The sequence below is a fragment of the Mustelus asterias genome, chromosome 15 (genome assembly GCF_964213995.1).
Source record: "Mustelus asterias chromosome 15, sMusAst1.hap1.1, whole genome shotgun sequence".
NCBI classification, from domain to species: Eukaryota; Metazoa; Chordata; class Chondrichthyes; order Carcharhiniformes; family Triakidae; genus Mustelus; species Mustelus asterias.
In genome coordinates, this window is record NC_135815.1 from 939,684 (window position 1) to 1,189,478 (window position 249,795).

The window sequence follows — 249,795 nt, forward strand, 5'->3', positions numbered from 1 at the left end:
CTTGAACAGCATGTTACGGAACCGACGAGGGAACGAGCTATTTTGGATCTGGTATTGTGTAACGAGGTAGGTAGAATTAAGGATCTTATTGTGAAGGACCCTCTTGGGTCTAGTGACCACAATATGGTCGAATTTCTGATTCAGATGGAAGAGGAGAAAGTTTGGTCTCAAACCAGTGTCCTCTGTTTGAACAGAGGGAAATATGATAGGATGAGGGATGAATTGGCTAAGGTAGACTGGGAGAGCAGGCTGGCAGGTAGGATAGCTGAGGAACAGTGGAGGATTTTTAAGGAGATCCTTTTCAGTTCTCAGCAAAAATATATTCCAGCAAAAAACAAGGATTGTAAGAAAAGGGAGAACCAGCCGTGGATAACGAAGGAAATAAAGGAGAGTATTAAAATAAAAACAGCTGCGTACAGAGTGGCCAAAAATAGTGGAGAAACAAGTGATTGGGAAAAATTTAAGAAACAACAAAGCGAGACTAAGAAAGCGATAAAGAAAGGAAGGATAGACTATGAAGCTAGGCTAGCAATTAATATAAAAAATGATAGTAAAAGTTTTTATAAATATATAAAAAGGAATAGAGTGGCTAGAGTGAATGTTGGACCCTTGGAGGACGAGAGGGGGGAGTTAATAGTGGGAAATGAGGATATGGCTGAGTCTTTAAATACGTTTTTTGTGTCGGTCTTCACGGTGGAGGACACAAATAGTTTGCCAAATATTAACGATAGAGGGTTGGCAGCAGGAGAAATACTTAATACAATTAATGTTACCAGAGAGGCAGTGCTGGGTAGACTAATGGGACTGAAGGTGGACAAGTCCCCGGGTCCGGATGGAATGCATCCCAGGATATTGAAAGAAATGTCAGAGGTAATAGTGGATGCGTTAGTGATTATTTATCAAAACTCGTTGCATTCTGGGGTAGTGCCGGTTGATTGGAAAACGGCTAATGTTACGCCGCTGTTTAAAAAAGGAAGGAGACAAAAGGCGGGTAACTATAGGCCGGTCAGCTTAACGTCTGTAGTAGGGAAAATGCTGGAATCCATTATTAAAGAGGAGATAGCAGGGCATCTGGATAGAAATGGTTCGATCAATCAGGCGCAGCATGGATTCATGAGGGGAAAGTCGTGCTTGACGAACATGTTGGATTTTTATGAAGATGTGACTAGGGCGGTTGATGGAGGAGAACCGATGGATGCGGTGTTTTTGGATTTCCAAAAGGCGTTTGATAAGGTGCCCCATAAAAGGCTGCTGAAGAAGATTAGGGCACACGGAGTTGGGGGTAGTGTGTTAAAGTGGATTGGGGACTGGCTATCTGACAGGAAGCAAAGAGTCGGAATAAATGGGTGTTTTTCCGGTTGGAGGAAGGTAACTAGTGGCGTGCCGCAGGGATCGGTACTCGGGCCGCAACTGTTTACCATTTATATAGATGATCTGGAGGAGGGGACGGAGTGTAGGGTAACGAAGTTTGCAGACGACACAAAGATAAGTGGAAAAGTGAATCTTGTGGAGGACGGAGAAGATCTGCAGAGAGATTTGGACAGGCTGAGTGAGTGGGCGAGGATATGGCAAATGGAGTATAACGTTGAGAAATGCGAGGTTATACACTTTGGAGGAAATAATAACAAATGGGATTACTATCTCAATGGAAACAAATTAAAACATGCTACCGTGCAAAGGGACCTGGGGGTCCTTGTGCATGAGACGCAAAAGCCCAGTCTGCAGGTACAACAGGTGATCAAGAAGGCAAATGGGATGTTGGCCTATATTGCGAGGGGGATAGAATATAAAAGCAGGGATGTCTTGATGCACCTGTACAGGGCATTGGTGAGGCCGAAGCTGGAATACTGTGTGCAGTATTGGTCCCCTTATATGAGGAAGGATATATTGGCATTGGAGGGAGTGCAGAGAAGGTTCACCAGGTTGATACCGGAGATGAGGGGTTTGGATTATGAGGAGAGGCTGAGGAGATTGGGTTTGGACTCATTGGAGTTTAGAAGGATGAGGGGGGATCTTATGGAGACTTATAAGATAATGCGGGGGCTGGATAGGGTGGAGGCGGAGAGATTCTTTCCACTTAGTAAGGAAGTTAAAACTAGAGGACACAGCCTCAAAATAAAGGGGGGTCGGTTTAAGACAGAGTTGAGGAGGAACTTCTTCTCCCAGAGGGTGGTGAATCTCTGGAATTCTTTGCCCACTGAGGTGGTGGAGGCTACCTCGCTGAATATGTTTAAAGCGCGGATGGATGGATTCCTGATCGGTAAGGGAATTAAGGGTTATGGGGATCAGGCGGGCAAGTGGAACTGATCCATTTCAGATCAGCCATGATCTTATTGAATGGCGGGGCAGGCTCGAGGGGCTAGATGGCCTACTCCTGCTCCTATTTCTTATGTTCTTATTCCTGCATTCCCCTCCCAGCTGTGTTTCATCTGCAAATTTGGAGATATTATATTTAGATCCCTCATCTAATTTATGAATATATATTGTGGACCAGAGCCCCAGGTGTGTTATGAAGCTGGATTAGGCCCCAACATTGTTTTTATTTTGGTAAAATGTGAGGAAAAGATGTTGCCTTTCAGCAATGATTCCACTGACAAAGGAAGGATGGTTTGTAATGAAAGAAACTACATCCAATATCACGGTTTAAATAGAACGCTTCACAAATTAACAATCTTAACTCTCAACAGTTGAACAATATTTACAAATGAAAAGAAAACAACTTTAATTTCTAACATAGAGTTACAGAGTCACACAACGCAGAAAAGGCCCTTCGTCCCATTGACTTTGCACCAACAATAACTGCCACTAAAGTCAGGCTAGTCCCATTTCCCAGCTCTTGCCCCGTATCCTTGAATGTTTTGATCTTCCAAGTGTTCATCCAAATACTTCTAAAAGGTTGTAAGGTTTCCAGCCTCCACTACCTTCCCAGGCAGCGCATTCCAGATTCCCACCACCCTCTGAGTGGAAAAACTTTTTCTCAAATTCCCTCTGAATCTCCTGCCCCTCACCCTAAAACTCTGCCCCCTCGTGATTGACCCCTCAACCCAGGGGAACAGCTGCTCCCTATCCACCCTGTCCCTACTCCTCATAATCTTATGCACCTCAATCATGTCCCCCCTCAGCCTTCTCTGCTCTAGAGAAAACAACCCAAGCCTATTCAGTCTCTCCTTATCGCTCAAATGCTCCGTCCCAGGCAGCATCCTGGTGAATCTCCTCTGTATCCCCTCCAGTGCTATCACATCCTTCCTATCGTGAGGTGACCAGAACTGCACACACTACTCCAGCTGTGGCCTAACAATGCTCTGGACAACTCCAACATTACCTCCTTGCTCTTATACTCTGTACCATGACTGATGAAAATAAGTGTCCCATTTGCTTTCTGAACTATCCTATTCACATGCTCTGCTGACTTCAGGCATCTGTGAATAATTACCCCAAGGTCCCTCTGTTCTGCTGAGCTTCCCAGTGTCCTGCCATTCATTAAATACTCTCATCTTGTTTCTCCTTCCAAAGTTCATCACCTTGCATTTATCACTGTTTCCATTCCAAATAAGCAACATTATTCTTAGAGACATAAATGCCACTTTAAATACAGTTAGCAATCATAAATATACTTGCTATATGAGTGTAGAAAGTCTTGAAGCTTTCAGAGAGGAAAATGAGTTTTAGAAGTCTGCAAAATCCTTCTAATTTCAATCAGGCTCGAGCTGTAAACCAACTGCTTTCTGCAAAAGCTTTTTTCTCTCTACTACAGACCCAGGACTACACATAAACCACATCACCATATCAAACTGTCAATCACTCGAATCAGAAATCCCAGGGGAACTTAAGTAAACTAAAGTACATTAACGCTACTTAACATAACCACATGCAAGACTAAATCGTGTCATTATCTTTCTCTCCAAGCAACTGAGTTGCATTCCTGCCAGACATACTGACTACCTGTAACATAAAGCTGAATTTTTAAACATTCCCCTCCAACACAAAAAGTATAATATATCCATACTAGTATCATCAAAATAATGGACTCTAGAATCTTCCCACTACTGACATTAGGCTTGCTGGTCTATAATTCTTTGTTTTTTCTCTACATCCCTTTTAAAATAAGTTTATTAAGTTTTTCAGTTTATTTATTAGTCACAAGTAAGGCTTACATTAACACTGCAATTAAGTTACTGTGAAATTCCCCTAGTCGCCGCAGTCCGGGTCCTGTTCGGGTCAATGCACCCCAACCAGCACGCCTTTCAGAATGTGGGAGGAAACCGGAGCACCCGGAGGAAACCCACGCAGACACGGGGAGAATGTGCAAACTCCACACAGACAGTGACCCAAGCCGGGAATTGAACCCAGGTCCCTGGTGCTGTGAAGCAGAAGTGCTAACCACTGTGCCACCGTGCCGCCCCTTAGTGGGGCTTACATTAGCTACCCTCCAATCTGTAAGAACCCCTGTCTACATCAAGGGGGATGAAGTGGAAATGGTCAAGAGCTTCAAGTTTTTAGGTGTCCAGATCACCAACAACCTGTCCTGCTCCCTCTATCTTGACGCTATGGTTAAGAAAGCCCATCAACACCTCTGTTTTCTCAGGAGGCTAAGGAAATTCAGCATGTCCGCTACAACTCCCATCAATTTTCACAGATGCACCATAGAAAGCATCCTTTCTGGTTGTATCACAGCTTGGTATGGCTCCTGCTCTGCCCAAGACCGCAAAAAACTACAAGAGGTTCTGAACATAGCCCAGTCTATCACCCAAACCATCCATAGCGTGCAAAAAACAATATTTTTCATTGTATCCCAATACATGTTTAAGTTTAAGTTTATTTATTAGTGTCACAAGTAGGCTTACATTAACACTGCAATGAAGTTACTGTGAAAGCAATAATAAATCAAATCAAAAGCAAATCGGAGTCTAGAATCCTGGAAGATGACCACCAATGCATCCACTATTTCTTGGGTCACCTCCAGAAGTACTCTGGGATGAAGATTATCAGGCCCTGGGGATTTATCCACCTTCAATCCCAACAATTTTCCCAACAGCATTTCTCTACTAATGTTGCTTTCCTCAATTCCTCCCTCACTAACCTCAGGGTTCCACAACATTTCTGGAATCTTATTTGTGTCCCTCCTTTGTGAAGACAGCATGGTTTTGTAAGAGGGAGGTCGTGCCTTACAAATTTGGTGGAGTTTTTTAAGGAAGTGACAAAAACGGTTGATGAAGGAAGGGCCGTGGATGTCGTCTATATGGATTTCAGTAAGGCATTTGACAAAGTCCCACATGGCAGGTTGGTTAAGAAGGTTAAGGCTCATGGGATACAAGGAGAAGTGGCTCAATGGGTGGAGAACTGGCTTGGCCATAGGAGACAGAGGGTAGTGGTCGAAGGGTCTTTTTCCGGCTGGAGGTCTGTGACCAGTGGTGTTCCGCAGGGCTCTGTACTGGGACCTCTGCTATTTGTGATATATATAAATGATTTGGAAGAAGGTGTAACTGGTGTAATCAGCAAGTTTGCGGATGACACGAAGATGGCTGGAATTGCGGATAGCGAAGAGCATTGTCGGGCAATACAGCAGGATATAGATAGGCTGGAAAATTGGGCGGAGAGGTGGCAGATGGAATTTAATCCGGATAAATGCGAAGTGATGCATTTTGGAAGAAATAATGTAGGGAGGAGTTATACAATAAATGGCAGAGTCATCAGGAGTATAGAAACACAGAGGGACCTAGGTGTGCAAGTCCACAAATCCTTGAAGGTGGCAACACAGGTGGAGAAGGTGGTGAAGAAGGCATATGGTATGCTTGCCTTTATAGGACGGGGTATAGAGTATAAAAGCTGGAGTCTGATGATGCAGCTGTATAGAACGCTGGTTAGGCCACATTTGGAGTACTGCGTCCAGTTCTGGTTGCCGCACTACCAGAAGGACGTGGAGGCATTGGAGAGAGCGCAGAGAAGGTTTACCAGGATGTTGCCTGGTATGGAGGGTCTTAGCTATGAGGAGAGATTGGGTAAACTGGGGTTGTTCTCCTTGGAAAGACGGAGAATGAGGGGAGATCTAATAGAGGTATACAAGATTATGAAGGGTATAGATAGGGTGAACAGTGGGAAGCTTTTTCCCAGGTCGGAGGTGACGATCACGAGGGGTCATAGAACATAGAACATAGAAAGCCACAGCACAAACAGGCCCTTCGGCCCACAAGTTGCGCCGATCACATCCCCACCTCTAGGCCTATCTATAGCCCTCAATCCCATTAAATCCCATGTACTCATCCAGAAGTCTCTTAAAAGACCCCAACGAGTTTGCCTCCACCACCACCGACGTCAGCCGATTCCACTCACCCACCACCCTCTGAGTGAAAAACTTACCCCTGACATCCCCCCTGTACCTACCCCCCAGCACCTTAAACCTGTGTCCTCTCGTAGCAACCATTTCAGCCCTTGGAAATAGCCTCTGAGAGTCCACCCTATCCAGACCCCTCAACATCTTGTAAACCTCTATCAGGTCACCTCTCATCCTTCGTCTCTCCAGGGAGAAGAGACCAAGCTCCCTCAACCTATCCTCATAAGGCATGCCCCCCAATCCAGGCAACAAGGGTCATGGGCTCAAGCTGAGAGGGGCGAAGTATAACTCAGACATCAGAGGGACGTTTTTTACACAGAGGGTGGTGGGGGCCTGGAATGCGCTGCCAAGTAGGGTGGTGGAGGCAGGCACGCTGACATCGTTTAAGACTTACCTGGATAGTCACATGAGCAGCCTGGGAATGGAGGGATACAAACGATTGGTCTAGTTGGACCAAGGAGCGGCACAGGCTTGGAGGGCCGAAGGGCCTGTTTCCTGTGCTGTACTGTTCTTTGTTCTTTGTTCCTTTGTCAGCTATTTCCTTGTTCGGCAATTATAAATTCCCCTGACTGTGAAGATCATACATTTGTCTTCACCAATCTTCTTCTGTTCACAGTTTTTACAGTCAGTTTTTATGTTTCTCGCAAGCTTACTCGTATTCTAGTTTTCCTTTTTTTAATCAATTCCTTTGTCTTCCTTTGCTGAATTTTAAATTGCTCCCAATCCTCGGGTCTGCTGTTTTTTCTGGCCAATTTATATGCCTCTCCCTTGGATCTAATACTAATTTTCCTTGTAAACCATGGTTTGGCCACCTTTGCCAATTGCGCCAGACAGGAATTAACAGTTGCTGCAGTTCACCCATGCGCTCTTTGAATGTTTAACATTGCCTATCCACCGTCACACCTTTAAATAACATTCCTCAATCCATAGCCAACTCACACTTCATACCATTATAGTTTCCTTTATTGAAATTCAGGTCCCTGGTCTCAGGATAGAATCCCTATAATGAAGAAGCAAGCCATTCGGCCCATTGAGTCTGCACCAACTCTCTGGCAGGACATCTTACCCAGACCCTATCACCGTGATCCCACATATTTACCCCGACAATCCACCTCACCTGCACATTTTTGGACTGTGGGAGGAAACCCACGCAGACATGGGCAGAATGTGCAAGTGTGGTCTTACCAATGTCTTGTACAACTTGGAATATTGTGTGCAGTTCAGGTCACCCTATTATAGAAAGGATATTATTAAACTAGAAAGAGTGCAGAAAAGATTTACTGGGATGCTACCGGGACTTGATGGATTGAGTTACAAGGAGAGGCTGGATAGGCTGGGACTTTTTTCCCTGGAGTGTAGGAAGGTTAGGGGTGATCTTATAGAGGTCTATAAAATATTGAGGGGCATAGATGAGATAGATAGTCAACAACTTTTCCCAAAGGTAGGAGAGTCTAAAACTAGAGGGCATAGGTTTAAGGTGAGAGGGGAGAGATACAAAAGTGTCCAGAGGGGCAACTGCTGTATTCAATGTGCTGACCAATGAAGTGGATGATGTGGAGATGCCGGCGTTGGACTGGGGTAAACACAGTAAGAAGTTTAACAACATTTATTCTGTAGATTGAGTTTGTGTCTTTATATGCCCTGTTTGTGAACAGAATTCCCACTCACCTGAAGAAAGGGCTTAAGGCTCCGAAAGCTTGTGGCTTTTGCTACCAAATAAACCTGTTGGACTTTAACCTGGTGTTGTTAAACTTCTTACTGACCAACGAAACCAAGCATGCTGAATGCCTTCTTCACCATGATTCGTACCATACTGGTCAGGGAATATCTTGGAAAAAGGTAGGCTTCTCCCAGTTCAAAGGTGAACTTGTGACCCATCTGAAGAAAACTCCAGGTCAACATCCAAGTGTCCAGATAATGCAATATCTTCCATATTTTAAAAGAAATATTTACTTTATAAAGAAACTATTCGAACAAAGGTCAGTGATGGAACTTTATGGTTCTGTTTGGTGAATAAAGTTAGATTTATATTTAGAAACTATACAGTTGTTGATGTTTAATTGGTTTCTGGAAGACTCGAGCTTTGAGTCCTTGGAGATAGTTCACCAAGGGCAGAAACTCACTAATTCTCAGACTTCTGTTGAGCTTTGCAGAATGGATCCATCTCTGCCCACCCTTAAGCACTGAATTAGGGAGGTCATTACCTGCACTTCTGACATCCTTCATCCACCCCCGCAGTCCTAATGGGCCTGATTAGAACAGAGTGAGATGGGGCCCCAGATGTTGCAGCTTCCTCCTAATGCATTCCTTAAGTCCACGTTATAGAACATTGTTCAAAAAATCCTTAAAAGGCTCCTACCTCTCTATCTACATTAGCGCAAACTGCAAACAGACGGGGCACCTCTCAACATTTCCTGAAGAGGAAGTTAGACTCACAGGCTGTTTCCCCTGCTGATGGACTAATATTCATGCAGAATTTACCTGAATCATTTCTCAAGGTTTTCAAGTGCAGACTATATCTAATGAAATGAGAATCAAGGAAAATGCATTGATTGAATAGAGTGTACATGAAGACTGAGTGCCTCTCTGCAAAATAGCCAAACAATCATGCACTTACCCTCTAATCAAAGCCTCACAAAGTATGATCTGGCAGTCTTCTTTAAATCTGGCTCCTTCTGACTGCTATTCTATCTGTCGAATGGCTCAGTCCCCTTTGCCTAATCCCCAGCTGATACGAGTTACTCAGGCTTTAGGGAGAAGGTCATAAAAGGGAGAGGAAGATGTCCCGGGGACAACCTCCAAATGTCTGATTCTCAGCAGGTGACAGTCTCTGGGGTTTAAGAAAGGGAAGTTGTCTGAAGGCTGGGACATCCGCTTGCTAATGTCTCCAGGAAATCGGTCACATGCATGGCTGAGAAGTGCAAGGAATGGTGGCAGATCAGGAAATGACCCCTGACTAGGAGGTCACGCTGGCCTCACCCTCAGTGACACTGTCAAAGATCCTGAGCTCACAGTTGGATCTGTAGGGATGACCAACAACATCTGTGCAATGCTGGTTGGGTGGTTTCAGCAGAGGTATGGCTTTTATAGGAGATCACTGAATCCAGGAGTGAGTATCACTGAATCCAGGAGTGAGTATCACTGAATCCAGGAGTGAGTATCACTGAATCCAGGAGTGAGTATCACTCAGTCATGTTCAGATGTTGCTCATATTGGGAGTTCCATTTTACAGCAAAAAAGAAACAGAAGTGATCAGGGAACTGGCAGAGGTCTGTCCCGCTGGGTTCTAAACGGCTGCCCTCCATCTTCTGAATGGAAGAGAGATAGACACCTGGAATAGGGAGGATTTTCAGCCATGCAGAGAGCGGCCTGCTTGATAACCGACACTGCCCCTGTCATTCCCCTCAAATGGAGGGTCCCACAACCCTGGCCAGATTAGTTCAGTAAGAAGTCTAACAACACCAGGTTAAAGTCCAACAGGTTTATTATATTTTGGACTTTAACCTGTTGGACTTTAACCTGGTGTTGTGAGACTTCTTACTGTGTTTACCCCAGTCCAACGCCAGCATCTCCACATCAGATTAGTTCACACAGCACCTGCTCCCTCCCACTCCCCTTTCTCCCTCCCGTTCCCAACTGCTCACCCATTCTCCCCTGATCCCACCAAGCACCCAAGCCCCAACACCCTACTGCCCCCCCCCCCCCCACCCCCCCGGTCCCCCCTCACTGCCTCCCCCAGGACCCCCTGCTCCAATGCCACTCCTCACTGCTCCCCCTTTCTCACCCCTGCAGCCCGCACCCTACAAGTCCTCTTGCTTGCCTGTGCATGCTGTTGTTTTCTGACCTTTACAGATTGATAAGAAATGGAAAACATGTTAGTTCCAGTGAAGTCAAACAGCAAAATTGCCCGTTGCCCTGTCACTGGAGAAAATCAGAAACAAAAGGTGACGGGATGTGAGGCTGTGTCAAAGCGGCCTCTAATTGTCCAGTATATTTAGTATTGATTTGTTGAAAAGGTTCTGTGAAAATGCCCACTGAAGCTTAAAATCAGCATTTCATGGAGAGGAATGGTTTTGAAATTAAAAATGGAGAATTCAGTGACCAGTGGAGTTTTTGAAAGGCTGAGGTTTTGACAGAATGCTGTAAAATTTCCTGTGTGGAAAGGTGCTAATCCCCCCCCCCAGTGTATAACAAGTGGAGAGGATCTGTTTACACATGCCACGTCTCTTAAAAGCTCTGATTCCTTTGGAGTGCTGGCTATATCAGCTTTTCAGCGATTATTGTCCTTGAAAAGGTTGATTAAATTGTGATGACGAGTTTCTGTGAAATACAAATGGAATGGATGGTATAAAAAGCCAGTGCATTGCAGCAGAGGCAGGTAGACAGCTTGAACCAGGACTGATACTTCAACCAGAACAGGTAAGGTGACAACACTCAGCGCTGAGATTGTTCCTAATCGTGGGGAAGGGGCCATTTCGTCCCAGAGAATGACTGCTTTAAATCTCTGAAATCCTTTCAGGTCTCTTAGTTTTTTGCAATCTTTATTCTCCTCTTCCTGCACACGACACCTCACATCAATCCAGCTTCCACACCCTGTAGTGTCCTGGACTAATCCCCACTCTCTCCTACACACCGCACTCTGAGATGTCCCACACTGATGACCAGTCTCTCCTATATCGGTGCTCCAGACATTCTTTGGATACTGTTTCTCCGGACAGTTGCAGGTAGGGAAGACCAGAGCTCCAGACAATCCAAAGTAGGAGACCTGAACTTCAGACCGTCTCCTGGAGCACCTTCAGAGAGTTCTGATTCCGAATTCGGGCTGCTAAATGTGAGTGAGCCATTCCTTGCCTGATTTCCCTCCACTTTGAAATAATCCCTCACCTGCCCCATTCACCGTCCCACATCCATGGCTGGGTGTAAAGAGTATGAGGCAGCAATGGATTCTTCCCTGGTAAACCCTCTCGTTAGAATGTAAAAACACTGATTCAGAGGAACACCATGTCTCCAAAACTGGGAAACTGCTTCAATGCATGAGTGCATTTAACAGTCAAGATATTCCTGATTCCAGTACCCAAAGGCCTCGCTACAGGATCAAGGGTTCATAACCTTAACAGAGAAGAGAGGGATGGAGAAAAAGAAAGAAGAAAAGACAAAAGTGAAAGAGAAGAAGTGTGAGAAAAAGTTGAAGGAGAGAAAAAGACAGAGAAGCCGGACTGAGTTTAGAATATTTCCACAGTTTGTTATAATCTGGAAAGAGCCGCCTGACTTGGTGGTGGAGACAATTTAATAACAACTTTCAAATAGAAATTGGAGAAATACTGGGAAAAATTGTGGACCTGTTAGGGAAGAGCACAGCTGCAACTAACCAGATAGTTATTTTGGCACAGCTATGATGGCTCAAATCACCTCCTCCTGTCCAGTAAGAATCCAGGGGATGGAGAGAGAGAAAGGCAGAGACAAGGAGAGCTGGAGACAGAGAACTGGAGAGAGAGAGAGAGAGGGAGAGGAGAGCTGGAGAGTGATAGAGAGGGAGGAGAATTGGAGAGAGAGAGCAAAGAAGAAAGTTGGAGAGAGAAAGGAGAGCTGGAGACAGCAGCATCTTTTCCCAAAGGTAGGGGGGTCTAAAACTAGAGGGCATAGGTTTAAGGTGAGAGGGGAGAGATACAAAAGGGTCCAGAGGGGCAATTTTTTCACACAGAGGGTGGTGAGTGTCTGGAACAAGCTGCCAGAGGTAATAGTAGAGGCGGGTACAATTTTATCTTTTAAAAAGCATTTAGATAGTTACATGGGTAAGATGGGTATAGAGGGATATGGGCCAAACACAGGCAATTGGGACTAGCTTATTGGTAAAAACTGGGCAGCATGGACAAGTTGGGCCGAAGGGCCTGTTTCCATGCTGTAAACCTCGATAACTCTGAGAGCAAGAGAGAGAGAGCAGGAGAGTTGGAATTAGACATAGTCACAATAACAGCTCAATCCAATAGTCCATCATAATCTGCAGAGATTCTAATGAGCCATTCCGATTGGAGAACATAGAACATAGAACAGTACAGCACAGAACAGGCCCTTCGGCCCACGTTGTTGTGCCGAGCTTTGTCTGAAACCCAGATCAAGCTATTTCCTCCCTATCATCCCGAAGTACTCCATGTGCCTATCCAATAGCTTCTTAAATGTTCCTAAAGTTTCTGACTCCACTATCACTGCAGGCAGTCCATTCCACACCCCAACCACTCTCTGAGTAAAAAACCTACCTCGGACATCCTTCCTATATCTCCCACCATGAACCCTATAGTTATGCCCCCTAGTTACCACTCCATTCACCCGAGGAAAGTCTTTGAACGTTCACTCTATCTATCCCCCTCAACATCTTATAAACCTCTATCAAGTCTCCTCTCAACCTCCTCCACTCCAAAGAGAAAAGCCCAAGTTCCCTCAACCTTTCCTCATAAGACCTACCCTCCAAACCAGGCAGCATCCTGGTAAATCTCCTTTGCACTCTTTCCAGTGTCTCCACATCCTTCTTATAGTGAGGTGACCAGAACTGCACACAATATTCCAAATGTGGTCTCACCAAGGTCCTGTACAGTTGCAGCATAACCCCACGGCTCTTAAACTCCAACCCCCTGTTAATGAACGGCAACACACTATAGGCCTTCTTCACGGCTCTATCCACTTGAGTGGCAACCTTTAGAGATCTGTGGATATGGACCCCAAGATCTCTCTGTTCCTCCACAGTCTTCAGAACCCTACCTTTGACCCTGTATTCCACATTCAAATTTGTCCTACCAAAATGAATCAGAACTCAGGACTTTCTGCAAAGATTCCAGAGCTTTACTGTCACTCTCTCTGGGTGTTTATTTCACTCATTTGAACCTCAAGCTGCTTAATTCTATTTAAATTAATATTCCAGATTTAATTGTTTATCTTGTTTGTGATCACATTTACCTCCATATGAGCTTCTCCCAGGTGAAAAGTCCAACTCTTTTCCCACAGCAGGAGACTCTGCATTGTTCAAGTATGCCCAGGCTGTGAGTGATTTCAAAGGTCACATCGTTCCAGCTGAAACTACACTAAGGAATGTAGAGGAAGAAGAGAGTGCAGCTTCCCCCACTCTCTCATCCCATAGGGGAGGAGGACCACCTCATCCAGTGAGCTAGGCCCTGCAGGGGTGACCAGGACAGACAGTGTCTCTCTTTAGTGCTCTGATGCAGTTCTGAGAGTTGCAATTCATGGCTCAGGCCTTGGTATCACAATGGCGCACGGTAAGGAGGCAGACCCTCGCAACTACCTCTCAAGATTGAACCTGTGCCTTTGGCATCGTTCTGCACCACGGACATAGTCAGTTGAGTTAGCTGCCTTTTCCTGTAACTCAGACTCTGACCTGAGCGTTCAGCATGAGGGCTGCTCTCTGCTCTGCACTCACTGGTAGAATATCTTCCTGGTGATCGTCAGTGTTCAAGCTAAATCAGACCAGAACTGGACACAGTTCTTAGGGTGGCTCTGTAGTATATCAGTAGATATAGTTGATGTGCTGGGGAAGGGTTTCTGACTAATACCGTTTGAATATAGAAACAAAGAATCTAGAAGCAGGAGGAGGCCATTCAGCCCTTTGGGCCTGCTCCGCCATTCATTATGATCATGGCTGATCATCCAACTCAGTAGCTTGATCCTGCTTTTCCCCCATACTCTTTGATTCCTTTTGCCCCAAGAGCTATGTCTAACTCCTTGAAAATATACAATGTTTTGGCCTCAGCTGCTTCCTGTGGTAGTGAATTCCACAGGTTCACTATCCTCTGGGTGAATAAATTTCTCCTCATCTCAGTCCAAAATGGTTCACCCCATATCCTTAGACTATGACTCCTGGTTCTGGACACCCCCACCATCGGGAACATCCTTCTTGCATCTACCCTGTCAAATTCTGTTAGAAACTTAAGTTTCTGTGAGATCTCCCTCATTTTTCTAAACTCCAGCAAATATAATCCTAACCAACTCAATCTCTCTTCATATGTCAGTCCCGCTATCCCAGTAATCAGTCTGGTAAACCTTCTCTGCACTCCCTCGAGAGCAAGAACATCCTTCCTCAGAAAAGGAGACCAAAACTGCACACAATATTCGCGATGTGGCCTCACCAGCGTTCTGTATAATTGCAGCAAGACATTGCGGCTTCTGTATGAGAGGGCTAGAATACAAGGGCAGGGATGTATTTCTGAGGTTGTATAAAGCTCTGGTCGGATCCCATTTGGAGTATTGTGAGCAGTTTTGGGCCCCGTATCTAAGGAAGGATGTGCTGGCCTTGGAAAGGGTCCGGAGAAAGTTTACAAGAATGATCCCTGGATTGAAGAGCTTGTCATATGAGGAACGGTTGAGGACTCTGGGTCTGTACTCATTGGAGTTTAGAAGGCTGAGGGGGGATCTTATTGAAACTTACAGGATACTGTGAGGCCTGGATAGAGTGGACGTGGAGAGGATGTTTCCACTAGTAGGAAAAACTAGAACCAGAGGGCACAACCTCAGGTTAAAGGGATGATCCTTTAAAACAGAGATGAGGAGGAATTTCTTCAGCCAGAGAGTGGTGAATCTGTGGAACTCTTTGCTGCAGAAGGCTGTGGAGGCCAGGTCATTGAGTGTCTTTAAGACAGAGATAGATAGGTTCTTGATTAATAAGGGGATCAGGGGTTATGGGGAAAAGGCAGGAGAATGGGGATGAGAAAAATATCAGCCATGATTGAATGGCGGAGCAGACTCGATGGGCCGAGTGGCCTAATTCTGCTCCTATGTCTTATGGTACTCGAATCCTCTCGCTATGAAGGTCAACATATCATTTGCCTTCTTTACCGCCTACTGCAGCTGCATGCTTACCTTCAGTGACTGGTGCACAAGGACACCCAGGTCTCATTGCACATTCCCCTCCCTTAATTTATAGCCAGATAATAATCTGCCTTCCTATTATTGCTACCAAAGTGGATAATTTCACATTTATCCACATTATACTGCATCTACCATGCATTTGCCCACACACTCAACCTGTGCAAATCACGTTGAAGGATTTCTGCATTCTCCTCAAAGCTCACCTTCTCACCCAACTGTGTGTCATCGGCAAATTTGGAGATATACTTAATTCCCTCATCTAAATCATTAATACATATGTTGAAGTGGAAACTTTCCTGCTTCTTGGCTGTGATAGAAAAACTCAACAAAGTTTGTTCAGACAAAATAACAAGCCTTTATTTACGAAAGACTGCATGCAGTTTTGGCTGAAACTTGAGGTCAGAGAGCCGTTGGTACAACTTACTAATTCCTCCACAAGTCCGCGCTTACAGAAAGAAACAGTTCAGTATTTATATATAATCATTATCAGTTAGCGTGACGAGAGCTTATTCAGGAATTCGATCATTAATAGAAGTATAAGCAATACCATTAATCATGTCATAACCTGTTGACCTCCTAGAACATTTTGTCGCATCATTCATACCCTTATCTTGCCCATTGATGTAACAGACGAAGGTCGGTGATTTCCATCATCCCATACCTTATCTTGTTTTATTTACTCCTATAGCCTTAGGCTATGAGGAATCAATCTTATCGGGCCTTAGAAGATCAGACCTTCTCTGATCTCATTCACGTCATAAGTTATGCGAAGTCAGCTTTATCAGGTTTACACGGAGGTCAGTCATGTTTTAAGTTATGCGGAGTCAGTCTTTCTTATATTGTACCAATTTTCCCATCATGCTATTCCTTAGTTCGTATAACTTCACACAGATTGTCAATAGCTGGGGTCCCAGCACCGATCCCTGTGGCACCCCACTAGTCACTGCCTGCCAATTTGAAAGAAAAACATTTATTCCTATTCTTTGTTTCCTGTCTGCCAACCAGTTTTCCATCCACCTCAATACACTACCCCCTAATTTACACGTGAATCACTTTTGTGATACTTGGACAAAAGGCTTCTGAAAGTCCAAATAAACCAAATCCACTGGATCTGCCTCATCAAGTCTACATTTCCCTTCACTTTGTTAGTAGGAGTTGCTGTACTGAGGGGTGCCCATGATGCAGCTGTCGATGTGCAGAGGTCTCTTGGTGGTGTTAAGTATGATGTGGACACTGACATCCTGTCAGCTGGAGGAGTGTTGGGACCAAAACAAGTGCAAGGAACTGATTTCAACTCCAAAACTGATGGTAAGTCACAATTCAACCAAAATATTCCTCATTACTCTCTGTAATGATCATTGAAAAGATTGAAGTCATTGCCTTCAGTCCCAGCCCAAACTCTGCTGAGTAGCCACTGATTTGATTGTTTGAAGCATTGTTTCAGGCTGAACCACATTGTCCCCCCGCCCCCGGCATTCTACAGAAATCCCCTTTCCTCTTCCTCACAAAGGCTGCCTTCTTCTGCCTGTGAAACATTGTCCATCCAATGCTGAAGACCTCATGCTCACTGCTATCATCGACACTCAATTATTCCAATGTTTTCCTGGCTGATTGCCCATAAACCTCAGCCCATCCAAAATGTTATTGCCAGTACACTCCCTCCACTCACCCAGCACCCCTTGCATTTACTGACCTCCACTCTGTCCTTGTGTCAACACCTTGAATTTAGCATGCTCGTTGTGTTCAAAACACTCCACAACATTGTCCCCTCCTATTTTTGTAACCTCTGACAGCACAGCGTGTATAGTTTGCTTTTCTTCAATTCTGTCCTCTCAAGAATCCCCAGCTTCCTTCATATTCAACTGCCCAGTTGCTCAACTCTCCAAACCTCTCCACCTCCCTCCTCCTTTAAAACACTCCTTGGAACCTTTTTGTTTGGGACATTGGGACATTGGGACTGTGGGACATTGGGACATTGGGACTGTGGTTGACTGCTGATAGGTGTTCAGTGAGTTAACCTCCTCTGGAATGTTGCTGAGATTATTAAAATTGGACTCAGTGCCCCTGATCACTGTGTGAATGTTATGAGGACTGCATCAGGACTTGTCCTGATTCCCTTCACTCCACCATTATGTAAGCTTCCCACACTCACTTTTGAGGCTTTTGTTTCCTGTGTCATAGTCATAGAATTATAGAGTTGTTATTGCACAGAAGTAGACTATTTGATTCATCAAATCAATGCCAGCTCTCTGTACAGAACTCCAATCCCATTCCTCTGCTCTTTCCTGAGAAATCTGCAACTTTGTTTCTCTTAAATGTCCCTAAAATCTGCTTACGCCACCCTTCCAGGCAGCAAGTCCAGGGTTCCTTACTTCTACCAGTCTAAAAGGAATGTGCTTACCCTGAACCTGATTAACACTCTTTTGAAAGCTTTCCACTTACCTGCCTTTGCCTGCCAACAGACTCCCCCAATTAACTGTTGAAAGTTCCTGCCTGATACCATCAAAATTAGTCTTGCCCCAATTTAGAATTTTAACTTTTGGGCCTGACCTATCATTCTCCATAGCTATCTTAAAACGAAAGGAATTATGGTCACTGGTCCCAAAGTGATCCCTCACTAACACTTCTGTCACCTGCCCTTCCTTATTTCCCAAGAGGAGGTCAAGTTTTGCCCCCTCTCTAGTCGGGCCATCCATATACTGAATGAGAAATTCCTCCTGAATACACTCAACAAATTTCTCCCCATCCAACCCTCTAATCCCATGGCTGTCCCAGTCAATGTTGGGAAAGTTAAAATCCCCTACTATTACCACCCTATTTTTCTTGTAGCTATCTGTAATCTCCTTACATATTTGCTCTTCAATTTCCCGCCGACTATTTGGGGGTCTATAGTACAACCCGAACAAAGTGATTTCCCCCTTCTTATTTCTCAGTTCTACCTATGTAGCCTCAGTGGCCGAACCTTCGGATACATCCCCTCTCAGTACGGCCGTGATGCTTTCCCTAATTAAAAACGCAACTCCCGCTTCTCTCTTACTTCCTGTTCTATCTTTCCTATAGCATCTGTACGCTGGAACATTGAGCTGCCAGTCGTGTCCCTCCCTTAGCCATAAGAACATAAGAACATAAGAAATAGGAGCAGGAGTAGGCCATCTAGCCCCTCGAGCCTGCCCCGCCATTCAATAAGATCATGGCTGATCTGACGTGGATCAGTACCACTTACCCGCCTGATCCCCATAACCCTTAATTCCTTTACCGATCAGGAATCCATCCATCCGCGCTTTAAACATATTCAGCGAGGTAGCCTCCACCACCTCAGTGGGCAGAGAATTCCAGAGATTCACCACCCTCTGGGAGAAGAAGTTCCTCCTCAACTCTGTCTTAAACCGACCCCCCTTTATTTTGAGGCTGTGTCCTCTAGTTTTAACTTCCTTACTAAGTGGAAAGAATCTCTCCGCCTCCACCCTATCCAGCCCCCGCATTATCTTATAAGTCTCCATAAGATCCCCCCTCATCCTTCTAAACTCCAACGAGTACAAACCCAATCTCCTCAGCCTCTCCTCATAATCCAAACCCCTCATCTCCGGTATCAACCTGGTGAACCTTCTCTGCACTCCCTCCAATGCCAATATATCCTTCCTCATATAAGGGGACCAATACTGCACACAGTATTCCAGCTGCGGCCTCACCAATGCCCTGTACAGGTGCATCAAGACATCCCTGCTTTTATATTCTATCCCCCTCGCAATATAGGCCAACATCCCATTTGCCTTCTTGATCACCTGTTGTACCTGCAGACTGGGCTTTTGCGTCTCATGCACAAGGACCCCCAGGTCCCTTTGCACGGTAGCATGTTTTAATTTGTTTCCATTGAGATAGTAATCCCATTTGTTATTATTTCCTCCAAAGTGTATAACCTCGCATTTCTCAACGTTATACTCCATGTGCCATATCCTTGCCCACTCACTCAGCCTGTCCAAATCTCTCTGCAGATCTTCTCCGTCCTCCACACGATTCACTTTTCCACTTATCTTTGTGTCGTCTGCAAACTTCGTTACCCTACACTCCGTCCCCTCCTCCAGATCATCTATATAAATGGTAAACAGTTGCGGCCCGAGTACCGATCCCTGCGGCACGCCACTAGTTACCTTCCTCCAACCGGAAAAACACCCATTTATTCCGACTCTTTGCTTCCTGTCGGATAGCCAGTCCCCAATCCACTTTAACACACTACCCCCAACTCCGTGTGCCCTAATATTCTTCAGCAGCCTTTTATGGGGCACCTTATCAAACGCCTTTTGGAAATCCAAAAACACCGCATCCACCGGTTCTCCTCCATCAACCGCCCTAGTCACATCTTCATAAAAATCCAACATGTTCGTCAAGCACGACTTTCCCTCATGAATCCATGCTGCGTCTGATTGATCGAACCATTTCTATCCAGATGCCCTGCTATCTCCTCTTTAATAATGGATTCCAGCATTTTCCCTACTACAGACGTTAAGCTGACCGGCCTATAGTTACCCGCCTTTTGTCTCCTTCCTTTTTTAAACAGCGGCGTAACATTAGCCGTTTTCCAATCAACCGGCACTACCCCAGAATGCAAGGAGTTTTGATAAATAATCACTAACGCATCCACTATTACCTCTGACATTTCTTTCAATACCCTGGGATGCATTCCATCCGGACCCGGGGACTTGTCCACCTTCAGTCCCATTAGTCTACCCAGCACTGCCTCTCTGGTAACATTAATTGTATTAAGTATTTCTCCTGCTGCCAACCCTCTATCGTTAATATTTGGCAAACTATTTGTGTCCTCCACCGTGAAGACCGACACAAAAAACGTATTTAAAGACTCAGCCATATCCTCATTTCCCACTATTAACTCCCCCCTCTCGTCCTCCAAGGGTCCAACATTCACTCTAGCCACTCTATTCCTTTTTATATATTTATAAAAACTTTTACTATCATTTTTTATATTAATTGCTAGCCTAGCTTCATAGTCTATCCTTCCTTTCTTTATCGCTTTCTTAGTCTCTCTTTGTTGTTTCTTAAAGTTTTCCCAATCACTTGTTTCTCCACTATTTTTGGCCACTCTGTACGCAGCTGTTTTTATTTTAATACTCTCCTTTATTTCCTTCGTTATCCACGGCTGGTTCTCCCTTTTCTTACAATCCTTGTTTTTTGCTGGAATATATTTTTGCTGAGAACTGAAAAGGATCTCCTTAAAAATCCTCCACTGTTCCTCAGCTATCCTACCTGCCAGCCTGCTCTCCCAGTCTACCTTAGCCAATTCATCCCTCATCCTATCATATTTCCCTCTGTTCAAACAGAGGACACTGGTTTGAGACCAAACTTTCTCCTCTTCCATCTGAATCAGAAATTCGACCATATTGTGGTCACTAGACCCAAGAGGGTCCTTCACAATAAGATCCTTAATTCTACCTACCTCGTTACACAATACCAGATCCAAAATAGCTCGTTCCCTCGTCGGTTCCGTAACATGCTGTTCAAGGAAACTATCCCAACAGCATTCTAAGAACTCTTCCTCCATTCCACCCTTACCGACTTGAGTCTGCCAGTCAATGTGCATGTTGAAGTCCCCCATGATTATTGCCGTTCCGTTTTTACACGCATCCCTTATCTGCTTGTTTATAGCCCTCCCTACCTCAACATTATTATTTGGGGGCCTATATACCACACCTACTAGTGTCTTTCTCCCTCTACTATTCCTCATCTCTACCCATAACGATTCCACGTTTTGCTCCTCAGAGCCTATGTCATCCCTCAGTACTACCCTGATATTATCTCTTATTAATAGCGCGACCCCACCACCTTTTCCTTCCTGTCTATTCTTCCTAAACGCCTGATACCCCTGGATATTCATCTCCCAGTCCTGGTCACCTTTCAGCCACGTTTCTGTAATGGCCACGAGATCGTACCCACTTGTGCTGATTTGCACCATCAACTCATTCACCTTGTTCCGAATGCTTCGTGCATTCAGGCAAAGTGTCCTTATTCCAGCTTTTATCTGGACCCGCTTTGATGAGTCGCGAACACCGTCTCCCTCTACTCCCTTATCTAAATTACCGCCTTCATTCACTTGCACCCTCTCCTCTACCATTAATTTTGTAATTCCCCTTACCCCTGCATCCTCCCCCCCATCAATTAGTTCCTTGATCCTAGTCAACTCTTCTAGCTCCCCTCCCCCCAACCTATCTAGTTTAAATTCTCCCCAGTAGCCTTAGCCAACCTACCGGCCAGGATATTGGTCCCCGTGTGATTCAAGTTCCACCCGTTTTTTGTATACAGATCACCCCTGCCCCTAAAGAGGTCCCAATGGTCCAGGAACCTGAATCCCTGCCCCCTGCACCAGTCCCTCAGCCACACATTCATCCTCCACCTCACTCCATTCCTGCCCTCACCTTCCCGTGGCACAGGCAGTAATCCTGAGATTACTACCTTTGCTTTCCTCTTTCTCAGCTGTCTCCCTAATTCCCTGTACTCCCTTTTCATGACCCCTTCTCCCTTCCTACCCACATCAGCGGTACCAATATGTACCGCTACCTCAGGCTCCTCTCCCTCCCACCTCAGGATTTCCGGGACGCGACTAGCGACATCCTGGATCCCGGCCCCAGGGAGGCAGACCACCATGCGAGAATCCCGCCTACCTCCGCAGAAACGCCTGTTTGTCCCCTTCACCATCGAGTCCCCGATTAATACCGCCTTCCTCCTCTTTTCCTTAGCCCTCTGAGTTACAGGGCTGGACTCCACTGCGGAGACACGGCCACTGCTGCTTCCCCCAGGCGGGCTGTCCCCCCCAGCAGTACTCAAGCAGGAGTACTTGTTGTGCAGGGGCAAATCCACCGGGGTGCTCTCAACCACCCTAGCCTTACCCTTCCTGGCCGTCACCCACTTGGCCTCTTCCCGTGGCCCTGGTGTGACCACCTGATGATAGCTCTTGTCAATCACCTCCTCATTCTCCCTCATCAGCCTAAGATCCTCGAGTTGTAGTTCCAGCTCCCTAACACGGTCTCTCAGGAACCGCAGCTCGACACACCCCTCACAGATGTGGATGTCCGGGAGGCCAGATGCCTCCAGGACCTCCCACATCCTACACTGGGAACAACACATTGGTTTCACACTCATACTGGACACTTTATGTCAAGTAAGACAGTGAAAAGTTAATAAGAATGTAAGGAAACAAAAACTCACCCCTGCTCGTCCAAGCCCTGTGAGCCAAAGCCCTGACAGCTCACTCAACTTCCCACTCACTCTGCTGCCTGCTACGATGCTGCCCGCTGTATACTTTGGTGCACTTTTAAACCCTCCAAAAACTTCCCCTGGCCACTCCTGGCCTGACTTCCGGTTTTGAAAAAAACCTCCGATTTTAAACCCAAAATTAACTGAAAAAAATAAATAATTAATTACAGTCAGCAAACCCACTCTCTTACCCTCAGCCTGCTCCTGGGAACAATGTTTCAGTAATTACTATAATATCCCAGTCCCATGTACCCATGCCCTGAGTTCATCTGCTTTGCCCGTCAGGCCTCTTGCATTGAAATAAATGGAGTTTAATCTGGACTTCTAGGGGCGGCATGATAGCACAGTGGTTAGCACTGCTGTTCGATTACCGAATTGGGTCACTATCTGTGCGGAGTTTGCACGTTCTCCCCGTGTCTGCGTGGGTTTCCTCCGGGTGCTCCGGTTTCCTCCCACATTCTGAAAGACATGCTGGTTCGGGTGCATTGACCCGAACAGGCGCCGGACTGTGTGGCTAGGGGAATTTCAGAATAACTTCATTGCAGTGTTAATGTAAGACTTATATGTGACTAATAAATAAACTTTACTTTAACTTTCCCTTGCTCTCTGCCCTGCTTTCTCACACTATCTGTTCGGTCATGTTTTGTACACTCTCCCTGTGTTTTATTTCTCTGAGCCTTACTGGACCCATTCACTGAGTTCTTCACAGTCTCTGTACTGTGGCCCTTCTTGATTTTTGTTATTTCTCTGCCTTCCACTTTTCCCCTTACTGCCCTTTGTTTCTGTCCCCACTTTACTTCCCTCTGACCTCCTGCATCGGTTCCCATCCCCCTGCCACATGAGTTTAAACCCTCCCCAACAGCACGAGCAAACGCTCCCCCATCGGACATTGGTTCCAGTCCTGCCCAGGTGCAGACCGTCCGATTTGTACTGGTCCCACCTCCCCCAGAACTGGTTCCAATGTTCCAGGAATTTGAATCCCTCCCTCTTGCACCATCCATCAAGCCACGTATTCGTCTTAGCTATCCTGACATTCCTACTCTGACTAACACGTGGCACTGGTAGCAATCCTGAGATTACTACCTTTGAGGTCCTCCTTTTTAGTTTAACTCCTAACTCCCTAAATTCAGCTTGTAGGACCTCATCCCTTTTTTTTACCTATGTAGTTGGTGCCTATATGCACCATGACAGCTGGCTGTTCACCCTTCCCCTCTTCGAAAGTCCAGAGAGCACAGGTCCAGTTTCCCCAATCTCTCTTCATAAGACAGTCCCACCATCCCCAGAACTAGTCTGGTGAACCTTTGTTGCACTCCCTTCCTGGCAATAATATATATGCCTTCTGAGGTGCGGGGACCCAAACTGCAACAGGTTGGTCGTCCCTCCCTTCTGTGAAAATGGACACGAGTATTCATTAAGAACCATTCCCAAATCCTTTGCCTCCTTACACTGGTTGGTCCCAATATTAGACCCTAGACTCACATTATCCTCTTGCTCTTTACATATTTATAAAAAACCTTTTTTCCTTGGATTTTTCTTGATAATATTTGTTCATGTCCTCTTTTTGCCGATTTCCTTTTTTAATATCATCCGTACAGCTTTTATACTTCTTTGGGTTTTCTGCTGTCTTGTGTCTCTGGGGCAGGGCGGGATGGGGGGAGGGGGGAAGGTTTGACCTAAATAACATCTCTGCTCAGTAAAATCAGCCAGAGTTTTGGGCATGACGACAAACAGAGGAATAATGGCAATGCTGAATTCTTTTCTGTCGCCCTATGGTTGAATTTAAACTTTGACTAACGATAAGTTATTCAATCAACTCAAGGTGCAGCACAGATATATCAAATGAAAGTAACAATCCATCTTCCACTTGTTCTCAAAAGGAATGTATTGAAACTTGCAAAGTGGACAAGACCCTTGAGTCCCCAATCTACCCTGGCAACAATCACCTGCAGCCAATTGCAGAGAGCATCAGGAATTATGTCATGGGTCATTTCCGCTGGAATAAATTTGGGAAAAAGAGAGGCAACAACACTGGGTTTTCAGGCAACAAGCGAGAAGATGAACCTGTCAGGGTATTCCTGAACCAGCTCCCTGCTGTAGAGTCCCAAGCGTCTCAGATGGAAAATGAGGAGATGGAAACTCTGCTTCCAAGGGAAGATGAAAAGAGATCCTACTCCATGGAACATTTCCGATGGGGAAAGCCAATGGGCAAGAAGAGGAAGGCCATTAAGGTGTACCCAAACAGCTTTGATGATGATTCAATGGAACATCTGGGACCTGAACTCAAGCGAGAAGCTTCTGTAGATTTTGATTATCCAGTCGAGCAATCTGAGGTCGGTGAAGAGGAGATGCTGGAAGATGCCAAGAAGAAAGATGGGAAGATTTACAAAATGACCCATTTCAGGTGGGGTAGGGGACCAAAACACCTGGGCCCTGACCGGATACGTATTCAATCATTGCAGTTCCCAAACATTGAAGATGTGCTCCAAGAAAACATGGACAATGACTTGCCTGAAGAGGAGGTGAAGAAAGATGGGGAGGATTACAAATTTGGCCACTTTCGGTGGAGTGTACCACTGAAAGACAAACGCTACGGAGGTTTCATGAAAACTTGGGATGAGAGAGGTCAAAAGCCACTTCTGACCCTCTTCAGGAACGTCATTATCAAGGATGGTCATGAGAAGAAGATTCAAAATCAATAGATAGATCACGTTCAATGAAGATTCTTAGCTGTGACAGATAGGAGCAGTCCATAGATCTATGATAGCATTGATAAGAAGTTGTTGTTGAAGCAAAAGATTTTTTCAAATGGAACCTGTACAATGCATACTGTATCTAGCAATCAATAAAGGAGTTAACATTGTACATAAAGGCTTCAATGAGTACAATACCCAGTCATGGGCTGTGCACAGATATTTTCCTATTTATTGAGCTGTACAATATGTAAATGAAGGATGAAAAAATACATTCTATTTGCAAGCTACATCAATCTCCTGCGAGTATGTGCTTACTTATTTCCACATAGCTCACAGTTCTGGTGGAAAAATCGATTGTGCTGTCACTGACTTTAGTAATTAGAGACAAAACTTATCTGTTATATTCTGCAGCATTCTTACACAAATCCTCTAACTTCAATAAAGTAGCAGTAGAATATTCTCTCCCTCCCAGTGCCCACACCAGCCTTATTGCTCAGTCCTACGATCTTATCAGAAGTATCCCAACAACTCCAGAACCAGCTGCTTAAGAAATGACACTGGCATTGACCACAAGCTTGCCGAGGATTCGACAGATAGAATCTCTCATCATTTTACACTACTGTTTTTCTAAAAGGTATGAATAGCAAGGGTTTCCTTTTCGTGCTGACACAAATGTTAATGTTCATTGATAATCAGTAAATTCTGACAATATTTAGTTAAGCGAACTAAAACTTGAGGTGTGAGAATAATCTGGGATGAGAGGATGTGGCGTGGTATATTTACACAGGAGTACGGCCAATAACACTCCTTCAATTAAATTCCACCTGCAGCCACCCAATCTGTAATGCAACGAGAAACCATAATGGTTCAGTTCCTAGTCTCTGCTGGGTGAGCTAGAAAGGACAAGTGCTCTATTCAACCTTGGGGGCTTAGATAGGCATGGGGAACAAGTTACTCTAACTATATTCCTGCTCCTAATCACCATCCAATGATTTCTGAAGAATTTCTTTGAACGGCAAAACAGACTTGAGGGGCTGATTGACCTAGTCAGACCATTCACTGCCCCAGTGTCCAGACTATCCACTGCCAGAGTGGCTAGACCATTCACTGCCCCAGTGTCCAGACTATCCACTGTCTCAGTGTCCAGACCATTCACTGCCCAGTATCCAGACCATTCACTGCCCCAGTGTCCAGACCATTCACTGTCTCAGTGTCCAGACTATCCACTGCCCCAGTGTCCAGACTATCCACTTCCCCAGTGTCCAGACCATTCACTGCCCCAGTGTCCAGACTATCCACTGCCCCAGTGTCTAGACCATTAACTGCCCCAGTATCTAGATCATTCACTGCCCCAGTGTCTAGACCATTCACTGCCCCAGTGTCCAGACCATTCAGTGCCCCAGTGTCTAGACTATCCACTGCCCCAGTGTCCAGACTATCCACTGCCCCAGTGTCCAAACCATTCACTGCCCCAGTGTCCAAACCATTCACTGCCCCAGTGTTCAGACTATCCACTTTTCTTGTCCCAATCATCCACTATCCCAGTGATCAGATAATCCACCATCTGGGTGTCCAGACTATCCACTGTCCCAATGACCAGACCATGCATGTTGAGTCTATGAGCAATGATTGTCCTGGGTGGTGTTGGGCCTGTTGAGTGTTGCTGAAGCTGCTCCAGTAAGGGCGAATGGAAAGTATTCCATTGCATTCTTGAGATGAGCCTTGTAGGTGTTGAAGAGCTTTAAAATGGCTGGAGAGGAGCCACTGATTGGACAATCCCCAGTCTCTTGTAGTTATAGAAACATAGAAGACAGGAGCAGGAGGAGGCCATTTGGCCCTTCGAGCCTGCTCCGCCATTCATTACAATCATGGCTGATCGTCCAACTCAATAGCCTAATCCTGCTTTTTCCCCATAGCCTTTGATCCCGTTCGCCCCAAGTGCTATATCCAGCCGCCGCTCGAATACATTCAATGTTTTGGCATCAACTACTTCCTGTGGTGATGAATTCCACAGGCTCCCCACTCTTTGGGTGAAGAAATGTCTCCTCACCTCCATCCTAAATGGTCTACCCCGAATCCTCAGACTGTGACCCCTGGTTCTGGACTCCCCCACCATCGGGAACATCCTCCCTGCATCTACCCTGTCTAGTCCCATTAGAATTTTATAAGTCTCTATGAGATTCCCCCCCTCATTCGTCTGAACTCCAGTGAAAACAATCCTAACCTAGTCAATCTCTCCTCATACATCAGTGCCACCATCCCCGGAATCAGCCTGGTAAACCTTCGCTGCGCTCCCTCGAGAGCAAGAACATCCTTCCTCAGAAAAGGAGACCAAAACTGCACACAATATTCTAGGTGTGGCCTCACCAAGAGTCTGTATAATTGCAACGATAACTTTGACTTTGCTGATCTATCAATGGTGATTCCCTGAATGTTTATAATCGAGGACTCAGTAACAGTTAGACAATCGAAAGAATGATAACATTATCACAAAATTATAAAATTGCAGAGGGGAGGCCATCAGCACATTGCATCTGTGCCAGCTCACTGAAAGTGTTCCATTCCTCTGCTCTAACCCTACAGTCCAGAAAAATGTTTCCCTGAGGCAGACAAGTCCCCAGGGCCAGATAGGATCCATCCCAGGATACTGTGAGAGGCAAGGGAGGAATTAGTTAGGGCCTTAACAGATATCTTTGCATCTTCTTTGACCATAGGCGGGCTTCCAGAGGATTGGAGAATTGCCAATGTTGTTCCTTTGTTTATGAGGGGAAGCAGAGATAATCCAGGTGATTACAGGCCAATGAGCCTGACATCAGCAGTGGGGAAGAAGATTCTGAGAGACAGGATTTATTCACATTTGGAAGTGAATGGACTTGTTAGTGACAGGCAGCATGGTTTTGTGCAGGGAAGATCATGTCTCATCAACTTGATGGAATTGTTTTGAGGAGGTGACAAGAATGATTGATGAGGGAAAGGCTACATGGACTTTGGTAAGGCATTTGACAAGGTCCCTCATGGCAGGCTGGTAAAAGGTAAAGTCTCATGAGGTTTGGGGTGGGCTGGCTGGATGGATACAGAACTGGCTTGGTTATAGAAGACAGAGAGTAGCAGTGGAAGGGTGTTTTTCAGAATGGAAATCTGTAGCTAGTGGTGTTCCGCAGGGATCAGTGCTGGGACCTCCGTTGTTTATGGTATATATAAATGATCTGGAGGAAAATGTGGGGGGTCTGATTAGTAAGTTTGTGGATGACACAGAGATTGGTGGAGTTGCTGATAGTGCCGCGGATTGTCAGAGGATACAACAGGATCGAGATAGATTGGAGACTTGGACAAAGAAGATGTACCAGGATGTTGCCTGGTCTTGAGTGTTTTAGGTATGAGGAGAGGTTGAATAAACTTGGATTGCTTTCACTGGAAAGACAGAGGCTGGGGAGAGTCCAATCAGGAGTCTACAAAATTATGAGAGGCATAGACAGGGTGGATAGTCAGAGGATTTTTCTCAGGGTGGAAGCGTTGACTACAAGAGGGCACAGGTTCAAGGTGAGAAGGGGAAAGTTTTGGGGAAACCTTCCAGGAAAGTTTTCACACAGAGGGTGGTGGAACACGCTGCTAGTGGAGGTGGTGGAATCGGGCATGTTAGCAACATTCACGGTGTATCTTGAAAGACACATGAATGGGAGATGAACACGTGGATAGAAACAATGCATCAGCACAGGCTTGCTGGGTCAAAGGGCTTGTTCCTGTGCTGTGTTATTCTTTGTTCTCACACCACTGTGAGCCCTGCCTGGAATTCTCTATCCCGCTTGACCCAATGCCAATTGGCACGTGGCTCAGGTAACAATCCAGAGATCATCTTTGATCTTTGGCATTTTAAATTGGGCTATAACTTCTCAAATCCTCTTGCAGAACATCACTTCTGATTCTATCTGTGTCATTGGTCCCCGTGTGAATCACATCAACTGGATCCTCCCGCTGACACTTCAAGTTCCTCTCCAGCTGTGAGGTGATGTCCTTGACACCAGGCAGGCAATACAACCTTCAGAGCTCCTGGTTGTGGCTGCACTGAACAGTATTGATCCACCTGACTGTACTGTCTTCTGTCATGACTGCATTCCTCTTCACTCCTCCCCATCCTTCACTATGTAGCCATGGTCAGGCTGCTCATCACCTTGCAGTCCTTCTCCTCATTCGCACAGGTAACCAGCACCTTGTACCTGTTGGTCAAAGTCAAGGTCTGAGGCTCCTCCATCACTACATGCTGAATCCCATTGATGTCTGACTCACAAACACACCCTCCTGTCCCTGATTGGTGACCAACTCTAAGGTACTGCCTAACTGAAGGGGTGTGATTGCTTTCTGGAACAAAGTGTTCCGGTAACTCCACCTCCCGAATACCCTCCAATTTCCGCAGAGATCAGTGGAAGATCAGAAGGATCTTGGGGTCCGAGTTCATAGGATGCTCAAAGCAGCTGTGCAGGTCGAGGCTGTGGTTAAGAAGGCGCATGGTGTACTGGCCTTCATCAATCAAGGAATTGAGTTTAGGAGGCGTGGGATAATGTTGCAGCTATATAGGACCCTGGTCAGACCCCACTTGGAGTACTGTGCTCAGTTCTGGTCTCCTCAATACAGGAAGGATATGGAAGCCATAGAAAGGGTGCAGAGGAGATTTACAAGGATGTTGCCTGGGTTGGGGGTCATGCCTTATGAGGATAGGTTGAGTGAGCTCGGCCTTTTCTCCTTGGAGAGACGAAGGATGAGGGGTGACCTGATAGAGGTGTATAAGATGTTGAGAGATATTGATCGAGTGGACAGTCAAAGGCTTTTTCCCAGGGCTGAAATGGTTGCCACAAGAGGACACAGGTTTAAGGTGCTGGGGAGTAGGTACAGAGGAGATGTCAGGGGTAAGTTTTTCACTCAGAGGGTGGTGGGTGCGTGGAATGGGCTGCCAGCAGCGGTGGTGGAGGCGGATCCGATAGGGTCTTTTAAGAGACTTTTAGATAAGTACATGGAACTTAGTAAGATAGAGGGTTATAGGTAAGCCTAGTAATCGCTAAGGTAGGGACATGTTCCGCACAACTTTGTGGGCTGAAGGGCCTGTATTGTGCTGTAGTATTTCTATGTTTCTAACTCAGACTTCTGCTCACTAACGCAGAGCCAACATTGTCTAAGCTGCAGACACTTTCTGCAGAGAGTGTTGTCCATGTTTGAGCTTCTCAGTTGCAGTTCAGTAAAGGAGACACAAGTTCAGCTTCTTCAAAAACTACCTTTATTTCTTTGAATCAACTCCACACACAATTCTCCTTTATATCAGTAACTTCTATTGGATAACTGACATCAAATTAGGACTTAATTGGAAGGTCTGTTAACCCATTCATTAAAGAAAACAAAATTTTGATGAATGCAGTTTCCACAAAACACTTTTTCTCCTCTAGAGATGTATTAAAAAATGGAAAGGGGAGAAAAATGAAATCATATATTCACAGAAAGATAAATCCTTCCTTAATGTCCAAAAGTTTCTTTGATCTAGCCACCCTCTTACACACGGCACAGTGGCACAGTGATTAGCTCCGCTGCCTCACAACGCCAGAGACCTGGGATCGATTCCCGGCTTCGGCCACTGTCTGTGAGGAGTCTGCACGTCCTCCCCATGTCTGCGTGGGTTTCCTCCGGGTGCTCCGGTTTCCTCCCTCATTCTGAAAGACGTGCTGGTTAGGTGCATTGACCCGAGCAGATGCCGGAGTGTGGTGACTAGAGGAATTTCACAGTAACTTCATTGCAGTGTTAATGTAAGCCTTATTTGTGACTAATAAATAAACTTTAAAAAACTTTTAGTAAAACAAAAAGTTCAAGTTTCTTTGAACGAGCTCCTCTCTTAGTAGAACAACCAGATAACTGATAGCTACTATCAACCATTTTAGTTTCGATATTTCCCCCTTGTCAACATTTGCTTTAAGCTGGCTGTGTCTATCCATAACCTTTTCTCATTTACACTGTGTGGAGTGCACATTTTCCCACAGGAATTTATTGTCAATGTGACACGCAATGGGTATTTTACCCAAATCCTCTAACCCCAACATTTCTGTTAATATTGGGGATATATAAAAATCCACATCCACTGCCTCTACAAGGCTTAGTGTCTCAGAGGCCAGAGTGCTTTTTAATCACTCTCCTTATTTTCTTTGTTTCCCATACTAGAGGGCAACATTTACCATATTCCCACAAAAGAAACACTACAAAACCTCCCATGCTTGAAAACCCATCACAGATTGGCATAGGATATGTCACTATAAACTGAGTTTCAGGTGCCTAAGATCACCCAAAACGCACTCCTGCATTTTTAGTTTGGTTAATGTTTTATTTGCTCTCATTATCTTTTCCACCGTCGGATCATTCAATTTTGTCCTCAACTCCAGGACATCAAAACTAACATCCGGTCTGGTCTGTCCGCCCAGCCAATTCAGTTGCCCAAAGTTCGGAGTTCCTGTTTTTCCATCTTAGAAACCATCACATCCTTTTGTGAAGCCCCCGACCGTGACTGATTGCCATCGGGCTGATACTCTCCAGATAAGACTGCTGATGTAAAGTGACACCTGACTCAGTCTGTCCGATTTCCAGCCCAATATATTTGAAAGCCCCCGAAGCCTGTCTTCCAACCCTGAATTCCATCCTCAGCCCAGAGATTACAATAGCTTCAAAATCACTACTCCCACCCCCCCAAAAAAATCATCGACATGCATCATAAAGATACCAGAAAGATTTCCTCCATAGTGCCAGCAAAACATCGCAGGATCTGCTTTCAACTGGCAACAGCCTAACTTTAACAAAATCAACCTTACCGAAAAATACCGAACTCTAGCTGCATCAAAGTTAAAGTTTATTTATTAGTGTCACAAGTAAGGCTTATATTAACACTGCAATTAAGTTACTGTGAACTTCCCCTAGTCGCCACACTCCTGCGCCTGTTTGGATCAATCCTCCTAACCAGCACGTCTTTTAGACTGTGGGAGGAAACCGGAGCACCCGGAGGAAACCCACACAGACACGGGGAGAACGTGCAGACTCCACACAGACAGTGACCCAATCCGGGAATCAAACCCAGGTCCCTGGCACTGTGAGGCTGCAGTGCGAACCACTGTGCCATCCAAAAAATTGCGCTGAACTCCCCAGCGGGGAATTGAACCCTGGTCTCCCGCGTGACAGGCGGGGAAACGAACCACTATCCTAACGAGGTAAGTAAGTCACTTTTGTACCAATCTTTGGGTGTTGTCCTTTAAAAAAAACAGCCTGTTCTCGTTCAGAGATAGTGTTCCTCTACAGATACCCTGTCGATTTCAGCTAACTGGTCCTCAATTCTGAAACACGTGAATTTCAGATGATCCTGGTTCCTCATCATGTTGGTCTCCTCTTTCTAAATTCGCAAGTTTGTAATCTGTACCCGTTGTCCTTGATGAATGTACCCTAACCGTCTGAATACCATGTTGCAAAACAATTGTTTTGCCATCGCTGCCTATAACCTTCCCTGTGCATTTCCATTCATTAAAATTATCTTATAGTATACTATGTCTCCTTGCTGTAAAACGGTGTTTGATGGCCGTGCCTTAAAGCTCCGCAAATTCTTTCAGAGATTTCTGCTTCCAGAAATACTCTGCTACTTGTGTGCAATGCATTTAAATGCTCAGCAAAGGCAAAGCGAATTGTCGACCCTTCCCAAGATGGAGGCTGGTCATTCAAAATGGACAGAATTTTAGGTTTTCTACCAAATACTAATTGATGGGGACGGTAGCCCCCAACCATCTGCAGTGAATTCTTTGCATGTACCGCCCATGGTAAGGCTGAATTTAACTTGCAACTTGATCTATCTGCCAAAATTTTCCAGAGCATGTCAGCTATTGGCGCATGGTTTCTCACACAGCCCATCACTAACTGGGCTTTCCTGACTACAATATTCATGTTTTCACACATATCCCGAAACTCATCATTAGCAAATTCCCCCCCGCATTGTCTGTAAGGAACTTTGCCGGTGGCACCATTCCTGTCCCTATCCATTTTTCCATGATCTGATCCAGGGTTACTCTTTTCTTTACTATGGACATTGGTTGATTGACTAAATCTGGTCGCTAAATCTACAAAGTGCAGAATGAATATTTTGTTTGCTTTATCCCAGATCTTAAGGTCCATGGGCCACAACGTCATTAAAATCTCTGGCCAAAGGCAGAGTTACTATTGGTCGTGATGGTGTCCCTCTGTACTTCCTACAAACCTCACACCGATCACTGACCTGTTCTAGCAGCTTAGTATAGTCCTCATCTCTTACACCTGCATCCTTTAATGAAATTTTGCAGCCTTCAAGGGGACGGATGCACAAATTGCTGATGAAGCTTCAACACAATGAGTTTTTTATCAGCTAGAGTTCCATTTCCGGATGCGAATAACTCTTCCTTAACCTCTTTACCCAAAACATTATTTTTCATTAATGGAATACAATCGTGTCCCGACTGTGTAAATTGTAATTCCACCGTTTTTCCAAAAGCTGTTGCCTAATCATTTTCCATGTCCAGTTTCTTGTGCGCTTTCTTCATCGATGGTCTACTCAGAAGCAAAGGTATCTCACTCGACACAACATCTGTGCTAATGAAATGATTCACTCCGGCAATATTGCAAGGGATCATCACTCTTATCAGTGAGTTCAGGGTATTATCATCCCCAAACCTGAAACTGGTGGAACTTTCGAATTCCTTAACCTTGTTCCGATTTTCAGCATTTAAAGAGTCCAGATAACATTTTAACCCAGTCAATCCCGCACACGGTAGACGTACAACCACTGTCTAATACAGCATAATTAAAGGACTCTGCAACCGAAACTCTCATTACACGAGCAAAGCTTCTTGTTAATAAGACAATGCCTTCTTTCTATCGCTATCTTTTTCTTTATCTGATTCTTCCGTGTCATGTGTAGCTTCAAACACTCTAATAGATTATTTCAGACAGTTGAAAGCATATTGAAATTTAGAGTCACACCGAAAACACTGATTAATCATATCCTGAGTATTTCTGGGGTTCTTTTTTCTGTTACCACTCTCCATATCCTTCCTCTTGTTATAAACATTAAAGGGATTTCTGTCCTCGTAATTTCTGGCTCCCAATCTTCTGCCAGCTTGTGCCTGTACGATCTCATCATCCTGTTAACGGTGTATCTGCCACAGTCTGTTTTATCACTGACTGACACATTTGTGTCATAAAAGCCATGGGGATAGAATATTTCCCCAACATTTGATCATACAAGATATCTTTATCTGCAAATTTAACTCCTGTCAAAACCAGGAGCCTATCCATATTGGTCACTTTAGCACAGTCCAGTCAGTACATGCCAACACAGACTGTGGAATTTCCAGGTGCTGTTTTTGCAGCCCTATACAGTCTATTAAATTCCATCACATATTCTTCAATAGAAATATCCTGATTTCCAAAATCTATTGAAATCTGACTAGGCTTCATACGCACTCAATAAGTCATTCTTTTAATAAATCCTATCCATAAAGGTTAATAAATTATCCAGATCTTCCTCCAAGTCCAAATGCTCCAACTCCAATTCAGAAAATACTTTGCGTCTAATTTTACTTCAATATGGTAAAGAAAGAGCCAAGGTCACTCCTTGTTTCCTTTTTCCTAAACCAGTTACCATAGTCCACATGATGACTCACTTCTCAATTGGTCACAAGGTTCAGTGTCAGGGAGTCATGGTGGATATTCGTATCCTGACACTTTCACTCTGGGTTCTGCCATTTTGTCTTCACCCTTTCGTTGATTGCAAGATGCTAAGTGAAACCTTCTGTTTTCTTTTGAAAAAGTTGTAACTTGCAGCCCTTCGCTTGGAACCAACAATCATTCTCCACTCTCACTGTTCGAGCTTCTCGGTTGCGGTTCAGTAAAGGAGACACGAGTTCAGCTTCTTCACAAACGACCTTTATTTCTTTGAATCAACTCCACACACAATTCTCCCCAACACGCAGTGCCACCGACAACCCCTTTATATATCAGTGACTTCTATTGGATAACTGACATCAAATTAGAACTTAATTGGAAGGTTTGTTAACCCATTCCTAACTGTCCAGGATTGCAGTGCAGTCCACAGATTCCCACATGCTGCAGGTGCAGCACATCACTACTCCTGCCATTTCTATCCAACTGTGTTTATTTAATTAGTCAATTAGTTAACAATTTACCAAATAAAGTCATAGAAAGTTCCATTCACCAAAGGAAGGAAGAATACTCAAAACCTATTGGAGGCTGAAAAAACAGCAGAAAGCAGCACCTGACTGAATTCCCACGGCAATCCAAGCACGTTCGATGGCAGAATCTTACCATGTATTTTCAAAAGGGGTGAACCAACCAGAATTTGTCCAAGTGTCAGGCTCAGTTAGAAAGCTGGTGTGTAACTCTCTGACTGCATGGACCATTTTTCTTTCCAGATTTTGAACCTCTTTAAATAAAGAAAGAATGGATTTGGTTAACGCCGTCACTCAGGTGGACTGGGGACTCTTGGAACCAGCAACAATGTCCACTGAGATCCAAACACCATCTTTAACGTGTGCCCTGATTGGAAATAAAACCCTCCCCCTCCCCGCTGACAATCATTGCTGGTATTTTAACCCCTCAGTCACCCTGCTTTCTCCCCCATCAGGGGGCTCCCACAAAGACCCACCATGACACTGCCCCCTGGCTCAGGTTGGCACTGCCAGGGGGCATTGCAAGGGCACTACCAAGCTATGTCGCTATGTCTCTCTCTCCCGAGGGCTATACTCACCTCTGCGCCCCCAGAGGGATTGAACATAGAACATAGAACAGCACAGAACAGGCCCTTCGGCCCACGATGTTGTGCCGAGCTTTATCTGAAACCAAGATCAAGTTATCCCACTCCTATCATCCTTGTGTGCTCCATGTGCCTATCCAATAACCGCTTAAATGTTCCGAAAGTGTCTGACTCCACTATCACTGCAGGCAGTCCATTCCACACCCCAACCACTCTCTGCGGAAAGAACCTACCTCTGATATCCTTCCTATATCTCCCACCATGAATCCTATAGTTATGCCCCCTTGTAATAGCTCCATCCACCCGAGGAAATAGTCTTTGAACATTCACTCTATCTATCCCCTTCATCATTTTATAAACCTCTTTTAAGTCTCCCCTCAGCCTCCTCCGCTCCAGAGAGAACAGCCCTCGCTCCCTCAACCTTTCCTCATAAGACCTACCCTCCAAACCAGGCAGCATCCTGGTAAATCTCCTCTGCACTCTTTCCAGCGCTTCCACATCCTTCTTATAGTGAGGTGACCAGAACTGCACACAATATTCCAAATGTGGCCTCACCAAGGTCCTGTACAGTTGCAGCATAATCCCACGGCTCTTAAACTCCAACCTCCTGTTAATAAAAGCCAACAGACTATAGACCTTCTTCACAGCTCTATCCACTTGAGTGGCAACCTTTAGAGATCTGTGGATATGGACCCCAAGATCTCTCTGTTCCTCCACAGTCTTCAGAACCCTACCTTTGACCCTGTAATCCACATTTAAATTAGTCCTACCAAAATGAATCACCTCACATTTATCAGGGTTAAACTCCATTTGCCATTTTTCAGCCCAGCTTTGCATCCTATCAATGTCTCTTTACAGCCTACAACAGCCCTCCACCTCATCCACTACTCCACCAATCTTGGTGTCATCAGCAAATTTACTGATCCACCCTTCAGCCCCCTCCTCTAAGTCATTAATAAAAATCACAAAGAGCAGAGGACCAAGCACCGATCCCTGCGGCACTCCGCTAGCAACCTGCCTCCAGTCCGAAAATTTTTCATCAACCACCCTCTGTCTTCGATCAGACAGCCAGTTACCTATCCAATCGGCCAACTTTCCCTCTATCCCACACCTCCTTACTTTCATCATAAGCCGACCATGGGGGACCTTATCAAACACCTTACTAAAATTGCTTGACAGATTTACGTCTGGCCAAACCCATTATATGTTTAGTAAGGTCGGGCGGGGGGTCATGTGGCAAAGGGGCCAGATAGTTAGATTCAAATTGATTAGAATCAGGTTCTGATGTCATCACCGGAGAGCGGCAGGGAAAGCCAGTTCTCTCTGGATTTTTCTCCCTGGCGATTCTGCGCACGGAGAGACTGTCAGTACATCAGAGTCAGACCAAAAACCAACATGCAGCTCTTCAGCCCCACAGATGTCTCTCCAAATGTCTTAAGAGCATCTGAAGAGTGAAGAACATGAGTGGGAGGGAGTTACACTGTCACTCTGGAGGAGAAGGGCCTGAGAGAGCCGCAAAGTCGCCTCCAGAGGGTGGGGCGCCATATTAACATTTTCAACCTGTGCCAGGGGCACTGCCCAGGCTTCTCCAACCTGTGCCGGGGGCACTGCCCAGGCTTCTCCAACCTGTGCCAGGGGCACTGCCCAGGCTTCTCCAACCTGTGCCGGGGGCACTGCCCAGGCTTCTCCAACCTGTGCCGGGGGCACTGCCCAGGCTTCTCCAACCTGTGCCGGGGGCACTGCCCAGGCTTCTCCAACCTGTGCCAGGGGCACTGCCCAGGCTTCTCCAACCTGTGCCGGGGGCACTGCCCAGGCTTCTCCAACCTGTGCCCCCAAGGGCTATACTTACCTTTGCACCCCTGGGGGTATCCTCGCAACTGAATCTTGATTTTAAAAAGCTGTTGTAAATCTCCTTGATGTGATGTCCTGTTGGCAAGGTTTGAGTATTCAGTGAGGGGAATCATGTGTTTGGAGGCTGGTTAATGCAATTTCTCCGGTGAGAATCGCGTTCCCGGTTCTCTGAATTTCCAGCCTGCTTCACCCTTCTCTCTGAAAGTGGACATGGGCTAAAGATCACTCTCTGAAGAAGTCTCATTTTCATGTGTCTCCTTATCCGATGGACTATGACAACTGGATTTAAACTCTCCCTTTCCAAGTTCCTCTCCAGCCACCATGAGATATCTATTACCCTGGCACTGCGTAAACATACCCTTCATGGTTCTCATTCTTCACCTGCAGAAGACATGTCGATCGCTCTAATTACAGAGTCCCCTGTTACTGTCACATTTCTATTCTGGTTTCTGTCTATTCGGTCTGCCTTCTGAGCCATGGTGCCTCAGTCTGCATTGTCACTGTCTCACTCCAATCTTTCTCCTTGTCCTCACAACTAGCGAGTACAATCACATCTGTTGGTCTAGACCAATGTCTGAGACCTCCTTAGCAACTTCTGCTATCCAACTCCCTGACAGTCACACTCTCCCTTTCCCTTTTCCTCTGAGGTGTGGCTATATTCTGGACAAAACTGCCCAGAAACTCCTTTCCCTCTCTTATGAGTCACAGTTCTCCAACTTGCACTCAAACCCAGTGACTGTGAGCTGGCTAGGCTCAAGGTGGAGACATCCACGACAGAATGATTTGCTTGGGACAGTGTTGCCGTCCACAAACTTCCACATTCTGCAGTCCAGACTAGCTTTATTTTATTTATTTAATTGAAGTCTTTATTCAACAATTATTTGCAATATAAAATTGTTTAATGAGTTCCGTTATAAATTTAATACAATATTAAACTTTTCTGGTCTTAGTTAGATTTCTGCCTCAGTTTACAGTTAAAAAGATAACTTAAAACTCACAAACCAATCACCTACCTGCTTACCTCCCTGGATGTCAGTTTTTTGGTCTCATACTATTTCTTGGAACATTCCCTTCTGAAAAGTAGAAACCGTCTCTCTTCCCTGCATCGAATTTCCTCTTTCACAAAATCATACTTAAGAACTCAGTCCAGCTGAAATTCATCCTATTACTTGGTGCGTAGGCAAAATCTCCTTTATTTCTCCTGAGTCCAGCCCTGCTGACTCGAGAACCAATTCCAACTAGCCACCTAATTTGCTAACTGTGCAGCTACCACTTGAAGGCAGTTTGTTTACCACTGGTGAAAGCTGAAAGAAACTGCAAGTTAATGTTAAACTAAAAACTCAGTGCAATACCTGTCAAGATTTTAGAAATAGATTAACCGTTAAAACTTCCTCACTCACCTTTTCCCAAGTTAAATAAGCACTCTGTCTAGCAGTACTCAGTTGAGTTGGACTATACAATTGAGTTGGTGGAACAGGGGGGGCTACACCGGGTTGCACCACCTCACTAAAAAAAACTTTCCGAGAAGACCAACAGGAAAATAACTGTGCCCAACGTATCCCTATCTTAAAAATAGTTTCATTGGCAGTGGAGGAATAACTCCAGAATTAGACATTTTACTGCAATAAATCCAGTGTATTCTCTCTCGGAAACAGCTGTACTTTGAGATCCAATGCAATAAAATACCCTTTCCCAGTTCAGGCCATCAATCCTTTTCCTCCCTTTGTTCCAATCTTCTGCTCTTTTTCTATTTGACCCAACTGTCCGTCTTTTAAGAGCTCTCTTGTTAGTTCAGTTCTTTTATCCCATTTCCATTGTGGAAGAGTAGGATGGATGAATGGACCGAGTTCTTTTCATTAATAGTGGCATAATAGATGTACAGAATTGTTTACCTGTGAAATGAATAGACTTGACTTAAGTAGGACAGATGAGTGGATGGACAGAATAATCTTTCTCTGAGTGAATGGAACGGCTGCAAAGGGTCCTTCTATTGCTCCAGATGGAAATGGTGGATGGATGGACAGTCTTTATCATGATGCACAATTGGATGGATTGATGGGTTGAGCCATTCTGCTGATACAGCAGTGATTGAAAGTTTGGTCAAACTCTTTTAAACAGTGGGATGGAAGGCTGTTATCCAGAACCAACTCAACGAAGGAATGGATTGACTGAACAGAGAATTGTGGTCTTGTACCAAGAGCGGGATGAATGAAATGGGTGCAGATATCCTGGTTCAACAGTAGACTGAATGTTGGATGGATGGGCAGACTACATCTTTGATCCAACTGTTGGATGGATGAATGGATGGACAACACCGATAGGCAGTGAACCATTTTAATGTGGGAATAGGTTGGATAGACTGATCCCCCTTGTCCCGATCCAACTGTCTGACTCAACTATCTCAATGTAATGTGGATTGGGAAGGACAAGCTTCTCTTGTGCCAGAAAAGCTCCTCTGAGATACTTCATTGTAACATATGCACATCCAACTGCACATCACTTATTTCTTCTCATTGAGTAACTTGGTGATAAATGGGTGTTTTTCCGGTTGGAGGAAGGTAACTAGTGGCGTGCCGCAGGGATCGGTACTCGGGCCGCAACTGTTTACCATTTATATAGATGATCTGGAGGAGGGGACGGAGTGTAGGGTAACGAAGTTTGCAGACGACACAAAGATAAGTGGAAAAGTGAATCGTGTGGAGGACGGAGAAGATCTGCAGAGAGATTTGGACAGGCTGAGTGAGTGGGCGAGGATATGGCAAATGGAGTATAACGTTGAGAAATGCGAGGTTATACACTTTGGAGGAAATAATAACAAATGGGATTACTATCTCAATGGAAACAAATTAAAACATGCTACCGTGCAAAGGGACCTGGGGGTCCTTGTGCATGAGACGCAAAAGCCCAGTCTGCAGGTACAACAGGTGATCAAGAAGGCAAATGGGATGTTGGCCTAAATCGCGAGGGGGATAGAATATAAAAGCAGGGATGTCTTGATGCACCTGTACAGGGCATTGGTGAGGCCGCAGCTGGAATACTGTGTGCAGTATTGGTCCCCTTATATGAGGAAGGATATATTGGCATTGGAGGGAGTGCAGAGAAGGTTCACCAGGTTGATACCGGAGATGAGGGGTTTGGATTATGAGGAGAGGCTGAGGAGATTGGGTTTGTACTCGTTGGAGTTTAGAAGGATGAGGGGGGATCTTATGGAGACTTATAAGATAATGCGGGGGCTGGATAGGGTGGAGGCGGAGAGATTCTTTCCACTTAGTAAGGAAGTTAAAACGAGAGGACACAGCCTCAAAATAAAGGGGGGTCGGTTTAAGACAGAGCTGAGGAGGAACTTCTTCTCCCAGAGGGTGGTGAATCTCTGGAATTCTCTGCCCACTGAGGTGGTGGAGGCTACCTCGCTGAATATGTTTAAAGCGCGGATGGATGGATTCCTGAGCGGTAAGGGAATTAAGGGTTATGGGGATCAGGCGGGTAAGTGGTACTGATCCACGTCAGATCAGCCATGATCTTATTGAATGGCGGGGCAGGCTCGAGGGGCTAGATGGCCTACTCCTGCTCCTATTTCTTATGTTCTTATGTTCTAAATCAATCTCGAAGCAGGTAGTGTAGCTGTATTTCATTCCTGAGACTTTTCATCCCGCACTAACAGGTGTAGAAACAAAGACATAGGCGTATTGTTCATACGTGAGCACAGGACATGAGGCATGACAGGCAGCGCCCACTGACAGACGTGGTGTACCACACGCCACCTGCTTTGCAATATATCAAAACAATGCTCATTTAATGGAAGCATTAGATAAAAGATTTATTTCAATTCCACTGGGGTATTCCAGTTAACTCAAGTCAGCCATACAGGTTTCCATATGTCTGGACCGTTACCTGAAGAAGTTACCCAAGAGCAGCTGTGGCGTGTGTGCACATGTAGCATGTACAGTTTATATGTAAGTATGTACATTCAGTGTGTGGCTGCAGTCCCAGTTTGTCTGTTTGTGTATATGGAGCATATGCATGAACGCCCATGTATGCATATGCATGTCTAGTATGCATAGATAACTTTATGTGCAGTATTTGCATATACAGTGCATATATCTGTGTGGACACACAGTGAGTGTGCACTGTCTGTGTGTGTGAATGTGTGCAGCTCTAATGAATGAATCTCAGTACATTTAAAATCACAATGACAATCTTGAACAGTGGGCAAAGAAGGGTGGACAATTTCATAGAGAGAAATGTAAGATTATGAGATTTGACAGAGCGATGTGGATTGTGTGAAAAATGGAAATATAGTCAAGATATGAGAGCAGAAGATGGATCTTGGGATTTCAATGCAGGGGCCACTAAAATTATCAGTTCAATATTCCCAGGCTATTAAAAAGCATTCAGAATGTTGGGTATAAAGATGAGCATTCAGTTCTTGGTGGGGCCACAGAGAAAGACAGAGTTAACATTTCAGGTCAATGATATTTTATCAGAACCGGGAAAAGTTAGAAATGTAACAAGCTTAATGCGGGTGAAAGCAGAGAGGGTGGAAGAGAATCCAAGAGGCTTGTGATAAGGGCAGCTAGGGATGGGCAATAAATGCTGGCCAGCCAACGATGCCCATGTCCCATGAATAAATAAGGAAAATGGGAAACAAGGAATAACAAGTCAGAATTTTACATTCCTCCCAGCGAGTTCTGAGGCAGGGAGAGCGCAGAGTTGCAAGGATGGGATTCCTCGTGGGTTCCGATTTTACACTGGGGCAGGCAGGGCCTCAGAGGGGATGCCTTGATTAAGGACCTTAAGTGGCCTTTTTGGAAAGATGAAATTGAACGAAGTTCGATCTGAGACAGGAAGGTGGCGCGGACGGGGAGTTTAGGATTGCCTCCATCAGAAGCCCTCTTCTGACTGAGGGCACCCTCCCCTTAGGGCCCTGTGACTCCTGAACTCCCTCTGCCCTCAACCTATCCCCCAAGACACCAATCCCCACCCCCTGTCGAGAGCCCCAGACCTTCCCTACCCCAACACCTTTATCCGCGCCTTTCCTTCAGTTCCCGGCACTTAGTTCCAGTGTCACATTTGGCCACTACAGCGTAGTTCCTGGAATGATTGGAGAGCTGCCAGCCAATCAGATTGGCTCTCCAAGGCAGGGCTTCCAGCTGGCAATGGATGGAAGTTCTGCCTTTTGACAATCAATGCTTCTTAGAGTAAGGAATGGAATCAGGCCTGATGGACTCCAAAGATGTGTGGGTTAGGTTGGTTGGCCATGCTAAATTGCCCCTTAGTGTCAGGGAGATTAGCAGAGTAAATAGATGGAGTTATGGGGATAGGGCCTGGGTGGGGGAGATTGTTGTTGGTGCAGACTTGATGGGCCAAATGGCCTCTTTCTGCACTGTAGGGATTCTATGGAGTTGTTGGTAATGCGTTCCCTGCTAACTCTTCGGATGAATTCCTGAAAAATCTACCAGAGAGTTTGAACATGGCAAAAACTGGTGATAATGGGACAGGGGAAGAAACAAAAGAAGTGTGAATAGCAGAGTAATGAACATAGAATCCTAGAATCCTACAGTGCAGAATGAGGCCATTCGGCCCATCGAGCCTGCACCGACCACAATCCCACCCAGGCTCTATCCCCATAACCCCATGCACTTACCCTAGCTAATCGCCCTGACACTAAGGGGCAATTTAATGTGGCTAATCCACCTAACCTGCACATCTTTGGACTGTGGGAGGAAACCGGAGCACCCGGAGGAAACCCACGCAGACACGGGGAGAATATGCAGGCTCCGCACAGACAGTGACCCAAGCCAGGAATCGAACCCGTGTCTCTGACGTTGTGAGGCAGCAGTGCTAACCACTGTGTCACTGTGCCAAGACTACAAGAAACTGCAAAGGGTTGTGAACATAGTCCAGTCCATCATGCAAACCAGCCTTATATTATTTGAGTCCATCTACACTTCCCCTGCCTCAGGAAAGCAGCAGCATAATCAAGGACCCCAGGCACGCCGGACATTCTCTCTTTCACATTCTTCCATTGGAAAAAGGATACAAAAGTCTGAAAACATGTGCCAACCAACTCAAGAACATCCTCCCTGCTGTCTTCAGACTTTTGAATGGTCCTATCATATATTAAGCTGATCTTTCTCTTCACCCTGGCTGAAGCTGCGACACTATATTCTCACCCTATCCTTTCCTTCTCCCCTATGTGGAACAAAAAACAAAGAACAGTACAGTACAGGAAAAGGCCCTTCGGCCCACCAAGTCTGCACCCATCACTTTGCCCTATCCAGACCAACCACCTGTATCCTCCTATATCCCACCTGTTCATGTGCCTATCCAGGTAAGTCTTAAATGTCACTAACGTGTCTGCCTCAACCACCTCACTTGGCAGTGCATTCCAGACCCCCACCACCCTCCGTGTAAAAAACTTACCCCGCACATCTCCACTGAACCCTTCCCCTCTTTCCTTGATCTTGTGCCCCCTTGTAATTGTCATTTCTGCCCTGGGAAAAAGCTTCCAACTGTTCACCTCATCTATGAACAGTATGTTTTGTCTGTGTAGTGCGCAAGAATCAATACTTTTCACTGTATGTGAATACATTTGACAATAATAAATCAGATCAAATTTTTAAAAAAGTGAATTATGGTAAAATAAGGCAGGATCTGGCCAAGGTAGACTGGGAACAGCGACTTGTGGGGAAATCTACAGAAGAACAGTGTGGGGGATGTTCAAAAAGGAAATGGGGAGGGTATAGGTCCAACATGTTCCCTTTAGGGTGATAGGAAGGAGTAATAAACCCAGAGAGATACGGATGACTAGAGATATTCAGGATGCACTGAGAAGGAAAAGAGAGGTCTTTAGCAGGTACAGGGGAACAAATCAGCGGAGGCATTCATGAATTAAATTAAATTATGAAAGGTTTGGACAAATTAGATCAGTGTAATTTTTTCTGTTGTGCACAGAAGTAAGAATAAGAAATGATATTTTCAAATTACAAAGATAGAAGAAAATAGGGATGGGACGAGGAAGTTTCTTTTTTGAAACATTTTTAGTAAGTATGTAGAACAGATTATCAGCACCGGCATTGGCACCATAAATCGCAATGGGATTCAAGAGAAATTAGACAAGTCCTCTTCACAAATGGGATTCAGGGTTATTGGAAAGACACCAAAATAATAATGTGGATGGAGTTGGGATGAATGCTGGATGGACTGAAGGATTTCTCCCGTCTCAAACTGTTGCTGTGTTTGTCTGTGTGTACAGAGGGTGTATGAGTGTATATGTAGCTTTGTGTATCGTGGGTGCATATGGGTTTGTGTGTGCTGTGCCTTTGTGTAGCTAGTTGGTGTGCACCTGCAGGTGTGCACCTGCAGTGTTAGGGTATGTACAGGTGTGCACCTGCAGTGTTAGGGTATGTACAGGTGTGCACCTGCAGTGTTAGGGTATGTACAGGTGTGCACCTGCAGTGTTAGGGTATGTACAGGTCTGCATATGCAGTGTACAGATAAGAGCTGTATACAATCAATATTGTTTGTCAGGAGTGTGAAAGCTGAGAAATCGTGACCATCTCCTTCTTATTCACTGTTAGAATGATTTTTACAGTTAGTTGAAATGCCTAATGTATAACACTTCTTCAAATGCTTCAGTCTATACCAACAGCTACCCACCATTGATGTACAATCAAGTTCCGGTCAGGAATTGGGGGGTGGGGTGGGCACTGCGGTAAGTCTGCTGGTGGAAATCTAACATTGCCAAATTATACTCTGTACATTTAGTTAAGTTTAAATGAAGCCTGCAAGTGCACCAGTAATATTTCGGCCAACACTGCACGTACATTCAGAGATCAATGCACAATAATCAATGTCAAAAATGTAGGTTAATCCACAAAATTACTGAAGACTGGAACATCTTTGCTTTCACAGAGTAATAGAAAAAAGGAACATGAGACAGTCTTGACCTGTGAGCAAGGTTCCCTGTTTGAGGTGTCTTATACTCAGTGCAGGATCAGGCAGGACCAGGACTGTTCCAATCAAACACACCCGCTGGACAACAGCTGGAGTTTCAGAGATGTTGGTTGACCAATGAAAGCTACATAAGTGAGCACTAAAAATAGATCCGAAGAAATCAGGACCAGCCATTTGTGCTTGCTCCTGTCTTGGGGTTGGTCATTGCGGGGTTACACTCTGCCCAGTACAGAGCTCTCTCCTACACTGAGGCCAGAGTTTATCATGGAGAATAAGAAACTCAAACAAGGGAGAGGGCAAAAGATCGGAGAAGGTGACCCAGCCCTGCTGGTTAGTTAGGTTTGTCAGGATGTAAAACAGACTCTTCCTGTTTTATTCCTCAGTCACCAAGAATAGACCACGGATCAATTGAAATTGGCTAAGGTCATCATTCAACTTTCAAAATTGTCCCAGATTATGATGTCTGAGAGGAAAATGCTAGGACTGTTTGTTATCTTGTGATTATCAGTGGGTGTTTATTGTATTAAAGAAGACTTCACTTCCTCAAATTTCAACTGGCCATTATTGTTTAGCAGCCTGATCCTACACTTCCACGGGAAGCCCCGAGCTGCAGTTAAGCCTGTCCATGCTCCCAGGTAAGCATAAGCAGTACATTGAAAGACCATGTCTTCATAACAAAGCACCACTAAACTGTAAGGGTTATGTTTGATATGCTTCTACCGGTGGAAACAACAGCTGTGCAATTGCTAGCATTCTGCAGGGAATGGTTGACACGGTGCACTAATACAGGGTCTGCTGCTGCGTCAACTCCACAATGAGCTAATGAGACTGGATGAGAATCCAGAATCTCTGCAATTCAATGAAGCATTGTGTTAGCCCGTGTTGTGCTCCTGTTAATACACGCACAGATCTGGGAACTTCATCTCGTAAACTGGCACTGAACGGGACTGCGTCTGGCCAAAAGCAGCTGTGATCGTACCTGATGGGCTGGGTGGTGGTCTAGAAATAAAGAGAAACTTTTAGAAAATGTAAATTGAGTGAATGAACCAACAGTTGTTCTCTGAAGTTATATAGATCATTATGCAAACCAGGATCAGTTGTTAGGGTATCAAATACACACTACTATATTCAGAGATAAAAGATACAGGTTACATACAACTGGAATATGGTTACGGAATGTTTCCAGGGAAAGAAATATGAAGTGCTCAGTTTAAATGGAATCAGAGGTGGTTAGACGTGGTTATGGAGAAATAACAGTTATGAATGCAAGACTTTATAAGGTCGTTATGTTTTAAAATGTCTCTTAATTTAAAATGAAATAGAATTTTCTGGATGAGGATGGTGATCACAGTCGGGGGGGGGGGGGGGGGGGGGCAGTGGTGCAATGGTATTGTCACTGGACTGTAATCCAGAGATCCAGAGTAATGCTCTGGGGACCCGTGTTCGAATCCCACCACGGCAGATGGTGAAATTTGAATCCAACAAAAATCTAGAATTAAAAGTCTAATGATGACTATAAAACCATTGTCGATTGTTGTAAAAACCCATCTGGTTCACTAGTGTCCTTTAGGGGAGGAAATATTCCACCCTCAGCTGGTCTGGCTGACATATAACTCAAACTCACAGCAATGTGCTCACTCTTAAATGCTCTCTGAAATGGCCTATCAAAGCACTCAGTTCAATTTGGGATGGAGCCCAGTCAGCAGTGCCCACACCCCATGAATGAACTTTGCCCAAAGACATCCCCAGGTGATCTTTAAGTCATGGGTAAAGAAATTCAAACCAAACCGATTGAAAATCAAATGATGGTTTTCAGACTTTGGCACCGAGGTTACCGAGATTTCAGACACGAGGCCGCAATTCACCCGAATCCGCTCTATGCACCCACACCAATAGGGAAACAGGAGTGCTTTCCGCTGGTGCTAGCAGCAGCTGTGAGGTGGGATTCACACATCTGAGTGATGCAAATTTAAGTGTTGCGGGAAACACCCTCGCCAGCCCAGCTGTTCAAGAATTCTTAAAGGGTGCCCCGATCTCCGCACTGAGAGATAGGCCCCCCTCCCCACCACTCCTTCCGACCAGGGGAGCACCACCAAGCCCTCACCATCGAAGGGCATCCTCCCCCTCACCATGAAAAGTACGGGCCACAGCCCCGCAGGCATGTGAGTGATCACACTGCCACCCCCTCCCATCCAGAGGCCTATGCGGCTTCCCCCAAGAGAGAAGCTCCCAGATAAACCCCCCTCATGACCCCCAGTACCAACCTTGCACTGGCCCCTGGTACCCTGGCAGTGACACCCTGACCTGGCACCTTGTACTCCGAGGTGGGTCAAAGAAGTGTCTACATTGCCGAGGTGGCCCTCTGCTGCTGCTAGGCTGCATTGGGAGGGTTTCCCAAGGGTCCTCAGGATTGAGTGGGCTGGGGCAAAGGGTTGACCTCAGCACTCTCCCCCAGCATGGAATTCTTGTGGTTAGACTGCCCCTTCTAACCCTGAGAAACGTGAATATCACTCCTGGCATGGTGATTTCAGGCAGCTCTCTGATCAAAGTCTTCATTCTGGTCTGTGAACTGTGAAAACTTTGAAGTGGTCTGGTCACTTTAATTTCCATGCCCCCTGGACACCTGGCAGCCTCCAACTCACAGCAGCACTCCATTCAGCAGAATGGATTCCTCTTTCTCTCTCTCAGAAGCTGCAGATGTGAGAAAACCCCTTTCAAGTCCTCTGATTGACAGGAGAAGGCACTTTCACTGCAGTGGGAGGGGTTGGGGCAGGGGGGAATTACCTTCTCCACAGCTGCTCACTCAGCCAGCATATATTCCTAGTATTTGAGCCTTCCCAGAAAGCATAAATCCTTGGAAACCCTTTGACGTCCTTTGCTTTCCTTTGAAAACATTTGTTTTCATTCAGTTTCATACGGCATCCTCACAAACCTTTGATGAACAGCCAGATGTTTTTTGCACAGCATGCAGAGTTTATTTGAATGCATCTGAATAACCCGCACTGTTCCGAAACACAATCTTTATACAAAGGAGGACCTGACAGCACTTAACTATTTTGCAGTTGCCTGCAGCTGTGAACAAAGGCAGCTATTTCTACAGCCACTTCTTTAAGTACTCTGGGACATAGATTTTCAGGTCCTGGGGATTTATCGGCCTTCAATCCCATCAATTTTCCCAGCACCATTTCTCTGCTATTACTAATTTTCTTCAATTCCTCCCTCTCATTAAACCCTTGGTTCCCCAACATTCCTGGTGCACTGTTTATGTCTTTCTCAGCCATTTCTTTATTCCCCGTTATGAATTCTCCCTTTTTCTGACTGTGAGGGGCCTACATTCGTTTTTGTCAATCTTTTTCTCTTTACATATCTATAGAAACTTTTGCAGTCAGTTTTTATTTTCCCTGCTAGCTTACTTTCATACTCGATTTTTCCCTTCTTAATCAATCCCTTGGTCCTCCTTTGCTGACATTTAAACTGCTCCCAATCCTCAGGCCTATTGCTTTTTCTTGCCAATTTATATGCTTCTTCCTTGAATCTGATACTATCTCTAATTTCCCTTGTAAGCCATGGTTTGGCCACAATTCCCTTACCACTCTTGCGCCAAACAGGAATAAACAACTTCTGGAGATCACCTATTCGTTATTTAAATGCCTGCCATTGCCTGTCCACTGTCGTTCCTTTCAGTAATGTTTCCCAGTCTATCATGGCCAATTCATGCTTCATACCATCATAGTTCCTTTACTGAGATTCAGGACCCTGGTCACAGAATCAACTGCATCATTATCCACCTTGACAAAGAATTTGCTCATATCATGGTCACTCATCTCCAAGGGTTCTCCCACAACAAATCCTTTCTCTTTGCACAAAACCCAGTACAAAATAGCCTGCTCCCTTGTTGGTTCCTCAACGCATTGCTCCAGAAAACCATTCCATCTGGTTCCTCCTCTGTTGTACTGTGACTAATTTGATTCTCCCAATCTATATGCAGATGGTTAGCACTGCTGCTTCACAGCTCCAGGGACCTGGGTTCGATTCCCGGCTTGGGTCACTGTCTGTGCGGAGTTTGCACATTCTCCTCGTGTCTGCGTGGGTTTCCTCTGGGTGCTCCGGTTTCCTTCCACAGTCCAAAGATGTGCGGGTTAGGTTGATTGGCCATGCTAAAAATTGCCCTTAGTGTCTTGAGATGCGTAGGTTAGAGGGATTAGTGGGTAAATATGTAGGGATATGGGGGTAGGGCCTGGGTGGGATTGTGGTCGGTGCAGACTCGATGGGCCGAATGGCCTCTTTCTGTACTGTAGGGTTTCTATGATTAAAGTCACCCGTATGATACTCGAGCACTAAATCCAGAGAATTCAGTTCAAATATCACCAAAATAGTGATTCAATAAGTCCTTTAAGAAATTAAGCCTTATCCAGGCTGGCCTTAATGTGACTCCAGTCCACACCAACACGGTTGACTTATATCTGTCCCTGAAATAGCTTACCATAATATTCAATTGTATCAAATTGCTGGTGACCCACCCCACCAGCTTCTCAGGGCAATTAGTTATAGGCAATACATCTGACCTTGTCAATGATGCCCACATTCTGAAAATAAATGATGATCTATCAGCTGTACAACTCCAAAACTTGATTTTCTATTTTCACTGGCACAACAAAGCTGATAGTGAGTTTGTCACAATTCTCCAAGTTGTCCGAGTGCTCAGCTGGGCTTTTCAACCATTTCATAGTTCAGGGTGAGGAAAGCTCCAAGGCTCCTGCATGACCTACCTGATAGTTATCTCAAATATTTGATTCAGTTTACTCTGCAGAATAGTTGCCTGAAATTCAAGGGATGAGAAGCATCAGTAAATGTATCAAACCTTCAGACAAGCCAAATATCTTCAATTCAACAATCTTAATTTCAGAACAAAACCCTATCTCAGCATTCCCAATATATAATTCCAATAAATAGAGAGGGAGGAAAGTAAAGGGGCAACTGGGAATGGGACAGAGAGAGGAGCAGCCAGGAAAGGGGTAACTGGCAATGGGACTAAGAGGGGAGCAGTCAGTAAGGGTGGGAGAAACCCAGAACTGTTACATTGGGTAAATGAAAGATTGTTTCCATTACTGGGTGAATGGGGAACAAGGGAATGGAAAGCTCAGGTACAGCAGGCAGTAAAGAAGGCAAGTGGTATGTTGGCCTTCATAGCGAGAGGATTTGAGTACAGGGACAGGGGTGTTTTGCTGCAATTGCATTGGGCGTTGGTGAGGCCACACCTGGAGTATTGTGTGCAGTTTTGGTGTCCTTATCTAAGGAAGGATGTCCTTGCTATAGAGGGAGTGCAGCAAAGGTTTACCAGGCTGCTCCTGGGATGGCAGGTCTGTCACATGAGGAGAGACTAAATTGGTTAGGATTATATTCACTGGAGTTTACAAGAGTGAGAGCAGATCTCATAGAAACTTATAAAATTCTAACAGGGTTAGACAGGGTAGATTCAGAAAGAATGTTCCCAATGGTGGGGAGTCCAGAACTAGGGGTCATAGTTTGAGGATAAGGGGTAAACATTTTAGAACTGAGGTGAGGAGAAATTTCTTCACCCAGAGGGTGGTGAATGTGTGGAATTCACTCCCACAAAAAGTAGTTGAGGCCGAAACGTTGTGTGATTTCAAGAAGAAAATAGATATAGTTCTTGGAGCTAAAGGGATCGAGGGATATGGAGAGAAGGGGGAATCAGGATATTGAATTCGATGATCAGCCATAGAACATAGAACATAGAACATAGAACATTACAGCGCAGAACAGGCCCTTCGGCCCACGATGTTGCACCGACCAGTTAAAAAAAAACTGTGACCCTCCAACCTAAACCAATTTCTTTTCGTCCATGAACCTATCTACGGATCTCTTAAACGCCCCCAAACTAGGCGCATTTACTACTGATGCTGGCAGGGCATTCCAATCCCTCACCACCCTCTGGGTAAAGAACCTACCCCTGACATCGGTTCTATAACTACCCCCCCTCAATTTAAAGCCATGCCCCCTCGTGCTGGATTTCTCCATCAGAGGAAAAAGGCTATCACTATCCACCCTATCTAAACCTCTAATCATCTTATATGTTTCAATAAGATCCCCTCTTAGCCGCCGCCTTTCCAGCGAAAACAATCCCAAATCCCTCAGCCTCTCCTCATAGGATCTCCCCTCCATACCAGGCAACATCCTGGTAAACCTCCTCTGCACCCCCTCCAAAGCCTCCACATCCTTCCTGTAATGTGGGGACCAGAACTGCACACAGTACTCCAAGTGCGGCCGCACCAGAGTTGTGTACAGTTGCAACATAACGCTACGACTCCTAAATTCAATCCCCCTACCAATAAACGCCAAGACACCATATGCCTTCTTAACAACCTTATCTACTTGATTCCCAACTTTCAGGGATCTATGCACACATACACCTAGATCCCTCTGCTCCTCCACACTATTCAAAGTCCTCCCGTTAGCCCTATACTCAACACATCTGTTATTCCTACCAAAGTGAATTACCTCACACTTCTCCGCATTAAACTCCATCCGCCACCTCTCGGCCCAACTTTGCAACCTGTCTAAGTCTTCCTGCAAACTACGACACCCTTCCTCACTGTCTACCACACCACCGACTTTGGTGTCATCAGCAAATTTGCTAATCCACCCAACTATACCCTCATCCAGATCATTAATAAATATTACAAACAGCAGTGGCCCCAAAACAGATCCCTGAGGTACACCACTTGTAACCGCACTCCATGATGAATATTTACTATCAACCCCCACCCTCTGTTTCCTATCCGCTAGCCAATTCCTGATCCAATTTCCTAGATCACCCCCAATCCCATACATCTGCATTTTCTGCAGAAGCCTACCATGGTGAACCTTATCAAACGCCTTACTAAAATCCATATATACCACGTCCACTGCCTTGCCCCCATCCACCTCCTTGGTCACTTTCTCAAAAAACTCAATAAGGTTAGTAAGGCACGACCTACCTGCCACAAAACCATGCTGACTATCACCTATCAATTCATTACTCTCCAAATAACTATAAATCCTATCCCTTATAATTTTTTCCAACATCTTGCCGACAACAGAAGTGAGACTCACCGGTCTATAATTCCCGGGGAAGTCTCTGTTCCCCTTCTTAAACAATGGGACAACATTCGCTAACCTCCAATCTTCTGGTACTATACCAGAGGCCAACGAAGACCTGAAGATCAGAGCCAGAGGCTCTGCAATCACTTCTCTTGCCTCCCAGAGAATCCTTGGATAAATCCCATCCGGACCAGGGGATTTATCTATTTTCAGACCCTCCAGAATATCCTGCACATCCTCCTTATCAACTGTAATACTGTCTATTCTACTCCCTTGCAACCCAGTGTCCTCCTCAGCTATATTCATGTCCCCTTGCGTGAACACCGAAGAGAAATATTGGTTCAATGCTTCACCAATCTCCTCCGGTTCCACACATAACTTCCCTCTGCCATCTATAACTGGCCCTAAACTTGCCCTAACCAACCTTCTGTTCTTGACATACCTATAGAACGCCTTAGGATTCTCTTTAACCCTATCCGCCAAAGTCTTCTCATGTCCCCTTTTAGCCCTTCTAAGCTCGCTCTTCAACTCCCTCTTAGCCAATCTAAAGCTTTCTAGTGCACTACCCGAGTGCTCACGTCTCATCCGAACATAAGCCTCCTTTTTCTTTTTAACCAACAAAGAAACTTTTTTGGTGCACCACGGTTCCCTAGCCCTACCAATTCCTCCTTGCCTGACAGGGACATACCTATCACAGACTCGCAGTAGCTGCTCCTTGAAAAAACTCCACATGTCGGACGTTCCCAGTCCCTGTAATCTCCTAGTCCAACCTATGTTTCCTAATTCTCTCCCCATGATCATAATGAATGGCAGAGCAGGCTCGTAGGGCCGAATGGCCTCCTCCTGCTTCTAGTTTCTCTGTTACTATGTAAAATGGTGATGGATATGGGCTGAGAACTGATATGTAATTAACAATGGAGATTTTGGAATGAAGGTTGAGATGGATATATGATAGATATGGGGATTGAAGTGCCAAACTATTGGTGTGAAACAAGCTTGTCGAGTTCACTAATACAAAAGCAAAATACTGCAGATGCTAGAAATCTGAAATAAAAGCAGAAAATATTGGAAAAACTCAGAACCTAATATTGGACATGCAAGATGTGGGAAATGCAGTGGATGTAGTGTACGTGGACTTCAGGGAAGACTTTGACAAGATATCACAAAATCTTTGCAGTGCAGAAGAGGGCCATTTGGCCCATTGAGTCTGCACTGGCTCTGAAAGAACATTCTACCCAGTCCCATTCCCCTGCCTTATCCCTGTATTCAGAAAGCAATCCCATTCCATTTTGAATACCTCGATCGAACCTGTCTCCATCACCCTCTCAGCAGCTTGTTCCAGAGTCCAACCACCCACTGGGTGAAAAAAACCTTTCTTCACATTATATCTACTCTTTTTGCCCATTATTTTGAATCGGTGCCCTTCAGTTCATGATGCTCTCTTGATGCTCTCTATATGACACAGTTAATTACTAGAAAAGATTAAGAGGAAATAGGGGAGTAAACTTGATTAAAAATTAGAATAAAGAAAATGGAGTTAAGGACAGTTTCTCAGAATGATTGGAAGCAGATGGTGGTGTCCTCAAGGGTTCTGTTCACAATGTATATCAATGATTTGGACAACAGGCTAAAGGAGGAACAGTGTCTGGATTTGGAGGTGTATCAAAATAGGAGGTTCCAATTATTTTTAAAGACTAAAGGGCCCTGCAAGGGGATACAGATTAGTTGGGGGATTTGCTAAATAGTGCAGACAGAAGAATTCAATGTCAGAATTTGTGAGGTAATACATTGTCATTGAGAAAGAGAGAGTAATGTGACTGTGAATGCAATAGAGCTCAGACTGGGAAGAGCAGGACACAATGAAACAAATGCAGGTTGATAAGGCCGTAAAAAGTCTACAAGGATCAAAAGATAAAACCAAGAGGCAATGATGAACATGTTTTTGAAAAAAACGTAATCCGATCTCATTGAGAGTGCGATTTGTAGCAGAATATTGGAAGAATAACTATAGGCATAACTATAGGGTTCATGGTGGGAGATATAGTGACAAAAACGGTTGATGAAGGAAGGGCCGTGGATGTCATCTATATGGATTTCAGTAAGGCATTTGACAAAGTCGCACATGGCAGGTTGGTTAAGAAGGTTAAGGCTCATGGGATACAAGGAGAAGTGGCTAGATGGGTGGAGAACTGGGCTTGGCCATAGGAGACAGAGGGTAGTGGTCGAAGGGTCTTTTTCCGGCTGGAGGTCTGTGACCAGTGGTGTTCCGCAGGGCTCTGTACTGGGACCTCTGCTATTTGTGATATATATAAATGATTTGGAAGAAGGTGTAACTGGTGTAATCAGCAAGTTTGCGGATGACACGAAGATGGCTGGAATTGCGGATAGCGAAGAGCATTGTCGGGCAATACAGCAGGATATAGATAGGCTGGAAAATTGGGCGGAGAGGTGGCAGATGGAGTTTAATCCGGATAAATGTGAAGTGATGCATTTTGGAAGAAATAATGTAGGGAGGAATTATACAATAAATGGCAGAGTCATCAGGAGTATAGAAACACAGAGGGACCTAGGTGTGCAAGTCCACAAATCCTTGAAGGTGGCAACACAGGTGGAGAAGGTGGTGAAGAAGGCATATGGTATGCTTGCCTTTATAGGACGGGGTATAGAGTATAAAAGCTGGAGTCTGATGATGCAGCTGTATAGAACGCTGGTTAGGCCACATTTGGAGTACTGCGTCCAGTTCTGGTCGCCGCACTACCAGAAGGACGTGGAGGCATTGGAGAGAGTGCAGAGAAGGTTTACCAGGATGTTGCCTGGTATGGAGGGTCTTAGCTATGAGGAGAGATTGGGTAGACTGGGGTTGTTCTCCTTGGAAAGACGGAGAATGAGGGGAGATCTAATAGAGGTATACAAGATTATGAAGGGTATAGATAGGGTGAACAGTGGGAAGCTTTTTCCCAGGTCGGAGGTGACGATCACGAGGGGTCACGGGCTCAAGCTGAGAGGGGCGAAGTATAACTCAGACATCAGAGGGACGTTTTTTACACAGAGGGTGGTGGGGGCCTGGAATGCGCTGCCAAGTAGAGTGGTGGAGGCAGGCACGCTGACATCGTTTAAGACTTACCTGGATAGTCACATGAGCAGCCTGGGAATGGAGGGATACAAACGATTGGTCTAGTTGGACCAAGGAGCGGCACAGGCTTGGAGGGCCGAAGGGCCTGTTTCCTGTGCTGTACTGTTCTTTGTTCTTTGTTCTTTATAGGAAGGATATCAGAGGTAGGTTCTTTACTCAGAGAGTGGTTGGGGTGTGGAATGGACTGCCTGCAGTGATAGTGGAGTCAGACACTTTAGGAACATTTAAGCGGTTATTGCATAGGCACATGGAGCACACCAGGATGATAGGGAGTGGGATAGCTTGATCTTGGTTTCAGATAAAGCTCGGCACAACATCGTGGGCCGAAGGGCCTGTTCTGTGCTGTACTGTTCTATGTTCTATGTTCTAATATTGAAGATTTAGAGAGGATACATCACAGGCAGAGAGATCTGGGTGTACATGTCCGCTGCTCGCTGAAAGTGGCAACATAGGTGGAGAAGGTAGTCAAGAAGGCATACAGCATGCTCGCCTTCATCGGTCAGGGCATTGAGTATAAAAATTGGCAAGTCATGTTGCAACTGTACAGAAACTTAGTTCGGCCTCATTTAGAATATTGTGTACAATTCTGGTCACCACACTACCAGAAGGATGTGGAGGCTTTGGAGAGGGTACAGAAGAGGTTTACCAGGATGCTGCCTGGTCTGGAGGGTATTAGCTATGAGGAGAGGTTGGATAAACTCGATTTGTTCTCACTGGAACGATGGAGGTTGAGGGGCGACCTGATAGAAATCTACAAGATTATGAGTGGCATGGACAGAGTGGATAGTCAGATGTTCTTTCCTAGGGTAGAAAAGTCAAGTACTAGGGGACATAGGTTTAAGGTGCGTGGGGAAAAGAACAAAGAACAAAGAAAAAAGAACAAAGAACAATACAGCACAGGAACAGGCCCTTCGGCCCTCCAAGCCCGCACCGCTCCCTGGTCCAAACTAGACCATTCTTTTGTATCCCTCCATTCCCACTCCGTTCATATGGCTATCTAGATAAGTCTTAAACGTTCCCAGTGTGTCCGCCTCCACCACCTTGCCTGGCAGTGCATTCCAGGCCCCCACCACCCTCTGTGTAAAATACGTCCTTCTGATATCCGTGTTAAACCTCCCCCCCCTCACCTTGAACCTATGACCCCTCGTGAACGTCACCACCGACCTGGGAAAAAGCCTCCCACCGTTCACCCTATCTGTGCCTTTCATAATTTTATACACCTCTATTAGGTCACCCCTCATCCTCCGTCTTTCCAGTGAGAACAACCCCAGTTTACCCAATCTCTCCTCATAACTAAGCCCTTCCATACCAGGCAACATCCTGGTAAACCTCCTCTGCATTCTCTCCAAAGCCTCCACGTCCTTCTGGTAGTGTGGCGACCAGAACTGGACGCAGTATTCCAAATGCGGCCGAACCAACGTTCGATACAACTGCAACATCAGACCCCAACTTTTATACTCTATGCCCCGTCCTATAAAGGCAAGCATGCCATATGCCTTATTCACTACCTTCTCCACCTGTGGCGACACCTTCAAGGATCTGTGGACTTGCACACCCAGGTCCCTCTGCGTATCTACACCCTTTATGGTTCTGCCATTTATCGTGTAGCTCCCCCCTACGCTAGTCCTACCAAAATGCATCACTTCGCATTTATCTGGATTGAACTCCATCGCCATTTCTTTGCCCAAATTTCCAGCCTATCTATATCCTTCTGTAGCCTCTGACAATGTTCCTCACTATCTGCAAGTCCAGTCATTTTTGTGTCGAAGTTTAGAGGAGATGTGCGAGGCAAGTTTTTTACACCGAGGATGGTGAATGGCTGGAACGCGCTGTCCGGGGAGGTGGTGGGAGCAGGTACGACAGCAGCATTTAAGGGGCAATTAGACGAATACATGAATAGGATGGGAATGGAAGGATACAGAATCCGTAAGTGCGTATGGTTTTAGTTTAGGCAGGCATCATGATCGGCACAGGCTTGGAGAACCGAAGGGTCTGTTCCTGTTCTTTGTTCTTTGTTCTAGGATCACTAAGATGCTATAAGGGTTGAAGAAATACAAATATGAAGAAAGATCAAGTTTATTTTTGTCAGAACAATCACAGGGCAGACATGTGAAAATTACTAGGTAGGTAGAAGCTGACTGTTTCCAGTTGTTGAAGGTCTCAAGGGCAAGGCATCACAGATACAAGACTAAATATCAGGGAGTTCATACAGAGAGCAGGAGAAACTTCTTCACAGAGAGCTGTGAGGCTGTGGGTTTCATTTCCAGGGTGAGTGGTTGAGGAAGAAACAATGTGAACTTTCGAGATGAGATTGGAGAGGGGATGGAGGAAAAAAAAGGTGTTTGAAGGGATGTGGGAATAAGGTGGGTAAATGTGCTTCAGATTTTGTTTGATGTGAGGGTAAAGTTTGACACGGACTATTTAGGTTGAATGGCCTGGTTCTGTGTTGCAAATTTTGTTATATTTCTTTGTGTCCCAGTTGAGCCGGCCAGAAATGTTTGAAACATTTTGTGGTGAATAACGACCCACCAATCACTTTGATCATTTTTCCACCTTTAAGTGATTTTTGGTGATGAACTGCCTCAGGCCCAAATGATTTTGTTCATTAATAGAGTCATAGAGTCAGGTTTACAGCATGGAAACAGGCCCTTCGGCCCAACTTGCCCATGCTGCCCTTTTTTTTAACCACTAAACTAATCCCAATTGCCCGCATTTGGCTCATATCCCTCGATACTGAAAGGAACTGAAAGAAATGTCAGAGGTAATAGTGGATGCGTTAGTGGTTATTTATCAAAATTCACTGGACTCTGGGGTAGTGCCGGCTGATTGGAAAACGGCTAATGTTACACCGCTGTTTAAAAAAGGAAGTAGACAAAAGGTGGGTAACTACAGGCCGGTTAGCTTAACATCTGTAGTTGGGAAAATGCTGGAATCCATCATTAAAGAGGAAATAGCAGAGCACCTGGATAAGAATGGTTCGATCAAGCAGACGCAGCATGGATTCATGAAGGGAAAGTCGTGTTTGACAAATTTACTGGATTTATATGAAGATGTGACGAGTGCGGTTGACAGAGGGGAACCGGTGGATGTGGTGTTTTTGGATTTCCAGAAGGCATTCGATAAGGTGCCTCACAAAAGGTTGCTGCAGAAGATTGGGGTACACGGAGTTGGGGGTAAGGTGTTGGCATGGATTGGGGATTGGCTATCTAACAGGAAGCAGAGAGTTGGAATAAATGGGTGCTTTTCTGGTTGGCAGTTGGTGACCAGTGGTGTGCCGCAGGGATCGGAGCTGGGGCCTCAACTGTTTACCATTTACATAGATGATCTGGAGGAGGGGACTGAATCTAGGGTATTCAAGTTTGCTGATGACACGAAGATGAGTGGGAAAGTGAATTGGGTGGAGGACACGGAAAGTCTGCAGAGAGATTTGGATAGGCTGAGCGAGTGGGCGAGGATCTGGCAGATGGAATATAACGTTGGCAAATGTGAGGTTATCCACTTTAGAAGAAATAATAGTAAATTGGCATATTATTTAAATGGAGAAAAATTACACCATGCTACTGTGCAGAGAGACCTGGGGGTCCTTGTGCACAAATCGCAAAAACTCAGTCTGCAGGTGCAGCAGGTGATCAAGAAGGCGAATGGAATGTTGGCCTTTATCGCGAGGGGGATAGAATATAAAAGCAGGGAGGTCTTGCTGCAACTGTACAAGGCACTGGTGAGGCCGCAACTGGAGTACTGTGTGCAGTTTTGGTCCCCTTATTTGCGAAAGGATATATTGACCTTGGAGGGAGTGCAGAGAAGGTTCACCAGGTTGATACCGGAGATGAGGGGTGTAGCTTATGAGGAGAGATTGAACAGATTGGGTCTGTACTCGTTGGAGTTTAGAAGGCTGAGGGGTGATCTTATAGAGACATATAAGATAATGAAGGGGCTGGATAGGGTAGAGGTAGAGAGATTCTTTCCACTTAGAAGGGAAACCAGAACTAGAGGGCACAGCCTCAAAATAAGTGGCGGCCGGTTCAGAACAGAGTTGAGGGGGGACTTCTTCTCTCTGAGGGTAGTGAATCTCTGGAATTCTCTGCCCATTGAAGCGGTGGAGGCTTCCTCGTTGAATATGTTTAAATCACGGGTAGATAGTTTTCTGATCGCTAAGGGAATTAGGGGATATGGGGAGCAGGCGGGTAAGTGGAACTTATTTGCGGGTATGTGGAACTGATTCGCTTCAGATCAACCATGATCTTGTTGAATGGCGGGGCAGGCTCGAGGGGCTAGATAGCCTACTCCTGCTCCTATTTCTTATGTTCTAATACCCATCTTACCCATGTAACTGTCTAAATGCTTTTTAAAAGACAAAATTGTACCCGCCTCTACTACTACCTCTGGCAGCTTGTTCCAGACACTCACTACCCTCTGTGCGAAATTTCTTTCCCTCTGGACACTTTTGTATTCATTACCACAGGAAGTAGTTGATGCCAAAACATTGAATTATTCAAGAGGCGGCTGGATATAGCACTTGGGGCGAATGGGATCAAAGGTTATGGGGAAAAAGCAGGATTAGGCTATTGAGTTGGACGATTAGCCATGATCGTAATGAATGGTGAAGCAGGCTCGAAGGGCCGAATGGCCTCCTCCTGCTCCTATCTTATATGTTTCTATGTATCTCAGCCCACAGCTATATTTTACCATTCCATGTCCTATCACAGACTTTCTCTTCATGGAAGGATATTGTGATTTGTTAATCTGTTCACACATTTCTAAACTGCATGTCTTACCCTTGCTCCACAGTGGGCTGCTATCTCTTCAAATGGAGCTTTCTGAAACTTTTCCACCACCTGTCGCCGTCTCTCTCTCTCCTGCTCCTCCATGGCACCACCATCTACTGACCAACAAAGACAGACTATCAGAGGCAAATTCACAAAAACCAGGCCAAAGTGGCCAAAATCTTCCGGTCCTGCCTGATGCAGGAATCGTCACGGGCAGAACGGATAATTTGATGGACGAGCAAAAGTTCTGTTGACCTCGAGCAGGGATTTCTGGTTCAGGGGCAGTTGGGACCAGATCAATCTAGAAGAGTTGGAGGCTTAGATTTTCTGTCCAGCAGAGGCAGGGAGTATTGTCGGATGTCTCAGGAAGGTACCGACTCACTTGGGAACCAGTCCAAATTTTACGCATCATTTCATACAGATAACAAGAGCCTCACTACTTTTGTTGTGTGCGTGCACACGAGTGGGTAATGATATTGTGTGACTAATTCTCCATCATTTCTGTCTCAGTTCCATTGGCTTATGTCTGCAATTGGACATCGGGTGTTCCCCACAAGGTAGTAGTCACCTGAAAGTGCGGAGCTTTTCGCTTTTTAACTATTTTAAACATTTTATTGACAGGTTCCTTTGCACACTGTCTTTGAGTTTTATCAAATCTTGAAGACAACCTTCAGGCCCCTCACTGCCCATGATTTCTCATGGTTTAGCAGGAGAAAGCTGCAACATCAGTGAAACAATTGCGTACAGATACTCGAAGCAGCTTACTATTATATTGCTTTATCCACTTGTACATATCATTAGCTAGATATCAGGTTCCATAGTGTAGTGGTCATCACATAGAACATAGAACATTACAGGGCAGTACAGGCCCTTCGGCCCTCGACGTTGCGCCGACCAATGGCACCAATCTAAAGCCCCTCTAATCTACACTATTCCAATATCATCCATATGTTTATCCAATAACCATTTGAACGCTCTTAACGTTGACGAGTCCACTACTGCTGCAGGCAGGGCATTCCACGCCCTTACTACTCTCTGAGTAAGGAACCTACCTTGAACATCTGTCCTATATCTCTCACCCCTCAATTTAAAGCTATGCCCCCTCGTGCTAGCCAACACCATCCGAGGAAAAAGGCTCTCACTATCCACCCTATCTAATCCTCTGATCATCTTGTATGCCTCTATCACGTCTGCTTTACACGCAGAAGGTCCTGAGTTTGAGCCCCAGTGGATCCAATGTCGTTTTTTTAGGGGCAGCATGGTGGCACAGTGGTTAGCTGCCTCACAGCACCAGGGACCTGGGTTTGATTCCCAGCTTGGGTCACTGCCTGTGTGGAGTTTGCACATTCTCCCCGTGTCTGTGTGGGTTTCCTCCAGATGCTCCGGTTTCCTTCCACATTCTGAAAGATGTGCTGGTTAGGTGGATTGACCCGAACAGGCACCAGAGTGTGGCGACGAGGGGATTTTCACAGTAACTTCATTGCAGTGTTAATGTAAGCCTTACTTGTGGCTAATAAACAAACTTTTACTTTTTTTTAAACGTCCCTATGACCAACCGAAGCAGAAATGGCACCATCCTTCAATTTCAGTGAGTGGCAGGATTTTTTGTTTAAGTTTAAGTTCATTTATTAGTGTCACAAGTAGGTTTACATTAACACTGCAATGAAGTTACTGTGAAAATCCCCTAGTTGCCACGTTCCGGCACCTGTTTGGGTTACACTGAGGGAGAATTTAGCACGGCCAATGCACCGTAACCAGCACGTCTTTCAGACTGTGGGAGGAAACCGGAGCACCCGGAGGAAACCCACTCAGACACGGGGAGAACGTACAGACTCCACACAGACAGGGAATTGAACCTGGCTAACCCACGGTGCCACCGTGCCGCCCATCAGGATTTCCTGAGGATCAGTGAGTCACTTAGTCTTGGATGAATGGCCAGATGTACAGGAACAGTAAAGGACTGGACTTTTGTTCATGAATATCTTATCTACAACTAACAGTACACCACCATGAAAGTGAACATTCCTATCCCAGAGAGATGCCTCTATGCCTTAGCTTTAAGAGCCTCGCAAGAGGATGGAGCTGGGTGGCTCCGCAGGGACCACAGGCACAATCTTACAACCTCGTCCCATCTGTAGTTCAGCAAGGTGAGGTGGGAAGATTGGGTGAGAGGTGAAAGGCGCCGGACCTGTTCTGCCGGAGAAACTGGCTTCACGAAGATCTGGCCTGACTTGCATTAACCCCCACATCAATCGATCTTCCGACTGGTGAGAATCACAGTTGCTCTGCACCACCGGAGACCAGACGTGATGACCTCGCTGGGGATGGTGGGGGGAGGGGGGGGGGGTCGAAGGCCATTGAAGCCCCTGGGGGTGGTCAGGGGCAGGGCCAGGCAGTGCCCATAGGGCAGCGCCAAAGATGTGGGGCCTGAGTGGGTTTGGGGCAATTACAGGAGGGAGATCCACAGGGATGGGGGGAGGAAACAAAGAATAAAGAAAAGTACAGCACAAACCCTTTGGCCCTCCAAGCCTGTGCCGATCATGATGTCCTAACCAATAAAAGAAACCTTCTGCCCTTACTCAGTCCGTATCCCTCTATTCCCTCCCTATTCATCGACCCATCCAGATGCCTCTTAAATGTTGCTAATGTGCCTGCTTCCACCACCTCCTCTGGCAGCGTGTTCCAGGCACCCACCACTCTCTGTGTGAAAAACTTCCCCCGCACATCTCCCTTAAACTTACCCCCTCACACCTTGAACCTGTGCCCCCTTGTAATTCACACTTCCACCCTGGGAAAAAGCTTCTGACTCTCCACCCTGTCTGTGCCTCTCATAATTTTTGAGACCTCTTTCAGGTCTCCCCTCAGCCCCTGTCTTTGCAGTGAAAAAAGGGTGGAACTCTGCAGGGTTGGTGATCAGGGAGGGAAGGAAACTCTGCAGATTGGATGTGTTTGGGACCCTTGAAAATCCTAAGCAACTGGGAGTGACAGAGGAAGTAGGAGTCATAGCAACTCCCAAGGTAACGTGCACACCGAGACCCCACAATGCAGAATGAGGCCATTCGGCCATCGAATCTACACAAACTCTCTGACACAGCACCTTACTCTGACACTGTAAGGCCACAGTGCCAACCACTGTGCCACGATGCTGCCATTGCAGGGGAAAACGTGCTTGCGATGGTCACACACAGGTTGTACATTGATGGAATGGTAACCTATGCAGTGAATATACATTGGGCACTGCAACCTTGGAGCCCATATAGCCACATGGGTGCAGTCTTTGGTCCCTGCACTCTGGGAAAGCCTGAAATGGTGGGAAAGCCAGTGAATCTCACAGCCTGGCATCCTCGTCCGTGGTGCATGAAAGCTGTGCGGGACCTAGTCGAGAAGAAAAGGAAAGCGTACAAAAGGCTCAGAGAACTTGGCGAAGATAGGGATTTAGAAGAGTATACGGCTTGTAGGAAGGGACTAAAGAAGGAAATTAGGAGAGCCAGAAGGGGTCACGAGAAGGCCCTGGCAGGTAGGATTAAGGAGAACCCTAAGGCGTTCCATAAATATGTGAAGAGTAAAAGGATGAGACGTGAAGGAATAGGGCCTATAAAAGGTGAAGGCGGGAAAGTCTGTACGGAACCAGTAGAAATGGCAGAGGTGCTCAATGAGTATTTTGCCTTGGTTTTCACAGAGGAGAAGGACCTGGGTGGATGTACTGCGGGCTTGCGGTGGACTGAAAAGATTGAGTATGTGGATTTAAGAAAGAGGTTGTGCTGGAATCTTTGAATGGCATCAAGATAGATAAGTCGCCGGGTCCAGATGGGATGTACCCCAGGTTACTGTGGGGGGCGAGGGAAGAGATTGCAGAGCCTCTGGCGATGATCTTTGCGTCGTCGATGGAGACGGGAGAGGTGCCGGAGGATTGGAGGATTGCGGATGTGGTTCCTATTTTCAAGAAGGGGAATAGGGATAGCCCAGGTAATTACCGACTGGTGAGTCTAACCTCAGTGGTTGGTAAACTGATGGAGAAGATCCTGAAGGACAGGATATATGAGCATTTAGAGAGGTTTACTATGCTCAAGAATACTCAGCATGGCTTTGTCAAGGGCAGATCGTGCCTTACGAGCCTGGTGGAGTTCTTCGAAAATGTGACTAAACACATTGACGAAGGGAAAGCGGTAGATGTGGTTTATATGGATTTTAGCAAGGCGTTCGATAAGGTCCCCCATGCAAGGCTTCTAGAAATAGTGAGAGGGCATGGGATCCAAGGGGCTGCTGCCCTGTGGATCCAGAACTGGCTTGCCCAAAGGAGGCAGAGAGTGGGTATAGATGGATCTTTTTCTAAATGGAGGTCGGTCACCAGTGGTGTGCCCCAGGGATCTGTTCTGGGACCCTTGCTGTTTGTCATTTTCATAAATGACCTGGATGAGGAAGCGGAGGGATGGGTTGGTAAGTTTGCCGACGACACGAAGGTTGGTGGGGTTGTGGATAGTCTGGAGGGATGTCAGAGGTTACAGAGGGACATAGATAGGATGCAAGACTGGGCGGAGAAGTGGCAGATGGACTTCAACCCAGATAAATGCGTCGTGGTCCATTTTGGTAGGTCAAATGGGATGAAGGAGTACAATATAAAGGGAAAGACTCTTAGTACTGTAGAGGATCAGAAGGACCTTGGGGTCCGGGTCCACAGGACTCTGAAATCGGTGGAGGAGTGGTTAAGAAGGCGTATGGTGTGCTGGCCTTTATCAATCGAGGGATTGAGTTTTGGAGTCGGGAGATAATGATGCAGCTATATAAGACCCTCGTCAGACCCCACTTGGAGTACTGTGCTCAGTTCTGGTCGCCTCACTATAGGAAGGATGTGGAAAAGATTGAAAGGGTGCAGAGGAGATTTACAAGGATGTTGCCTGGATTGAGTGGCATGCCTTATGAGGATAGGCTGAGGGAGCTCGGTCTTTTCTCCTTGGAGAGACGAAGGATGAGAGGAGACCTAATAGAGGAGTATAAGATGTTGAGAGGCATAGATCGGGTGTACTCTCAGAGGCTTTTTCCCAGGGTGGAAATGTCTGCTACGAGAGGACACAGGTTTAAGGTGCCGGGGGGTAGGTACAGGGGAGATGTTGGGGGTAAGTTTTTCACACAGAGGGTGGTGGGCGAGTGGAATCGGCTGCTGTCAGTGGTGGTGGAGGCGAACTCAATAGGGTCTTTTAAGAGACTCCTGGATGAGTACATGGAGCTTAATAGGATGGAGGGTTATAGGTAGGTCTAGAAGGTAGGGATGTGTTCGGCACAACTTGAGGGCCGAAGGGCCTGTTTGTGCTGGAGTTTTTCTATGTTCTATGTTCTAACAAACTTCATCCAATAATGGGTCCTCCTGTAAAGGGCATCGGTGACCTCCTTTACGCAATGGCATGTTGTGGACTGAGAGATCTCACACAGGTCCCCTGTTGATCCCTGGAAAGACCCAGAGGAAAAGAAATTGAGCACTGCCATTACCCTCACAGCCACTGGCAGGAGGAAGCCTCCAACCCCATGTAGTATCAGGTCTTAACACAGGGAGTTACAAACATGATGTACGAGGTCTCCGGACACTCATCTGTAAGTCGGACACTCTTTGATGATGAACTCTTGGTGTGGAGAGTCAACTCCGCTGTCTGAATCTCTCCTCCTCAGCCTCCTGTTCATGCTCAATCTCCTTCTGGCCCTGCCCCCAGGCGGTATCTCCTGTTGGAGCTGTGCATGGCGATGCCTCTCCCTTCTTCATCGAGGACTCGGAGGAACGCAGCCTGGAGCCGTGGAATCATTCCCACCTTTGCCTTCAGTGGGAAATGTGGAGATCCACAGCTTTGGGAGTGAAGTCCCTCAGCCACTTCTACCGGATACTCTTCCTCCTGTTTATCACTGGTGGTGTTCTTCCGCTTCCCATTTCTCAGTAGATGTTGCTGGGCCGACTTCTCCCGGAATGCTCCAGTGAAGTCCCCCTGTCACCTCTACCAGATGCCCTTCCTCCCATTTATTCTGAGGCCGTGCCCTTGGATCCTCGTCTCTCCTGCTAACGGAAACATCTTCTCCATGTCCACTCTATCCAGGCCTTTCAGTATTCTGGAAGTTTCAATGAGATCCCCCCCTCTTATCCTTCTAACTCCATCGAGTACAGACCCAGAGTCCTCAAACGCGCCTGGGAAATTCCAGTACAAATCTGCCTCCAATTTGAAAACCAACTATTTATCACTACTCTCTAGTTCCCAGCACTCAGCTAACTTCTTATCCAAGTGCCTACTTTCCCTTTTATTCCTTGAGCTAGTCTGTTGTGTGGCACTGTATCAGATGCCTTTTGAAAATCCAAATGCGCCACATCAACAGCTGTCACCGACAGCTCACCTCTGGAATTCAACTCTTTTGTTCATGTTTCATGCCAGGCTGTAATGAGTTCAGGAGCTCAGTGGCCCTGGTAGAACTGAAACTGAGCGTCCGTGAGCAGGTTAGTGCGAAACAAGTGTCATTTTATAGCACTGTTGATGGAGTCCTTCCATCACTTTACTAATGAGCGAGAGTAGACTGACTGGGTGGTAGTCAGCCAGGTTTTAGTTGTGTGTTTTTTGTGTACAGGAAACACCGGGGCAATTTTCCACATTGTTGTGTAGAGGCCAGTGTTGTACCTGGACTGGAAAATCTTGGCAAGGGGTGTGGTAAGTTCTAGAGCACAAGTCTTCAGTACTATTGCCAGAATATTGTTGGGGAGGGTGACGGTATTATCATTGGATGAGTAATCCAGTGACCCAGAGTAATGCTTTGATTTGATTTATTATTGTCACATGTATTAGGATACAGTGAAAAGTATTGTTTCCTGTGTGCTATACAGACAGAGCATACCGTTCATAGAGAAGGAAAGGAGAGGGTGCAGAGTGTAGTGTTACAGTTGTAGCTAGGATGGGGACCAGGGTCCGAATCCCACCACGGCAGATGGTGAAATTTGAATTCAATTGAAATCTGCAATTAAAAGTCTAATAATGATCATGAAAACATTGTTGATTTATGTAAAAACCATCTGGTTCACTCATGTCCATGAGGGAAGGAAATCTGCCGTCCTTACTTGGTCTGGCCTACATGTGACTCCAGACCCACAGCAACGTGGTTGACTCTTAAATGCCTCCTAAAGGCACTCTATTACTCAGCGATGGGCAATAAACACTGGCTCAGCCAGTGATGCCCACATCCCATGAATGATTAGGAAGAGAAGGACCCATGGCCTTTGCAGCATCCCGTCCCATCAACTGTTTTGTGATGAAGCAAGAGGCGATGAGCAGCCATTGGAACTGTTGACCAGAGCATTTTCATTTGGAAACTTCAAATTGACATTCATTCTTGTGATTTGGAATAACTTGAGCCAATCATACATTACATTACATCAGGTGGCCTTGGCAAGCCACAGTGTATATACCATATCGTACGGCATCGTCAGACTAACACCTTACCCTCAATGGGAGCTACTGGATCTCATCTCCTGCTGGGTTTAACAGAAGGTCCTGGGTCTTACCTATTGCTTTCTTCAGGGTTTCAAATGTGATTTCCTCTGCTGGCATTTTCTGTAACAGCGGAAAGAGATATTATAAAATTACTCCAATCTCTCTACACTAAGAAAATTCATAAGTCAAGCAGAAAGACTAAGAATTACATTTTAGTACAGCAGTGGTGAGTGAAGACTAATTAACACAAAGTAATTGAGGTTTTCCTTGATGTGCAGCTTGAGTGAATTGAAGAGTGTGATCCTCAGGGAAAACACTCACTCGTTGCTGTTTAAAAGCTTTCCCAATGCGACAATATGATTATTTTCCTCGCTCACATTCCCAAATCTGTATATAATCTGTATATTTGTAATCTGCATATTCCCTAATCTGTATATCTTCCTGAGCGTGATTGCTAACTCAGTGCAATCAATCTAAAAGGAGCTCTAACCATAGAGGAAACAGGAGGCCATTCAGCCCATTGAGCTGCTCCGCCATTCAGTTAGATCATGGTTGATCATCCATCTCAACATCACATTTTCACCAGATAGAACATAAAACATAGAACAGTACAGCACAGAACAGGCCCTTCGGCCCACAATGTTGTGCCGAGCTTTATCTGAAACCAAGATCAAGCTATCCCACTCCCTATCATCCTGGTGTGCTCCACGTGCCTATCCAATAACCGCTTAAATGTTCCTAAAGTGTCTGACTCCACTATCACTGCAGGCAGTCCATTCCACGCCCCAACCACTCTCTGCATAAAGAACCTACTTCCGATATCCTACCTGTATCTCCCACCACGAACCCTATAGTTATGCCCCCTTGTAATAGCTCCATCCACCTGAGGAAATAGTCTTTGAACGTTCACTCTATCTATCCCCTTCATCATTTTATAAACCTCTATTAAGTCTCCCCTCAGCCTCCTCCGCTCCAGAGAGAACAGCCCTAGCTCCCTCAACCTTTCCTCATAAGACCTACCCTCCAAACCAGGCAGCATCCTGGTAAATCTCCTCTGCACTCTTCCCAGTGCTTCCACATCCTTCTTATAGTGAGGTGACCAGAACTGCACAAAATATTCCAAATGTGGTCTCACCAAGCTCCTGTACAGTTGCAGCATAACCCCACGGCTCTTAAACTCCAACCCCCTGTTAATAAAAGCTAACACACTATAGGCCTTCTTCACAGCTCTATCCACTTGGTGGCAACCTTTAGAGATCTGTGGATATGGACCCCAAGATCTCTCTGTTCCTCCACAGTCTTCAGAACCCTACCTTTGACCCTGTCATCCACATTTAAATTAGTCCTACCAAAATGAATCACCTCACATTTATCAGGGTTAAACTCCATTTGCCATTTTTCAGCCCAGCTTTGCATCCTATCTATCTCTCTTTGCAGCCTACAACAGCCCTCCACCACATCCACTACTCCACCAATCTTGGTGTCATCAGCAAATTTACTGATCCACCCTTCAGCCCCCTCCTCTAAGTCATTAATAAAAATCACAAAGAGCAGAGGACCAAGCACTGATCCCTGCGGCACACCGCTAGCAACCTGCCTCCAATCCGAAAATTTTCCATCCACCACCACCCTCTGTCTTCGATCAGACAGCCAGTTACCTATCCAATCGGCCAACTTTCCCTCTATCCCACACCTCCTCACTTTCATCATAAGCCGACCATGGGGGACCTTATCAAACGCCTTACTAAAATCCATGTATATGACATCAACTGCCCTACCTTCATCAACACATTTAGTTACCTCTATTCTTGATGTCATTAGTATCTATAGATTTCTGTCTCAAACATGTTCAGCGATTCAGCTTTTCCAGCAGGTACAGAATTCCAAAGCTTCTAATATGTGCTCCTTTTTCTTTTTCCCACCTACAGTTGTCGACAGGGCCCTCAGCAGCGTGCGGTCCATCTCCTGCGCCACGACCCTCACCCCCTCCCCTCCCTCCCAGAACAAGGATAGAGTCCCCCTTGTTCTCACATTTCACCCCACCAGCCTCCGCATGCAAAGCACAATCCTCTGCCATTTTCACCAACTCCAGCGTGATGCCACCACCAAACACAAGAGAGTCATAGAGTCATAGAGGTTTACAGCATGGAAACAGGCCCTTCGGCCCAACTTGTCCATGCTGCCCTTTTTTTTCAAAACCCTAAGCTAATCCCAATTGCCTTCATTTGGCCCATATCCCTCTATACCCATCGTACCCATGTAACTATCTAAATGCTTTTTAAAAGATAAAATTGTACCCACCTCTACTACTACCTCTGGCAGCTTGTTCCAGACACTCAACACCCTGTGTGAAAAAATTGCCCCTCTGGACACTTTTGTATCTCTCCCCTCTCACCTTAAACCGATGTCCTCTAGTTTTAGACTCCCCTACCTTTGGGAAAAGATATTGACTATCTACCTTGTCTATGCCCCTCATTATTTTATAGACCTCTATAAGATCACCCCTCAGCCTCCTACGCTCCAGAGAAAAAAGTCCCAGTCTATTCAGCCTCTCCTTATAACTCAAACCATCAAGTCCCAGTAGCATCCTAGTAAATCTTTTCTGCACTCTTTCTAGTTTAATAATATCCTTTCTATAATAGGGTGACCAGAACTGCACACAGTATTCCAAGTGTGGCCTTACCAATGTCTTGTACAACTTCAACAAGACGTCCCAACTCCTGTATTCAACGTTCTGACCAATGAAACCAAGCATGCCAAATGCCTTCTTCACCACTCTGTCCACCTGTGACTCCACTTTCAAGGAGCTATGAACCTGTAACCCTAAATCTCTTTGTTCTGTAACTCTCCCCAACGCCCTACCATTAACTGAGTAAGTCCTGCCCTGGTTCAATCTACTAAAATGCATCAGCTCGCATTTGTCTAAATTAAACTCCATCTGCCATTCATCAGCCCACTGGCCCAATTGATCAAGATCCCGCTGCAATTGGAGATAACCTTCCCCACTGTCCACCATGCCACCAATCCTGGTGTCATCTGCAAACTTACTAACCATGCCCCCTATATTATCATCCAAATCATTAATATAAATGACAAATAACAGTGGACCCAGCACTGATCCCTGAAGCACACCGCTGGTCACAGGCCCCAGTTTGAAAAACAACTCTCTACATCTCCTCTCCACTCCCTCTGTCAGCATTCCGCAGAGGCCGTTCCCTCCGGGATAACCTAGTCTCCTCCTCCACTGTACCCAACACCTCTCCCGTCACTCATGGCACCTTCCCATGCAATCGCAGAAGGTGTAACACCTGTCCCTTTACCTCTTCTATGTTCACCATCCAAGGCCCAAAACACTCATTCCAGGTTAAGCAGCGTTTCACTTGCACCTCTTTCAATTTGGTCTATTGCATTCGCTGCTCCCAATGTGGTCTCCTCTATATCAGAGAGACCAAGCGTAGACTGGGTGATCGCTTTGCTGAGCACCTTCAGTCTGTGCGCAATCAGGGCCCTGACCTTCCGGTTATTTGCCATTTTAACACACGATCCTGCCCCCATGCCCACAGGTCTGTCCTTGCTGCAATGTTCCAGTGAAGCTCAACGCAAACTGGAGGAACAACATCTCATCTTCCGGCTGGGCACATTGCAGCCTTCCGGCCTCAACATCGAGTTCAACAACTTCAGATGATTCGCTCGGCCCCGCCTCCACCCCTTTGTTTTCATTTTAGCAAATTTTAACTGTTGTCTTTTATTTTTTTATCTTTCTTTATTTTTCTTTCCCCCCACTCTGTCTCCCTATTTTACCCCCCTTTTTTTACCTTTTCTCCCCTTTGCTTCCCCTTTTTCTCAATTTTACCTCTTTCCCACCCATTCCTCCTCCCCCCACATCTCCATCTGTCACAGTTTACCCTCTGATTTCAGCTTCTCTGCCGTTTGGCCATTTACACCCTTTATTCTCTCTATGGGCTGCCATTAGCAGCCTTTCCCCTGGTTTCCGTGGCTATGACTCATCTTTCATTCCCTCCCCCTGCAGTATAAATATCTCCCACTTTCTATCCCTTTTAGCTTTGACAAAAGGTCACCTGGATTTGAAACGTCAGCTCTTTTCTCTCCTTACAGATGCTGTCAGACCTGCTGAGATTTTCCAGCATTTTCTCCTTTGGTTACAGAAATCCAAAGATTCACCACCCTCTGAGTGAAGACATTGCTCCTCATCCTCGTCTTAAAATGGCCTGTTCCTGATTCTGATACTGTATATCCTGGTTGTAGCTCCCTCCACCCACATTGTCTGTATCTTTAAGACCTGGTTGGCTGTAGAGATTCGCATTCTAATCAGTATTCTGTAACTTGATTTTGTTTCTCTGTTTGAGAGCACATTTCCACTCCATCTGACGAAGGAGCAGCGCTCAGAAAGCTAATGGCATTTGCTACCAAATAAACCTGTTGGACTTTAACCTGGTGCTGTGAGACTTCTTACTGTCCTTACCCCAGTCCAACGCCGGCATCTCCACATCGAGAATACTGATGACAGGGTAAGGGTATTTACACAAAGAACACAATTACCTCTGCAATAATGATGAGGACTCTGGCTATGCAGAGAGGTGAGATTTGTCTGTTATCCACAGTGATGGTGAACATAGAGCACATGCAGCTTAATAGGACGGAGGGTTATAGGTAGGTCTAGAAGGTAGGGATGTGTTCGGCACAACTTGTGGGCCGAAGGGCCTGTTTGTGCTTTAGTTTTTCTATGTTTCTATGGCCTTATTCATAATTGCTGGGAGTGTAGGAGGAGCTTTACTCTGACCCATCCTGTACCTGTCCGTGGGAGTGTTTGATGGAAGCAGTGTAGAGGGAGCTTTACTCTAGGTGAAGAAATTTCTCCTCACCTCAGTTCTAAAAGGTTTACCCCTTATCCTCAAACTATGACCCCTAGTTCTGGACTCCCCCACCATTGGGAACATTCTTTCTAAATCTACCCTGTCTAACCCTGTTAGAATTTTATAACTTTCTATGAGATCCCCCTCACTCTTCTAAACTCCAGTGAATATATTCCTAACCGACTTAGTCTCTCCTCATATGACAGACCTGTCATCCCAAGAATCAGCCTGGTAAACCTTTGCTGCATTCCCTCTACAACAAGGGCATTCTTCCTCAGATAAGGACACCAAAACTGCATACAATACTCCAGGTGTGGCCTCACCAACGCCCTATACAATTGTAGTAAAACATCTCTATTCCTATGCTCAAATTCTCTCACTATAAAGGCCAACATACCATTTGCCTTCTTCACTGCCTGCTGTACCTGCGCGCTTACTTTCAGCGACTGATGCACAAGGATTCCAAGATCTTGTTGAGTATCCATCTCTCTCAATTTACACCCATTCAAATGGGTGGCACAGTGGTATAGTGGTTAGCACTGCTACCTCACAGTGCCAGGAACCTGGGTTCGATTCCCAGCCTGGGTGACTGTGCAGAGGCTGCACATTCTCCCTGTGTCTGTGTGGGCTTCCTCTGGGTGCTCTGGTTTCCTCCCACAATCCAAAGATGTGCGGGTTAGGTGGATTGGCCATGCTAAATTGCCCCTTAGTGTCAGGGGGACAAGCAAGGGTAAATGCATGGGGTAACGGGGATAGGGCCTGGGTGGGATTGTGGTCGATGCAGACTCGATGGGTTGAATGGCCTCCTTCTGCACTGTAGGGGTCAATGATTCTAGTAATAATCTGTCTTCCTATTATTGCTACCAAAGTGAATAACCCCACATTTATCCACATTATACTGCATCTGCCATGCAGATGCCCACACACTCAGCCTGTCCAAATCACGCTGAAGCATCTCTGCATCTTTCTCACAGCTCACCCTCCCACCCAATTTTGTATCATCTGCAAATTTGGAGATAATACATTCAGTTCCCTCTTCCAAACCATTCACATATAATGGGAACAGTTGGGGTCCTAGCACAGATCTCTGCGAAACCCCGCTAGTCACTGACTGCCAATCAGAAAAAGACCCATTTATGCCAACTCTTTGCTTCCTATCTGCTAACCAGCTTTCTATCCATCTCAAGACATTACCTGCAATCCCATGTGCTTTAACTTTACATAGTAGTTGGCACAGTGGCACAGTGGTTCGCACTGCTGCTTCACAGTGCCAGGAACCCGTGTTCGATTCCCGGCTTGGGTCACTGCCTGTGTGGAGTCTGCACCTTCTCCCCGTGTCTGTGTGGGTTTCCTCCGGGTGCTCCAGTTTCCTCCCACATTCTGAAAGACGTGCTGGTTAGGCACATTGACCCAAACAGGCGCCGGAGTGTGGTGACTAGAGTTATTTCACAGTAACTTCATTGCAGTGTCAATGTAAGCCTTACTTGTGACTAATAAATAAGCTTTCAAACTTTCATTTTTAGTCTGTTATATGAGACCATGCTGAAAGCCTTCTGAAAGTCTCAATAAATCACATCCACTGGTTCCCCTCAGTCAACTCTACTAGTTACATCCTCAAAGAATTCCAATAGATTCGTCAAGCATGATTTCCCTCTTGTAAATCCAAGCTGACTTTGTCTGATTATATCACTGCCTTCCAAATACTGAGTTATGAGATCCTTGATAATAGATTCTAATAACTTCCCCAGTACCGACATTCGGCTCACTGGTCTATATTTCTCTGTTTTCTCTCTACCTCACTTTTTGAATAGTGGGCTTACATTAGCTACCCTCCAATCTGTAGGAACTATTCCAGAGTTCAAAGAATTATGGACAATCACCACCAATGGATCTACTATTTCCAGGGCCACTTCCTTAAGTACTCTGGGATGAAGATTACGGTGGCATGGTGGCACAGTGGTTAGCACTGCTGCCTCACAGCGCCAGGGACCTGTGTTCAATTCCTGGCTTAGGTAACTGTCTGTGTGGAGTTTGCACATTCTCCCCCTGTTTGCGTGGGTTTCCTCCAGGTGCTCACAGTTCAAAGATGTGCGGGTTAGATGAATTGGCCATGATAAATTGCCCTTTAGTGTCAGGGGGACAAGTTAGGGTAAAGGCATGGGGTATGGGGATAGGGCCTGGGTGGGATTGTGGTCAGTGCAGACTCAATGGGCCGAATGGCCTCCTACTGCACTGTAGGATTCTATGATCTATGAGCTAAGATTATCAGGACCTGGTGATTTATCCACCTTCAATCCCATGAATTTCCCCAAAACCTTATGTAGGGATGAGGAAACAAGGTTCAGATGGCTCGATTGAGGGTTACAAGTTAGCAAGGAATGAGCTGAAAAAGGGGCTTAGGAGAGCTAGGAGGGGACACGAGAAGTCCTTGGCGGGTCGGGTCAAGGAAAACCCCAAGGCTTTTTACTCTTATGTGAGGAATAAAAGAATGACCAGGGCGAGGTTAGGGCCGGTCAAGGACAGTAGTGGGAACTTGTGCATGGAGTCAGTAGAGATAGGAGAGGCGATGAATGAATACTTTTCTTCAGTGTTCACCAAGGAGAGGGGCCATGTTTTTGAGGATGAGTGTGAGATACAGGCTGATAGGCTGGAGGAGGTAGATGTTCTGAGGGAAGATGTATTAGCAATCTTGAAAAACCTGAGGGTCGATAAGTCCCCTGGGCCAGATGGGATATATCCTAGGATTCTTTGGGAGGCAAGGGATGAGATTACAGAGCCTTTGGCTTTGATCTTTGGGTCCTCACTGTCCACGGGGATGGTGCCAGAGGACTGGAGAGTGGCGAATGTTGTTCCTCTGTTTAAGAAAGGGAAAAGAAATGACCCTGGTAATTATAGACCGGTTAGTCTTACTTCGGTGGTTGGTAAATTGATGGAAAAGGTCCTTAGGGATGGGATTTACGACCATTTAGAAAGATGCGGATTAATCCGGGATAGTCAGCACGGATTCGTGAAGGGCAAGTCGTGCTTCACAAATTTGATTGAATTTTCTGAGGAGGTAACTAAGTGTGTTGATGAAGGTAGGGCAGTAGGTGTCATATACATGGATTTTAGTAAGGCCTTTGATAAGGTCCCCCATGGTCTGCTTATGATGAAAGTAAGGAGGTGTGGGATAGAGGGAAAGTTGGCCGATTGGATAGGTAACTGGCTATCTGATCGAAGACAGAGGGTGGTGGTGGATGGAAAATGTTCGGACTGGAGGCAGGTTGCTAGCGGAGTGCCACAGGGATCAGTGCTTGGTCCTCTGCTCTTAGTGATTTTTTTTAATGACTTAGAGGTGGGGGCTGAAGGGTGGATCAGTAAATTTGCTGATGACACCAAGATTGGTGGAGTAGTGGATGAGGTGGAGGGCTGTTGTAGGCTGCAAAGAGACATAGATAGGATGCAAAGCTGGGCTGAAAAATGGCAAATGGAGTTTAACCCTGATAAATGTGAGGTGATTCATTTTGGTGGGACTAATTTAAATGTGGATGACAGGGTCAAAGGTAGGGTTCTGAAGACTGTGGAGGAACAGAGAGATCTTGGGGTTCATATCCACAGATCTCTAAAGGTTGCCACTCAAGTGGATAGAGCTGTGAAGAAGGCCTATAGTGTGTTAGCTTTTATTAACAGGGGGTTGGAGTTTAAGAGCCGTGGGGTTATGCTGCAACTGTACAGGACCTTGGTGAGACCACATTTGGAATATTGTGTGCAGTTCTGGTCACCTCACTATAAGAAGGATGTGGAAGCGCTGGAAAGAGTGCAGGGGAGATTTACCAGGATGCTGCCTGGTTTGGAGGGTAGGTCTTATGAGGAAAGGTTGAGGGAGCTAGGGCTGTTCTCTCTGGAGCGGAGGAGGCTGAGGGGAGACTTAATAGAGGTTTATAAAATGATGAAGGGGATAGATAGAGTGAACGTTCAAAGACTATTTCCTCGGGTGGATGGAGCTATTACAAGGGGGCATAACTATAGGGTTCATGGTGGGAGATATAGGAAGGATATCAGAGGTAGGTTCTTTACGCAGAGAGTGGTTGGGGTGTGGAATGGACTGCCTGCAGTGATAGTGGAGTCAGACACTTTAGGAACATTTAAGCGGTTATTGGATAGGCACATGGAGCACACCAGGATGATAGGGAGTGGGATAGCTTGATCTTGGTTTCAGATAAAGCTCGGCACAACATCGTGGGCCGAAGGGCCTGTTCTGTGCTGTACTGTTCTATGTTCTTAAAACCATTTCTCTACTAATGCTGATTTCCTTCAGCTCTTCACTAAAACATGTTTCTCTCAACACTTCTGGTACATTATTCATGTCTTCCTTTGTGAAGACTGAAGCAAAGTACAAATTTTATTCCTCAGCCATTTCTTTATTCCTCGTTATGTATTCTCCTGTTTCTGACTGTAAGGGGCCTACATTTGTTTTTGTTAATCTTTTTCTCTTTACATATCTTCTGTTCTAACTGACAGTGCTTCGACCCTGACACCCTCCACTCTATAATTAAAACAAGTAGGCAATGTCAGAATCAGAGACATACCTCCTCTTTTTCGGGACTGTTGCGGGACTCCACTTCCACCTGGAGTGAGATGGTCTCTCCGATACTCTTCCTCTTTGATAAACGATCCTCTTCTGTGACACAGCATTACAAACACAAATTAATCTCAGTCTTTACAAAAGCAATTGTTTTGAGATGTATTGTGGAGAAAGGCCTGTGGTTGAGTGTTTGTTCACTTGAGCCAGCTTTTGCCCTCCATCCTTCCCTCCTATATTCAACTCCAAACTCTGCGCTATGTATTACTCTGACACATTCTCCCAGACCTTCTCCCTTTGGCTTTCCTGGTCTTTTTCATTTACTCTTTCCTTCTTCAGGTGCCACTGAACCACCACTGTCTGATTCGCTACACCTTCTCTTTTCACCCTTCATATTCTAAATAGTCACTAGCCTTGTCTTCTCAAACTAAAATACGCTGATGAAAGAGTCCCAGGCACTGGGGAAGATTGAAATAAAGGGGAAAATCTTACCAAGACATGGCAGAGTGTTGGTTTTGGTGAGAAAATGGGTGTGTTTTCTCCAAAGAAACATACTGGATTTCTCTCCAGATGTTATCACACTCTGTCTCAAAAAACAGGTAGGTGCGTTTCACACCATCATGTCGGGGGGAGAGATGGGGGTGGGGGGTGGGGCGGGGTGCAACACACCAGTAAGGCCCGTGATCAGGAAGCCATGTTCCAAGGGCACCCCGATCAGAGCAGAAAGTAACCCAACACCCCACTGTCACAGTCGGGTAAGAGATAGTAATTGAAGTGTTTCATTGCAGATTAGTTTAGTTATATGCAGGTGGTGGCATTAACTGGGGAATGAACCTTCACAAAGGAACAGAATGAAAGTGTGGTTGTCACATGTAAGTTTGAAGTTTTTATCTCTGTCAAATGAATGCTCATAAATATGTGGAACGATTGGCTGCAGTTCAATCCCTCGCTACATGGTTTTTGGAATATAATAAAGATGAACAGTCGCTGATTACAAAAAATATAAAGTGCTGAACAAGGAAGTAAATGGGAGAGAATCGCACCCATTTTTTGGGTGACTGTCAGACACTAGCTTAGTGAAAAAATAGAGGCAAAGTGTTTCTCGCCAGTAGGGGGAGTGGACAGTCTATTCATGCCAGAAGGCCATCTGGTGACTGCTAGAGGGTGCCATTGTGCATTCACCCGATATCCCAATCGGGCAATGCCCAGTGAGCACAGCCAGGGTGCCAGGCTGGCACTGCCAGATGGATATCTCTTTGGGTAAGATGGGTGCAGAGGGATATGGACCAAATGCGGGCAATTGGGACTAGCTTAGAACATAGAACATAGAACAGTACAGCACAGAACAGGCCCTTCGGCCCACGATGTTGTGCCGAGCTTTATCTGAAACGAAGATCAAGCTATCCCACTCCCTACCATCCTTGTGTGCTCCATGTGCCTATCCAATAACCGCTTAAATGTTCCGAAAGTGTCTGACTCCACTATCACTGCAGGCAGTCCATTCCACACCCCAACCACTCTCTGCGTAAAGAACCTACCTCTGATATCCTTCCTATATCTCTCACCATGAACCCTATAGTTATGCCCCCTTGTAATAGCTCCATCCACCCGAGGAAATAGTCTTTGAACGTTCACTCTATCTATCCCCTTCATCATTTTATAAATCTCTATTAAGTCTCCCCTCAGCCTCCTCCGCTCCAGAGAGAACAGCCCTAGCTCCCTCAACCTTTCCACATAAGACCTACCCTCCAAACCAGGCAGCATCCTGGTAAATCTCCTCTGCACTCTTTCCAGCGCTTCCACATCCTTCTTATAGTGAGGTGACCAGAACTGCACACAATATTCCAAATGTGGTCTCACCAAGGTCTTGTACAGTTGCAGCATAACCCCACGGCTCTTAAACTCCAACCCCCTGTTAATAAAAGCTAACACACTATAGGCCTTCTTCACAGCTCTATCCACTTGAGTGGCAACCTTTAGAGATCTGTGGATATGGACCCCAAGATCTCTCTGTTCCTCCACAGTCTTCAGAACCCTACCTTTGACCCTGTAATCCATATTTAAATTAGTCCTACCAAAATGAATCACCTCACATTTATCAGGGTTAAACTCCATTTGCCATTTTTCAGCCCAGCTTTGCATCCTATCTATGTCTCTTTGCAGCCTACAACAGCCCTCCACCTCATCCACTACTCCACCAATCTTGGTGTCATCAGCAAATTTACTGATCCACCCTTCAGCCCCCTCCTCTAAGTCATTAATAAAAATCACAAAGAGCAGAGGACCAAGCACTGATCCCTGTGGCACTCCGCTAGCAACCTGCCTCCAGTCCGAAAATTTTCCATCCACCACCACCCTCTGTCTTCGATCAGATAGCCAGTTACCTATCCAATCGGCCAACTTTCCCTCTATCCCACACCTCCTTACTTTCATCATAAGCCGACCATGGGGGACCTTATCAAACGCCTTACTAAAATCCATGTATATGACATCAACTGCCCTACCTTCATCAACACACTTAGTTACCTCCTCAAAAAATTCAATCAAATTTGTGAGGCACGACTTGCCCTTCACGAATCCGTGCTGACTATCCCGGATTAATCCGCATCTTTCTAAATGGTTGTAAATCCCATCCCTAAGGACCTTTTCCATCAATTTACCAACCACCGAAGTAAGACTAACTGGTCTATAGTTACCAGGGTAATTTCTATTCCCTTTCTTAAACAGAGGAACAACATTCGCCACTCTCCAGTCCTCTGGCACCATCCCCGTGGACAGTGAGGACCCAAAGGTCAGAGCCAAAGGCTCTGCAATCTCATCCCTTGCCTCCCAAAGAATCCTAGGATATATTTCATCAGGCCCAGGGGACTTATCGACCTTCAGATTATTCAAAACTGCCAGTACATCCTCCCGCCGAACATCTATTTCCTCCAGCCTATTAGCCTGTAACACCTTCTCTTCCTCAAAAACATGGCCCCTCTCCTTGGTGAACACTGACGAAAAGTATTCATTCATCACCTCGCCTATCTCTACTGACTCCATACACAAGTTCCCACTACTGTCCTTGACCGGCCCTGGTCATTCTTTTATTCCTCACATAAGAGTAAAAAGCCTTGGGGTTTTCCTTGATCCGACCCGCCAAGGACTTCTCATGTACCCTCCTAGCTCTCCTAAGCCCCTTTTTCAGCTCATTCCTTGCTAACTTGTAACCCTCAATCGAGCCATCTGAACCTTGTTTCCGCATCCCGACATAAGCTTCCTTCTTCCTTTTCACAAGACATTCCACCTCTTTCGTGAACCATGGTTCCCTCACTTGGCCATTTCCTCCCTGCCTGACAGGGACACACCTATCAAGGACTCCCAGTATTTATTCCTTGAAAAAGTTCCACTTTTCATTAGTGCCTTTCCCTGACAGTTTCTGTGCCCATCTTATGCCCCCTAATTCTTGCCTAATCGCATCATAATTACCTCTCCCCCAATTGTAAACCTTGCCCTGCCGTACGGCCCTATCCCTCTCCATTGCAATAACAAAAGACACCGAATTGTGGTCACTATCTTCAAAGTGCTCTCCCACAACCAAATCTAACACTTGGCCCGGTTCAGTTCCCAGTACCAAATCCAATGTGGCCTCACCTCTTGTCGGCCTATCCACATATTGTGTCAGGAAACCCTCCTGCACACACTGCACAAAAACTGCCCCATCCGAACTATTTGACCTACAAAGGTTCCAATCAATATTTGGAATGTTAAAGTCCCCCATGACAACTACCCTGTGACCCCCACACATATCCATAATCTGCTTAGCAATTTCTTCCTCCACATCTCTATTACTATTTGGGGGCCTATAGTAAACTCCTAACAACGTGACCGCTCCTTTCCTATTTCTAACTTCAGCCCATATTACCTCAGTGTGCAGATCCCCCTCGAAGTGCCTTTCCGCAGCCGTTAAACTATCCTTGATTAACAATGCTACTCCTCCAGTCTTTTACCAGCTTCCCTACACTTACTGAAACATCTATACCCCGGAACGTCTAACAACCATTCCTGTCCTTGTTCTACCCACGTCTCTGTAATGGCCACAACATCGTAGTCCCAAGTACCAATCCACACCCCAAGTTCATCTACCTTGTTCTAGATGCTCCTTGCATTGAAGTAGACACACTTCAACCCACCTTCCTGTCTACCGGTACCCACCCTTGACCCTGATACCTTCCCCAATACCTCACCACCCTCAACACTGACTTCTGGACTACAACTCCTTTCCCCACTCCCCTGACAAATTAGTTTAAACCCCCCTGAAGAGCCGTAGCAAATTTCTCTCCCAGGATATTGGTGCCCCTCTGGTACAGGTCCCACCTTCCCCAGAATGTGTTCCAATTATCCACATATCTGAAACCCTCCCTCCTACACCATCCCTGCAACCACATGTTTAACTGCACTCTCTCCCTGTTCCTCAACTCGCTATCACGTGGCACCGGCAACGTACCAGAGATGACCACATGTTTTGTCTTGGCTCTCAGCTTCCAGCCCAGCTCCCGAAGTTCCTGTTTTAAATCGCCGTCCCTTCTCTTACTTATGTCGTTGGTACCAATGTGTACCACGACTTGTGACTGTTTCCCCTCCCCCTGAAGAATCCGGAAAACACGGTCCGAGACGTCACGGACCCTGGCATCCGGTAGGCAACAAACCATCCTCGAGTCTCTTTTGCTGCCACAGAACCTCCTATCTATCCCTCTAACTAACGAGTCCCCAATAACTATTGCCCTCCTGCTCTCCCCCTTACCCTCCCGAGCCACAGAGACGGACACAGTGCTGGAGATCCTCTCACTGCGGCTCACCACTGGTATGTCGTCCCCCTCAACCGTATCCAAAGCGGAATACTTGTTTTTTTTAGTTTTTTAGTTAGGTCATCGTGATTGACACAGGTTCAGAGGGTTGAAAGGCCTGTCCCTGTGCTGTACTTTTACTTGTTCTTTGTTCTTAGCTGCAGTTTCTTACCTGTGAACTGTGGAATATAGGGGACTCCCAGTCTGTCAGAGCTGTAACCACTCCCTGCTAGCACCTCACTGATCTTACTTTGCAAGAATAGCAACTCCTTCTCCAACTTGTTCATAGACTTGGGTATGCTGTGGAAAAGAAAGAGGCAACATTGTCATCAAAGCAAATATTCAAGGACCTGGTAGGAGATGGAAGGATATTTGCATTGTTACTGGAGTGGCGTTCCAGAGGAGTGGACTAATGATCTGGAGATATGATTTCCAATCCCATTACAGTCGCTGTGAAATTTAAATTCAGTGCATATGTAAACCTGATAGAAAATTTTCGTTGCAATAATAACTGGATGTTAAAAAATAAATCTGGTTGATTAATGTCCCCAAGGAAAATAAATCTGCCATCCTTACCCTCTTTGTGACTCCAGATCACAGCAGTGTGGTTGACTCTGAACATGTTCTCTGAAATGGCCTAGCAAGCCACTTAAGTGGAACTATGGAATGGCAATAAATATTGGCATTACCAGCAATGCTGACATACATGAATAGATGAAGTACTCAGTGGGATTATGTTATATATTTAAGTAGTTGCATGATTGCTTTAAGAGCTGATCACATGATTTGATGGTGATGTCACTGAGGTGTTTCACAGGTTCCTGATTAGTTTCATTTTCTACTCGACAGGGAACGGCTCCTGCAATAAACCATGTTGTTATTTTGAATCTAAATGCACAAACCACATCTTATTCTTTACTTCTAAAACCCACAAACCCCTAAATTAGCGAGGACATTACAAAAAGAAAATTGACGATGAGTCGGGATTTCTTATCGTCAAGACCATCGAGAAAAGATTCAATGTAGAAAAAAAAACATTGTGGGTCCTCACACATCGAAGATTCAAACACTGGGGAAGGTCAACGACAGGATTAAAGAGTGAAGAACAAGTGTAGGAAGACCAAGAGAAAAAAGGAAAATAAAAATTGTATTTCTTACCAGAAACAAAATCAGGTAGAATCCCCTGAGCTGCAGGGACGCGCATATGTTACAGTGTGTAGCAGCAGAGTGGCAGACTCACTACATAGTTGAAAAAGAGTGGAAGCACGCTGCCTGGTTTTCAAAGAGGCAATGTTTCCGATGAGAGAAGGGTGAGATTCCAGACAGTAAGTGGCATATTAAAAAGAAGGAATACCCAACTGGCTGGAGAAGTTTGAAAAAAATATTCAAGTCAACATTCTCCAGGGTAAAAAGGGAGCAAGAAGAGTACTGAGTAAAAAAATATACTGAACAGTCTCAAGTCGCGAGAGCCTGCAAGAGTAATGATGGTCAATTAGGAGCCATGGGTCCTTTCAATGACGAAAATTAATCATGGAGTTCCTACGCCAAGTGTTTTCAGTACTTTGTACAAGCCAATAAAATTGAAAATGAGCTGCTTGTACTAGCTTTTCTCAACACAATAGGAAGTAAAACCTACAATTGGCTACAGAGCTTGGTTCACCCAAAAAGCTAGGAACCAAAATTTATGATGACTTGGCAAAGATCCTTGAAGAGCATACCTCTCCATCGCGGGATGGTTCAGGTTCTACTGAAAGAATCAAGTGGAAGGCGAAAGCATTACTCATGATTAGAGACAGTCAGCATGGCTTTGTGAATGGAAAATCATGCCTCACAAATTTGATTGAGTTTTCTGAAGGGTTAACCAAGAAGATAGATGAGGGCAGTGTAGTTGATGTTGTCTACATGGACTTCAGCAAGGCCTTTGACAAGGTACCGCATGGTAGGTTGTTGCATAAGGTTAAATCTCACGGGATCCAGGGTGAGGTATCTAAATGGATACAAAATTGGCTTGATGACAGAAGCCAGAGGGTGGTTGTAGAGGGTTGTTTTTCAAACTGGAGGCCTGTGACCAGTGGTGTGCATGATGTGGAGATGCTGACGTTGGACTGGGGTGAACACAGTAAGAGTTTTAACAACACCAGGTTAAAGTCCAACAGGTTTATTTGGTAGCAAATACCATTAGCTTTCGGAGCGCTGCTCCTTCGTCAGATGGAGTGGAAATGTTGGATGTTAGATTTATGTCACATTATCAGTAACCCCACAGCTTGCCTCCTGGACTTGCAGGCTGTCCTGTCTGGAGACAATACACATCTCTTTAACCTGTGCTTAATACTTCTTCCACCCACATTGTCTATATCTCTAAAATCTGGCTGGTTGTAGGGATTCGCATTCTAATCAGTATCCTGTAACTTGATTTTGTGTCTCTGTGCCCTGTTTGAGAGCACATTTCCACTCCATCTGATGAAGGAGCAGCGCTCCGAAAGCTAATGGTATTTGCTACCAAATAAACCTGTTGGACTTTAACCTGGTGTTGTTAAAACTCTTACCAGTGGTGTGCCTCAGGGATCAGTGCTGGGTCCACTGTTATTTGTCATTTATATTAATGATTTGGATGAGAATTTAGGAGGCATGGTTAGTAAGTTTGCAGATGACACCAAGATTGGTGGCATAGTGAACAGTGAAGAAGGTTATCTCGGATTGCAATGGGATCTTGATCAATTGGGCCAGTGGGCTGACAAATAGCAGATGGAGTTTAATTTAGATAAATGCGAAGTGATACGTTTTGGTAGACTGAACCAGGGCAGGACTTACTCAGTTAATGGTACAGCGTTGAGGAGAGTTATAGACCAAAGAGATCTCGGGGTACAGGTTCATAGCTCCTTGAAAGTGGAGTCACAGTTGGACAGAGTGGTGAAGAAGGCATTCGGCATGCTTGGTTTCATTGATCAGAACATTGAATACAGGAGTTGGGACGTCTTGTTGAAGTTGTACAAGACATTGGTAAGGTCACACTTGGAATACTGTGTACAGTTCTGGTCACCCTATTATAGAAAGGATATTATTAAACTGGAAAGAATGCTGAAAAGATTTACTAGGATGCTACCGGGACTTGATGGTTTGAGTTATAAGGAAAGGCTGGATAGTCTGGGACTTTTTTCTCTGGAGCGTAGAAGGCTGAGGGGTGATCTTATAAAGGTCTATAAAATAATGAGGGGCACAGATCAGCTAGATAGTCAATATCTTTTCCCAAAGGTAGGGGAGTCTAAAACTAGAGGGCATAGGTTTAAGGTGAGAGGGGAGAGATACAAAAGTGTCCAGAGAGGCAATTATTTCACACAGAGGGTGGTGAATGTCTGGAACAAGCTGCCAGAGGTAATAGTAGAGGTGGTTACAATTTTAAAAAGCATTGAGATAGTTACATGGGTAAGATGGGTATTGAGGGATATGGGCCAATTGCAGGCAATTGGGATTAGCTTAAGGGTTTAAAAAAAAGGGCGGCATGGACAAGTTGGGCCGAAGGTCCTGTTTCCATGCTGTAAACCTCTATGACTCTATGATCAGTTAGTGGCAACCTTAAAAAGGCTGGCAGAACATTGTTAGTTTGGTCCTGTCAGGGTACGGATCAGGAACACCAGGGGATATTATGAAGTCAGACTAGACTCGAACAATTTGCTATTTTGGCATTAATGTGAGGATAGGATTTTTCACTCCAGGCGCAATTCTACTGCCACACTGGGAAGCTTTTATCAAAGCAAGTTTTATTTAACAACACAGTTTAACTATAACAGATGAATTAGCTTAACTTTTAACAATTATAGAATACTTAAACAAAACAAGATACAAATCTTAACTGCTAACCTCTCACTTGGAGTTCCAATTCAAGCAATATTTCTCTTGCTGACTAAACCCCTCTTCAAAATCAGTTAGCAAAATACAGGCTGATGTGCTTGTACTCAGGTCACTAGTCCTGATGTTCCAAAACAACCTCCAGAGACAGCGACAGGAAGACAGGTCTTGCTACTTTGATAACCAGGCAGACACTCTCTGTTTTAAAATGAAAGAGAAACTGTGTTTCCCTGTAAGCTCCTCCCATTAGTACATGAGTTTGTCTCTGTCAATCAACATAATCAAAACCCCAGAAGAAAAACTAAGTAAACACAAATGCATTAATTCTGTTTAGACAAACACACCATGAGCTATAATGAGTTATTATCCTGCAGTCTCAGCAGGGAGCTGTGTGTTCTTTCAGACAAATTGACTCCTTGTTAAGAATACTGCCTCTTACAGGAAACACGATATAAATATATTTCTAAATGGCACAGTTTCATCACAGTACTCTCAGATCGTCCAGCTTGTGGTCTCCAAAATGAGGCGATCCAAAGAAGATTGCTTACTGGACAATGTTTGACTTTAAAGACAGCAGTAGAAATCAGTGTCAATGAAAGTGGCTGCAAAATCTGGTGCAGGAATGAAGATCTACAAGTTGGGAAGTGTCCATAAGAAATCAAAACAGCAACAAGCATGTCACAGATGTGTCAAAATGGGCCATTCAGCGAGTGAATGCTGGGGCAAGGATAGTCAATGCAAGAATTGTGATAAAATGGGTGACATTGCAAACGATTGTTAGTCCAAAAGGATATAGATAGGCTGGAAATTTGGGCAAAGAAATGGCAGATGGAGTTCAATCCAGATAAATGCGAAGTGATGCATTTTGGTAGAACGAATGTAGGGGGGAGCTATACGATAAATAGCAGAACCATAAAGGGTGTAGATACGCAGAGGGACCTGGGTGTGCAAATCCACAGATCCTTGAAGGTGACGTCACAGGTGGAGAAGGGAGTGAATAAGGCATATGGCATGCTTGCCTTTATAGGACGGGGCATAGAGTATAAAAGTTGGGAGTCTGATGTTGCAGTTGTATAGAACGTTGGCTCAGCCGCATTTGGAATACTGCGTCCAGTTCTGGTCGCCACACTACCAGAAGGACGTGGAGGCTTTAGAGAGAGTGCAGAGGAGGTTTACCAGGATGTTGCCTGGTATGGAAGGGCGTAGTTATGAGGAGAGATTGGGTAAACTGAGGTTGTTCTCACTGGAAAGACGGAGGATGAGGGGTGACCTAATAGAGGTGTATAAAATTATGAAAGGCATAGATAGGGTGAACGGTGGGAAGCTTTTTCCCAGGTCGGTGGTGACGTTCATGAGGGTTCATAGGTTCAAGGTGAGGGGGGGGGGGGAGGTTTAACACGATATCAGAAGGACATATTTTACACAGAGGGTGGTGGGGGCCTGGAATGCATTGCCAGGCAAGGTGGTGGAGGCGGACACACTGAGAATGTTTAAGACTTATCCAGATAGCCACATGAACGGAGTGGGAATGGAGGGACACAAAAGAATGGTCTAGTTTGGACCAGGGAGCGGCGCGGGCTTGGAGGGCCGAAGGGTCTGTTCCTGTGCTGTATTGTTCTTTGTTCTTTGTTGTCCAGACCAGCTTCCTCTGAGAGGAATATTCAGAAGAAGAACCTGGGCACCTTCGAGAAGTAGAACAAGTTGCATTCTATAAAAATAATTTACTGCATGGAAGAAAAGAATGAAGACTGTGAAGAAGAGAAAGTCCAGAAATATGATGAAGAACTCCAACTGAACGTCTTATCCATACAGCGTGAATCACATCAATTCTTGGTGATTCCGAAGTTAATATGGACAACATATTAAGATGGAGGTTGATACTGGTGCTGTTGTATCTTTAATCCCTGAGACTAAATACCAACAAAATCTGAAGCACCTTCCTTAAATTCAGGCTAATATGATTTTAACAACATACATGAAAGAGACCGTGCCGTTAAAAGTTATGGTTGACTTGACAAACTGCGGAGTTGTCTCTCCCTGTGGTCGGTGGTAATTTTCCAGCTCGATTTGGGAGATCATGGTTGGAGAAGATAAAGGTTAACTGGAGTGGTGTCAACAGATTGTTCGATGCCAAAACAGACCTACAGTACCTTCTGAATAAATGCAAGAGTGCATTCAAAGAGACATTGGACTAATTGAAGGGAGTTCAAGTAAAACTCAAAGTAAAGCCTTAAGGTGAACCACAAATTCTCGAAGCAAGAGCAATATGCAATTCAAAGGTTGAAGAATAATTAGTACAGCTTGTTAACACTGCTGTGTTAGAGCCAGTTATAATGAGTGACTGGGTTACCCCATTGTATCTGTCATGAAACCAAATGGTTCAGTTTGTATTGATGGTGATTTTAAAATAACCATACATTCAGTGTTATAGAAACATAGAAACATAGAAAACCACAGCACAAAACAGGCCCTTCGGCCCCACAAGTTGTGCCGAACATATCCCTACCTTTTAGGCCTACCTATAACCCTCCATCCTATTAAGTCCCATGTATTCATCCAGGAGTCTCTTAAAAGACCCTATTGAGTTTGCCTCCACCACCACTGACAGCAGCCGATTCCACTCGCCCACCACCCTCTGTGTGAAAAACTTCCCCTAACATTTCCCCTGTACCCAACCCCCAGCACCTTAAACCTGTGTCCTCTCATAGCAGCCATTTCCACCCTGGGAAAAAGCCTCTGAGAGTCCACCCGATCTATGCCTCTCAACATCTTATATACCTCTATTAGGTCTCCTCTCATCCTACGTCTCTCCAAGGAGAAAAGACCGAGCTCCCTCAGCCTATCCTCATAAGGCATGCCACTCAATCCAGGCAACATCCTTGTAACTCTCCTCTGCACCCTTTCAATCTTTTCCACATCCTTCCAGTAATGAGGCGACCAGAACTGAGCACAATACTCCAATTGGGGTCTGACGAGGGTCTTATATAGCTGTATCATTATCCCCGGACTCATAAACTCAATCCCTCGATTGATAAATGCCAGCACACCATACGCCTTCTTAACCACCTCCTCCACCTGCGGGGCCGATTTTAGAGTCCTATGGACCCGGACCCCAAGGTCCTTCTGATCCTCTACTGTACTAAGAGTCTTTCCCTTTATATTGTACTCCTTCATCCCATTCGACCTGCCGAAATGGACCACTACGCATTTATCTGGGTTGAAGTCCATCTGCCACTTCTCCGCCCAGTCTTGCATCCTATCTATGTCCCTCTGTAACTTCTGACATCCCTCCAAACTATCCACAACCCCACCAACCTTCGTGTCGTCAGCAAACTTACCAACCCATCCCTCCACTTCCTCATTCAGGTCATTTATGAAAATGACAAACAGCAAGGGTTCCAGAACAGATCCCTGGGGCACACCACTGGTGACCGACCTCTAATTAGAAAAAGACCCATCTATACACACTCTCTGCCTCCTTTGGGCAAGCCAGTTCTGGATCCACAGGGCAGCAGCCCCTTGGATCCCATGCCCTCTCACTTTTTCTAGAAGCCTTGCATGGGGGACCTTATCGAACGCCTTGCTAAAATCCATATAAACCACATCTACCGCTTTCCCTTCGTCAATGTGTTTCGTCACATTTTCGAAGAACTCCACCAGGCTCGTAAGGCACGATTTGCCTTTGACAAAGCCATGCTGAGTATTCTTGAGCATACTAAACCTCTCTAAATGCTCATAAATCTTGTCCCTCAGGATCTTCTCCATCAGCTTGCCAACCACTGAGGTTAGACTCACCGGTCGGTAATTTCCTGGGCTATCCCTATTCCCCTTCTTGAAAATAGGAACCACATCCGCAATCCTCCAATCCTCCGGCACCTCTCCTGTCTCCATTGATGATGCAAAGATCATCGCCAGAGGCTCTGCAATCTCTTCCCTCGCCCCCCACAGTAAACTGGGGTACATCCCATCCGGACCCAGCGACTTATCTATCTTGATGCCATTCAAAGATTCCAGCACAACCTCTTTGTTAAAGTCCACATACTCAATCTTTTCAGTCCACCGCAAGCCCACAGTACATCCACCCATGTCCTTCTCCTCTGTGAAAACCGAGGCAAAATACTCATTAAGCACCTCTGCCATTTCTACTGGTTCCGTACTGATTTTCCCGCCTTCACCTTTTATAGGCCCTATTCCGTCACGTCTCATCCTTTTACTCTTCACATATTTATAGAACGCCTTAGGGTTTTCCTTAATTCTACTCGCCAAGGCCTTCTCTTGCCTTATTCTGGCAAATCTGTTCCTAACTTTGCTACATTATTGAAGCCATTGCATAATTTACCGTGTGTGAAACAGTCATGGGACTGGACAACAGAATGTGAGAAAACGTACAAAGATGTCAAAGATTCTTTGCAGAAGTCTGAAGTGTTGGTTCATTTTAATCCAAAGCTACCATTACTGCTTGCTTGTGACACTTCACCTTGTGGAATTGAGGAAATAGTTTCATAAATTATGCCTCTGGAAGAAGAACGACCAATAGTTTTTGCTTCGCCTACTCTGACTAGCGCTGGATCTAATTATGCTTATCGAGGAAAAGAAGCACTGGGAATAATATTTGGCGTACAACCTATCATCATTATTGATATGGTTGTCATTTTGCATTATTGATTGATCAGTGACCCTTTACTATTTCTGGGCCTTCTAAAGGAATACCGTTGTTAGCTGCTAGCCAATTGCAAAGATGGTCACTGATCTTATCTGCACACTCCCACAATATAAAATATTGTCAGTCAAAGCCCCATGCCAATGATGATGCATTATCACGCTTACCTTTACCTATTGAGCAGGTGCCATCGTCTTTTTGCTGTTATTCATTATTTTTCATGAGCAGATAATTTATCTGTGACAGTTTCTCAAGTTCAGAGACATACCAGAAATGGGCAAACCACATCTTTTTCTTCTTGTTTAAAACCCGCAACCCCTAACATGGTTAGGACATTCCAGCTTAGAAATGGCTATTTCTGCTTTTTCCAACAGAATGAGCAGCACAGCCCACATAGAACATCAAAACCCCTCCCAACATGCCTCTAATGCCGAAAGGGAAACTTCTTAAGAAAAGCACTAATAACAACACAATGCCAAAGTGCAATGTGTACTCAGCCCCACCAGGTATGTTTCACAGTTCCAGGTAAAATAACAATAGTAACATACCAGATCTGCAGAACCTTGCCTCACTGTCTAAATGTAAACCTACTGGACAACTCATCAATAGAATTTTGCACCACTTAAAACACCAATGAACTGGTCTGTATCTAATCAGTCTTCATACTCAGTGATGAGCTGCCTTCTTGAAGCACAGTAAGAAGTTTAACAACACCAGGTTAAAGTCCAACAGGTTTATTTGGTAGCAAAAGCCACACAAGCTTTCGAAGCTCTAAGCCCCTTCTTCAGGTGAGTGGGAATTCTGTTCACAAACAGAGCTTATAAAGACACAGACTCAATTTACATGAATAATGGTTGGAATGCGAATACTTACAACTAATCAAGTCTTTAAGAAACAAAACAATGTGAGTGGAGAGAGCATCAAGACAGGCTAAAAAGATGTGTATTGTCTCCAGACAAGACAGCCAGTGAAACTCTGCAGGTCCACGCAACTGTGGGCGTTACAAATAGTGTGACATGAACCCAATATCCCGGTTGAGGCCGTCCGCGTCTGTGCGGAACTTGAAGCACTGCAGTCCCTGAAGTGCAGGTACATCCACAGTGCTGTTAGGGAGGGAGTTCCAGCATTTTGACCCAATGACAGTGAAGGAACGGCAATATATTTCCAAGTCAGGATGGTGTGTAGTTTGGAGGGGAACTTGCAGGTGGTGGTGTTCCCATGTGTCTGCTGCCCTTGTCCTTCTAGGTGGTAACGTTTGTGGGTTTGGAAGGTGCTGTCCAAGCAGCCTTGAGGAAGTTGCTCCTGTGCATTTTGTAGATGGTACAACTGCTGCCACAATGCCTCAGTGGTGGAGAGAGTGAATCTTTAAAGTGAATGGAGTGCCAATTAAGTGGGCTGCTTTGTCCTGGATGGTGTTGAGCTTCTTGACACCATCAAGAGATTGGTTGCTGGAGTTGGCTGTGCTGCCAAGGCAATTGGAGAGTATTCCACCACACTCCTGACTTGTGCCTTGTAGATGGTGGATAGGCTTTGGGGAGTCAGGAGGTGAGTTACACACTGCAGAATTCCCAATCTGACCTACTCTTGTAGCCACAGTAGTTAAATGACTGGTATGACTCGTTCACTTTAGTTTCTGCTCAGTGGTAACCTCCCAGATAGTTGGGATTCAGAGATGGGTGTGTCATCAAACATCAAGGACAGATGATTAGATTTTGTTGGATCAGGCCTGGTCCCTGTTAATGGGGACCAGCTTTAAGCTGGTGGGAACTCTCCCAGCGAGGTGGGAGAGATTAGCAAGCTTGGACGCTCTGGGCTCGCTAATGAGATGGAAATGTGAATTTCCATATTGTAATCAGCCTCATGCCGATTTCCAGCGCAAGTCTCATTACATAAAAAAAATGGCCTGGAAGAGTTGCGATTGGCTGGATGCTGGTCGCGATTCCCACTACAGGCACCCCGCTGATGTCACCTGGATCTACTGCATTACTCAAGCAGCGCAGCAGGCCGGGAGAATCGCCCCCACGATTCTGAGTGTGATTATGGTGACATGGGCTTGATAGACTGAATGGCCTCCGTCTTCATGTAGTGACTCACTAACTCAATGATAACAGACTGTTGCTTGATCAGTTTGTGGGACAATTCTCCGACCATTGATCCGAATCCTCAAATTGCAGTGAAGAGGGTTTGGCAGTATTGACTGCACGAGGTGTATCTTCACTGATTCAATGTTTGGGCGATTGTCACTTTTTGGTCTTCTTTTGCTGTGTAGAAGTTTGATAAAACTGAGTGGATTCTTCAGCCTCTCCAGGGAGCAGTTACGTGTCACTCACAAAGCTCAATAAACTTGTGCAAATTAGTAAAGCACCTGTATAAAATCAACTCTAGGGGAGAAAGTCAACATGATTTTGTCTGGAATTGGAACAAGGAATGCAGGACAGATGCAAAAACGCGAGGTGGTGAATTCCTAAGCTGATCTCCTCCAGAAATGAACCAATTTACAATTTGGAAGCTGGTGACCTTTTCCTGTGTTGGGTCTTCACTGTTGGGTAAAACATGTGTTTGATTACCAACATTTGTAAACTGGGGTCCCAATATTGTATTTAGGATCCCAACTGAAATTGGCGTTAAAAACAAAATATGCCTTCTCTTTTAATCAGAATTAGCATATAAATAGGCCGAGATTGGTCAATGACCACACAAAACAGTCTCAGCGAACTGTGAAGGAAAGTTATGAATGTGAGGAAAATGCAGCAAGTATGTTAAAGATGTCCAGGGCGATTTCAGCCCAATTCCCTGCACATACCTGCTTTCAGCCTCAAAGACTCCCTCTGGTAATAGGTACAAAGCCTCCTTCCTTCTGACTTCAATCACCTGAAAAGATAAATAGAAAATAAGTCAAAAGACAGGTAGAGAATGGGAAGCTGGATCATGGTTTTACTTATTGACGGAGAGTTTCATTGTCAGAGAGGTCAAAACATGGATTTCACTAACTGAGATTTTGAATTATGGGTTTGACTAAGAGAGATCGCAATATCCACTCTGTGAGAGAGATCAAAGCAGAGCAGGAGATAGAGGTTCGCTGTCAGTGTTACTCTATCTCTGGCCCCTGTGCATTGCCCAGTTATCCTTACCTGCTGGATATTCTGGCAGAAGGCAGGCAGGCTGGTCAGCTGGCTAATGAGGTTCAGGTAGGCAGACGAGAGGGCATGAATCGCACAGCATGTCCACACAGGCAGGCTATCCTCATTGGTCAAAGAAAGTTCCTGTTAAATAAAGATATTTTACTGACCCTTGCAGTGCGAATATAAGGTCAGTGATGGACTAAAAACCTGACATGTGACAGAGAAGTGGGATGAAATTTTCACATATGAGATGGTTGAGATACAGGGTGAGATACAGCGTGAGATACAGCGTGAGATACAGGGTGAGATACAGCGTGAGATAGAGGGTGAGATACAGGGTGAGATACAGCGTGAGATACAGCGTGAGATACAGGGTGAGATACAGGGTGAGATACAGGGTGAGATACAGGGTGAGATACATGAAGTGGTTTATGAATAAACAGAATATCTGGCACAATAATAAGATTCAACAAAAGGCAACAAATAAATATAGGAGGGAAAATACAGAATGTAGCTATCAAGGCATGCAAAATAAGATCAGGAGGAAGCCACTTCCACCTGCCCCTCCATAGACATGGTCTTCCAATTCAACTCCTCCTCTTTGTTCTATCCTCACATCCCTTAATATGGCAGGACTGACATATGAAGAGAGACTGGATCAACAGGGCTTGTACTCACCGGAATTTAGAAGAATGAGAGAGGGTCTCATAGAAACATAGAAACATAGGAAAACTACAGCACAAAACAGGCCCTTCGGCCCCACAGGTTGTGCTGAACATATCCCTACCTTTTAGGCCTACCTATAACCCTCCATCCTAATAAGTCCCATGTACTCATCCAGGAGTCTCTTAAAAGACCCTATTGAGTTTGCCTCCACCACCACTGATGGCAGCCGATTCCACTCGCCCACCACTCTCTGTGTGAAAAACTTCCCCCTAACATTTCCCCTGTACCTACCCCCCAGCACCTTAAACCTGTGTCCTCTCATAGCAGCCATTTCCACCCTGGGAAAAAGCCTCTGAGAGTCCACCCGATCTATGCCTCTCAACATCTTATATACCTCTATTAGGTCTCCTCTCATCCTACGTCTCTCCAAGGAGAAAAGACCGAGCTCCCTCAGCCTATCCTCATAAGGCATGCCACTCAATCCAGGCAACATCCTTGTAACTCTCCTCTGCACCCTTTCAATCTTTTCCACATCCTTCCTGTAATGAGGCGACCAGAACTGAGCACAGTACTCCAAGTGGGGTCTGACGAGGGTCTTATATAGCTGCATCATTATCCCCGGACTCCTAAACTCAATCCCTCGATTGATGAAGGCCAGCACACCATACGCCTTCTTAACCACCTCCTCCACCTGCGGGGCCGATTTTAGGGTCCTATGGAGCCGGACCCCAAGGTCCTTCTGGTCCTTTACAGTACTAAGAGTCTTTCCCTTTATATTGTATTCCTTCATCCCATTTGACCTGCCAAAATGGACCACTACGCATTTTTCTGGGTTGAAGTCCATCTGCCACTTCTCCGCCCAGTCTTGCATCCTATCTATGTCCCTCTGTAACTTCTGACATCCTCCAGACTATCCACAACCCCACCAACCTTCGTGTCATCAGCAAACTTACCAACCCATCCCTCCACTTCCTCATCCAGGTCATTTATGAAAATGACAAACAGCAAGGGTCCCAGAACAGATCCCTGGGGCACACCACTGGTGACCGACCTCCATTTAGAAAAAGACCCATCTATACCCACTCTCTGCCTCCTTTGGGCAAGCCAGTTCTGGATTCACAGGGCAGCAGCCCCTTGGATCCCATGCCCTCTCACTTTTTCTAGAAGCCTTGCATGGGGGACCTTATCGAACGCCTTGCTAAAATCCATATAAACCACATCTACCGCTTTCCCTTCGTCAATGTGTTTAGTCACATTTTCGAAGAGCTCCACCAGGCTCGTAAGGCACGATCTGCCTTTGACAAAGCCATGCTGAGTATTCTTGAGCATACTAAACCTCTCTAAATGCTCATAGATGTCTCGTAGAAACATATAAAATCCTGATGGGACTGGACAGGCTGGATGCGGGAAGAATGTTCCTGATGTTGGGGAAGTCCAGAACTAGGGGTCACAGTCTAAGAATAAGGGGTAAGCCATTCAGGACTGAGATGAGGAAGAACATCTTCACTCAGAGAGTTGTGAACCTGTGGAATTCTCTACCACAGAAAGCTGTTGGGGTCAGTTCGCTGGATATGTTCAAGAGGGAGCTGGAGGTGGCCCTTGTGGCTAAAGGGATCGAGGGGGATGGAGAGAAAGCAGGAGTGGGATACTGAAAGTGCTTGATCAGCCATGATCATATTGAATGGTGGAGCAGGCTCGAAGGGCCGAATGGCCTCCTCCTGTACCTATTTTATATGTTTAATTTCCTTTATATCCAAAAATCTTTAGTACTCGGTGCTAAATATTTCAGAGTACAAAAGGGGAAGAGGGACTTTGGAAAGTGAACGCAGTCAACATAAATCTGACTAACAAAGGATTATTAGAAACATAAAAAGCAGGCAAAGGATAGTCAAAGAGTCAGTGGAGGAATGGAGGGACATTGAAGGTGAGGCCTTCAAAAAGCAAAAATAAAATCCTGACACCTCTGCCCATTGTGCACTGCAATACCAGTGATTTTCAACCATCCTCCCCGACCCTGGGGGGCGCCATGCTCTTACCCCCACTGGCTCTTGCCACCCACAATGCGATGGACACATCCCTGACATAACTCTAAAAGACACACAGAGTCCTGATTAACACTGCAAAGTTTAAAGTTTATTTATTAATCACAAGTCGGCTTACATTAACACTGCATTGAAGTTACTGTGAAATTCCCCGAGTTGCCACACTCCGGCACCTGTTTGTGTACACTGAGGGAGAATTTAGAATGGCCAATGTACCTAACCAGCACGTCTTTGGACTGTGGGAGGAAACTGGAGCACCCGGAGGAAACCCACGCAGACATGGGGAGAATGTGCAGACCCCACACAGACAGTGATCCAAGCTGGGAATTGACCCAGGTCCCTGGCATGGTGAGGCAGCAGGGCTAACCACTGTGCCACCGTGCCACTATGACACAAATGGACCAGGTTCACATTATTCACTGAGCTTCATATAGCCGGATTTACACAATTTCTATTCTGGTATAAAAATTGACATTGTTTCTTCTTCATACTTTTGATGGGCTGAATGAACCGAAGCAGCGCTTTCCCACCTAACTGATCTGGGGCTCAGCTAGATTCTCCCTTCTTTCATTTAGAAGCTAAGGCAAACACCATTGTGATGGATATCTTCAAGTTTTAGGGCCTATTCTGGGGTTTGCAGTGTGTCGTATAATTCTATTACAGATTATAATTTTCCACTGGTATTCAACATTAAAAAAAAATTTTATTTGGAAAATGTATTTTCCTTTGTTCCAAAATTGATGCATTTCATGGTTTTACAGGCACATGAAACAAACTTGCAATTTCCACATCCATTTTGCCTACAATTACGAACTATGTCTGCATATAGAATCTTACAATGCAGAAGGAGGCCATTCGGCCCATTGAGTCTGCACCGACCACAATCCCACTCAGGCCCTATCCCCATAACCCCATGCATTTACTCTAGTGAGTCCCCCTGACACTAAGGGGCAATTTAACATGGCCAATCCACCTAACCCGCACATTTTTGGACTGTGGGGGGAAACTGGAGCACTGGAAAAAACCCACGCAGACACGGGAGAACGTGCAAACTCCACACAGACCCAAGGCCAGAATTGAACCTGGGTCCCTGGCGCTCTGAGGCAGCAGTGCTAACCACTGTGCCACCGTGCCACCCCTATACCACACTTCCGATTTTATACACTGTGAAAGACCTGCGGATAATGAACAGTTTGATGGTGAGTGGACAAGGCCATTGCGAAAGGAAGAGGAATAAGAGTGGGCAATGTCCAATCGAACTGCGAGGTATGGAGAAATGTTAAAGCAGGAGTCATCAACAATCGGCTATGGGGGAAGCAGCTGCAGAGAAACATCGGAATGGTTTTCGATGGAGGCCACATGATGGCGACATTTAGAATCGCACAGAAACAATAAATGGAACAAAGCTATGAAAGATGAGGATTCAGCAATGTATTAAAGAGCACAGCACGTACCTGGAGGGCTAATACCACGCGAATAAGATCGACAACCACCTCCTCATTGGCCAGCTCCATGCTGATGAGTGCAAGCATGGCATAGAGTGCATCATAGTGGATGTGGGAGTTATTCTCCTGTTTACAGCTCATATAGATGTATCTGTACAGAGTCTGTGAGTGCTGCAAAAAATATGTCAACTTTCATTACAATGAACAGTTAGTCACACATAAAGAGAGTAGAATTTCTATTGGGATTAATCTGGTCTCCCACTGAACTGCAGGAGATCAATGGAAAGCCTAGAAAAATGGCACAAGGAAGCAGGAGACCAGAGAAACCCTGGAACAAACTCTGCTGTCTCTTTTAAACTTTTATCCATAAAAGAGGGAGATACAGAGGGACACACTGGGGACAGTGGGATACGGAGGGACACACTGGGGACAGTGGGATATGGAGGGACACACTGGGGACAGTGGGATATGGAGGGACACACTGGGGGCAGTGGGATATGGAGGGACACACTGGGGGACAGTGGGATATGGAGGGACTCACTGGGGGACAGTGGGATACAGAGGGACACACTGGGGGCAGTGGGATATGGAGGGGCACACTGGGGGACAGTGGGATATGGAGGGGCACACTGGGGGACAGTGGGATATGGAGGGACTCACTGGGGGACAGTGGGATATGGAGGGACTCACTGGGGGACAGTGTGATATGGAGGGACTCACTGGGGGACAGTGGGATATGGAGGGACGCACTGGGGGACAGTGGGATATGGAGGGACGCACTGGGGGACAGTGGGATATGGAGGGACGCACTGGGGGACAGTGGGATATGGAGGGACGCACTGGGGGACAGTGGGATATGGAGGGACGCACTGGGGGACAGTGGGATATGGAGGGACTCACTGGGGGACAGTGGGATATGGAGGGACACACTGGGGGACAGTGGGATATGGAGGGACGCACTGGGGGACAGTGGGATATGGAGGGACTCACTGGGGGACAGTGGGATATGGAGGGACGCACTGGGGAACAGTGGGATATGGAGGGACGCACTGGGGGACAGTGGGATATGGAGGGACGCACTGGGGGACAGTGGGATATGGAGGGACTCACTGGGGGACAGTGGGATATGGAGGGACACACTGGGGGCAGTGGGATACAGAGGGACACACTGGGGGACAGTGGGATATGGAGGGACACACTGGGGGCAGTGGGATATGGAGGGACTCACTGGGGGACAGTGGGATATGGAGGGACTCACTGGGGGACAGTGGGATATGGAGGGACACACTGGGGGACAGTGGGATACAGAGGGACACACTGGGGGACAGAGGGATATGGAGGGACTCACTGGGGACAGTGGGATATGGAGGGACTCACTGGGGACAGTGGGATATGGAGGGACACACTGGGGGACAGTGGGATACAGAGGGACACACTGGGGGGAGTGGGATATGGAGGGACGCACTGGGGGCAGTGGGATATGCAGGGACACACTGGGGGCAGTGGGATATGGAGGGACACACTGGGGGACAGTGGGATATGGAGGGACACACTGGGGACAGTGGGATATGGAGGGACTCACTGGGGACAGTGGGATATGGAGGGACACACTGGGGGCAGTGGGATACAGAGGGACACACTGGGGGACAGTGGGATATGGAGGGACTCACTGGGGGCAGTGGGATACAGAGGGACACACTGGGGGACAGTGGGATATGGAGGGACACACTGGGGACAGTGGGATATGGAGGGACTCACTGGGGACAGTGGGATATGGAGGGACTCACTGGGGACAGTGGGATATGGAGGGACACACTGGGGACAGTGGGATATGGAGGGACTCACTGGGGGACAGTGGGATATGGAGGGACGCACTGGGAGACAGTGGGATATGGAGGGACACACTGGGGACAGTGGGATATGGAGGGACTCACTGGGGGACAGTGGGATATGGAGGGACTCACTGGGGACAGTGGGATATGGAGGGACACACTGGGGACAGTGGGATATGGAGGGACGCACTGGGAGACAGTGGGATACAGAGGGACTCACTGGGGGACAGTGGGATACAGAGGGACTCACTGGGGACAGTGGGATATGGAGGGACACACTGGGGACAGTGGGATATGGAGGGACACACTGGGGGGCAGTGGGATATGGAGGGACTCACTGGGGGACAGTGGGATATGGAGGGACACACTGGGGGACAGTGGGATATGGAGGGACACACTGGGGGACAGTGGGATATGGAGGGACTCACTGGGGGACAGTGGGATATGGAGGGACACACTGGGGGACAGTGGGATATGGAGGGACTCACTGGGGGACAGTGGGATATGGAGGGACTCACTGGGGGACAGTGGGATATGGAGGGACTCACTGGGGACAGTGGGATATGGAGGGACTCACTGGGGACAGTGGGATATGGAGGGACACACTGGGGACAGTGGGATATGGAGGGACGCACTGGGAGACAGTGGGATATGGAGGGACTCACTGGGGACAGTGGGATATGGAGGGACTCACTGGGGGACAGTGGGATATGGAGGGACACACTGGGGGACAGTGGGATATGGAGGGACTCACTGGGGACAGTGGGATATGGAGGGACACACTGGGGACAGTGGGATACAGAGGGACACACTGGGGGACCGTGGGATACAGAGGGACACACTGGGGGACAGTGGGATACAGAGGGACTCACTGGGGGACAGTGGGATATGGAGGGACTCACTGGGGACAGTGGGATATGGAGGGACACACTGGGGACAGTGGGATACAGAGGGACTCACTGGGGGACAGTGGGATACAGAGGGACTCACTGGGGACAGTGGGATATGGAGGGACACACTGGGGACAGTGGGATATGGAGGGACACACTGGGGGGCAGTGGGATATGGACGGACTCACTGGGGGACAGTGGGATATGGAGAGACACACTGGGGGACAGTGGGATATGGAGGGACACACTGGGGGACAGTGGGATATGGAGGGACTCACTGGGGGACAGTGGGATATGGAGGGACACACTGGGGGACAGTGGGATATGGAGGGACGCACTGGGGGACAGTGGGATATGGAGGGACACACTGGGGGACAGTGGGATATGGAGGGACACACTGGGGGACAGTGGGATATGGAGGGACTCACTGGGGGCAGTGGGATATGGAGGGACGCACTGGGGGACAGTGGGATATGGAGGGACTCACTGGGGACAGTGGGATATGGAGGGACACACTGGGGGACAGTGGGATATGGAGGGACACACTGGGGGACAGTGGGATATGGAGGGACTCACTGGGGGACAGTGGGATATGGAGGGACTCACTGGGGGACAGTGGCATATGGAGGGACACACTGGGGGACAGTGGGATATGGAGGGACTCACTGGGGACAGTGGGATATGGAGGGACTCACTGGGGGACAGTGGGATATGGAGGGACTCACTGGGGGACAGTGGGATATGGAGGGACTCACTGGGGGACAGTGGGATATGGAGGGACTCACTGGGGACAGTGGGATACGGAGGGACACACTGGGGACAGTGGGATACAGAGGGACACACTGGGGGACAGTGGGATACAGAGGGACACACTGGGGGACAGTGGGATACAGAAGGACTCACTGGGGGACAGTGGGATATGGAGGGACTCACTGGGGGACAGTGGGATATGGAGGGACTCACTGGGGGACAGTGGGATATGGAGGGACACACTGGGGGACAGTGGGATATGGAGGGACTCACTGGGGGCAGTGGGATATGGAGGGACACACTGGGGGCAGTGGGATATGGAGGGACACACTGGGGGGCAGTGGGATATGGAGGGACTCACTGAGTAACAGAGGCAAATAGAATAAAGAACAAAGAAAATTACAGCACAGGAACAGGCCCTTCGGCCCTCCAAGCCTGCACCAACCATGCTGCCCGACTGAACTAAAACCCCCTACCCTTCCGGGGACCATATCCCTCTATTCCCATCCTATTCATGTATTTGTCAAGATGCCTCTTAAAAGTCACTACCGTGTCCGCTTCCACTACCTCCCCAGCAGCGAGTTCCAGGTACCCACCACCCTCTGTGTAAAAAACTTGTCTCGTACATCTCCTTTAAACCTTGCTCCTTGCACCTTAAACCTATGTCTCCTAGTAATTGACTTCCACCCTGGGAAAAAGCTTCTGACTATCCACTCTGTCCATGCCCCTCATAATCTTGTAGACTTCTATCAGGTCGCCCCTCAACCTCTGTCATTCCAGTGAGAACAAACCAAGTTTCTCCAACCTCTCCTCATAGCTAATGCCCTCCATACCAGGCAACATCCTGGTAAATCTTTTCTGTAGCCTCTCCAAAGCCTCCACATCCTTCTGGTAGTGTGGTGACCAGAATTGAACACTATATTCCAAGTGAGGCCTCACTAAGGTTCTATAAAGCTGCAACATGCCTCGCCAATTTTTAAACTCAATACCCCACCGATGAAGGCAAGCATGCCGTATGCCTTCTTGGCTACCTTCTCCACCTGCATTGCCACTTTCAGTGACCTGTGTACCTGTACACCCAGATCCCTTTGCTTATCAATTCTCTTAAGGGTTCTGCCATTTACTGTATATTTCCTATCTGTATTAGACCTTCCAAAATGCATTACCTCGCATTTGTCCGGATTAAACTCCAACTGCCATCTCTCTGCCCAAGTTTCCAACCGATCTATATCCTGCTGTATCCTCATCGCTATGACGGTCCTCATCGCTATTCGCAAATCCACCAACCTTTGTGTCATCCGCAAACTTACTAATCAATCCAGTTACATTTTCCTCCAAATCATTTATATATATTACAAGCAGCAAAGATCCCAGCACTGATCCCTGAGGAATGCCACTTGTCACAGCCCTCCATTCAGAAACACACCCTTCCACTGCTACCCTCTGTCTTCTTTGACCGAGCCAGTTTTGCATTCACCTTGCTAGCTCACCTCTGATCCCATGCGGCTTCACCTTCTGCACCAGTCTGCCATGAGGGACCTTGTCAAAGGTCTTACTGAAGTCCATGTAGACAATATCTAAATGGTGGGACATTGAGGGAAGTCAGATATCAGGAGGGGGTCTGGACATACTTAGGGACGGGGGCTATGGATATCAAGTATATCAGGTCAGGAGGTTGGGAGATATGAATGCTGGGTGTGAGAGTTAGGTCAGCGGGATGGATTGAGTCTGGATGGGGGTGTAGGGTTGGCGAAAAGGGAAGGAGTTGGGGGATTGCTGCACCAGGTCGGGTTGGGTAAGGGCCAGATCGGTTGGGGGCATGGTGTGGTGTGTGGTGTCTGGCTTGGGTTAAGTCAATGGTGGGGGGAGGGGAGGGTGAGGCCCGAGAGAGTTTTGGTTGTGGGGTTGTCCCATGCAGGGATTGGTCTGGATGTTTAAAACACTAGAAGTGCTTTTATATTTTCAAGCACTTTCTGACTAACTATTAGTATAACACTGGCAGGATAATCTATAGTTAGCAATTTAAATCGCTTTACCGGATGATTCACAACACAAATGTCCACTGGAAGTTAGCACTTCTGAACATTTGCTTGGTAAGTCCTTACCTGGGAAGTTCCGAGAAGGATTTCTCAGCACAACTTTGGGATACTTCCCAAATCCAACACTTTTTCAGAAGATTAAGGAAATTTGGCATGTCAGCTACGACTCTCACCCATTTTTACAGATGCACCATAGAAAGCATTCTTTCTGGCTGTATCACAACTTGGTATGGCTCCTGCTCTGCCCAAGACCGCAAGAAGCTACAAAAGGTCATGAACGTAGCCCAGTCCATCACGCAAGCCAGCCTCCCATCCATTGCCAGCATCATCAAGGACCCCATGCATTCTGGACATTATCTCTTCCACCTTCTTCCGTTGGGAAAAAGATACAAAAATCTGAGAACACATACCAACTGACTGAAGATCAGCTTCTTCCCTGCTGCCATCAGCCTTTTGAATGGACCTACCATATATCTGATTTTTCTCTACATCCTGTCTGTGACTGGAACACTATATTCTGCACCTTCTCATTTCTTTCTCCTCCTATGTACTCTATGAGCGGTATGCTTTGTCTGTGTAGTGCGCAAGAAACAATACTTTTCACTGTATCCTAATCACATGTGACAATAATAAATCAAATCAAATCATCAAATCCACAAAATCCACCAAAAACCAAAGCTCTTGGTGAGCTCCCAACCCAAATCGTCAATTCCAGATCTCCAGCAATTCTTGCAAATGGTGAACCAGCTGGCAAAGCTTTTACCAAGCGAACAGAGATCACAGAACTCTTATGGCATCTACTTAATAAAGATCAAGTTTGCATCAGGCACATTCTGGCCTGATGCAACCAATCCTGTCCATCACTGTAGCTTCTTCCGCAAGCCTGGGAGTCCTCTTGTTCCAGGAACAACTGAATGGATGTCCATGCACCAAGAGAGCTGTCGGACATGGAGACAAGGGACATGATCATAGAAAAGGAAGGTTTTTCAATAACATGGGCATGCGACTGTGTCATCGATCTCAAGGTTCCAATCAAACAGAAGACAAGCCACGAGTCTAATTCATTGGACAAGAAGGGTCAAGGAGGGATGCATTCCAGAATTCTTTAACAGTATTTTCAAGGGCCATAGCGCCCCCCCCAACAAAACAGGATGTCAATCACATTGAACAACAGGAAGTGTATTCGCGATTGACAGAGAAAGCTGCCAGCGACCACAAGTAAACTTCAACGCATCCATCAGGAACAAATGATTAATGAGGAGTGTAAAGATTAAAGTTTATTTATTATCATAGAAACCCTACAGTGCAGAAGGAGGCCATTCGGCCCATCGAGTCTGCACCGACCACAATCCCACCCAGGCCCTACCCCCACATATTTACCCGCTAATCCCTCTAACCTACACATCCCAGGACTCTAAGGGGCAATTTTTAACCCGGTCAATCAACCTAACCCGTGTCGTAAGTAGGCTTACATTAACACTGCAATGAGGTTACTGTGAAAATCCCCTAGTTGCCACACTCCGGCACCTGTTTGGGTGCACTGAGGGAGAATTTAGCACGGCCAATGCATCCTAACCTGCACATCTTTCAGACTGTGGGAGAAAACTGGAGCACTGGAGAAAACCCATGCAAACACAGGGAGAACGTGCAGGCTCTGCACAGTGACCCAAGCCGGGGATCGAACCCGGGTCCTGGCTCTGCGAGGCAGCAGTGCAAATCGCTGTGCCACTGTGCCACCCGTGTACCCGGATCCGCAGATTCTGCCAATAAGGATGGTCACAGCAGAGAGCAAACAGAGGATCCATGAAAAACCTGGTTTGAGCCACAAAACCACTTTATGATTACAGGTAAAACTTAGTCTACGATGAGCGGCCCTCTGTGGCCAGAAACCCTTCAGAAAATACACCAGAGTTACCTAATTATCATCAAATGGAAAGCCTGGGCCCAATTCGCTGTCTGGGGGCCAGGCACTTCCAAGGCGATTGAAGACACCATTGCAAATTGCCAGGTCTGTACATCATACAGACAGAACCTCAGGGAGTCCATCATTCCCACACAATTTCCTACCATTTCCTGGGAGAAGTTGGGCATTGATTTGTTCATTTTCCATAGCAAGTATTTCCTTACAGCGGTGGACTACTTTGCCAGATTGGTTGAGATGCAGGGGCAATAATTAAGATACTGAAAGAGATGTTCAGGAGTCAGCATCTCGGATGGAAACATGTCCAACAACGGCCTGCAATTTTCAAATGAGTATTTTGGGCACTTGGCCACCAGATCTGGCATTCCATTATGGTGCCATCTTCCCCGAGATACTCACACTCAAATGGGGCAAGTGAAAGAGTGATCCATGCAGTAAAAGCCCTCCCACAGCATAGCCCACACAAAGGTCCAGCCCTTTACAATGTGGCCTGTCCCCATCCAAACTCCTGCTGGGCAGGAAACTTTGTACACAACTCCCAATCCTGCCGAAAAAATTCAGGCCAGGGGTTAATAACCAAGGGTTACCAGGATATCCAAGCAACAGAGCAATCTGATAGGCAGAAGCAAGCTTTACCCACAGCAGAAGTACTGCACGAGACACTTGCCAAAATTACGGAAAGGTGATAAGATCTGGATTAAAGACCTCGAGTGAGATGGTAGCATCATCAGAAAGTATGAGGACCAACCTCACTCCTACATGGCATCACAGAGGACCCTTTTTGCTACCAAATAAACCTGTTGGACTTTAACCTGGTGTTGTTAAACTTCTTACTACAGGAAAAACAGGAGCAGACTCCTCCTCATCCCTAGAACACCGATCCCCACTGTGCAGTGGAGAGATAGCAAGGAACAAACCCAGATGTCAAAACAACCTCCAAACCTACAGGAAGAACCAGCAGCAACAGAGACGAGACACCTCCAGTACCATATATGGGAGAGTTATAAGGCGTCCAGACGGTCTGAACCTTTGAATCGTAGGATTTGGAAGAGGGGCAATGGGGGAGTGATAATGTACTAAGACAATGTAAATATACGATGGTAATTACAATGTAAAACAGAAGGTAAACTATCATCACTTAAAATACATTGGATAAAGACTCGGGGGGGATGTGTAGTAGAAGGGTCCAGTATGCATAGGGCTGATGTGGGACTAAATATAACACCACCCACATAGTGATGTTAGAAAGCAGTGTGTGTTGCGTCAAAAACAGAAAATGCTGGAAAATCTCAGCGGGTCTGACAGCATCTGTGGAGAGAGAATAGAGCCAACGTTTTGAGAGTGGATGACCTTTTGTCTGCTCTGACGAAGGGCCACCCAGACTCGAAACGTTGGCTCGATTCTCTCTCCACAGACGCTGTCAGACCTGCTCAGATTTTCCAGCATTTTCTGTTTTTGTTTCAATCCTCGGATGAGTTGAGTATTGGGCATAATGTGTACCAGCAAGAATGGAGACAGTTCCAACCTTGTACCCTTTGCCGTATATTTGTAAGTAGTTGTAAGAGGCAATAAAGATTTACAGTTAACCTGAGTACAAGTATGAAGACTTCTTCAGACCAGCTGAACTGTAATAATAGGGTGGAGATGCTGGGGAACAGAGGAATATGGAAGGATTACACTGGAGAACAATGGGGTATATATATATCTATATTATATACATATGGCGAGATACCGAGATGTTACAATACAAGAATCACACAAAGCTAGCAGGCAGCTTTAACAAGTAGTTAAGAAAGCAAATGGCATTTTGGCCTTTATTTCAAAGGAGTTGGAGTTTAAAAACAGGGAGGTTTTGTTGCCATTGTACAGGGGGTTGGTGAAGCCTCGCCTGGAATACTGTGTACTGTTCTGGTCCCTTACCTTGAAAAGGATGTAGTAACATTGGAGTCAGTCCAAAGGAGATTCACCAGGTTAATTTCTGGGATGAGAGGGTTGTCCTATCAAGAGAGACTCAATAGTCTGGGTCTGTATTCCTTGGAGTTTAGAAGAGTGAGGGGTGACCTTATTCAAACATATAAGATGCTGAGGGGGTTTGACAGGGTAGAGGGTGAGATGTTTTCACTAGTGGGAGACTCTCGAACAAGGGGACATTGCTACAGGATAAAGGGACGGTCATTTAAAGCAGGTTGTAGAAATTTCTTCTCACAGAGGGTGGTGAATCTCTGGAGTTCTCTGCCCCAAAGGATGGTGGAGGTTGGACCATTCGAAGTATTTAACGTGGGGATGGATAAGTACTTGATAAATTGAGGAATAGAGAGCAATGGGGAAATGGCACAGAAAAGGAGCAAAGGCCGTGATAGATCAGCCATGACCATATTGAATGGAGAGGCAGGCTTGAAGGGCCTGGTGGCCTCCTCCTGCTCCTATTTCTTGTGTTCTTGTGAATAAGAGGATACACTGACCAGAGGTAAAAGAGCCCACAGCTGTTTAAAGAACAGTTCAGCCAGTCGGTGTCTCGGTGTACCTGCTCACTCAGTTTGTGAAGCTGTATTGTCTCCCTAATCTCAGCCCTTAAGGTGAAGAATCTGGTTCTAATTGTTAATAAAACTCGGAAGATGACTCACCTTCTTCATAAAAAGAGTATCCTGTCGGGAACACTTCTCAACATTCAGCATCAGGACTGAGATATCCGGAACAATACTAGGAGTAAGAGGAAAACACATCAGTGTAAGAATACTCAGACACACTCACACACTCACTCACACTCACACACTCACACACACACACACACACACACACTCACACACACACACATTCACACACACACACTCACACACACACACATTCACACACACACACATTCACACACACACACTCACACACACACACATTCACACACACACACTCACACACACACACTCACTCTCGCACTCTCACACTCACACACACTCACACACACACTCACACACACACTCACACAGTCACACTCACATACACACTCACACTCACACACAGACTCACACTCACACACACACACTCACTCTCACACTCACACACACACTCACACACACACACAGTCACACTTACACACACAGTCACACTTACACACAGTCACTCACACAGTCACACTTACACACACAGTCACACTCACACAGTTACAGTCACACACTCACACAGTCACACACACATTCACACACACACACTCACACAGTCACACAGTCACAGTCATACTCACACATTCACACAATCACACTGACACACTCACACAATCACACTCACACACTCACACAGTCACACTCACACAGTCACACTCACACAGTCACAGTCACACTCACATAGACACAGTCACACACTCGAACAGTCACACTCACACAGTCACACTCACAATCACACAGTCACACTCACACAATCACACTCACACACTCACACAATCACACACTCACACAGTCACACTCACACAGTCACAGTCACATTCACACGGTCAACTCACAGTCACACTCAGTCACACACACACTCACAGTCACACTCACACAGTCACACTCTCACAGTCACACTCACACAGTCACACTCACACAGTCATACTCTCACAGTCACACTCACACTCACACATGTCACACTCACACAGTCACATTCACACTCACACACACTGTCACACTCACACTCACACTGTCACACTCACACAGTCACACTCACACACCCACACAGTGACACTCACACTCACACACCCACACACTCACACACACACACACATATTCACACTCACACTCACACAGCCACACTCTCACACTCAGACAGTCACACTCACACTCACTCACACACTCACACTCACACTCATACACACACTCACACACACACTCACACTCACACTGTCACACACACACTCACACTGTCACACTCACACAGTCAGACTCACACACTCACATTCACACTCACACTGTCACACTCACACAGTCACACTCACACACCCACACAGTGACACTCACACTCACACATCCACACACTCACACTCACACACACATTCACACTCACAGCCACACTCACACTCTCACACACACTCACACTCACATAGCCACACACTCACACAGCCACACTCTCACACTCACTCACACTCACTCACACACTCACACACACACTCACACTCATACACACTCACACTCACAGCCACACTCACACTCACATAGCCACACACTCACTCTCACACAGCCACACTCTCACACTCACACAGCCACACACACACACTCACACAGCCACACACACACACTCACACACTCACACACACACTCACACAGATACTGACCGGCAAACAGACAGACCATTGCAGGTGCACAGAAATGCAGAGACAAAGACACACAAAAGGATAACGGTGTGAAAGCATTTACAGAAGAATTGTATCGAGATAGACACACAGACATAAACAGACTGGTGCACAAGTGGATACAGGCACAATGGTGTTTTTCAGACTGGAGGAAACTGTACGGTGAGGTTTCCTAGGAGACGGTACTGGAGCCACTATTTTTCTTGATTTATTTTAATGATCGCGACTGGTATACAGGGCACCATTTCAAAATTTGCAGATGATGTAAAACGATGGAATCATTGTGAACTGTGTCTTATCACAGCTTGCCATCTTTACAAGAATGATTTTTTTTATCAGTCTTGGTCCAGTCCTGTTTGCTGGTTTGTCAAAGTTCATTGGTGTTTCACCCATATTTCCAAAACAGACCAATCCATACTCATTCTTCTCTCAAGGTCGCGCTAAACCCATTTTCCACCTCTTGTCCCGTATCCTTCAATGTTTTGATGTTTCAAGTGTTCATCCAAATATTTTTGAAAGGTTGTCAGGTTTCCGGCCTCCGCTACCTTCCCAGGCAGCGCATTCCAGATTCTCATCACCCTCTGAGTGAAAAAGCTTTTTCTCAAATCCCCTCTGAATCTCCTGCCCCTCACCCTAAAACTCTGCCCCCTCGTGATTGACCCCTCAACCAAGGGGAACAGCTGCTCCCTAGTCACCCTGTCCCTACTCCTCATAATCTTATACACCTCGATCATGTCCCCCCTCAGCCTTCTCTGCTCTAGAGAAAACAACCCAAGCCTATTCAGTCTCTCCTTATCGCTCAAATGCTCCGTCCCAGGCAGCATCCTGGTGAATCTCCTCTGTATCCCCTCTGGTGCTATCACATCCTTCCTATCGTGAGGTGACCAGAACTGCACACAGTGCTCCAGCTGTGGCCTCACCAACGCTCTGTACAACTCCAGCATTACCTCCTTGCTCTTATACTCTGTACCATGACTGATAAAAGCAAGTGTCCCAATGGCCTTTTTGACCCTATTCAGCTGCTCTGCCACCTTCAGGGATCTGTGAATAATTACCCCAGGATCCTCACTTCTCTGAGGGGATAGAGTTGGACGGCTCTGTGGGTGACAATATGACCATTTTGCTGATGCTTGGTGTCTCATTCAGTCATTTTGTTTCTCCAGTTTAAATTGCTATTCTTTCTTGAAGGCATCGTGATAGATTATGTGGTGCACGTTAGTCCTGTTTATTGGCTGGGACATTGCCTCTAGAATTGGCCAATGACTGTCTGTGCCTTTATATGATTGAAATGTAATAATTACAGTTAAATAATTGATAACCACAATGTCAGTTGATCTCTGAAGACTTAGTGTTGTCATTTACACGAGGTTTCTGAAAGATTATATTCTTTTAGGTCAAAGGTCACAGGATATTTTGACCTATGAATGCAGAGAGTATTTGTAGGGCAGGTTGAGAAAGTTGATCAAAAGGCAGCGAAATAGAGGCAAAGAGCACAAAGCAAGAGGTTCTGATTAATCTTTACAAAATACTGCTTGAGCCTCAACTGGAGGATTGCGTCTGATTCAAGACACCAGTCACACTGTAGGAAGAAGGTGAAGGTTTTGGACAAGGTTCAGAAAAGAATTACAAGAGAGGCTCCTGGGATGAGGGACTTCAGTTACAAGTTACGAGTTAATCTGATAGAAGTCTACAAAATTATGAGAGGCATGGACAGAGTGGATAGTCAGAAGCTTTTTCCCAGGGTGGAAGAATCAATTACTCGGGGGCACAGGTTTAAGGTGCGAGGGGCAAGGTTTAAAGGAGATGTATGAGGCAGATTTTTTCCACAGAGAGTAGTGGGTGCCTGGAACTCGCTGCCAGGGGAGGTAGTGGAAGCAGATACGGTAGTGACTTTTAAGGGGCGTCTTGACAAATACATGAATAGGATAGGAATAGAGGGTTATGGTCCCCGGAAGGGTAGGGGGTTTTAGTTAAGTCGGGCAGCATGGTCGGTGCCGGCTTGGAGGGCCAAAGGGCCTGTTCCTGTGCTGTAATTTTCTTTGTTCTTTGACAGATACAGAAGCTGGGTTTGTTCTCATGGAGAGGAGATTTGTTAGAGGTGTCCAAAATCACGAGGACAAAACATACAGACCATCCTTTTTCTGTGCTGTAGTCATTCTATTAATGCGATGGTTTCACTGGGAACATACCTGATATGAGAGAACTTCTGTCGGTTTCCTTGGCGATCGATCAGACTGAGGAGGATCTCTATGACAAGGAGGCGAAGTTCAGCATCCTCCATTAATGAAGCAGAGAGAAGAGGCTCCAGGAAGGAGGTGGGCAGGGTCGCTAACAGGTTATTGCTTTGGAATCCAATTGTCACCTTCAGGCAACATCAAGGAAATAAAAAATGTTAAACACAGCAACAAAATCCTCGATAGAACAGTCAGAGACAGAAACAGTGACATTAAACACTTGCAAATACCTCAAATATAATTTTCACCTCTTTCCACTGAAAGACAAAGCTCATTTTCAAAGTTCTGAATCAAAAGTTAAGCCAAATTTGTCCTGATGAGGAACATTCACCAGATCAGAATACTCACCACTTACAACACCTACTGTCCATCAAACACTCCCAGGATAGGTACAGCATGGGGTTAGATACAGAACAAAGCTCCCTCTACACTGTCCCCATCAAACACTCCCAGGACAGGTACGGCACGGGGTTAGATACAGAGCAAAGCTCCCTCTACACTGTCCCCCATCAAACACTCCCAGGACAGGTACAGCACGGGGTTAGATACAGAGCAAAGCTCCCTCTACACTGTCCCCGTCAAACACTCCCAGGACAGGTATGGCACGGGGTTAGATACAGAGTAAAGCTCCCTCTACACTGTCCCCATCGAACACTCCCAGGATAGGTACGGCACGGGGTTAGATACAGAGTAAAGCTCCCTCTACACTGTCCCCATCAAACACTCCCAGGACAGGTACGGCACGGGGTTAGATACAGAGTAAAATGCCCTCTACACTGTCCCCATCAAACACTCCCAGGACAGGTACAGCACGGGGTTCGATACAGAGTAAAGTTCCCTCTACACTGTCCCCCATCAAACACTCCCAGGACAGGTACGGCATGGAGTTAGATACAGAGTAAAGTTCCCTCTACACTGTCCCCATCGAACACTCCCAGGACAGGTACAGCACGGGGTTAGATACAGAGTAAAGCTCCCTCTACACTGTCCCCATCCAACACTCCCAGGGCAGGTACGGCACAGGGTGAGATACAGAGTAAAGTTCCCTCTACACTGTCCCCATCACACACTCCCAGGACAGGTACAGCACGGGGTTAGATACAGAGTAAAGCTCCCTCTACACTGTCCCCATCAAACACTCCCATGACAGGTACAGCACGGGGTTAGATACAGAGTAAAGCTCCCTCTACACTGTCCCCATCAAACACTCCCATGACAGGTACAGCACGGGGTTAGATACAGAGTAAAGCTCCCTCTACACTGTCCCCATCAAACACTCCCAGGACAGGTACAGCATGGGGTTAGATACAGAGTAAAGCTCCCTCTACACTGTCCCCATCAAACACTCCCAGGACAGGTACAGCACGGGGTTGGATACAGAGTAAAGCTCCCTCTACACTGTCCCCCATCAAACACTCCCAGGACAGGTACAGCATGGGGTTAGATACAGAGTAAAGCTCCCTCTACACTGTCGGTCGTGCAGTTTGGTGTTTTAGATATGTATGACTGGGCCAATTTCTGACTTTTCCAATGAGTCTGCACCGTAAGACTGGGGAATATTTTCCAGAACCATACCTGCAGGAGGGATTTTAGTAGCATCAGCTGAATCATACGATTTCCATTATCCCTGGAACAGGAAGCAGAATGGGAAATGAGTGCTTTGTCACAGACCTTTTATACTGCATTGAAGTTAAAATCCTGAAGCAATCAGTCAGGTGACAGTGGCCCAGAGGTAGGCAGTTGAAGCAGATACGTCCTCTCTGCTGCTCAGCATTTGCACGCCACCACAATGTTTCGCCTGGTGTTTGGTTTGCCCTTGTGCTATGCAGAATCACACTAACACTCCTTCCCTGTGCACGCGTGGGTTGTGCATGCAGCAGATCCGAGAATTTCAGGAGGATGAACAGGTTGTAACAGCTTATGGGTGGAAAGTGGCTGGCTGGTAGCTCCAATAGCTACAACCCCTACACTTACTGAAAAAAGAAGCAGTTTACATGCTGGTTTTAGAGCACCTCCCTTCACATCACAGCGCCAGGGACCCGGGTTCAATACCGGCCTTGGGTCACTGTCTGTGCGGAGTCTGCACATTCTCCCCGTGTCTGCGTGGGTTTCCTCTGGGTGCTTCGGTTTCCTCCCACAGTCCAAAGATGTGCAGGTTAGGTTGATTGGCCATGCTAAATTGAAACCTAGTGTTCCAGGATGTGTGGGTTAGGGTTATTAGACGGGTAAATGCGTGGGGTTACAGGGATAGGGCCTGGATAGGATACTCTGTTGGAGAGTCAGAGCAGACTCGATGGGCTGAATGGTCTCCTTCTGCACTGCAGAAAGTCTATGATTCTATGAAAAAATGTGACTGCAGGAAATCTGATGGATATAGTGACATTGTGGATATGGGACTGGACCAGCGACCCATAGGTGGTGAATGAAGTTGAATTAAATAAAAAACCAACTGTTTAGTATCATCCTTCAGGGCTGTTGATGGAGACAAGTCTAGCTCAACTTTACATCATTGGGAACCTCCAAGATGATGATGTTGGTGAGCTTGGTAAATTTGCACAGATGTGTTCAGCCTGAGGCAGTCAGCTGGAAAGATGGGAGTCATGACAAAGAGGCAATAGTTTTTAACTTGCCAAAGTTTCGCTGAAGGAAACTGTATCTCACCCAAGACTGAGAACAGTATCCACAACACAGTGGCAGTGGATTTTCCTACACAGTGGTTGGGTCCACAGCTGGAATAGGAAGTGCAGCAGCACATTGGCTGACAATAGCTGGTTGGTGCAATGAGTAGACGATAGAGTTGTTACCGACAGAAGGTAAAGTTGCCGTTGTCCCAGATGGCTGGAGGCCGCTCTCCTCTTTGAGGGGAGGAGCTGACTGGTGGCCATTTTAACCTCACGTTCATCATACCTCAGGTGAGATAGAACTCAGGTGGATACAAAACTGGCTCGGTCAAAGAAGTCATGATGTGGAGATGCCGGCGTTGGACTGGGGTAAACACAGTAAGAGTACCTGGTGTTGTTAAAAAACTCTTACTCGGTCAAAGAAGACAGAGGGTAGCAGTGGAAGGGTGCGTTTCTGAATGGAGGGCTGTGACAAGTGGTGTTCCTCAGGGTCAGTGCTGGGACCTTTGCTGTTTGGAATATATATAAATGATTTGGAAGAAAATGTAACTGGTTTGATTAGTAAGTTTGCAGACGACACAAAGGTTGGTGGATTTGCCGATAGCGATGAGGACCATCAGAGGATACAGCAGGATATAGATCAGTTGGAGACTTGGGCGGAGAGATGGCAGATGGAGTTTAATCCGGACAAATGTGAGGTAATGCATTTTGAAAGGTCTAATACAGATAGGAAATATACAGTAAATGGCAGAACCCGTAGGCAAACGGAGCTGGGTGTACAAGCACACAGGTCACTGAAAGTGGGAATGCAGGTGGAGAAGGTAGTTAAGAAGGCATACGGCATGCTTGCCTTCATCGGCCGGGACATTGAGTTTAAAAATTGGCAAGTCATGTTGCAGCTTTATAGAACCTTAGTTAGGCCGCACTTGGAATATAGTGTTCAATTCTGGTCACCATACTACTAGAAGGATGTGGAGGCTTTGGAGAGGGTACAGAAAAAATTTATCAGGATGTTACCTGGCATGGAGGGTATTAGCTATGAGGAAAGGTTGGAGAAACCTGGTTTGTTCTCACTGGAACGATGGAGGTTGAGGGGCGACCTGATAGAAGTCTCCAAGATTATGAGGGGTATAGACAGAGTGAATAGTCAGAAGCTTTTTCCCAGGGTGGAAGAGTCAATTACTAGGGGGCACAGGTTTAAGGTGCGAGGGGCAAGGTTTAAAGGAGATATAAGAGGCAAATTTTTTACACAGAGAGTAGTGGGTGCCTGGAACTCGTTGCCGGGGGAGGTAGTGGAAGCGGATACGGTAGTGACTTTTAAGGGGCGTCTTGACAAATACATGAATAGGATGGGAATAGAGGGATATGGTCCCCGGAAGGGTAGGGGGTTTTAGTTGAGTCTGGCAGCATGGCCGGTGCAGGCTTGGAGGGCCGAAGGGCCTGTTCCTGTGCTGTAATTTTCTTTGTTCTTTGTGAGGAGCAGGTTTGAGAAGGCAGAGCCTTCATCGATAACCTCAGCCACGATGGGAATTGAACCTGTGCTGTTGGTATCGCGCTGCATCATGAACTATCTGTCCAGCCAACTGAGCTAATAAAAGTTAAAGTTTATTTATTAGTCACAAGTAAGGCTTACATTAACACTGCAATGAAGTTACTGTGAAGTTCCCCTAGTCGCCACACTCCGGCGCCTGTTCGGGTCGAGGCACCTAACCAGCATGTCTTTCAGACAGTGGGAGGAAACCGGAGCACCCGGAGGAAACCCACGCAGACACGGGGAGAACGTGCAAACTCCACACAGACAGTGACCCAAGCCAGGAATCGAACCCAGGTCCCTGGCGCTGTGAGGCAGCAGTGCCGCTGTGCCACCGGGAATCGAACCCAGGTCCCTGGCGCTGTGAGGCAGCAGTGCCGCTGTGCCACCGGGAATCGAACCCAGGTCCCTGGCGCTGTGAGGCAGCAGTGTTAACCACGGTGCCACCGTGCTGCCCTCATGGACAAAGGATGGGGCTGAAGGGCATCTCAGCTGTCTTTATCCAAAGTTACTCTATATTCTTGAAAACTTTGTGTGGATAGGTTTGCATGCCTCTGAAACTGTTCCACAGATAGCCATTAAGATGTCAGAGATCTCTCCCCACCCTGGCAAAAGCAACCACACAAGGCACTCCACTTCTACATTAGGCATTCCATTTTATGGTCACTAAACTCTGGAGCGAATCATTCAGTTGACGTTACAAGCCTTGTATGGACAACATTCTTGTCCTGCACAAACCTATTCCACGTATTTGCAATAAGATGAGTTGTCTTTTAAATACTTCAATAGAAAATCACAAGGTCAGAGCCTTTCAAATGCCATTCGGTCTTTGTGCGCCTGTTTTGAACAGTAAAGGTATTTATTTTGTCTGCTGTATGACATCTCAATTGAAAGTAAGTATGAGATATGAAATAAGAGATTGTTGTCCGATCTATTGGAACTTCACGCACTCTGTTCATGAATTTGCCTCAGTGTTCCATTCTTTCCCTCCCAATTCCTGCCAGTTATTTTGTTGACTGTACTATTCTTCACCGCTCTTAGCCAAGCACACGTGGCAATGGGTATTGAAAAAATTACAAGAACTTATGAAACCTAACCTTCACCCACTACAGATGCGCAATCGCTTGTACCCAGTTGAACAATAATAACAACAATGCGCATTAATGTAGCAACTTTAATTTAATAAGACATTTCAAGGTGCTTCACATTAACACAAAATATGACATAATGTGGAGATGCCGGCGTTGGACTGGGGTGGGCACAGTAAGAAGTCTCACAACACCAGGTTAAAGTCCAACAGGTTTATTTGGAATCACGAGCTTTCGGAGCGCTGCTCCTTCCTCAGGTGAGTCAAAATATGACAACAAGCATCAAGAAGACAGTTTTTAAAATTCATTTCTGGAATGTGGACGTCGCTGACAAAGCCACTGTTTATTACCCATCCACAGTTACCCTCCAGAAGGTGGTCGCGAACTGTCTTCTTCAACTGCTACAGTGCCTGAAGTGTGAGTACAACCACAGTGCTATTTGGAGGGAGTTCCAGGATTTTGATCCAGTGACAGTAAGGAACAGCGCCATATTTCCAAGTCAGGATGGCGAGTGAATTGGAAGGGAACTTCCAGGTGACAATGTTTTCTTGATTCTGCTGCCTTGTCCTTTTAGATGGAAGTGGTCATGGGTTTGGAAGGTGCTGCCTAAGAAGCTTTGGTGAGTTGCTGCAGTGCATCTTGTAGACCTTATTGCTTCTGCATCAGGGGTGGAGGGAGTGAATGTTTGTGGATGGGGTGCCAATCAAGTGGGCTGCTTTGTCCTGGATGGTGTCGAGCTTCTTGAGGGTTGGAACTTTACAGAATTTATATTTATATTTATATAGCTAGTCCGGTTCAGTTTCTGGTCAATGGTAACCCCCATGATGTTGAATTTGGAGGATTCTTTGATGGTGATGTCATTGAGTGTCAAGGGGCGATGGTAAGATTCTTGTTTGTTGGAGATGGTCATTACCTGGGTGTGTCTGTAGTGTGAATGTTGCCATTTTCCAGCCCAAGCCTGAATATTGTCCGGATCAGGAAGGAAAGTAATTGATGATGCAGCTGAGGATGTTTGGGCCTTGGACACTACCCTGAGAAACACTTGCAATGATGTCCTGGGAATAAAATGATTAACCGACAACCATCAGAACCATCTTCTTTTCTGCCGGGTGTGACTCCAACCAGCGGAGGATTCCCCCGATCCCCATTGACTCCAGTTTTGCTCGGGCTCCTCAACGCCATTCTCGGTCAAACACTGTCAGGTGGAACCCAAACTGAGTGTCGGTCAGCAGGCTGCCCATTCCATTACTTTACTAATGACTGAGAGGAGACTGACAGGCCGGTAATTGGCTAGTGTGGATTTGCCCTGTTTTTCGTGTACAGACATACTTGTGTAATCATCCACCACCATTCGTAACTGGATGTGGCAGGACTGCAGAGCTTAGATCTGGTCGTACAAAGAAACATGTCGGCGGGGGGATTCTCCCAGTCCGCTGCACTGCGGTGAGACTCAATCGCAGGCCGTGTAGCGGGCTTTCCGCTGGGTGCCACAGCCTCCACGAATCTCTGGCCGTCGGATTTCCAGCGCTGTGAGTTCTGCTCTGGAAATCCGCACGCAGCTGTATAATTTATTCCAATTGACATTTCAATTTCTGAAGTCTGCGGGCCAGTGAGAGTCTCCCCCTCCCCAGCCAGGGGTGTTCCATTCCAGCAGGGTTTACAATAGCTCCCCACTTGCGGGGAGCTGGCGGCCTGACCCCACTGGAGGCCCCCCCAGGAGGTCGGCGTAAGGATGGGTGCCCCCGGGCATTGCCAGCTTGGCAGTGCCAGCCTGGCCCCCAACCACTGCCCAAGTGGCACATTGGCACTGCCCACTGGGCACAGGCAGTGCCAAGGGGGAGGGGCCAGATGTGGTAGGGCCTCTTGGGGAGGGGGGGGTGGGAATTCGATGGGGATAGGGCAGGTCCCGCTGCCACTCTGCACTTGGCTTGATGACAGAGAGAGGGAGGCAGCGATCAGGGCTGGCCATCAGGGTGTGGGGGGAGGGGGGAAGATCGAGGCTAGCCTAGACATGTCCAGAAGGCGAGTGATCGGGGTGTGGGGGGATGTTGCACGGCCAGCAATGTGGGTTCGCAAGGCTGGCCAGCGGTCGGGAAGCCGGCAGTGCAGGGCTACTGTGCATACGCCGATCTCAGCGCTGACAGACTGGAGCATGTGCAGTGGCCCCACTCTGTGCTGCCGGACTCTCCAGCGGGGATAGGCCCCACCCACTGATTTTTAATGAGATTCATGCTGAAAAAATCAGCAAGATTTACTCCAGTTTTTAAGTGAATTCCACACCTAGAATTTTTGGGGGAGAATCTCACCCATGGAATTGCTTAACTCTGCCTGTTACTTGCTGCTCAGGCTGTTTGGAATGATCCACAACATGATGGAGGGTATCTCAATGTGAAATTGGGAATGGTCAAATTGGCAGATAAGTGGTAGATGGAATTTAACCCTGAAAAACATGAGGTGATGAACTTTGGAGGGAATTCTTTGACAAATATTGAATCCCTTCAGTGGAGGAGGAGGCCATTCAGCCCCATTGAGTCAGCACCGAATCTCTGACAGAGAGTCTCACCAAGGCCCTCTCTCCCACCCTTTCCCCATAACCCCACACATTTACCACGGCCATTCCACCTAACCTGCAGATGTTTGGACTGTGGGAGGAAGCCAGAGCACCTGGAGGAAACCCACGCAGACATGGGTAGAACGTGCAAACCCCACACAGATAGTCACCTAAAGCTGGAATCGAACCCAGGTCCCTGACGCTGTGAGGCAGCAGTGTTAACCACTGTGCCACCGGGGACAGATGCATCTGCGGCAGGCAGGTTGATGAGGATGAGGTCAAGTATGTTTTTCTCTCTTATTGGTTCCCTCCTGACATGCCGCATGCCCAGTCTAACAGCTGTGTCCTTCAGAACTCTGTCAGCTTGGTCAGTTCGTGCTGCTACTGAGCCTCTCTTGATGATGTCCCCTGCCCAGAGTAGATTCTGTCCCCTTACCATCCTCAGTGTTTCCCCCAACTCCTGTTCAACATAGAGGAGTACTGATTCAGCAGCTGATGGAGGAACAGTACGTGATAATCAGCAGGTTTCCTTGCCCATGTTTGACCTGATGCCATGAGACCTCCCTCCTGGGGTTCAGCGGGTATGATGTGGTGCACCACAGCTGGACATGGTGTTGCAAAAGGGTTTAATGATCTGCAGTTGACAAGAGTGAGTGCAGTGATGGTGTGGAACTGTGTGGAGATGTGAAGTTGGGTGTCTGTTTCTCGTGATGCTCAGGGGTGTAAAAGCCATGGCTGGGAGCTCTCTTGATTGGTCTGAATACATTGGAGGGTGAGGTAGGATATTTGGATGTGACCTGGCTGTCAGGGGGTGTGGGCCAGGCTGGAACGGTGCTGCAGGGACACAGAGCATTAAAGATGAATTGTCTTCTGCTGTTTCGGGTGGAGAGAAGCTATAATTTAGCTGAGCGCACAGATGGATGTTGGAGAGCCCGGCCATCGAGTCCTCACTTGTTATGAGATGGATGTCCTGGAGGTAGAGTGGCACGACAGAGCTCGCTCCACCGGTCGCAGAGAGGCAGTCTCTTGGAGAATGGTAAGAATGCAGTGTGGAAATGTGAGATTGGCGCAGAATGTAAAAATTCATAGATTCATAGACATGTACAGCACAGAAGAAGGCCATTCGGCCCATCATGTCTGTGCCGGTCAACAGAGCTCTGCCGATACTAATCCCATTTTCCAGCGCTTGGCCCATAGCCCTGGAAGTTACAGCAGTGCAAGTGAATATCTAAATATTCTTAAATGATCCAAGAGTTTCTGACTCAACCACCTTTTCAGGCAGTGAGTTCCAGGCTCCCTCCACCTTCTGAGTGAAAAAATCTCTCCTCAACTCCCCTCTTAGCCCTCTACCTCTTACCTTAAATCTCTGCCCCCTAGTTATTGACCCCTCTACTAAAAAGTGCGTTCCTATTCACCCTGTCTATGGCCCTCATAATCTTAATCACCTCCATCAGATCCCCTCTTAACCATTGCTGCTCCAAGGAAATCAGCCCCAGCCTATCCACTCTTTCCTCGTCGAAAATCGTGTCTGACAAATTCATTCGAATTATTTGAGATGGTAATGAGCAGGATAGATAAAGGGGAACCAGTAGATGTAACATACCTGGATTTCTGAAAAGTATTTGATAACGTACCACACAAAAGGCTACTTTTCATTCATTCGTGGACCATGGGTGTCGCTGGTTGGCCAGCATTTATTGCCCATCCCTAGTTGCCCCTGGAGGGCAGTTGAGTCAACCACATTGCTGTGGCTCTGGAGTCACATGTAGACCAGATCAGGTAAGGACGGCAGATTTCCTTCCCTAAAGGACATTAGTTCAAAAGGCTACTTAACAAGATAAGAGCTCATGGTGTTCGAGGTAGTTTATATATTAGCATGGCTAGAGGATTGGCTAACTGATAGAAAATAGAGAATTGGGATAAGCGGCATTTTCAGGATGGCCAAGCTGGGACCACATTTATTCACAATGGCTGCAATTCTCCGATGCGGCACATTCCGCCATCTCTGCCAGCGGGAACGGAGAATTTGGCACTCAGCCAAATCTCCATTCACAGCAGCAGGACTGGAGAATCCCAGCTGCGGGCGAGATCGGAGAATTCCGGCCAATATATATTAATGACTTGGACGAGGAAAGTGAACGTACTATTCCCAAGTTTTCAGATGGCACAAAAAATAGTGGTAAGGCAAGCAGTGGGTTAACGCACACAGTCGACAGAGACATTCAGACAAGTATGAAAGTAAGCTGACAGGGAACATAAAAACTAACTGTAAAAATTTCTATAGATGCTAAGGGTTTGAGTCATGTTGAGATCAAAAAGGAGGAGCTATTGGGGTTCTTGAGAAACATTAAGGTAGACAAGTCCCCAGGGCCTGATGGGATATACCCCGGAATACTGAGAGAGGCAAGGTAGGAAATTGCTGGGGTCTTGAGAGAAATCTTTGTATCCTCACTGGCTACAGGGGAGGTCACAGTAAGAAGTCTCACAACACCAGGTTAAAGTCCAACAGGTTTATTTGGTAGCAAATACCATAAGCTTTCGGAGCGCTGCTCCTTCGTCAGATGGAGTGGAAATGTGCTCTCAAACAGGGCACAGAGACACAACATCAAGTTACAGAATACTGATGACTGATTACTGATTTGCGACCAAATAAACCTGTTGGACTTTAACCTGGTGTTGTGAAACTTCTTACTGTGTTTACCCCAGTCCAACGCCGGCATCTCCACATCATGACTACAGGGGAGGTCCCAGAGGATTGGAGAATAGCCAATGTTGTTCCTTTGTTTAAGAAGGGTAGCAAGAATAATCCAGGTAATTACAGGCCGGTGAGCCTTACATCAGTGGTAGGGAAATTATTGGAGAGGATTCTTCGAGACAGGATTTATTCCCACTTGGAAATAAGTGGATGTATTAGTGAGAGGCAACATGGTTTTGTGAAGGGGAGGTTGTGTCTCATGAACTTGATCGAGTTTTCCGAGGAAGTGACAAAGATGATTGATGAGGGTAGGGCAGTGGCTGTTGTCTACATGGACTTCAGTAAGGCCTTTGACAAGGTCCCTCATGACAGACTGGTGCAGAAGGTGAAGTCACATGGGATCAGAGATCAGCTGGCAAGGTGGATACAAAACTGGCTCGGTCAAAGAAGACAGAGGGTAGCAGTGGAAGGGTGCGTTTCTGAATGGAGGGCTGTGACAAGTGGTGTTTCTCAGGGATCAGTGCTGGGACCTTTGCTGTTTCTAATATATATAAATGAATTGGAGGAAAATGTAACTGGATTGATTAGTAAGTTTGCGGATGACACAAAGGTTGGTGGATTTGCGGATAGCGATGAGGACCATCAGAGAATACAGCAGGATATAGATCAGTTGGAGCTTGGGCGGAGAGATGGCAGATGGAGTTTAATCCAGATAAATGCGAGATAATGCATTTTGTTAGGTCTAATACAGATAGGAAATATACAGTAAATGGCAGAACCCTTAAGAGTATTGATAGGCAAAGGGATCTGGGTGTACAGGTACACAGGTCACTGAAAGTGGCAATACAGGTGGAGAAGGCAGTCAAGAAGGCATACGGCATGCTTGCCTTCAACAGCCGGGGTATTGAGTTTAAAAATAGGCAAGTCATGTTGCAGCTTTATAGAACCTTTGTTAGGCAGCACTTGGAATATAGTGTTCAATTCTGGTCGCCACACTACCAGAAGGATGTGGAGGCTTTGGAGAGGGTACAGAAAAGATTTACCAGGATGTTGCCTGGTATGGAGGGCATTAGCTATGAGGAGAGGTTGGAGAAACTTGGTTTGTTCTCACTGGACCAACGGAGATTGAGGGGCGACCTGATAGAAGTCGACAAGATTATGAGGGGCATGGACAGAGTGGATAGTTAGAAGCTTTTTCCCAGGGTGGAAGAGTCAATTACTAGGGGGCATAGGTTTATGGTGTGAGGGGCAAGGTTTAAAACTGATGTATGAGGCAGATATTTTACACAGAGAGTAGTGGGTGCCTGGAACTCATTGCCGGGGGAGGTAGTGGAAACGGATACGATAGTGACTTTTAAGGGGTGTCTTGACAAGTACATGAATGAGATGAGAATAGAGGAATATGGTCCCCAGAAGGGTAGAAGTCGGCAGCATGGTCGGTGCAGGCTTGGAGGGCTGAAGGGCCTGTTCCTGTGCTGTAATTTTCTTTGTTCTTTGATCTTTATATGTAAAGAGAAAAAGATTCACAAAACCTTACATTCAGAAACGGGAGAATTCATAACGGGGAATAAAGAAATGGCTGAGGAATTAAATTTGTACTTTGCTTCAGTCTTCAAATTTGCAGATGATACAAAGTTGTGTGGGAGGGTGAACTGTGAGGAGGATGCAGAGATGCTTCAGCGTGATTTGGACAGGTTGAGTGTGTGGGCATCTGCATGGCAGATGCAGTATAATGTGGATCAATGTGAGGTTATCCACTTTGGTAGCAATAATAGGAAGACAGATTATTACTTGAATGGTGTAAATTGAGAGAGGTGGATAATCAGTGAGACCTTGGAGTCCTCGTGCATCAGTCAATGAAAGTAAGTGCTCAGGTACAGCAGGCAGTAAAGAAGGCAAATGGTATGTTGGCTTTCATAGCGAGAGGATTTGAGTAAAGGGATAGGGATTGCAATTGTATAGGGCATTGGTGTGGCCATACTTGGAGTATTATAGAGTCATAGAGGTTTACAGCATGGAAACAGGCCCTTCGGCCCAACCCGTCCATGCTGCCCTTTTTTTAAAAACCCCGAAGCTAATCCCAATTGCCCGCATTTGGTCCACATCCTTCTATACCCATCATACCCATGTAACTGTCTAAATGCTTTTTAAAAAACAAAATTGTACCCGCCTCTACTACTACCTTTGGCAGCTTGTTCCAGACACTCACCACCCTCTGTGTGAAAAAATTGCTCCTCTGGACACTTTTGTAGTGTTCCCTCTTCCCTCTCTTCCCTCTGCTTTGAGTTATAAGGTGAGGTTGGATAGACTGGGACTTTTTTCTCTGGAGTTTAGAAGGCTGAGGGGTGATCTTATAAAGGTATATAAAATAATGAGGGGCATAGATCAGCTCGATAGTCAACAGCTAACACTCTTCCCTCTCATCTTAAACCTATTTTTAGACTCCCCTACCTTTGGGAAAAGCTGTTGACTATTGAGCTGATCTATGCCCCTCGTTATTTTATAGACCTTTATAAGATCACCCCTCAGCCTTCTACACTCCAGAGAAAAAAGTCCCAGTCTAGCCAACCTCACCTTATAACTCAAACCATCAAGTCCCGGTAGCATCCAAGAAAATCTTTTCTGCACTCTTTCTAGTTTAATAATATCCTTTCTCTAATAGGGTAACCAGAACTGCACACAGTATTCCAAGTGTGGTCTTACCAATGTCTTGTACAACTTCAACAAGACATTCCAACTCCTGCCTTCAATGTTCTGGCCAATGAAACCAAGCATGCCGAATGCCTTCTTCACCACTCTGTCCACCTGTGACTCCACTTTCAAGGAGCTATGAACATGGACCCCGAGATCTCTTTGTTCTGTAACTCTCCCCAACGCCCTACCTTGAACTGAGTAAGTCCTGCCCTGGTTCAATCTACCAAAATGCATCAGTGCAGAGTTTCACTGGCTGTCTTGTCTGGAGACAATACACATCTTTTTAGCCTGTCTTGATGCTCTCTCCACTCCCATTGTTTTGTTTCTTAAAGACTTGATTAGTTGTAAGTATTCGCATTCCAACCATTATTCATGTAAATTGAGTCTGTGTCTTTATAAGCTCTGTTTGTGAACAGAATTCCCACTCACCTGAAGAAGGGGCTTAGAGCTCCGAAAGCTTGTGTGGCCTTTGCTACCAAATAAACCTGTTGGACTTTAACCTGGTGTTGTTAAACTTCTTATTATATAACCTTACCATAACACTCCAACTTTTATACTCGATACTCCGATTTATAAAGGCCAATGTACCAAAGGCACTCTTTACGACCCTATCCACCTGTGACGTCACTTTTAGGGAATTCTGTACCTGTATTCCCAGATCCCTCTGTTCAACTGCACTCTTCAGAGTCCTAACATCTACCCTGTACGTTCTACTTTGGTTTGTCCTTCCAAAGTGCAATATCTCACACTTGTCTGCGTTAAATTCCATTTGTCATTTTTCAGCCCATTTTTCTAGTTGGTCCAAATCCCTCTGCAAGCTTTGAAAACCTTCCTCACTGTCCACTACACCTCCAATCTTTGTATCATCAGCAAACTTGCTGATCCAATTTACCACATTATCATCCAGATCATTGATATAGATGACAAACAACAATGGACCCAACACCGATCCCTGCGGCACACCACTAGTCACAGGCCTCCACTCAGAGAAGCAATCCTCCACAACCACTCTCTGGCTTCTTCCATTGATGTGGAGATGCCGGCGTTGGACTGGGGTAAGCACAGTAAGAAGTCTCACAACACCAGGTTAAAGTCCAACAGCTGTTGGACTTTAACCTGGTGTTGTGAGACTTCTTACTGTTCTTCCATTGAGCCAGTGTCTAATCCAATTTACTACCTCCCCATGTATACCCAGCGACTGAACCTTCCTAACTAACCTCCCATGACGGACCTTGTCAAAGGCCTTGCTGAAATCCAGGTAGACAACATCCACCGCCTTCCCTTCATCCACTTTCCTGGTAACCTCCTCGAAAAACTCTAATAAATTGGTCAAACATGACCTACCACGCACAAAGCCATGTTGACTCTCCCTAATAAGTCCCTGTCTATCCAAATATTTGTAGATCCTATCCCTTATCACACCTTCCAATAACTTGCCCACCACCGACGTCAAACTTACTGGCCGATAATTTCCCGGATTTCTTTTGGAACCTTTTTTAAACAACGGAACAACATGAGCCACCCTCCAATCATCCGGCACCTCCCCCGTGAATACTGACATTTTAAATATGTCTGCCAGGGCCCCTGCAAGTTCAACACTAGCTTCCCTCATGGTCCGTGGGAATACCCTGTCCGGTCCTGGGGATTTATCCACTCTGATTTGCATTCTCATCCAAATCATTAATATAAATGACAAATAACAGTGGACCCAGCACTGATCCCTGAGGTACACCGCTGGTCACAGGCCTCCAGTTTGAAAAACAACTCTACAACCACCCTCTGGCTTCTGTCAAGAAGCCAATTTTGTATCCATTTAGATACCTCACCCTGGATCCCATGAGATTTAACCTTATGCAACAACCTACCAGGCGGTACCTTGTCAAACTGTGTGCAGTTTTGGTGTCCTTATCTGAGGAAAGATGTCCTTGTTATAGAGGGTATACAGCAAAAATTTCCCAGGCTGATTCCTGGGATGGCAGGTCTGATATATGAGGAGAGACTAAGTTGGTTAGGATTATATTTACTGGAGTTTAGAAGAGTGAGAGCGGATCTCATAGAAACTTATAACATTCTAACAGGCCTGGACAGCGTAGATTCAGAAAGAATGTTCCCAATGGTGGGACAGTCCAGAACTCGGGGGTCATAGTTTGAGGATAAGGGGTAAACCTATTAGGACTGAGGTGAGGAGAAATTTCTTCACCCAGAGAGTGGTGAATGTGTGGAATTCACTCCCACAGAAAGTAGTTGAGGGCAAAACGTCATGTGACTTCAAGAAGAAATCAGATATAGCTCTTGGGGCTAAAGGGATCGAGGGATATGGGGGGAAGGGGGGGATCAACACATCATTCCTCTGCTTCCTCATTTAGATATTGATAAATAGGCAGCTGATTTAGAAAAATTCTTATTTTTGAAATGTAAATATTAAACTGTCAGCTTTTATTGTTCTTGCTGCACCTGATCCAGACCTGCTGTCACCTGCACATGCACAGATAACATCAAACCCGAGGCTTGCTGTCAGTGATTCTTGCTGCTTGAAAGGATGCACTGTTGCCATTGACTGCAAAATCCAATTTCTAAATCCTCCAATGATCGAGTTTGTTCTCACAACATCGAGAAAGCTTTGCACAAACAGGAAAACTAGTGTCCAGACTTAGGGTATTTGGCTCCCTCTGCTGGACACAGTCATAGAACATAGAACATAGAACAGTACAGCACAGAACAGGCCCTTCGGCCCACGATGTTGTGCCGAGCTTTATCTGAAACCAAGATCAAGCTATCCCACTCCCTATCATCCTGGTGTGCTCCATGTGCCTATCCAATAACCGCTTAAATGTTTCTAAAGTGTCTGACTCCACTATCACTGCAGGCAGTCCATTCCACACCCCAACCACTCTCTGCTCAGATTTACTAATGCTTCAGAAGCTTTGAATAAAGACTTACATTTATATTGCACCCCAATAGTCCAAAAGTCTTCACTGCCAAAGAAGACCCTTACTAATTACTATTGTAATATAGGAAATACAGCAACTACTTAGCACACTGCAAGAGGACTTCAGGAAGCGTAAAGGAGAACATGCCCCTGTCTACATCAACGTGGACGAAGTAGAAAGGGTCGAGAGCTTCAAGTTTTTAGGTGTCCAGATCACCAACAACCTGTCCTGGTCCCCCCATGCCGACACTATAGTTAAGAAAGCCCAGCAACACCTCTACTTTCTCAGAAGGCTAAGGAAATTTGGCATGTCAGCTACGACTTTCACCAACTTTTACAGATGCACCATAGAAAGCATTCTTTCTGGTTGGATCACAGCTTGGTCTGGGTTCCTGCTCTGCCCAAGTCCGCAAGGAACTACAAAAGGTCGTGAATGTAGCCCTGTCCATCACGCAAACCAGCCTCCCATCCATTGACTCTGTCTACACTTCCCGCTGCCTCAGAAAAGCAGCCGGCATAATTAAGGACCCCACACACCCCGGACATTCTCTCTTCCATCTTCCTCCCTCGGGAAAAAGATACAAAAGTCTGAGATCACGTGCCAACCGACTCAAGAACAGCTTCTTCCCTGCTGCCGTCAGACTTTTGAATGGACTTACCTTGCATTAAGTTGATCTTTCTCTACACCCTAGCTATGACTGTAACACTACATTCTGCACTCTCTCGTTTCCTTCTCTATGAACGGTGTGTTTTGTCTGTATAGCGCGCAAGAAACAATACTTTTCACTGTATGTTAATACATGTGACAATAATAAAACAAATCAAATCAAATTTTAAAGTAGCACTGTGGTTAGCACTGCTGCCTCGCAGTGTCAGGGACCCAGTTTCGATTCCAGCCTCAAGTGACTGTGTGGAATCTGCACATTCTCCCCATATCTGCGTAGGTTTTCCTCCGGGTGCTCCAGTTTCCTCCCACAGTCCAAAGATGTGCAGGTTAGGTGGATTAGCCTTGGTAAATGCATGGGGTTACGGTGATATGGCAGGGGATTGGGCCAGAGTAAGGTCCTCTATCGCAGAGTCGGTGCTGAATCGTTGGGTGGAATGACTTGCCTCTGCACTGCAGCGATTCTCTGATTCTGCTCACAAACAGCTATGTGATAAACAGCAGTTAAACCTCTCCTGATGGCGCTGGCTGAAGGCCAATCATTGGCCTGGATACTTGGATAATTTGGATAATTTGTTGCTCTGACGAAGGGTCATCCAGACTCGAAACGCTGGCTCTATTCTCTCCTCACAGATGCTCTCAGACCTGCTGAGATTTTCCAGCATTTTCTGTTTTAGTCCCAGATTCCAGCAACTGCAGTATTTTGCTATTATCTTAGATAACTTCTCTGCCCCTGTTTGAAATAATGCCAAAGGATCAATCCCTGGTATGCGGTACTGACCCTCTGACAGTGCGGCACTCCCTCAGTACTGACCCTCTGACAGTGCGGCACTCCCTCAGTACTGACCCTCTGACAGTGCGGCACTCCCTCAGTACTGACCCTCTGACAGTGCGGCACTCCCTCAGCACTGACCCTCTGACAGTGCAGCACTCCCTCAGCACTGACCCTCTGACAGTGCAGCACTCCCTCAGCACTGACCCTCTGACAGTGCGGCACTCCCTCAACACTGACCCTCTGACAGTGCAGCACTCCCTCAGCACTGACCCTCTGACAGTGCAGCACTCCCTCAGCACTGACCCTCTGACAGTGCAGCACTCCCTCAGCACTGACCCTCTGACAGTGCGGCACTCCCTCAACACTGACCCTCTGACAGTGCAGCACTCCCTCAGTACTGACCCTCTGACAGTGCGGCACTCCCTCAGTACTGACCCTCTGACAGTGTGGCACTCCCTCAGTACTGACCCTCTGACAGTGTGGCACTCCCTCAGTACTGACCCTCTGACAGTGCGGCACTCCCTCAGTACTAACCCTCTGACAGTGCGGCACTCCCTCAGTACTGACCCTCTGACAGTGCGGCACTCCCTCAGCACTGACCCTCTGACAGTGCGGCACTCACTCAGTACTGAACCTCTGACAGTGCGGCACTCCATCAGTACTGACCCTCTGACAGTGCAGCACTCCCTCAGTACTGACCCTCTGACAGTGCCGCACTCCCTCAGTACTGACCCTCTGACAGTGCGGCACTCCCTCAGTACTGACCCTCTGACAGTGCAGCACTCCCTCAGTACTGACCCTCTGACAGTGCAGCACTCCCTCAGTACTGACCCTCTGACAGTGCAGCACTCCCTCAGTACTGACCCTTGACAGTGTGACACTCCCTCAGCACTGACCCTCTGACAGTGCAGCACTCCCTCAGTACTGACCCTCTGGCAGTGCGGCACTCACTCAGTACTGACCCTCTGACAGTGCAGCACTCCCTCAGCACTGACCCTCTGACAGTGCGGCACTCATTCAGTACTGAACCTCTGACAGTGCGGCACTCCCTCAGTACTGACCCTCTGACAGTGCAGCACTCCCTCAGTACTGACCCTCTGCCAGTGCCGCACTCCCTCAGTACTGACCTTCTGACAGTGCGGCACTCTCTCAGTACTGACCCTCTGACAGTACGGCACTCCCTCAGTACTGACCCTCTGACAGTGCGGCACTCCCTCAGCACTGACCCTCTGACAGTGCGGCACTTCCTCAGTACTGACCCTCTGACAGTGCAGCACTCCCTCAGTACTGACCTTCTGACAGTGCGGCACTCTCTCAGTACTGACCCTCTGACAGTGCAGCACTCCCTCAGCACTGACCCTCTGACAGTGCGGCACTCCCTCAGCACTGACCCTCTGACAGTGCAGCACTCCCTCAGTACTGACCTTCTGACAGTGCAGCACTCTCTCAGTACTGACCCTCTGACAGTGCAGCACTCCCTCAGTACTGACCCTCTGACAGTGCGGCACTCCCTCAGTACTGACCCTCTGACAGTGCGGCACTCCCTCAGTACTGACCCTCTGACAGTGCGGCACTCCCTCAGCACTGACCCTCTGACAGTGTGGCACTCCCTCAGCACTGACCCTCTGACAGTGCAGCACTCCCTCAATACTGACCTTCTGACAGTGCGGCACTCTCTCAGTACTGACCCTCTGACAGTGCAGCACTCCCTCAGTACTGACCCTCTGACAGTGCGGCACTCCCTCAGCCCTGACTCTCGGAGTATCCTAGTAATATCTGTCATGTCTCTGGAGAGGATCTTGCACCTGTAACCTTTTATTACAAATTAACTTTCCAATGGATCGAAATCTTTTGACGCTGGAGCCTGGATATTAACCTAACGTGCCTGGCAGCAAGTCGATGAAGTGTGAAATTGGGTGTGATTTAAATTGGGTTTCTGTTCTGTATTCCCCCGACCCCATTGGCCATCTTTGATGCATCATGCAGCCTCCACATGACACCTCGAAAGAGCATTTTCATGGATTAAACATTGGTTTACTGTTCTATTTTGGATTATATTTGGATTAAACAGACTGCCCATAACACTGAGCACTTACTGGCCAACCAGTTTTGTAGTTTCCTGTGATATTGTGGTTGTTTTTTTCCCCCCCAGTGCTGCCTCAGAGTAGCTGAAATACTCACCCAATATCTCCCCCAATAACTCACCCAATATCTCCCCCAATAACTCACCCAATATCTCCCCCAATATCTCCCCCAATATCTCCCCCAATAACTCCCCCAATAACCCCCCAATATCTCACCCAATAACTCACCCAATAACTCACCCAAGATCTCCCTCAATAGCTCACCCAATAACTCACCCAATATCTCCCCCAATATCTCCCCCAATATCTCCCCCAATAACTCCCCCAATAACCCCCCAATATCTCACCCAATAACTCACCCAATAACTCACCCAAGATCTCCCCCAATAACTCCCCCAATAACTCACCCAATAACTCACCCAATATCTCCCCCAATAACTCACCCAATATCTCCCCCAATATCTCCCCCAATATCTCCCCCAATAACTCACCCAACAACTCTCCCAATAACTCACCCAATAACTCACCCAATAACTCACCCAATATCTCCCCCAATATCTCCCCCAATAACTCCCCCAATAACTCACCCAACAACTCCACCAATAACTCACCCAACAACTCCCCCAATAACTCACCCAATATCTCCCCCAATATCTCCGCCAATATCTCCCCCAATAACTCCCCCAATAACTCCCCCAATAACACACCCAATAACTCACCTCCTCGCCTGCAGCAGGGTAAGACCGCTTTTTGAAGGCTGAAAAAGTTAGAAAACACAAAGCAAAAGAGTACCTCTTTCCCCCGATGCATCCAACTCCCACTTTGAACCAAATTCCCAAATATACTCACTCAGTCTGTGTCTCATTCACTGTGAAGTCTTCCTCACTGATTGTGTACCACTTACTGATCTAACAATCGAAAGACTTTCCCAAGGTGTCGGAAGCAAAGTGAATGCTGTGAGTAGCAGGTATATTGGAGCTAATGTGTGAGTGGGTGGAGACTGTCGACAGGAATGTGTTTGTGAGGAGAGGCCATGAAGCACACCATTGTAATCGCTCACCCGGGTTTCCCGACATCGAGAGCCTGATGAACTGTCGGCAGTGGAACTTTTCCCATGATAAATAACATGACCTCTGACCTTTGGTAAGCAGGTAAAGTGTTGGCAAATGCACCTGAAGGAAAAGGATGGATGGAATTAACAGGAAACATGTAGAAAGACAAATATCCAGCAAGGTACCATCAGCAAGAGTCACAGTGTGCCATAGAAATAGAGGAAATAGGAACAGCAGTAGGCCATTTGGCCCATCGAGCTTGTTCTGCTATTCAAATAGATCCTAAAGAACAAAGAACAAAGAAAAGTACAGCACAGGAACAGGCCCTTCGGCCTTCCAAGCCTGTGCCGATCATGATGCCCTAACTAAATTTAAAAAAACCTTCTGCCCTTACTCGGTCCATATCCCTCTATTCCCTCCCTATTCATCGACCCACCCAGATGCCTCTTAAATGTTGCTAATGTGCCTGCTTCCACCACCTCCTCTGGCAGCGCGTTCCAGGCACCCACCACTCTCTGTGTGAAAAACTTCCCCCGCACATCTCCCTTAAACTTTCCCCCTCTCACCTTGAACCTGTGCCCCCTTGTAATTGACACTTCCACCCTGGGAAAAAGCCTCTGACTATCCACCCTGTCTGTGCCTCTCATAATTTTGTAGACCTCTATCAGGTCTCCCCTCAGCCTCTGTCTTTCCAGTGAAAACAATCCTAGTTTATTCAACCTCTCCTCATAGCCAACACCCTCCAGACCAGGCAACATCCTGGTGAACCTTCTTTGAACTCTCTCCAAAGCTTCCACGTCCCTCTGGTAGTGCGGTGACCAGAACACAAGGAGTTTGTTTTTTTTTCTACCAAAGTGGATAACTTCACACTTATTCACATTATAGGTTCTGGTCCATTCACTTAGTCATTTAAATCTCCAGCAAGCCTCCTTGCACATTCCTCACAACTCACATTTCCACCCAGTTTTGTGTCATCAGCAAATTTGGAAATATTATATTTGATTCCCACATCCAAATCATTGATAAAGATTGCAGCAGCTGTGAATTGAGGACAGATCCTTGCAACAACAACCAGTCATTTCTAAGAATGATGCATTTATTCTGACTCTGTCCAATCCTCAGCCTCAGCAGTGTATTGTGGCTCAATCCAATACGCTCTAATTTTGTTTACGAACCACCTGTGTGGGAACTGTGCTGAAAACCTTCTGAAAATTTAAATGCGTCACTTACTTCAAGCAGTCGGGATGCAGTTAGTGCAGTGGCAAGCTCCTCTTGCTGGATGTGGGGGCTCAGGGAGGTTTCCAGTATCCCTGGTGACTACACGTGTGAGTAATGCACCCGGCTGCAGCTCCTGGACTATAGCTGGAGCTGGATGCACTCAGGATACTGAGAACATCATTGATGAGGGCTCGGTGAGATGGTCACACCCAAGATGCAGGCTGCAGGTAGTTGGGAGACCACCAGGAGAGGTAAGGGGTGTAGGCAGACAGTGCAGGATTCCTCTGTGGCCATTCCCTTACTAACAGGTATACCTCTTTGGATACTGTTGGGGGATGACCTTTCAGGGGCTAGCAGCAGCAGTCAGGTCTCTGGCACCGTGATTGGCTCTGATAGATAGAGCGATAGTGATAGGAGGCTCGATAGTGAGGGGAACAGACAGGAGATGCCAGGACGGTTTGCTGCCCCCTGGGTGCCAGGTCAAGGATCTCTCTGAGCGGCTGCAAAACATTCTGAAGGGGGAGGGTGAACAGTCAGAGGTCGTTGTACACATTGGGACAAGCGACATAGATAGAAAAAGGGATGAGGGCTACGGAATGAACATTGGGAGTTCGGTAAGAAGTTAAAAAACAGGACCTCTCGGGTAGTGAATTCAGGATTAATCCCAGCGCTATGTGCCAGTGAGGACAGAAATGGAAAGATAGGCCAGATGAATGTGTGGTTGACGAGTTGGTGCAGGGAGCAGGGATTTAGGTGCTTGGATCATTGGGATCCCTTCTCGAGTAGAGGTGACCTGTATAAGAACGACAGTTTGCACTTGACCTGGAGGGTCCAATATCCAATATCTAAGATGAAGGCAATGTGAAATCGCCGGTGCACCCCTCCCCAATGAGCTCAACGCATTCTATGCCCATTTTGAGCAAGAGGTTAGCGAGAGCATGCCCTCCGTCCTGGAAGCCTCGGACAAATCAGTATCCGAGGTCACCATCGCAGAAGTCAGAGCAGCTTTCTCGAAAGTCAACCATGGAAAGCGACTGGCCTGGAAGGGATACCCGGACGAGCGCTCAGATCCTGCACGGATCAGCTGGCAGGAGTATTCGCAGACATCTTTAACCTCACTTTACACCAATCCGAGGTCCCTATCTGCTTCAAGAAGACGACCATCATCCCGGTACCTAAGAAAAGCCAAGCAGTGTGCCTTAATGACTATCGGCCGGTGGCTCTGACATCCATCATTATGAAGTGCTTCAAAAGGTTAGTCATGGCACGAATCAATTCCAGCCTCCCAGATTGCCTGGATCCACTACAGTTTGCCTACCACCGCAACAGGTCCACAGCAGACACCATTTCCCTGGCCCTGCACTCAACCCTGGAACACCTAGATAACAAGGACACCTGTGTCAGACTCCTATTTATTGACTACAGCTCAGCCTTCAACACCATCATTCCTAGGAAACTCATCTCCAAATGCCGTGGCCTGGGCCTCGGCACCTCCCTCTGCAACTGGATCCTGAACTTCCTAACCCACAGACCACAATCAGTAAGGATAGGCAACAACACCTCCTCCATGATCATCCTCAACACCGGTGCCCCACAAGGCTGTGTTCTCAGCCCCCGACTATACTCCTTATGCACCTATGACTGTGTGGCCAAATTCCCCTCCAACTCGATTTTCAAGTTTGCTGACGACACCACCGTAATGGGTCAGATCTCAAACAATGACGAGACAGAGTACAGGAATGAGATAGAGAATCTGGTGAACTGGTGGGGCAACAATAATCTCTCCCTCAATGTTAACAAAATGAAGGAGATTGTCATCAACTTCAGGAAGTGTAAAGGAGAACATGCCCCTGTCTACATCAATGGAGACAAAGTAGAAATGGTTGAGAGCTTCAAGTTTTTAGGTGTCCAGATCACCAACAACCTATCCTGGTCCCCCCTTGCTGACACTATAGTTAAGAAAGCCCCACCAACACCTCTACTTTCTCAGGAAGCTAAGGAAATTTGGCATGTTAGCTACGACTCTCACCAACTTTTACAGATGCACCATAGAAGCATTCTTTCTGGTTGTATCACAGCTTGGTATGGCTGCTGCTCTGCCCAAGACCGCAAGGAACTAAAAAGGGACATGAACATAGCCCAATCCATCACGCAAACCAGCCTCCCATCCATTGACTCTGTCTACACTTCCCGCTGCCTCAGCAAAGCAGCCAGCATAATTAAGGATCCCACGCACCCCGGACATTCTTTCTTCCACCTTCTTCCATCCAGAAAAAGATACAAAAGTCTGAGGTCACGTGCCAACCGACTCAAGAACAGCTTCTTCCCTGCTGCTGTCAGACGTTTGAGTGGACCTATCTTATATTAAGTTGATCTTTCTCTATATCCTAGCTATGACTGTAACACTACATTTTGCACTCTCTCCATTCCTTCTCTATGAACAGTATGCTTTGTCTGCATAGCGCGCAAGAAACAATACTTTTCACTGTGTACGAATTCATGAGACAAAAATAAATCAAATCAAATGCTTGCGGGGAGAATGTAGAACACTTTCAGGGAGCAGCTACAGACGTGATGGGCCAAATAGGAGAGAGTAGAGGACTGGGACTATGAAATCTTTTTTTTGTACGGTTCAATCCTCTCTGGGTCTCTCAAATGTCCATTGTGACTTTGGGAGATCAATGTCAACCTGCGAATTCGGCAGTCGGTCATTTTAATTTAATGGTGCCTCTGTTTCTCCTTCTCTGAGGGAAATATTGATCGATGTTCAGCATCGAATAAGGTGATCCTAACAGTGGGACTCTATCTCTCCATTGGGAATGCTTGGTCTCAGCCTAATAAAAGGTCATGGTCGATATTGGGCAATTAGAATGCTGAGTCCATGCCACTATCTTGGGATATAAATAACTCAGTCACTGGCATGGTTCCTACATTTAATATAAATTGTGCAATGTGTTGAAGCTTTATTTATTAATTTGCTTTTATTTGTTCATGGAATGTGAGAGTTACTGCCAAAACCAAGTTTTATTGTCCATCCCTAACTGCCCTTGAGAAGGTGATGGTGAGTTACCTTCTTGAATCGCTGCAGTCCATGTGGAGTTGATACACCCACTGTGCTGTTAGGGAGGGAGTTCCAGGGTTTTGATGTCGTGACTGTGAAGGAATGGCTGATATATTTCCAAGTATCCACAAATAATCTCCACAAAGGGAAGATGGCGCTGGAGCGAGGCAACTTCTTGTGAGTTGTCCACAGCATACCCTCTAATTCCATTCTTTATTCTCGTTTTATGCTCTTAAAACTTAACTCTAACTCCTTTAAACTGTTGAATAATGTTAAGCTGATCTTTCTCTTCACTTTATTTGTAACTGCAACACTATATTCTGCACCCTATCCTTTCCTTCTCCCTGATGTACTCTATGAATGGTATGTTTTTTTCTGTATCGTGTGCAAGAAACAATACCTTTCACTGTATTCCAATACATATGACAATAATAAATCAAATCAAATCAAATCAGAATGATGTGTGGCTTGGAGGGGAACTTGCAGGTGGGGGTGTTCCCAAGTATCTGTTACCCTTGTCCTTCTAGATGATAGCAGTCGCAGGTTTGCGAGTTTCAGGCAAAGGAGGCTATAGTGAATTTTGCACTTGGTACACATCACTGCGACTGTGCGTCAGGGGTAAGGGTGAATATTTAAGGTGCTGGATGAGAAAGCAATCAAGCGAACTGCTTTGTCCTGGATGATGTAGAGTTTCTTATTTTTGGAGGTGCACTCATCCAGACAAATGGAGAGTATTCCAGCACATTCCGGACCTGCACCTTGTAAATGGTGGAAAGGCTTTGGGGAGTCAGGCACTGAGTCACTGAACGCAGGACTTTTATTTATGTGGATGATTCCGTTCAGTTTTTAGTTAATGGCAGCCCCCAAGATGTTGATGGTGGGAAATTCAATGCTGGTAATGCCATTGAATGTCAAGGGAAGATGGTGAGATTCTGTTTATTAATTAGATATGATCATTGCTTGGCATTTGTGTGGCACAAATGTTACTTGCCACTTTTCAGTACAAGCCTGATAATGTCAAGGTCTTGCTGAATGTGGGCATGGACTGCTTTAATCTCTGAGAAGTTAGAAATGATATTAAGTATTGACAATCAACAGTGAACTTATGATATAAGGAAGGAGAATGATGAAGCAGTTGGAGATGGTTGGGCCTCGGACTGACTGGTCAATGGGTCAGTTTGCTGCCAATATAACTGCATGAAATGGAAGCTATTTCAGCATAGAGTCGAACAGATTTACAGCATCGAAACAGGCCCTTCGGCCCAACTTGTCCATGCCGTATAAACTAAATCACCGTAAATTGATAAACGTATCAGACTATTCGCTTCTTCTTTTAGGAAGCTATGAATTCCGGGAAGCATCTTTACTTCAGCAGTGGGATGGAGGGCATTAGATATGAGGACAGGTTGGAGAAACTTGGTTTGTTCTCACTGGAATGACGGAGGTTGAGGGGCGACCTGATAGAAGTCTACAAGATTATGAGGGGCATGGACAGAGTGGATAGTCAGAATCTTTTTCCCAGGGTGGAAGAGTCAATTACTGGGGGGCACAGGTTTAAGGTGCGAGGGGCAAGTTTTAAAGGAGATGTACGAGGCAGCTCTTTTACACAGAGGGTGGTGGGTGCCTGGAACTCGCTGCCGGGGGAGGGAGTGGAAGCGGATACGGTAGTGACTTTTAAGGGGCATCTGGACAAATACACGAATAGGATGGGAATAGAGGGGTCTGGTCCCCGGAAGGGTTGGGGGTTTTAGTTAAGTCGGGCAGCATGGTCGGTGCAGGTTTGGAGGGCCGAAGGGCCTGTTCCTGTGCTGTAATTTTCTTTGTTTAGTGCCAGGTATCCCTTCCAGATTTAAAGTTTTGAATCAGAATGTGTGAAAGATATTGGCTTTATCAGTGATGTCCACACACCGAGATTTAACAAGAGGCTAAGATAGGTTAAAGCAGGAGGATGTTGGACACTCACCAATGGTCTTGATGACAGCTTCTTGAAAAACCCTCTCCTCGTGTTCTTTAATGATCTGGTTACTGATGTTGGAGGTCGAGTCATACTTGCCAGTGAGTTCATAGTCAATGCTGAGGCGGAGATGACGGAGCAGTGTGTTGAACACCTCCAACACTGTGGGCCCTGTGTCAGAAGCAATACAGTAAGTGCAACATAACCTGAGCGACAGCTGCAAGGTTCTGATAATACCACTAACCTTTCGGGTTTCTCTGTGGTTGGAAATAATTGGTTTGAGAGCAGATTTCCACTCCATCTGACAAAGAGCAGCGCTCCAAAAGCTAATGGCATTTGCAACCAAATAAACCTGTTGGACTTTAACCTGGTGTTGTTAAAACGCTTACTGTCGGAAATAACACCATGGGTTTTATTTTTTAAAACTAGGAAAAGTAAGGTTGCCATAGTCTGACTGGTGATGATGGGCGGCACGGTGACACAGTGGTTAGTATTGCTGCCTCACAGCATCAGGGACCCGGGTTCGATTCTCGGCTTGTGTCACTGTCTGTGTGGAGTTTGCACATTCTCCCCGTGTCTGCGTGGGTTTCCTCCGAGTGCTCCGGTTTCCTCCCACAGTCCAAAGATGTGCAAGTTAGGTGGATTGGCCATGCTAAATTGCCCCTTAGTGTCAGGGGGACTAGCTGGGGTAAATACATGGGGTTATGGGGATAGGGTCTGGGTGGGATTGTGGTTGGTGCAGACTCGATGGGCTGAATGGCCTCTTTCTACACTGTAGGATTCTATGATTCAACCTGAGGACTACCACACCTCAGGCGAGAGACAAGGTGGGGCGTTCATGAATAACTCCAGCCGGTACGGGAATTAAACCCATGCTGTTGGCATCACCATATCACAAACCAGCCGCCCAGTCAACTGAACTAAACTGACCCTTCCGTTTAATCTGCCTTAGACAGTTCACCTTGAATTCCTGCCAGTGGCAGACTTTTCAGTTAAGAATAAAGAACAAAGAAAATTAGAGCACAGGAAAAGGCCCTTCGGCCCTTAAAGCCTGCACCGACCATGCTGCCCGACTGAACTAAAACCCCTACCCTTCCGGGGACCATATGCCTCTATTCCCATCCTATTCATGTATTTGTCAAGATGCCCCTTAAATGTAACTACCATATCCACTTCCACTACCTCCCCCGGCAATGAGTTCCAGGCACCCACTACTCACTGTGTACAAAATCTGCCCCGTACATCTGTTTTAAGCCTTGCCCCTCGCACCTTAAACCTGTGCCCCCTAGTAATTGACTCTTCCACCCTGGGAAAAAGCTTCTGACTATCCACTCTGTCCATGCCCCTCATAATCTCGTAGACTTCTATCAGGTCGCCCCTCAACCTCCGTCGTTCCACTGAGAACATACCATGTTCTTCCAACCTCTCCTCATAACTAATGCCCTCCATACCAGGCAACATCCTGGTAAATCTTCTCTGTACCCTTTCCAAAGCCGCCACATCCTTCTGGTAGTGTGGCGACCAGAATTGAACACTATATTCCAAGTGCGGCCTAACTAATGTTCTATAAAGCTGCAACATGACTTGCCAATTTTTAAACTCAATACCCCGGCCGATGAAGGCAAGCATGCCGTATGCCTTCTTGACTACCTTCTCCACCTGCATTGCCATTTTCAGTGACCTGTGTACCTGTACACCCAGATCCCTTTGCCTATCAATACTCTTAAGGGTTCTGTCATTTACTGTATAGTTCCTATCTGTATTCGACCTTCCAAAATGCATGACCTCACATTTGCCCGGATTAAACTCCATCTGCCATCTCTCCGCCCAAGTCTCCAACTGATCTATATCCTGCTGTATCCCCTGATGGTCCTCATCGCTATCCGCAAACCCACCAACCTTTGTGTCATCCGCAAACTTACTAATCAATCCTGTTACATTTTCCTCCAAATCATTTATATATATTACAGCAAAGGTCCCAGCATTGATCCCTGAGGAACGCCACTTGTCACAGCCCTCCATTCAGAAACTCACCCTTCCACTGCTACCCTCTGTCTTCTTTGACCGAGCCAGTTTTGTATCCACCTTGCCAGCTCACCTCTGATCCCATGTGACTTCACCTTCTGCACCAGTCTGCCATGAGGGACCTTGTCAAAGGCCTTACTGAAGTCCATGTAGACAACATCCACTGCCCTACCCTCATCAATCATCTTAAGGCTGGGAAGAGAATGGCAGCTATTTGTAGGGTACAGATGTTAATCGATTTTTTGACTTTGAAGATGCCTCGATGGTGTGGGTTCAGCAGCTGAATGTTGTCCTAATTGTATTATGTGCATTAAGAGCCTCTTCATCAGGTTTGAACAAATAGCTAAAATGTAGTTTTAACCTCGGATAACACCTTATATTTTAAACAAATCCATGCATTGATTTGCTAACAATGCTGACGGAATCATGGGACCTTGAGGGATTCAAAACTTCCATGCTGTCTTCACTGTTTTTTGGTAGGTGAATGTAAGATCTTGCTTAATAAATTCTACTTGATTCACAAATACTCGTTATTAGTGCCTTGTTAGATCAAGCACAACTGAGGATTCTATTGTAATTAAGAATTCAGAATGAGAGATTTTAATTAAAAGGGTTTTATACCTCAACAACCTAAAGCATACACAGCACTCGTGTCTGCGTGGGTTTCCTCCGGGTGATCCGGTTTCCCCCCACAGTCCAAAGATGTGCGGGATAGGTTGATTGGCCATGCGAAAATTGCCCTTAGTGTCCTGGGATGCATAGGTTAGAGGGATTAGTAGGTAAATCTGTGGGGATATGGGGGTAGGGCCTGGGTGGGATTGTGGTCGGTGCAGACTTGATGGGCCGAATGGCCTCTTTCTGTACTGTAGGGATTCTAAGATTCTAAGATTCTAAGAGCACCTTGAAAAAGGATCAGTGGCGTTACAGAACATGAGGCAATGATTTAGCAGCATAGAATGTGGTAATATTATTCTGATTAGATGTTTCCAGCTCAGTGAGCCATCTCACTGAAAGTCTCCCATGGAAACTGGAGAAGCTTTTCATAAACATGAACAGTCTTGCGGGTGAGAACAAAGAGGTGAAGAGTCATCATGATCAGCAGCCAGCCAGAGTCAGAAAGCAGCTGGATTGTGATTTTCAATCCAGCCATATTCAGCATCAAATGGGAAGCAAATGCATTCAGGATATACCCCTTTCCATCACGTTGATACTTTAAGTACCCATGTCATCATGTGACCACTTGGTCTACATCTTTTCTGTTTAGGTTGGGACAAGTGGCTGGTACTGTCCAGTGGACAATAGAATCCTCAGTTGTGCTTGATCTAACAAGGCACTAACAACAAGTATTTATGAGTCAAGTAGAATTTATTAAGTAAGATTTTACATTTACCTAACAAAGGACAATGAAGACAGCATGGAAGTTTTAATCTGTCAAGGTCCTACGATTCCCCAAGCATTGCCAGTCACCCATAATTAAAGTGCTGCCTTTTTTACATGGCCCCATTATCTCCTGATTTATTTTCCATGCTACAATATAGCTACTGCTTTGGGACTCTTAGATTCCTCCCACCAATGTCTTCTTCGCCTTGTTATTTCTTACTTTCACTTATATGGATTATACCTCTTCCGATCCAAGATCATTTCTTACTTTCATACTTATTTAATGTCACACTAAGAAAGCTACCCCACCACACTTCCCTTTCTGCTGTCCTTATGAAAAGTTGCATATCCCTGAATATTTCGTTCCCAGTTTTGATCTTGTAATCATGTCTCTGTAATGGCAATAAGATCATGACCATTAACCTCAATTTGTTCCATTAATTCATTTTGTGGCAAATATGTTTTGTGCCAAAGCCTACAGGAAGATTTAGATGGGTTGGTCGGATGGACAGAGCAGTGGCAGATGGTATTTAACCCTGACAAGTGCGAGGTGATGCACTTTGGAAGAAGTAACAAGACAAGGGAGTACTTAATGAATGGCAGGATCCTAGGAAGCTCAGAAAACAGATGGATCTTGGGATATTTATTCACAGATCCCTGAAGGTGGCAGAGCAGGTGAACAGGATCGTTAGGAAGACACATGGGACACTTGTCTTTATCAGTCGTGGTATCGAGTATAAGAGCAAGGAGGTAATGTTGGAGTTGTTCAAAACCTTGGTGAGGCCACAGCTGGAGCACTGTGTGCAGTTCTGATCACCTCACTATAGGAAGGATGTGATTGCACTGGAGGGAGTGCAGAGGAAATTCACCGGGATGCTGCCTGGGACGGAGCTTTTGAGCTGTAAGGAGAGACTGGATAGGCTTAGCTTGTTTTCTCCAGAGCAGAGAAGGCTGAGGGGGGACATGATTGAGGTGTATGTGATTATGAGGGGTATCGAGTGAGTCGGGAGCAGCTGTTCCCCTGGCTTGAGGGGTCAATCATGAGGAGGCAGAGTATTAGGGTGAGGGGCAGGAGATAGAGAGGGGATTTTAGAAAAAGCTTCTTCACTCAGAGGTGGTGGGAATCTGGAATGCGCTGCCTGCGAAGGGAGTGGAAGCTGGAAACCTTACAACCTTTAAAAAGTATTTGGATGAACACTTGTCCTAACATTCCAGGATATGGGACAAGAGCTGGAAAATGGGATTAGTGCGACTTTAGTGGTCGTTATTGTCGGTGCTGACTCGATGGGCCGAAGGGGCTTTCCTGTTCGACTCTCTGACTACGACATGCATTTAATTAAAGAGCAATTGATTTTGTGCTTTTAACATTTATTCCCCATTTGACCATATTTGTTGCTTATTTTTATGTTTGTACACTCTGCCTCTTCCTGTCGCAGCCTGGGTATCAGTACCTAAACAGCTGCCTTGCAAGACTGCCATATCCTTTTGCTTTGTAAGCCTACGGACCCCCCCCTCAAGAACCATCCCCCCCTCCAGTTAGTTTAAACTCTCTCTACTTTCCGAGTGGTTTGTGAGAAGACTGCTCCCAGCAGTGTTCAGATATAGGCTGTCCCAACAGTACAGCCCCTCTTTCCCCAGTACTGACACCAGTGTCTCACAAATTGGAACCCACTACTTCCACACCAGTCTTTGAGATACGTATTCAGTTCTCTAATTTTACGTAACCTATGCCAATTTGCACGTGGCTCATGTAATAATCCAGAGATTATAGCATTATGTTCTGTTGTTTAATTTAGTGCCTAGTGTTACCACACGGAGGTTGTTCCCCCTTTAATCTTCATAAAAGACAGAGGGTAGCAGTGGAAGAGTGCGTTTCTGAATGGAGGGCTGTGACAAGTGGTGTTCCTCAGGGATCAGTGCTGGGACCTTTGCTGTTTGTAATATATATAAATGATTTGGAGGAAAATGTAACTGGTTTGATTACTAAGTTTGTGGACGCCACAAAGGTTGGTGGGTTTGCGGATAGCGATGAGGACCATCAGAGGATACAGCAGGATATAGATCAGTTGGAGACTTGGGCGGAGAGGTGGCAGATGGAGTTTAATCCAGACAAATGTGAGGTCATGCATTTTGGAAGGTCTAATACAGATAGGAACTATACAGTAAATGACAGAACCCGTAAGAGTATTGATAGGCAGGGGGATCTGGGTGCAGAGGGATCTGGGTGTACAGGTGCACAGGTCACTGAAAGTGGCAATGCAGGTGGAGAAGGTAGTCAAGAAGGCATACGGCATGCTTGCCTTCATCGGCCGTGGCATTGAATTTAAAAATTGGCAAGTCATGTTGCAGCTTTATAGAACCTTAGTTAGGCCGCACTTGGAATATAGTGTTCAATTCTGGTCGCCACACTACCAGAAGGATGTGGAGGCTTTGGAGAGGGTACAGGAAAGATTTACCAGGATGTTGCCTGGTATGGAGGGCATTAGCTATGAAGAGAGGTTGGAGAAACTTGCTTTGCTCTCACTGGAACGACAGAGGTTGAGGGGCGACCTAATAGAAGTCTACAAGATTATGAGGGGCATGGACAGAGTGGATAGTCGGAAGCTTTTTCCCACGGTGGAAGAGTCAATTACTAGGGGACATAGGTTTAAGGTGTGAAGGGCAAGGTTTAAAGGAGATGTACAAGGCAAGTTTTTTTTACACAGAGGGTGGTGGGTGCCTGGAACTCGCTGCCGGGGGAGGGAGTGGATGCAGATACAATAGTGACTTTTAAGAGGCATTTGGGCAAATACATGAATAGGATGGGAATAGAGGGATATGGTCCCCGGAAGGGTAGGGGGTTTTAGTTCAGTCAGGCAGCATGGTTGGTGCAGGTGTGGAAGTTGGCGTGCAAGTTGTCCTGTTTGGTAGCTTCACCAGGTTGACACCTCATTTTTAGGTATGCCTGGTGCTGCTCCTGGCATCCTCTCCTGCACTGTCCATTGAACCAGGGTTGATCCCCTGGCTTGATGGTAATGGTTGAGTGGGGGATATGCCGGGCCATGAGGTTGCAGATTGTGCTGGAATACAATTCCGCTGCTGTTGATGGCCCACAGTGCCTCATGGATGCCCAGTCTTGAGTTGCTAGATCGGTTTGAAGTCTGTCCCATTTAGCACGGTGAAAGTGCCACACAACACGATGGAGGCTATTTTCAATGTGAAGGCGGGACTTCGTCTCCACAAGGAGTGTGCGGTGGTCACTCTTACCGATACTGTCATGGACAGATGCATCTGCAGCCGGCAGATTGGTGAGGATGAGGTCAAGTATGTTATTTTCTCTTGTTGGTTCCTTCACCACCTGCTGCTGACCCAGTCTAGCAGTTGTATCCTTTAGGATCCGACCAGCTCGATCAGTAGTGCTGCTGCTGAGCCACTCTTGGTGGTGGACATTGAAATTCCCCCACCCAGAATACATTTTGCGCCCTTGCCACCCTCAGTGCTTCCTCCAAGTGTTGTTCAACATGGAGGAATCCTGATTCATCAGCCGGAGGAGGATGGTACGTGGTAACCAGTAAGAGGTTTCCTTGCCCATATTTAACCTGAAGCCATGAGACTTCATGGGGTCCGGAGTCGATGTTAAGGACTCCCAGGGCAACTCCCTCCTGACTGTATACCACTGTGCCGCCACCTCTGCTAGGTCTGACCTGCCGGTGGGACAGGACATATCCGGGATGGTAATGGTGGTGTCTGGGATGTGATTCTGTGAGGGTGACTATGTCAGGCTGTTGCTTGACTAGTCTGAGAGACAGCTCTCCCAATTTTAGCACTAGCCCCCGGATGTTAGTGACGAGGACTTTGCAGGTTCGACTGGGCTGATGGTTTTGCTGTTGTCTTTTCCAGTGCCGAGGTCAATGCCAGGTGGTCCGTCCGGTTTCATTGTGTGTGGACTAAGGGAAAGTTACTGCAGTTACAGAAACAGACTTTTATCCTATTCCACAACTGGATGACTGCACTGAGAAGGTTAGACAATCAACCTTTATCTCCAAACTGGATTCACTCAAAGGTCACTGGCAGGCACCTTTATCCGAAAGGGCGAAGGAGATTTCAGCTGTTGTGACACCAAATGGTTTTTACCAATTCAAAGTTATGTCATTTGGCATGAAAAATGCCCCAGCCACATTTCAACAATTAACTAACAAAGTCATTTCAGAGTTACCCAATTGTGTGGTGTATATAGACCATCTGGTGATTTTTAGTCAGACATGGAAAGATTACTTGAAGCATCTGGCGGAATTACTTGATTGACTTCAGGGGGCAGTGGATTTGGTGGTAAACCTGGCTAAGAGTGAGTTTGGAAAAGCTCAAGTCACGTTCCTCAGCCATACCACAGGATGTAAAAACAAGCGTTATTGGGGAGTTCTCGATACCATCGACACGAAAGGAAATAATGAGGTTTTTGGGCCTGAGTAGCTTTTACTGTAAATTTGTGCTGAGTTTTAGCAGCGTGGTTGCTCCACTGATTGACTTGTTGAAGAAGTGTAGCAAATTTCAGTGGATGGAGAAGTGTCAAAAGGCGTTTGACGGCCTGAAGGCTGCGTTAACCACTGCTCCTGTGTTGGCGACACCGAATTACACAAAACCATGCAAGGTGGCTCTCGATGCGAGTGGTGTGGGCGTCGGTGCCGCACTCTTACAAGAAGATAATGAAGGAATAGAGCGGCCTATTGGGCATTTTTCCAAAAAATTGAATGATCAGCAGAAGAAATATTGAACAATTGAAAAAGAGACTTTGGGTTTCGTGCTGACTTTGCAACATTTTAACATTTATGTTGGCAGTAATTTGGAGACACTGGTGTAAACTGATCATCATCCAGTGATGTTTTGGAGACAGTTAAGACTAAAAATGCCAGACTGTTTCGATAGAGTCTATTATTGCAGCCGTTTAATTTAAAAATTATATATGTGGCAGGAAGAGAAAATGTGATTGCCGATGCTTTGTCACGAATGTGAAAAAGTGAAGGAAGGTTTGGTGATGGAAGACAAGGACTAAAGTGGATTGTTACTGCAATGTTTGCATATTTGGATATTGTGTGAAATGTATGGATATTATAGATACAAACCTCTTACAAACTAGTAAACTGAAAGGGTTGAAAAATGAAACCATCTTTGAATGTTGATGGTTCATTTTTTTCTTTGGGGCAATGTCATGTGACAACTTTAAGAAAGGTTTTTTTAAAATCATGCGGCTTATAGCTTCAGCGATGTCATTGGGGAGGAGCTAAGCTGTGGCAGTCAGGTGATAGGGGCTTCAGTTTGTTTTGGGCAGTGTGTTGGAAGCAGTTTAGCAGCAAGTTAAGAAGCAGCCTCTCCCTCTTCCTGTTCTTCTCTTTGTTTGGTTCTGAAACTATTATCAGTTAGCTGAAGGAGAGGCTTATTACCATCCTGCCTTAAAGAAGCTGTGTTTTGGGAAACAGTTTCAATTACAACCTCTTCTGAGTTTCTTCACAAGGGATTTTCAGCATTCGACCCAGGAGGCTGGATTCCTGTAACAAGCAGGCATTAACCTGTGCTTATTTGGAGGGTTTTGTGTATTGGATGTTGGCTTTGGTTGGAACACATTAGAGATATTTCCTAAAGAGTTATACATTATCGTGCTTGTTGTGTTTCTTGTTTGTAATTGTTAAAAGTTCTTGCTCATTGTCTTACTATACATGTCATCAATATTCTTAATTAAACTTTGTTTTTGAAGCTCCTCGTGGGTCAGTTGAATCACACCTGAAGTGAAACCTCTCATGCTTATCCTAGCCAAATTCAATGTAGAATGTTACAGGTCAGGTGAGCTTCACAGATATCAGTCATGATATCATTGCATTGTAGAGCAGGCTTGAGGGTCAATTGGCTAACCCCTGGATGCATTGGATGACATCCACCATATAATTTGCAAGACACAATCCAGCAAAGCCACCAACACAATTACTGCACCGTGTCCAACTGTTAATACATTCTAATCAACACAAGACAACATGTGGAGTGAGAAACTATAAGAGGTCCTTCCTACCCACCTACAGATCCACCAGCTGCGATGACTGCGGACTCCGACAGCACCTCCACTATTCCAGTACGCACTTTGGCAACGCTCTTACTGTTAGCATCCAGGTGGCACACCAATTGCTGAATGACCAGGTGGGAATGCTGAGACTGGATTTGAGAGACAAAGAGTCAGTAAAAGATTCTTTAATAGCGATTGCTAACTTCTCCCAGTCCTAATGAAAGGTCATGATCTAAAACATTGGGGCAAATTTTCAAATCCTGCCCACCATGGGAATCGCCGTGTGCGGGACAGACAATTTTACGGATCATTTAAAGGTCTGATGACCATGGTGGGGATTTCTGGTCTCAGAGCGGGTGTAACTGGAAAATCCTGCCCATTAACTCTATTTCTCGCTCCACAGATGCAGCCAGACCTGCTGAGTATATCCAACACTTTGTTTTTATTTCAGATCTCCAGCATTGGCAGTATTTTGGTTTTGGATCATGGTGATATCCCTGTTGTACTGTATAGTCAGGACAGGACCTGAGTTCTCAGTTCCAAGTTCTAAGACAGGGAAGTTCTTGCAACAATTAAAAACATTGGTGGTGACCTAACCAAAAATCTTCTAAGTGCCGAATGAGCGAGAAAATTGGAGAGAATTGCACCGATTCTTTGGGCAAGTTAAAAATCCAATCTTACCACATTCTGAGGAAAACATGAAGCAAAATCTGTTTCTCGCCAGCAGGGGATGGGACATGCGTGCCTAAAAGCCGGCATATTACGGCAGGGTGCGCCATTGCACATGCGCAGATCTCTCTGTTCTGTGCTGTTGACACCTGTCACTGCCTTCTCCCAGCTATCACTAGCCTCAGCGGTCAATCCACCTCCCCACTCCCGGCCCTGCATACAGTTGCAGAGTGCACAGCATCCCCCCACCCGCCTCCCCTTAGGCCCTGCCCCCTTCAGGTCCCGCCCCTTGACACTGCCCAGTGGACCCTGCCATTGTGCCACTTTCGGGGAGGTCTCAATGTCTCCGTTCCTAACAGTGAGGGCATCACAACAGGTCACCATTGATGGGGACCTTCACTGGCGAGGTCACTAAGATGAATGAGCCCGGACCATTGCGATAGCTGGTTCCAGTAAGATTCTGTGAGGTGAGAGTGAGATCCCACGAGAGGTGAGAGTGAGATCCCGAGAGGTGAGAGTGAGATCCCGAGAGGTGAGAGTGGGATCGCGAGAGGTGAGAGTGAGATCCCAAGAGGTGGGAGTGAGATCCCGAGAGACGAGAGTGAGATCCCGAGAGGCGAGAGTGAGATCCCGAGAGGCGAGAGTGAGATCCCGAGAGGCGGGAGTGAGATCCCGAGAGGCGAGAGTGAGATTGCGAGAGGCGAGAGTGAGATCCCGAGAGGCGAGAGTGAGATTGCGAGAGGCGAGAGTGAGATTGCGAGAGGCGAGAGTGAGATTGCGAGAGGCGGGAGTGAGATTGCCAGAGGTGGGAGTGAGATTGCGAGAGGTGGGAGTGAGATCCCGAGAGGTGAGAGTGAGATCCCGAGAGGTGAGAGTGAGATCCCGAGAGGCGGGAGTGAGATCCCGAGAGACGAGAGTGAGATCCCGAGAGGCGAGAGTGAGATCCCGAGAGGCGAGAGTGAGATCCCGAGAGGCGGGAGTGAGATCCCGAGGGGTGAGAGTGAGATTGCGAGAGGCGGGAGTGAGATCCCGAGAGGCGAGAGTGAGATCCCGAGGGGTGAGAGTGAGATTGCGAGAGGCGAGAGTGAGATCCCGAGGGGTGAGAGTGAGATTGCGAGAGGCGGGAGTGAGATCCCGAGAGGCGAGAGTGAGATCCCGAGAGGCGGGAGTGAGATTGCGAGAGGCGAGAGTGAGATCCCGAGAGGCGGGAGTGAGATTGCGAGAGGCGAGAGTGAGATCCCGAGGGGTGAGAGTGAGATTGCGAGAGGCGGGAGTGAGATTGCGAGAGGCGTGAGTGAGATTGCGAGAGGCGGGAGTGAGATCCCGAGAGGCGGGAGTGAGATCCCGAGAGGCGGGAGTGAGATCCCGAGAGGCGGGAGTGAGATCCCGAGAGGCGAGAGTGAGATCCCGAGAGGCGGGAGTGAGATTGCGAGAGGCGAGAGTGAGATTGCGAGAGGCGGGAGTGAGATCCCGAGAGGCGGGAGTGAGATCCCGAGAGGCGGGAGTGAGATCCCGAGAGGCGAGAGTGAGATCCCGAGAGGCGAGAGTGAGATTGCGAGAGACGGGAGTGAGATCCCGAGAGGCGAGAGTGAGATCCCGAGAGGCGGGAGTGAGATTGCGAGAGGCGGGAGTGAGATTGCGAGAGGCGAGAGTGAGATCCCGAGAGGCGGGAGTGAGATTGCGAGAGGCGGGAGTGAGATTGCGAGAGGCGAGAGTGAGATCCCGAGAGGTGAGAGTGAGATTGCGAGAGGCGGGAGCGAGCTTGCGAGAGGCGGGAGTGAGATTGCGAGAGGCGAGAGTGAGATCCCGAGAGGCGGGAGTGAGATCCCGAGAGGTGAGAATGAGATCCCGAGAGGCGGGAGTGAGATCCCGAGAGGTGAGAGTGAGATCCCGAGAGGTGAGAGTGAGATCCCGAGAGACGGGAGTGAGATCCCGGGAGGTGAGAGTGAGATCCCGAGAGGTGAGAGTGAGATCCCGAGAGGCGGGAGTGAGATCCCGAGAGGCGGGAGTGAGATCCCGGGAGGCGGGAGTGAGATCCCGAGAGGCGGGAGTGAGATCCCGAGAGGCGGGAGTGAGATCCCGAGAGGTGAGAGTGAGATCTCGAGAGGTGAGAGTGAGATCCCGAGAGGCGGGAGTGAGATCCCGAGAGGCGGGAGTGAGATTGCGAGAGGTGAGAGTGAGATCCCGAGAGGCGGGAGTGAGATTGCGAGAGCCGGGAGTGAGATCCCGAGAGGCGGGAGTGAGATTGCGAGAGGCGGGAGTGAGATGGCGAGAGGCGAGAGTGAGATTGCGAGAGGTGAGAGTGAGATCCCGAGAGGTGAGAGTGAGATCTCGAGAGGTGAGAGTGAGATCCCGAGAGGCGGGAGTGAGATCCCGAGAGGTGGGAGTGAGATCCCGAGAGGTGAGAGTGAGATCTCGAGAGGTGAGAGTGAGATCCCGAGAGGTGAGAGTGAGATCCCGAGAGGTGAGAGTGAGATCCCGAGAGGCGGGAGTGAGATCCCGAGAGGCGGGAGTGAGATCCCGAGAGGCGGGAGTGAGATCCCGAGAGGCGGGAGTGAGATCCCGAGAGGCGGGAGTGAGATCCCGAGAGGTGAGAGTGAGATCTCGAGAGGTGAGAGTGAGATCCCGAGAGGCGGGAGTGAGATCCCGAGAGGCGGGATTGAGATTGCGAGAGGTGAGAGTGAGATCCCGAGAGGCGGGAGTGAGATTGCGAGAGCCGGGAGTGAGATCCCGAGAGGCGGGAGTGAGATTGCGAGAGGCGGGAGTGAGATTGCGAGAGGCGAGAGTGAGATTGCGAGAGGTGAGAGTGAGATCCCGAGAGGTGAGAGTGAGATCTCGAGAGGTGAGAGTGAGATCCCGAGAGGCGGGAGTGAGATCCCGAGAGGCGGGAGTGAGATCCCGAGAGGTGAGAGTGAGATCTCGAGAGGTGAGAGTGAGATCCCGAGAGGCGAGAGTGTGATCCCGAGAGGTGAGAGTGAGATTGCGAGAGGCGGGCGTGAGATTGCGAGAGGCGGGAGTGAGATCCCGAGAGGTGAGAGTGAGATTGCGAGAGGCGAGAGTGAGATCCCGAGAGGCGGGAGTGAGATCCCGAGAGGTGAGAGTGAGATCCCGAGAGGCGGGAGTGAGATCCCGAGAGGCGGGAGTGAGATCCCGAGAGGTGGGAGTGAGATTGCGGGAGGCGGGAGTGAGATTGCGAGAGGCGGGAGTGAGATCCCGAGAGGTGAGAGTGAGATCCCGAGAGGCGAGAGTGAGATTGCGAGAGGCAGGAGTGAGATTGCGAGAGGCGGGAGTGAGATCCCGAGAGTTGGGAGTGAGATCCCGAGAGGCGAGAGTGAGATCCCGAGAGGCGAGAGTGAGATCCCGAGAGGCGAGAGTGAGATCCCGAGAGGCGAGAGTGAGATTGCGAGAGGCGGGAGTGAGATCCCGAGAGGCGAGACTGAGATCCCGAGAGGTGAGAGTGAGATTGCGAGAGGTGAGAGTGAGATCCCGAGAGGCAGGAGTGAGATTGCGAGAGGCGAGAGTGAGATTGCGAGAGGCGGGAGTGAGATTGCGAGAGGCGGGAGTGAGATTGCGAGAGGCGGGAGTGAGATTGCGAGAGGCGAGAGTGAGATCGTGAGAGGCGAGAGTGAGATCCCGAGAGGCGAGAGTGAGATTGCGAGAGGCGAGAGTGAGATTGCGAGAGGCGAGAGTGAGATTGCGAGAGGCGGGAGTGAGATTGCGAGAGGCGAGAGTGAGATCGCGAGAGGCGGGAGTGAGATTGCGAGAGGCGAGAGTGAGATTGCGAGAGACGAGAGTGAGATTGCGAGAGGCGAGAATGAGATTGCGAGAGGCGGGAGTGAGATCCCGAGAGGCGAGAGTGAGATTGCGAGAGGCGAGAGTGAGATTGCGAGAGGCGAGAGTGTGATTGCGAGAGGCGGGAGTGAGATCCCGAGAGGCGAGAGTGAGATTGCGAGAGGCGAGAGTGAGATTGCGAGAGGCGGGAGTGAGATCCCGAGAGGCGGGAGTGAGATTGCGAGAGGCGGGAGTGAGATCCCGAGAGGCGAGAGTGAGATTGCGAGAGGCGGGAGTGAGATCCCGAGAGGTGAGAGTGAGATCCCGAGAGGCGGGAGTGAGATTGCGAGAGGCGGGAGTGAGATCCCGAGAGGCGGGAGTGCGATCCCGAGAGGCGGGAGTGAGATTGCGAGAGGCGGGAGTGAGATCCCGGGAGGTGAGAGTGAGATCCCGAGAGGTGAGAGTGAGATCCCGAGAGGTGAGAGTGAGATCCCGAGAGGCGGGAGTGAGATTGCGAGAGGCGGGAGTGAGATTGCGAGAGGCGGGAGTGAGATTGCGAGAGGCGGGAGTGAGATCCCGAGAGGCGGGAGTGAGATCCCGAGAGGCGGGAGTGAGATTGCGAGAGGCGGGAGTGAGATCCCGAGAGGTGAGAGTGAGATCCCGAGAGGCGAGAGTGAGATTGCGAGAGGCGGGAGTGAGATCCCGGGAGGTGAGAGTGAGATCCCGAGAGAGGTGAGAGTGAGATCCCGAGAGGTGAGAGTGAGATCCCGAGAGGCGGGAGTGAGATCCCGAGAGGCGGGAGTGAGATCCCGAGAGGCGGGAGTGAGATCCCGAGAGGCGGGAGTGAGATTGCGAGAGGCGGGAGTGAGATCCCGGGAGGTGAGAGTGAGATCCCGAGAGGTGAGAGTGAGATCCCGAGAGGCGGGAGTGAGATCCCGAGAGGCGGGAGTGAGATCCCGAGAGGCGGGAGTGAGATTGCGAGAGGCGGGAGTGAGATCCCGGGAGGTGAGAGTGAGATCCCGAGAGGTGAGAGTGAGATCCCGAGAGGTGAGAGTGAGATCCCGAGAGGCGGGAGTGAGATCCCGAGAGGCGGGAGTGAGATTGCGAGAGGCGGGAGTGAGATCCCGGGAGGTGAGAGTGAGATCCCGAGAGGTGAGAGTGAGATCCCGAGAGGTGAGAGTGAGATCCCGAGAGGCGGGAGTGAGATCCCGAGAGGCGAGAGTGAGATTGCGAGAGGCGGGAGTGAGATTGCGAGAGGTGGGAGTGAGATTGCGAGAGGCGGGAGTGAGATTGCGAGAGGCGGGAGTGAGATTGCGAGAGGCGGGAGTGAGATTGCGAGAGGTGGGAGTGAGATTGCGAGAGGCGAGAGTGAGATTGCGAGAGGCGAGAGTGAGATTGCGAGAGGCGGGAGTGAGATTGCGAGAGGACGCGACGCCGATTTCTCAGCTCTCTCGCGATATTACCGGCTGCCCCAGCAATCGCCTAGTGGGCGAGATGGTCAGATTATCCCCATTAATTCTGTGTGATCTCCTGGCACGGTAGCACAGTCGTTAGCACTGCTGCTTCACAGCTCCAGGGACCTGGGTTCGAATCCTGGCTCGGGTCGCTGTCTCTGTGGAGTTTGCACATTCTCCCCGTGTCTGCATGGGTTTCCTCCGGGTGCTCCGGTTTCCTCCCACAGTCCAAAAATGTGCGGGCTAGATTGATTGGCCATTCTAAATTGCCCCTTAGTGTCCCGGGATGCATAGGTTAGAGGGGTTGGTGGGTAAATATGTAGGGATATGTGGATAGGGCCTGGGTGGGATTGTGGTTGGTGCAGATTCGATGGGCCGAATGGCCTCTTTCTGCACTGTAGGATTCTATGATTCTATGATTCTATGATTCACACTCGCGACATTCTACTTAATCCTTAAACGATGGGAAAACACCTGCTGATGTAAAAAATTAAAAGTGAAGAAGTGCTTGTGTGTAAATGCCTCTTGTTTTCTCCTATTTACTTTTTCCTTCGTCTACCTCAGCCTATCTCCTCGTCTCATCTTTGCTGTGCTTGGTGATTGGTTTACTTGTGTTGTTGCTATTTTTAATTTCTTCCATAAAAGTTTCAGTTTCATTTTGTGTAACTGAACTGGAGGCTCCGAATCGTGTCAAAGAGTCACATTGTGCAGAAAAGGTCCTTCAGTTCAGCGGGTCTGTGACCATTAAAGTCAGGTCGTCCTATTTCCCAGCACTTGTCCCATATCCTGGAATGTTAGGATATTTCAAGCACTCATCCAAATACTTTTTTAAAGTTTGTCAGGTGTCCGGCCTCCACCTTCCCAGGCAGCGCATTCCAGATTCCCACCACCCTCTGAGTGAAAAATCCCCTCAGAATCTCCTGCCCCTCACCCTAAAACTCTGCCCCCTCGTGATTGACCCCTCAACCCAGGGAACCAGCTGCTCCCTACTCACCCTCTCTTTATCCCTTATAATCTTATGCACCTCAGTCATGTCCCCCTCAACCTTCCCGGCTCTAAAGAAAACAATCCAACTCTATCCAGTCTCTCCTTATCGTTCAAAAGCTCCGTCCCAGGCAGCATCCTGGTGAATCTTCATCACATTTTTGAAAAATTCCATCAAATTTGTTCGACATGACCTACCTGTGACAAAGCCATGCTGACTATCCCTAATCAATCCACTGCTTCTGATAAAAGGCACCACATGTCATGTCAACCCTGTTTATTTTCTGCAAATTTGCTGCCAGATCTGCTGAGTATTTCCAGTATTTTCTGTTTTATTATTCGAGATGGTTGTGCCGCTATTGGAGGAGAATGAGCCGTGATGCTGCAGCTGAACCCTGTGACTGTTGACTTTGTTCAAAACTTGTCTGCCTTTTTTTCAGTTTCCACACAGCAGTAGAGTTGCTCCAATCATGCTTGGAGCAGGGAAAATATTTGATAGTCAAAAGAATTTGTGACACTGTGTAGTCTGTCCATGCAGATGCTGTTTTGACTTTGAAACTAAACTTTGTTGATATAAAAGAAACCTTACCAAACATAGCAGCATTAAATTCAGGAAAACCACAAGCGTGGTCTTACCAGTTTGCTGTGCCCATTGGTCAACGTGGCACAGGAAGATAGCGTGAGGGGCCAAAGATCTGATTCGCACCAGGCCCAGTGTTACTGACGAGAACGGCTGCCGTGAAGCTCATTACCATAGGATTGGCTGCATCTCCTAACAGTTATCGAGTCTGGCATGGCTGCTTCCCACCTCCCAGATGCTTCCCACCTTGCCAGCGAGATGTCACACCAGTGAGAATCACTACTGGCACCATGCCCATGGTGGGGGGGAATTAGAGACCATTGAAGCCCCCGAGGGGGGCATGGTCGGGCATTGCCCACCTGACACCCTGTCAATACTAATCTGGCACACTGGCAGTGACTGGTTGGGCACTGTCAAGGGGATGGGGTCTGAGTGGGGGTGGAGCTTGAGTAGGGGTAGGGCCATGTACAATGAGGGGCGATGCTCAATGATGGAGGCAATGCATTGGGGAGGGGCACTCTGATAAGGGCAATGCACAGGGGGATTATGCAGGGGAGGAAGCCACGCGGGAGGGGATTGTGCAGGCGTGGTTCATGGAGGGGTCATGACCAGGGGCTGGGGGGGGGCATGTCAGGGTCATTGGGAGAACCTTGATGCCCCGATGCCTGAGACTCATGTCGGTGTGGGGCTTTGTTGGGGTGGGGAGTGGTGGGGGGGGGGGGGGGGGGGTGACAATGCAACGGATGAAGGGGGAGGGTTCAATTCCCCAGGGGGGTGGGGGGGGGGGGGCAAGGAGGTCTCCCTGATCTCCACCAGATCAGGCGCCCTGAAAAATGGCACCTGAGCGCTGTATAGCCAGCTTCTCCAGCCTGTAGGCTCCATTTCCCCCTCCCACCCGCCCCCTCCCCCCACCCCCATACAGGAGCAAAGAAGATTGTAGTGCCGAGTTTGCCAAAAGTACCAGGGTGGAGGATTCCTGTTATTTCAGCTTTCAAATTTTTGGGGGAAACCTCTGCCCCACAAGTGAAATCTGACGCAAAACCTTTCACAGAGAATAAAGAACAAAGAACAAAGAAAATTACAGCACAGGAACAGGCCCTTCGGCCCTCCAAGCCTGCACCGACCATGCTGCCCGACTGAACTAAAACCCCCTACCCTTCCGGGGACCATATCCCTCTATTCCCATCCTATTCATGTATTTGTCAAGACGCCCTTAGAAGTCACTCCTGTATCCGCTTCCACTACCTCCCCCAGCAACGAGTTCCAGGCACCCAACACCCTCTGTGTAAAAGATCTGCCTCGTACATCTCTTTTAAAACTTGTCCCTCGCACCTTAAACCTATGCCCCCGAGTAATTGATTCTTCCACCCTGGGAAAAAGCTTCTGACTATCCACTCTGTCCATGCCTCTCATAATCTTGTAGACTTCTATCAGGTCTCCCCTCAACCTCCGTCGCTCCAGTGAGAACAAACCAAGTTTCTCCAACCTCTCCTCATAGCTAATGCCCTCCATACCAGGCAACATCCTGGTAAATCTTTTCTGTACTCTCTCCAAAGCCTCCACATCTTTCTGGTAGTGTGGCGACCAGAATTGAACACTATATTCCAAGTGCAGCCTAACTATGGTTCTATAAAGCTGCAACATGACTCGCCAATTTTTAAACTCAATGCCCCAGCTGATGAAGGCAAGCATGCCGTATGCCTTCTTGACTACCTTCTCCACCTGCATTGCCATTTTCAGTGACCTGTGTACCTGTAAACCCAGATCCCTTTGCCTATCAATACTCTTAAGGGTTCTGCCATTTATTGTATATTTCCTATCTGTATTAGACCTTCCAAAATACATTACCTCACATTTGTCTGGATTAAACTTCATCTGCCATCTCTCCGCCCAAGTCTCCAACTGATCTATACCCTGCTGTATCCTCTGATGGTCCACATCGCTATCCGCAAATCCACCCACCTTTGTGTCATCCGCAAACTTACTAATCAAACCAGTTACATTTTCCTCCAAATCATTTATATATATTACAAACAGCAAAGGTCCCAGCACTGATCCCTGAGGAACACCACTTTTCACAGCCCTCCATTCAGAAACGCACCCTTCCACTGCTACCCTCTGTCTTCTTTGACCGAGCCAGTTTTGTATCCACCTTGCCAGCTCACCTCTGATCCCATGCGACTTCACCTTCTGCACCAGTCTGCCATGAGGGACCTTGTCAAAGGCTTTACTGAAGTCCATGTAGACAACATCCACTGCCCTACCCTCATCAATCATCTTCGTCACTTCCTCGAAAAACTCGATCAAGTTCGTGAGACACGACCTCCCCTTCACAAAACCAGTTGTAAGATATTGCTGTTTTGTTGAACTGTTTACTTCAAAGAATTAATCTGTCATCAGCAAATCACTGCAACATGTTGATAAAACTTTATTGAATGCTGCACAATTGTTAGCCTCAGTTAAAGGTCTTGTTATGGAAATTCAAAATGACTCTCGCTCAGTGGAAGCAGAGCACTAACACTAAAACATACAGGTCTCTTCGAAGATGAGAAGCACGGGAAGTAATTTATCGATGAATCTAGAGACAATGAATCACTTTAAAAGGAACAGAGAAGAGCATCGTTGAGACTGTCAATGTGATTTGTGATACAATGATGCTGCAACTGCAGATTGGAAGTAAATCTCTGAAACAAACTGTTGATATTTTTTGTGCTTTTCAACAGAAGTTTGGAGAAGGAATGCTAAAAGCCACTGCAGAGATTAAGTGAATTCTATCAGGAGGATATAGATGCAAATCTTTTTGCAGATGATGTGAAACAATTCATTTCATCGATAATGATGAGCTCTGTGCTTCAAGACTGCTAGTCGATTTGTACAGACTTGGATATGATGGTTTGCAGGCAACCTTTCCAAAGGAAACCATTCTAAAAATATTTTTAACAATATCTATCACAAATGCTTCTGGTGAATGTTCCTTCTCTGTATTGAAGAGTGAGTGATTATTTCCAAGGTGTGATGAGACAGGAACAGTTAACAAGTTCAGCAATTTTGATGATTGAAAATGCATCTTTACAAGATTTTACCTACAATGATGTCATTGATGATTTTGTGAAGAGAAAGTGTTGAGGAAAAGCTATCGAAATTACCGCATCCACAAGGGATGAAGCAAGAAAATTTTCAAAATATGTTTCTCTCCCATATTCTCTTCAATTCTGTTTTCCAAATGGGTTCACCATTCTCTGGTCTGATATAATGGCTGCTGGTCACATGCAGATAGTTCTAACCACCATCTCCCATCGCTTTCAAGACTGGCCTTCAGAAAGTCTCTTCTGAGAATCCAGCCAGACAAAATGACACCACCAATACTTGACTTGGACTCATTGGACTCCACTTGCTTGGAGTATTGGCTCCTGCACTGGACTTTATCTGGCTCTTTCTGTACTGCACTGGCCTGTGCCACAGTTATGTCATCGGCTGATTTTTCCATCTCGTTGCTCATCGGCTAGTTCCATGTTTTTCGCCTCAAGGCTCACAGATCACAATATTTACCATCCTTACTGTCATTCTGACAGCAGGTAGGCTTGGATTTAAATTCAGTTCTTACAGGCAGGTTTTTGCAAGCGAGAAGGCACTAAAGTAGTTAAGCAGTAATCAATTTGTGTATTTTTGTGGCTTGTGCCTTTGCATTCAGTGAGGTGAGGGCAGCGCAGTTGGAAGGACGATGATGTAATTGGGGCTGGGATGTGATGTCATTTGGGTGAGACATTGCATCACTGTAGGCAGGATGTCACATCACAGGTGCTGGAGGCAGGGTGTGATGTATGGAGGTGGGGGCAGGAGGGGGCCCAGAAATAAAGAACTGGGGTGGCACGGTAGCACAGTGGTTGGCACTGCTGCTTCACAGCTCCAGGGACCTGGGTTCGATTCCCGGCTTGGGTCACTGTCTGTGTGGAGTTTGCACATTCTCCTCGTGTCTACGTGGGTTTCCTCCGGGTGCTCCGGTTTCCTCCCACAGTCCAAAGATGTGTGGGTTAGGTTGATTGGCCATGCTAAAATTGCCCCTTAGTGTCCTGGGATGCATGGATTAGCGGGTAAAATATGTAGGGATGTGGGGGTAGGGCCTGGGTGGGATTGTGGTTGGTGCAGACTCGATGGGCCAAATGGCCTCTTTCTGTACTGTAGGGCTTCTATGATGAATGGGGGGGCCCTAAAGTGTAGATCCACTGGTGCTAAGGCTATGGCTTCTTGATCTAGAATGTCCAACAAGGGGAAACATATACCCTTTAGCAACTTACATACATCAATTAGATCTCCTCTCGTTCTTCTATACTCCAGCGAGTATAGGCCTAAACTGCTCAATCTCTCTTGGTAAGACAAGTCCTTCATCTCTGGAAGAAATCTAGTGAACCTTCTCTGAACTGCCTGTAGTGCATTTAAGTCCTTCCTCAAGTAGGGGGACCAAAGCTGTACGTGGTGCTCCAGATGAGGGCACATGAGCACTCTATACAGTTACAACATGATCTTATTGAGTGGCGGAGCAGGCTCGAGGGGCCAGATGGCCTACTCCTGCTCCTAGTTCTTATGTTCTTATAACAGTATTTGAATTCCTCCTGCCAGGCTGAAGATGGAGGCTGGGGTTCAAAATGGTCAATAATTGACCACTTCAGGGTCTGACCTGTTGGAGAGGCTAGGCTTCCATCCAATGGAATTTAGAAGAATAACCTGTACCCTGTCAGAGACATCCAGGACCCTGGCACCAGGGAGGCAACACACCATCCTAGAGTCTTGTTCGTGGCCACATAAACGCCTGTCTGTGTCCCTATCGAGTCTCCTGCTACTATCACTTGTTTGGACTTTGCCTGACTTTGCTCTACAGCAGACCAAGGTGTGTTGCTTCAGGCCTGGCTACTGCTGTCATCTCCTCCTAACAGGCTATTCCCCTCAACAGTATCCAATGGTGGCAAAGAAATTAAGTCCGTGGACCAGCAGTACGAGGTATAAGAATGGAAAGTAAGAAAGCACAACCTGAGTCCTATTGGTGGGTCTGACAGTGACTCGTACATTAGAGGACAATCACGTACTGGAGAAAGAGCCTCTGGCCAAGTGGGAGAGGGATCTTACAGTAGTAAGATCCCAAAGACATTGAAGTGCAAGTAAAGGCTGTGCCTGGAATAAATTACAGAATGAAATGATGACTCCAGAACAGAGTCCCAACAGAACTAGCAGCAGTTGTCCTCGTGACAGAGGCAGTAGTAGAGGCGGGTACAATTTTATCTTTTAAAAAGCGTTTAGACAGTTACATGGGTACAATGGGTGTAGAGGGATATGGGCCAAATGCGGGCAATTGGGATTAGCTTCGGGGTTTTAAAAATAAGGGCGGCATGGACAAGTTGGGCCGAAGGGCCTGTTTCCATGCTGTAAACCTGACTCTGACTCTATGACTCTAAAAAGCCACTAGATCGAAACCATTAAGATCCCGAAAAGACTAAATGGCCTCATTCTGTGCTGTAACCATTCTAGAATTCAGATATCCTTCCAGTTCCCTCTCCATATTCCCCAGGCCCCTCATACTCTATCCCCAATCCCTTTACCATTTCCTCTAGTCTCCTCTCCGTATCCCACTAATCCCTTCTTATTGTGATATCAGTGTGGCTTTAAGAAAGGTTTTTTTAACATGATTTCTGCAGCTTCAGTGATGTCATTGTTGCCGGGCTGACTGTGATGAGTCCTTTTATTGCAACTTAAGTGGTTTAAATGGGGTTGTTTGTGTTACTCTGGGATTAGTTTTACGATCCTGCATTTTTAGGGCAGTCATGTGTTTTTGGACAGTTTTCTTTTCATTTTCAGTTTGCAGCTGCAGGTTTGAGTTTGAGTTTTAGAAGGGACAGCAAGCTAAAAAGAAGTGTTTCCCTCTCTCCCTGTTTTATTTGGAAATACTGCTGGTGATCTTAATGCAAGGTTTTGCCTTCCTGAAGGAAATAACTTGCTGTTGTTGATTAGCTGAAAACAAGATCTTGTTTTCCTGAAGGATGATAATCTGCTGTTGATGGGGGCTGGAGCAGAGTCTCTCTGGGGTTTTGGGAAGCTGTCTTGACTTCAAACTGTTCTGAGTCTCAAGAGCATTTGACTGCAGAATTCAACTAACGGCCTCGATCCCAGTATCACGCGAGCACTAGTCTGTGTTCTGTTAAACCTGTGAAAGGGGTCTTTTGTCTATGGGTTGGTTTGATTAGAAGATTGTAGATATCTTTGTTGAGGGTTATACATTATCATGATTATTTGTAATTGGTAAAAGTTCTTGCTAATTTTCTTACTGTACATGTTAACTGTATTCTTAAATAAACTTTGTTTGATAAAAGCTCCCTAGTGGGTCAGTTGAATCATACTGGAGTGAAACATCTTGTGCTTATCCCAGCCAAATTCAAGATTCAAAACTTATAATCCAGTCGGGCTTCATAAAATACTTTGGAGTTTCTGACCTGAACCGTAACAATTGGGGCTCTTGCGGGATTGAAATCTGTATTTCTTGATTGATTTGGGATTTATTGAACTCAAAGACAGTGAGTGGTGAGCATGTTTTCTTTCCAGGTGTTGTATTCACGTTTAAATAGGGAGTGCCTTGTGGAATTATGACTCTTTCAGAGGCTAGGAAGTTCCTGGGGGTGGAGGAGGTCACACAGAGTGGCTTACAAAAGGTGACTAAAACAAAGCTTCTGGAATTAGCAGAAACATTGCAGCTGACATTGCCTGAAGCCGTAAGGAAAGGGGAGATCATTGTGGCGATAGCTCAGCTTTTAAAATTGCCAGAAACACAGTCAGAATAATTGGAAATGGCTAGAATTCAATTACAATGAAACAGCTCGAACACGAAAAAAAATTAAAGCAGCTTGAATTCAAAATAAAGGAAAGAGAGAGAGTAGCAAAAGACAAAGAAAGGACAGCCCTAGCAGAACAAAAAGAAAATGAAAGGGAGGAACAAAAAGCAAAAGAATTAAAAAAGTTTGAATTACAAAAAGAAAAGCTTGATGTTCTTGCTCTTGAGGGAGTGCAGCGAAGGTTTACCAGGCTGATTCCGGGGATGGTGGGACTGATGTATGAGGAGAGATTGACTAGGTTAGGATTGTTTTCACTGGAGTTCAGACGCATGAGGGGGGATCTCATAGAGACTTATAAAATTCTAATGGGACTAGACAGGGTAGATGCAGGGAGGATGTTCCCGATGGTGGGGGAGTCCAGAATCAGGGGTCACAGTCTGAGGATTCAGGGTCGACCATTTAGGATGGAGGTGAGGAGACATTTCTTCACCCAAAGAGTGGCGAGCCTGTGGAATTCATTACCACAGGAAGTAGTTGATGCCAAAACATTGAATGTATTCAAGAGGCGGCTGGATATAGCACTTGGGGCGAATGGGATCAAAGGTTATGGGGAAAAAGCAGGATTAGGCTATTGAGTTGGGCGATCAGCCATGATTGTGATGAATGGTGGAGCAGGCTCAAAGGGCCGAATGGCCTCCTCCTGCTCCTATCTTCTATGTTTCTATGTAAAAAGAAATTCTGGAATAGTATTGCCAGAGAAGGTGGTGATGTGTGGAATTCAGGGTGAGACGAGTAGTGTTCTGTTATATAAGGTGAGGTTGGAGAGTCCAGTGAAGGGTGGTAGTCGGAGTAATAGGGAAATTATCTTGTCCAGGAATAATGTTTATCTTGAGTAATGCTGGATCATAGATGGGGGTGATGCCTACTGTGGTTGAAAAGCCAATGGGGAATCAAACAACTGAGTTGTTAAAGGACGCATATCCTGGGATTTTTCCTGATTGTGTAGTAACAAGGTCACAAAGTCACAGGTTAAGACAAGAGGAGAAATCAAAGAGTGAAGATAAGAAAGTTATCAGAAACGATTTTTGATCAGATCATTGGAAAAGAAGAACAGGTGGAGGATGAGGTGGATATTTTTAGTTTGGGAAAGTTGGCAGAGTTACAACAGGAAGATGTAGAAATAAAACAGATGTATCAGAAAGCGTACACGGAAGAGAAATCTGTGTGTATACCAGAATACCTTAAAAATGATGTCTTAATGAGGAAATGGAGACATTTATATATTCAGGTGGATGAAAAGTGGGCGGAAGTTCATCAAGTGTTATTGCCGGTAGGGTATAGAAAGGAAGGGTTGTGGGTGTCACATGAGGTACCAGGAGGAGGTCATTTAGGAGTCAGGAAAACTCAAGCTAAATACAAAAACATTTTTATTGGCCTGGACTGCATAAAGATGTAGTTAAGTTTTGTAGGTCGTGTCATACATGTCAAGTCATAGGGAAACCTCAAACGGTGATAAAATCAGCACCCTTAATACCCATTCCAGCATTTGAGGAACCACTTACAAGGGTCTTAATTGATTGCGAAAGACCCCTCCCTAAAACAAAAAGTGGGAATCAATATCTATTGACCATAATGTTGATGTGTCGATTAGGTTTCCAGAGGCCATGCCTTTATGCAACATTACAGTGAAAAGGATTGTAGAGAAGTTACTTCAATTTTTTACTAGCTATGGACTACCCACAGAAATACAGTCAGATCAAGGTTCAAATTTTACATCAAAGTTATTCAAGGAGGCTATGGATAGCTTAGGAATAAAATAATTTAAATTAACTGCGTACTATCCAGAATCACAGGGAACGTTAGAACGGTGACATCAAACTTTAAAGACAGTGTTGAGGGTTTCTTGTCAAGATTATCCAGAGGATTGTGATAAAGGAATTCCATTTGTACTCTTTACAATGGGGGATGCACCGAATGATTCAACTAAATTCAGTCCTTTTGAATTGATGTTTGGTTATGAGGTAAGGGAACAACTGAAATTGGTTAAAGAGAAATTGGTGAGTGAGCGTTCTGAGGCTACGTTATTGGATTGTGTGTCAAATTTGAGGGAAAGGTTGAATAGAGCAGGTGAATTGGCTAGACAACATTTAAAAGTTCCTTTGCCATTTCCCCAAGTCCCCTCCTACCTAATCCATCACACATCCTTTTCACCACAACCCCCAGTGGTCTCATCACACAGCCTGTACCTTTTCACATTACATCTTTATTCCGATAACATTCAGAACCAGTGTTCTGTGACATGTGGCTCACACCCTTGCTTCTCAAAACCCCTCCACCATTGACAAGAGTAGATAGAAGTAAGATGGGATATTCACCATTTAATGCATACAGCTGAAATAACACAGAGGTTCAACACTGTCCAACACAGAGCCGCAGCTCTGAAGAGTCATACGGACCTGAAATGTTAACTGGTTCTCTCTCCACATATCTGTTGGGATTCTTTGAAGATGTAACTAGTAGAGTTGATAAGGGGGAGCCAGTTGATGTGATATATTTGGACTTTCAGAAAGCATTTGACAAAGTCCCGCATAAAAGATTATCATGCAAGGTTAAAGTGCATGGGATTGGGGGAAGTGTATTGAGATGGATAGAAAACTGATTGGCAGAGAGGAAACAAAGAGTAGGAATTAATGGGTGCTTTTCAAATTGGCAGGCAGTAACTAATGGGGTGCCACAGGGATCGGTGCTGGGATCCCAGCTATTCACAATATATATTAATGATTTGGATGAGGGAACAAAATGTAACATCTCAAAGTTTGCAGATGATACCAAGTTGGGTGGGAGGGTGAACTGTGACAAGGATGCAGAGATCCTTCAGAATGATCTGGACAGGTTGGGTGAGTGGGCAAATCAGTGGCAGATGCAGTACAATTTGGATAAATGTGAGGTTATTCACTTTGGAAGCAAAAACAAGGAGGCAGATTACTACCTGAATGGCTGTAAATTGGGAGAGGGGAGTGTGCAGCGGGACCTGGGTGTCCTTGTGCACCAGTCGCTGAAGGTAAGCGCGCAGGTACAGCAGGCGGTAAAGAAGGCAAATGGTATGTTGGCCTTCATTGCGAGAGGTTTCGAGTACAGGAGCAGGGATGTGTTGTTGCAATTATACAGGGCCTTGGTGAGGCCACACCTGGAGTATTGTGTGCAGTTTTGGTCTCCTTTTCTGAGGAAGGATGTTCTTGCTCTCGAGGGAGTGCAGCGAAGGTTTACCAGGCTGATTCCGGGGATGGCGGGACTGATGTATGAGGACAGATTGTCTAGGTTAGGATTGTTTTCACTGGAGTTCAGACGCATGATGGGGACCTCATCAAGACTTATAAAATTCTAACAGGACTAGACAGGGTAGATGCAGGGAGGATGTTCCCGATGGTGGGGGAGTCCAGAACCAGGGGTCACAGTCTGAGGATTCAGGGTAGACCATTTAGGACAGAGGTGAGGAGACATTTCTTCACCCAATGAGTGGTGAGCCTGTGGAATTCATTACCAAAGGAAGTAGTTGATGCCAAAACACTGAATGTATTCAAGTGGCAGCTGGATATAGCACTTGGGGCAAATGGGATCAAAGGTTATGGGGAGAAAGCAGGATTAGGCTATTGAGTTGGGCGATCAGCCATGACCGTGATGAATGGCGGAGCAGGCTCGAAGGGCCGAATGGCCTCCTCCTGCTCCTATCTTCTATGTTTCTATGTTTCTATATGCTGCCAGACCTGCTGAGTTTACCCAGTGTTTCTGTTTTTATATTGAAGCAGTTGGTTGACTGGAATCCCTGCCAGACTGTTTAATCCATCCCCTCAGTACTGGAATAGTGTTGATGCAGTGTGTACCAGACCCAGCTGTGTACTGCTGCAACTCACCAAGGTTAGAACATAGAACATAGAAAAAATACAGCACAAACAGGCCCTTTGGCCCACAAGTTGCGCCGGTCATGTCCCTACCTACCTAGGCATATATATAGGCTTACCTATAACCCTCAATCCTATTAAGTCCCATGTACTCATCCAGAAGACTCTTAAAAGACCCTATCGAGTTTGCCTCCACCACCACTGACGGCAGCCGATTCCACTCACACACCACCCTCTCAGTGAAAAACTTACCCCCGACATCTCCTCTGTACCTACTCCCCAGCACCTTAAACCTGTGTCCTCTCATAGCAGCCATTTCAGCCCTGGGGAAAAGCCTCCGAGAATCCACCCGATCTATACCTCTCAACATCTTGTACACCTCTATCAGGTCACCTCTCATCCTTCGTCTCTCCAAGGAGAAAAGACCGAGCTCCCTCAGCCTATCCTCATAAGGCATGCCAACCAATCCAGGCAACATCCTTGTAAATCTTCTCTGCACCCTTTCAATCATTTCCACATCCCTCCTGTAATGAGGCGACCAGAACTGAGCACAGCACTCCAAGTGGGGTCTGACGAGGGTCTTATAAAGCTGCATCATTATCTCCCGACTCCACAACTTAGTCCCTCGATTGATGAAGGCCAGCATACCATACGCCTTCTTAACCACCTCCTCTACTTGCGAGGCCGATTTAAGAGTCCTATGGACCTGGACTCCAAGGTCCTTCTGATCCTCTACACTGCTAAGAGTCTTACCCTTGATATTATACTCCTTCATCCCATTTGACCTGCCAAAATGGACCATTACACATTTATCTGGGTTGAAGTCCATCTGCCACTTCTCTGCCCAGTCTTGCATCCTATCTATGTCACGCTGCAGCTTCTGACATCCCTCCAACCTATCCACAACACCACCAACCTTCGTGTCATCGGCAAACTTACCAACCCATCCCTCCACTTCCTCATCCAGGTCATTTATGAAAATGACAAACAGCAAGGGTCCCAGAACAGATCCCTGGGGCACTCCACTGGTGACCGACCTCCATTCAGAAAAAGACCCATCTACAACCACTCTCTGCCTTCTGCAGGCAAGCCAGTTCTGAATCCACAAGGCAACAGCCCCTTGGATCCCATGCCCTCTCACTTTCTCGAGAAGTCTTGCATGGGGGACCTTATCGAACGCCTTGCTGAAGTCCATGTAAACCACATCTACCGCCTTCCCTTCGTCAATGTGTTTAGTCACATTTTCAAAGAACTGCACCAGGCTCGTAAGGCACGATTTGCCTTTGACAAAGCCGTGCTGACTACTTTTGAGCATACTAAACTTCTCTAAACGTTCATAAAGGTTGCTGCAACAGAATCTCCCAGACCCACAGCTTTACCAGCAAGGACAAAAGCAGTGATTTCCTCGAATCACTGTCACCACCAAGTTCACTTCCAAGCACAGACTATTTTAATCCGGACACAAATCCGTGCTTCTTTATTGTTGCTGGGTCAATATTCTTGGCATCATTGAAACAGAACCATTAATCACTAAAAGAACTGCACTGCTTCAAAGAAGGCCCTTCGCCTCAAAGCAACCGGGGAAGACAATAAATGGGGCTGGCACAGTGTGGCTAATAAATGAATGCATCCATTGAGAGTTTGTCCACCAATGCACTGCACTCAGTTCAGCAAATTTTGAAATAATCATTTGAACAATGTATTTCAAAAAATTGTGATACCAAAACCTGACAGCGACCCACACACCTACTGTCCATCCTTGAAAGTGAGGAGATAGGCTGGATCTGTTGAGTGCAATGATTATTTCCTGTTCCTAATAAAAGGACAGTAAGCAAGATGTGATAGTTTCTTCACTAATAGTTTAATTAATACAGAGAACCCAATATGTAGACATTTAGAACGCAAAATTTAGAGAAACCTGAAGATCAACCACTTACCTGAACTGAATACATGATGATTTTGAAGCAGCGAACTGCAAACAGCTTGGGCTCCCACAGTGAGTGGTTATCTAAGTGCCTGAGGAACAAATCACAAGGATTTATATCGTGGCTCATCCTGACAATGGCTTGTGACAAATTCACCTTTGCCTCTAACCTTTATTGTTATCAAGCATTAGTGTATCATGCTTTTTTCCATATCTCTCCATGACCTCATCTCTACCCCTATAATCTCCAATTCTGTCCTCTTGCTCATCCCCAAATTGAATTGTGCCACCATGGTGGCCATGCCCGCAGGTACCTGGGTGCTAGACTCTTGCATTCTCTTCCTAACCCTTCCTCTTTACCTTGCGTTCCTCCTTTTGAATGTTCCTTAGACCAAACACTTTGACCAGACTTATGGCCATTTTCTTCAATATCTCCTTATGAGCCTTGATATCAAATTTTGTTTAAGAATGCAGCTGTGAAGCAGCTTTGAAAAGCTTAATTAAGTTAGAGACCTTATACAATTACAGGTTGTGTTGTCTGCATCGAGATTCTAGATTACAACCTACAATCCATTATAGTTCATGGGATATGGGAGCAGATTAAATGGGTGGGTAGAGTCAGTGATAGGGGAGACTGTAGATGGGAGTGTGGGAGGGGGTTAAATGGGTGGGGTATTTTTTATTAATTCGTGGGACATGGGCGTCGCTGGCTGGGCCAGCATTTATTGCTCATCCTTAGTTGCCCGAGGGCAGTTGCAAGTCAACCACATTGCTGCAGCTCTGAAGTCACATGTAGGCCAGACCAGGTAAGGATGACAGATTTCCTTCCCTAAAGGACATTAGTGAATCAGTGGGCTTTTCTGACAATCAACAATGGTTTCATGGTCACCAGAGGATTCTTAATTCTGGTTATTTTTTATTGAATTCAGATTCCACCATCTGCCGTGGCAGGATTTGAACCCAGGTCCCCAGAACATTCGCTGAGTTTCTGGGATAATAGTCTAGCAATAATGCGTTGGGCGGCAAGGTAGCCCAGTGGTTAGCACTGCAGTTTCACAGCACCAGGGACCCGGGTTCAATTCCCGGCTTGGGTCACTCTCTGTGTGGAAGGAGTCTGCACGTTCTCCTTGTGTCTGAGTGGGTTTCCTCCGGGTGCTCCTGTTTCCTCCCAGAGTCTGAAAGATGTGCTGGTTAGGGTACATTGACCCAAACAAGTGGCAGAGTGTGGCGACTAGCGGAATTTCACAGTAACTTCACTGCAGCATTAATGTAAGCCTTAGTTGTGACTAATAAATAAACTTTAACTTTTTAATGCCACTGGGCCATTGCCTCCCCTTGGAGGCAGTAGAGTCAGTGATACGGGGAGAGTGTAAATGGGATTCTGGGAGGGAGTTAAATTTGTGTTGAGTTAGTGATAGCAGAGGTGTACATGGGACTGTGGGAGGGGATTAATGGGTGATAAAGTCAGTGATGGGGGAGAGTGTACATGGGGTATCACACTGGTGATAGCACCAAATTTTAGCAACAGACACACTGTCCAGTCTGGAACCCTCTTCCTTCAACATTATTTAAACAAACGCGTCACGTACATTAAAACGGGTTTGATGGCGTTCTTGATGTTTCCATATGCAGCTCGTCCCAGCAGCTCCCGGAGGCAACCTTCTGCCACTGCTGCTGGACTCTCCTTCTCCTTCTCAGTTGCTTGCAGTGGCGATGGAGAGCGGCTGAAAAGGTTCGTTAAGGAGAATTAGAATTCACTGGGTGGAATCCAGTTGAAATGTTTTTTAAAAGGATGGAAATTTTACAGTTGATGGATTGTGAACAATAAGCAATGTAGGTCAGTGAACACAGCAGTGAGTGGTGCGAGGGATTTGGTTTACAACAATACTCTGTCAGCAGAGTTTGAGATGAGCTGTAGCTTACAGAGCTTTTAGAATAGCAGGCTGGCCAGCAGAGAGTTTGAATAGTCTAGAAGCGGAGAAGCCCGAATGGCAGTTTCAGCAGCAATATTACTGTAAAGGAAGTCGGTGATGTTAGTAATGGAGGGCGTATCGGATTAAATGGTCAGTTCGAGATTGAAAAAGGCACTTTGGCAATAATCTGACTCAGCCTGATCTGGGCATTGTGGGACCGAGTTTTGGCAAGACAGCCCAAACTCAGCACCATAAAGCTGGAGAAGGCAGGAAGAGATTTACCAGTCAATAAACTGGGAATCGTGGAATTTCACAGCACACAAGGCAGCCTCTTGGCCTCCATGCCTGCTCCAGAGCGCTCCAATTCTTCCCACATTCCTGTGTTTTTATCCATAGTCCTGCAATTTTTTTTCTTCTTCAAGTACGTACCCAATATCCTTTTGAAAATTACAACTGAATCTTCTTTAACTGTCCTTGAAAGCAGCACATTCCAGATCACAACAACCCGCTGATGAAAAGGATTCGCCTCAGCACCCCTTCTCATTCTTTTTTGCCAATTATCTTAAACATGTGACCTCTAGACACCAACCCTCCTGCAACTGGAAACAGTTTCTCTTCATTCACTCCATCAATAACCTATTAATTGTCCCCTTTGTCCTCTGTGCTGTGAGGAGATCAAGTCCAGCCTCACCAGTCTCTCCCATAATTAAAGTCCATCCCTAGTGCCATTCCTGTAAAACCTTCTGACTGAGAATTGGACAGAATACTCTAACTGAACCAGTGTTTTATAAAAGTCACAGCGTCTCCCAGCTCCTCGCAGACAATGAACTGGTTCAATGATCCCCGAAACCTTCCCCAATTACTCAAATACCAATTTCCAGCATGCATTTCATTGCAGCATAAATTCAACATGAACAGATTCTCGTGTTTAAAAAGCAAGTGCATTTTCTTTACAAAAAAATAAAACCTGAAGATAGAAAAATAAATCACCCATTTCCAAACAAAATCACACCCAGAATTGTCCTTTTTCTCAAACCCACAACAATTTTTCACGACAAACATTCCCTTTGGTGAAACAATCTGATAAATTGGATCAATCCACTGGAGCTTTGAGATTTCCTTTCCACCAAAGGTTTCGACTTTTAACATCAATTGATAATCTCTTTTTGCTGACACTGTGGATTGTATCTTATCTCAAAGGGATTCGTCATCAATATAACACTCAGTTGGGAGATTTCCTTCATCATTTCCCCATTTAACATTTCCCCTACTGTTTTAGATAAAAATAAAACCATAGCAACCACCTCTACTAACGCACGGGTCTCTGTAGTCGGGGTGCTTTTTACTACTCACCTTATCCTTGGCTTCCCAGTCAAGGGACACACTTGTCATTTTCACCCAAAAGAAGTATTATCAAACCTGCTGCACTTAAAAACCTATCAACATGATTTGTGTGCGAGGCGACACTGAACACAAAAAATTTTATATTCTTAAGGTCACCCAAAGATGGAAACTTGAGTCGCCATTTCTCCACCTGTAAGTTTCTTAAATATTTTGTTCACCTGTAAGCTATCCTTGACTTTGGGATGTTACATTATAGTACTCAGCTCAAGGACATCAAAACTTGCATCTGATCTTGGTCTGTGTGCCCAGCCAGTTTAATTGTCCCATTATATTTCGCAGCTGTTTTGTCTTATCCTTGGAAGCATCAGCATTGTTTTGCGAAGGGCAAGTCCCACTGACTGCAATAGGGTTAAACTTTCCAAATACGGTGCTAATGCAAAGTAACCTCAGACTGAGATTGTTATAATTCTAATCCAATATATTATATTATTTAAAGGCCCCAGTAGCTTAACTTCCAACCTTAAAGTCCTATTTATGTCGATATACTCAGTTTTGAAACTCATTAGTGCCACCCCATAGAAAGTCATCTACATGCATGAGGATGCCTGCTAGTTTCCTGCCAAGGTACCAGTAAAACATGGCAGGATCTGACTTCAGTTGGAGACAAGCCAACTTTAGCACTGATCGATTTGAAAGGTACTACACTCTAGAAGCATCATTAAACCACATACACACTTTCTCAATTTCCAAAGTTTTCCCTCTGCCTCTGGTGCCTCCTCAGGATGTTTGAGAAACATTTTCCTCTGGAGGTAATCACCCTGCAGAAATGCAGCCTTCACATTTATCAATTTACATTCCCATCAAAACATTGCCAATAGGGCCAAATCAATGTTCAAAAATGCCTTTCCTGCTGTGGGCAAGTCCACTCTGATGTCTTCATCCAAATTAGGAGCAGAAGTAGGCCATTCAGCCTCTTGGGCCTGCAAGCCCTGGGCCACTAACCTAGCTTTGGCATTATAAGTGCCATCTGGTCGGACCCATTCCGTGCAGACCCACCAATGTAGTAACACTGGCTGACTGTATTTGGGACTTCTGAAGATACATCAAACTTCCTGCAACTGTCCAACTCTCCCTATTTAACCTCCCTGTAGCTTTATCCCCTAACCTGTCAACCTTTCTGTTGTGGGAACTCTGGCTTCTGCATTTTGTCCTAATGGTTCAGCATTCTCTATTCTGCTCTGTGTCTGGTTATGCTGTTTGCCTGATTAGTTCTTTCCAGGCTCCTATTGTCAGATACCCTGCGTGAGAAAGAGTGAGACTGAGTCCAAAGTCGGGGAGATAAATGAGTCTGAGCAAGAGGGAGAATGAGAAGAGTGGGCAGAAGCTCATCAGGTAGTATTACTGCTAGGCCATAGCAAGGAGGTTTTGCAGGTGGGACATGAGGTACCAGTAGGTCATTTGGGAGTAAGGAAAACACAAGGTAAGATCATTTTTATTGGCCTGGACTGCATAAAAATGTGATTGAATTTTGTCACTCACTTATATGAGGAAGGATATATTGGCATTGGAGGGAGTGCAGAGAAGGTTCACCAGGTTGATACCGGAGATGAGGGGTTTGGATTATGAGGAGAGGCTGAGGAGATTGGGTTTGTACTCGTTGGAGTTTAGAAGGATGAGGGGGGATCTTATGGAGACTTATAAGATAATGCGGGGGCTGGATAGGGTGGAGGCGGAGAGATTCTTTCCACTTAGTAAGGAAGTTAAAACTAGAGGACACAGCCTCAAAATAAAGGGGGGTCGGTTTAAGACAGAGTTGAGGAGGAACTTCTTCTCCCAGAGGGTGGTGAATCTCTGGAATTCTCTGCCCACTGAGGTGGTGGAGGCTACCTCGCTGAATATGTTTAAAGCGCGGATGGATGGATTCCTGATCGGTAAGGGAATTAAGGGTTATGGGGATCAGGCGGGTAAGTGGTACTGATCCACGTCAGATCAGCCATGATCTTATTGAATGGCGGGGCAGGCTCGAGGGGCTAGATGGCCTACTCCTGCTCCTATTTCTTATGTTCTTATGTTCTTATGTCACACATGTCAGGTAATAGAGAAACCTCAAGCAGTGATAAAACCTGCACCCACCCATTCCATCATTTGAGGAACCTTTTGCGAAGGCCTAAATTGATTGCATAGGTCCCCTCTCTAAAACAAAAGGTGGGAATCAATATCTATTGACCATAATGGATGTGTCTACTAGATTTCCAGAGACCATTCCATTACACAACTTTACAGCGAAAAGGATTGTGGAGGAGTTACTTCAAGTTTTTACGAGATATGGACTACCCACAGAAATACAATCAGATCGAGGATCAAATTTTACATCAAAGTTATTGAAGGAGATTATGGATAGCTTAGGAATAAAACAATTTAAATTAACTGCATACCGTCCAGGACTGCAGGGAACATTAGAATGGTGGCATCAAACTTTAAAGACAGTGTTGAGGGTTTCTTGTCAAGATTATCCAGAGTATTGGGATAAAGGAATTCCATTTGTACTCTTTACAATGGGGGATGCACCGAATGATTCAACTAAATTCAGTCCTTTTGAATTGATGTTTGGTTATGAGGTAAGGGAACCACTGAAATTGGTTAAAGAGAAATTGGTGAGTGAGCGTTCTGAGACTACGTTATTGGATTGTGTGTCAAAGTTTAGTGAAAGGTTGAATAGAGCAGGTGAATTGGTTAGACAACATTTTAAAATGGCACAGCGTGTGATGAAACAGGAAACGGATAAGAAATCAAAAATTTGTAGTTTTGTTTGTGGGGATAAAATCATGATATTGCAACCAATGGTAGGTGAATCTTTAAAAGCAAGGTTTAGCGGGCGTTGTCAAATTGAAAGGAGATGGAGTGAGGTGAATTATTTGATAACAACGCCAGATAGAAGGAAAACTCTCCGAGTGTCCTGTGAATCTGCTCAAACAGTATTTTGATAGGGAAGGAAAGCAAAAAGGAAAGGTGTTAGTGTGGATGTAAATATGCAGAGTGTTGCTCAAATTGCGATGTTTTGGCGCCTGTTCTAGTATTTGAATGTACGGTTGGTGCGGTCACGTGATGTTTTTGGCCTCGGTTCTGAAGCAGTATTTAAACTGTAAAAAGCACGGGAACTGGGTTCAGTCTCTGATGGCTGCAGGCTTCGGTAACCCGCACCATTACGGAAGGCTGACCCGACGTCGTTAAAGGAAATAAAGAAGTTAACTAGTTACCTGGAGTTGAATCGATTCTTGTCGAAGCCAAGCCTGATAAGGAGTATTTCAAGATTCACATAGTGGCTACAACGCAGAGGGAAGAACCAAATCCAGATGATTCTAAATTTGACATTCCTCAAATTAAATTAAATAATGAGGAAGTTATCAGAAATTGGAATAAATACTGAGTTACCTTCCGGAGGAAAATCAAAATGACCTGAACGAGTTATTAAGATCACATGGAGAGAGATGTGGGAATAAGCTGGGAAATACTAAAATAATTGTGAATGAGGCAGTTGTAGAAAATCTTCTTCCCGTTGAGCGATATCCCTGTCGGCAAAAACCTTTTAAAAATGTATTTTAATCACGTTCCTTTGCAGGGTTTTGTCGGCGCTGTGTTGTCTGCAGCCGGTGTCCTCTAGTTGTTACTGAAGCAATATAATGGACAACATACTGATTTTAATCTGGATTAATGCAGCGTCCTGTGGTTTAATGGTCCTTTGAGGATTGCTGAGTGGAGCTTGATTGAGGTTGATTGATAGTTTATGTCCTGTGGGGCTCTGCTTCAGAGAAATGTCCAGTGTTAGTTTCATTTCTCAGTTGCTGGTGGGAGCAGACAGTGTCTTTCTCTCCCTCTCTCTCTCACCAGAAGCTTGCCGGAAGTTCCAGGACTGGGAAGCCTCAGAGATTTGATCAAACATTAAAGGGCTAACTCACAGAAGGTGTAAAAAAGCTGAAAATCCAGCATACTTGTTTTGATTCCAAGTCTGAAGAAGGGTGTGCGTCTGTGGATGGTTTAACTTGGAACAGCAGAGATAGCTAGCTGTTAGGAGTTACACTATGTCATGTTTAATTCTTGTAATTGGTAAACGTTATGCTAAATCTTCTTGTTATATTTTAACTGTGCTCTTAAATAAACTTTGATTGATAAAAGCTTCCTAGTGGATCACTTGAATCATGCCTGGAGTGAAACACTTTATGTTCACTAATGCCAAAATCAAACTTAGGGTTTTAACAATATATTCCGACTATAAAGGTTGACCATGCGATGCATGCTTCCAACAAATCATCCTTTTTGTAACATTTATCCAAAAACTGTAATGGAAGAGTCAATTCCTCTTCCGTATCCCAGTCATCCATGTCCAATTCTGAAAATACTTTTTTCTTGACCTTACTTTTTGTAGGTAATGACAAGACCAAAATCATATTTTGCTGTTTTTGGGGAATGAAGTAATCCACATCTTAACTTGATTTTCCATTCCTGAGAGAGTTCTGCCTCTGAAAAGTATCAGTGGATAGTCAAATCCTGAGATATTGCAATGTCCTCCCGCTATCCTTTAACTGAATTTGTCAACAGCGGTACACTTTTGTTTCTCTCAGTTGGTAGAAACAAAAACTTCTTAGTCGGCAACCAATCATCAAAGCTTTATATTCATCCTGTGCAGCCATTCAGTGTTGGAGGGTGGCCATCAGAGCTGGAGGCTCCATGTCCCACAGAAGCAACCGCATGCAGGGAAGGCCACCCTCACAGCTCTAACAGGCCACCCTCACAGCTCTAATGGACCACCCTCACAGCTCTAACAGGCCACCCTCACAGCTCTAACAGGCCACCCTCACAGCTCTAATGGACCACCCTCACAGCTCTAACAGGCCACCCTCACAGCTCTAACAGGCCACCCTCACAGCTCTAACAGGCCACCCTCACAGCTCTAACAGGCCACCCTCACAGCTCTAACAGGCCACCCTCACAGCTCTAACGGGCCGTCCAGAGGGGGCCACCATCTTGGCCTCCCGGATATTTAATTTTATACTTGGCTCTTTGAGGGTGTCCCTGGTTGATAGCACAGCTCTCTCAGCAGTGCCCACCTCTCTCCGTGGAGTTGCCAATGTTTTCGAGCTGTCAGATCAGGCGGTTGGTTACCACCAGTAAAATTGCTCAGCCAATCATACTGTCAGCAAGCGTGGCCTCACAGCCTTCATTTTGTCCTGGCAATGGGGTCCCAAAGCCCACAGTGAAACCCTGCCCCAAGTGTTTGGGAATTAAAGCTCCCTGAGGAGTTACAGGCCCCAGGCTTGGCGAGAGGGAATGAGGGAGCGGAAAGACAAAGAAAGAGGAAGAAGGAACACCAAGGCTTACCTCTCAGCTTCCTCCGCTTGCTGCAAGTTGAAAAGGAGGGATGGGACAATCTTATCCATGTGCTGGGGTTCCCAGATGTTGGCCTGCAGCTCATCATTGACTGTCTTCCTTACCACACCCTGCAGACCCTTTATTCCAGCCATACGGATCCTGATGGGCAGAATACAATAAATTATATCAGGGATTTCACCAAATCACTGCATCTTTACAGTACCAAAGGAGGCCACTCGGCCCATCGAGTCCTCACTAGTACTACTCAAAGAACAATGAACAAAGAACAGTACAGCACAGGAACAGGCCCTTCGGCCCTCCAAGCCTGTGCCGATCATGATGCCCCAACTAAACTAAAAAAGAAACCTTCTGCCCTTACTCGGTCCGTATCCCTCTATTCCCTCCCTATTCATGCACCCATCCAGATGTCTCTTAAATGTTGCTAATATACCTGCTTCCACCACCTCCTCTGGCAGCGCGTTCCAGGCACCCACCACCCTCTGCGTGAAAAACTCCCCCCGCACATCACCCTTAAACTTTCCCCCTCTCACCTTGAACCCGTGCCCCCTTGTAATTGACACTTCCACCCTGGGGAAAAAGCCTCTGACTATCCACCTTGTCTGGGCCTCTCATAATTTTGTAGACCTCTATCAGGTCTCCCCTCAGCCTCCGTCTTTCCACTGAAAACAATCCTAGTTTATTCAACCTCTCCTCATAGCCAACACCCTCGAGACCATGTTGCAGGGCTGCAGGGAAAAGCCTGGGAACTACAGGCTGGTTAGCCTCACATCTGTGGTGGGTAAATTGTTGGAAGGTATTTTGAGAGACAGGATCTACAGGCATTTAGAGATGCAAGGACTGATTAGGGACAGTCAGCATGCCTTTGTGAGTGGAAAATCATGTCTCACAAATTTGATTGCGTTTTTTGAAGGGGTAACCAAGAAGGTAGATGAGGGCAGTGCAGTTGATGTTGTCTACATGGACTTTAGCAAGGCCTTTGACAAGGTACAGCATGGTATGTTGTTACATGAAGTTAAATCTCCCGGATCCAGGGTGAGGTATCGAAATGGATACAAAATTGGCTTCTTGACAGAAGCCAGAGGGTGGTTGTAGAGAGTTGTTTTTCAAACTGGGGCCTGTGACCAGTGGTGTGCCTCAGGGATCAGTGCTGGGTCCACTGTTATTTGTCATTTATATTAATGATTTGGATGATAATATAGGGGGCATGGTTAGTCAGTTTGCAGATGACACCAAGATTGGTGGCATGGTGGACAGTGAAGAAGGTTATCTCCAATTGCAGCGGGATCTTGATCAATTGGGCCAGTGAGCTGACGAATGGCAGATGGAGTTTAATTTAGACAAATGCGAGGTAATGCATTTTGATAGATTGAACCAGGGCAGGACTTACTCAGTTCATGGTAGGGCGTTGGGGAGAGTTACAGAACAAAGAGATCTAGGGGTACATGTTCATAGCTCCTTGAAAGTGGAGTCACAGGTGGACAGAATGGTGAAGAAGGCATTCGGCATGCTTGGTTTCATCGGTCAGAACATTGAATACAGGAGTTGGGACGTCTTGTTGAAGTTGTACAAGACATTGGTAAGGCCACACTTGGAATACTGTGTGCAATTCTGGTCGCCCTATTATAGAAAGGATATTATTAAACTAGAAAGAGTGCAGAAAAGATTTACTAGGATGCTACCGGGACTTGATGGATTGAGTTATAAGGAGAGGCTGAATAGACTGGGGCTTTTTTCTCTGGAGCGTAGGAGGCTGAGGGGTGATGTTATAGAGGTTTATAAAATAATGAGGGGCATAGACAAGGTAGATAGTCAATATCTTTTCCCAAAGGTAGGGGAGTCTAAAACTAGAGGGCATAGGTTTAAGGTGAGAGGGGAGAGGGGAGAGATACAAAAGTATCCAGAGGGGCAATTTTTTCACACAGAGGGTGGTGAGTGTCTGGAACAAGCTGCCAGAGGTAGTAGTATAGGCGGGCACAGTTTTATCTTTTAAAAAGCATTTAGATAGTTAGATTGGTACGATGGGTACAGAGGGATATGGGCCAAATGTGGGCAATTGGGATTAGCTTAAGCATTTAAAAAAAAGGGCGGCATGGACAAGTTGGGCCGAAGGGCCTGTTTCCATGCTGTAAACCTCTATGACTCTATGACTCTATGACCAGGCAACATCCTAGTGAATCTTCTTTGCAGTCTCTCTTAAGCAGCTACGTCCTTCTGGTAGTGTGGTGGATGGGACTGCACGCAATACTCCAAATGCGGCCTAACCAAGGTTTTATATAGCTGCAACATGATTTCCCAACTCTTGTACTCAATGTCCCGGCTGATGAAGGCAAGCAGGCCATATGCCTTCTTAATCACCTTGGCCACCAGTGTTGCCACTTTTAGGGAACTGTTACCTGCACGCCCAGATGCTTCTGTAATGTTCCTGAGGGTTCTGCCATTCAGGGAGGCAATGTCCTTGTGGTACTATTGCTAAACTATTCATCCAGAAACCCAGCTAAAGTTCTGGGACCCGGGTTCAAATCCCCCCACAGCAGATGATGAAATTTGAATTCAAGAAAAAATATCTGGAATTAAGTATCTGCTGACGACCATGAAACCATTGTCGATTGTTGGAAAAACCCATCTGGTTCACTAATGTCCTTTAGGGAAGGAAATCTGCTGTCCTTACCTGGTCTGGCCCACATGTGACTCCGGAGCCACAACAATGTGGCTGACTTTCAACTGCTCTCTGAATTGGCCGAGTGAGACACTCAGTTGTATCAATCGCTCAAGAAGGCAACTCACCATCACGTTCTCAAGGGCAACTAGGGATGGGAATGAAATGCTGGCCTACCAGTGACGTTCATGTCCCACGAATGCATATTAAAAAAAGTTACACTCTAATTCACACCTAAATTTGATCCTCCAAAATACATCCTCTCGCATTTGTCCAGATTAAACTCCATCTGCCATTTCTGTGCTCAGTCTTCAATCTATCTATATCCTGTTGTATCCTCTGACAATCCCTGGCACTAGCAGCAACTCCACCAATCTTTGTGTCATCCGCAAACTTTCTCGTCATATCTCCATTCTGAAAAACACCTTTCTACTGCTACACCCTGTCTTCTATAACCAAGATGTGGAGATGCCGGCGTTGGACTGGGGTAAATACAGTAAGAAGTTTAACAACGCCAGGTTAAAGTCCAACAGGTTTATTTGATGGCAAAAGCCACACAAGCTTTCGGAGCCCCAAGCCGTTTCTTCAGGTGAGTGGGAATTCTGTTCACAAACAGGGCATATAAAGACACAGACTCAATTTACATGAATAATGGTTGGAATGCGAATACTTACAGCTAATCAAGTCTTTAAGATACAAACAATGTGGATACAAACAAACAAAAAACACATTGTTTGTATCTTAAAGACTTGATTAGCTGTAAGTATTCGCATTCCAACCATTATTCATGTAAATTGAGTCTGTGTCTTTATATGCCCTGTTTGTGAACAGAATTCCCACTCACCTGAAGAAGGGGCTTGGGGCTCCGAAAGCTTGTGTGGCTTTTGCTACCTGCTGTTGTTAAAACTCTTATTCTATAACCAAGCCAGTTCTGTATCCATCTATTCAGCCCACCCCGAATTCCATGTGATTTTAGTTTTTCTACCAGTCTGCCATGTGGGACCTCGTCAAACGCATTACTAAAGTCCATATAAACTACATCTACAGCCCTTCCCTCATCAATTACCTTTGTCACTTCTTCAAAAAACTCAATCAAGTTGGTGAGACATAACATTTCCCGTACAAAACCATGCTGCCTATCACTAACTCGTCCATTTTCTTCCAAATGTGCATGTACCCTGTCCCTCAGTGTCTTCTCCAAAAGCTTCCCCACTGTTGATGTCAGGCTCACTGGCCTATCATTTTCTGGATTATCCCTGCTTCCTTTCTTAAACAACGGAACAAGATTGGCTATTCTCCAGTCCTCTGGAACCTCGCCTGTGGTCAAAGAGGATGTGAAGATATCTGTTGAGGCCCCAGCTATTTCTCCCCTTGCCTCCCGCAGTAACCTGGGATCGATCCCATCCGGCCCCGGGGACTTGTCTATCTTAATGCAACTTAGGGTTGGTGTTGCCTTATCCCTGTAACCTTGCACATTCTTTCTTTTGATGAAAGTAAGGAGGTGTGGGATAGAGGGAAGGTTGGCCGATTGGATAGGTAACTGGCTGTCTGATCGAAGGCAGAGGGTGGTGGTGGATGGAAAATTTTCGGATTGGAGGCAGGTTGCTAGCGGAGTGCCGCAGGGATCAGTGCTTGGTCCTCTGCTCTTTGTGATTTTTATTAATGACTTAGAGGAGGGGGCTGAAGGGTGGATCAGTAAATTTGCTGATGACACCAAGATTGGTGGAGTAGTGGATGAGGTGGAGGGCTGTTGTAGGCTGCAAAGAGACATAGATAGGATGCAAAGCTGGGCAAAAATGGCAAATGGAGTTTAACCCTGATAAATGTGAGGTGATTCATTTTGGTAGGACTAATTTAAATGTGGATTACAGGGTCAAAGTTAGGGTTCTGAAGACTGTGGAGGAACAGAGAGATCTTGGAACAGAGGAGATTGCGGAGCCTTTGGCGATGATCTTTGCATCGTCGATGGAGACGGGAGAGGTTCCGGAGGATTGGAGGATTGCGGATGTGGTCCCTATATTCAAGAAAGGGAACAGGGACAGCCCGGGAAATTACCAACCGGTGAGTCTAACCTCAGTGGTTGGTAAGTTGATGGAGAGGATCCTGAGAGACAGGAGTTATGATCATCTAGAGAAGTTTAGTATGATCAAAAGTAGTCAGCACGGCTTTGTCAGGGGCAGGTCGTGCCTTACGAGCCTGGTTGAGTTCATTGAAAATGTGACCAAGCACATTGACGAAGGAAGAGCGGTGGATGTGGTCTATATGGACTTCAGCAAAGCGTTCGATAAGGTCCCCCATGCAAGACTTCTTGAGAAAGTGAGAGGGCATGGGATCCAAGGGGCTGTTGCCTTGTGGATCCAGAACTGGCTTGCCTGCAGAAGGCAGAGAGTGGCTGTGGAGGGGTCTTTCTCTGCATGGAGGTCAGTGACCAGTGGAGTGCCCCAGGGATCTGTTCTGGGACCCTTGCTGTTTGTCATTTTCATAAATGACCTGGATGAGGAAGTGGAGGGATGGGTTGGTAAGTTTGCTGACGACACCAAGGTAGGTGGTGTTGTGGATAGTTTGGAGGGATGTCAGAAGTTGCAGCGAGACATAGATAGAATGCAAGACTGGGCGGAGAAGTGGCAGATGGACTTCAACCCGGATAAGTGTGTAGTGATCCATTTTGGCAGATCCAATGGGATGAAGCAGCAGTATAAAATGAAGGGTACCATTCTTAGCAGTGTAGAGGATCAGAAGGACCTTGGGGTCCGGGTCCATAGGACTCTTAAATCGGCCTCGCAGGTGGAGGATGCGGTCAAGAAGGCGTATGGCGTACTAGCCTTCATTAATCGAGGGATTGAGTTTAGGAGTCGGGAGATAATGCTGCAGCTTTATAGGACCCTGGTTAGACCCCACTTGGAGTACTGCGCGCAGTTCTGGTCACCTCATTACAGGAAAGATGTTGAAGCCATTGAAAGGGTGCAGAGGAGATTTACAAGGATGTTGCCTGGATTGGGGGGCATGCCTTATGAGGATAGGTTGAGGGAGCTTGGTCTCTTCTCCCTGGAGAGACGAAGGATGAGAGGTGACCTGATAGAGGTTTACAAGATGTTGAGGGGTCTGGATAGGGTGGACTCTCAGAGGCTATTTCCAAGGGCTGAAATGGTTGCTACGAGAGGACACAGGTTTAAGGTGCTGGGGGGTAGGTACAGGGGGGATGTCAGGGGTAAGTTTTTCACTCAGAGGGTGGTGGGTGAGTGGAATCGGCTGACGTCGGTGGTGGTGGAGGCAAACTCGTTGGGGTCTTTTAAGAGACTTCTGGATGAGTACATGGGATTTAATGGGATTGAGGGCTATAGATAGGCCTAGAGGTGGGGATGTGATCGGCGCAACTTGTGGGCCGAAGGGCCTGTTTGTGCTGTGGCTTTCTATGTTCTATGTTCTATATCCACAGATCTCTAAAGGTTGCCACTCAAGTGGATAGAGCTGTGAAGAAGGCCTATAGTGTGTTAGCTTTTATTAACAGGGGGTTGGAGTTTAAGAGCCGTGGGGTTATGCTGCAACTGTACAGGACCTTGGTGAGACCACATTTGGAATATTGTGTGCAGTTCTGGTCACCTCACTATAAGAAGGATGTGGAAGCGCTGGAAAGAATGCAGAGGAGATTTACCAGGATGCTGCCTGGTTTGGAGGGTAGGTCTTATGAGGAAAGGTTGAGGGAGCTAGGGCTGTTCTCTCTGGAGTGGAGGAGTTTGAGGGGAGACTTAATAGAGGTTTATAAAATGATGAAGGGGATAGATAGAGTGAACATTCAAAGACTTACCTCGGGTGGATGGAGCTATTACAAGGGGGCATAACTACAGGGTTCATGGTGGGAGATATAGGAAGGATATCAGAGGTAGGTTCTTTACGCAGAGAGTGGTTGGGGTGTGGAATGGACTGCCTGCAGTGATAGTGGAGTCAGACACTTTAGGAACATTTAAGCGGTTATTGGATAGGCACATGGAGCACACCAGGATGATAGGGAGTGGGATAGCTTGATCTTGGTTTCAGATAAAGCTCGGCACAACATCGTGGGCCGAAGGGCCTGTTCTGTGCTGTACTGTTCTATGTTCTATGTTCTATGTAGAAAGCAATCCAATTCCTTTGGAATACCTTGAAAAAACCTGCATCCTCCAGCCTCTCAGGAAGTTCATTCCATCCAACAACCCTCTGGGTGAAAAATAAATCCTGACATCACTTTTACTGCTTTTGCCAATTATTTTGAATCTGTGCCCTCGAATTCTTGATACTCTCTTGATTGGGAACAGTTTCTCAATATTTACCCTCTCTGCAGGGATTCGGAATACCTCTTTCAAGTCTCCTTTCACCTTTCCTTTCTCCAAGGAAAACAGACTCAATCTTTGCAATCTATCCTCACAGCCACAATTCTTTAACCCTCAAATTATTCTCGTGAATCTTCACTGTATTTTCTGCAATGTCTTCACATCCTTCCTTAAGTGTAGCACTCAGAACTGGACACAATCCTCCAGATAAGGAGGTGGTGGTGTAGTGGTGTTAGCACTGGAATGGTAATCCAAAGACCCAAGGTAATGTCCCGTGAACCAGGATTCCAATCCCACCACGGCAGATGGTGAAATTTGAATTCAATTAAAATTAGGAATTAAGAGTCTAATGATGACTGTTGATTGTTGTAAAAACCCATCTGGTTTATTAGCTCAGGAAGATACTGACCCGTGGGGAATTCCACTATGAACCTTTCTCACAACAGTTACCCTCTGTTTAGTGTCATAAAGATATACAGCATGGAAACAGGCCCAACTCGTCCATACTGACCAGGTTTCCTCAACTGAACTAGCCCTATTTGCCTGCATTTGGCCCATATCCCTCTAAACCTTTCCTATCCCTGTACCTGTCCAAATGTCTTTTAAACGTAGCTGTACCCACTTCTACCACCTCCTCTGTTTCTTGTCACTTAGCCAATTCCTTATAGAAACAGAAAATAGAAGCAGGAGGAGGCCATTCAACACTTTGAGTTTATTCTAGAACATAGAACATAGAACATTACAGCGCAGAACAGGCCCTTCGGCCCACGATGTTGCACCGACCAGTTAAAAAAAAAAAAACTGTGACCCTCCAACCTAAACCAATTTCTTTTCGTCCATGAACCTATCTACGGATCTCTTAAACGCCCCCAAACTAGGCGCATTTACTACTGATGCTGGCAGGGCATTCCAATCCCTCACCACCCTCTGGGTAAAGAACCTACCCCTGACATCGGTTCTATAACTACCCCCCCTCAATTTAAAGCCATGCCCCCTCGTGCTGGATTTCTCCATCAGAGGAAAAAGGCTATCACTATCCACCCTATCTAAACCTCTAATCATCTTATATGTTTCAATAAGATCCCCTCTTAGCCGCCGCCTTTCCAGCGAAAACAATCCCAAATCCCTCAGCCTCTCCTCATAGGATCTCCCCTCCATACCAGGCAACATCCTGGTAAACCTCCTCTGCACCCTCTCCAAAGCCTCCACATCCTTCCTGTAATGTGGGGACCAGAACTGCACACAGTACTCCAAGTGCGGCCGCACCAGAGTTGTGTACAGTTGCAACATAACGCTACGACTCCTAAATTCAATCCCCCTACCAATAAACGCCAAGACACCATATGCCTTCTTAACAACCTTATCTACTTGATTCCCAACTTTCAGGGATCTATGCACACATACACCTAGATCCCTCTGCTCCTCCACACTATTCAAAGTCCTCCCGTTAGCCCTATACTCAACACAACTGTTATTCCTACCAAAGTGAATTACCTCACACTTCTCCGCATTAAACTCCATCCGCCACCTCTCGGCCCAACTTTGCAACCTGTCTAAGTCTTCCTGCAGACTACGACACCCTTCCTCACTGTCTACCACACCACCGACTTTGGTGTCATCAGCAAATTTGCTAATCCACCCAACTATACCCTCATCCAGATCATTAATAAATATTACAAACAGCAGTGGCCCCAAAACAGATCCCTGAGGTACACCACTTGTAACCGCACTCCATGATGAATATTTACTATCAACCACCACCCTCTGTTTCCTATCCGCTAGCCAATTCCTGATCCAATTTCCTAGATCACCCCCAATCCCATACATCTGCATTTTCTGCAGAAGCCTACCATGGTGAACCTTATCAAACGCCTTACTAAAATCCATATATACCACGTCCACTGCCTTGCCCCCATCCACCTCCTTGGTCACTTTCTCAAAAAACTCAATAAGGTTAGTAAGGCACGACCTACCTGCCACAAAACCATGCTGACTATCACCTATCAATTCATTATTCTCCAAATAACTATAAATCCTATCCCTTATAATTTTTTCCAACATCTTGCCGACAACAGAAGTGAGACTCACCGGTCTATAATTCCCGGGGAAGTCTCTGTTCCCCTTCTTAAACAATGGGACAACATTCGCTAACCTCCAATCTTCTGGTACTATACCAGAGGCCAACGACGACCTGAAGATCAGAGCCAGAGGCGCTGCAATCACTTCTCTTGCCTCCCAGAGAATCCTTGGATAAATCCCATCCGGACCAGGGGATTTATCTATTTTCAGACCCTCCAGAATATCCTGCACATCCTCCTTATCAACTGTAATACTGTCTATTCTACTCCCTTGCAACCCAGTGTCCTCCTCAGCTATATTCATGTCCCCTTGCGTGAACACCGAAGAGAAATATTGGTTCAATGCTTCACCAATCTCCTCCGGTTCCACACATAACTTCCCTCTGCCATCTATAACTGGCCCTAAACTTGCCCTAACCAACCTTCTGTTCTTGACATACCTATAGAACGCCTTAGGATTCTCTTTAACCCTATCCGCCAAAGTCTTCTCATGTCCCCTTTTAGCCCTTCTAAGCTCGCTCTTCAACTCCCTCTTAGCCAATCTAAAGCTTTCTAGTGCACTACCCGAGTGCTCACGTCTCATCCGAACATAAGCCTCCTTTTTCTTTTTAACCAACAAAGAAACTTTTTTGGTGCACCACGGTTCCCTAGCCCTACCAATTCCTCCTTGCCTGACAGGGACATACCTATCACAGACTCGCAGTAGCTGCTCCTTGAAAAAACTCCACATGTCGGACGTTCCCAGTCCCTGTAATCTCCTAGTCCAACCTATGTTTCCTAATTCTCTCCTAATAGCCTCATAATTACCCTTCCCCCAGCTAAAACCACTGGCCCGAGGTTCATGCCTATCCCTTTCCATCACTAAGGTGAACGTAACCGAATTGTGGTCACTATCACCAAAATGCACACCAACTTCCAAGTCTAGCACCTGGTCTGGCTCATTTCCCAGCACCAGATCCAATATAGCCTCACCTCTAGTTGGCCTGTCTACATACTGAGTCAAAAAACCTTCCTGCACGCTTTGAACAAAAACTGACCCCTCTAACGAGCTAGAGCTATAACAATTCCAGTCAATATGAGTCAAGTTAAAATCCCCCATAACAATTGCCCTATTACTTTCACTCCTAAGCAGGATTGACTCCGCAATCCTTTCCTCAACCTCTCTAGAACTTTTAGGAGGTCTATAAAAGACTCCCAACAGGGTGACCTCTCCTCTCCTATTTCTAATCTCCGCCCATACTACCTCAACAGATAAGTCCTCATCAAACCTCCTCTCTGACACTGTGATACAATCTCTGACCAATAATGCTACCCCTCCCCCTCTTCTACCTCCTTCCCTACTTCGACTAAAACATTTGAACCCCGGGACCTGCAGCATCCATTCCTGCCCCTGCTCTATCCATGTCTCTGAAATAGCCACAACATCGAAGTCCCAGGTACTGATCCACGCTGCAAGCGTGCCATTCATTTTGATCATACAAAAGAACAAAGAACAGTACAGCACAGGAAACAGGCCCTTCGGCCCTCCAAGCCTGTGCCGCTCATTGGTCCAACTAGACCAATCGTTTGTATCCCTCCATTCCCAGGCTGCTCATGTGACTATCCAGGTAAGTCTTAAACGATGTCAGCGTGCCTGCCTCCACCACCCTACTTGGCAGCGCATTCCAGGCCCCCACCACCCTCTGTGTAAAAAACGTCCCTCTGATATCTGAGTTATACCTCGCCCCTCTCACCTTGAGCCCATGACTCCTCGTGATCGTCACTTCCGACCTGGGAAAAAGCTTCCCACTGTTCACCCTATCTATACCCTTCATAATCTTGTATACCTCTATTAGGTCTCCCCTCATTCTCTGTCTTTCCAGGGAGAACAAGCCCAGTTTACCCAATCTCTCCTCATAGCTAAGACCCTCCATACCAGGCAACATCCTGGTAAACCTTCTCTGCACTCTCTCTAAAGCCTCCACGTCCTTCTGGTAGTGCGGCGACCAGAACTGGACGCAGTACTCCAAATGTGGCCGAACCAGCGTTCTATACAGCTGCAACATCAGACTCCAGCTTTTATACTCTATACCCCATCCTATAAAGGCAAGCAGACCATATGCCTTCTTCATGGCTGATGACCTGATGGCTGATCATGGTTGATCATCAAATTCAATTTCCTGATTCCTCCCCTTCCCCCCATATCCCTTGATCCCTTTAACCCCAAGAGCTATATCTAATTTCTTCTTGAATTAGACAACGTTTCGGCCTCAACTACTTTCTGTGGGAGTGAATTCCACACATTCACCACCCAATGGGTGAAGAAATTTCTCAGTCCTAAAAGATTTACTCCCTTATCCTCAAACTATGACCCCTAGTTCTGGACTCCCCCACCATTGGGAAAATTCTTTCTGAATCTACCCTGTCTAACCCTGTTAGAATTTTATAAGTTTCTATGAGATCCCTCTCACTCTTCCAAACTCCAATGAATATAATCCTCACCGGCTTAGTCTCTCCTCATGTGACAGACCTGCCATCCCAGGAATCAGCCTGGTAAACCTTTGCTGCAGTCCCTCTATAGCAAGGACATCCTTCCTCAGATAAGAACATCAAAACTGCACACAATACTCCAGATGTAGCCTCACCAACACCCTGTACAATTGCAGTAAAACATCCTTAAAACATCGCGAGGGGGATAGAATATAAAAGCAGGGATGTCTTGATGCACATGTACAGGGCATTGGTGAGGCCGCAGCTGGAATACTGTGTGCAGTATTGGTCCCCTTATATGAGGAAGGATATATTGGCATTGGAGGGAGTGCAGAGAAGGTTCACCAGGTTGATACCGGAGATGAGGGGTTTGGATTATGAGGAGAGGCTGAGGAGATTGGGTTTGTACTCGTTGGAGTTTAGAAGGATGAGGGGGGATCTTATGGAGACTTATAAGATAATGCGGGGGCTGGATAGGGTGGAGGCGGAGAGATTCTTTCCACTTAGTAAGGAAGTTAAAACTAGAGGACACAGCCTCAAAATAAAGGGGGGTCGGTTTAAGACAGAGTTGAGGAGGAACTTCTTCTCCCAGAGGGTGGTGAATCTCTGGAATTCTCTGCCCACTGAGGTGGTGGAGGCTACCTCGCTGAATATGTTTAAAGCGCGGATGGATGGATTCCTGATCGGTAAGGGAATTAAGGGTTATGGGGATCAGGCGGGTAAGTGGTACTGATCCACGTCAGATCAGCCATGATCTTATTGAATGGCGGGGCAGGCTCGAGGGGCTAGATGGCCTACTCCTGCTCCTATTTCTTATGTTCTTATGTTCTTATGTTCTTATTCCTATACTCAAATCCTCTCACTGTAAAGGTCAACATTCCATTTTACTTTTTTTACTGCCTGCTGTACCTGAGCGCTTACTTTCAGTGACTGATGCATGAGGGCTCCAAGGTCTCGCTGAGTATCCACCTCTCTCAATTTACACCTATTCAAATAATAATCAGCCTGTCCAAATCACGCTGAAACATCTCTGCATCCTCCTCACAGCTCACCCTCCCACCCAACTTTGTATCATCTGCAAATTTGGAGGTTTAGTTCCCTCTTCCAAATCATTAATATATAATGTGAACAGTTGGGGTCCTACCACAGATCCCTGCGAAACCCCACTAGTCACTGACTGCCAATCAGAAAAAGACCCATTACTCTATAATTCTTGCACCTTCCAATAATCCCTTTGCAAATTTGTTTTCTCTACATGCCTTCCACTAGTTGATGGTCTATATACCACACCGATCAATATTATTGCACCTTTTCCATTCCTTCCCATTCATCAAAGATTCCTCCCTTGACCCCTCTAAGTAAAGAACAAAGAACAAAGAAAATTACAGCACAGGAACAGGCCCTTCGGCCCTCCGAGCCGGCACCGACCATGCTGCCCGACTGAACTAAAACCCCCTACCCTTCCGGGGACCGTATCCCTCCATTCCCATCCTATTCATGTATTTGTCCAGATGCCCCTTAAAAGTCACTATCATATCTGCTTCCACTACCTTCCCCGGCAGAGAGTTCCAGGCACCCACCATTTAATTCCACCTTAATTCATGTAATTCCACCTTAATTCAATACTGCCACAATACCCCCCCCCCCCCCCCCCCCCACACTCCCCTGCCACCCCCACCAGCCCCACTGCTTTTCTTCCTGTCCTAAACACCTTGTATATCCAGGAATATTTAATGCCCTGTCCTGTCCTTCTTTGAGCCAGGTCTCTGTTATAGCAGTAATATCATAATTCCATTTGTCAACCTGTGTCTGGAGTTGACCAATCTCATTAACCGCACTCCACGCATTCACATTCCTGCACATTAATCCTGGTTTAGACTTTTTCACTTTCCCCTCACTCTGAACCTTTCTAATGACTTACTATTGTCGACTCTGGTTCCATCAAACTCTCCAAGTCTTCTATTTACCAAATACTACTCTGTGATATATCCTCTATGATGCACCTGGTGTTGTTAAACTTCTTACTGTATATATCCTCTAATCAGTTAATACTTCTCCATATCCCACTGCCAGTTTTTCTCCTCTCTACTCTGAATTTCCCCTTAGCTTCCCATACTCCTGCCAATCTATTTAAACCCTTCCTTGCAAACTTATCCATGAGGACATTCGTCCCAACCCTGTTAAGGTGTAACTCGTCCTTTCTGTACAGGTCCCACCTGCTCCAGTACTGGTTCCAATGTCTCAGAAATCTAAAGCTCTCGCTTCTACTCCATTTCTCTAGTCATGTGTTGTTCCCAGTGTAGGATGTGGGAGGTCCTGGAGGCACCTGGCCTCCCGGACATCCACGTCTGTGAGGGGTGTGTCGAGCTGCGGTTCCTGAGGGACCGTGTTAGGGAGCTGGAACGGCAGCTCCAGGATCTTAGGCTGTTAAGGGAGAATGGGGAGGTGATAGACAAGAGCTATCATCAGGTCGTCACACCAGGGCCACGGGTGGAGGCCAAGTGGGTGACGGCCAGGAAGGGTAAAGCTCGGGTGATTGAGAGCACCCCGGTGGGTGTGCCCCTACACAACAAGTACTCCTGCCTGAGTACTGCTGGGGGGGACAGCCCGCCTGGGGGAAGCAGCAGTGGCCGTGTCTCCGGAGTGGAGTCCGGCCCTGTAACTCAGAGGGCGAAGGAAAAGAGGAGGAAGGCAGTGTTAATCGGGGACTCGACAGTAAGGGGGTCGGACAGGCATTTTTGGGGAGGCAGGCAGGAGTCTCGGATGGTGGTCTGCCTCCCTGGGGCCGGGATCCAGGATGTCGCTGGTTGAGTCCCAGAAATCCTGAGGAGGGAGGGAGAGGAGCCAGAGGTTGCAGTACATATTGGTACCGCTGATGTGGAGAAGGAAGGGGGAAGGGGTCATGAAAAGAGAGTATAGGGAATTAGGGAGACAGCTGAGAAGGAGGAAAGCAAAGGTAGTAATCTCAGGATTGCTGCCTGTGCCACGGGAGGGTGAGGGCAGGAATGGAGTGAGGTGGAGGATGAATGTGTGGCTGAGGGACTGGTGCAGGGGGCAGGGATTCAGGTTCCTGGACCATTGGGACCTCTTTAGGGGCAGGTGTGATCTGTACACAAAAAACGGGTGGCACTTGAATCCCAGGGGGACCAATATCCTGGCGGGAAGGTTGGCTAAGGCTACTGGGGAGAGTAATCCTGAGATTACTGTTTTTGAGGTCCTGCTTTTGAATTCCCTTTAACTCCCAAAAATCTGCTTTCATGATCTCATTGCTTTTCCTAACTATGACTATTCACCACCACACTCCCAAATGAATGTCGCCTTGTGGAAGGGTTTACATAAAGCCCAGTGGGGAGCCGACCACTTTCCCTCCACATCAAAGGGGGTCTGAGTGAGGGAGCTCGCAGGCAATCCAAGGTTTTCACCCAGCATGCCACTGCAAGGTTTCCAATGAACTCTTGACAGAGAGGAACCGACATGCATTCCAATTCAGCCATTAGAAAGTCCCCTGTAGTTGCCTAGCTTGAAGCAGTCAAACCTAAAGGTGATGGCTGGCCTTAGCCTTTGGGCCTCAGGTGGCCTCCTTCTCACCTTAGCAGAGCGATTGTGAAAGGACCAGGACCATTGCTGGTAATGGACCCTTACAGATGCAGGCAGCACCAGCTCCACACAGCTAGGAGACCCAACAGTGTGACATCCTTTACTATGCATCAAATGTCACCACTTACACCAATCGAGTTCAGTGAAAGGAATTTCAAACATAAATATAAAACAGTCAGTCAAAGCAAGCCATGATCATTTTCTTCAGTAATCTTTAGCGACGCATTAGAAACTCAGCTCTATCGGAGAAGGCTGAAAATCTCTCCATAATTCCCTGTAGGTGAAACTGTGATTGATGTCTACTCACTTCGTCCTGTCTGTCGCATCATCATGTCCTGAGTGGCACATTTCGCTAAACCTGGACACAAAGAAATCGTAGCTTCGGTGATATGATGGGGTGTCCTCCTCAATGTTTGCAAACTTTATAAACTGTAGGAAAAAAACTTACATTTACTGAAATAGGTCAAACCAAGCAAAACATTGCAGCTGTGTTTATTCCAGAAAACATTGGATAAAGTTCCACATCAAAGGTTATTGTGAAAAATCAAAGCTCATGGCCTCGGGAGTAACATCATGGCAATGGATAAAAGATTGGCTCACTAACAGGATAACCTGGCTCACTAACAGGATAACCTGGCTCACTAACAGGATAACCTGGCTCACTAACGGGATAACCTGGCTCACTAACGGGATAACCTGGCTCACTAACAGGATAACCTGGCTCACTAACAGGATAACCTGGCTCACTAACGGGATAACCTGGCTCACTAACAGGATAACCTGGCTCACTAATGGGATAACCTGGCTCACTAACAGGATAACCTGGCTCACTAACGGGATAACCTGGCTCACTAACAGGATAACCTGGCTCACTAACGGGATAACCTGGCTCACTAACAGGATAACCTGGCTCACTAACAGGATAACCTGGCTCACTAACGGGATAACCTGGCTCACTAATGGGATAACCTGGCTCACTAACAGGATAACCTGGCTCACTGACAGGATAACCTGGCTCACTAATGGGATAACCTGGCTCACTAACAGGATAACCTGGCTCACTAACGGGATAACCTGGCTCACTAACAGGATAACCTGGCTCACTGACAGGATAACCTGGCTCACTAACAGGATAACCTGGCTCACTAACAGGATAACCTGGCTCACTAACGGGATAACCTGGCTCACTAACAGGATAACCTGGCTCACTGACAGGATAACCTGGCTCACTGACAGGATAACCTGGCTCACTGACAGGATAACCTGGCTCACTGACAGGATAACCTGGCTCACTAACAGGATAACCTGGCTCACTGACAGGATAACCTGGCTCACTAACAGGCCAATGCCGGCAGCTCCACATCATCACTAACAGGAAACAGAGGACAACTATAAGTTATTTTTCTCTGATTGGCAAGATGTAACCAATGGTGTGCCACAGGGATCAGTTTTGGGGCCTCAACCTTTTAAAATTTATATAAATGATTTGGATCAAGAGGCTGAAGGTATGGCTGACAAATTTGCTAAATAGATAAATAGGATAGTAAGTTGTGAAGTGGACATAAGGAGGCTATAAATGAATACAGATATTTTAAGTAAGTGGATAAGGATCTGGAAAATGGACTATAATGTGGAAAAAATGTGAAATTGTCCATTGTGGCAGGAAGTATAAAAAAGGAACATTTTATCTAAGTGGTCGGAGACTGCCGAGCACTGAGATGCAGAGGGATCTGGCTGCCCTCGTTCATGAATCACAATAAGTTAATATACAGGAATAGCAATTAATTGGGAAAGCTAATAGAATGTTATCACTTATTGCAAAGCAAATTGAATGGAGGGGATTATGGTTCAGTTATACAGGGCATTGGTGAAACCACATCTGGAGTACTGTATACAGCATTGGTCTCCTTATTTAAGGAAAGATATAAATGCATTGGAAGATGTTCAGAGAAGGTTTACTCGACTAATATGGAATGGGTGGGTTGTCTTACAAGGAAAGATTAGGCTCACGAGGCTGTGTGGACTACTCCTGCTTCTAATTTATGTTTACACCTTCCTCACTTTCCTGTAACTGTTTCCTTATTGCATCACTCACAAGAACACAAGAAATAGAAGCAAGAGTGGCCACCAGGCCCTTCCTGCTTGTCCATCCATTCATTGGGTCATGGCTGATCTACGCCGGCCTCAGCTCCTTTTCTGTGCCATCTCCCCATAACTTTCTAACCCTTGATCGATCAAATATTTATCCACCTCCACTTTAAATACTTCTAATGACCCAGCCTCCACCATCCTTTGGGGCAGAGAATTCCAGAGATTCACCACCCTCTGTGAGAAGAAATTTCTTCACACCTCAGTTTTAAATGACTGGCCCTTTATCTTGTAAGGAGTCTAACAACACCAGGTTAAAGTCAACAGGTTTAGCAATGTTCCCTTGTTCGAGAGTCTCCCACTCGTGAAAACATCTCACCCTCTACCCTGTCAAGTCCCCTCAGGATCTTATATGTTTGAATAAGGTCACTCCTCACTCTTCTAAACTCCAAGGAATACAGACCCAGACTATTCAGTGTCTCTTGATAAGACAACCCTCTCATCCCAGAAATTAGCCTGGTGAATTTCCTTTGGACTGACTCCAATGTTACTATATCCTTTTCAAGGTAAGGGGACCAGAACAGTACACAGTATTCCAGGCGAGGCCTCAATGGCAACAAAACCTCCCTGTTTTTAAACTCCAACTCCTTTGAAATAAAGGCCAAAATGCCATTTGCTTTCTTAACTACTTGTTAAACCTGCCTGCTAGCTTTGTGTTATTCATGCACAAGAACACCCAGATCCGTCCGTACTTCACTCACCTGCAGTCTCTATCCATTTAGATAGTAATTCCTCCTACCAAAGTGTATGACACTTCCCCACATTAAACTCCCAGGGATCTGTTCTGGGACCCTTGCTGTTTGTCATTTTCATAAATGACCTGGATGAGGAAGTGGAGGGATGGGTTGGTAAGTTTGCCGATGACACGAAGGTTGGTGGGGTTGTGGTTGCCAGATTTTCGCCCAATCTATCTATAACCTGCTGCAGAATCACAATATCCTCATCACAACCGGCCCTTCCACCTATCTTTGTATCATCAGCAAATCTGGAAAACTTTACGTTCTGCTCCTTCCTCCAGGTCATTAATTGCAGGACAAGAACCCCGCGGTCTTCCACTAGTTACATCCTTCCACTCTGAAAAGAATCCATTTATTCCAACTCTGTTTTTTTGTGTGACAGCCAGTTCTCAATCTATGTTAACGCATTTGCTCCATTTCCATGGGCTTTTACTTCATGCACCAGCCTCTTAAGCGGCAACTTGTCAAATGCCTTTTGGCAATCTAAATACACAATACAGTGTGTATCGGTTAGCTTGACCTCTGTGGTGGGCAAGTTGCTAGAATCAATCATTAAGGAGGAGATGAATATTTGGAAAGACAAAGCTCAATCCACCATTGAAAAATGTGAGAATGGAAGGAGTGGAGAATAATGAAATGGTGGTGAAACGGGAAACAGTATTGTGTTTTCCTAGTCCTTGGGAACACCCAACATCCAGCTTATTCCTACTATTGCATAACTTAACTGCAAACTTCTATGTCCTCCACAATCTGTCAAACTGAAACATTTATCACCAGGTATTTATTCCAGCTCTTTCACCATATCACCATTCAGCATGGCTTTGTGAAGGCTAAGGCATGCTTCACTAACTCGCTTGAGTTCTTTGAGGACATAACCAGCAGGGTGGAATGTGGGAAACCTATAGATGTGGTATATCTGGACTTCCAGAAGGGGTTTGACAAGGTGCCGCATAAAAGACTGATCCAGAAGGTGAGGTCGCAGGGGATTGGGGTAGAGAACTGGATTGGATTGAGGATTGGCTGACTGACAGAAAGCAGAGGGTCGGGATAAATGTGTCCTTCTGTGGCTGGTGAAATGTAACTAGCGGGGTGACGCAGGGGTCAGTCCTCGGACCTCAACTGTTTACAATCTACATAAATGATCTGCAAGCAGGGACAGAGTGTAACGTAGCAAAGTTTGTGGATGTTTCTAAAATAGGTGGGAAAGCAGTCAGCAAAGAGAATATAATGATTCTACAGACGGATATAGATAGGCTAGGAGAATGGGTGAAAATTTAGCAGATGGAGTTTAATGTGGATAAGTGTGAAGTTGTCCATTTTGGCAGAAAAAAAACAGAAAGGCACGTTATTACCTGTTAGAGGAAATAAGGATGGTCTAATACTAAAAGACTAAAATCAGGATAGACTAATTCAGAAATGAATATAATACAGAAAAGGTATGACGTACCTGGAATTACAAGATACAGATGGATAGAAACACATATAACCACTGTGGAGATTTTAAATATGCATTTCTGAAAGAATTCTGTACATATTGGCCAAACACAGTAAGAAGTCTCACAACACCAGGTTAAAGTCCAACAGGTTTATTTGGTAGCAAAAGCCACTAGCTTTCGGAGCACTGCTCCTTCGTCAGGTGAGTGGGAGTTCTGTTCATAAACAGGGCATATAAAGACACAAACTCAATTTACAAAATAATGGTTGGAATGCGAGTCTTTACAGGTAATCAAGTCTTAAAGGTACAGACAATGTGAGTGGAGAGAGGGTGAAGCCCAGGTTAAAGAGATGTGTATTGTCTCCAGCTGGGACAGTTAGTGAGATTTTGCAAGCCCAGGCAAGTCGTGGGGGTTACAGATAGTGTGACATGAACCCAAGATCCCGGTTGAGGCCATCCTCATGTGTGCGGAACTTGGCTATCAGTCTCTGCTCAGCGACTCTGCGTTGTCGCGTGTCGTGAAGGCCGCCTTGGAGAACGCTTACCCGAAGATCAGAGGCCGAATGCCCGTGGCCGCTGAAGTGTTCCCCCACAGGAAGAGAACACTCCTGCCTGGTGATTTTCGAGCGTTCCGTGAACAGAACTCCCACTTACCTGACGAAGGAGCAGCGCTCCGAAAGCTAGTGGCTTTTGCTACCAAATAAACCTGTTGGACTTTAACCTGGTGTTGTGAGACTTCTTACTGTGTTTACCCCAGTCCAATGCCGGCATCTCCACATCATGTTGGCCAAATACAGACTGCCCCAAGGCATAATGGGATGGAAGCTAAGTGAGATGAACGACGTTCTTTAAGAACAATACGGCCACAGTGCATAGTTTTTATCATTATAATTCCCAGACACTAAATGAATAGGACAATTCATTTAGTGCTGATATGGGATGCTTAGGAGACAATGGGAACAAGGACTCTTGAACTCTCCGGAGAGTCAGTGAGAAAGTTACCTTTGAATTCTATTACTTACGTAATAGTAATTGCTGAGAGACAAGTGGGTGGGAGCTTCCGGATTATTTGGACCAATGGATTCTCACATTCCCAGAGAGTAGGCTATAATTGGCCAAGGTAAATAATCCATATTAACATGATTGGTCCACCCAATTAAGATGGACAGAGTAGGCGGGCAGATGATTTCTGAAGAAGTATAATTACCGAACATTTTGATGATTTAATTAGAGTGATTTGAGATGTCTTAAATCAGTCTCCTATGCTACCCTTACCTGTTTGATTTGCCCAATCAATATGCAGATTGAAATCTCCCATGATAATTGCGGTTCCCTTCAAACATGCCCTTGACATTTCCCCATTTTAGCATGGCCAATCTGACTTCTTGAGAGGTCACATTTTGGGGGTCTATAGAGTACTCCCACCTTGTCTTCCTTCCCTTGCTATTCAACCCAATCCAATTCCATATCACTATCCACTGCCTTTATGTCATGACTCAGCACTGCTGAGTTGATTAACAACACTATCCCACCTCCTTTCCCCTGTGGCCAGGTCTTTTGGAACATTGTACCCGCTGGAACGTTGAGCACCCAGTCCTGGTCACCCTGCAACCACGTTTCTGTAATAACAAATACATCATAGCCATATGTAGCAATCTGTGCTATCAACTCGTCTGTCTTGCTGAAAATGCTTCATGCATTCAGATAAAGTACATTTAATTGTGATATTTTACAGTTGTTCTTTGGATTTGTTCCGTGTTGCATTGTGTTGTTTACTTTTTCCTGCCCCAGCTTGTCACACTATGACAGTCAAGTTCCCTCTCATTATCCTGTGCCACTGCTCCCTCATATACCCCTGATTTTTTAACCCTTTTGTTGTTGGAACCCTCCCCCCTCCTAGTTAGGGCTCTGGTATGAGTCCTTGCTGTAATATAATGTTCCTATGATTTATCCCTTCCTCTGGCTTTCTGTTGACACTCAGACTGATCACGAACCTGCACTCCCACCTTAAACTTCTCAATTTTCCAAGCAACTGAACCCTTATCCCACTCTTTAGTTTATCCAGTGTCTCCATCCAGTGCCTCATATGCTGAATGATATTGTGGCTTTGGAAAAGGTTCCAAAGAGCATTAAAGGAAAGATTTCCTGCTTGAACAACCTTAGTTAGTCACATGGGTCCACAGAGCTGGCTCTATCTACTTTAGAATGGAATAGATTTGGAAGAGACCTGATCGAGATATAATGAAAGAGCTGGAATAAATACCTGGTGATAAATGTTTCAGTTTGACAGATTGTGGAGGACATAGAAGTTTGCAGTTAAGTTATGCAATAGTAGGAATAAGCTGGATGTTGGGTGTTCCCAAGGACTAGGGAAACACAATACTGTTTCCCGTTTCACCACCATTTCATTATTCTCCACTCCTTCCATTCTTTCTCACATTTTTTAAATTTTGCCCTGTGCCTCTGATCTATTGTCCTTCAATCCATTGTTTCTTTACAATAGTGGTCTGATTAGTAAGTTTGCAAATTACATGAAGATTGGTGGAGTTGCTGATAGTGCCGGGGATCGTCAGAGGATACAGCAGGTTATAAATAGATCGGAGACTCGGGCTCAGAAATGGCAGATGGGTTTAATCCGGACAAATGCAAAGTGATGCATTTTGGAGGATCAAATTTAGGTGTGAGTCATAGGCAGAACCCTGAGGAACATTAACATAGAGAGGGATCTGGGCGTGCAGGTCCACAGTTCCCTAAAAGTGTCAACACAGGTGGCCAAGGTGATTAATCATAGAATCATAGAATCCCTACAGTACAGAAGGAGGTCATTTGGCCCATTGAGTCTGCACTGACAACAAGCCCACCCTATCCCCGTAACCCCATATATTTACCCTGCTATTCCCCCCGAAACTAGAGTCAATTTAGAATGGCCAATCCACCTAACCCGCACATCTTTGGACTGTGGGAGGAAGCCGGAGCACCTGAAGGAAACCCACGCAGACACGGGGAGAACGTGCAAACTCCACACAAACAGTGACCCAAGCCGGGAATCGAATCAGGGTCACTGGCGCTGTGAGGCAGCAGTGCTAACCGCTATGCCACCGTGCTGCCACAATAAAATCATAGAATCTACAGTGCAGAAGGAGGCCCATTGATTCTGCATCGACAACAATCCCACCCAGGTCCTATCCCCGTAACCTCACATATTTACCCTCCTAGTCTCCCTGACACTAAGATGCAATTTAGCATGGCCAATTCATCTAACCTGCACATTTTTGGAGTGTGGGAGGAAACTGGAGCACCCGGAGGAGACCCACGCCGACACGGGGAGAACGTGCAAACTCCACACAGACAGTGACCCGAGGCTGGAATCAAACCTGGGACCCTGACACTGCGAGGCAGCAGTGCTAACCACTGTGTCACTGTGCCCCCGGGAATCGAACCTGGGACCCTGACACTGCGAGGCAGCAGTGCTAACCACTGTGTCACTGTGCCCCCGGGAATCGAACCTGGGACCCTGACACTGCGAGGCAGCAGTGCTAACCACTGTGTCACTGTGCCCCCGGGAATCGAACCTGGGACCCTGACACTGCGAGGCAGCAGTGCTAACCACTGTGCCACCGTACTGCCTGTGATGAAAACATGTTTTTAAATTAGGAAGGCATATGGCATGCTTACCTTCATCGGCCAGGGCATTAAGTGCAAGAGTTGGGAAATCATGTTGCAGCTATATAAAACCTTGGTTAGGCTGCATTTGGAGCATTCCGTGCAGTTCTGGTTGCCACACTTCAAGAGGGACATGGAAGCTTTGGAGAGAGTTCAAAGAAGGTTCACCAGGATGTTGCCTGGTTTCGAGGGCGTTGGCTATGAGGAGAGGTTGAATAAACTAGGACTGTTTTCGCTGGAAAGACAGAGGCTGAGGGGAGACCTGATAGAGGTCTACAAAATGATGAGAGGCACAGACAGGGTGGATAGTCAGAGGCTTTTTCCAGGGTGGAAGTGTCAATCACAAGGGGGCACAGGTTCAGGGTGAGAGGGGGAAAGTTTAAGGGAGATGTGCGGGGGAAGTTTTTCACACAGAGAGTGGTGGGTGCCTGGAACGCGCTGCCAGAGGAGGTGGTGGAAGCAGGTACATTAGCAACAGTTAAGAGGCATCTGGATGGGTACATGAATAGGGAGGGAATAGAGGGATACGGACCGAGAAAGGGCAGAAGGGTTTTTTTTAGTTTAGTTGGGGCATCATGATCAGCACAGACGTGGAGGGCCGAAGGGCCTGTTCCTGTGCTGTACTGTTCTTTGTTCTCCAACATTATCACCCCATTCCTTGAAGTTCTCCTTTTGGTTCGGGTGGCACAGTGGTTAGCACTGCTGCCTCACACTGCCAGGGACCCAGGTTCGATTCCCGGTTCGGGTCACTGTCTGTGCGGAGTCTGCATGTAGACCACATCAGCTTCAGTACTCTATCAATCCTCCTTGTAGCTTCCTCAAAACATTCAAACAAATGATCTTCCCTTTACAAATCCATGCTGACTATCCTTGATTAATCTGTGTCTTTCTAACTGTCAGTGTATCCTTGTTCCCAGAATTGATTCCAATAATTTATCCATTTCCTTTATTATTTATATAATTCTCAGTCTTTATCCTTCAGTCTGGGACAGTTCCCTGATGATTTTGAACATCTTTGAGATCCATCAATCCCAGTTATTATCAGTACAGTGACCAACTCCTCTCTGCCACGAGTGAAAGTCTGACCTCTGATGTAAACTAATCTTTCAGTAAAGACAGATAGAAGTGATTCTTTAATAATTGCCCAGGGCAATACTGGCTTGGAAGCTAAATGATGCCGTGTGGGTCATTAGGGTTTGCATTAATTCTCAATAATTAAAGCTCTTGTTCCTCTGAAGCCATGTTCCACTTGGGTTAATTTCCAGTCAGGGGGTGTGGAAGGTTCACTTACCGAATTTGTTCCCAGGATCTGCAGTGCTGCTTTGTCAGACTCGAGAAGTTTAGCCACCATCTTGAGAAAGCTCTCCACGAACAAGTTGATACTCTGGCAGTGACAGGCCATCAGGAGCTGGTCTAAAGCCTCCATTGCAATGCACACATAACTGGCAAACAATTAAGCACATAACACATCAGGAAACAGTTATGGGAAACCACAGTGATCTGCCATGGTTAAATGGCAACCTTCACTGTAGCTATATCCCATCCATCTGCAGTCACAGAACAGTCACACAAAACATACAGTTGACACATTGACGACTTTCAGAGCAATATTTCTAGGCAAGATATACAAACTTTGATTTTTTTCAAAACCTACACTATCCTTCCTCCAGATTTTGAATATATGAACGAGTGTTTTGGAGCAATACTGGCATGGTCAAAGTAATCCTCTGAGTTAAGGAAGGGAAGTCCAGTCTTGAGCATGATCTGGTGACAGTGAGGACAAAGTGAGCTCCACACTTCTGTTGGCCGCCAACACTCACCGTCCATCTGTGCACAGCAGAACCCGTATGAGTCCAGAACTAGAGAGCACGGTTTTAAAATTAGGGGTGACCCTTATAGGACAGAGGTGAGGGGAATTTTTTTCTCTCAGACGGTTGTGCAACTTTGGAACCCCTCTGCCTCAGAAGATGTTGGAGGCAGGGTCATTGAATATTTTTGAGGCAGAGGTAGATAAATTCTTGTGAGGTAAAGGAATCAAAGGTTATTGGGGGGTAGATGGGAATATGGAATTTGAAACCCAGAGAGACCAGCCATGATCTTGTCAAATGGTGAAGCAGGCTCGAGGGGCGAGTGGCTACTGCTTCTATTTTACATGTTCCTGTGTACCACCCAGACGCTGAGCAGTATAATATTCTTTCAATGTTGATACTGTGTATGCCTCAGTCTCTAAATAATGTGTAGCCCTACACAGGTCCCAGACAGTTCTGGTCAATGTTTCATGCACTGCACTGCCCAGGTTCTGGACAGAACAAGCCAGTGTGTAATAAAGAGAACACAGAGGGGGCCACCCAAGTACATGTAAAGCTACAAATTGCAGGTCTTGAATTTCCCATACCCGTAACGATGCCTGGCCACATCTCTGCTTAGTCTCTCTGCGAGATATGCACCAATCCGGTCCAGCTTCTCCGGAGCAGAGAGGGCATAAAATGTCAGCTTCTCCATATTGGCTTTCACTAACCCATCCTGGAAACAAGGAAGAGAGGGAATCAGCACCAACACAGCTTGTTGCCAGCAACTAGAGACAAGCATCAAACCACTGCCGAACCCTCACTGCAGCAAATAGCACACTGGCTGCAGCTGGGGGAAGATTTCATTGGCCTGGAGCTTGACAGTTCCCCAAGCAACTGCACGAAAGAGTTTGTTCTGATTTGCAATTTATCCCTTTGCCTAAATGAGTTTTATTTCGATATGCCCCATGAAGCTTCAGCAAGTTATGGCACAGATGGAATGTGGAGTAAAGCTCCCTCTACACTGTCCCCCATCAAACACTCCCAGGACAGGGACAGCACAGGGTTAGATACAGAGTAAAGCTCCCTCTACACTGTCCCCCATCAAACACTCCCAGGACAAGTACAGCACGGGGTTAGATACAGAGTAAAGCTCCCTCTACACTGTCCCCCATCAAACACTCCCAGGACAGGTACAGCATGGGGTTAGATACAGTGTAAAGCTCCCTCTACACTGTCCCCCATCAAACACTCCCAGGACAAGTACAGCACGGGGTTAGATACAGAGTGAAGCTCCCTCTACACTGTCCCCATCAAACACTCCCAGGACAGGTACAGCACGGGGTTAGATACAGAGTAAATCTCCCTCTACACTGTCCCCCCTCAAACACTCCCAGGACAGGTACAGCACGGGGTTAGATACAGAGTGAAGCTTCCTCTACACTGTCCCCATCAAACACTCCCAGGACAGGTACAGCACGGGGTTAGATACAGAGTAAAGCTCCCTCTACACAGTCCGCCATCAAACACTCCCAGGACAGGTACAGCACGGGGTTAGATACAGAGTAAAGCTCCCTCTACACTGTCCCCCCTCAAACACTCCCAGGACAGGTACAGCACGGGGTTAGATACAGAGTAAAGCTCCCTCTATACTGTCCCCATCGAACACTCCCAGGACAGGTACAGCATGGGGTTAGATACAGAGTAAAGCTCCCTCTACACTGTCCCCCTCAAACACTCCCAGGACAGGTACAGCACGGGGTTAGATACAGAGTAAAGCTCCCTCTATACTGTCCCCATCGAACACTCCCAGGACAGGTACGGCACGGGGTTAGATACAGAGTAAAGCTCCCTCTACACTGTCCCCATCAAACACTCCCAGGACAGGTACGGCACGGGGTTAGATACAGAGTAAAGCTCCCTCTACACTGTCCCCCATCAAACACTCCCAGGACAGGTACAGCATGGGGTTAGATACAGAGTAAAGCTCCCTCTACACTGTCCCCATCAAACACTCCCAGGACAGGTACAGCACGGGGTTAGATACAGAGTAAAGCTCCCTCTATACTGTCCCCATCGAACACTCCCAGGACAGGTACAGCATGGGGTTAGATACACAGCAAGGCTCACTTTGTTGTCATGATCCCTCTGGAGATCAGTAACTTTGTAACGGAAAGGAATCCCAATGACGCCAACAGAAAAGAATCAATAGACAAAATGTCATTATTCTAAATTTTTACTGCAACAAACCAAACAAAGTCAGCATCATTCAAATATTATTAAATAGGTAAAGGACATTTCAAACAAAATGGGAAGTTTTGCCTTCGTCAATTTATGAGGGACGCCTGTAGTTTAAGCACTCACAATACTTTGCACACAAGAGTGGGACCACATCTAATTTCACGGTTTTTCCCACTCGACCTTTGTTTTGCAGGAAGTCTCATTTCCTAGTCAACCATTTCAGTCACTGAGTCACCTTCACCAGCAACTATATTTATCCAAAGTCCTTGGACACAGCTACCAATGAGAAGGTGCACATCTATGAACTGATCACTCAGCCTTACAAATCTATAGTTTAAAAAGTGTCTGCTCTTTACCTCAGAGTCCTCAGGGAAGATGTTGTCCACGAGTCTCTTGTACCTTGGACGCAGAGCTCCACAGCAACCACACACACCTGAGAGGAAGCAGAAGCATTTGGGTTTCACTGACCCACTTAACCAGGCACCACCTGAGGCAAAAATACTGCAGCAAAAACACAACAGGTGTGGTACTTAGGGATTATCTGTGTCAGTAATAAGACAAACTGATCGTTATAACAGAATAAAAACTGTTCCAACAAGGTACCCACACAGTGACATTCCAGCAATGCATTGTCAGAATGATCCTCACAGAGTCAGAAAGCACTGCAAAAATTTCATCAGCTCAGCAGAGCGACACAACAACTGTCATTCACTAAGCGGCAGAGATAACTTTCTCGCTTCATTGACTTGTCACCCAATAATATCGTTTGCCATATGCTGATTCTTCACCTCAGAGATTCATCATTATCATTCCAGGCCTGCAAATGCACTCCCTTCCCCCAAACCACCCACTACCCCCTCCCCAGTACCGGGATATGGAATGATTTTTAACCTCTGGCATTGGAACAATAGAGCACAGGGTTAGATACAGAGTAAAGCTCCCTCTACACTGTCCCCCATCAAACACTCCCAGGACAGGTACAGCACGGGGTTAGATACAGAGTAAAGCTACCTCTACACTGTCCCCATCAAACACTCCCAGGACAGGTACAGCACAGGGTTAGATACAGAGTAAAGCTCCCTCTACACTGTCCCCATCAAACACTCCCAGGACAGGTACAGCACAGGGTTAGATACAGAGTAAAGCTCCCTCTACACTGTCCCCATCAAACACTCCCAGGACAGGTACAGCACAGGGTTAGATACAGAGTAAAGCTCCCTCTACACTGTCCCCATCAAACACTCCCAGGGCAGGTACAGCACAGGGTTAGATACAGAGTAAAGCTCCCTCTACACTGTCCCCATCAAACACTCCCAGGACAGGTACAGCACAGGGTTAGATACAGAATAAAGCTCCCTCTACACTGTCCGCATCAAACACTCCCAGAACAGGTACAGCACAGGGTTAGATACAGAGTAAAGCTCCCTCTACACTGTCCCCATCAAACACTCCCAGGACAGGTACAGCACAGGGTTAGATACAGAGTAAAGCTCCCTCTACACTGTCCCCATCAAACACTCCCAGGACAGGTACAGCACGGGGTTAGATACAGAGTAAAGCTCCCTCTATGTTTCCTAAACATTTTGAATCATTTGTATGTCATTACAAACATTGACTGTTGCCAGCACAGCATTCTGATTGACATATCAACAATTATTAATTCTAAAAAGATCAATAACCCTTTTGGATCTATTTCCAAGTCTTAGAAATTTCCAACCTTCTCAAATTATCCAAGCCAATGAATGAAAATAATAGGGACATTGGACATTGTAAGGGATAAGAATTGATATTCAGATCGGCATCAGAACCGGAGTGAAGGCCCAATGGCCTCATTTGCTGTAATTTGAAAGATTTTATGTCATCCAGTTTTCTAATTAAATTGGATTCTTCGAATGCTTTAGCGTTGCATTGCACAATTCTTTCTATCTCTCTGTGAAACCACAACAATGGTCTTACAGATAACTTGGATTCCTAACACTTGGAATGTTCACAGCTGCTCGCCTCTGCACCCTCTCAAGGAAGCCCTGTTGTCAGCACTTCTATATCAAGAAACTGTATCAGCAGTTTTTAGCTGAGCAAAGTTGCTGTGTCTGCAAAAGGATTGATGCTGCCTTCCATGAGAAACTGGACAAACTTCTGCACCTCACCATCTCGAGGTTTACAGGTGACAATAGATGGTCAGAAACAGTGTCATTAAAAAACCCTTCAGTATTTATTTTAAAACTTTGTAAAAGCATCTGCTGAAATGGATTTGACAGTTTTGTTGTAATGTAACTCTCTCTCATGCTCTGATAGAATGATAGAGAAATTAAGAGAGTGCATAGTTAGGTATAATTTTAGCTACAGCAGTCACTGGATGGGTGGGGTTCACTTGGCCAGATGGCTCGAATGTGATACAGAATGACAGCAACAGCACAGGTTCAATCCTCGAACCAGCAGTCATATTTCATGGAGAGCTTCTTCCTCGCCTTGCCCATGCTTACAGAGTGGCCTCCCCTCAAGCTCCAAGTAGCCAAGTGGATGCCTTTGGAACTATGGCTGGATGAGATGACTCAGTGTTCCTTATATCATAAAACAGCACAGAAGGAGGTTCAGTCCAAGCCAGACGTTAAATGAGCAGACAGAGCGACCCAATGAGTCCCACTCCCTCATCTCTTTCTCCATTAATTTGCAAATTTCTTCTTTTTAAGTATTTATCAATGCCCTTTTGAAAATTACGACTGAATATGTTTCCCTCCCGCTTTCGGGCAGTCATTTCTGACCACAATCTGATGGACAAAAATATTCTCATCTCTCCTCGTGATTATTTGGTCAGTTTATGTTAAATATTTGCCTTCTGGTGATTGACTCCCCCATCACTGGAAACAGTTTCTCCTTTAATTTATCAAATCTGGCCCCAATTTTGCAAGCCACCATTGAATATTCCCTTAATTTTCTCTTGCCTAAATGGAACAATCCCAGATTCTCAAGGCTGGATCCTTTCATCTTCAAAGTTTCCTCTGCATCCTTGCCACGATCTTGACATTATTGCTAAAGTGTGAAGCCTGATCTGAACCTAATTCTCTCATTGGGGTCTAACCTGTGATATATAAAAATGTGCGAAGATTTTGCTTTTCTCATTAATACCTCTATTTAAATAATACAGTAATCTGTATGATCTTTTAATTACCTTTTTAACTTGTTCTATTATTTTCAAAGATTTTGTGTACATGAACTTTTCAGTCTCTTTCATGTCAATCATAAAATCTTGATTTGATTCGACCACAGTCAGTAATGATAGGCAACAACACCTCCTCCACAATCATCCTCAACACCAGTGCCCCACAAGGCTGTGTCCTCAGCCCCCTACTATACTCCTTATACACCTATGACTGTGTGGCCAAATTCCCCTCCAATTCATAGGATGCAAAGCTGGGCTGAAAAATGGCAAATGGAGTTTAACCCTGATAAATGTGAGGTGATTCATTTTGGTAGGACTAATTTAAATGTGGATTACAGGGTCAAAGGTAGGGTTCTGAAGACTGTGGAGGAACAGAGAGATCTTGGGGCGGCACGGTAGCACAGTGGTTAGCACTGCTGCTTCACAGCTCCAGGGACCTGGGTTCGATTCCCGGTTTGGGTCACTGTCTGTGTGGAGTTTGCACATTCTCCTCATGTCTGCGTGGGTTTCCTCCGGGTGCTCCGGTTTCCTCCCACAGTCCAAAGATGTGCGGGTTAGGTTGATTGGCCATGCTAGAAAATTGCCCCTTCGTGCCCTGAGATGTGTAGGTTAGAGGGATTAGCGGGTAAATATGTAGGGATATGGGGGTAGGACCTGGGTGGGATTGTGGTCGGTGCAGACTCGATGGGCCGAATGGCCTCCTTCTGCACTGTAGGGTTTCTATGATTCTATGATTCTATGATATCCACAGATCTCTAAAGGTTGCCACTCAAGTGGATAGAGCTGTGAAGAAGGCCTATAGTGTGTTAGCTTTTATTAATAGGGGGTTTGAGTTTAAGAGCCGTGGGGTTATGCTGCAACTGTACAGGACCTTGGTGAGACCACATTTGGAATATTGTGTGCAGTTCTGGTCACCTCACTATAAGAAGGATGTGGAAGCGCTGGAAAGAGTGCAGAGGAGATTTACCAGGATGCTGCCTGGTTTGGAGGGTAGGTCTTATGAGGAAAGGTTGAGGGAGCTAGGGCTGTTCTCTCTGGAGCGGAGGAGGCTGAGGGGAGACTTAATAGAGGTTTATAAAATGATGAAGGGGATAGATAGAGTGAACGTTCAAAGACTATATCCTCGGGTGTATGGAGCTATTACAAGGGGGCATAACTATAGGGTTCGTGGTGGGAGATATAGGAAGGATATCAGAGGTAGGTTCTTCACGCAGAGAGTGGTTGGGGTGTGGAATGGACTGCCTGCAGTGATAGTGGAGTCAGACACTTTAGGAACATTTAAGCGGTTATTGGATAGGCACATGGAGCACACCAGGATGGTAGGGAGTGGGATAGCTTGATCTTGGTTTCAGATGAAGGTCGGCACAACATCGTGGGCCGAAGGGCCTGTTCTGTGCTGTAATGTTCTATGTTCTATGTTCTATGATACTGGAAAAATAAAATGAGTCAAGGCAAAAATTTACGGAGACCTGGATGTCCAATCAAGATTTTTTTAAGGCACTCTACGAACAAAAGTAGAGACTGAGCTGAAGCGATTAAAAGAGTTGGGGATAATTTGACCCGTGCAATTTTCCGAGTGGGCCACACCAATAGTCCTGGTATTAAAGCCCGACAACACAATCTGCCGCTGTGGTGATTATAAAATGACAGTGAACAGGGCATCTCGTTTGGACAAATATCCGATGCCATGAATAGACGACATCTATGCAAGATTACCCGGAGGCCAGATTTTCACAAAGCTGAGTAAGAGTCACGTGTATCTCCAGTTAGAATTGGAAACGTCATCAAAAAGTATATGCCGGTGAAAACGCACAAGGGATTATACGGATATACTCGCCTACCTTTTGGGATATCATAGACCTGTGCTGTTTTCCAAAGGCATATTGCAAGGAATGCCCAGAGTGGCAGTTTACCGAGACGATGTTCTAATCACAGGAGTCACTATCAAGAAACAACATAAAAATTTAGAGGAAGTCCTATGACGGTTTTCAGAAGCTGGGGTCAGACTAAAAAGAGAAAAATGCGTGTTTCAAGCAGCTGAAGTAACCTTGGATACAGAGTCGACAAAGACAGTCTGCCCCAGTCAAGGAAAAGGTAGGAACCATATCAGAGGATCCAACACCAAGGAACACGATGGAATTAAGATCATTTCTTGACCTTGTTAGTTATTATGGAAAATTCATTTCAAATTTGGCAACCTTACCGGCACTTCTACATACTTTGTCGGAAAAGCATCAAAAATAGGCATGGGAAGAACCACAGGAGGGTTTGTGATGGTCAAGAACCAATTACAGTCAGATAATGTGTGAGCCCATATCAACTCGGAAAGTCCATTGGTTATAAGATGTGACGCATCTCCCTATGGAGTAGGTGCAGTGCGGTCACAGTGTGCAGTGGGATGGAGCGGCCGATTGTGTATGCCTCAAGGACATTAGCTGATGTGGAAAGAAGACATACGCAGATCAAAAAGGAGGATTTAGCAATGGTCTTCGCAGTGAAGAAATTCCATCAATATGTTTATGGTCAACATTTTACCATCATAGCGGACCATAATCCTCTGCTGGGCCTATTCTCTGAGCACGAAATGATTCCTCCAAGAGCGTCAGCCTAAATACAGTGATGGGCACTATTATTAAGCATTTACACCCTGGAATATAGACCAAGGACACAAATCGATAACGCAGATGCCCTGAGTCATCTACCTGAATCGCCCACAAGCTTACCTTCACCACTGAAAATGGACAAAGTCGTAATGGCTTTAAATTTTAAGGATATCTTACCAATTTCGGCAAACAAATTAAGACTTGGACTCGGTATGACCCCTCACTGGCAAAATTAAGCCACGTAATATTAAATGGAGGATTGCAAGAATGTCCAACACAAGACTTGAAGCCGTATGTGACAAAATACCCGGAATTAAGGATAGAAGACAGCAATATCCTGTGGGGAGCCCGGGTAGTTATCCCACGTCTCGCTCAAAGGCCAATCCTTCAGCAACTGCATAATGGCTAACTCGGTGCATCAAAAATGAAGATATTAGCAAGAAGCTACATCTGGTGGCCCAGAATAGATGGGGACACAGAGAGGATGGTAAAAACATGCAGAATGTGCCAAGAAAAGCAGAAAGCACCACCAGGAGCTTCCCTACACCCCTGGGAATGGCCAGAAAGACCCTGGATTCAGGTGCATGCAGATTTTGCAGGACCGTTTATGGGCTCAATGTTTCTGATACTAATCGACGGCCACTCTAAGTAGATGTGGGTGCATTGGATGATGTCCACCACATCGCAGAACACACTTAGGCAATCTTTTAGTACTCATGGAATCCCAGATGTTTTGGTGAGAGACAGTGGAACCCCATTTAGCAGTAGGGGATTTAGGACATTTATGGAAACAAGCAGAGTACGACATGTCCGCACCGCTCCTTACCATCCATCATCAAACTTTCAAAAGGGAAATGAAGAAACAGACCAGAGGTATGCAGAGACAAAACTGCCACATTTCCGATTGAATTCCAGAGCAAGGCCACACATAACCACAGGTTTAGCCCCAGCCGAGTTACTGATGGGCAGGTGCCTAAGGACCAGGCTAAGCCTTACCTTCCTGAACCTAAGTGGAAGAATTAAAGAAAAGCAAGAAGCCCAAAAAAGGGGCCATGAGGGACAAAAAGCTGACAGAGTTTTTTCATCAGGAGACACAGTCCAAGTGCAATAATTGGACAAGCTCGCTCCGCTGATCAGTTTGATGATGGATGGGGTAAGGAGCAGTGTGTACATGTCGTACTCCGCTTGTTTCCATAAATGTCCTAAATCCCCTACTGCTAAATGGGGTTCCACTGTCTCTCACAAAAACTTCTGGGATTCCATGAATAATGTATTTGTATTTGTAACATAAGAAAATAAGAAATAGGAGCAGGAGTAGGCCATCTAGCCCCTCGAGCCTGCCCCACCATTCAATAAGATCATGGCTGATCTGAAGTGAATCTGTTCCACTTGCCCGCCTGATCCCTATAACCCCTAATTCCCCTACCGATCAGGAATCCATCTATCCGTGATTTAAACACATTCAACGAGGTAGCCTCCACCACTTCAGTGGGCAGAGAATTCCAGAGATTCACCACCCTCGGAGAGAAGAAGTTCCTCCTCAACTCTGTCCTAAACTGACCCCCCTTTATTTTGAGGCTGTGCCCTCTAGTTCTAGCTTCCTTTCTAAGTGGAAAGAATCTCTCCACCTCTACCCTATCCAGCCCCTTCATTATCTCATAGGTCTCTATAAGATCCCCCCTCAGCCTTCTAAATTCCAACGAATACAAACCCAATCTGCTCAGTCTCTCCTCATAATCAACACCCCTCATCTCTGGTATCAACCTGGTGAAGCTTCTCTGCACTCCCTCCAAGGCCAATATATCCTTCCGCAAATAAGGGGACCAAAACTGCACACAGTATTCCAGCTGCAGCCTCACCAATGCCCTGTACAGATGCAGCAAGACATCTCTGCTTTTATATTCTATCCCCCTTGCGGTATAGGCCAACATCCCATTTGCCTTCTTGATCACCTGTTGCACCTGCAGACTGGGTTTTTGCGTCTCATGCACAAGGACCCCCAGGTCCCTCTGCACAGCAGCATGTTGTAATTGTTTTCCATTTAGATAATAATCCAATTTGCTATTATTTCCTCCAAAGTGAATAACCTCGCGTATATATCAATGATTTGGAGGAAAATGTAACTGGATTGATTAGTAACTTTGCGGACGACACAAAGGTTGTGAATTTGTGAATAGCAATAAGGACCATCAGAGGATACAGCAGGATATAGATCGGTTGGAGACTTGGGCGGAGAGATGGCAGATGGAGTTTAATCCGGACAAATGTGAGGTAATGCATTTTGGAAGGTCTAATACAGATAGGAAATATACAGTAAATGGCAGAACCCTTCGGAGTATTGATAGGCAAAGGGATCTGGGTGTACAGGTACACAGGTCACTGAAAGTGGCAATGCAGGTGGAGAAGGTAGTCAAGAAGGCATACGGCATGCTTGCCTTCATCGGCCGGGGCATTGAGTTTAAAAATTGGCAAGTCATGTTGCAGTTTTATAGAACCTTAGTTAGGCCGCACTTGGAATATAGTGTTCAATTCTGGTCGCCACACTACCAGAAGGATGTGGAGGCTTTGGAGAGGGTACAGAAAAGATTTACCAGGATGTTGCCTGGTATGGAGGGCATTAGCTATGAGGAGAGGTTGGAGAAACTTGGTTTGTTCTCACTGGAACAACGGAGGTTGAGGGGCGACCTGATAGAAGTCTACAAGATTATGAGAGGCATGGACAGAGTGGATAGTCAGAAGCTTTTTCCCAGGGTGGAAGAGTCAATTACTAGGGGGCACAGGTTTAAGGTGCAAGGGGCAAGGTTTAAAGGAGATGTACGAGGCAGAGTTTTACACAGAGAGTAGTGTCCTACATGGTAAGGGTTGAGGCAAGATCTGAAGGAAACACGTAGACTACCTATGCCATCGGGACCTGTTGACGGAAACAACTAACACAGCGAGCATGCCATCTGGGACCCCAAGTACACTGAGGAACTACAAAGGAACTCAAACAACAGCCTGAGATTTCCAACTCTGCAATGGAAACAGAAGCAGCGGAATCCCAGCTGGAAGTCGTCATTGAGGAAGAATCTCAGTGATGCTTCGATGGTCATTCAGAAAGAGACACTTGCCGATATGGTAGAGCCCACCTGACCAGGTGGAGTATGAAATAGAGAGAAGGTCGCGGACCAAAAAGTGAAGATGGTCCTGGCGCCCAGGGAGCGAGGGATAGCCCTCAGACTTGGAAGTGAGGGGATGGGGGGGGGGGGGGGGGGTGTGGTGTGCCAACCCTAACAGGATTGACGTCTGTAGGACCCATTGAATCTGAGCCCCCTGGGGATTGGTAATTGCTTCGCCAGGTGGAGCTTGTATATCAAGCCCTGTGTAAAGCAGGCCCCTGAGTGGATCCATTGGTCCATTGTCCTGGTTGGGACGGTTGTGTTCACCACAGGCTTGTGGTTTTGCTTTACTTCATTTTGTGCAATAAAGCACTGTTCCTTTACAGCTGACTCCTGGAGTTATAATAGCAGGCTAGCTTTATACAGCACAGGTTAGCTTTATACTGCACAGGTTAGCTTTATACTGCACAGGTTAGCTTTATACAGCACAGGCTAGCTTTATACAACACAGGTTAGCTTTATACTGCACAGGTTAGCTTTATACAGCACAGGCTAGCTTTATACAACACAGGTTAGCTTTATACTGCACAGGTTAGCTTTATACAGCACAGGCTAGCTTTATACAACACAGGTTAGCTTTATACTGCACAGGTTACCTTTATACAGCACAGGTTAGCTTTATACAGCATAGGTTAGCTTTATACTGCACAGGTTAGCTTTATACTGCACAGGTTAGCTTTATACTGCACAGGTTAGCTTTATACTGCACAGGTTAGCTTTATACTGCACAGGTTAGCTTTATACAGCACAGGTTAGCTTTATACAGCACAGGCTAGCTTTATACAGCGTAGGTTAGCTTTATACAGCACAGGCTAGCTTTATACAGCATAGGTTAGCTTTATACAGCATAGGCTAGCTTTATACAGCGTAGGTTAGCTTTATACAGCGTAGGTTAGCTTTATACAGCACAGGCTAGCTTTATACAGCACAGGTTAGCTTTATACAACACAGCTTAGCTTTATACAGCACAGGTTAGCTTTATACAGCACAGGTTAGCTTTAAGCAGCACAGGTTAGCTTTATACAACACGGGTTAGCTTTATGCAGCACAGATTAGCTTTATACAGCACAGGTTAGGTTTATACAGCACAGGTTAGCTTTATACAGCACAGGTTAGCTTTATACAGCACAGGCTAGCTTTATACAACACAGGTTAGCTTTATACAGCACAGGCTAGCTTTATACAACACAGGTTAGCTTTATACAGCACAGGCTAGCTTTATACAGCACAGGCTAGCTTTATACAGCACAGGTTAGCTTTATACAGCACAGGTTAGTTTTATACAGCACAGGCTAGCTTTATACAGCACAGGTTAGCTTTATACAGCACAGGCTAGCTTTATACAGCACAGGTTAGCTTTATACAGCGTAGGTTGGCTTTATACAGCACAGGTTAGCTTTATACAGCACAGGCTAGCTTTATACAACACAGGTTAGCTTTATACAGCACAGGTTAGCTTTATACAGCACAGGTTAGCTTTATACAACACAGGTTATCTTTATACAGCACAGGTTATCTTTATACAACACAGGTTAGCTTGATACAGCACAGGTTAGCATTATACAACACAGGTTAGCTTTATACAGCACAGGTTAGCTTTATACAGCACAGGCTAGCTTTATACAACACAGGTTAGCTTTATACAACACAGGTTAGCTTTATACAGCACAGGTTAGCTTTATACAGCACAGGTTAGCTTTAAGCAGCACAGGTTAGTTTTATACAACACGTGTTAGCTTTATGCAGCACAGATTAGCTTTATACAGCACAGGTTAGGTTTATACAGCACAGGTTAGCTTTATACCGCACAGGTTAGCTTTATACAGCACAGGCTAGCTTTATACAACACAGGTTAGCTTTATGCAGCACAGGTTAGCTTTATACAGCGTAGGTTAGCTTTATACAGCACAGGCTAGCTTTATACAGCATAGGTTAGCTTTATACAGCACAGGTTAGCTTTATGCAGCACAGGTTAGCTTTATACAGCACAGGTTAGCTTTATACTGCACAGGTTAGCTTTATACAACACAGGTTAGCTTTATACAACACAGGTTAGCTTTATACAGCACAGGTTAGCTATATACAACACAGGTTAGCTTTATACAGCACAGGTTATCTTTATACAGCACAGGTTAGCTTTATACAACACAGGTTATCTTTATACAGCACAGGTTAGCTTTATACAACACAGGTTAGCTTTATGCAGCACAGGTTAGCTTTATGCAACACAGGTTAGCTTTATGCAGCACAGGCTAGCTTTATACAGCACAGGTTAGCTTTATACAACTCAGGCTAGCTTTATGCAGCACAGGTTAGCTTTATGCAACACAGGTTAGCTTTATGCAGCACAGGTTAGCTTTATACAGCATAGGTTAGCTTTATACAACACAGGTTAGCTTTATACAGCACAGGTTAGCTTTATACAACACAGGTTATCTTTATACAGCACAGGTTAGCTTTGTACAACACAGGTTAGCTTGATACAACACAGGTTAGCTTTATACAGCATAGGTTAGCTTTATACAGCACAGGTTAGCTTTATGCAGCACAGGTTAGCTTTATACTGCAGAGGTTAGCTTTTTGCAGCCCAGGCTAGCTTTATGCTGCACAGGTTAGCTTTATACAGCACAGGTTAGCTTTATACAGCATAGGTTAGCTTTATACTGCACAGGTTAGCTTTATGCAGCACAGGCTAGCTTTATGCAGCACAGGTTAGCTTTATACAGCACAGGTTAGCTTTATACAGCACAGGTTAGCTTTATACAGCACAGGCTAGCTTTATACAGCACAGGCTAGCTTTATACAACACAGGTTAGCTTTATACTGCACAGGTTAGCTTTATACAGCACAGGTTAGCTTTATACAGCACAGGTTAGCTTTATACTGCACAGGCTAGCTTTATACAGCACAGGCTAGCTTTATACAGCACAGGCTAGCTTTATACAGCACAGGTTAGCTTTATGCAGGACAGGTTAGCTTTATACTGCACAGGCTAGCTTTATACAGCACAGGCTAGCTTTATACAGCACAGGCTAGCTTTATACAGCACAGGTTAGCTTTATGCAGGACAGGTTAGCTTTATACTGCACAGGCTAGCTTTATACAGCACAGGTTAGCTTTATGCAGGACAGGTTAAGCAGTGCAAACTAGCTTTAATCAGTGCCAGGAATTTACAGTTTGGGCCTCCTGCTGATGCACACAGCCAATCAACAATGCGGTTCGCATAAATCATTCTGTTGAGCCGGCAGTATGACGTTATTGTGTTGCTGGTGCAGCTTAATCACACTTTGTGATTCCCATGGATGTTTCCATGGGCTATCCAATTTAAACTCCATTCTCTGCACATACACTGTCACACCCCCTCCGAACTTTACAGATCTCTTCCAGTGATCTCTCCTCACAAGGAAATGCCCTCAGCCCTCTCCGCCCTTCCCTGATAGTTATAATCTCTCATTTCCTGTACCAAAAATTGAACATTTTTTTCCTACTTCTCCAGTTCTTTATCCTTTGGGAATTATGGAGACTAAAGCTGTTCGTTATAGAATAATCTAAATGTGATTTCACCAAGATTCGATGTAAGTTTAATCAATCTTTTCTGCTTTTTAATCCTGTGCCCCGAGAAATTCCCAGTGTTTTACTTTCAGCTTTTATGGTTCTGTTAACCTGCCTTGCTCCTGTTAAGGATTTGTGAACCTGCTCTCCTACATCCCTTTGGTCTGTATTCACTCTTATTTCCCAAGGATTAGGTGGTCCACCACCAAATGCATGACCTTACACACCAGCTCCTCCGCAGCTTAATGGTGCTGTATGTACCCTGGGAGTGTTTGACTGAACTGTACAGAGTCAGGCTTCAGCATTAAAAAAGGTGCAAAATTATACAATGCCCTTGAGAACTTCAGAATATTTCTAAGCACTTTACAGCCAATGAAATACTTTTGAGTGTAGTCACTGACTTAATGTAGGAATACAATGTCGAGGAGTTTCACTCTCTATCTAATCCATGCTGTAGCTGGCTAGGACTTTTTGGTGGGATGGTATAGAGGGAGTCAGCGCGATATCACCCAAAGGTCTTCTTGCCAATAAGTGGTCAGGAGTGTCATAAGTCTTCTGGTTGTGGAAAGTTGTTACTCTGAATCCCATTTTCATCCTTTGCTGTTCTTCTTTGGAGGCCATAGCACCTGTGGCTCAAAGCTGGGCAACCTGATCTGAGGCTTCCATCAATGCCAGCAACCAGGCATTGCAGAGCTGCAGCCGGGAACGGTGCACAAACACGACAACTTACATATATATATATAGATAGCCAGACTGCCTTCCCCCTGCCCAGAGAGGCTCATACCGCAATGCATGAAAAATCAGCAGCTAGCAGCACTGTGGGTGTACCTACATCAGATATACTGCTGTGATTCAAGGTAACTCATCACCATCTCTCAAGCATTTAGGGATGGAACAAATGTTAGTCTTGCCAACGACACTCACATTTAATAAAAGAGTAACAAAAACAGTAATTGCTCCGCCATCCTTTTGCTCATTTTTGCATTCCCAAGAATGCTGAAGCCTCTCTGCAGCCAATCCAATACCTCACTCATGTGATCATTCTTCAAATATGAGCCTAGACAGGCAAGGGGTTAGTCGAGTGTGGAGAACATCACAATTGAGATTGATGCTGTCCTCGCTTGATATTTATACGCATGCACTTTTCTGGGAGTGCTGGATAATGGTCAGGGCCAAGAATCCTATCCCGGGGCACCTAGTTCAACTGTGATAGCCCGAATACCCATCCTGGCTCAGATCAGTTGGGCATGGTTCACCTTCAAGCTGGGTTTATGGGGAACCTGCATTACTGCAGTTTAAAGTTAGAGCAGTACCTTGTGTTGCCAACTGTACACACATGATGTAACTCACCAGATGTGAGCCATTGCAGCTATCTTACTAACACATTTTTAAACACTTTATATGCAGCAATGCAAAACTTAATGGATAGGAGCTTTTCAAAATAAGATTATTAATTCATTCAGAAACTAGCATCAAACAGCATTTAATGTATTATCATGGTGGCTTTAAAATATATTGGATCATTTATCATTTTTATTTTATTACTGTCTGATCTGGCCTCTCATAAGATCTTCAGTTGAAGCCTTACCGTACATCTTACAGCAGACTATTCCATCTCTCCCTCAATCCCGGGAATCTGAAAGAATTCAATCTCTCCAAGGAATGATAGAGACAGTTGACCTTAGCTCCTGTGTGACGCCAGCAGTGCTCCTGAAGAATGCTGAATGACAGACACTCATAGACCTTTCATTCACCACAGCCAACAAGGGATGAATGAAGGAGGAATCATTGACCCAGTGGCATTCCTTTCTTCCTCTCTGGGGACGAGTGTATTAAGTCTCTCAGTCCTTGATATAATGCTTCTGCACTGCATGCATTACATCAGCAACTTCTTTCTGGCAGACACACAGCTTATTCTGAGGGGGTGGCGGGTATAGGGAGCTGGATTCTCAGTGCAGTTAAAAAGCACTTCATGGAGGAAATAAACATCGAGAAGACTGTCATTAATCAAACCCTCAGCGGTGATATTGTAGCATCTTTTGTCCCCAAAATATCATCCACCATTTATTCAAAATCTCCTTTGAATGCCCTGTATTGTGTATGATAGAGACTGTCTCAGGCTGCTATTTACAGTAAGTGACAGTCCCCTCCACCACTGCAATCTTACTGTCTAATGTGGAGACAGGCACAGAAAAGGGGAGTTAGAAAGCTATCGTTAAGAGGACAGAGACTGCAAAATACTTGTTATTTTTAAATACTTACCATTTCCAACATGGTGGTCAGCAATTCCACAGCAGTCCATGAGGAATGCTACTGTGTGTGCTCGCTAGCATTCCAATAAATCTGGGTGGTGGGTTTCGCTTGGCAAAGAAGAAAGCACTTTGAAGAGGGATCAAAAGCAGGAAAACAGCACTGGTCTTTCACGATGTCTGTGATGCTGCTATTGTACTGTCAGTTGGAAGGAGATTTCTGGATTCAGCAGAGCACAGCTTTGTATTGCCAGCCTTCTTCCTCCGCCTTCCTCTTTCTCCCTTCAAGGGCGTTGTAATACCAGTGACACACTTAGACCAATTTCCAATCCTTTCACACTCACATACACACAAATAATAGGTTTCAGTGCACGACTTGGAACGGAAGATGGATTTCAATCTCGTCCTGACAGCAACTCCTTTCTGAAAAAGCTACATTAACTTTTTAAATTAGAATTTTATATCAGGGGCTGTGTAGCATAGACAGACCACATCCAGCTGAATACTAAAATAGCGACACAACACCTACACATTAAAACCTCGTGTTCACTATTGCAGCACTTTAATCGAATAGACAGACCAATAACTACATTACAGAGAAAGGTTGAATAGGTTAGGACTTTATTCCCTGGAGCGTAGAAGAATGAGGGGAGATTTGATAGAGGTGTATAAAATTATGATGGGTATAGATAGAGTGAATGCAAGCAGGCTTTTTCCACTGAGGCTAGGGGAGAAAAAAACTAGAGGGTATGGGTTAAGGGTGAAGGGGGAAAAGTTTAAAGGGAATATTAGGGGGGGCTTCTTCACACAGAGAGTGGTGGGAGTGTGGAATGAGCTGCCAGATGAAGTGGTGAATGCGGGCTCACTTTTAACATTTAAGAAAAACTTGGACAGGTTCATGGATGAGAGGGGTGTGGAGGGATATGGTCCAAGTGCAGGTTGTGGTGAACCATAGATGGTTACCACTATGGGTACTTGTATATATGTTACTCTCGTTGCTGTTGGGGTTAGGGTTGTTGGGTGTTCCACCTGTTATTACGGTTTATGTGGTACACTCCGTTCGGCTCCGCCCAGGACTCCGCCTTCTTACAGGAGTATAAAGGTCACTGCTACTTCCTAGGAGTCTTTAGTCTGGGATAATATTGTTGAGTAGTGTGCTCCTATTTGTAGTGAATGAAAGCCTTTATTCCCGGGTATGTTCTAGCCTCCCGTGTGAATCAATCGCGCATCAATTTTATTCACTACAAATACTGAAAATTTTGTTCGAAGAAAATGGAGCAGATGCTAAAGCCCAATCGGCTAACCTTGGATCCGTGTGCCGCTGGGCATCGAACACTTTCGACCATTGGTTAAAGTGCTTCGAGGATTACGTTGAGGCCTCGGCAGCAGTCCAGTCCGACGCCGACAGATTGCGGGTCCTCCACGCCAGGGTGAGCGACACTGTGTGTGCAACAATTCGCGATTCCCAAAATTATAAAGACGCTATCGACTTGCTCAAGAAGCTCTATAACAAACAGCCGAATGAAATTCATGCTCGTCACCTATTAGCCACTCGACGGCGGCAGCCCGGCGAAACTACGGGACAGTACCTGCGCGAACTTCAACAGCTAGCCAGAGCCTGCAACTGTAAGGTGGTGTCGGCTACTCAATGCACCAACGACCTCATTCGGGACGCGTTCGTGACTGGAATCGGCTCGTCCTATATCCGCCTGCGGCTGCTAGAGCAGGGTAACCTGGACCTGGCTAAGACGGTAGAATTGGCCGACGCACTGGAGACAGCCTCCAGAAATCTCGAAGCCTACCCCACCGACCACGTGGGAACAGCGTGGCAAGCACAGCCGCCGCCTCAGCTGTACTCGGCGGCTCCTCGGAACTGTGCGATGATGCTCCCAACTTCGGACCTGACGGCTGCGGCAGCTCCGGGAGGCCCACGGTGCTACTTCTGCGGTTTGGTGAAGCATCCTCGCCAACGATGTCCGGCCAGGGCGGTGTTTTGCTCCGCCTGTGGAAAGAAAGGGCACTATGCTAAGGTGTGCCGAGCGAAGACCCCTTCCAGGCCCAGCAGTGCTGCGTGCGACTCTCCAGGATCCATCTCCTCGTCTCCGGCCTCGTCAATGTCTTCAGCCACGTGCGATCCACAATGATCTCTGCCATCCGGGGATCACTCGGCTCTTCCACTTTGTAAAGGCTCGGAATCTGCCCTATTCCATAGAGGATGTCAGGTCGATAACTCGACGCTGCCAGGTTTGTGCAGAGTGCAAGCCGCACTTCTACCGGCCTGACAGGGCACACCTCATTAAGGCCACTCGCCCTTTTGAACGACTGAGTGTCGACTTCAAGGGGCCCCTCCCTTCGACAGACCGGAACGTGTATTTCCTCAACATTGTTGACGAATACTCCCGATTCCCCTTTGCCATCCCCTGTTCTGACATGTCCTCTGCCACGGTCATCAAGGCCCTGCGGAGTCTTTTTACCCTGTTCGGCTACCCCAGTTATATCCACAGTGATAGGGGTTCGTCGTTTATGAGCGACGACTGGAGGCAATACCTGCTCTCTAAGGGAATTGCCTCAAGTAGGACTACAAGTTACAACCCCAGGGGTAACGGACAGGTCGAAAGAGAAAACGCTACAGTCTGGAAGGCTGTTTTACTAGCGCTACGGTCTAGGGCTCTTCCAGTCACCCGTTGGCAAGAGGTACTTCCTGATGCGCTCCATTCGATCCGGTCCCTCCTGTGTACGGCAACCAACACTACCCCACATGAGCGGATGTTTGTCTTCCCAAGGAACAAAGAACAAAGAACAATACAGCACAGGAACAGGCCCTTCGGCCCTCCAAGCCCGCGCCGCTCCCCGGTCCAGGATTGAATCCTGAATCCAGGATCCCCGCCCAATTTTCCAGCCTATCTACATCCTAATATCCTATCCACCGAGCTGTCCCTCACAGCTACGATGCTTTGTTCATCACAACCTATTAACACACCCCCACCCCCCACATTCCAGACCATGTGATCTCCAGGGAGAGGCGAAAACCCAGAGTGAAAACCCCAGGGTCAATATGGGGAAAAGAAATCTGGGAAATTCCTCTCCGACCCCCTGTGGCGATCGAAACGAGTCCAGGAGATCACACTGGCCCTGATCAGAAAATGCTTCCCAACCCTATTCATTTCCACTTCTGCTTTACGAACACCATCTGAATTCCCTGCCCCCGAGACAGGTTCCCAACTATCCGCAGTCTCGCTCTGTACTGGCACCAGCAAGATGATCATAGAATGAAGCCTTGAAACGAGAAACAAAGAACAATTAGCCCGCGCCGCTCCCTGGACCAAACTAGACCACTCTTTTGTATCCCTCCATTCCCACTCCGTTCATATAGCTGTCTAGATAAGTCTTAAACGTTCCCAGTGTGTCCGCCTCCACCACCTTGCCCGGCAACACATTCCAGGCCCCCACGACCCTCTGTGTAAAATATGTCCTTCTGATATCTGTGTTAAACCTCCCCCCACTTCACCTTGAACCTATGACCCCTCGTGAACGTCACCACCGACCCGGGGAAAAGCTTCCCACCGTTCACCCTATCTATGCCTTTCATAATTTTATACACCTCTATTAAGTCTCCCCTCATCCTCCGTCTTTCCAAGGAGAACAACCCCAGTTTCCCCAATCTCTCCTCATAACCAAGCCCCTCCATACCAGGCAACATCCTGGTAAACCTCCTCTGTACTCTCTCCAAAGCCTCCACGTCCTTCTGGTAGTGCGGCGACCAGAACTGGACGCAGTATTCCAAATGCGGCCGAACCAACGTTCTATACATCTGCAACATCAGACCCCAACTTTTATACTCTATGCCCCGTCCTATAAAGGCAAGCATGCCATATGCCTTCTTCACCACCTTCTCCACCTGTGACGTCACCTTCAAAGATCTGTGGACTTGCACACCCAGGTCCCTCTGCGTCTCTACACCCTTTATGGTTCTTCCATTTATCGTGTAGCTCCTCCCTACATTATTCCTACCAAAATGCATCACTTCGCATTTATCAGGATTGAACTCCATCTGCCATTTCTTTGCCCAAATTTCCAGCCTATCTATATCCTTCTGTAGCCTCTGACAATGTTCCTCTTCCTCTGGGACCTCACTGCCGACTTGGTTGATGTACTCAGGACCTGTTCTCCTCCGGCGGCATGTCAGGGCCCGCAAGTCCGACCCTTTGGTTGAACAGGTCCATCTCCTCCACGCCAACCCTCAATATGCCTATGTGGCTGTGGTGAACCATAGACGGTTACCACTATGGGTACTGAACCATAGATGGTTAGCACTATGGGTACTTGTATAAATGTTACTGTTGTCACTGTTGGGGTTAGGGTTGGGGTGTTCTACCTGTTGGTATTGTTCTGTGGTACACTCCGGTTGGCTCCGCCTACCTGTAGGAGTATAAAGGTCACTGCACTGCCTGGTGACCCTTTAGTCTGGGATTGTATTGTTAAGCAGTATGCTCTATTCTTGTTACTAATAAAAGCCTTTATTTCCCGGGTACGATCCAGCCTCCCGAGTGATTTAATCGCGCATCAGTGGCATATCCTGACGGGCGAGAGGACACGGTCTCTATCAGAGATCTGGCACCTGCAGGGGACCTGGAAACCCCCGTCACTCCCGCACCCCTGGTTAGGATTCCTTTGCCCATTCTCTCCCCTCCTGACACATTCTCTCCCCTCCTGACACATTCTCTCCCCTCTTTGAATAGTGTGGAGGAGCAGAGGGATCTAGGTGTATGTGTGCATAGATCCCTGAAAGTTGGGAATCAAGTAGATAAGGTTGTTAAGAAGGCATATGGTGTCTTGGCGTTTATTGGTAGGGGGATTGAATTTAGGAGTCGTAGCGTTATGTTGCAACTGTACACAACTCTGGTGCGGCCGCACTTGGAGTACTGTGTGCAGTTCTGGTCCCCACATTACAGGAAGGATGTGGAGGCTTTGGAGAGGGTGCAGAGGAGGTTTACCAGGATGTTGCCTGGTATGGAGGGGAGATCCTATGAGGAGAGGCTGAGGGATTGTTTTCGCTGGAAAGGCGGCGGCTAAGAGGGGATCTTATTGAAACATATAAGATGATTAGAGGTTTAGATAGGGTGGATAGTGATAGCCTTTTTCCTCTGATGGAGAAATCCAGCACGAGGGGGCATGGCTTTAAATTGAGGGGGGGTAGTTATAGAACCGATGTCAGGGGTAGGTTCTTTACCCAGAGGGTGGTGAGGGATTGGAATGCCCTGCCAGCATCAGTAGTAAATGCGCCTAGTTTGGGGGCGTTTAAGAGATCCGTAGATAGGTTCATGGACGAAAAGAAATTGGTTTAGGTTGGAGGGTCACAGTTTTTTTTTTAACTGGTCGGTGCAACATCGTGGGCCGAAGGGCCTGTTCTGCGCTGTAATGTTCTATGTTCTATGACACGGTGCGGGCAGCATCGGGACCTCAACTTGATCCTCTTACTCCCGTGTGCAGCTTGCCTGAGTCCAGGGGATTGTCGCCATCTCGAGGTCGGCGGTCGGGAGAGGAACTGGAGGAGTCTGTGGACACCACCTCGGAGAGAGGATCGTCACCACGGTCACCAGAACCGGCACTGGAGCCGGTACTGCGGAGGTCGCAGAGATGGTGCTGACCTCCGGTTCGGCTGAACTTGTGAACAGGTGGACAGTTCGTATTGTTTTTTTACCCCACCTGTCTTTGTTTTTTAAAGGAGGGGTGAATGTGGTGAACCATAGATGGTTACCACTATGGGTACTTGTATATATGTTACTCTCGTTGCTGTTGGGGTCAGGGTTGTTGGGTGTTCCACCTGTTATTACTGTTTATGTGGTACACTCCGTTCGGCTCCGCCCAGGACTCCGCCTTCTTACAGGAGTATAAAGGTCACTGCTACTTCCTAGTAGTCTTTAGTCTGGGATAATATTGTTGAGCAGTGTGCTCCTATTTGTAGTGAATAAAAGCCTTTATTCCCGGGTACGTTCTAGCCTCCCGTGTGAATCAATCACGCATCACAGGTCAGTGGGACTAGGCAGAAAAATGGTTCGGCACAGCCAAGAAGGGCCAAAAGGCCTGTTTCTGTGCTGTAATGTTCTATGGGTTCTATGGTTCTATTTAAAAATAAAACCAATGAATCAAAGCATGGACTAACTCGCTTAATCCTCTCAACACCTTATTTCTCTGCAAAGGAAATGTTCATAAATCATCCAACTTCAGATGACATTCATTAGCCCCAATATTAATCTGAAGACAGCTTGGTTGGGGAGTTGCGTGGGCAAAACCCCAGCTGGAACTCAGAGGTCAGAAACTGCACGCACAGCTGAATCTGATGAAGGGGTTTTGCGACACACCTGCTGTGCAGCGGGTCTGATGAATATTTGTGACATATTTAAAGAGAGAGTTCCCACCAGATGGAAATTGGAGGTTTTACAATGGATGGTGCATGGAGAGGAGGGCCAGTACACAACACCAATGATGCCTCATTGCAATAACTGCTGGGTGCAGTGAAGAGCAGGACTGGATTCCCCAAGGAGGTAGTTGAAGAAGTGAGTAGCTGGATTGTGGCACAGTTCCAGATGCAAGGTAAGAAACAATTAAAGAGCCAGGTCAGAAGTGCCTATATTTGCTGCCATCCGCGTTTTAAGCCTTCCCTGCCTTTCACTCTGTCTTACCTTCAACAGCATCCAGCTGTCAATTTCTATGCACTTCATCACTTCCCTATTCATCCACTATTGCCACTCACTCTGGGCTTTGAAATGAAGTACTACATGTCCTAACTGGCTCAATGTAGTCATGTGACCCTGCCATGTGGCAGAGTCTGTCGGCTGCCATCTTACAGGTAGTTCAATAAAGACCTACACACAGACACTGCTGTCTTTAAACACGAAACAGGGGCGGTACCTTGAGCCGTCTGCGAGGTTGCTGGCAGGGGCTCAAGATCCAGAAGCCGTTCTCGCTGGCGAGAGCCTGCTTTACATTTGTTTAAATAGATTTTAGTATAATTGATACATCCCATCGCTGCATCTTCACCCTTGGTGCGGTTAAAACAGGTTCACAGATGTAAATCTGTCATGGGGGATCTCCCTGCAGGCGTAAAGGTAAGTATAGACCTGGGGGTGAGGGACATGGTCTGGATATGCCTCCCGCCACTGCCTCTTGTCACAGATTGGCATCATGTCACCCTGGCAGAGCCACCCTGTGCCAAGGGACGGGCTCCAGTGAGAGCCTCATGTGAAGGGTTTATGCGGAGGTGGTTGTGAGCTGGAAAGGGGGTGCTGGCAAAGCCAGGGGAGGGGGGGGGGTGCGGCTGATGATCGCAGGGGAGGTAGAGAAGGGGCCAACAATCGCAAGGGAGGGGAAGATGCGGTGGGGTGGGCGGGGGAGGGGAGAGAGGTACATAGAACATAACAGCGCAGTACTGGCCCTTCGGCCCTCAATGTTGCGCCGACCAGTGAAACCAATCTAAAGCCCATCTAACCTACACTATTCCAATATCATCCATATGTTTATCCAATAACCATTTAAATGCCCTTAATGTTGGCGAGTCCACTACTGCTGCAGGCAGGGCATTCCACGCCCTTACTACTCTCTGAGTGAAGAACCTACCTCTGACATCTGTCCTATATCTCTCACCCCTCAATTTAAAGCGATGCCCCCTCGTGCTAGCCATCACCATCCGAGGAAAAAGGCTCTCACTGTCCACCCTATCTAATCCTCTGATCATCTTGTATGCCTCTCTTAAGGTAGGACTGAATGCTGGCTCCAGTCGGGGGAGGGAGCCCCAGAGATCTCCGTGGTGGGGCCAGGGGCGGTTTGTGTTGAGGCCCCGCCCCTAGTATGGTGGCGTGAATGCCCCCTTGATTTCTTCTGGCAAAGTGTCATAAGGTCTGGAGAGAAACATGGCAGTTACCGCGCCAGAAACAACACTCTGACATTTTTTGGTAAGATTTCACCCATGGTGTCAAAAGATTGAGTTAAAACAGAGGTTTAGAACCTTGGAGATGCTGCAGAGAGGACACAGCTCAGACAGGTAGACAGAAATTAAAATCTGCAAAGAGCTGCAAAAACAGGACAAGGAAAAGCAAATAAATTGAAGGCTGCAAAAATGGGGGGATTTCTTCCCTCATATTCAGTGGGTGGGAACAGCGTAAGTGACAGGAGTCCAAAACGGCTTTCACACCAGTGGGAATTCTCTGCTCCCTCCAATGGCATAACAGGGATCCTGAATTTACATCTAATTACCGATTCAGATCACGTGTCTATTCCCAACCATTCCCCCACATTGGACTGTCAATTCCTGTTGGTGTGCCTGAAAGACACCAGGTCCCCCAAGACGTGCACTTGGCAACCAGGGCCTGCCGGAGGCGCACAGTTGAGTTTAGCCCCCGGGGGAAGAGGATCATGCCAAGCACTGCCCTGGCACCGGCCCCTGACACTGCCTCTGGAAATGCCCCCCGTACCGAGGAGCAGGGAGAGGATCAGTGTCTGCGGTGGGTGGGGGGGACGGTGATATCCATGTTTGGGGGGTTACTTTTTTCTATTTTTATCTACAGGGCGCCCTTTCCTTTCAAGAGCCTATGTTTGTGGGAGCAACGTTCTTTCACTTTTATTTTCAGAGTGTCTGAAAATATTCCAGGAGAATGCGGCAGTGCAGCCAATGGGGCGACACCGCACGTATCCCACCCAAGCGGACACAAGGTGCGATTTCTGGCCGCACGTGTTCCAAGACCAGAAATTCCTGCCTGAGGGCAACAGACCTTTAAATGGTCCGCCGAATTTTCTGACCCGCCCACTACGATTCCGGGGAAGGGGGGGGGGGATGGTAAATTTCCAACCCCTGAAAACAAATCAGAGAATTCCAGCCGCTGAGTGAGTTACATGTCTGCTGTAAACTACCCCCTCACAACTCGATGAAAGGAAAAGCGATCCATGGCAGAACTGGTAGCTTTTCCACTTGTAATGACAAAACTATCAGTTTCAAACAAGTTGAATTAACAACTTTAATGACGGGGGTGATTCTCCCAACCTGACCCGCAACTTTTCTGGCGGGTCAGGCTGGGAGATGCGCGATGCCGGCCTGGTTCCGGGATTTTTCCATGCTCATCTCCCAGAGCTGGCGAACAGTCGGAGCCCAGACCACGCTGGAAACTGGCAGGAAGGCAGGTAAGTCATTTAAATCTTTTAAAAATATGTTTTAAATGTAATTATCGAGAACTTGCCGGTCCCGATTGAATCTCCCACCCCACCAGGAGTACTTCATTCCGGTGGGGTTCAGACTAGCTCTCACCTTCGGGGAACGAGCGGGAGACCCTGCTGGAGTGAAGTGGGAGGCAATCGGGGCCCCCAGGGGGTTGGGGGGTGGGGGGTGGTGCCCCCTTGGCATGGGCACCCTGGCAGTGCCAGCCTGTGCCCCCTGGCACTGGCCAAGGGGTAAAGGCCCATGCCCAGGGGGCACCTTGGCACTGCCCACCAGGCACCAGGCAGTGCCAAGGGGGTGGGGCCTATTGTGGGCGGGCCCTAGGGGTGATCAGTGGAGGTGGGGGGTCCCACTGCCACTCTGCAGACAGGATCGGTCTGGGATGGAGGGAGGGCAGCGATTGGGGCGGGCTGGGGGGAACCTCCCTCCTGGGGAGGGGGAGAGTCTGGCCTCAGGGGGTTCAGCAGAGGGGGGTTCTGCCGGGGTGAGGGGGGTGAGGGGATCGCCAGTGCTGGAGAGGGGTGGGGTGGGCTGGACATCGGGGCATTCAGGGGCAGGGGTGGTCAGGGCTGGCCCGGGAATTGTTGTGGGGACCGCGATTGAGCCGTAGGGGTGGGGGGGGGCGGGGGGGGGGGGGGTTGGGGGGCAGCACTGCGGGGGTCCCAGGCTGCCCAGCGATCGGGGAGACTGACAGATCGGGACCACTGCGCATGCACAGAGTTCCGGAGCTGTCAGACTCTGGCATGAATAAGCCCCCCCCCCCCACCGAGGTTTTTATTGAGATTCCCGACTGTGACCTCTGCAGTGCACAGAGTGCGGAGATTCAGGTGAGGAGCTGAACTGACAAAACAGTCATCATCTAAAACAGTTTTCCCACCAATTCAGCACTTGATGCACTATCAATCAAGCAAAGACTAGTTTGTATGCCAGAACAAATAGCCTTTTATTCGCAAAAGACTTGGAGCACACCCATGCTGATGAACTGGTCCAGAGACTGAGGCAGGGGGTGGGGAGCAGTGACCTTTATACCTGGACCAGGGGGTGAGGAGTCTCAGGCAGGGTCGGCAGGGGCATGTCCAGGCATGTCACACACACACACACACACACACACACACACACACACACACACACACAGGCAATAAGCTTAACAGTGGTTTACCACAGCACTTTTGGGAGAATTGCCCCCCACATTTCTAACATTGCTCGGGAGGGTCCTACTTTAAATTGTACCTCACCCCAAATGTATCTGAAGAAAAAAGGAAATAGATGACAGAAATTTTGAATGCCTTGAATGCATATTACAAACTCCAAGTGAACGTTACTCATGAACGCTGTGTATTCAACACTAGAGTTTAAGGTGAAAATAAGCCTGTTGAACCGAATGTGATTGCAGCAACATGGCTCACAGAATCATGTGAATTTGGACAGCTAAAAGATAACCTAATTAAAAATTGGTTAGCCTTTGGACACGAGACCCCTCAGTGAGAGAGTGTACAGAAATAGGGGAAATTTACGCTGTGGAAAGTGATAGACATGTGTAGAGATGCTGGGCTTGTAAAATGTAAGCTATAGCACATGTATGGCAGAGCAGACCAAGAGATTTATTACACTGAGACATAGTCCAGGCTGAAAGAGCAGAGCAATTGCTGACAAATGCTGTGGAAGACAGGGTACGAGGGGAAAGAAGAATTGCCCAGTATGGGGAAAGCAATGTTTTAACTGCAAAAACCTGAATCATTTTGCACAGAGGTATCTGGCTCGAAAGAAGCAAAACAGACCTATACAATTGGCTGCTGGAGAGGCATCAGCAGAAGAGTTGGATGAGGACCTGGTGTTTCTGTGGGGTCATGATGTGGAGATGCCAGCGTTGGACTGGGATAAACACAGTAAGAGTATTAACAACACCAGGTTAAAGTCCAACAGGTTTATTTGGTAGCAAATGCCATTAGCTTTTGGCATTAGCTTTCGGAAAGCTAATGGCATTTGCTACCAAATAAACCTGTTGGACTTTCACCTGGTGTTGTTAAAACTCCTACTGTGTTTCTGTGGGGGCCAGGCTCGGCTGGAGAGCTTCAGTTTGGGGGGGACCCCTGGGATGGGAGCCATGTGGCTTTTCTCTATGGCTCTGAACAGTTTTGATCTCTCTCCCAGCCCGTCAATTTCAAAGAGCTGTCAGGTTGAAGGAGAAAGTCTTCTCTCTGTTGCCTTAAAAAGCTTTGAAGTGGTTTGTTCACATTTCGTTTCATGTCCCATTAACCTTTACAAGCTTCTGGCCTTGCTGAGATGTCTAAAAGCTTTGAATTGCATTGTTTACATTCAGTTTCATGGTCTTTTCATCTCTTGATTGACAGCTGAATACTTCTTTAAAGGGGGGATTAGCTTTGATTTTATAGCATTTTGGTCCATCCGGCTGCTTCTGCTGCCTTGACCGATCTGCAGGATCATTGCAATATCCACCAGAACTTGTCTCTCTCTGTGCCCTGAACAACCTGACTCTGACCGCGCAGGCTGAGAAAAATGAGGCAGCCCCACAGGTCAGGAAGGGTGACTCCAGTGATGGGTCAGAGGGTGAGGATGGAAACATACACGTTGAGGACACTGAGGCGGACATTCAGTACCATTGCCCTTTTAACACCAGCGCATCTACTGCGCCATTAGTCATCTCTTTAGGACCTTGGATTGAGCCACAGGACCTAGAGTCATGTCTGCCTGCAGCTCCATCAGTTTGTTCAGTATCACTTCCCTTGTGGTTGTAGTTTTACAAGTTCTTGTCTTCCTCTATCTCCTGATTTGGAGCGATTACTGGAATGTTTTGTATCCTCCATCGTGAAGACAGAAGATAAATATTTGTTCTTTTAATTTGGCATTTCCTTATTATCTAATATTAACTCACCATTCTCTCTCGAGATCCAACACTCACTTTACTTAGTCTTTTCCTTTTTAAATATAGAACATAGAACACAGAAAGCCACAGCACAAACAGGCCCTTCGGCCCACAAGTTGCGCTGATCATATCCCTACCTCTAGGCCTATCTATAGCCCTCAATCCCATTAAATCCCATGTACTCATCCAGAAGTCTCTTAAAAGACCCCAACGAGTTTGCATCCACCACCACCGACGTCAGCCGATTCCACTCACCCACCACCCTCTGAGTGAAAAACTTACCCCTGACATCTCCTCTGTACCTACCCCCCAGCACCTTAAACCTGTGTCCTCTCGTAGCAACCATTTCAGCCCTTGGAAATAGCCTCTGAGAGTCTACCCTATCCAGACCTCTCAACATCTTGTAAACCTCTATCAGGTCACCTCTCATCCTTCGTCTCTCCAGGGAGAAGAGACCAAGCTCCCTCAACCTATCCTCATAAGGCATGCCCCCCAATCCAGGCAACATCCTTGTAAATCTCCTCTGCACCCTTTCAATGGCTTCAACATCTTTCCTGTAATGAGGTGACCAGAACTGCGCGCAGTACTCCAAGTGGGGTCTAACCAGGGTCCTATAAAGCTGCAGCATTATCTCCCGACTCCTAAACTCAATCCCTCGATTAATGAAGGCTAGTACGCCGTACGCCTTCTTGACCGCATCCTCCACCTGCGAGGCCGATTTAAGAGTCCTATGGACCCGGACCCCAAGGTCCTTCTGATCCTCTACACTGCTAAGAATGGTACCCTTCATATTATACTGCTGCTTCATCCCAATGGATCTGCCAAAATGGATCACTACACACTTATCCGGGTTGAAGTCCATCTGCCACTTCTCCGCCCAGTCTTGCATTCTATCTATGTCTCGCTGCAACTTCTGACATCCCTCCAAACTATCCACAACACCACCTACCTTGGTGTCGTCAGCAAACTTACCAACCCATCCCTCCACTTCCTCATCCAGGTCATTTATGAAAATGACAAACAGCAAGGGTCCCAGAACAGATCCCTGGGGCACTCCACTGGTCACTGACCTCCATGCAGAGAAAGACCCCTCCACAGCCACTCTCTGCCTTCTGCAGGCAAGCCAGTTCTGGATCCACAAGGCAACAGCCCCTTGGATCCCATGCCCTCTCACTTTCTCAAGAAGTCTTGCATGGGGGACCTTATCGAACGCCTTGCTGAAGTCCATATAGACCACATCCACCGCTCTTCCTTCGTCAATGTGTTTGGTCACATTTTCAAAGAACTCAATCAGGCTCGTAAGGCACGACCTGCCCTTGACAAAGCCGTGCTGACTACTTTTGATCATACTAAACTTCTCTAGATGATCATAAATCCTGTCTCTCAGGATCCTCTCCATCAACTTACCAACCACTGAGGTTCGACTCACCGGTCGGTAATTTCCCGGGCTGTCCCTGTTCCCTTTCTTGAATATAGGGACCACATCTGCAATCCTCCAATCCTCCGGAACCTCTCCCGTCTCCATCGACGATGCAAAGATCATCGCCAAAGGCTCCGCAATCTCCTCCCTCGCCTCCCACAGTAACCTGGGGTACATCCCATCCGGTCCCGGCGACTTACCAACCTTGATGCCATTCAATAGTTCCAACACATCCTCTTTCTTTATGTCCATGCTCGATCCTTTCTGTCCACCGCAAACCAGCAGTACAACCACCCAGATCCCTTTCCACCGTGAATACCGAGGTAAAGTATTCATTAAGCACCTCCGCCATTTCTAACGGTTCCGCACAAACTTTTCCCCCTTCACCTTTTAAGGGTCCTATGCCTTCACATCTCATCCTTTTACTCTTGACATATTTGTAGAAAGCCTTGGGATTCTCCTTAATCTTACCCACCAAGGTCTTCTCATGACCCCTTCTCGCTCTCCTAATTTCCTTCTTAAGCTCCTTCCTACATCCCGGATACTCCTCTAAATCCTTAACACCTCCTAGCTCTCTGAACCTTCTGTACGCCTCTCTTTTCTTATTCACCAGGTTCATCACAACCTTCGTGCACCACGGTTCCCGTACCCTACCAACACCCCCCTGTCTCATCGGAACGTAAATACCCGTAGAAACTTTGACCAATCTTTTGTCCTGCCACTCATCTTTGCGCAGTGATGTTCTTCTGTTTTTGTTTGATGCTTTCCTTAACTTCTTTAGTTCATCACGGATGGTGGAACCTCCATTAGAGTTTTTCTTAATAGGAATATGCTTATTCTGCATATTATGAAATATTATGAAGATGTGACTAGTGCGGTTGATGGAGGGGAACCGGTGGATGCGGTGTTTTTGGATTTCCAAAAGGCGTTTGATCAGGTGCCCACAAAAGGTTGCTGAAGAAGATTGGGTCACACGGAGTTGGGGGTAGGGTGTTAGCGTGGATTGGGGATTGGCTATCTGACAGGAAGCAGAGAGTCGGAATAAATGGGTGCTTTTCTGGTTGGCAGATGGTAACTAGTGGCGTGCCGCAGGGATCGGTACTGGGGCCTCAACTATTTACCATTTATATAGATGATCTGGAGGAGGGGACTGAGTGTAGGGTAACAAAGTTTGCAGACGACACAAAGATAAGTGGAAAAGTGAATCATGTGGAGGGCGTAGAAGGTCTGCAGAGAGATTTGGACAGGCTGAGTGAGTGGGCAAGGATCTGGCAGATGGAGTATAACGTTAACAAATGTGAGGTTATTCACTTTGGAAGAAATAATAGCAAATTGGATTATTATCTAAATGGAAAGCAATTACAACATGCTGCTGTGCAGAGGGACCTGGGGGTCCTTGTGCATGAGACGCAAAAACCCAGTCTGCAGGTGCAACAGGTGATCGAGAAGGCAAATGGGATGTTGGCCTATATCGCAAGGGGGATAGAATATAAAAGCAGAGATGTCTTGCTGCATCTGTACAGGGCATTGGTGAGGCCGCAGCTGGAATACTGTGTGCAGTATTGGTCCCCTTATTTGCGGAAGGATATATTGGCCTTGGAGGGAGTGCAGAGAAGGTTCACCAGGTTGATACCAGAGATGAGGGGTGTTGATTATGAGGAGAGACTGAGCAGATTGGGTTTGTATTCGTTGGAATTTAGAAGGCTGAGGGGGGATCTTATAGAGACCTATGAGATAATGAAGGGGCTGGATAGGGTAGAGGTGGAGAGATTCTTTCCACTTAGAAAGGAAGCTGGAACTAGAGGGCACAGCCTCAAAATAAAGGGGGGTCAGTTTAGGACAGAGTTGAGGAGGAACTTCTTCTCTCCGAGGGTGGTGAATCTCTGGAATTCTCTGCCCACTGAAGTGGTGGAGGCTACCTCGTTGAATATGTTTAAATCACGGATAGATGGATTCCTGATCGGTAAGGGAATTAGGGGTTATGGGGAGCGGGCGGGTAAGTGGAACTGATTCACTTCAGATCAGCCATGATCTTATTGAATGGCGGGGCAGGCTCGAGGGGCTAGATGGCCTACTCCTGCTCCTATTTCTTATGTTCTTATGTTCTTATCCCCTGCCACGAGCCTAATATCCCAGTTCACTGCAGCTAGCTCAGCTTTCATGCTCACATTGTTGCTGTTATTTAAGACAAGCGCTTAAGTTGCCAAGGCATGGCAGGCTATGCACCAAGTGATTAGTATAGATTAGTATTTGATGGTCAGCATATACATGATAGGCCGAAGGGCCTGTTTCTGTGCTGTATGTCTCCATTTATGACCCTGAGTGTAAAATACAAGTCTTCGACCCACTCTTCCTGGAGTCATCCAGATTCAGAGAGCAATATAGCACAGAAACAGGCCCTTTGGCCCAACTAGTCCATGTCGACCATGGTGCCCTCCCAGCTCGTCCCAATTGCAGACATTTGGCCCGTACCCCTCTCACCCTTCCCCATCCGTGTACTTATCCAAATGCTTTTTAAATGTTGCTATTGAACCTGCCTCAACCACTTTCTCTGGCAGCTCATTCCATATCCGCACCACCCTCTGCGTGAAGAAGTTGCCCCTCAGATCCTTTTAAATCTTTCCCCTCTCACCTTGAACCTTACTTTCACATTGGGTGTAAAATTGAATTATAGAATGTTTGGCACCAGATGCTGTGGGCCCTTTGTGAAATGAGACAATTTGGGGCTTTTGACCTGCTCTCCAACCTCCAGGCCAGAGCGCTGTTATATCCACGAGATTCCGTCAAGGAATCTAGAATCTCCAACCAAGAGAACCAGCCTCACGGCATCTGGCCAATCAAATCAAATCTTAATATGTTTCAATTAGATAACTCTTATTCTTCTAAACACTCAAGAGTATAAGCATATTCTATCCAACTGCATATTGGTTAATGTAACCCGAAGTGATAATGTATTAATTGATGGGTTCATTGGGTCACTGGCTAAGTTAGCATTTATTGCCCACCCTAAATGCGGAGTCAGAAGGGGAGTTATTCTTCACAAAATTCCCAGCTTCTCACCTGCACTTGTAGCCACAGTATTTATATGCCTGGACAAATTAAGTTTCTGGTCAGTTGTAACTCCCAGGATGTTGGTGATGGATGGGGAGAGGGTTTCAGGGGTGGTAATCCTGTTAAATGTTAGGGGTTGAAATTAGATACTCACTTATTGGAGATGGTCATTGCCTGGTACTTGTGTTACGCAAATATTTACCACTTATCAGCATAAGCCTGCCTGCAGGTTACTGCATGTAGACAGAGGCTACTTCAGTGTCTGAGGAGGTGTGAATGGAACTGAAGACTGAGCAAACATCCCCAATTCTGACCTTATGACGGAGGAAAGGTCATTGATGAAACAGCTGAAGATAGTTTGACCGAGGACACGACATGAGGAACTCCTGCAGTGATGTCCTGGAGCTGAGATGGTTGGCCTCCTACAACTACAACCCTTTGTGCCAGGTTTAACTCCACCAATCCATCTTCAAGGCAGAAGGCACAAAAATCATTCCAACAATAGTAAAAAATCAAGGGGAAAAGGGAGGGAGGAACTTAAAACAACCACTACCACAAGAGGAGAAAGTACTCGGAAAACAAATGGAACTGATGGCGAACAGCTCCCTTGGAATGCTGAGCTTCCCGGGTTCTTCAAATAAGCTGCTGTCGAGATATTGGATATATTGATTGTAATTTTCCAAAATTCCCTCGATTCTGGAAACGTTCCAGCAAATTCAACAACTACACACGTAACATCACTTATCAGGAAAGGAGGGAGACACAAAGCAGAAAACAAAGGGCCAGTAAAAGTCTAATAACGGTTATTAACAAAATACTGGAAGCCATAATTAAGGAAGTAGCAGCTGGAAATTTAGAAAATCAGAATATAATCAGTCAGGACCAACATGGTTTTGTGAAAAAGAAATTATGTTTGACAAATTTATCAGTGTTCTTTGAGGATGTAATAAGCAGGATGAATAACAAGGAATTGGCAGATATAGTGCATTTGAAATGGGCTAAGGGCTAAGGAAAGGAGGAGGAAGGCAGTATTAATCGGGGACTCAACAGTAAGGGGGTTGGACAGGTGTTTTTGCTGAGGCAGACGGGAGTCTCGGATGGTGGTCTGCCTCCTTGGTGCCGGGATCCGGGATGTCTCTGATCGCGTCCCAGATATCCTGAGGTGGGAGGGAGAGGAGCCAGAGGTTGTGGTACATATTGGTACCGCTGACATAGGTAGGAAGATGGAAGGGGTCATGAAAAGAGAATATAGGGAGTTAGGTAGACAGTTGGGAAGGAGGAACGCAAAGGTAGTAATCTCAAGATTGCTGCCTGTGCCACGGGAAAGTGAGAGCAGGAATGGAGTGAGGTGGAGGATGAATGCGTGACTGAGGGACTGGAGCGGGGGGCAGGGATTCAGGTTCCTGGATCATTGGGACCTCTTTAGGGGAAGGTGTGACCTGTACAAAAAAGACGGGTGGCACTTGAATCCCAGGGGGACCAATATCCTGGCAGGAAGGTTGGCTAAGGCTACTGGGGAGACTTTAAACTAGAAAGGTTGGGGGGAGGGAATCGAGATGAGATGACTGGGAGTGAGGAGGGTAGCCCACAAATAGAGAGGGATTGCACACAGTGTAAGAGGGAGAATAGACGGGTGATGGAGAAGGGGAGAGCTCAGACCAAAGGTTTGAGATGTGTGTATTTTAATGCCTGGAGTGTAGTGAATAAAGTGGATGAGCTTAGAGTGTGGATCAATGCTTGGAAGTGTGATGTGGTGGCCATTACGGAGACTTGGGGACAGGGACAGGACTGGATACTTCAGGTGCCGGGTTTCAGATGTTTCAGAAAGGACAGAGAGGGAGGCAAAAGAGGGGGGTGAATGGCACTGCTGATCAGGGATAGTGTCTCAGCTGTAGAGAAGGTGGAAGCCGTGGAGGGATTGTCGACGGAGTCTCTGTGGGTGGAAGTCCGGAGCGGGAAGGGGTCGATAACTTTGCTGGGTGTTTTCTACAGGCCGCCCAATAGTAACAGGGATGTTGAGGAACAGATAGGGAAACAGATCCTGGAGAGATGTAGTAATAACAGGGTTGTCGTGATGGGAGACTTTAATTTCCCAAACATCGATTGGAATATCCCTAGGGTAAGGGGTTTGGATGGGGAGGAGTTTGTTAGGTGTGTTCAGGAGGGTTTCCTGACACAGCATGTGGATCAGCCTACAAGAGGAGAGGCTGTACTTGATCTGGTACTGGCTAATGAGCCTGGACAGGTGTCGGATCTCTCAGTAGGGGAGCATCTTGGGGATAGTAATCATAACTCTATCTCCTTTACGCTAGCATTGGAAAGAGATGGGATCAGGCAAGCTAGGAAAGTGTTTATCTGGAGTAAGGGGAAATATGAAGCCATCAGGCAGGAGATTAGAGGCGTAAATTGGAAGGAGGCATTCTCGAGGAAATGTACTAAAGTAAGGTGGCATATTTTCAAGGAATGTTTGTCTGGAGTTCTGCATGACAAAGTTCCAATGAGACAGGGAGGTGTTGGTAGGTTACGGGAATCGTGGTGCACGAAAGCTGCACTGAACCGAGTGAGAAAAAGGAAAGCGTACAAAAGGTTCAGAGAGCTAGTCGATGATGGGGATCTCGATGAGTATACGGCTTGTAGGAAGGGATTTAAGAAAGAAATTAAGAGAGCCAGAAGGGGTCACGAGAAGGCCTTGGCAGGTAAGGTTAAGGAGAACCCTAAGGCATTCTATGAATATGTGAAGAGTAAAAGGATGAGATGTGAAGGAATAGGATCTATAAAAGGTGATGGTGAGAAAGTATGTACAGAACCGGAAGAAATAGCAAAGGTGCTTAATGAATACTTTACCTCGGTATTCACGGTGGAAAAAGACCTGGGTGGTTGTACTACAGGATTGAGGCAGACTGAAGAGATTGAGTATGTGGACATTAAGAAAGAGGATATGTTGGAAATTTTGAATAGCATCAAGATAGATAAGTCACCGGGACCGGATGGGACGTACCCCAGGTTACTGTGGGAGGCGAGGGAAGAGATTGCAGAGCCTCTGGTGATGATCTTTGCGTCGTCGATGGAGACAGGAGAGGTTCCGGAGGATTGCGGATATGGTTCCTATATTCAAGAAAGGGAATAGGCATAGGCCAGGAAATTACCGACCGGTGAATCTAACCTCAGTGGTTGGTAAGCTGATGGAGAAGATCCTGAGGGACAGGAATTATGAACATTTAGAGAAGTTTAGTATGCTCAAAAGTAGTCAGCACGGCTTTGTCAAAGGCAAATTGTGCCTTACGAGCCTGGTGGAGTTCTTTGAAAATGTGACTAAACACATTGACGAAGGAAAAGCGGTAGATGTGGTTTACATGGACTTCAGCAAGACGTTCGATAAGGTCCCCCATGCAAGACTTCTCGAGAAAGTGAGAGGGCATGGGATCCAAGGGGCTGTTGACTTGTGGATTCAGAACTGGTTTGCCTGCAGAAGGCAGAGAGTGGTTGTAGATGGGTCTTTTTCTGAATGGAGGTCGGTCACCAGTGGAGTGCCCCAGGGATCTGTTCTGGGACCCTTGCTGTTTGTCATTTTCATAAATGACCTGGATGAGGAAGTGGAGGGATGGGTTGGTAAGTTTGCTGACGACACGAAGGTTGTTGGTGTTGTGGATAGGTTGGAGGGATGTCAGAAGCTGCAGCGTGACATAGATAGGATGCAAGACTGGGCGGAGAAGTGGCAGATGGACTTCAACCCAGATAAATGTGTAGTGGTCCATTTTGGTAGGTCAAATGGGATGAAGGAGCATAATATCAAGGGCAAGACTCTTAGCAGTGTAGAGGATCAGAAGGACCTTGGGGTCCGGGTCCATAGGACTCTTAAATCGGCCTCGCATGTAGAGGAGGTGGTTAAGAAGGCGTATGGTGTGCTGGCCTTCATCAATCGAGGGATTGAGTTTAGGAGTCGGGAGATAATGATGCAGCTTTATAAGACCCTCGACAGACCCCACTTGGAGTACTGTGCTCAGTTCTGGTCGCCTCATTACAGGAGGGATGTGGAAATGATTGAAAGGGTACAGAGAAGATTTACAAGGATGTTGCCTGAATAGGTTGGCATGCCTTATGAGGATAGGCTGAGGGAGCTCGGTCTTTTCTCCTTGGAGAGACGAAGGATGAGAGGTGACCTGATAGAGGTGTACAAGATGTTGAGAGGTATAGATCGGGTGGATTCTCGGAGGCTTTTTCCCAGGGCTGAAATGGCTGCTGCGAGAGGACACAGGTTTAAGGTGCTGGGGGGTAGGTACAGAGGAGATGTCAGGGGTAAGTTTTTCACACAGAGGGTGGTGGGTGAGTGGAATCGGCTGCCGTCAGTGGTGGTGGAGGCAAACTCGATAGGGTCTTTTAAGAGGCTTCTGGATGAGTACATGGGACTTAATAGGATTGAGGGTTATAGGTAAGCGTATATATAAGCCTAGGTAGGTAGGGACATGACCGGCACAACTTGTGGGCCGAAGGGCCTGTTTGTGCTGTATTTTTTCTATGTTCTATGAAATGTCACATGAAAGGTTCCTCCTTCTCCAGGTGCCATGCTCAAAGCTCATGCTCATTGGTAACCATGGGCTTCCATTGGATTGGTCCATGACTGTGCTTGGCACAGTACTGCAGTGGTTTGCTGTTACCTTCTTCCCCGCTCTTACTTGTGGGGGTGGGTGTGAGTATTAAAGGGGTGGGTGTGAGTATTAAAGGGGTGGGTGTGAGTATTAAAGGGGTGGGTGTGAGTATTAAAGGGGTGGGTGTGAGTATTAAAGGGAAGGGGTGGCAGATTTAAAACAGAGATGAGGAGAAACTACTTCTCTCAAAGGATGGTGAATCTGGAATTCAGTACCCCAGAGTATGGTGGATGCCAGACTCTTTATGCCAGAGTAAATTTAAGTAAGAGGTGAACAGATTTGTAATTAGTAAGGGCTTGGAGGGCTATGGATAGTGGGCAAGAAAGTGGAGTTGAGGCAGAGATGAGGTAAGCCATGATCGGAGCAGACTGAAAGGGCTGAACTGCCTTTATTTAAGTTTGTTCACAGGATGCGGGCGTTGCTGGCTGGTCAGCATTTATTGCCCTCCCTGGGGGCATTTATGAGTCAACCACATTGCTGTGGCTCTACAGTCACATGTGGATCAGACCAGGAAAGGACATTAGTGAACCAGATGGGTTTTCCCGACAATCAACAATGGTTTCATGGTCATCAGTAGATTCTTAATTCCAGATTTTTACTGAATCCAAATTTTACCATTTGCCGTGGCGGGATTTCAACCCAGGTCCCCAAAACATTAAACTGGGTCACTGGATTACCAGACCAGCAACAATGCCACTGTGCCACTGCCTCTCCCTGCTCCTAGTTCTTATGATTCTTATAATTGCTATGGGTATTCTGGGAGTCGGTGCGGGTATTCTGGTGCTCGGTGCGGGGGGGATGGGGGTCGGAGCGGGGAGGATGGGGGTCGGAGCGGGGAGGATGGGGGTCAGAGCGGGGAGGATGGGGGTCGGTGCGGGGAGGATGGGGGTCGGTGCGGGGGGGATGGGGGTCGGTGCGGGGGGGATGGGGGTCGGAGCGGGGAGGATGGGGGTCGGTGCGGGGAGGATGGGGGTCGGTGCGGGGAGGATGGGGGTCGGAGCGGGGAGGATGGGGGTCGGAGCGGGGAGGATGGGGGTCGGAGCGGGGAGGATGGGGGTCGGTGCGGGGAGGATGGGGGTCGGTGCGGGGGGGATGGGGGTCGGTGTGGGGAGGATGGGGGTCGGTGCGGGGGGGATGGGGGTCGGTGCGGGGAGGATGGGGGTCGGTGCGGGGAGGATGGGGGTCGGTGCGGGGAGGATGGGGGTCGGTGCGGGGGGGATGGGGGTCGGAGCGGGGAGGATGGGGGTCGGTGCGGGGAGGATGGGGGTCGGTGCGGGGAGGATGGGGGTCGGAGCGGGGAGGATGGGGGTCGGAGCGGGGAGGATGGGGGTCGGTGCGGGGAGGATGGGGGTCGGTGCGGGGAGGATGGGGGTCGGTGCGGGGGGGATGGGGGTCGGTGTGGGGAGGATGGGGGTCGGTGCGGGGGGGATGGGGGTCGGTGCGGGGAGGATGGGGGTCGGTGTGGGGATTATGGGGGTTGGTGTGGGAATTCTGGCGCTCGGTGCGGGGGGGATGGGGGTCGGTGCGGGGAGGAGGGGGGTCAGCGTGGGTATTCTGGTGCTCGGTGCGGGGAGGATGGGGGTCGGTGCGGGGGGGATGGGGGTCGGTGTGGGGAGGATGGGGGTCGGTGCGGGGGGGATGGGGGTCGGTGCGGGGAGGATGGGGGTCGGTGTGGGGATTATGGGGGTTGGTGTGGGAATTCTGGCGCTCGGTGCGGGGGGGATGGGGGTCGGTGCGGGGGGGATGGGGGTCGGTGCGGGGGGGATGGGGGTCGGTGCGGGGAGGAGGGGGGTCAGCGTGGGTATTCTGGTGCTCGGTGCGGGGGGGATGGGGGTCGGTGCGGGGAGGATGGGGGTCGGAGCGGGGAGGATGGGGGTCGGAGAGGGGAGGATGGGGATCGGAGCGGGGAGGATGGGGGTCGGATGGGGGTCGGTGCGGGGGGGATGGGGGTCGGTGTGGGGATTATGGGGGTCGGTGTGGGAATTCTGGCGCTCGGTGCGGGGGGGATGGGGGTCGGTGCGGGGGGGATGGGGGTCAGTGCGGGGGGATGGGGGTCAGTGCGGGGAGGATGGGGGTCGGTGTGGGGAGGATGGGGGTCGGTGTGGGGAGGATGGGGGTCAGTGCGGGGGGGATGGGGGTCGGTGCGGGGAGGATGGGGGTCGGTGTGGGGAGGATGGGGGTCAGTGCGGGGGGGATGGGGGTCGGTGCGGGGAGGATGGGGGTCGGTGCGGGGGGGATGGGGGTCGGTACGGGGAGGATGGGGGTCGGTGCGGGGAGGATGGGGGTCAGTGCGGGGAGGATGGGGGTCGGTGCGGGGAGGATGGGGGTCGGTGTGGGGGGATGGGGGTCAGTGCGGGGGGGATGGGGGTCGGTGCGGGAGGATGGGGGTCGGTGCGGGGGGGATGGGGGTCAGTGCGGTGGGGATGGGGGTCAGTGCGGGGAGGATTGGGGTCGGTGTGGGGGGGATGGGGGTCAGTGTGGGGAGGATGGGGGTCAGTGCGGGGGGATGGGGGTCGGTGCGGGAGGATGGGGGTCGGTGCGGGGGGGATGGGGGTCAGTTCGGGGAGGATGGGGGTCGGTGCGGGGGGGATGGGGGTCACTGCGGGGGAATGGGGGTCAGTGCGGGGAGGATGGGGGTCACTGCGGGGGGATGGGGGTTGGTGCGGGGAGGATGGGGGTCACTGCGGGGGGGATGGGGGTCGGTGCGGGGAGGATGGGGGTCGGTGCGGGGGGGATGGGGGTCGGTGCGGGGAGGATGGGGTCGCTGCGGGGGGGATGAGGGTCAGTACGGGGAGGATGGGGGTCGGTGCGGGGAGGATGGGGGTCAGTGCGGGGAGGATGGGGGTCGGTGCGGGGAGGATGGGGGTCGGTGTGGGGGGATGGGGGTCAGTGCGGGGGGGATGGGGGTCGGTGCGGGAGGATGGGGGTCGGTGCGGGGGGGATGGGGGTCAGTGCGGTGGGGATGGGGGTCAGTGCGGGGAGGATTGGGGTCGGTGTGGGGGGGATGGGGGTCAGTGTGGGGAGGATGGGGGTCAGTGCGGGGGGATGGGGGTCGGTGCGGGAGGATGGGGGTCGGTGCGGGGGGGATGGGGGTCAGTTCGGGGAGGATGGGGGTCGGTGCGGGGGGGATGGGGGTCACTGCGGGGGAATGGGGGTCAGTGCGGGGAGGATGGGGGTCACTGCGGGGGGATGGGGGTTGGTGCGGGGAGGATGGGGGTCACTGCGGGGGGATGGGGGTCGGTGCGGGTGGGATGGGGGTCGGTGCGGGGGGGATGGGGGTCGGTGCGGGGGGGATGGGGGTCAGTGCGGGGAGGATGGGGGTCGGTGCGGGGAGGATGGGGGTCGGTGCGGGGGGGATGGGGGTCGGTGTGGGGAGGATGGGGGTCGGTGCGGGGGGGATGGGGGTCGGTGCGGGGGGGATGGGGGTCAGTGCGGGGAGGATGGGGGTCGGTGTGTGGAGGATGGGTGTCGGTGCGGGGGGGATGGGGGTCGGTGCGGGGGGGATGGGGGTCGGTGCGGGGAGGATGGGGGTCGGTGTGTGGAGGATGGGGGTCGGTGTGTGGAGGATGGGTGTCGGTGCGGGGGGGATGGGGGTCGGTGCGGGGGGGATGGGGGTCGGTGCGGGGGGGATGGGGGTCGGTGTGTGGAAGATGGGGGTCGGTGTGTGGAGGATGGGGGTCGGTGCGGGGGGATGGGGGTCGGTGCGGGGGGGATGGGGGTTGGTGCGGGGGGGATGGGGGTCGGTGCGGGGGGATGGGGGTCGGTGCGGGGGGGATGGGGGTCGGTGCGGGGGGGATGGGGGTCGGTGCGGGGGGGATGGGGGTCGGTGCGGGGGGGATGGGGGTCGGTGCGGGGGGGATGGGGGTCGGTGCGGGGGGGATGGGGGTCGGTGCGGGGAGGATGGGGGTCGGTGTGTGGAGGATGGGGGTCGGTGTGTGGAGGATGGGGGTCGGTGTGTGGAGGATGGGGGTCGGTGTGGGGGGATGGGGGTCGGTGCGGGGGGGGATGGGGGTCGGTGTGGGGGGATGGAGGTCAGTGCGGGGGGTTGGGGGTCAGTGCGGGGAGGATGGGGGTCAGTGCGGGGAGGATGGGGGTCGGTGTGTGGAGGATGGGGGTCGGTGTGGGGGGATGGGGGTCGGTGCGGGGGGGGATGGGGGTCGGTGTGGGGGGATGGGGGTCGGTGTGGGGGGATGGAGGTCAGTGCGGGGACGATGGGGGTCGGTGCGGGGGGGGATGGGGGTCGGTGTGTGGAGGATGGGGGTCGGTGTGGGGGGATGGGGGTCGGTGCGGGGGGGGATGGGGGTCGGTGTAGGGGGGATGGGGGTCGGTGTGGGGGGATGGGGGTCGGTGCGGGGGAGGATGGGGGTCGGTGCGGGGGGGATGGGGGTCGGTGTGGGGGGATGGAGGTCAGTGCGGGGACGATGGGGGTCGGTGCGGGGGGGGATGGGGGTCGGTGTGTGGAGGATGGGGGTCGGTGTGGGGGGATGGGGGTCGGTGCGGGGGGGGATGGGGGTCGGTGTGGGGGGATGGGGGTCGGTGCGGGGGGGGATGGGGGTCGGTGTGGGGGGATGGAGGTCAGTGCGGGGACGATGGGGGTCGGTGCGGGGGGGGATGGGGGTCGGTGTGTGGAGGATGGGGGTCGGTGTGGGGGGATGGGGGTCGGTGTAGGGGGGATGGGGGTCGGTGTAGGGGGGATGGGGGTCGGTGTGGGGGGATGGGGGTCGGTGCGGGGGAGGATGGGGGTCGGTGCGGGGGGGGATGGGGGTCGGTGCGGGGGGGGATGGGGGTCGGTGTAGGGGGGATGGGGGTCGGTGTAGGGGGGATGGGGGTCGGTGCGGGGGGTTGGGGGTCGGTGCGGGGAGGATGGGGGTCGGTGTGGGGAGGATGGGGGTCGGTGTGGGGGGATGGGGGTCGGTGCGGGGGGGATGGGGGTCGGTGCGGGGGGGATGGGGGTCGGTGCGGGGGGGGATGGGGGTCGGTGCGGGGGGGATGGGGGTCGGTGCGGGGGGGATGGGGGTCGGTGCGGGGGGGATGGGGGTCGGTGCGGGGGGGGATGGGGGTCGGTGTAGGGGGGATGGGGGTCGGTGCGGGGGGGATGGGGGTCGGTGCGGGGGGGGATGGGGGTCGGTGTGGGGAGGATGGGGGTCGGTGCGGGGGGGATGGGGGTCGGTGCGGGGGGATGGGGGTCGGTGCGGGGAGGATGGGGGTCGGTGTGGGGAGGATGGGGGTCGGTGCGGGGGGGATGGGGGTCGGTGCGGGGGGGATGGGGGTCAGTGCGGGGAGGATGGGGGTCGGTGTGTGGAGGATGGGTGTCGGTGCGGGGGGGATGGGGGTCGGTGCGGGGGGGATGGGGGTCGGTGCGGGGAGGATGGGGGTCGGTGTGTGGAGGATGGGGGTCGGTGTGTGGAGGATGGGTGTTGGTGCGGGGGGGATGGGGGTCGGTGCGGGGGGGATGGGGGTCGGTGCGGGGGGGATGGGGGTCGGTGTGTGGAAGATGGGGGTCGGTGTGTGGAGGATGGGGGTCGGTGCGGGGGGGATGGGGGTCGGGTGCGGGGGGGATGGGGGTCGGTGCGGGGGGGATGGGGGTCTGTGCGGGGGGATGGGGGTCGGTGCGGGGGGGATGGGGGTCGGTGCGGGGGGGATGGGGGTCGGTGCGGGGGGGATGGGGGTCGGTGCGGGGGGGATGGGGGTCGGTGCGGGGGGATGGGGGTCGGTGCGGGGGGGATGGGGGTCGGGGGCGGGGAGGATGGGGGTCGGTGTGTGGAGGATGGGGGTCGGTGTGTGGAGGATGGGGGTCGGTGTGTGGAGGATGGGGGTCGGTGTGGGGGGATGGGGGTCGGTGCGGGGGGGATGGGGGTCGGTGTGGGGGGATGGAGGTCAGTGCGGGGGGTTGGGGGTCAGTGCGGGGAGGATGGGGGTCAGTGCGGGGAGGATGGGGGTCGGTGTGTGGAGGATGGGGGTCGGTGTGGGGGGATGGGGGTCGGTGCGGGGGGGGATGGGGGTCGGTGTGGGGGGATGGGGGTCGGTGTGGGGGGATGGAGGTCAGTGCGGGGACGATGGGGGTCGGTGCGGGGGGGGATGGGGGGCGGTGTGTGGAGGATGGGGGTCGGTGTGGGGGGATGGGGGTCGGTGCGGGGGGGGATGGGGGTCGGTGTAGGGGGGATGGGGGTCGGTGTGGGGGGATGGGGGTCGGTGCGGGGGAGGATGGGGGTCGGTGCGGGGGGGATGGGGGTCGGTGTGGGGGGATGGAGGTCAGTGCGGGGACGATGGGGGTCGGTGCGGGGGGGGATGGGGGTCGGTGTGTGGAGGATGGGGGTCGGTGTGGGGGGATGGGGGTCGGTGCGGGGGGGGATGGGGGTCGGTGTGGGGGGATGGGGGTCGGTGCGGGGGGGGATGGGGGTCGGTGTGGGGGGATGGAGGTCAGTGCGGGGACGATGGGGGTCGGTGGCGGGGGGGGATGGGGGTCGGTGTGTGGAGGATGGGGGTCGGTGTGGGGGGATGGGGGTCGGTGTAGGGGGGATGGGGGTCGGTGTAGGGGGGCTGGGGGTCGGTGTAGGGGGATGGGGGTCGGTGTGGGGGGATGGGGGTCGGTGCGGGGGAGGATGGGGGTCGGTGCGGGGGGGGATGGGGGTCGGTGCGGGGGGGGATGGGGGTCGGTGCGGGGGGGGATGGGGGTCGGTGTAGGGGGGATGGGGGTCGGTGTAGGGGGGATGGGGGTCGGTGCGGGGGGTTGGGGGTCGGTGCGGGGAGGATGGGGGTCGGTGTGGGGAGGATGGGGGTCGGTGTGGGGGGATGGGGGTCGGTGCGGGGGGGGATGGGGGTCGGTGCGGGGGGGATGGGGGTCGGTGCGGGGGGGATGGGGGTCGGTGCGGGGGGGGATGGGGGTCGGTGCGGGGGGGATGGGGGTCGGTGCGGGGGGGATGGGGGTCGGTGCGGGGGGATGGGGGTCGGTGCGGGGGGGATGGGGGTCGGTGCGGGGGGGATGGGGGTCGGTGCGGGGGGGATGGGGGTCGGTGCGGGGGGGGATGGGGGTCGGTGTAGGGGGGATGGGGGTCGGTGCGGGGGGGATGGGGGTCGGTGCGGGGGGGATGGGGGTCGGTGTGGGGAGGATGGGGGTCGGTGCGGGGGGGATGGGGGTCGGTGCGGGGGGATGGGGGTCGGTGCGGGGAGGATGGGGGTCGGTGTGTGGAGGATGGGGGTCGGTGCGGGGGGGATGGGGGTCGGTGCGGGGGGGATGGGGGTCGGTGCGGGGAGGATGGGGGTCGGTGTGTGGAGGATGGGGGTCGGTGTGTGGAGGATGGGTGTCGGTGCGGGGGGGATGGGGGTCGGTGTGGGGGGATGGGGGTCGGTGCGGGGGGGGATGGGGGTCGGTGTGGGGGGATGGAGGTCAGTGTGGGGGGTTGGGGGTCAGTGCGGGAGGATGGGGGTCAGTGCGGGGAGGATGGGGGTCGGTGTGTGGAGGATGGGGGTCGGTGTGGGGGGATGGGGGTCGGTGCGGGGGGGGATGGGGGTCGGTGTGGGGGGATGGAGGTCAGTGCGGGGACGATGGGGGTCGGTGCGGGGGGGGATGGGGGTCGGTGTGTGGAGGATGGGGGTCGGTGTGGGGGGATGGGGGTCGGTGCGGGGGGGGATGGGGGTCGGTGTAGGGTGGATGGGGGTCGGTGTGGGGGGATGGGGGTCGGTGCGGGGGGGATGGGGGTCGGTGTGGGGGGATGGAGGTCAGTGCGGGGACGATGGGGGTCGGTGCGGGGGGGGATGGGGGTCGGTGTGTGGAGGATGGGGGTCGGTGTGGGGGGATGGGGGTCGGTGCGGGGGGGGATGGCGGTCGCTGTAGGGGGGATGGGGGTCGGTGTGGGGGGATGGGGGTCGGTGCGGGAGAGGATGGGGGTCGGTGCGGGGGGGGATGGGGGTCGGTGCGGGGGGTTGGGGGTCGGTGCGGGGAGGATGGGGGTCGGTGTGGGGAGGATGGGGGTCGGTGTGGGGGGATGGGGGTCGGTGCGGGGGGGGATGGGGGTCGGTGCGGGGGGGATGGGGGTCGGTGCGGGGGGGGATGGGGGTCGGTGCGGGGGGGATGGGGGTCGGTGCGGGGGGGATGGGGGTCGGTGCGGGGGGGATGGGGGTCGGTGCGGGGGGGGATGGGGGTCGGTGTAGGGGGGATGGGGGTCGGTGCGGGGGGGATGGGGGTCGGTGCGGGGAGGATGGGGGTCGGTGCGGGGAGGATGGGGGTCGGTGCGGGGAGGATGGGGGTCGGTGCGGGGGGGATGGGGGTCGGTGTGGGGAGGATGGGGGTCGGTGCGGGGGGATGGGGGTCGGTGCGGGGGGGATGGGGGTCGGTGCGGGGAGGATGGGGGTCGGTGTGTGGAGGATGGGTGTCGGTGCGGGGGGGATGGGGGTCGGTGCGGGGGGGATGGGGGTCGGTGCGGGGAGGATGGGGGTCGGTGTGTGGAGGATGGGGGTCGGTGTGTGGAGGATGGGTGTCGGTGCGGGGGGGATGGGGGTCGGTGTGGGGGGATGGGGGTCGGTGCGGGGGGGGATGGGGGTCGGTGTGGGGGGATGGAGGTCAGTGTGGGGGTTGGGGGTCAGTGCGGGGAGGATGGGGGTCAGTGCGGGGAGGATGGGGGTCGGTGTGTGGAGGATGGGGGTCGGTGTGGGGGGATGGGGGTCGGTGCGGGGGGGGATGGTGGTCGGTGTGGGGGGATGGAGGTCAGTGCGGGGACGATGGGGGTCGGTGCGGGGGGGGATGGGGGTCGGTGTGTGGAGGATGGGGGTCGGTGTGGGGGGATGGGGGTCAGTGCGGGGGGGGGATGGGGGTCGGTGTAGGGGGGATGGGGGTCGGTGTGGGGGGATGGGGGTCGGTGCGGGGGGGATGGGGGTCGGTGTGGGGGGATGGAGGTCAGTGCGGGGACGATGGGGGTCGGTGCGGGGGGGAATGGGGGTCGGTGTGTGGAGGATGGGGGTCGGTGTGGGGGGATGGGGGTCGGTGCGGGGGGGGATGGCGGTCGCTGTAGGGGGGATGGGGGTCGGTGTGGGGGGATGGGGGTCGGTGCGGGGGGGGATGGGGGTCGGTGTGGGGGGGATGGAGGTCAGTGCGGGGACGATGGGGGTCGGTGCGGGGGGGGATGGGGGTCGGTGTGTGGAGGATGGGGGTCGGTGTGGGGGGATGGGGGTCGGTGTAGGGGGGATGGGGGTCGGTGTAGGGGGGATGCGGGTCGGTGCGGGGGGATGGGGGTCGGTGCGGGGAGGATGGGGGTCGGTGTAGGGGGATGGGGGTCGGTGCGGGGGGGGATGGGGGTCGGTGCGGCGGGGGATGGGGGTCGGTGTAGGGGGGGATGGGGGTCGGTGCGGGGGGGTTGGGGGGTCGGTGCGGGGAGGATGGGGGTCGGTGTGGGGAGGATGGGGGGTC

The 249,795-nt window shown here is 47.5% G+C and overlaps 2 protein-coding genes across 2 annotated transcripts; one reads left to right on the forward strand and one right to left on the reverse strand.

Moving 5' to 3' along the window:
• The first annotated feature begins 16,378 nt into the window (after window positions 1-16,378).
• On the forward strand, window positions 16,379-25,164 carry pomca (proopiomelanocortin a). Its single transcript, XM_078230508.1, has 2 exons — window positions 16,379-16,510; window positions 24,343-25,164. The coding sequence occupies exons 1-2, from the start codon at window positions 16,379-16,381 to the stop codon at window positions 25,162-25,164; spliced, it is 954 nt and encodes a 317-aa protein (XP_078086634.1).
• Window positions 25,165-46,542: 21,378 nt separating this feature from the next.
• LOC144504252 (protein EFR3 homolog B-like) lies at window positions 46,543-202,950 on the reverse strand. The gene is made up of 21 exons (XM_078229338.1): window positions 202,829-202,950; window positions 201,725-201,875; window positions 192,758-192,879; window positions 177,332-177,481; window positions 170,288-170,422; window positions 168,712-168,790; window positions 148,616-148,751; window positions 139,179-139,340; window positions 132,945-133,056; window positions 113,828-113,879; window positions 112,208-112,380; window positions 108,328-108,403; window positions 98,281-98,442; window positions 94,128-94,259; window positions 93,800-93,867; window positions 82,663-82,790; window positions 77,672-77,763; window positions 68,301-68,349; window positions 60,785-60,891; window positions 50,545-50,594; window positions 46,543-46,774 (listed from the first exon to the last, which is right to left on the reverse strand). Exons 1-21 carry the CDS (start codon window positions 202,933-202,935, stop codon window positions 46,669-46,671), a joined length of 2,349 nt encoding a protein of 782 aa, XP_078085464.1. The 5' UTR covers window positions 202,936-202,950; the 3' UTR covers window positions 46,543-46,668.
• Between the last annotated feature and the right edge of the window lie 46,845 nt (window positions 202,951-249,795).

Excerpts from the sequence above, each read along its gene's own strand:
- pomca (XM_078230508.1), top strand. The coding sequence starts at position 16,379 with ATGATGCAGCTGTCGATGTGCAGAGGTCTCTTGGTGGTGTTAAGTATG. Across the intron at positions 16,511-24,342 it reads TTTCAACTCCAAAACTGATG|GAATGTATTGAAACTTGCAA; the intron begins GTAAGTCACAAT and ends TGTTCTCAAAAG.
- LOC144504252 (XM_078229338.1), bottom strand. The coding sequence starts at position 202,935 with ATGGAGAAGCTGACATTTTATGCCCTCTCTGCTCCGGAGAAGCTGGAC. Across the intron at positions 98,443-108,327 it reads ATACTCTTTTTATGAAGAAG|CACTCACAGACTCTGTACAG; the intron begins GTGAGTCATCTT and ends TATTTTTTGCAG. Across the intron at positions 82,791-93,799 it reads GTCTTTGAGGCTGAAAGCAG|CATACCCAAGTCTATGAACA; the intron begins GTATGTGCAGGG and ends TCTTTTCCACAG.